General features: G+C 46.6%; 11 protein-coding genes across 36 annotated transcripts; 4 read left to right on the top strand and 7 right to left on the bottom strand.

The window, feature by feature from the left end:
- Positions 1–9,038: 9,038 nt before the first annotated feature.
- LOC100760055 (tubulin beta-3 chain) lies at positions 9,039–22,758 on the bottom strand. Its single transcript, XM_035441702.1, has 7 exons — positions 21,007–22,758; positions 19,206–19,312; positions 17,954–18,072; positions 17,772–17,843; positions 12,105–12,276; positions 11,440–11,550; positions 9,039–10,466 (listed from the first exon to the last, which is right to left on the bottom strand). Exons 1-7 carry the CDS (start codon positions 21,954–21,956, stop codon positions 9,391–9,393), a joined length of 2,607 nt encoding a protein of 868 aa, XP_035297593.1. The 5' UTR covers positions 21,957–22,758; the 3' UTR covers positions 9,039–9,390.
- A 2,870-nt stretch (positions 22,759–25,628) lies between these two features.
- Tcf25 (transcription factor 25) lies at positions 25,629–58,433 on the bottom strand. 4 transcript variants are annotated; one of them, XR_003484408.2, is made up of 19 exons: positions 58,110–58,432; positions 50,337–50,498; positions 49,196–49,270; positions 48,359–48,477; positions 47,444–47,509; positions 42,170–42,252; positions 40,976–41,106; positions 39,629–39,728; positions 38,767–38,860; positions 37,318–37,410; positions 37,083–37,188; positions 34,692–34,851; positions 33,350–33,437; positions 32,616–32,774; positions 31,025–31,115; positions 30,270–30,349; positions 29,015–29,087; positions 26,367–26,583; positions 25,629–26,273 (listed from the first exon to the last, which is right to left on the bottom strand). XR_003484408.2 is itself a non-coding variant. In XM_027410588.2 (18 exons), exons 1-18 carry the CDS (start codon positions 58,299–58,301, stop codon positions 26,265–26,267), a joined length of 1,881 nt encoding a protein of 626 aa, XP_027266389.1. In that variant the 5' UTR covers positions 58,302–58,432; the 3' UTR covers positions 25,629–26,264. The 4 variants fall into 4 exon arrangements, 3 of the variants coding, with proteins under 3 accessions (XP_027266389.1, XP_027266390.1, XP_027266388.1); XM_027410588.2 differs by lacking the exon at positions 26,367–26,583; XM_027410589.2 differs by lacking the exon at positions 26,367–26,583 and having other exon boundaries at positions 25,629–26,270.
- A 4,226-nt stretch (positions 58,434–62,659) lies between these two features.
- Positions 62,660–95,268, bottom strand: Spire2 (spire type actin nucleation factor 2). Its single transcript, XM_035441468.1, has 16 exons — positions 95,013–95,268; positions 87,069–87,077; positions 86,977–87,020; positions 77,451–77,807; positions 75,058–75,138; positions 74,803–74,967; positions 74,091–74,177; positions 73,595–73,718; positions 72,587–72,756; positions 71,647–71,839; positions 69,642–69,757; positions 66,784–66,918; positions 66,537–66,604; positions 64,714–64,741; positions 63,273–63,388; positions 62,660–62,885 (listed from the first exon to the last, which is right to left on the bottom strand). Exons 1-16 carry the CDS (start codon positions 95,266–95,268, stop codon positions 62,663–62,665), a joined length of 2,172 nt encoding a protein of 723 aa, XP_035297359.1. The 3' UTR covers positions 62,660–62,662.
- A 12,248-nt stretch (positions 95,269–107,516) lies between these two features.
- Positions 107,517–163,096, top strand: Fanca (FA complementation group A). 15 transcript variants are annotated; one of them, XM_027410593.2, is made up of 43 exons: positions 107,517–107,642; positions 107,920–108,029; positions 109,367–109,460; positions 113,328–113,461; positions 113,549–113,644; positions 114,741–114,814; positions 117,518–117,630; positions 119,110–119,189; positions 119,680–119,713; positions 120,784–120,847; positions 121,390–121,502; positions 122,103–122,176; positions 122,480–122,621; positions 122,971–123,104; positions 127,560–127,670; positions 129,117–129,212; positions 129,297–129,356; positions 131,302–131,390; positions 132,646–132,706; positions 132,788–132,837; positions 135,318–135,394; positions 138,523–138,636; positions 140,492–140,628; positions 141,866–141,936; positions 142,179–142,275; positions 142,399–142,586; positions 144,478–144,574; positions 145,758–145,934; positions 147,565–147,638; positions 148,727–148,855; positions 152,944–153,028; positions 155,445–155,617; positions 156,698–156,803; positions 156,876–156,935; positions 157,055–157,159; positions 157,499–157,611; positions 158,594–158,729; positions 159,980–160,042; positions 160,446–160,551; positions 161,099–161,171; positions 161,333–161,501; positions 161,608–161,700; positions 161,911–163,096. In XM_027410593.2, exons 1-43 carry the CDS (start codon positions 107,564–107,566, stop codon positions 162,016–162,018), a joined length of 4,359 nt encoding a protein of 1,452 aa, XP_027266394.1. In that variant the 5' UTR covers positions 107,517–107,563; the 3' UTR covers positions 162,019–163,096. The 15 variants fall into 15 exon arrangements, 11 of the variants coding, with proteins under 11 accessions (XP_027266394.1, XP_027266393.1, XP_027266401.1 ...); XM_027410592.2 differs by having other exon boundaries at positions 122,100–122,176; XM_027410594.2 differs by lacking the exons at positions 161,608–161,700; positions 161,911–163,096 and having other exon boundaries at positions 107,564–107,642; positions 122,100–122,176; positions 161,099–161,192; positions 161,333–161,465.
- Znf276 (zinc finger protein 276) lies at positions 160,689–178,259 on the bottom strand. Of its 2 annotated transcripts, XM_027410608.2 has the most exons (11): positions 177,560–178,259; positions 176,354–176,657; positions 176,073–176,119; positions 175,538–175,984; positions 174,003–174,081; positions 172,779–172,862; positions 165,704–165,814; positions 165,560–165,635; positions 165,149–165,266; positions 162,774–162,873; positions 160,689–162,702 (listed from the first exon to the last, which is right to left on the bottom strand). In XM_027410608.2, the coding sequence occupies exons 1-11, from the start codon at positions 177,774–177,776 to the stop codon at positions 162,432–162,434; spliced, it is 1,854 nt and encodes a 617-aa protein (XP_027266409.1). In that variant the 5' UTR covers positions 177,777–178,259; the 3' UTR covers positions 160,689–162,431. The 2 variants fall into 2 exon arrangements, with proteins under 2 accessions (XP_027266409.1, XP_035298639.1); XM_035442748.1 differs by lacking the exon at positions 176,073–176,119.
- A 74-nt stretch (positions 178,260–178,333) lies between these two features.
- Vps9d1 (VPS9 domain containing 1) lies at positions 178,334–189,921 on the top strand. Of its 4 annotated transcripts, none has more exons than XM_027410605.2 (15): positions 178,334–178,476; positions 179,684–179,759; positions 181,197–181,286; positions 181,374–181,536; positions 183,235–183,346; positions 183,435–183,497; positions 183,861–183,913; positions 184,013–184,100; positions 184,264–184,349; positions 184,827–185,311; positions 185,955–186,084; positions 186,349–186,554; positions 186,832–186,928; positions 188,511–188,615; positions 189,057–189,921. In XM_027410605.2, the coding sequence occupies exons 1-15, from the start codon at positions 178,378–178,380 to the stop codon at positions 189,154–189,156; spliced, it is 1,953 nt and encodes a 650-aa protein (XP_027266406.1). In that variant the 5' UTR covers positions 178,334–178,377; the 3' UTR covers positions 189,157–189,921. The 4 variants fall into 4 exon arrangements, with proteins under 4 accessions (XP_027266406.1, XP_027266405.1, XP_027266407.1 ...); XM_027410604.2 differs by having other exon boundaries at positions 181,194–181,286; XM_027410606.2 differs by lacking the exon at positions 189,057–189,921 and having other exon boundaries at positions 181,194–181,286; positions 186,832–186,958.
- An 8,229-nt stretch (positions 189,922–198,150) lies between these two features.
- On the top strand, positions 198,151–202,285 carry Spata2l (spermatogenesis associated 2 like). Of its 2 annotated transcripts, none has more exons than XM_027410610.2 (3): positions 198,151–198,239; positions 198,600–198,903; positions 200,416–202,285. In XM_027410610.2, exons 2-3 carry the CDS (start codon positions 198,601–198,603, stop codon positions 201,391–201,393), a joined length of 1,281 nt encoding a protein of 426 aa, XP_027266411.1. In that variant the 5' UTR covers positions 198,151–198,239; position 198,600; the 3' UTR covers positions 201,394–202,285. The 2 variants fall into 2 exon arrangements, with proteins under 2 accessions (XP_027266411.1, XP_027266410.1); XM_027410609.2 differs by having other exon boundaries at positions 198,158–198,489.
- A 128-nt stretch (positions 202,286–202,413) lies between these two features.
- Cdk10 (cyclin dependent kinase 10) lies at positions 202,414–209,362 on the bottom strand. Of its 3 annotated transcripts, none has more exons than XM_027410613.2 (13): positions 209,222–209,362; positions 207,904–207,976; positions 207,287–207,358; positions 206,791–206,893; positions 206,573–206,654; positions 205,878–205,945; positions 205,315–205,367; positions 205,035–205,104; positions 204,394–204,453; positions 203,997–204,120; positions 203,783–203,922; positions 203,319–203,371; positions 202,414–203,110 (listed from the first exon to the last, which is right to left on the bottom strand). In XM_027410613.2, exons 1-13 carry the CDS (start codon positions 209,306–209,308, stop codon positions 203,013–203,015), a joined length of 1,083 nt encoding a protein of 360 aa, XP_027266414.1. In that variant the 5' UTR covers positions 209,309–209,362; the 3' UTR covers positions 202,414–203,012. The 3 variants fall into 3 exon arrangements, with proteins under 3 accessions (XP_027266414.1, XP_027266415.1, XP_027266416.1); XM_027410614.2 differs by having other exon boundaries at positions 209,260–209,339; XM_027410615.2 differs by lacking the exon at positions 209,222–209,362 and adding an exon at positions 208,146–209,194.
- A 2,184-nt stretch (positions 209,363–211,546) lies between these two features.
- On the bottom strand, positions 211,547–224,696 carry Spata33 (spermatogenesis associated 33). 2 transcript variants are annotated; one of them, XM_027410617.2, is made up of 3 exons: positions 224,556–224,696; positions 224,308–224,469; positions 211,547–211,774 (listed from the first exon to the last, which is right to left on the bottom strand). In XM_027410617.2, exons 1-3 carry the CDS (start codon positions 224,590–224,592, stop codon positions 211,563–211,565), a joined length of 411 nt encoding a protein of 136 aa, XP_027266418.1. In that variant the 5' UTR covers positions 224,593–224,696; the 3' UTR covers positions 211,547–211,562. The 2 variants fall into 2 exon arrangements, with proteins under 2 accessions (XP_027266418.1, XP_035298637.1); XM_035442746.1 differs by having other exon boundaries at positions 211,642–211,774; positions 224,231–224,469.
- Positions 224,670–233,114, top strand: Chmp1a (charged multivesicular body protein 1A). The gene is made up of 7 exons (XM_027410616.2): positions 224,670–224,871; positions 227,489–227,508; positions 228,490–228,567; positions 229,430–229,576; positions 230,120–230,248; positions 230,905–231,092; positions 231,554–233,114. Exons 1-7 carry the CDS (start codon positions 224,685–224,687, stop codon positions 231,573–231,575), a joined length of 771 nt encoding a protein of 256 aa, XP_027266417.1. The 5' UTR covers positions 224,670–224,684; the 3' UTR covers positions 231,576–233,114.
- Positions 233,115–236,434: 3,320 nt separating this feature from the next.
- Positions 236,435–242,662, bottom strand: Dpep1 (dipeptidase 1). Its single transcript, XM_027410618.2, has 10 exons — positions 242,458–242,662; positions 238,923–239,055; positions 238,351–238,483; positions 238,089–238,239; positions 237,852–237,921; positions 237,453–237,629; positions 237,285–237,369; positions 237,134–237,209; positions 236,826–236,961; positions 236,435–236,745 (listed from the first exon to the last, which is right to left on the bottom strand). Exons 1-10 carry the CDS (start codon positions 242,559–242,561, stop codon positions 236,578–236,580), a joined length of 1,233 nt encoding a protein of 410 aa, XP_027266419.1. The 5' UTR covers positions 242,562–242,662; the 3' UTR covers positions 236,435–236,577.
- Positions 242,663–257,402: the final 14,740 nt, after the last annotated feature.

Raw genomic sequence — 257,402 nt, 5'->3', positions numbered from 1 at the left:
CCCCACTCCAAGGTAACCACCACAACCATGGCAGCCTCACCATCCTCAGCTTCTCTCAAGTCTAAGACCAGCAGTTGGAAGTGTCCTAGGGAAGAAGTCTGTCTCCCAGCTCTCTCCCCAGCCTCCCTCTTCTCCCTAACAGGCCAGGTCCAATTTAGGGCTCTCTCCAGCTCAGCCTCTATGAAACATTCTTTCCTAATGATAGCCAAATGGCTCCCCTAATGTCTTCATCCTCAGTTGTCAGCAGAGATGTCTGGAAGGCATGGCCCTTTCCCAAACATACTCATCACTGTCTGATATCCCTCCTCTTACATTTGTCCTTTCTGTCTGTTCCTCATCCCCAAAACTAAGAGCTAAAGGCAATCGTTTTATATTCTTTCTTCAGTGCTGGAAGCCTAGACCAGTGCTTGGTGCCAATGGTGCTAGTCACACTGGCCCAGAAGCAATTGAATCACCACATGAGGATGGTCTGAGTGGAAAATGGTCTCCTTTTTTTTTTTTTTTTTTTTTGGTTTTTTGAGGCAGGGTTTCTCTGTGTAGCTTTGGAGCCTAACCTGGCACTCGCTCTGGAGACCAGGCTGGCCTCAAACTCACAGAGATCCACCTGCCTCTGCCTCCCGAGTGCTGGGATTGAAGGTGTGCCCCACCTACGCCTGGCGGAAAATGGTCTCCTTAGCAGGTAGACTACTCCATAGAATGTAGTGATAGGAATATTGGAAGTTCAAGGCTAAGCTTAGCTACGTGAGAATTTAGGGCTACTATGAACTACATAAGACCCTGTCTCAGAAATATTTTTTTAAAAGGGAAAATTGTGGTGGTTTGAATAAGAATGGCCCCCTTGTCCTCCTAAATTTGAATGCTTGGTCATCAGGGGATGGCACTGCTTGAGGGGGATTAGGAGGTAGGCTTTGTTGGAGTAGGTGCAGTCTTGTTGAAGGAAGTGAGTCACTGAGGATGGGCTTTGGAGTTTCAAAAGCCCAAGCTAGGCCCAGTGTCTCACTCTTCTTGCTACTTGTGGATCCAGATGTAGAACTCTCAGCTACCTCTCATAGCACCATGTCTACCTGCATGCCACCATGCTCCCCACCACGACGAGAAAGGACTAAACCTCTGAAACTGTAAGCCCAATCAAATACTTTCTTTTATATGAGTTGCTATGGTCATGATGTCGGTCTTAATTAGGGATTCCATTGCTGTGAAGAGATTGGTTTGGTTTTTTGAGATAGAGGCACAGTCTGTAGCCCAGGCTAGCCTGGAACTCACTGTGTGACCCAGGCTGTCTCAGCCTCCCAAATGCTCGGTGCTGTGGAATAATTCTTCTGTATACTATAAATATGTATTGCTCTCATTGTTTAAAAAAAAGGTGATTGGCCAATAACTGGGCAGGAAGAAATTGGACAAGATAGTCTGAAACAGATTGAATGCTAGGAGGAAGAGGAGTGGAGTCAGAGGGGTCTGGAGGAGAGGCAGAGAAGCAAAACGGACATGCCATACTGAGAAAAGGTACCAAGCCACATGACAAAGCATAGATAAGAAATATGGGTTAAGTTAGGTGTAAGAGCTATCGGCCAAGCATTTATAATTCATATTAAGCCTCAGCTATTGGTTATTTGGGAAACAGCTGCCAAGACAGGAAAACTCTGCCTACAGCTGGAATCACACATGTGAACCACCATGTCTGGCTATGATTTTGTTAAAAGAGCCCTCTGATGTAGTGTGGAGGGTGGATGAGGACAAGTGGGAAAGAGATTTCACAGTGAATTGATACCCTCTCTCCTGGAGCCAGGTGTTTCCAAACCCATGGCTCTGATTCCTCTCACATTCTCACCAGTCCCCATCCACAATTCATATTCCTCTTAGATATCTTCCCTCTTCCAGCAGAGTCTGCTTGCTCTTTCCCATCCATCTCTAGCTAAAACCTCCCTCTGCTGGTGAAGTTTCCTTTGAGTGGGGTCCTATTTCCCTACCCCAAGGACAAGTGCACAGAAGGAGGCATGAGAGCATGTGCAAATGGGTTGCACACTCTACCACACCTGGCCTGACTGAGTATGGCATTTTAAAGGAATGTCTTCCTTGCCCAGGTGTGGTGGTGCACACTAACCCCAGCACCAGGAAGGCAGATTTCAGTAAATTCCAGGCCAGCCAGGACTACATGGTGATACCCTGTCTCAAACAAACAAACGAATGAATAAGCTTTCTTCCTGCACAGTGGCTCACATCTGTAGTCCCTGCACTAAAGTCTGAGGCAGGTAGATTGCCATAAGCATAAGGCCAGTCTCTGCTGCATAAGACCATGACTCAAAAATAAAATAAGGCTGGGCACCTTTAATCCGAGCACTTGGGAGGCAGAGGCAGAGGCAGGTGAATCTCTGTGAGTTCGATGCCAGCCTGATCTACATAGTAAGTTCCAGGACAGCCAGGACTACACAGTGAAACCTTGTCTCAAAAAACCCAAGCCAAACCAAACAGACAAACAAATAAATAAAAAGGGCAGTAAAGGATTTTAATTAATATAACGGTATTAGTAAGATAATTGGAAGCACCTCAGCCCATCTTTAGAATGTGGACATAAGCACAAAGGAAGAATTGGAACAGAGAGGTAGGAGATTTGAGTAGTCACTGTACTCTGGGTGATCATTGCCTCAATTCTAAGTCTGCAGAGTAAGATTATCGATTGAGGAGATAGTCTGGCTCCCATAAAATAACTGCTCCTGCTTAGGGGTGCTCTCATCTGGGGATATGTGAAGTGCTGCTGCTGCTGTTGCTGTTGGAAGCCAAGCGGTCTTGCAAGTTTGCAGCAATAACTGGAGAGCTTCAAGCACCTTTTCTAATTTTTGTTTGTTTTTATACAGTTTTAAATAGCCCAGGCTGGCAGGCCTCTAACTAAATGTGTAGCTAAGGATGACCTTTAATTTCTAATCCTCCTACCTCCACTTCCTGGGAAATGGGATTACAATACTTCTGGTTTTTGTTTTGTTTGCATTGCCTGGGATCAAACCCAGGGTTTTCTGCATAGTAGGCAAGCACCCTATCAATTAAACTACATTCCCAACTCCTTTTGGGGGCAGATATTCCTGGAGTGACTAAGATGTCTAAGGGTTATGCAGATGTCTGACATAAATGTTTAAGACAAAGGAGACCGGTGAAAAATCAAGCAGGAATACCAGGCTTTTAGCTTGTTTTGTGGGCCCAGATGAGGAGCTCCTTGGGGATGGTGTTTGTTTGAAACAGGGCTCCACTATGTAGCCTTGTATAGCATAGAACTCATTGTGCGGACCAGGCTGGTCTCTCAAAACAACTCAAAGAGACCTGCCTGCCTCTGCCTCCAGAGTGCCAGGAGTCCATTATTTAGCAAAAGCAATTTCTAAGTCCCCATCGTGGTCAGGTCAAGCGGATCTCTACAACATGCCTGCAATGTGGTTATGAAGCATCAATGAGGTATACGTGTAGAGCCTTCAAGGAGAGCACCAGGCAGGGAGCAAATCTTGTGGAAAGGGTGTTCTTAACTTAGAAGTAAGGTTAGCAAAGGTCGTAGAAGTTTGTCACTCTGGGTGTAGACACTCCCACCACCACCACCACCACCAATTTTGACCTGGTATTCTCCAAAACTACTAGGTACTTCTGCTCAGGTCGCGCAATCACAACTCTAAGGGCATTATTTGTCGATTCTGCTGCAACAACTCTGGCCTCCTTGAGTTCTGTCAGTGAGCTCCCCAGTGGCCCTAAGAACGGGCGTGTATGCTCCAACAGACGTGCCACGCCTTCCCTTGAAAAACATTGCTGTTCAACTTAACTCCTGAAGCTCCTGCGCCAGTGACCCAGCACGGCCGTCACCAGGCAACCCAGGACAAACCAAATGAAACTCTGCCTTCTTCCGGAATGCTGAGGTTGGACACGTGTCCTCTGAAAGCGAATCAAAAGACAAGAGTGCTGGGGCCATCGGGTGGAGTCAACGGAATCGAAAGGGTGGGTTGATCCAAGCCCAAGAAGGCGGACTTACAGGGGTGGAGCCTGGGGCAAAGCCTGACTAAGAACAGAAGCTGTGGGCTGAGCTCTGCTGGGGCAAATCACCTTGCCCGCTGTCATGGAACTTGCTCTGAGGCAGGAACTTTCCTTCCTTCCTTCCTTCCTTCCTTTCTTTCTTTTTTTTTTTTTTTTTTTTGGTTTTTCGAGGCAGAGTTTCCCTGTGGCTTTGGAGGCTGTCCTGGAACTAGCTCTTGTAGACCAGGCTGGTCTCGAACTCACAGAGATCCACCTGCCTCTGCCTCCCGAGTGCTGGGATTAAAGGCGTGCGCCACCAACGCGCTTGGCTTCTTTTTTTTTTTTTTTTTTTTTTTGGTTTATCGAGACAGGGTTTCTCTGTGGCTTTGGAGGCTGACCTGGAACTAGCTCTTGTAGAACAGGCTGGTCTCGAACTCACAGAGATCCGCCTGCCTCAGCCTCCCGAGTGCTGGGATTAAAGGCCTGCGCCACCACCACCTGGCTGTAAAACTTTCTATGTTTGCCAGCTGTATTTGGAGCTTCTGTCTTGATCAAGGAGTTGTGGCCACTTTCTTTTCTTCTCCCTCCCTCTCTCCCTCCTGGCCTCTCTCCCTGCCTCTTTCTTTCTTTCTTTCTTTCTTTCTTTCCCAAGACAGGGTTTCTCTGTGTAGCCCTGGCTATCCTTGAACTCAGAGATCTGCTATCTCTGCCTCCTGAATGCTGGGATTAGTCATGAGCCACCACCGCCCAGCTCAGTCTATTTCTTTATAGCCAAAAATCTAAAGGCATCACTAATTTGTAACCTAAAAAAGATCATTGCCTGTAGTAGCAAGTAATCAGAAAACGGAGACAGGATCAACTCTGGGACCCTTGACTAGCCTGAGCAACACAGTAAGACTGTCAAAAACCAAAACAAATGGAAGAAGCCATTTTTCTGGGGTAAACTCCTACAGACAAGAACACAACAGCCAATGAAGTGAGGGGCCACATAACCAAACAGAACCTAAAAATCAGGCTAGTTGCCCACTGTCTAGGAGATGGCTCAGTTGGTAAAGTAGGGACCTGAATTGCTCCCCAGAACCCACATAAAAAGCTGACATTTCTATGGGTTCATAACCCAGTGCTGGGGCTACTAATGCAGACAGATCCCTAAAAATCACTGGTTAGCCAATCTAGCCAGTCACCGACTGAGTCCCAGGTTGAGTGAGAGATCCTGTCTCAAGAAATAAGGTGGGAAAGAACCGAGGCTAGAGAGGGATGGCTCAGCAGTTAGGAGCACAGGCTGCTCTTCCAGAGGACCTGGGTTCAGTTCTTGGCACCTACCTGCCAGCTCATAACCATCTGTAACTTCAGTTGCAGGAGTTCTATGCTCTCTTCTGGATTTCCAGGGCAGCAGGGCCCACACATAGCGCATACACATGCATGTAGGCAAAACACTCATACACACAAAATAAAATAAATGTGTTTAAAGAATGAAGGAAGACACTTCAACCTCCAGCCTTCACACATTCCTGTACAACCACACACACACACACACACACACACACACACACACACACACACACACACACACACATCCATCAGACACACACTGCACACACACTCAAAGTGACTCAAAGTCACTTTTTCAAAATAGGACAATTATAGCATCAGTCACATGACATGATAAGGATGTACAAAGACCAGTCTGCCAAGTGTAGTGGCAATGCCTTTAATTCCAACATTTGGGAGACAGACACGCAGATCTGTGTGAGTTCAATGCCAGCCTGGTCTACATAGGGAGTTCTAGGCCAGCCTGGGCTACATCCTGAGACTCTGTCTAAGAAACAAAGACCAATCTGATGTTTGCTCAGTTCTGCTTGCTGAAGCCTTTCCTGCTAGAGCCCCTTTGCCTAGGCTCACATAGCACTTTCACTTTCTGTTGCCTATGGGCAGCTGCCCAGTGAAGGCAGCCACATCTTTAGTCGGTTTTCTTTCTTTCTTTTTTTGAGACAGGTCTCAGAGTGCTGGGATTAAAGGTATGTGCTATTGTACCAGCATTTATTTATTTATTTATTGAGATTGGGGTCTGTCTATATAGTCCTGGATGCCCTGGAGCTCCCTAGGTAGACCAGGCTGCCGCACTTGACTCACAGATATCCTCTTGCCTCTGTCTTGAAAGTACTGGAATTAAAGACATGCATCACTATACACTGCTCTTTTATTAAAAAAAAAAAAAAAAACTAACCACACTAAATCACTCTACCACTGGAAATGACATAAATGGGAAGCTTCCAGGCTAGAATTTGCTACTTGCCATTTCTACTACACTCACCATTGGGAGAGAAAATAAAGCAGTGTCTGGCCTTTAGTGGTTGTACATGAACTTTGGGCTGATCTCTAGACTTGCCCCACCTTTTTGCTTAAGAACACCAAGGGTGCTGGCAGACTGAACTCCAAGGTCAAGCAGACCAGAAATTTCACAGTCCACTATCTATGCTACATAACAGATCACCCAAATGCCTACTGGCTTGAAATAGAAGCCCCTAGTGTATACACAAGGTCTCAGGATGTGACTGGCACCTGATAGGAGGTGTACTTTTGCTGTAGATAGGGACACTAAATGCCAATGCTCTATGCACATTCTTGCTCCTGCCTGGGGGCAGTGGGTGGCTCAGGTTGAAGTCACCTAAAGATGAGTGAACACCCACATGCTGCTTCTTCAGGTGTGTGGGCTTCCACCAGCATAGTGCCTTCTCTGAGAACCAAGCAGGAGTCTTTTTCTGCCCTAACCTCTAGAGCATCACTTCTATGAAAGTGGTTATGCCCTTCAGTTTTCCATTACTCTAACAAAATACCTGATATAGCCAACTGGTAAGGAGGAACTGCGTATTTTGCTCAGTTCTGGAGGCGCATCCCATGTTCTTGTAGACCTGTTGTGTTTTGCTCCTCCTATCATGCTAGGGAGTGCATAGTAGATAGAGCAAAGACATTCACTTCGTAATTAGAACAGAAGCCCAAGGAGACGACCACCACACATCGGAAAGACTATGTAGCTGGACACAGGCCTCCACAGAGAAAAGAGACTCACAATTTTGGTTGCATCCCAGCAAAGGACCACAAGTGAAATGTTGGACCTTACAGTTATTCCAACCAACAACACAGGAAGTAAAACATAATTTAACTGCCAGTCTTTAATTCCAGCACTTGGGAGGCAGAGGCAGGTTGATCTCTGTGAGTTCAAGGCCAGCCTGGTTTACATAGTGAATTCCAGGACAACCAGGGTGATGTAAAGAGACCCTATCTCAAAAACAAACAAACAAAATTAACACAGAATAAATTGTTAATTTAGATTTCAGGTCAGGTCACTCACTAAGTTTCAGGAAAGTTTGTTTCACAGCCACAGCTGAGACAGCACAGTGATGCCCTTTCTTTACTTACCCTGGTTGAACTCTAGAATCCAGCCTACATGGGAACTGGAGACATGTTACCCTTTTAGGAGCAGCAGGCCTAGTCTGAAGCCAGGGTTAGCAGCTCCTCAGTCTATCTTCTTCAGTACCTATGGCTGACACAGGTTGTGAAAAGGTACTGTGTACACCATATTCTTTCTGGGTGCTACCAAGCAGAGGGTAGGGGCTTAAGCTTTAAGAACACCCTTAACCAAGCCAGGTGTTGGTAGTGCATGCCTTTAATCCTAGTACTCGGGAGGCAGAGGCAGGAGGATCTCTGTGAGTTCGAGGCCAGCCTGGTCTCCAGAGCGAGTGCCAGGATAGGCTCCAAAGCTACACAGAGAAACCCTGTCTCGAAAAACCAAAAACAAAAAGAACACCCTTAACCTAGCCGGGCGTTGGTGGCACATGCCTTTAGTCCCAGCACTCGGGAGGCAGAGATGGGCAGATCTCTGTGAGTTGGAGAACAGCCTGGTCTACAAGAGCTAGTTCCAGGACAGCCTTCAAAGCCACAAAGAAACCCTGTCTTAAAAAAAAAAAAAAAAAAAAAAAAAAAAAAAAAAACACCCTTGACCATAAGGGAATGGGTGACAGAGAGGCTCAGTTCAGAAGTTCTGCCTTCACCCACTTGTGCACACTCACTGTGGACCTCTGTAACAGTTGACCTTTCTGGGTTTCAGTCTTCTCCCTGAGGAGGACAGAGAATGCTGGGCAAGGATCTCTGGCAATGGCACACTTTCTGTGTGACTGGATTGGATACTGGGCATTCTGAAGCTATGGGACCAGTGTATGTTTGGATTCTGCCCCCAGCTAGTGCCTTCTCAAAGGCCAAGTCCCAGCCTTCCCAACAGTTTTCCGTTCCCTGTCTCCCCAGTTCAAGTTTCAGGCTTCAGCTTCTTATATGGTTACTTACACTTGACTTGCAGCATAGACAGCAGGAAGAAAGTTGAAGATGAGCCCTTCCCCCCACCCTGTGGGAGACCAGGAACAGGGACACCACCCTGCGGGAGATAGGAAGGGAGTCTCTACCCTGTGGGAGACAGGAAGAGCTGCTTTCTGAGTCACAAGAGATGTGCTAGGGGTTCTTGGATGGGAGTTTAAACCAAGAAAATTTCCTTCTCTAGTTCCCCTCCTTGACTCTCTGGGATGCAACATGAGACCCTTTTAGCACAAACCTTAGCACCAGACCAGGAGATAAGGGTTGCTCCTACTTGTTCTCTTCCCTTCTCAATCTAAATTACTCTTTCCCCCCAAAAAACCTTAATTGTATAAAACATGCTTCAGCCTGGTCCTATCTTTAAAGAAAGAAAGAAAGAAAGAAAGAAAGAAAGAAAGAAAGAAAGAAAGAGCCAGGCAGTGGTGGTGGCACACGCCTTTAATCCCAGCACTAGGGAGGCAGAGGCAGGAGTTCGAGACCAGCCTGGTCTATAAGAGCTAGTTCCAGGACAGCCTCCAAAAGCCACAGAGAAACCCTGTCTCGAAAAACCAAAAAAGAGAGAGAGAGAGAGAGAGAGAGAGAGAGAGAGAGAGAGAGAAAGAAAGAGAAAGAAAGAAAGAAAAAGAAAGAAAGAAAGAGGGGCAGACAAAGGCAAAGAAAAAGAACTCTCCAATACCAGGCAGAGATCTGACAGCAGTGACTTTATTAAGTATACCCCCTCCAAATATAAACACAACCCAGTAAAAAACAAAACAAAACAAACCATAAAACATCGGGCCTGGAGCCATAATAAAACAGAGACAAATGAGCAACACAAATACAGAGGTTGCTTAAATGGGGAAGACAGAGCCAAGTGGACTCATGTGGAGCGGGGGACGGCCATAAATACTGAAGGACTTTCACCTGGTAGCCCTAGGGTGCCCTAATGAGCTGGTGGGAAGCAAAGCTAGGGGCAGTGTCAGTAGCTAGATGGCTCTGGGGGACAGACGCAGCTTGTCTTGGCCCTGGCTGCCACTTGGCCCCACACCCCAGCTGTGAGCAACTTCACTTGGGCCCCTGGGCTTCAGATTCCTCATCATCATCTTCATACATTTCACCCTCCTCCTCCGCTGTGGCATCCTGGTATTGCTGGTACTCAGATACCAGGTCATTCATGTTGCTCTCAGCCTCCGTGAACTCCATCTCATCCATACCCTCGCCTGTGTACCAGTGAAGGAAGGCCTTGCGCCGGAACATGGCTGTAAACTGCTCTGAGATGCGTTTGAACAGCTCCTGGATGGCTGTGCTGTTGCCAATGAAGGTGGATGACATCTTGAGCCCACGGGGTGGGATATCACACACTGCTACCTTGACGTTGTTGGGGATCCACTCCACAAAGTAACTACTGTTCTTACTCTGGATGGCCAGCATCTGCTCATCCACCTCCTTCATGGACATGCGCCCACGGAAGACAGTAGCCACTGTCAGGTAACGGCCATGGCGTGGGTCACAGGCGGCCATCATATTCTTGGCATCGAACATCTGCTGGGTGAGCTCAGGCACTGTCAGGGCACGGTATTGCTGGCTGCCCCGGGCTGTAAGTGGGGCAAAGCCAGGCATGAAGAAATGCAAGCGAGGGAAGGGCACCATGTTGACAGCCAGCTTGCGGAGGTCAGCATTGAGTTGACCAGGGAATCGGAGGGAGGTGGTCACCCCGCTCATGGTGGCAGACACAAGGTGGTTGAGGTCCCCATAGGTGGGTGTGGCCAGCTTGAGGGTGCGGAAGCAGATGTCGTAGAGGGCCTCGTTGTCGATACAGTAGGTCTCATCAGTGTTCTCCACAAGCTGGTGGATGGACAGAGTGGCATTGTAGGGTTCCACCACAGTGTCGGACACTTTGGGTGAGGGCACCACGCTGAAGGTGTTCATGATGCGGTCAGGGTATTCCTCACGCACCTTGCTGATGAGCAGTGTGCCCATGCCTGAGCCTGTGCCCCCACCCAGTGAGTGTGTCAGCTGGAAGCCCTGCAGGCAGTCGCAATTCTCACACTCCTTCCGCACAACATCCAGGACTGAGTCCACCAGCTCTGCGCCCTCAGTGTAGTGCCCTTTGGCCCAGTTGTTGCCAGCGCCACTCTGACCTATAGAGACAGAAGAGGCAGGTGATAGGAACGTTCAAGGGTCTACAGTATAGACCTCTAGGACCTGCCAAGCACCCTAGAAGAAGGGTGGTTCCCCTGTGGTCTATAAAATGTACACTGTGCTAATACACCTCCTCATTCCACCTGAGCTGCATAGTTGAGTTGTGGGCATCTCAGCTGCAGGAGCTGCGAACAGGGCAGGGAGCATCTGGGATAAGGCCAGGTTTCCCTCTCAGGCTCACCTTTCCTCCAACTGGTCTGCTGAAGGGAGATAAAGGCTGTCCTTTATTCAGCCACTTTGCTTACTCCCCTCACTCCTCTAAGCCAAATACTCCTCTTGTTCAGAATAAAAAGAAACTCCGAGCATCTATTGTGGCTGGGGTCTGGCTAAGAACTGGCACCAACGAGTCTAGTGCTTTAAAAACAACACATTTGTTTCTTTAAAAAGAGAGAATATGGACATGTGTGGATGTGCACGTGCCACGGCACACATGTGACAGTCAGAAGACAGCTTACAGGAGTTGGTTCTCTCTTTCAACCACCTGGGTCCCAGGGATGGAACTCAGATCACCAAGTTTGACGGCAAGTCCCTTTACCTGCTGAGCCATTTTACTGGCTCAAGGTCTTGAAAGCAGAAGTGAGGTGAGACTGTCTTCCTGTGTCAAGCACTGAGGATCTGTCACTGGGCACAGACTCAAGGATCCTGACCTCTTGACACATGCTCATAAAGTGGAGCCCTCCCAAGACCCCACTTTTGTCCGCATTCTTTGTAAAATGTTGAGAGGGATTATTTCTTACACAGAATCCTTCATCTGGACCTCCAATTCTCATAGTAAAATGGAAAGTCATTTTCACCCTCCAGGTCCCAGTGAAGAATAGTTGACTTCATCCCCTTTTAGGCACTCTGCCTCTGTTGACCTGGGTTTGCCAGGCCCGAGTTTCTGTCATCAGAGCCTGGAGCAGAGGAACTTACCAAAGATAAAGTTGTCAGGCCTGAATAGGTGCCCAAAGGCCCCAGACCGCACACTATCCATGGTTCCAGGTTCCAGGTCCACCAGAATGGCTCTGGGCACATATTTGTGAGCTGAGAGGAGAGAGGATTCAGTGGTGTGAGTTAAAGAGTCAGGGGAATCTATCTGCTTCCCCCAGAATCCTGCCCTCAGCCTGCCAGTCTCCTGCTCTCACCCTAAGAGCTGGAACTTTTTTTTTTTTTTTTTTTTTTTTTTTTGAGACAGGGTTTCTTTGTGTAACAGTTCTGGCTGTCCTGGAACTCAACTTTGTGGACCAGACCTCGATCTCATTGAGATCCACTGCCTCTGCCTCCCAAGCTCTGGGATTAAAGGCATGCACCACCACCACCCAGCTTTGGAACTTGTATTATAGGCATGGACACAGGGTAAGCGCAGGCTTGGCCATGGGTGTGATGACTGCTCTAGGATCAAGTCCTGTCTATCACCGGACTACTCAAAACCACCACCATCATTAAATGTACTTACATCTTACTCCATGGTATTAACTCTTTATAGTGTGTCTCATTTCCAGTCATACCTGCTAGCCTCTTGGTCAATGGCTGTTAGGACTCAATTTACCCAGGGGCCCTTCTTGCCAGGGTCAGGATGGATGTGAAGTGGTACTCACAAGAGGCCTCATTGTAGTACACGCTGATGCGTTCCAGCTGTAGGTCTGAGTCTCCCACATAGTTCCCACTGGGGTCTATGCCGTGCTCATCACTGATGACTTCCCAGAACTGTTTGAGGACAGAAGAAAAGAGTTCAGCGGGCACTTGTGATCCTACTAGGCCTTTTCTCTTCTGAAATCTTAAAGCCCTCGGTGCACAAGTAGAACTTTGGGACCCTACTAGACTCAACATAAGGCTTTAGAAAAGAATAAAAATGCATACCTACTCTGCATTATCTGGCTAACATTGCTAGGCCCCCAGGGTGACTAGGATTCAGCCCACACCAACAGGTTCTAGCCAGCTCTGCACCTGTAGGGAAATGCAGATATCTCCTGGGGTTCTTTTTATTCTTTCTTTTCAAGAAAGGAACTGGAGGCACCCAAAGGGTAGAAAGTTGCCCAGAGCTGCTGGTAGAGCAGGACACAGGCCAGATCCAGCATCAGGTTCTCAGTCACTACATGTGACCCTCAGTGCCAGTGCAAGCCATGCACACTGTCAGGTTCCATTGGTGCCTGGTATATCGCTGGTCTCAGGCAGTGTGACCCACAACTGGATCTGCAGAAGAGCCCCAGGAATCTCCAGCAGCATAATGGTTTGTCTGAGGTCATGTACCTTATCTAGGAGCCTGGCAACACCCAGGAATATCAGCTTACAAGCTGTTACACTCAGTAGTGAGCCCCTTGCACAAGATCGCAATGCTCACCACCACCACCCTCACTTCAGCAGGGCAAGGCAGCACAGAGCATGGTCTAAGATTCAGAGTTCACAGTTGCCCCACAAGGGCTTGCTGTGCTGTGGTGTCTCTGTACAATGGGCTGTCTCTATGACAACAGGTTCTTGTGAGAACACAGTTAATCTACAAGGGGCATACAAGCAGCTGTGGCAGATAATCACCACTGTATATAGTCCTGGGGCCCAGGGAATACAAGGCCTATAGACAGGAAAACACTTCACCAGGGCACACGGGTTACCAGGCCAGCAACAGCCTCTTTGGCTGTGAGACCCTCCATCATTGCCTATTTGTTACAAAAGGCCTCTACCTGGGAGACACGTGGAGAAAAAGATTGATAAACGTGGAAAGCAGGTTAGAAAACAGTCTGCATGTGCTTGTCTATATTTGGATGTCAGAGACATCCTGGGGACATGGTCTTGGGGCTGAGAGAAAAAGAATTTTAACTGTCTACCCTTTGGTGACACTGGACTTTCGTCATGTGCACATTAGCTTTTATTTATTTATTTATTTATTTATTTATTTATTTATTTATTTTTTCAAGACAGGATTTTCTGTGTAGTCTTGGCAGTCCTGGAGTTCACTCAGTCTAGTCTGACTGGCCTTGGACTCAAAGATCCACCTGCCTCTGCCTCCCCAGAACTGGGATTAAAGGTGGGAGCCACTGACCCAGCTATACTAATTTTTAATTTAAAACAATGAGGCTGGAGAACATGGCTGTTCTTATAGAAGACTCAAATTCAGCAGGACTATACGGAGAAATCCTGTCTCAAAAAACCAAATACATAAATAAAATAAAACAAATAAATAAGAAGAGCTGGAGAGATGGCTCAGAGGTGAAGAACACTGACGGCTCTTCCAGAGGTCCTGAGTTGAATTCCCAGCAACCACATGGTGGCTCACAACCATCTGTAAAGAGATCTGGTGCCCTCTTCTGGCCAGCAGGTATACATACAGACAGAACACTATATATAATAAATAAATCGAGAGAGAGAGAGAGAGAGAGAGAGAGAGAGAGAGAGAGAGAGAGAGACTCAATTTCAGTTCCAAGCATCACCCACATGGTAGCTCACAACCATTTGTACCTCCAGTTTCAGAAGTCTGATGATGCCCTCTTCTGACCTCTATTTGCACCAGGCATGTACACACACACACACACACACACACACACACACACACACACACAAATAAAAATTAAAAAAAAAGATAGGTTACCTTATCTGCAGGTCTTATTTTGTTTTATTATTATTATTATTATTATTATTATTATTATTTATTATAAACAAGGTCTTGCTGAGCAGTGGTGATGCATGCCTTTAATCCCAGCACTTGGGAGGCAGAGGCAGGCAGATCTCTGAGTTTGAGGCCAGCCTGGTCTACAAAGTAAGTTCCAGGGCAGCTAGGGCTACACAGAAAAACAAACAAACAAAAAAACGAAACAATGTTCTTGATATGTGACCCAAGCTGAAACAATCTTAACAATCTTCCTGCCTCAGCCTCTGCAGTGCTGGCACTGTGTGTGGGTGTGCAATAGCATGCTCAGTTCTTGGAGCATTTCAGTTTTTGCTTTGTTCACTCTGCTGGAGATCAAACTTAAAGGCCTCTTACATGCTAAAGAAACAAACATTTTAACACTGAGCTACATCTCCAGCCTGTGCTTCAATTTTTCCTTGAAAAAATATATCAACAATTGATTCTGTAAATTAAAAGTAATAAAATGAAATTCAAAATAAAATATTCCCGGCTTCAATGGTATAGAGCTGTAAACCCAGTACTTAGAAGGCTGAGGCTAGAGGATCATGAGTTCAAGGCCAGTCTGGGCTACATATTGAGAGGCTAACATAAAATAACACAAATAAAATAAAACCTAGTATGAAAATATTACTACATAGAAAATAAGAAAATTTATATAATTATTTAAATTAAATGAATATAATTATTTAAATTAAGTAGCATCACTGCAGAAAAGAAAACCACCAGGTGTTGTGAACCCAATCTAAACCCACCCTGATTCAGCCTCTCTTAGACCCCAGGTTCCAGCCCTCAAACCACAGTGCTGCTGTCCGAGGTGCTGACCCACTTGGGGTGTAGGCCTCAGGGTAGTGGAACATGAGTGCAAGCAGAGTTGTGATGCATGGCTCCCGAAGAGAGCTTCCAAGAGCCCCCAAAGATGTTCAGTTCTCCTGGAACTCTAAGTACCCTCCTCACCAGGACCATTAGCTCTCAGGTGGGTCACACCCTCCAAAGGCTCCTGCTTGGGGGCAGGTGGCATTAGGCAGCTGATGGGGCACAGACAAGAAGTGTAGACAAAGGCACCATAAAGACATTTTCTAAGGGACTCCTTTATAGGAGAATGAATCTAGGCTCTCAGGCCCCAGAAAAGGGAACAATAAGGATAGCCCAGTCACATCTGCTCCTTTTGATGGGGGTACATGTCAACACCCACATGGACACATCTGCACACACCTATACTAAAATTCCTGCCTTGCTCAAATCCATGGTGTGATCCAAGGCAAGTGACTCAACTTCTAGAACTTTCATCTTTCTCAGCCTTAAGGGAAGGTGATACCCACACCACGCTCTTCACGAGGTGTAATAACGGCACCAGACCCAGGGATTTAACTCTCGGGAGGTGATAACACTGCATAGCTAATGCACCGCTTCTGCTGTTTCCAAGCATTTCCACCTGGCCTCACACTTCTCTTCCTGTCTCCACTCCACCCACACCTCTACCCAGTCACCTCTCCAAAGCCTGTGGCCCTTTGTGCTAAGATAGGCACTACCCAAGGACCAATAAGCAAAAAAAGCAACCCTCCGTAGCCACTCTCTCAGTTCCTGCAGGTGGCAGGGAAAAACTTTCCCCACTGCAGCTCACACCAGAGACCCTAAAGCCAGCTACAAAAATAGGAAGTAAATCTGGCCAAGGAAGTTCATAGTGCCTGGGGCAGATGCTAAGCAGGTAAATCCCCATGGGGCCTGGCCCTTCAGTCTGGTCTCTAGGAGATCTTCTAGGGCAGAGGGCTGGATGGAAACTGCTAAAATGCCTTGTATTGATTACTATGAAGGGAAACAATGGAAAAGGAAGACACCCCTCCCCAGATAATTTACTCATTATTTGCATTGTTAAAAAAGGATCAGGTATTCAAAAATTTACACACATCTAAATTAAAAAACAAACAAACAAATAAAAAAAAAGAAACACCAAAATCCCCAAAAGAATAAAAAAGGGGAAACCTAAGGGCCATAGTGCTGAGAAACAGAACAAACCTCAGCTGAGTCCAGCACTCAGGCCTCTTCCACAGCTCAAACTCCTCCAACAGACAGGGCCTGGGTGTGGACCTGACTTCTAGGACCTTGCTAAACAGAAGCCCTTGTAGGAGCACAGTACAGCATCAGTTCCAGCACAGGAGGGTCACCAAATAGGCCTTAAGATCCTCCCACCCCCCATCCCCCCCCCACTCCGGCGCCTTTGCAGGAGCAGATGTTCAGGGAAGGCCTGGCACCTGTGACCACATTAATGAGCCCTCACCCTCCCTTCAGGCCAGGGCAGCTGTCAGTGATTACCCCAGGAGTCCTGATTTGATCTGAGGCTCCTGCCTTAGCTTCCCCTGTATGCCCCCCTCCCCACGTTCCCCTCCAGAATAGGAACAGCTGTCTCCTCTGTGATTAGGGCGCCTCCCTAGTGCTGCTTCCCTCCCCCCTAACTAAAGGAACCTCCACCCTAGAGCCAAACTTGCAATTTACATGTCAGCCACGTGACTGCCCCAGCCCATGATAATTAGCTTTTTGTTCCTGCCTGGTTTCTATGGTAACAGCCTCCAGAGGTAATCTTTGCTTCGTCCCCTCCCTTCCAGGACCTGTCTACCCCACCTCCTCCTTTGGGAACTAACTATACACCATCCCTGAGCTATGTCCAGCATCCATCTGGACAAAGCTCCATCTCAAATATGGGGCTTAAACAATAGTTCAGAAGGAAGAATGAGGCAGCTGACCCCACCCACTCAGACCCAACCCAGCTCCAGATTGGGCTTCTGCAGGGATCAAGTGGTTCTATCTTCCACTTGCTGTGTGACCTTGAGTAAGAAACAGCCTCCTAGGACTAGGAAACAGGACAGCTACCTCACTAATCATAGCAGGGATGTATTGTCACTGCACCAACACCCCCCCCCCCATTTTTTTTTTCCTCAGCTCTACACCTGGAGGTGGGCTGACAGTAGCGGGGAAATAGAGGCTATCCTTGCAGTCGGCTTTGTTCTGCGCTCAGTCCCTACTGGGAGGCCTTGGGAGGGCACAGTTAGAGATGGGAGATTTGCACAGCTGGGAGAGTTCAGTTCTGGACCAAGGTCATCCGAGTCCAGGCCTAACCCCTCCAACAAAGGAACAGGGTGGGGCAAGGAAGCTGAGGGTGATCTGAGCAAGGCTGACGATGTGAGGGCGGCCTGGCTCCTTGAAGACGTCCTATTCTCCAGTGGGGGTTCGGGCATGTACAGTCATTATGGCTTTAGGGGAGAGCCCCACCCAAAGTTGCCCGACACACCCATCTTACTCAAGGCTTAAGTGGCTGTCTCAAAGAAGGCCACGCCCAGTAGGCGCCCCCAACCATATCCTCTGTACCTGCTGGAGCCATGGTGTGTGGGGGTGAGCAGAATGGATGGAAGTAAGAATCAGAAGGGTTGCCTCTAGCTGTCCACGCAACCTGGGCGCGGAGCAGAGCGAGGCGAGTGAGGGGAGCTGATTAGGGATCCCGGGGTCCCAGGAGCCGGGCAAGGGGCTGGGGCTCTTCCCTTTGTTCCTCCGGCAGCTCCCAGAACAGCCTCTCTCTTCCCCACCCCCCACCCCCCGCCCCACTGGGGCTGGCGCTCGTGGGGACGCAGGACGCCGGACGGCTCAGCCTCACCTTGGCCCCTATCTGGTTGCCGCACTGGCCGGCCTGGATGTGCACGATCTCCCTCATGCTGACTTCAAACGGCTAGAGTTGAGAAGCAGGCGGACAGCGGGCTGCGGAGGATCGGTGGCCTCTGCCGTGCCCTCTTATAAGAGGCTGCCCCGCCTTCGCTAGCTGATGTCAGCGCTGCGGACCAATGCTGGGGCGCCGCCGCAGAATGCGGCAGGCTCTGCAGCATCAGCACCACGCATCGAGATCCGCCCGCACAATGCGGAGCATGTCTGGCCGCGCCTTCGGAGGAGGGCCTTCGGCTCTGGGGACAATAGAGCTCAGGCCCCTCAGTGCCCCACCCTATAGCTGCCCTCCTCATGTCGTCCCTGCCCCATCCCCACCCTGCAGCTTTGTGAGAAGGGTCTTTCTTACTCTCATGTGCTTAAGAATCAAGACCCATATTCTCTGAGTTTGCTGGGTCCCTCGTGGTGGAGGAGGCTGAGAAAGCTGGAGCCTCCCTGATACTTATGTGCAGACCTGGGAATGCAAGTCAGGAGGGTGGTGGATTATAGCTCCAATTCTGAGGTCACTGTTTTCTGGACGACAGAGGGCTACCAGCCGATTGCTCCACAAAGGGCTGGCCTGAGGGTGCAGGTGTACCTGGGATGCGAGGATACACAGCACCTGGCAAGTAACCCTGCTTCATGAATATCAGCGTGGACAATTCACATACGGACATACAAGCCAGTCAGGGGAAGACACTGAGCAGTGTTTCCTGTCTGAACCATCCCTGCCGTCATTGATACCCCCTCCCTTTCACTTTTGGTACAAGTGAGGGTGTGAAGAGGGGGCATGGAGTGAGCTGGAGCTACCTAGGTAAGGAGACTGTGTGTGACGGGGGCCCATTGGGAGGAAGAGTCAAATGGTCAGAAGAGGACATGCAATGTGTTCACATACAACACTGATTTAATATTCATCTAGGGTCAGCGGCACCTTCGGAGGACCTTTTGATATTTCAATGACAGAAATTCTTCTGGAAGATTAAGACAGTACTACCATGCATGGATGGTCCAAAAAACACTCATTTCACAAGAGCAGCTAAAAACAATTTGCTGGTGCCTTTGTCCAGTTTGCATGGGTGTGCTGGATAGAGTGGCTGTGCACACAACTCTTCTCGAGGATAAGCTTCTGAGTTAGCTGAGTTTAGAAATGGGTCTTTTGTTCTCAAGACATGCCCCTCCCCCACAACGTGTCCATGATGTGGCTTTCTGTAGTTGGTTTCCAGCTGGCCTGGTTCAAGAAGTCCTGGGTGAGCACCTGGCTCTGTCTCCTTGTCTGGACAGGCAAGATGCTTGGAAACATCCAGAGGTCTGGGCTGCCTCCCTGTCAGATGACATCAGGCTAGGCCAGCTCCCCGTGTCCCCAGAGAATTATGGTGCCAGGATAAAGGCTGACTCATGGTCCTATCTTCCAGCAAAGGCTGGCTCTGCCGGGAACCAGCTTCCAATCTCAGTCCAGCAGGGCTGGAGCTGATAGTGTGGATAGGGTCTGGCTTGATGCCACTTCCAGTCTTAGAGGTGGTTGAGGGCACATTAGTCCAGACTAAGGCCACCCCAGGAAGGAGGACAGTGGAGTGCTTAGCATCCTTGGGGGACCCAAGATAAAGACTCTGCAGTAGGAATTCCAGGTTGTAGCAGTAGAAGAGTTTGGGGATCTGCCCATTCCACAGCAGCAAGAACTGTAGTTCACCCCATGTGCCACACCCTGACACTCAAATACCCTTAAGCTCCTAGGCATCCTCCTCTATCCTGAGAGACCTAGTCTAAATACTTCCCAAGGCTGGCAGAGCACTGCCACCACCATGACCTCCCAGAAGGGCAGTGTTGGGTAGAAACAGATCCCAACCTCTGGCCTATCCTATGCTATAGGCTCCTCAGGGTAGCTCAGTGTAGAATGATAGCATTTTGTGCCATGGCTGAAGGTGCTACAGGAATGAGACCAGCAAAGGGGCAGGCTCTGGCCAAGGTTACCGATGGGTCATATCAGGGGCTGAGACTCTGTGGTCCTGCTGCAATGTATGGCTGAACTGAGAGGAGACTCAACAATCTTGTCACCATAGACTAAGTAGAGGCTTTTGAACCTGAGGCCCCCTGCTCTGTTCTGGAGTTTATAGTAATACAGAGGAAGCCAAGAGGGCCTGATGAGGATACTTGGTGTGCTTTCAGGCTGTGGATTCCTAATTCAGGCAGGCAGCTGAGGCTTCTGAGACTCCCTTCTTCCTATCCGGACTGCTCTCCCTACCCTTTTCCCACACAAACTTCAAGCAACTTCTGGACAGAGCCAGGGAAGATAGTGATGAGACTCCATCTGAGTTTAATATTTCAGAGCTACAGGCTGTGGTCACCAATAGGCCAACAGCCTCTACTGAGGCCAGAGGCACTTGCTGAAATAGCCTGTTGGGGGTGAGCAGTTGGGTCCCCACCTTTTGGGATTCCCATGAGCCATACAACTGTTGGTTTTTTGTTTGTTTGTTTTTCGAGACAGGGTTTCTCTGTGTAACAGCCCTGGCTGTCCTGAAACTCACAAAGAGCCACCTGCCGAGTGGGTGCTGGGATCCCATCTGATGAGTGCTGGGATTAAAGGCTACAACTAGTCTTTAGGTCAGTCCCACTTCCCCAGTGCAGACGGGCAGATCTCTCGTACAAGACGCACATTCTGCAATTCTGGTCCTTTTATCGAGGAAGGGCCTCACTTGTTTAAGCAGCCTATGCATGATTATGGCTGGATTTTCCTGGCCACAAATTCCCCTTTCAGAAGCCCTCACCAGAAGCACTCCTTCATGGCTCTTGTCATTCTTTCAATTCGGACACTTCCTGTCCATCCCAGTAGTAGAGGGCCCAGTCTGAGTGATCTGAAGAGCGGGTGGGGGCTGTCCAGTCAGTGGGTAGAGGTGAAGCTCTTTGGAGGCTCCTGTTTCTTCAGGAGCATGGTCTGACCCTTGCCTAGAGCTAGAATCCCCCCCCACCCCCCACCCCCGCTTCTTCCATTTCCCACTGCAGTCACATTTCACCTTTTTCCTGGTCCCAGGCAGTTTGTGTTTCTATTTTAAAGTTCATCTAGTCCACCCCTGGACAAATGGAGATCTGGAAGGGACAATATAGTACCTGTGGTCTCACAGGACACAGGCCACTGGATAGCATTGTCACCCTCTGCCTAGCACCCTGGCCATGAGACCAAAAGCCACCTCCCTGCTCACCATGAGCACAGCAGCACCTCCCTGAGTGTCATGCGGAGCTCCTGGCTTCGAAAAGCATAGATGAGGGGATCAACGATGGAGCTGAAGATGATGAGAATGAGGAACAGGTTGAAGTTCTTAAAGACGCAGCTGCAGGTGGGGTGCTGAGGGCAGAGGACAATGAGTGAGAGGTGCAGGAAGAAGGGGCCCCAGCATAGAAAGAAAATTCCCAAAAGGATAGTAAGGGTGGCAGCACCCTTAAGGCAGAAGCCGTGGCGGGTGGAGCGCTGCCTCTTGTGGAGCTGGGCTATCCCCTGAGCATGCTGGCATGCTCGAGTGAGCATGTGGACATACAGAATTGCCATGAGTGCCAGCATGGCTAGGAAGAAAGTGACAAGGCAGATTAGGACAGCTGTGTGATTGTAGTAAGTGATAAATAGGGTGCTGAAGAAGATGCTGGCCACCCAGATGCCCACGATGGCCCGTCGTGCCCGGGGCAGTGTCACAATGCTGTGGTAACGCAGTGCATAGAAGATGGAGATGTAGCGGTCTATGGCAATGACACCAAGGAAGCAAAGACTGGACACCATGGAGCCGCAGATGAGCACGTCAATGACATTGTCCAGTTGTTGCACCAGAGCAGCCCGGGTCACCAGGGCCCCTGCCTCCAGCAGCAAGATGACAGCAGTCTCCAGCACGATGCTTATACTCACCATCAGGTCAGACAGGGCCAGACAGCAGATGAAGCAATACATGGGCGAGTGCAGGTTGCGGTTTTTGGTGATGGCTATCACAACCAGCACATTCTCCACCAGACTCACCAGCCCCAGGCTGAGGAAGAGGCCATCCGGGATAGACACCTGCAGGCACCAAGGACCTGTCTGGTTGGTGGCCTGTCCAAGGTGAGGGGTGGCTGTGGAAGTGGAGTTGAGAGAACCCAGAAGCCTCTTCTGGGGCCCCTGAGTGGGCATAGTCTTGTCCAGGAAGTAGGAAGCAGTCAGTGGAGGCTTCAGCTCCAGGTGGTATCAGCCGTCCTGTGTCCTACTCAGCTCATGGTGTCATCAGGGGTCTCTGATGGTCCTCACACCTGCCTCTTCTCATCTGGGCACTCTATGATTTTCCTTCACACTTGCCCTTTCTGGCTGGACAGGTCAGCTTAGGCATGGCACAGACATAATCCAGACGCTCCTTGGCTAACGCCCTGAGCTCTGCTCATGGAGTCTCACCACCAGTGTGATAGAGAGAGTCTAGCCTTCTGCTGCTCTCCCTGCCTCTTCCCAGGAAGTGGCTCAGATAGACATTTCTAAACTTGGCACCTCCCAACTTCTGGGCCCCCTGCCTCCCCAATCAAGGGTAGGCTGAGGTCGGGGGGGGGGGGAGAATGGAGCCTTTCTCTGAATCTTTTAACTCATTCCCAGAGCCCCTCCCCCCAAGGGCGGCCACATGATGGGCATGTGCCCCAGCACCCTGGACTGCCTCTAGGGGGCATAAGCTGCACGGAGAAACTGGAAAACCTACCTCTAGACTCCAGTACAGGGTACTGTGTCTCCCTTTGTGTTTAAAGCCCCTGTTAACTCGCCAAATCCCTTTCAGGCATCCAGCTTCACTAGGACCTGCCCTGGGTGGACCTATGTAAGTCTCCAAACCTATCTCTAAGTCACTTTCTTGCCTATCTCTAAATCACTTTCTTGAGCTGTCCACAACCTCCTGCCTCTGTCACGCTGCTCTGCCTCAGGCAATCACAGGGTGTGGAAGAGGCACCCCCTCTCACCACCACTCTCGACTAGAAGCATGCCAAGGGCAGTGACACTTCTTTCTGAAACACAGGATGTGTACACATGTCACCAACTCAGCTACTGGATTCCAGGTAGCTTGAATTTAAGGCTCGACCAAGAAGAACCTTCAGTATCAGTGGTAACTGCAGGAACTACAGGAAGAGCTCAGGTAGACAAGAGCCCTATACCAATGGGCTCAGATGAGCTCTGGCAGGGCCAGTTGCACTCCAAGTCCCTCAAGACCCCAAGTTTGCTAAAGTTTCCTTCAGCTACAGTTCTGGGTGTGGCAGGAAGCTTGCCACTTCCTGGGAGATGACTGACTAGAGGGGATCCTGAGGCCATCCACCAGCATTCCTTAGTCACATCGACTCTCATGCTCATGGGTCCCTCCTCTCCCCACGGCACAACCCTTCCCTTGAGAAACCCCGTTTCCGTTGTGGAGCACATGCCAGCCCTGGAGCCAGGAACCACACCAGGGCAGACCTCTGTCTCCAGCCTCTTCGGGCCAGCAGCTGGGCATGTGACTATTCACAGTGGTCAGGACAGCAGGCAGGGGTGGCACCAACCCACGTCTAGCTGCTGCCGGACTTTCTCCATGGAACCTAGTGTGATTTCATCAGCACAAGATGCTCCCTTCCACATACATGTGAAGACAGCCAGCAGTGGAGTTAGAGGCAGGAATTAGCTGGAATGCACTTTCAGTTTTGTGATACTAGTGCTAAAAGTCCATTCTTTTTTTTTTTTTTTTTTTTGAGACAGGGCCTCACTATTATGTAACTCTGGTTGGCCTGGAATTCACTTGGTAGAGCAGGCTGGCCCAAAACACATCTGCCTACCTCTGCTGCCAGAGTGCTGATATTAAAGGTGTGCCCACCACTCCAGCTGAGTCTGTTCTTTCTCTCGCCTACTCTGACAACCTCTGGTCATAAGGTGCCCAGCCCTTTCACAGCCACTGTGAAAGTACACACTCTATGTATGTGAGCATCCACTAACAAATGTTAGTCATTTCTTACATCTGCATTTTGTACTTACCTTTTTGCTTTCACTTAACCCTGCAGTAAATGACAAATATAAAAGTGGCATGCTCCAAATTGAGTGTGGCCAGGACTACTTTCCCGAATCAATAAGTAAAATACAACTTACGCCAGTTACGTTGGGCCTTCCTGGGCCTCAGCAATATCAATTTTGTCTACCTTGGAACATTACGTGAAATGGAATCTTCCAGTTTGTACTCTGTTCACACTAAGAACCACTTTGTTATTTGGGTAACTAAAGCATTCAGGCTGTCTAGTGTCCATTATGTGAATGACTTGTGCTGGATATTTGGCAGCTTGTGGCCAACCTTATCCTGATCAGTGCTGTTGGAAGATCTTACAGGACATCGTTGGCAGACACAGGCGCATGTGCTTATGCTAAATGATACCTACCAATGGAACAATGCAGGCATGAGGTCGATCTTCAGCTTTAGCAGATCTGGTCAAACCACTTTCAAACTGGGGGGCTTGTCTCACAAACTGTGCTCACACCCTCAGGTGTACTGTGTCACAGGTATACAGGATGAGAAAGTGACTCTAGTCACTGAATGTCGCAAGCCTCACTGAAGAGCTCACTCTGCCATATTCATCCCAGGTGTCTGCCTCCTACAGCATGGGCCTTATTCTGCTTGTAGCTGAGAAGGGTCCCAGGTCTGATGGGGTGGGCAGGGCCATGGCTGGCCCCTAAAGCCACATGATGCCCGGGCACCCTAAAAGTAGCTGCAGGCCACTTTTCACTTCTGGGACTTGAAAGAGCAAGTGCCCCCTGCCCTAACTTCCTGTGCTGTCACATTTCAGAGATGTTGGTGTTTCTGGCTTCAGAATGAAGTCTTTGAGACAACCACAGTTCACCCTGCAGACAGCCTGACTTCAAAGGATGGGTAAACTGGACAGTCTCTGGCACAGGCAGCCACATCCTTTCTGGCAAGTCTCTGCAGAGGGGTGTTGAGAGGAAGGTGACCATGCCTTGGGATTCATTTTGAATTACAAAGACACAACTAGAATCTCCAGAGAAGGAAACAGTAAGGCAGAGCTGGGAAATCCAGTTGTGCTATGCTGTGGTGGGGAGATGGCAAAATTAGTCTTGGTACTGTCTGGATTGGATGAAGCTGAGTACCCCAAGCCTGAGTATACCTCAAGTTTGAGTTCTCAGTGGCTCTGGGAGAAGTACATGACAAATGGCACATAGGAGTGACTACCTACCTAGTAGGGGACACTACCTGCACAATGGTTAAGGGGGCTCTCTCCATGATGTAAAGAGCAGCCTGCATTCCAACAGGCAGACCCACCGGGGAGAGGCTCAGGGCTTCCCTTAGGAGATCCCCAAAATGCCTGGGCAGTGTGAACATGTCCCTTCTGGCTCTGGTCACAGAGGATAGCACAGCTCCTCAAGAAGCCCATGCCTGGGGCTGAAGAGATGGCTAGGCAGTTAAGAGCACTGGCTGTTCTTCTGGAAGACCCAGGTTTGATTTCCCACAAGGTGACTAAGAATTGTTTGTGACAGCCAGGCAGTGGTGGAGCACGCCTATAATCCCAGCACTTGGGAGGCAGAGGCAGGTGATCTCTGAATTTGAGACCACCCTGGTCTACGAGTTCCAGGACAGCCAGAGCTACACAGAAAAACCCTTTCTAACCCATCCTCCCCTGCTCCCCCCACCCCCACCAAAAAGAGAGTTGTTTGTGACTCTAGTTCCAGGGAATGCAACGCTCTTTTTGTCCGCCCTTTCCTGGTTTCTGTAGGCAACACATGCACATGGCGCACAGACAGACGCACATTCAGGCAAAACACCTATACACATAATAAAATAAAAGGTAAAAAGGCTATGTCACCATGTCTTTGTTTGAAAGTCATTCATTTCCTCTGAACTTTCTGTGGGAGACAGCAAACAGGTTTTCTCCCTGACTACATGAAAATACACAAATAACCAACAATTCTGCACAGGAGCACACAGGCAGGCACCTCTTGCTGAGACTGGGTCCAGGGAGGAGTGGGTTACACTATCACTCCCACCTGGGTGGCAGGGCAGACTTTAAAGCTGTAGATGACATGCAGATTAGGTGTGGTGGTGCACGCTTTTAACTAACATTTGGGAGGCGGAGGCAGGCGGATCTCTGAGGCCAGCCTGATCTACATAGCAAGTTCTAGGCCATCGAGGGCTACACATTGAGACTCTGTCTCAAAAAGTTACTTTTCCTGATGATCTGCAGATGACGTGAATGACTGGTTTTTATTTATCACCATTTGAAATGGATTCAGTTGAAAATTACTTAAGTCTGAGCAACACTTCTGAAGCCGATCATTTAATGGCCTCTCAGGATACAGGCCTGGAGGTGGGAAGTTTCCTGAAGGCCTAGGGCATCCTCTGCTTCTCTGTTCCTAGTACACTGGCTCTTCATTTTGGAGTTCATTGCCTCGTGGTTGTAGAATAGTTGCTGCAGCTCCAGATACCATATCCTCATCTGGATCGACTTACAGCTGCTGAAAGGAAGAGGCAGGATGCCAGGTTTTCTGTGCTTGCTTGTCATTTCCAGAAAACAAACACAATCCCCCCTCCCCTCAGCTGAAACTCACCAGAGGCCACTCCAACTTGGATTCAGACATTGAATTAGGACCATCTCAACAGTACCCCTCCCTGGGACTGGGTGTAGATCTCCCACCAAACCCAGGAGCAGGTGAGGCAACTGGTGTGGGGCTATGCCCCTCAGGCCTGCCCTCCCCAGGCCCCTGCTGACCCATGAGCACAAATAGTAGAACCTGTATCCAGACTTCATGGCCTTGCCAATTCATGCTGGAGAAAAAACAGAGACGCAGCACCAATTCATACGACATGTGACCTCTCACCAGGCACATATGTTGAACATACAACCCCCCTGCAAATGGCTAACTTAGAAATGGGCTGTGGCATTTAGGCTGACTACAGATGGATACAAGCCAGCCCTTAATGTCCTGCTGAGGGGACAGTGACCCAGGACCCTGCTCAGCCACATCATGTATATGTTGTATGCTAGGGCTAGAATTATGGGCGGTTGTGAGCTACTTGCCATGGGTGCTTAAAATCAAACCCTGATCCTCTGCAAAAGCACCAAGCACAGTAAGTACTTTTAACCACCAAGCTGCCCCCTTTTCATTTATTTGCTGTGTTTGTACAGGTGTGCACATGCCGCAATGTATGTGTGGAGGTCAGAGGACAACCTACAGGAGTTTGCTCTCAGGAGTTAGCACTCTCCATCCACCATATTGATCCTGGGGATTGAACACAGATTATTAGGCTTGGCAGCAAGTACCTTTACTCACTGAGCCATTTAGATGGCCCTCAGGACATTCCTGGAGTATGCTTTATCTGTACCTAGTCCATACCAGATGCATCCAGTGACGTCTGAAACAATGTCTGAGCTCCTAGGAAGCGATCAATGGACCAAGAATTAGGAGGGACCCCACTGGCCACCTCTCAGACTAGAGGCCATGGTAGTACCTCCTCCAGGCTTTGTACATGCAGAGATGGGCAGGGATGCCCAGAGCTACCTGACACAGCTTATAACATCTCAGTAGCTTGGATCTTTCCACAATCAGCTTGAGACATTGGCCTCTGTCCTGGCCTGGCCGTGGCCTCTGTTCCTGCCACTGGACTGGGGCTCTTGGTCACAGCTCCCCACTCATTCCTAGATCAAATACCCTGGATTCTGTAAAGCATCCCTGACCCGTCTAGGAAAATGTACTGCCTCAAAGTTGCTTCTTAAGAGTCTCTTTCAATTCCAGGCGCCTCATGCCCCAACCCCCTATTTTGAGATGGGGGTCTCATGTAACTAAGGCTGGCTTTGAACTTATAATGTAGCAGAGGATTGTAGGGAGAAATCCTGACTAGAGAGAGAGGTACCACTGACTACGCCCCCTTGGGCGTATAACAAGAGCTATGTAACAAGGGTTTAAGTAGGAGAGAGGTGCGCACCACGGGGCTCTCTCTTTAGCCTGGCTGGGCTGACTGGGAAGCATTTCAGGGCCCATCCTGCTCAGGTCAAACCTGGTCACTGGCTGCCTTGCGTGAGTACTTTTCCCCAATAACCTACTGTTTATCAACCTATTTCTGACTACACTCTGTAAACACCAATAGAGGATGACCTTAAACTTCAGTTCCTCCTGTCCCCCTCTCCTACCTCTTGAGTACTGAGATGACAGATGAACACCACCACCCCTGGTTTGTGCTGTGCAGGGGATCAATCCTGAGCTCTGTGCAACTGCACATCCCCAGACCTCTGAGTTTACTAATAGAATCCCTAGACTGGGACTATCATTCAATGGCAGATCATGTGCCAGGCCCTGGGTTTGATCCCCACCACTGCAAACATACTGAGTGTAGCATGTGTGGAAGGTTCATTGCCCTCTAGCAAGAAGCATGTGGGGTCCTTACACTGAAGACTCCGGGATAACCCCTTTCTATGCAATATGTTACAAATTCTGGAAGTGTGAGGCACACAATAGATGTATATGGTGTGGGGCTCACTGCTCCTCGACTATATTTGAGGCCACTGGAGGAAAAGCTTACTCATAGCAGAGTATAACCCACTCACATTTAGAGGGAAAACAAAAGACACGGGTAGATGACATGGTCAGCATTTCTACTTCAGGGAACTGGTTAATTCCAACCAGAAAAGAATCAGGAACATAATTGCACAGCTCTGGGCACAGCATCTGGACAGTCAGTCCCAGTCCCCCTCGCCCTCAGGATTGTCCTCCCGAGGCACCTCCTGGTCGTTGAAGTGGAAGTTGGCCATCATGTCACGTACGGCCAACATCAGCCTGTTCAAGCCTTGATTGCGGTTCGGACCCCTGGCCACTCCTTCCTCCAGCCTCTCCCCCTGAACAATGAGACATATCTAAGTGGGGGCTGTCTGTACAGATTTGAGACCCGGGGTTTAGTAGTCTGAGGCAGCTCAAGCCCCAATATTGGGCCTGTCCCCTCCCAAGGTCCCTACCCAGAAGAAGAAGCTCTAAAAAGCCAAATGTACATGTTTAACCATGGCCAACCTACCACGATGCTGAGCCATCTCTCAGCTTTACACTACTCACCTTGGAACAGCTACTGGAGTTTCAGCAGGCTAGTCCCCACTTCCTAAGCATGGCACCACAGGCAGGCACAGTCTCAGCCGTTCCTGCCTCCACCCTGAGCTGGACTTGCCCATAGCAACTTGGGAGGGAAAGACCGATATGTTCAATCAACATACCTCTGTAGTGTAATTTGGCAATAATGACCGGAAGAAGAGGGCAATTGTGTTTCCATGGCTGACTGGACTCAGTCTGAAAATTAAAAAAGGCCAGAAAATGAAGGTCAACAGACATTGTAGAGTCCCAGCCCTTGTGAACTGTCCTTAACTAGTCTCCTAACTGCTAAGGACAGGCAGCCTCTAAGTGGAGCTAAGGCTTTGGGTCAGATCTGGGGTGGGCAGTAATGGCTACTAATCGGCCTAGGGTGGAGCTGTGGACACCCAACAGCAATGAGGAAAGGAGAAGTAAGGTGTCCCAGAGTGCTGGCTCTTTAGGGACCTAGCCTGCTGAGTCACATGGAAAGAAGACAAGGTGACTGCAGCATGTGAAGTCTGGGGAAGGTGTAGGCAGTCACATAAAGGCAGGCAGGAGAGGTCAGGGCTCTCAGGAGACGCAGCACAGCTCTACTGCAGTGTCATCACACTTCTATTCTGGGGACTACAAGAGCAGAGCAGAATGCTATGATAGCTAGGCTATGTCAGCCTGTCAGGATGCTTCCCAAACCACGGAAAATTCTCATCTTAATCTAAAACCTTAAATGTGAATCACTCTGATCAACATGTTTTGCCAAGGTCTAGATGGTCTGTGCTCCTTTCTTGAAATGGACCGTGGGGGCAATGGCAGCTGTGAAGGCTAGGAGGAAAATGAAATGAGTTCTTTTATGACCCAGATTCTAAAAATTGCCCAAATGCACACGGCAGCCTGTGAATCAGACATGTTCCATATTAATGCTTGACCCACTACCCCATTCTCCTCTTTCAGCCACATGGGCCTTCCTTCACTGGACCTTACACTGCTCCTGGAAGAGGAGTGTAGTTTGTCTAGTTGGGGCACATCTTTCTACAAAACAGGTGACTTTCATTTCCTGGTCTGGCATGTCCTTCTTTATCATTTTCTCCCACAGGTTCATAAGCAAATTTGACCAAATAGGTCTATGTCTAGGTTCTAAGTTTGATATCTGTTGTATAGCGCATCAGGCCAGAGGTAGCTCCTTATTTTGCTTCCCACACCTGCTACAAAACCTAAAGGGAAGTGGTCAGACCTTTGGTGGATTCAGTGGAAGCTCCAAGTTACACTGTATTTCCCCTACTCCTGAGTGGATTGGTCCTTTTAGCCAGTGTTTGCCTTTTTCCTCCTAATCTGTAAGAGCAGTCCCAGTGAGCCCCAAAGTACCAAAGAGGGTTTGTGGGTGTGAGAACAAAGCAGGCAAGGTACCTCTCTGGTCTGACGTACGAGTAGATGGTATCCAGGGGAGGCAGAGGATCAAATCCCATCACAGACTGTGTAGTTACATCCTTTAGGAAGGGACAAAAATAAGAGATTCTGGAGCACTGCTGGCAGCCTTGGCCTTCCAAAGCTTTAGCTGCTGTCAACTCAGACTTGACCCATCTGCCAGGTGGCAGCCACTACACTTGGCAGAAGTGGCCATTTCTGTGCTAAGAAACTAGGTCTGGGTGGAACAGTCTCTCCCAGAGGATAGTCAGGGGGAACATGAATGATATTTTGCCCCAGGCAGTGGGATGTAGGGCAAAGGTCATTTTCCACAGGTTTGCCACCATCTATATTCAAGTCACAAACAACTGGCCTGACTGCAGACCATGGATTAGGGAGGTCAGCCACTGGGTTCCATTGAGCTACTGGATCACCAACTGATCCAGCCTTGGCTCACTCCTTAGAGTGCCACCAGAAAACACAGGATCTGTGAAAGCAGAGCCAAGGCTCTGCTGCAGGGGGCACACAGTTACGTGAAGCGCTGCTGCAGGAGTCTGTGAGGAAGGGCTCGGTCACCATCACAGAGAACATGATGCCCTGGTGAAATAGCTCACTAAGGCAACAATACTGAGGAAGGCCCAGAAAAGCTGGCTGAGGGGAAGAGCTCTCCAGCTCTGCCTGGCATGCAGGCCAATTTGTAGATAGCTATACTGTGACTAGCACACACAAAGCCCCCATTTTCAGCATTCCTCTCTTACCGAGGGTAGGGCAGCAACAGCCTCCTTGATCTCAGAGAGTATCACATGGCGGTGGATGTTTCTGGGTGCACGCTGGTACAACACCTTCCGCCTGTGTAGACAGCAGCAGATGAGCTGATAAACTGGTGCCCAGAGTGTAAAACACCAATTCACCTGAGCCCACCTTGGGAAACATCCAGCAAGGACTGGCTTGTTCCACTTCTGGTAAAACCTCCCACCTCATTCTGGGTAGAAGCTGTACTACTAGCCCATAGCCTTGAGGCAAGAGTAGACTCTGAAAGCAAAGTCTACTAGCTTGGTCTGCAATTTGGTCCCTTCATTCATGAAGTGAAAATGAGGAGAGCTGTGGGTAGTCTGGTGAGACACGAGGTAAGTGTCCACAATGGAATCTGGGGGTGTGTTAGTAGTTACCGCTACTGTATGAAGCCTGCCTCCTGCTGGGCACAGAGCTGAGAAGCAGGACAGGGAGCAAAGTATGTAGCCCAGACAGTATTTATAAGACTGCAAGGTCTCGAAGCAACAGTACTTCCTCTTCCCCATTACTCACATAGTCTAGAATTTAGCCTCATATCTACCACTGGGCCTCCTGATTCCATGGATCAGGGAGATGACATAGCCAGGACAGAACAGAACCTTCAGAACTAGTCAGCCTGGCTGTAGCTGCCCCCAGAGCCAAGATGCTGATGAGGACTATGAGCAAAATGGCACAAATGGGCAAAGGGGCCGCTTCTCAAATGTAGCGTAACAGTTTCTAAGTTACAGAAAACTCCACATGTAGAAAGGAGGCCAGCAGGTTGCTCTGGTTGCCTTTTGGCTCCAGTTTTTGCTAAGAAGGGTAAGAAAGGCAACCATGGGCTGGAGAGATGGCTCAGACGTTAAGTGCACTGTCTGCTCTTTCAGAGGTCCTGAGTTCAATTCCCAGCAAAATGGTGGCTCACAACCATCTATAATGAGATCTGGTGCCCTCTTCTGGCATGTAGGCATACATACAGACAGAACACTGTACACATAATAAATAAATAAATCTTTTAAAAGAAATGAAAAGCAATCATGATTGCAAATATGCGAACAGAGCACAAAAGCAGAAACAAACTAAACAAAACCACTAGGGCACATAACAACCACACACCCCTTCACATTTCTATGTGAATAGCAGCAGCCATGCCCAGCCAGCACCTCCTGGTGGCTCCTTCAAAGTCAAGCTGAAATCAGAGGCCCCATGTCTGTGGGAAAAAAGTGACCCTGACAGAAACCCAACAACCCCCCAATGCCGTTGCAAAACATGTTTTGCAGAATGTTGTTTTCCTCCCTGAACCCAGGCTTGAGACTAACTGCCTCTTCCTGAGCTCCCCCTCCCTTTTCTGGTGCTAGGGTATAAACCAGCCCAGGAAAAAAAAATAAAGAGCCTTCTAACCACCAAGCCAGCTCTCTGTGTTGTTAATCCTGACACCCTCCACAGATTCTCGATCCCAGGCTGTGCAGGTGCGGCACATGTCTATGATAAAGACCCAGGAGACACAGAAAGGACAAGCGCCAGCAGGGTGCCCTCCCTGAGCAAGGTTCTTTGACTTATCTGTCAGGCTCAGCTCACCTATTCTCACAGGCCTCCACAGCAGAGTCCCCAGCATCCACTGCTTGAAGAACCTCGCGGACGTTTTCCTCCAGCCAGCTCATAGTGGCGGGTTCTTTCCAAAGAAAGTGTGACCTCCCAAGGTACAGACTCACCAGCTGGCTCAGGGCAGGGGGCTGGCTGTGGAAAAGCAAGGAAAGCTGACCTTTGGCAGTGCTCTATGGTGGGCAAAGGGATATCCAGGAAAAGCCTTGTGCCTCAAGACTAAAGGAGACTACCTCTCGGCCACTGACCAGGGATATTCCACCCTCTGAGGGTTGAGTATTCCTGAGTGGTTGAGCACACTTCCTATTGCTTGAGTTTAGTAATACAAATCACTTGAAAGAAATGTGAAAAACAAAGAATGAGTATGTTTTCCCGTGTGGAACAGTACCAGAGTATGGCCTACAGCTGCTGATTAGGAGCCTGTAGGAAGGGTGGGAGCCATGACATGATATACATTGTTCTTTTTTCTGTGATTTTTTCTTGTTTATGAGAAATGTGACAACATAGAAATCTGGGGGAAATTAATGATAGTAAAGATCATGAGTGAACTTCATTTTTTAGACTAGAGGCTGCTCACCTGCCCCACAGAGGAGAGATATTTTACACATGGGTGTGGGCTCTAGGGATAAGCTGGATAGCAGACCCCCAAGACAGGCTCCTCTCTTCCTTTAAGGATGAGGGGAACTGTGCCTGCAGGCACACATCCTTACCTTATCTCAGCATCTGGCCCAAAGAAGCGGTGGTTTGAGACTGTTGCATCAGGCCGCACACTGCAATACTCCAGCAATGGCATAAGAGCTGCAAAATACAGACAAACAAACACAAAGTAAAGGATCCATGTATTCTGCAGTCCTTGTTGTGCTGTCTCCCAGCCACTAAGTGTTCTTAAGGTAAAAGAAGCTGGATAGTCAAGGGGTCGTTTCTGACTAGCATTACAAATTTGTTCCTGGATCTCACACTAGGCTCCAAGATACCTCTGAACCCTGGGGAAGTAGATGCATGTCCTGTTGACTCTTATTCCATCTGCATCCAAGGAAGACTTGCCTGTCACCTCCAAGGGTGGTTGTTTTGGTCATATGAAGGTCAGACATGAAGGTAGACTAGAGAGAGAGGGGCTGACTGTGCCCTGCAAGAGCTAACTTTGCAGGGACTAGGATCAGATCGGTGACCAACACAGGGCTCCCCTTGCATGTAGTGCTGTTCACCAAAGTGTTGGCTTCTCTAAACAGAGAACACAGCATAGTCTTCCCGGTGACTTCCTGGGGACATGCTCATGCTGCAGCATCCTGTGAGGAGGTAGTGCTTGCTCAGCAGTACAGCACATGAACTGACTACCAGTCTATGGCTCTTCAGCTGGTCAGCAGAAAAGGCACTGCTAGCTACATCAGACCACAGAGGGGGCATAAGTAGCTTATAATGGAACTGACCCTCACTGGGTCAGCAAATAGGCACTGACCCTCACTGGGTCAGCAAATAGTCTGGTTGGTAGGCAAGAGTTCTGGCCAAGGCTTAAAGAACTCAGAATCTTCAATGTGGTACCAATTCTGAGACTTTCTAACAGAGAAGAAGTTGGCCCCATAGGAATCTTATGTCAGTGTCACTTTGTGTACAATCTTAGGAAATATCTGGGCAGGTAATCACCTTACTTTCCTGGCCTCATGTCTGTGAGAATGCCTTGGCAGTACACCAGGGCCTTCTTCTGGCTACTCATAGTCAATGCCCTTCAACTGTCTCTGGGCTAGCCTCAGGCATTTCTAGACACTACTTCTGCTTTTTTCCTCTATTACCAAAGACCATCTAACATACAGTGTGCTCTGGAAAATGCTCTACTCTTCCATCCGGAAACTAAACTCCAGAGAAGACATTTGTCCCTCCCTCCTTACCAGACTTGTAGTAGGCTCACAGAAGTGGGTAGATTAGCTAGAACTACAGCAAGTCTTTAAGGCCTTTAAGGGAATGCAATCTTTCCATTAAGTATGGGGAGGGCTGGATCTACATTCAATCCCCAAGAAAGAAGAAAAGTTACCTCCCCAGACAAGAGGTGGCACTTACCTCCAGGGAACATGGTAAGTGCCTGCTGTATCAGGAGGGAAGCTTGTTGCCTGGCAGAGGTGAGCTCATGCTCAGGTAAGTCTGTTTGCTGACTCAGAAGGAAATATGCCAATGGGACCGAGAAGGCAAAATTTGGGAGTTGCGACAGGTTCCGATGTGCCTATAATGGATGAAGAAACAAAGCCCAGACCTTAAGCTTGTGAAGACAAAACACATAGTTTGCACCGGATGCCAGGTGAGTCCTACAACTGCTTCCTTGTGGGCCTTTCAACTTAACTTGGGATGAAGAAAATCCATTTTCTACATATAAAAAACACAGAAGGACACAGACGGGTAGGAATCAGCTCAGTCAGATGACTGATAGTACAGCAGGAGGCAGGAGCCTCAGAGTCACTAAGGATGGATGTCCGCTGCCTAGACTTGCAGCTGTGGAAGCAGGGAAGTCAGCCCTCTTGCCTATGCAGAAAGCTCATAAAGGAAGTCATCAAAAGTGAGATCTGATGCCACCTAACCTACAAGTGTTTTCCAGTACTTCCCTTTCTTTCTCTATGGTTTGTGAGAAGACAAGTGACTTGTTCTATGTCTTCTCTATCGTGTATGAAAAGTGCATGCACACATGTACACGAGTGCTGAGGCTGGAGATCAATACTGGGCGTATTTCCTCAATTGTTCTACAGATTGATTTCATTTCTTAGCTTTTTAAAAACCATTGACTTATCTATTTATTTGGTATGTATGTATATGTATACATGGACACTATGGCACATGTGTAGAGGTCGGAGGACAGCTTGCGGAAGTCAGCCCTTTCCTTACACTATGAGGTTCTAAGGATTAAGTTATCAGGCTTGGTGTCAAGTGCCTTTACCTGCTAAGCCATGTCTCTGCTTCTCTACCTTCATGCTCTGAGACAAGATCTCTTCTCCATACCCGAAGAGCATCAATTTATCTAGGCTAGTTAGCCAATGTACCTGCCCCTGCCCTGTCCCCTACAATAACTGGTTTTATTCTACAACCACATAAGCCATAATGATCACTCACCTGCAGCCCTCTTTGGCATTTCCTGTAGCCATGCTTTCATGAGCTCCAGGGATTCTATAAATCAGATCCCAAAAAGCAAAATTTCCTGGCCAACTATATCAAACATTATGTACTTAAATTATTTATCTCATCTGGGCAGTGGTGGTGCACGCCTTTAATCCCAGCACTTAGGAGGCAGATGCCAGTGGATTTCCGTGAATTCAAGGCCAGCCTGGTCTACAGAGTGCCAGGAGAGGCTCCAAAGCTACATAGAGAAACCCTGTCTTGAAAAACAAAACAAAAAACAAAAAACAAAAAAAAAAAAAAAAAAAGAAAAAAGAAAAAGGTTTATCTCTTTTTTGATAATGGAAAAATATGCACTGTGAAAAACACTCAAAAGTAGAAACAGAAAACACAGGCTTATCACCTTTCTCCCTTACTAGGTCCTGCTGGAAGCAACCAGCACAAAACCCAATGCCTCTCTTTTCTGACAAGAACCAACCATGGGATGGGATGGGAGTCCTGTACTTCTTTACACTGTCTAGCAGTTGCATTATGGAGAATGGCAGAACTGATCTTAAAGCATGGTGGTTAGCCCAATAAACTGAAATTGTCACTTCAACACATGTCCACATTCATGGACAAGACAGTTATGTTTTTTCTGGTGTTGTCTGGCACACAAGGTGCATTTAGCATTCACAGCGGCTGGGCCAGATGGCAGCAGTGTGGTGTCAGGCTATCCTTCATTTTTAGTTACATGTAAATCTGGCAAGGCACAAGTGACTGGTTTATGATTGTCTATCCAGCATTTCTGCAGAATGTGGGTCTGTATGCTGAGGTTCCCTATGTCACCCCACATGGCGCTTTACTTCATGGTTACTTCTTTTTTCTTTTTTTTCCAGACAGGGTTTCTCTGTGGCTTTGGAGGCTATCCTGGAACTAGCTCTTGTAGACTAGGCTGGTCTCACACTCACAGAGATCCGTCTGCCTCTGCCTCCCAAGTGCTGGGATTAAAGGTGTGCACCACCACTGTCCAGCTCATGGTTGCTTCTTACACGGACACAGTGACTTCTGGGGTTAACCCAACTTTTCATCACTACTAGTACCACTGTTTGTGCATATGTACTTGGTGTAGACCTGTGAAATGGGGTTCTTGAAAGGCTGCTGGACACCCTCTAGGAAGACTGGATCTTATCCAGCAGAGATAACAAGGAAGCCAGAAAAGAAGGGGACCCTTGGGATCTACCTGAGCTCTGACTCATGCCTTCACCATCTTATCATAAAACTGTCCCTCAAACACTTAGGGTGTGGATAAGAAAGGTAAGGGAGACACACAGCTGCACTTGCAAGTCACAGCACATGGCTTACACATACCTCCCACTCCTGGAAGAGGCGGATCAGGTACTCATAATTCCGGGCCCGTAAGGCCAGATGGTCAATAAGCAGCAGCATGCACAGGGGGTCCTCATCTGGCTCAAGGCTTCCGGAGGCAGCACAGTTAAGTGGAGAACAAGGGAGACAGAGGAAGTGTTGTCATGGCTGGAGTCCCCACAAATCTGGGATCACTGTGGTGGGGACAGGTGGCCATGCAGTCAAAGTGAATACTCACCTCAGGATGAGCTTGCAGTACTCCAGTGCAGTACGTGGGCATCCTCGCTTCTCCAAGAAACTCATCTGCTTGTAGAGGGCCAGGTAGAAGCTCCTAGATCAAGGACAGTTACCCATGAATTAGTGACAGAAAAGCAGCAGAACATGACAACTAAGAGGCCCAGCACTGTGTCTACTCTCTGGGTTGAGACAGCATTTCCTGAATGGCTAGATATAATCGTGTTTGTGAATATTGCCTGCATGTCTGGAGGAAATATGTGCTCCTTGTTATTTAATTATGAATGTACTTAGACAGGAAAATCAAGCTTTTCCAGTCTTGAGACATGGTCTGACTATGCTGCCAACTCTGACCTTGAATAAATTGGCTCAAGAGATCTTCCTACTTCAGAATGCCAAATCTGTTCACAGGTGCCACTATCTAGTATGTGATGAAACCCCTGTCTTCTTTTTCTTTCTTTTTTTTTTTTTTTTTTCCTTTTCTGGTTTCTTAAGAGGGGATCTTATGTAGCCCAGGCTGGCATCAAATTTACTACATAATCAAAGATGACCTCAACTGATTGATTCCTACCTCTCAGTGCTGTGACTACAGGCATGTGCCACCACATCTAGCAAAATCTGTCTTCTTGCTAGTTATTTACTGATTACCATTAAAGGAAAAGAATTAAAACCCATATAATTATACTCTTAACTTATGCTCAGATTTTAACAGTTGTCATAGCATTACATCTGGATGCATAAAGCTGGATGACTTTAGTCATCTTGGTAACTTAATTTGAGGACCTGTTTCAAAGAAGTAAGAATTTAACTAGAAGAGATAAAAGCGATATATAGGAGCCCAGAGAAAGAGATCCAGACCCAACACTCTGTGCTTGAGAGCAGACAATGGCTGTGGCTAAGGTGGGGGACTTCTTGCTACAACAGACCAGGGATATCCAGAGAAACAGAGTGCTAGATGTGAGGGAGGAAGGGAGACCCATACGGGCTAAAACCAGAGAGTGGGCAGGCTTAGAGAAACTTGGAAAACAGAGTACTCTCTGCGTGATCCCTGAAGTTAAGCTGAATCCGTGCTTATCTCAGATGTAAGAATCAGGAGACACAACTGCAAAACATGCTACAATACTACAATAGTTTCACCTCACTGGGAATGGGGCTTTTCCTCCAAAAACATGGGAAGCACGATTCCAGCTCTCACTGTTCTGTGGCTCATCGGACTCACTTATAACTGGAATAGGTTTAATTGTGAGCCAATCTGATTCCTAGTTCCCTGAGCACAGCCCTCTGCAGTTCAGCTGTGAACACACCAAAACTTAGAAGGTACTCTGGATCTTCAGGGCCTTGATCCAACCTCAGGGACAGTCTTGCATTACCTGTTCCCCACTAAACTCACAACAGTCACTCATGTGACTTGAAGGTAGCCCCTGTTACTCACTCTAGGGTGGACCAAACTCACCTGTTCTCAGGTCTGCGGTAATCCAGCCTGCAAGTCCCACTGGTGAGACTGAACAAGGGGTGGAATGCACACTCCATGCTGTACAGTGCTCTCTCTGTGGGCCACAAATACCAGAGGAGGGTGTCACAGACACAATGACTATAACTTTCTCCTCTAACAACTCAAAACAAGGAATGTTCTGGAATGAGGGAGGTCATGTAACTGGAACCCTGAAAGAGAGAGGGCGCACACAGGACTTCCCAGGCATTCCTCAGTGACTCTAAGTTTACTGCAACATACATTTGTAAGCTCCAAAGGGAAATGCTTCATATACCAAGAGATACAACTGGTGCTGTGATCTGCTAACACTAAGTACCCATACATGTACACCAACATGCATCCTCACAAAACCTGCACATGCATAGTCACAGCAGCACCATTACCAAATGCCAGAAAACAACCTAAATGTCCATCAACTAATGATAGATACAGAAAATGCAATCTACACACAGATGAAGTATTATACAGCAACAAACAGGTGCAAATATGAAACATGCTCCAACAGGGATAAAAAAGATGGTAAATGAAAGAAGCCAACACAACGGCCACATGTTTGCGTGAACTCTACACTTCAAGCACAACTGCTGACAGAGTATACGAGTAGTTCCTAGGACTGAAGGACAGGAACTGCTTACACAGACAAAGGAGCTTTAAAATTGACAGATACAGATTGTGATAAAGGCTATACAACTGGCATATACTAAAAGCAATGAATTGTACATTCTATGCAAGTGAATTCTATCTCCATGAAACATCCATTGTCATCTCATGAAGTAGCATTTGCCTGAGAGCTGGAGTGGCAAGTGCAGGTAAGCTGGCTCACCTATAAGGTCTCGAGCCATCTCTTGATCCTCCTGAAAGCGACAGGCATCACTGAGCTGCAGAAGTGAGTCAACATGATAGGGACTTGTCTGGAGCAGAACCTGTTGGAAAGAAAGATAGTTTTAGAGAAAAATTGTAGGTAGCACCATCATTAGACATGCCCCAGAGGGCACGGGGCCATGTCCCATGCTGAGAAAAAATGATCACCAATGAAAGTCATAGCTTGTTTTGTTGTTTTCAGTCTTTTTTTTTTTCTAAAGCTGTATTTGTTTATTTAATGTATACGAGTACTTTGTCTGCATATATAACTTTATGCCAGAAGAGGGCATCAGATCCCAAAATAAATAGTTATGAGCCACCATGGTGGTTGCTGGGAATTGAACTCAGGACTTCTGGAAGAGCAACCAGTGTTCTTAACAACTGAGCTATCTCTCCAGCCCTAGTTTTTGTTTGTTTGTTTGTTTTTGAGACTGGGTTTCTCTGTAGTGTTGGAGGCTGTCCTGGAACTTGCTCTGTAGACCAGGCTGGCCTCAAACTCACAGAGATCTACCTGTCTCTGCCTCCTGAGTGTTGGGATTAAAGGGTAAGCCACTATTGCCTGGCTAGTTTTTGGGTTTTTTTTTTTTAAGACAGGGTTTACTATGTATCTTTGGTTGGCCTAGAATTCACTATGTAATTCAAGAGATCCACCTACCTCTGCCTCCCAAGTGCTGGGATTAAAGGCACACACCACCATGTGTGGCTCATGGTTCACTTGTAACTCAAGGTATGTGATGTTGTGACTAAGCTGAACCACTGATCTAGTTCAAGGTGGGAATTCAGCATTGGCCTAATTTTCCCAACCAAGAGCAATGGAAACTAGCATTTTTCTTCTCCTCAAAGGAATGGACGTCACTCAGGGGTCAGGTACACAAGTATACACAAAGGATGAGCGCTCCTCTTTGCCCTCAGCAAACTCAACTGTGGCTGGCAGGGTACTCAGAGAAAACACAGACTGCAACAGCACAGAAGGGACAAGCTACATGGAAAAAAGGAATCAAGCATTCCCTATGCTATATCACCAAAGTTAAAGGCAAAGACAGCTGGGAAAAGATCCCACAATGCCCTGGACACAGTTTGCAGAAGGGAATCGAGAGCAGTGTGTGGCTCTCACCTGAGAAGAAGCTACACTGCTAGTCGCAAGCACACTTCCTCTGAACACAGGGTTTGATTGCTCTGCACTCAGGCATCTTCCATTCTTAGGGGAAGCAGCTGCTCTCAGACAAGCTTCCCCAAATCACAGAGGGGCCTGGCCCAGGCACAGTACACTGCTTGATCCCCACCCATCAGAACCTGCAGGGTTACGTACCACAATGTTATTTGGCTCCATAGACTCCACAGCCACCAGGAACTTGTGCTGTGCTTGCTGGTACTCCTCACTATGCTCAAATGCAAAGAAAGAAAGGCCTTTCTTGGATTCCAGCAGCCGCATTGACAGACCTGGAAGAAATATTGTTTGGGGAGGGTGTGCTGGAGGCCAGGCTGTGGCACTTTGTAGAACCCCACAGCTCTGAGCAGTCACAATCCTACTGTTGTTCCTGGCACAAATATGCCACATGAACACAACTCAAGCTGAGTGTCTGGTGCTGTACAGGCTATAAGCTGATATCTGTCAAGAGCTCTTGCAGAGTGCTTAGACCTGCTCAAATTGCATGAGCTATACCAAGACTTAGAGTCCTGTCTGTTTTGCTTCCTCAGATCCATCCAGAGTATACACAGTAAGGAAACATGCCAGGTCAGCTTAGCTGGCTAGGAGCTATACTAGAGACTATAGCACATGTATCTGCCTAGTGGGAAAACTATGTCCAGGTTTTTGGGATTAGCATCCAAAGTGGTTATGCAGTGAGCGATGCACCAGGTCCCACAGGTGATGGTGACTTATGACTAGAGACTCTTTCTCTGCTCCTTATATACAATGTTGGGTATACAGGGACATTTTCCCCTGGCAAATTTCCATTAAACAGGCCAGTAATTCTTGGTCTCCTAAGTTTCCCTCTTAAAATGGTCCTACCTAAGGCCAGAGACTATAGCAGGACTACATGGTCAATAAGTTTGCCTGCATGTGTAGGTGTTCTTGCTGGCAAGGCAAGAGGCCTGGCAGGGACAAAAGATACTGTTAGGCACCAGTGCACAGGCCCAGAGCTCCTACACAGGTCTTCAACAGCACAGAAAAGCCAGGACTGTTGGGGGAGGGGCAGGCATACACCACTGTGGAGTTCCCTGACCTTATCCTCTGAGGGGCTTTCATTCCTGTCAATCGAAGCATGGAAAAGGGTCTCTGGACACTCCCATGCCACACAGCTAAGTACCTAAAGAAGACATTTACTTCATGCCCTCTTGCATCTCTGTACTGCTACCCTCTTTCTTTAAATTATATATATATATTAGGTAGCTTGCTATGAAACAGAAAACCATAGCAATTTAAAACAAATGTGACTGCCGAAAAGAACTAAGAATAATAGTAAAAAGATCTAAGTCATTGCCCAACCCAGCAGGACCTCACCTGGTTTGCTATATCGGGGCCAAGTGCTCTTAGGGGTTGTCAGCCATGTACACTTGGGATATACACGCTGTCTTTGTCGAGGCCTGGAGAAACAGAACGCAGCACAGTTATACTTCCCATGGTGAAGAGGGATAAGGCTGGTCTGCCTGGTCTCCATGGGAACTGTGAAACTCAAGTGCAGGCAGGGAAGATACTCAGAAGAGAAGTGAGTAGAGGCTAGTGGGCAAGATGAGGGCGGATAGAACACAGCATGAGCAACAGAGCAGCCACCACCACAGAGCCAGAGTAACAGAAAAGGGAATTCAGGCTGGAGGTAAAACTCTGACAACTTCCCCAGCACATATGAGGCTCTAGGTTCATCCACAGCAACAACAAAATAAAAGACAAAGTCCAAACAGTCCAATAAAAAGGCAGACTGGGCCAGGTGTGGCAGCACACAGCTTTAATCCCACTACTCAAGAAGCAGATGTGAGTTTGAGGCTGGCTTGGTTTACACAGAGAGCTCCAGACATCCAAAGATACATAGTGAGACCCTGTCTTAAACAAAAAAGCAGGAGCATGAATAAGAAAACCAAAAAATGAAAGCCTAGTCAGGCGGTGGTGGTGCATACCTTTAATCCCAGCACTCGGGAGGCAGAGGCAGGTGGATCTCTGTGAGTTCCATGCCAGCCTGGTCTCCAGAGCGAGTGCCAGGACAGCCTCCAAAGCCACAGAGAAACCCTGTCTCGAAAAACCAAACCAAACAAACAAACAAAAAAAACAAAAACAAAAAAACAGTAAGAATAAGCCAGGCCTGAGAGTATTCTGCTGACACATGTGAGCTATGAGCTGGCTCCCCTTGGGCATCTGGCTGAACAAAAGTAACCCTTGGTTATGGCTGAGTGCAAGGGAATGAGATGAACACCTGACTAATACATCAACACAGCAATGTTTAAAAAGGAAGCAATGGCAATAAGGAAGAACACTGAAGGGCACTAACACATTTCTGGAAAGACATTAGCCTGACAGAAGCACACTGAAGGTTTGCAGAGAAAGGGAGGCCAAGGTCCTCACATAGATTTTGCATGGATTAGAGGGGCCAAAGCCTCCCCACCTTCCCACCTGATCAGATGGTGACCAGTAGGACACAGGTGGCGCGGGAGGAAGAAGGAGGGTTTTGCTTCCAGGAGGGAAAGAGTTGGGTTGATCCGAGTGAGTTTGGATATATGTTATTCTGCGTCCTTGATAATTTGAGCTACTTTGAAAAGAATGAGTAATAAGTTGTATTTTCAGGAACAAAATAGAAAAGCTTATTTTTTTTTTCCTCTCAAAGAGAAATAAAATAACTGCAGGAGAAAACCAAGTGTATTAGAGAAACATAGTCAAAATCTGAAGGAAAATAAGACAGGCAGTTAACCCACAAACAGTTCCTGGTAGGACATGACAAGTGAACTTGCCCAAGCCAACAGGATCTGGGAAGGCCACTCTGCCTAGTCCTGAAGTGAGCCTTTTCCTGGAGGGGGGTATTTAGGGTACAGAGGAACACCTTGAGGTTCTCATACCCACATAGTGGGCACGCTCAGAAGGGTTTGGGGAGGAGCTTTGGACAGATATTGTCACATCAGGAAGATGAGGTCCCCAAAAGAGCAATGACCACACTGGAAGAAGAAAAGGCTCAAAGCTTTGACTCAAAGCAGCAGAGGAAGGATGGAGAATGAAAGGGGTAAAACATTGTAGCTTCTAGGAGAAATCTTTGGTAGGAAATAACTGTGTTTTGTTTTGTTTTTGTTGTTAACATTTTATGTTTTTACCCAGGGACTTTTTATGTAGCCTAGTCTAGCCTTGAACTTAATATCCCCTGCTTCAGCTTCCTAAGCACAGGGATTATAGGTGAGCACCACCTTGTCTAGCAAAGGACTGTGTTTTTTAAAAATCTTTTGTTTCAGCTGGGCAGTGATAGCACAAATCTTTAATCCCAGCACTTGTGAGGCAGAGACAGGCTGATCTTTGTGAGTTTGGGTGCAGCCTAGTCTACAGAGCTAGTTCCAGGACAAGCAAGGCTACACAAAGAAACTCTGTCTTGAAAAACCAAACCCCAAACAAAACAAAAACCAAACTTTTGTTTTAAAAAGCCTTTTTAAGATCTGTTTTATGTATATGAATTTTGTTTGTTTGATTTCTTTTGGGTTTTCTTTTGGCTTTTTTTTTTTTTTTTGGTTTTTCAAGACAGGGTTTCTCTGTAGCTTTGGAGGCTGTCCTGGAACTCACTTTGTAGATCAGGCTGGCCTCAAACTCACAGAGATCCACCTGCCTCTGCCTCCTGAATCTGAGATTAAAGGCATGTGCCACCAACTCCCGGCTATGAATGTTTTGTATACAAATATATATTTTTACTATGAGCATACCTGGTACCAGTGGATGTCAGAAAAAAGTGTTAGATTCCCTGGGACTAGAGTTATAGATGGTTGTGGGCTGCCACGTGAATGCTAGGAATAGAACCAGGATTTCTGCAAGAGCAACAAGTACTCTGAACTGCTAAATCAGTGCTCTAGCTTGTTTTTTACATTTTAAAACTGATTCATGTACTTGTGTTCACACTCATGCACACATGTGTGGGCATGTATGTGCCATGGTTCCAATGTGGAGGTTAGAGGACAACTTAGGGAAATTGGTTTCTCCTTCCATCATGTCCGTTTCTAGGACTGAACTTGGCAGTAGGCAATTTGACTCTCTGAGCCACCTCTCTGACCCAACTTAAAAGCTTTTAAGAAATAAATATAATACTATTAAAGTAACAAATGAACTGAGGTCAAGGTGGTGCCTGCCTATAGTCCCAGCTGTTCAGCAGTTCAAAACCACTACTGAGTGATGAGTTCATGAGTACAAGACCAGGATTGCGGAATGGTCAATGTGTACTCAGCATCTGTAAGGCTGTAGATCTAACCCTAGCACTATATATAATGAAATAAATATAATTATTAATTAATATCATAACTATAATTTACAGAAACAGGACATAAAACTATAATGAAATGGCAGATAGACAAAGCAGGGTTGCAGGGGAGAGAGAGCAGGAGGATTAACAACCCTCATTGTCACAATATTTGGAATTACTAAGACATACCTCTGGGTATGTTTGTAAGGGCACTTATAGAAAGACTTACCCTGAATGTGAACAGCACCAACCTCAGGGCTGGGATGTTGGACTCAATAACGGGTGAAAAGGGAGAAAGATTTTGAGCACCAGGATCTCTCTCTCTCTCTCTCTCTCTCTCTCTCTCTCTCTCTCTCTCTCTCTCTCTCTCTGTCTCCCTCCCCTCTCTGACCGTGGACAGAATATGACCTGCTACCCCACAATCCTGCTACCATGCCTTTCCCACTATGACAGACTGAATCCCTGTGCAGGAGAGGGTTCCTGGTCCTCCTGCCTCCTCCTCCCAAGTCCTGGGAGTACAGTATGTTAACATGACTCAGTTATGTGCTGTTGAGGATCAAACCCAGGACTTCAAGTATGCTAGGCAAGCACTCTACCAAATGAGCCTGTAATCCCAGCCCCAAAAGAGAACATTTAAAGTATTAATATTTTTCATCAATGCTCCCAAAAGAAGACATCAAAGTCAGGAAAATTAAACACTAAAATGATGAAAAAAGAAATAGATAATTATGTCAGGCATGGTGTCATATAACTTTAATCCCAGTACTTGGGGAACAGGAGCAGGTAGATCTCTCTGAAGTCCGGGCTAGGGTGGTGTATACACTAAGTTCCAGGCTAGCTATTACAATATAGTGAGATTTTACCCCCCCCCCAAAAAAAAGAAAGAAAAAGCCCAAACAAACAAAAACCCCTTGGAAAATAGGAGTACACAGCAAATGAAAAATCAGTGAACTTTAGTCATAATTTCAGAAAAAAAAAAAAAAAAGAGGACAACACCAAAACTCCAAAAACATATATGTGCTATGAGAAGCTGACCCTGGATGGAGTGTGGATCTTAGCTACACAGCTCCTCTGAGGGTAGCTTGGCAGCAGACAGCTCTCAGTTTCACAAAATGCTGTGGAGCCATGGGATGACAGCCAAGAGCAGCACACAACCCAGCATCTGGGGTAAGTACCCAACCCTGGTATGTCACAGCAATGGAAATGATAACTTAGAAAACCAGATACACAAACCAGGCTGTTACAGTGACCAACAGAATTCTCTCATGGTAATATAAAGCAAGTATTGGCATGTGCCCTGGATATAAAGTCAGTAATCAAAAATAACTTGGGGATGTGGTGAGAGAATGAAAGTCAAAGGTCAAATGACTAAATTGGTTAAATTTTTCATAAGAAGCACTTGTTTGACAATTAGGAAAAAAATCCACAAAACTTATATAGATAATTCTAGAGGCTGAAAAAAATGGCTCAGCTATTAAGAGCACTTGCTGCCCTTGTAGAAAGTCTGGGTTCCCACCACTCACATGTATGCTAAAAATTGTAGGTAACAACAATTCCAGAAGACCCAACATCCTCTTCTGGCTTCTGCAGGTATTGCATGTATAAGATGCATTTTCATACATGCAAACATGAGTGCATTTTCATATACAAAGGCTATATTTTTATCTTATCAATATAAATAAAATCTTTTTTAAAAAAATAAAAAGACAGTGCTAAGCTAGCCTTGATAGCACAAGTCTACAATCATAGCACTTGAGGGGCTGAGGCAGAAGGATAGAGAATTCAAGTTCTGGGCCACAGAGGGAACCCTGTCATAAACAAAGATAAAGCTTCCTAGACATTCTGATGGAGAAGCAGAGAGAATACACAGTGCTTCCTAACAAAATTCCCAAAGGTAGACCCTTGTACCCTTTTCCTTTAGGGAATCATGGACACGCTGCAATGCTATCCCTGTGACATGCTGTCCAGACACTAAGAACTAATAAACCACCACAGATGCAACATCTCTTATCACCTCAACTTTGCATTACATTAGTTGCTGATTGAAAAACAAAAATGGGACTTGGAACCACAAGGTCTTTAGCATCTTTGTAAAAATATGACATATACCCTAGAGAAGAAGGCATGAGGGGCATAGCCCAGCTCCATGGGGATCTTAATGATTTCACAAATCATTTCTTTTGAATCACTTCAGACTCAATGCTAAGAGTCTGATGTGATTCACTATGGATGTAAATACTTTCCCTCTAGGAAGAACTCATGGCAATCTTTCTGCCTCAGTATCCCTCTACATACCCTTCCCTCTAGGGTCTGAGAAAGACTGACAGAACTTGAAGAACATGGATTGACTAGGGTCTCACCTTTGTTCTCCCAGGACCGCTCGAGCACCAAAATACCTTTTCAGTTCTGTATCTGGATTTAAGTGTCTGAGGAAAAAGTTTAGAAAGAAAAATTATGATCTTTTACAATAACTCTAACTTTTTATAAATTCACATAAGGATCTAGTAGCAAGCTTGGCAGGGTGATGAACAACTGTAATCTGAGCACTTGGAAGGCTGAGGCAGGAGGATCAGAAGTCCCAGCCAGCCTTGAGCACATTGTGAGACTCACTCTCAAAAAGCTGGCAACAACCTCTGTAGTAAGAACTATGTTTCACTGAGTATCTGCAAAGCCAACATGTGGATACTGATCCAAATGTGAGCTGGTGCTCTACACAGTTCAAGAATCCAAGATACATAAAGCTTAGTCCTGTGAAATATGGATGAGTGTTTCTTCCTTCTCGTTATTTCTTAAACAAACTTGATTTATTTGTTTTTGAGGCAGAGTGCCTCATTCTGTAGCCTAGACTGTCCTTGAACTTGTGGAAATCTTTCTGCTTCAACCTAATGAGTGCTAGGATTACAAGCATAAGCCACCATACCCAGCACTACATTGCTTCATTTTGTTTTTTTAAAGGAATTGAATGTGAAGCTTGTGGCACAGGGGACCGAATCCAGGGTATTCCACATGCTAGGTGCACATTCTACCACTGAACTGCATCCCTACACCTTGCCACTGTCCAAAAAAATATAGTACATTTTCTTTCTTTTTTGTATTAATCTTATGCAGCCCAGGCTGGCCTTGAACTCCCTGTTCTCCTGCCTCTACTTCCCAAGTGCTGGGACTGGGATTACAAGTGTATATCACCAGATCTGGCTGAAAAAGAGATAGTAAATTTTCTTCTGCCTTTTTTTCAAATATTGTTTTTCTCTCATGAAGTGAGGGCAGGGCTATACCTGTGCTCCACATATAGGACTTGCTTCCTGGAGTTCAGTGGAGGGGGGCCTGGGTGGCTGAACCCACTGCTGTCTTCGATCCTCTCTAAGATACGATCAATATCCTCTAGCCCATTTTCCTAAAAGTCAGAACAACCTGTTAATCATTACGCTGACTTTCACTGCTAGGATTCTAGGCATGTAACACCATACCTGGCTCTGACTTTACTTTCAATATTATAACCATCAGGGACAGAATGATGTATTTTGAAAAAGGATGATTATACTGATTTACTTCCTAAAAGACATGATCATATGCTGCACATACATTCAGAAAGGAGACATGTCTCACTAGAGAAAGCCAGAAGAGCTGGAATCACAGACTCAGAGGGCCCTGAAATCACAGGCTAAAATAGCACATTAAGTCCTTTAGAAGACCTTACCTCCCTGGGTATGCTGAGTCATGACCCTTCACTGGAGAGTAACAAAGCCATGACTTCTTTTCAGAACTAAGAGTAAGACATGGGACATGAGGCAGCAACAGGTCTGTACCATCTGATGATAGGTCCACAGTGGCTTCTACACTTACTAGCAATTTAAGCCAATTTAAGACAAAAGTAAGTTGAGCAGGGAAGAGATCTAAAAGGATCACTCACCTCAAAACACAAAACAAAAGAGTGGGGTCTGATAACCAGAGAGAGCACAAGACAGAGCAAGACTTCTAAGTGATTTTCCCTTTAGTTCTCCTGACCTCTCAGTTACACTTCAGTGGGAAGCAACCAAAGTGCTCAATAAAACAAAACTTTCTCCAGAAAAGCCTGAGGGACCAGCAGGGAACCAGCCCATTTGACAACATACCGAGGAGTCTCCTGTGCAGTTTTTCTTATTTTTCTGCTTCTTTTTCTTCTTTCGGAGTTTGCCACTTGCATTAGACTAATGGAAGGAGACATTTAAATCAATGGAAAGAAATAAAACTGGAAACATTAAGAACTATGCAACAGCCAGGCATGGTGATGCATGCCTTTAATCCCAGAACTTAGAAGGCAGACACAGGTGGATCTCTGAGTTTGAGGCCAGGCTAGCCAGGGCTATACAGTAAGACTCTGAATTAAAAAAAAAAAAAAAAAAAAAAAAAAAAAAAAAAAAAATTTAAACCCTGTCTTGAAAAATCAAAATAAGTAAATAAGCAAACAAATAAAAATTTAAGGAACAAGTTCAATCTCCAGTGTGGTAGTCCCCATTCCTCCTCCTATATCCTTAAGTCCTTCCAATCCACTAGTGTTTCTGCAATAAAAAACATCTACCAGCCGGGCGTTGGTGGTACACGCCTTTAGTCCCAACTCTTGGGAGGCAGAAGCAGGTAGATCTCTGAGAGTTCGAAGTCAGCCTGGTCTACAGAGTGAGTGCCAGGATAGGTTCCAAAGCTACAGAGAAACCCTGTCTCACAAAACCAAAAAAAAAAAAAAAATCTACCATGGTCCTCCTCAATGACAAGAGTGGCCTTTCTCTTCCCCTGGCCTTACGTGCTTCAGGACTTCCCATGACCTACAGTAGATATAGCTCACAGGACCATCCAGCCACCTGACCACTGTCATTCTCTCCTCATTTTGCCAACCATTCCATGCTATGCTACACCTACCAGAAGACTGAGACTCACTAGGGCAGGGTTCCTTGCAGTGAGTCCTCCCTCTGCTTTCCTGCAATACCTACTATAGCCAAGTCCTTTTGTGAGAACTCAGGCTTCACCAGACTGTGTTTTCTTATCAGGCACAGATGCTCTCGAAAAAAGAAGGTAGACACTCTAAATGGTACCCATGAGGCTACTACTGGCCTTCGGATTTCCACAGAAGCCTCACCCAGGTTCCTCAGGGCAACCAAACAATTGATAAACTCACACTCGGAAGAATTCAAGAAACTGGTAGTAGAGGGCATAGGCTGCGAGCACCTTGGGGCTCTCTGACACGCCTCAGCCACTCCATCACCATATGACCCCCTGTACCTGTTCTGGGGACCCTGCCTTGGCCACGTCCTCATCTTGCTTTGTCTCTGGTTTTCCACGTTGAGCCCTTCCTTTGTTCCCTGATGACACAGCATCTGGCAGGGTACAGTCAGATCTCTCCCCGTTTACCACAAGGTCATCCTCAAGGTCTTCGATGTTTATCTGGAAAAAGAAGACAAGAAGAAAACGAAAGCAACTGAGCATCACAGTCTAGTGTACATGGACACACTATACAGAAGGAAATGGAGAAGACTGCTGGGTTGTGGTGGTGCACACCTTTGATCTCAGCACTCGGGAGGCAGAGGCAAGCAGATCTCTGTGAGTTTGAGACCAGCCTGGTCTACAGAGGGAGTTCCAGGACAGCCTCCAAAGCTACACAGAGAAACCCTGTCTCAACACCCCCACCCCACCCCCCACACCCCCCAAAATGGAGAGGACACTGAATTGGATCAGGGTGAGGTAGTGAGAAGGAAGGAGTATCTGACCCATGTAGCTCCAGCACATTCCTGAGCTTGTAAATGACTTCTGGCTCAGTCAGGGCACCCAAGAAATATGAAGGGTACATGGCATCATCCTTTTTAGCCTGACATTCTGAATCCCCAAACCACAATGACCTCCCAAAGGCAACTGTACATTTTTCCCTTTTTTTATGTTATGGATATTTTGCCTACACCCATGTCTATGCACCACATGTATGTCTGGCGCCCATGGAAGTCAGAGGAGGATGTCATATCCCCTAGAACTGGATAGTTATGAGTCACCATGTGCTTCAAACCTGGGTTCTCTGGAAGAGAAACCAGTGCTCTTGACAGTAAGCCATCTCCAGCCTCAATAAACTATTTTTAACTCTGTTAGACTTGCCAGACAGGTACCCCAATACCTATAACAGACTGCTGAAAGAGGAGCTACTTTCTGAATTGGCAGAAGGAAGCCAACAGAACTCTTCATTCTGGAGAAGGATTATATACCTGGAAATCAGGAATAGCAGCTGTCTGTGTATAGGCAGAAAAGAGCAGACATTAGGAAACATCACAGATATTCTCTTTTTTTCATTGTTGAAAAACTCTCACAAACAGAATGCTAACATATTCTTTCTCTCCTCATGGAAATATTCACTATGAAAACCTTGCTAATGATAGCTCATGAGGTTGGAGGACAAAAACAATGAAAATGGGTTAGAGGAAGAGTTCAGCAGTTAGGAGTACTGGCTGCTCTTCCAGAAGACCCAGGTTTGAGTCCCACCACCTATATGTCTGCCTACAAGCACCCAGTTCCAGAGGAGCCAATGCAGTATTCCAGCCTCCCTGGGCACCAGGCACACATGTGACATACACACACACACACACACACACACACACACACACACACACACAGGCAAAATACACATACACATAAAAATAATAAATCTTAAAAAAAAATGAACATGTACATCATTACCCTCATGCTGCTGAATGCACTGTTTTGGCAATAAGAATTTAGTTCCACCAGGCGGTAGTGTCACACACCTTTAATCCCAGAACCTGAGAGGCAGAGGCAGGCAGATTTCTGTGAGTTTGAGGTCAGCCTGACCACAAAGCAAGTTCCAGGACAGCCAGGGCTGTTACACAGAGAAACTCTGTCCCAAATTGGAAAAAAAAAAAGAATTTAGTTCCACTTGATATGTAATAACAAAATTTAATCCCATACAAATAAACGCCTGGCCTTTGTCCTGGCTTGTGGACAGTTAACATCTAGCCTCTGGTCATTCTCCACAGCAATGTCTTCTTCACTGGGGATTTGACCCACACTGACCAGAAGATTTATAGGGGCCCCAAGGTCAATTCAGATGGGTGGCAACATGATCTAATGTGGGTATCCAAAGTCAATTACTCATCCTTCGGAAGCACCGTAGATCCAGGTCAGCCATGTGAGCTACACAGTAAAGCCCCGTTCAAGTGAAATCCACCAATATACTGTGTAACCAGCTCATCTTGTAACCCTGATGCCAAAAACAAAACACCCTTACATGGAAACTCAGGTCACTTTCCCTGGCTGGGAATGCTACATGCATATGGTCATGGACTTCAAAAGTACTGAGACGCACCTGCAACAACAGTGCACTACCTCTGGTACTTCACTCTCTCTGCAATCTGTCCTTGTGTGATCTGTAAATGCTCCCTGCTGTAAATTATAACTATAGGACAAAATGAATTCTTATTTCTCACTATGTACTAAACCTGGAAGGTGGCCCTGAGAACCCCTACAGGTGGACCAAGTGCCAAAGGGCAGTCATGTGAATTTTTCCCTCATACACTCTTGCAGCCGTGAGGGAAAAAACATGCTCATTCAGATTTATATGAGGTTAGTGAAAGATTTACATATTGTTCTAATATAATAAAATTACTGTGATGTGCACCAAAATGTTAACTTTTTTGTTGTTGTTAAAGACAGGGTTTCTCTGGGTAGCTCTGGCTGTCCTAGAACTCTCTCTGTAGACCAGGCTGGCCTCAAACTCACAGAGATCTCCCTGCCTCTGCCTCCCAAGTGCTGGGATTAAAGGCATGCGCCACCAACGCCCAGCCCAACTCTTTTTTTAAAGACAGAATCTCACTATGAAGCTAAGCTGGCCTTGAACTCATATCAATCTTCCCGTCATGTACCACACTCAACTAAGTCAACTTTTTTAGTAATTTTGTTTCTTTTTTTATTTGTGTTTATATGTATGTGCATGTATATATACACACACAGCTTATATAACTTTTAAAAATGATTTATTTATTTTATGTATATGAGCACTCTATCTTCATGTACAACTTTATGCCAGATGAGGGCATCAGATCCCACTACAGATGGTTGTGAGCCATATGGTTGCTGGGAATTGAACTCTGGACCTCTGGAAGAGCAGCCATTGCTCTTAACCACTGAGACATCTCTCAAGTCCCCACGTAGCATATACAAATATATATAATATATACTATATAGAGACCAAACATATAGACTATAATATATATTATTTGTATCTATTTTTATATTTTATTTATGTATATAAGGATAATATTTCTATATATAAACACATTTAGTATTTATTAATATAAATATATTTGTATTTAATATGTAATAGTTTATTTTATATGATATAGATATAAAAATATCTATATATGGTATATATATATATATCAGTCTACATATTTATATATAACAAATATAATATAAACATAACATACATATATAAGCAATATATTTACATATTCTATATATTATATACATATATGAATGTGTGTATATATATATATATATATAATATATGTATATGTTTTTGGGTTTTTGAGATATCATCTCTATATGTGACCCTAGCTATCCTAGAACTCACTGTGTAAACCAGTCTAGCCTCAACTCACAAAGAACTGCCTGCCTCTGCTTGGACCACCATGCCCAGGAGACCATACCCACCTTCCCACCCCCACTCCAACCCCCCCAAGACAGGGTTTCTCTGGGCAGCTCTGGCTGTCCTGGAACTAACTCTGTAGACCAGGCTGGCCTCAAACTCAGATATCCACCTGCCTCTGCCTCCCAGGAGCTGGGATTAAAAGTGTGGGCCACCATGGCTCAGCTGAGAATATATTTAAAAGAAAAGAAAAAAAGAAAGCCTTGAATCAGAGGTGGTGGTGGTGCATGCACAAGACCTTGGGTTCAATTCCCATCACTACAAAACAAACAGAATATCCTACTACTCAGCAGTAAGAAAGAACAAACCATGAACATTCAAAACTGAGTAACTCTCAAAAGTATGTTCTGAGCAAGGGGCAGGACAAATGAGCACATATCAGATGTCTAAAGTGTGAGCAATTTACACAGCTGGGAATGTCAGACCCATAGTAGATGCTTCAAGTAGACATATTTTATTATATAACTTGGATAAGTTGATTACATTTTTCATTTCTTTTTTTGTTTTTTTGAGACAAGGTCTCACTATGTAGTCCTAACTAGCTTGGAACTTGATATATAGATCAAAATGTCCTCTAACTCAGAAATCTTCCTGAATGCTGTGTTTCAAGGTTATGTGCTACCATGTCCAGCAATAAACTGATTTTTAAAAAATTCTTCTAACTGAAATGGTAAAGATGATTTCTAGTCTAAAGTCAGGAGTGGCCCTACTTACTCCTCCATGGAAGGCATCATCAGCCCCTAAGAATATATCCAAGTAAACCACTTACAGTAACATGTTTCTAGAGTTCTTTTGTCCCCTTCCATTCATCCCCTGCATATGCTACACACTGTACCCATGAGTTCATGCTGGGAGTTAGCAAGAACATTCCCAACACTTGCATTCAGTATCTTGTCCAAACTCTCAACTACAAAAGGGGTCAGCCAGGACATGGATCTAGGTACATCTGACTCCACAGCTTTGTATACATGCCTAAAGCAATTTGTCTTATTAACATTAGCACAGACTGGTGTACATGCTGGGCGCCAGACACTATCATCCTGAGTAACAGCAGCAATACATCAGTGAGCAACAAAGTCTGTTTCCAAGAAACTTATATTCCAGGAGTGGAAGGTAATCAGCAAACACACAAAAAGAATAGTATAGTATTGGTATAGTATACAAAAATAGTATAGTTTGGTAGTAACTGCCAAGGGGAAAGGAAAGAAAGAAAGAAAGAAAGAAAGAAAGAAAGAAAGAAAGAAAGAAAGAAAGAATAAAAGGAATGTGATTGAGGATGGTTGTAATTTTAGTCAGATGGCAAGGTAGACACAACTAGTAGGATAACACCTAAGCAAGTGGGAAGTGAGAGTAAGTCTTACGTGAGTATCTCAACAAAGGGGACTGCAGCCAGAGGGGAGACAAGGGGAGGTCAGGGTGGCTGGAACATAGTGAGCAAGACTAGGAAAAGATGGGGTTGGGGAGAACGGTCTTGCACAAACCTGGCTCTTGACAACTGCTGGGAAAGGAGAGCTATCAGCTGTGTATTCAGAACAGAGTGTAGAGGAACAGCAGTGATAAAGACTCTCTGTGCACCTGGAATTGAGACAGATAAACGGACCTCACTCTGCCCCCAGGCACTGTACACATTAGACCATTAAAATCAGTTAGAATCATTATGAATGTTAATAACTTCTTCAAATTCTGATGCTAATTTTCCTATAACTAAGCAAAGACTTTGGAGGAGGGAGCATTTTGATTCTCTAATTGGCAATTGTTGAATTCTTCTCCAGCTGCCTTGAGAAAAAGAACTGTCCATCAAACAGTAAGACAGAATCCATATTCAATATTCCTTTGAACATTCCAGAGGCCTTGAAAAAAAAAAACTACACTATGATCACAGCTGATTGTTTAGGCTCCTAAAAGTACAGCCTCAGAAATATTGCTTCAGTTTGTATCTGACTTTTACTATCACAAGCCTTGGTTGATTTGTAGGCAATCCTCTGAACCCAAACCCAAGTCCTCTGGAAAAGCAGCAAGGGCTCTTAACCACTGAGCCATTTCTCCAGCCCCCTTTCTTGCGTACTTTAGTAATGTGGGCTAAGCCAGTAATAGAGAAAGAAGCAGCTGGGAAGTGGACAGCCTAGGCACTGGAAGTGGCAAGGCAGCCAGCTGCTTGCCCCCTAAAAAAAACTAAAAAAATAAAACAGGCAGGTGAACAGTTTGAAAGAGTGGCAGAGCAGGAACAAAGGGAGGCAGAGTAGAGAACAGAGAGCTGAAGCTAAAGGTAGAAAGTTGTAAAGAGCCAGGGGAAGAGAAAATGATCATAGGAGGAAGAGTTACACAGAGTTGTAAAATCTTTAGGGCCAATGGTCTCAGATACCCAAAGTGTGAGAGCTAACATCAGTTGCTGTCAAGGAAGGAATTCAGATACCAAGGAAGATTCATGTAAGGGTAAAAGATATGATGCCTAAGATCTGCTTTGAAACCACCTCTTGGAGAGAAGGCAGTGAAACAATATTAAAGACATGTAGACTGACTGAATGTCAGTAACTGGGAACCGGGCCATGGGCCCATAAGGGTTATTTGTATTTCCCCTTTTTAAATTTTTTATTTATAAGAGAAAGTCACCATGTCCCTGCTTCTTTTAGGATGGCACTATTAATGCTTTTGTGTGTGTGTGTCTGTGTGTGTGTGTGTGTTTAAATGTTTGTTTTTACATGTGTGGAAGTTTTGCTTGCCTGTGTGACTGTGCACCATGTATAAGCAGTGCCCACTGAGGAGGGAAGACAGTGTTGGGTCATCTAGGACTGGAGTTACAGACGGTTGTGAGCCACCATGTGGGTACTGGGTATTGAACCCAGGTCCTTTGGAAGAGCAGTCAATGCTCTTAACAGCTGAGCCATATCTCCATTCTCTCCATCCCATATACCCCTATATTTTGTGTGTTTAAAATTAAACATAGCCACAAGGTGGTGGCCCGTGCCTTTAATCCCAGAACTTTGAAGACAGAGGCAGGTGAATCTCTGAGTTCCCAGAGAGCCAGGGCTACAAATAGAAACCCTGCCTTACCCCCCCCCCCAAGAAAACCCCAAAGCCCCAAACCTCCAAAAAAATAGCCTGGCATGGCAGATCTCTGAGAGGTGGAGGTGAGACTGGCTTATAAAGTGAGTTCTAGGACAGCTAGGGCTGTTACACAGAGAAACCTTTTCTTGGGGGTTAGGGGTGGGTGGGAAGGAAACCTATTTTAAGAAGTTAAAATGAAAGAACAAGAAACAGAGTAGGAATGGGAGTTACTTTCAGGCTGGAAATCAGAGGAGGTAGAAGAGTTCTGACAGTACCAACAAGAGACTTCAGTGCCACCACCACCACAGACTATACAATGAATCCCTCTCTTTCTTTCCTGGAGAGGGTAATAATCTCTGAATAAAACTTCTAAAATGTCTACATTTCCCACACTCCTCCATATCTTTGCTATGGACTTTTAAACTTGCCAATTGATAAAAGCCTGGGGACAACACACTGCAAGATTATTACAAAGGACATTCAGACTAGTTTTCACTCATTCAAAAATGGCTGCTGAAGCCTTACCATATGTGCACGCTGGAGATACAAAATGAACAAGAGAGACTTGTCTGTCCACACATGAAGTCAGAATCACAATTCACACACATATGGAACTGCAGACACAGGTCAGTCAGTCTTAAGGAAAAACATGATGGGACACAAGGTGCTACACACCTTGCAGCAGGTGTCGGACACCTGCTGCAAGGGATGATCTAGGCACGACTTGCTGGGACAGACAGAAGTGCTGTAAAGAGCTGGAATCGAGACCCCATCAAGTCGCAGATAGGAAGCCGTGACCTCCCCACTACAGTACCGCAACAGAGAGCACAACCCCACTCTTTCACTGAAGCCCATCTTAAGACACTCACCATCCCTGCTGGCCCTCCCCTTAGCTGGCTCAGATGTCATGTCCCGCCCGCCCTGACGTCACGGCCCTGTCATGCCCCTGTCACACCACGCCTCTCGACACTGGCCTGAGACACGCCCTATACTGCAGCGAAGTCCTATCACTCAACCCCTTGACAGCAGCCCCCCCACCCCCACCCTTTAGTGGCCCCTTCGCTCGGCATTTCATCCCACCTTCCACTGTATCTAGGATGGGGAACCCCGCCCTCGACATCACCCGGACTCGCTCTCCAGCTCTGCCTCATCACCCCACCCACCGTCCTGAAGACCCGCCTTCCCCAATGCAGCGCAGTCCCTTCACTCCGCCCATTCGCCTGCAGTCTAGACTCAACTTTATGCCCCCTTCGCATGACGTCATGCCCTCCCACACTGTCCCCTCTAGCTGCCCAGCTTCTCACCAGCTCGAACCGGTTGTTGACACGGACTCCTTCCTTCCCTGCGCCCCCGGGGCGCCGGCCACCCGACCCTTGTTTTGGTCCCTCTTCCTCCGCGTCATCGTCATCAAGGAGGACAAACTGCAATGCGTCGGGCCCTAGGGGTTCCTGGCCGCGCTGTTCCCCCCTCAGCCTCCGGAGGGCCCGGCGCGACATAGGACCCGACAGCCTGATGTAGGCAGAGGGACGAGGAAGAGCAGCAGAGCGGCGGCGGCGCCTGCGCACTTGCGGCGCGCTGGCGCAAGGTTGGCGTGTCGCGTTTGCGCGCAGCGGCTCTCCGGAACTTCCTCCCAATTACCGGTGGAGTCAGAGAAGGTGCGAGGGTGGATCAGAGAGTTCTCGCGAGAGTTGGGCCCTAGCGGTGGCGTTGCTCCGGCTGTAGTGCAGTATTTATTCAGCTTTCGCGGTGTACGGATTGCAGATCGCCGGCTGTGACGCGGGTGGGGGCGCGCAGGCGCAGAACTCTGCAGGCCGCTGACGTGATTCCCGGGGCTGGCGGGCGAGGCAGGGGGGCTTTTAGGTGGGGCCAGGTGAGAGGAGTGAGTGAGAGCAGGTGCGCACACTGCCACGATCCTCAAGCCTAGACTGTTCTGATACGACCGAGGAGCGACCACGGAAGTCCCGAACCCCTGTCTGCGTAGCTTACCCATGGGACCTGTCCTATGTTCCCCACTCCACACTGCTACTAGACTGCAAGGGGACAATTTCCACCTTAATAAACAGTCTAAACCGAGGACCTTCTTCGACACAGATCCCTGCATATCTCCTCTGCCTAAGGTGCACGGAATCGAGTTAGGTACTCGGAGTTGCTTTTTATTGTCCCGAAAGCAACGGGGAATGCTCGTGTTATGGTGGCACTGGGTGAGGGGTAGCTGTCTAGGTGTGGATCGGTGGTCTGTGTTCTGGTGGAAGCTTCACCCCAACCACCCTCCCCCATCTCTCTCCAAACCCTGCCACATCTCAGAAAGACCCCAAATGATGACCCGTCTGTCTGTCGTGGCCCACCCGAGATGCTCAAGGCCACTCCCACAGGGTATTTAAACTGCCCACCAGAAAACAGGCATGTGGTTTTCTGGTTTCTCTTTTTCCGTCTCCTCTCCAGGGGGCAGCGTTTTATCCATTAAACCTGGGCTTTTTCTAATTCGGTTTGATTGGGTCTGATTTGGAGTGCTGCGTCAGCTTATTGGAGTGCAGAAACTTTCCATCCTGAAGACGAGGTGGCCAGCCCTATGTGAATTTTAATTCAGGAAGGTTTTCACAATAAGGATGTAGGGACCCTCTGCACAGATCTGGCTCTGTTTTCTTTCCTTCTTTAAAGCAAAACAAACCCAAGTTCTGGGCAGTGGTGGCGCAGTACAGTAGCAGAGGCAGGGGGATCTCTTATGAGTTCAAGGCCAGCCTGGTCTAGAGTTCCAGGACCCTTTCCTACCTTGAGAGCAGAGGAGAGGGCAGTGTGGGTGTGGGGACTGTCCCCAGTGCTAGGCCAGGCAATGTTCTAGATTCTTGTCTACAACAGATGAAGTCAGGTGAATAAACTAACTTAATGAGTAACTAGTCCAGAGAGAACTTGGGTTTCCCTTCGTGTGACTCCCAAAGTCCAAACAAGATAGGCTATTTGCAAGGACAGAGAAGGCAGACAGGGCAGCATTCCTTAGTTTCACCTCTGCTGTGAACCCACTGTCCATGAGCTGCACTGCAGCCTACCTCCCTCAGGAATCTTGGTTTCTCCCTAGGTTGAATGCTGAGCCCAATGACTGGCTTAGCTACTCTGCCCACACTATGCTAGAATCTTAAGGTACTTCAAAGTTGATGGTCCATAGCTGCTGTCTCAAGGTGTTCCCCCAGTCCTCTTCCCTGATTCTAGTCAGTTAGAAGTCCCAGCCTCTTCCACATCAGGGTTAGCACACCACCCTCATGCCTATTCTGACTTTTCAGGACCAGTCTAGTTTCTGTGTCACCCATGATCAGGTGGTGTGCCCAACTTACTCAGGCCACTAAGTCTTACCTATGAAGCTGCTTCTCCTGAGACAGAGATTGTGGACACTGAAGGATGCATCAGGCCCAACCGGGGAGTGGATCTTCCCTGAACCACCAGCTCCAAATGTGTCTCCCTGACCTTCAGATCTAACCCTTAAGGAAATTTCTGTTTTAAGCCACTCTATTTGGCATAGTCTTCAATAATGAGGCTGAGGATTCAGTGGGCTGATATGCAACCTACTGTTTGGAAGAGACCAGCAACTCCAAGGGCAGTAAGAAGACAGAAGCACAAGCCACTTTTCCTGCCTAAGCAACCTCAGGAAGTGGTTGTAGGGAACTGAACAACCTGTAAGCATTACCCCTAAGCTCAGCCTAGCTGTTTCCCAGGATGGACTTTTATTGCTTTCATTTGTTAGTGTTATGTGGGGATCAGAACCTGGGGGTCCTGGGGTGTGAGCTGGATATGTAGTTGCTTTTGAGTCTGTAAATCAGCAGTTGTGCTTAGTTCCCAGGAGTGGCTATCCATGAGAGCACTACATAAGCATGAGGGTTTTCTTGTTTGCGAGTTCACTGTATAGCTCAGTGAACTCTCTGGAACTTGCTATGTAGCCCAGATTAGCCTCAAATTAATGATCTTTCTGACTCTAATTCCCAAGTTCTGGTATAACAAGTGTGAGCCTCCATACTTGGTTAAACATGAGTGTTTTTATTGCTGGTTGTTGACAGTAATAATTCCTGACCCTCTCTCTCTGTCTGTCCTTTTAAAACAAAACAAAGGGCTGGAGACATAGCTTGGTGGCTAAGAGTGCTTGCTGCTCAAGCAAAGGACCTGAGTTCAGTTCCTAGCACCTACATGGTGACTCACACGGCCTGCAACTCCAGTTCGATAACTTCCATGGGCTCCTGCACGCATGTAGAGCGCATAAATTAATGCAAAAAAACCCAAACAACATAAACATTTCTTTTAAAATTTAGAAGACAAAATACAAAGGCAGTCTATGAAGTGCTCAAACAAGTGCTGGGAGCTAGCTGCTTTTATTGGGTGTTCTAATTTCAAAGATAACTCCCACAGATCCATCTGTCACAGTCATTTGCCTTTGGTGCCTCCTCTAGTCCTAAGCAGGGTGTTGGAGCCTGGAGTCAGCCAGAAGGCCTCAATTAACAGGCTTCAGTTGGAATTCTGGCATATTCTGAGAGAAGCAGTCAAATCCCTTTACCTTACTGAACCTTTGTTTCCTAATCTGTAAGCTGTGGTGATGACAAAATCAATCTCTTGGGTACATGTAAGCAGGCAGGATACTTAGTACAGGCCTTTCCTGAGTCCTGGTGTAGGTATTTACTCCAGGCTTAATGAACATAAGCATCACCATCATGCAACTGAACAGCTGTAGTTACCTACAGAACACACTAGCCTGCAACCATGGCAGTGAAATAAATAACACAATATGGTGATATGTAGGCCTATGGTAATGGCTATAGGGTTATTAACATTCCCTGGTAGGAAGCAGGTCACCAGGCCCTCACAGGAGATTCCAGCCACCACATTCCCCTCCCACCCAGCTGCACCATAGTCTTGGTATAGAAGTCGAAAATTGGCAAAAGAAAAAAAAAAGCCCAGTGGGGGTGGCACATGCCTTTGATTCCAGCACTTGGGAGGCAGAGGCAGGCAGATCTTAGTGAGTTTGAGGCAAGCCTGGTCTGTGTACAAAGCAAGTTCCAGGACAGCCAGGGCTACACAGAGAAACCCTGTCTTGAAAAGGAGGAGGAGGAAGAGGAGGAGGAGGAAGAGGAGGGAGGAAGAAAGAAAGAAAGAAAGAAAGAAAGAAAGAAAGAGAATATTGTGTGGGGGTGTAAATTACAGTGATGAGTTGTTACCTATGATGGGGTGGGGCTTAGGGGTGATGCAAGTACCTGAGAGTCACTTGTGTTCCTGTAAGTAACCCCTCACCATGTTACCATAATCTCAGAAAACTCGATGGTTCATCAAGCTAGACTTGAGTGGAATCATTTCTCTGGTCTGTCAGTGACCTATCTGGGGGGAATAGATGTTTGTTCATACCTTCCCAGGAAAAGTCACACAGTGCCAACAAGGGACCAAGAGCAAGCTTGGCTTCGGGTACCTGGGCTTCCTCCCAGCAGAATTCCACACTCAGAGGCCTCCCAGGTACCTCTGCTGCTTGAGCACCCTAAAGGACAGGTAGACCTGATACTCAGGTTCACCTGAGAACCAAGGTCCACCCAGGGAAGAGAGGCTGCTGCCATATGCTCATTACAGATGAGAACCAAGGCATGGGGCAGGAAAGCTGCCCTTCTTCTGTTCCCCAGTCCCTCCCAGCCTTTCCAAGGATTCCTGAGAGGAAAAGGAGAGGTCCTGGAGTAAGCTTGGCCCTAAATGAACTGTAGGGCAAAGAGACAATGTATATAAATATATAGGCTGTATATATATTATAAATGTATCTATATATGTATATATGTACATGCGCAAGGGGGTTGATGGCAGCTGTGTTCCAGGATGGGGAGCAGGATGGCCATCACAACAGTCACTGGAAGTTCAGAGTCCTGGTGTTGGGGATATAGAGGGACTGGGTCTGGCGGCTGCGTTGTGGAGTGGCATTGAGGACATCCACACTCTTGCGGCTGGAGCATACTACATCAGCTACGAAGCTGGTGCAGTCACTGCAGACATCCTTTAGGACACAGCCATGGGCATAGATGTGAGGGAACTCTTCCTCCACACTCCGCCACTTTGGTCCCTGCAGGGATCTAGGATGGAAAGATGCCAGGAGAGAACCATGAGAAGAGAAAACACTATTAGGGCCAGGATCTCCCAGAAGCCTTGTCCTGCCACTCCAGAATCCCACATCTTGCTAAGCTGTCTGCTGTCTCTTCTCCCCTTCCTCACTATTCATCCACAGGAGACTTACTGAGCACACCTGGCAATGTGCATCCCTGCAAAGGCTCTGCCTTGACAGGCACTGAGGTCCTGAGCCCAGACTACCCAAGCTTAATTCCCCACAACCCTGCCTCTACAGCCCTGCCAAAAGACTTGACTTGTTCCTTGGAGAAATCCTCACAGTGCCATAGGCACCTAACCTAATTTCCCAGTTCTTCACTACCACAGGATACCAGCAACAAGGCAAAAGATCATACTGGAAGGCATCTCTCCTTAGCATTGGCGTGGCTTTGGTAGTTGGCACCCTCTGAAGACTCTCAAAACCAAGTGTATAGACAGGGATGTGTGCACACTTCTTGGAAGGCATCTTCATCTGCAACACAGGGAAGGTTCCTCAGCAAATGTCCAGACACCCTTTATCCTCCTCACCTCTCTGGGGGCCTAGAGACGGAAAGTGGTGCCCCCTACACTCTCATCTGAGAGCCCAGAATGGGCTCCTCCCTTGTCACACCTCAACTACATTTCCTGCTCATCCAAACTGTAACTTCTTAGGGTTTGGGAACTGTTTTGTGCTACAAAGGGTGTACTTTTAGGTTCTGCACACAACCAGTATTTCACATTGACAAGGAGTATTCCTGTGGTCCAGGAACAGATTATAGAGAATTTAAGCTGAAGCATGATGGTCATTACACTTCCAAGAGTTTCTGTCCTTTACCCCCGAGTGGAAGCATGCATCCAAATGCAACATGGTCTTGCTGAAAACTTTCTCATGTCAAAATGAAGATTTTGTAGAAAGAGAGAGAAAAGCTGTGTGTCTCCAGCCTACTCACATGGGTTACTTAAAAACTGTTAATTTTTTTAACTTACTGAGTTTCACTTTATGTGTATGTGTGTTTGGCCTGTATTTATGTCTGTGCAATATGTACATACAGTGCCCTTGGAAGACAGAAGAGAGTGTCAGATCTTCTGAAACTGCAGTTGCAAACTTGTTAGCTGTCATGTAAGTTCTGGGAACCAAACCCAGGTCCTCTGCAACAGCAGCAAGTGCTCTTAACCTCTAAGCCATCTCTCTAGCACCAGTAAAAACAAAATTTAAGACTACTTATAAGGACTGGGCATGGTGATGCACATATATAATCCTAACACTCAGGAGGCAGAAGTAGTTATATTTCTAAGTTCAAAGCAAGTTTGCTCTACATAGCCAGTTCCAGGCCAGCCAATGCTATACACAGTGAGACCTTGTCTTAAAATACTACCTATAAGAGTTTTAAGAAACTGTAGTCTTTGCCAGGCATAGTGAGTTACAGGTCAACCAGGATTACATAGTGAGATCCTACCTAAAAGAAATATCAAACAAAGAACCAAAAACAAAAACTGTATGGTTTTAAGTAAAACGTGTGATTCCTGCCTGTAATCCCAGAATTTGGGAGGCAGAGACAGTAGGAACTGGAGTTCAAAGTCATCCTCAGATACACAGAGAGTTTAAAGTCAGCCTAGATTTTATGAGATACTATCTTACAATCAAAACAAGCAAATACACTGATTGCAGTCTTGGGAAATGTAAGAAAAGCTGCTTCTTAGAAGAAGGTGCTGGAAGAAGGTGCCTCATAAGAGGGCAACTGTCCAGCACGTCAACTGGAAACAGCAATGGCCCTATCCCTCTTCACCAAGACCTGGAAGGTTCCCCTAAATCCTCACCTTTACACTGCAGGAAGTGCACACAGCTCTGGAAGGAACAGAGAGAAAGCAATATCAGTGTAAGGAAGCCCAGGGAGGAAAAACACCCTCTTCCTGGCCTCCATGTCTGCTGCACATATCTGGGTCAGTCATCATCTCTTTTGTCCAGATCCCTGACCACTTTCATTTTACTCCAGAATCTTGCATCTTCCTGGGATCACATTCATTTATCTCTGCCCCATATCTCTCACAGAAATATCTGGAGTGTTTCTGGTGTTTTCCACCATAGAAGCACCATCTAAGTAGAAGGCTTCAAGTAAGATGTTGAGGGTTTTTTTTTTTGTTTTGTTTTGTTTTTTTGTTTTTCGAGACAAAGTTTCTCTCTGTGGCTTTTGGAGGCTGTCCTGGAACTAGCTCTTGTAGACCAGGCTGGTCTCGAACTCACAGAGATCCACCTGCCTCTGCCTCCCGAGTGCTGGGATTAAAAGCGTGCATCACCAACGCCCAGCTAAGATGTTGAGTTTTATACAGCAATTAGCATTTTAAAAATTCCCATATCCAATTTCAGAAGTAAATGCCTGTCTGGTATGGTGACATAGACCTATAGTTCTAGCACTGAGGCAGGAGGGTTGATTTTGAGGCTAGCCTGAGCTATATAGTGAGGTCCTGTCTCAATAAAAAAATAAAAAACACCCTTCTTGCAAAAATTCAGCCTATGCCATGCAGTGGTGGCGCACACCTTTAATCCCAGCACTTGGGAGGCAGAGGCAGGCAGATCTCTGTGAGTTTGAGGCCAGCATGGTCTACAGAGCTAGTTCCAGGACAGCCAGAGCTGTTACACAGAGAAACCCTACGTAACCAACTCCACCCCCAAATTCAACCCTAACCGGGGGATGGTGGCACACACCTTTAATCCCAGCTATCAGGAGGTAGAGGCAGGTGGATCTCTTTGAGTTCAAAGCCAGCCTGATCTACAAAGCAAGTTCCAGGACAGCCAGAGAAACCCTGTCTTGAAAAACATCAAAACAAAAAACTTCGTTATCAAAACAAAAAACTTCGTTCTCAGAATAAGTAGGGATACCATAGGTAGAGGCTGCATTTTGACAATCCATGCTTTAGGATTAGGAAGAGGATGGTTCTTTTCCAAGCTCTGTTTTTCCTTTTGTGCTCCGTGCTCAAGGACATCTCTGAGGCAGATATCCAGGTTTCTCTATGCTGCTCTCCCCTCTCCTAATCCCTTTCTAAGATCTCCGGCTGCCCTGGCCTCCTGCCCCAGCTCTAGTTGGTGAGGAGAAACTCCCAAGCCCAGCACAAGCTCCCTCATCTACCTCATTCAGCTGCTTGTTCTCAGTGTCTTAAAGACTATTGTTTCATATCCTTTGTTTGATTGTTTTTGGACTATTTCAGCTAGAAAGTGTCTGTTACCCCATCTTGGCTAAACATGGGTGTCCCTTCACTATTTACATTTAACCTAAGCCAGATGTGATGGTACATGCCATTAATCCCAGCTCTTTGGAGGCAAAGGTAGGCAGATCTATATGGGTTCCTCCCCTGATCTATAACAAGTTCCAGGCCAACCAGGGCTGCATAAGAAACTGTCACAAAATCAAACCAAACAAACAAATACAAATAAATAAATTTAACCTAAACAAGTCACGGTGGCACTAACCTACAGTGCTTAAGAAACTGAGGCAGGCAGATCATGAGTTTGAGGCCAGGCTGAGGTATACAGTAAGACAGGTCTCAGGGGTTGGGGGGAGACAGGAAGGGAGAAGAAAACACTGAATTGCCTGGGTGTGATGGAACATGCCCCTTGTTAAGTGTCTCTGCTGATAAAGACTCACCTCTTACAGAATAGACAGGTAGGTGGCCAAGAAAACAAGGGAAACTTGGTTCGGCAGCAGCAACAAATCTGCAGGGAGAGGCGAGGTTAGAGCATGGCTATGGAAGGTCACTGGAGTCCAAGCCCAGTCCCAACAAGTGCTGGCCTGGGGCTTCTACCCAACCACTGAGCAAGCCCCAGACACCTGGTCCCACCCTCGGTTGATCAGAACAGCCCCTACCCTGCTGCCCAGGGCATCCAAGTCTCACCTTCCCCCTCTTGAGGCTGCTGAAGAGCTCCTTGTCCTGCAGAAACTTCTCCATCTCAGCCTTCACCAGCACTCGGCGCACATCCATCACCTCCTCCACAGTCAGAGCCAAGCTCTCCACGGGGTGGCTGAACTCCTGGGGGCGAGGGGTAGGGTCCTGCTTGCTCAACACCCTGGGGACCCCACAGTTACCCGGTCTCAGTCTGAACAACCTGGCAAGTGACTCAAGTATGTGCACCTGCTCACTCACTCGTGGAGGCTGGGTCTGCTTCAAGGACCCCGCTGCTGATGTAGCAAGGCCCCAGTCCCATGGCCCCAGGTCCCTGCTCCTTGTCCTCACTGACCCCATCAGAAAACTCTGTCTCCTGTTTGCAAATGCACACCATGGCTCCAACCTTCTCCACAGAATCTCCCCATCCCTCTCTGCCCCTGATCTGTACTGTCCCCAGGAGCGCTGGGAAATCTCTGCCCTGCCTGACCCCAGTGTGCTCCTCTGTACTCAGCAAGCCATCTGTCCTAACTGACATTCTGGTGAGTGACCTCGGTTTAACCTTACTAGTGTGTGGCATAAGACTAGCCAATAGACCTTCTAAGACTACTTTTCTGTAAAATGGGGTTGCTTCAGCTCCCTTGAGGCACACAACATACAATTCTTAACATGGTGCCAGGTACACAGAACTCAAAACTACTAGCTGTTGTTCGTGGAGGCAGGATGGAGACCGGCATACAGGAGGTACCACAAGGATGGAAATTGGATTTTTTTTTTCTAGGATGGGCATTGGTAGCACTGTGCAGGGGCTATTTAGTCCTAGAACAGCACCAGAAGTTTCTGCATGTCCCATATGACCAGGACTTCCAACATCTTCCTGTTGTTGGTTATTTACTGTCAGGAGTTCCCATGTCAAATGCAGAGGTTAGCAGCTACCTCTTAGGACTGGGGCAGGACTAAAGCCATCAGGTCCTCTGATTTTGATAGCCTAACTTTTAGAAGGTACATTTTGATATCTCAGAACTGAAAGGCCACTGTGGGACTTGTGGAATTTTAAAACACACCCCTTCCTTCCTTGAACAGGAAATGGTCCTTAATTTTCTAGTCTTAAGAAATGGTTACATTAAGCCAAGCATTGGTGGCACATGCAATCCCAGCACTCAGGAAGCAGAGGCAGGCAGATCTCTGTAAGTTCAAGGCCAGCCTGGTCTACAGAGCAAGTTCCAGAACAACCTCCAAAGCAATACAGAAAAACCCTGTCTCAAAAAACGAAGGAAAAAGACAGAAAGAAAGAAAGAAAGAAAGAAAGAAAGAAAGAAAGAAAGAAAGAAAGAAAGAAAGGAAGAAAGGAAGAAAGAAAGGAAGGAAGAAAGAAAGAAAGAATGGGCTACATTAGGGCTGGAGAGATGGCTCAGTGGTTAAGGGCACTGGCTGCTCTTCCAGAGGACCCAGGTTCAATTCCTAGCACCCACATGGCAGATCCAAGGGGTTCCAACACTGTGACACAGACATACATGCAGGCAAAAGACCAATGCACATAAAATGAAATAAAAAATAAAGAAATTCCTAGACTTGTTAACACTTGCAGGGCATAGTGACAGTGTGTCAATGCAGACACTTAGTCACAAAACATGCTGTGGCTCTCAGGTGCCATGGCATGCAGTCCCTGTTATAGTCGACCTGAAACCTCTGGGAGGCATTAGCCATGCCCCCTAGTTAAATTGCTTCTGAGGTAGAAGTGGAGCAAAGCAATTTGAGGCTAGCCTAGGCTACATAATTTGTTCTAGGCCAGACTGGGCTAAACAATTTGCTCCAGGCCTGCCTGGGGTACAACATGAGACTCTGTCTTAAAAATAAAAATAAAGGGGCTGGAGAGATGGCTCAGTAGATAAGAACACTGGCTACTCTTCCAGAGGACTCAGGTTCAGTTCCCAGAACCCATATGGTAGCTCACAACCATCTGTAACTTCAGTCACAGAGAATCTAACCCACCTCTTCTGGTCTCAAAGGCACTGCATGCATGTGGTACACAGACTTACATGCAGACAAAATACCCACACACATAAGACAAATAAATAAATAAATAACAAATGAATAAATGTCTAAGAGCTGCTGCTTCTGAAATAATAATGCTCAGAAACTGTAAAAGAATGTTTATTATTTTAAGATGCCAAATTCAGAAGTCACTCTTGTTTGTTTTGTTTTGTTTTGTTTTTTTTCCGAGACAGGGTTTCACTGTGGCTTTGGAGACTATCCTGGCACTTGCTCTGTAGACCAGGCTGGCCTCGAACTCACAGAGATCCACCTGCCTCTGCCTCCCGAGTACTGGGATTAAAGGCGTGCGCCACTACTGCCTGGCTAAAAACAGATCCTTAACATGTATTTATCTTATGTGTGTGGACGTTAAATGATGACTTTTTGAAACTTTTCTCTCATTCTACCATATGGGTATTACCTTTCAATTAAAATCATTGAGGGGGCTGGAGCAATGGGCCAGCGGTTAACGTCACTTACTGTTCTTTCAGAGGAACTCAGGTTCAGTTCCCAGCACCCCACAGATTGACTCACTATCATCTATAACTCTAGTTCCAGGAAAGCTGACGCCTTCTGAGCTTGGCAGGCACCAGGCATGCACATGGTGCAGAGACAATGCATTCAGGAAAAATACCAATGTATACCAGCATGTGGCAGCAAAGAACAATCTCCCCAGATACAGGGACCTGGACTCTGGTACCCTCAAAGACAAGCAAGCCAAGCCACATCCTGTGGAATGCTGCCCATCTCTCTCTCTCTCTCTTGAGCACCAGGCTAGTGGAAGGATGAAGATGATGCTGAAGAGGCCATCCGGGGCAACCTACCCTGTCACTTACCAGCCACAGGTGTCTGGTATCTGGTGCAGAAGCCTCCGGTTTATCCACTGAGCTCAAACTGCTGGGCAAGGCGGAGCTGGGGTAAGGCTGGGACTGGTCACTCACAGGACAGAAAACTGGAGAAAGAACACAGGCCCATAGGGACAAGTGCCAAGTGGACAATGGGGACAGCATGTATGTCCCAGTGGGGATAGGGGACAAGCAGAGAGCTTAGAGAGCTGGAGAGTTGGCTCTGCAGTTAAGAGCACTTGTTCTTGCAGAGGAACCAGGTTCAATTCCCGTATACCTACATGGTGGATCACAACCATCTGTAACTCTAATTCCCAGGGATTCAAAACCCTCCTCTGACCTCAGAAGGCACCAGGTACCCATGTGATACACAGACATACACAAACATTGTACACATATATGCAAAATACCCATACTCATAAGATAAAAATTAAATTAAAATTTTAAATTAGTTTTAAATTTTTGTAAGGAAGCTAGATGACAGAAACTCACATTCTGCCAGGGTTTGCACTTGGTGCTGAAAATTGCATTCTGCTTATCAACTGTCATTTTAAATTAGCCAATCATGTAAGTGCATGAGACCAAGCCTGACCACTCAGAGGCATAAGACTCCTTTAGAAATAAAAACTCAGCCTGGTGTGGTGGCCCATGCCTTTAATCCCAGCACTTGAGAGGCAGAGGCAGGCAGATCACTGTCAGTTCAAGGTCAACCTGGTCTGCAAAGTAAGTTCCAGGACAGCTAGGGCTGTTACACAGGGAAATCCTGTCTTGAAAAAACAAACCAAAAAATAAAATAAATAAAACAAAAACTCACTGGAGGTCACCTATTAATTTGACATGGTTATGCATCCTTCTGCAGAACCAAAAGTTTTGCCTTGCCAAATGCTCTGGATTATGTGATCATGTTCTTGGGACCCCAGACTCATTTCTAATACCAACAGCTCTTGGTGTAAGTCCAGCCACAAACTGATGGGACTAACCCTGTGCAGCCAGGTCAGAGAGGCTGTTTCTAGCTTGAGTCCTCTGGTGAGGGAACAGTGGCAGGTGACAAGGCAGGTGCTTCAAGAACCGCCTGTCCACAAAAAAAAGAAATAGACATCTGGCCAGTTCTCTTACTACATCTCAGGATATTAATAATAATTATCTCTAGGTAACAGGATCTTGAGAATTTGAATTCTTTCTTTAAAAATATTTACTTATTTTTCTCCTTCTTTTTTTCTCTTCAAGATAGGGTTTCTATGTGTATCCCTGACTATCCTGGAACTCACTCTGGAGACCAGGCTGGCCATGAACTCAGAGATCCACCTGCCTCTGCCTCCCATGTGCTGGGATCAAATGTGTGAGCCAGTATACCCAGCCTGATTTACTTATTTTTATTCTATGTGTACGAGTCTATGCATGTTTGCCACTTGTGTGCCTGGTGCCCACTGAGGCCAGAGGAGGGCATTGGATCCCTGGAACTGGTATTAGAGATGATTATGAGTCACCATGTGGGTTCAGAAAATCATTCTCCACAAGACCAGCAAGTGCTCCTGACCACAAAGCCATCTCTCCACCCACAAAGATTCAATTTCTTTAGAAAATGTTTTGCAATGAATACAGATTGGTTAGTTGATTTAAAAAAAAAAATCTCAAGGGTTGGAGAGATGGCTCAGTGGTTAAGAGTACTGACTGCTCTTCCAGAGGACCCAGCTTTGATTCCCAGCACTCACATGGCAGCTCACAACTGACTGTAACTCCAGTTCCAAGGGATCCAATGCCCTCATACAGACATACATGCAGTCAAAACACCAAAAATAAATAGATTATTAAAAAAAATTCTCTAGTGGAAAGCAGGGACTCCTGCTTTAGGTGGTGCGGACTCAGCACTGCCCTTCCAGGCACAAGTTACACACCTTGGGTACTTGCCTGCTCAGGCAGATGTGAGACTGAGGCTACAACACAAAGCCCATGGGTGGACATGGACTCAGCAGGTGGCAGTGAAGGCAATACGTACCCTGGTCTTGGGTGCTGGGCCTCCAGGAGTGCATGCTGCCTGCTCTGGCCCGGGGTGGCTCCATGCCTCCTGGGGGCTGAGTGACTGATTGCAAGCCAGATGAGACCATCTCGCTCCGAAGCTGAGCTAGGTCATGTTCCGAAAAAGAGCGATCCCTCTTCAGTGTCACCTCCCCACAGGGGGACTCTTCTTCCTGAAAGCACATCAGACACAGAACCGTCCTGACCGCTGCCCCCTCCTGACAGCTGCCCCCTCCTGACCGCTGCCCCATCCTGACCGCTGCCCCCTCCTGACCGCTGCCCCATCCTGACGCTGCCCCATCCTGACCGCTGCCCCCTCCTGACCGCTGCCCCATCCTGACCGCTGCCCCCTCCTGACCGCTGCCCCCTCCTGACCGCTGCCCCCTCCTGACCACTTCCTCCAGCATCTCTTGCTCATCCTTGGACCAAGGCAGTGGGCCCAGGAGTGCTAACTGAGCCCTCTACATATCACTAGCTCATATCTATCTTCTGGACAGATCATGACAAGCGTCTCAATAATCAAACCATTCCCTGAGGTCTTCCAGGAAATACTGGAGAAGACAGTTCTGCAGAAGGCTGAGCCCTCTGAGATGGCCAGCACTGAGGTCGTCTTCCATCCTAATTAGCCAGAGATCCTCACTGGGGCCAGCTTCTCACATCAAGTGAGGGCCACTCAGGCTACTCATCTGGCCAGAAGAAGAAAATAACTTCCATTTTTAGTCTTTGTTGTTGTGTTCTGGGGGTCACTGTTCCACTAATCCAAGGCTACTTCTGAGCTGAAAAGCTAGGGAAGGGGCCACCTGCCATCCCCGTGGTTGGCTGCAGAGGATGCCCTACTCAGCTGACCAAACAGACCCCTGTCCCGCTAAGCCTTTCCCAGCCCCATCAGCATGATCTTTGAAGAATTCCTATTCTCTGACCTCAGACGTGTTCATTTCTTCCATCTCTGCTAAAGTGGGGGCTTTAAGCAGGACCCGGGGCCGTGGACGCTGGCTTCCACTCCCAGCATCTGTGACAGACAGGTTGATGCAGGAAGTGGACTTGATGTCACCAGAGCAGGCATTGAGGATGCAGGGCAGAGAACCAAACCCTGAAGGCGGGAAAAACAAAGGCAGGAGTGGATAGTGAGTGGAGACGGAGAGGAAGTCAGCACAGGGATGAGCAGTGAGCAGTGAAGGCCAGGAGACCAGGGCAAGGGTGCATGTGGGGCAGGGAGGGAGGGCAAGGAGCACAAAGCCAGAGTGGAGGATAAGAAGGAAGACAAGGCAGGGGCAGGGAGTGCTGTGGAAGGTCAGGGCAGGAGTGGGCAGTGAGCAGGGAGGACGGAGAGGCCAGTGCGGGAGTGGACAGTGAGTGGGGAGGATAAGTCTCCCAGGGCAGAAAAGGACAGGAGTAAGAAGGATGAGGAGGCCAGTGCAGAATGGACAATGAGTCGGGGGGATAAGGCCAACATGGGACTGAACAGCTTCATGAGCACCACTTGGTTTAAGTCTCTACTTCAAAGGGGAAACTGAAGGCTGGTCAGCCAGATAACAATGAGCAGCTCCAGGTAAAGAGGAGAGCCGCCCAGCCTCCCAAAAGCCCAGCAGAAGCAGGGTTGAAGTTCACCATCGTTATTTTGCAAGGAAGACCAAGTCTCAAATGTCTAAATATATATCTGCCTTCCAGTCACCTAGAAATTTGACTTTTATTTTACTCCCAAATGTTGAAATTTGTCATCTGTTATAGCAACGAAATCAGATCAAAACCTAGAGTCCAAGATTACTTCACTTTTATAGACGTCACAAGGCCATTATAACTCCTCTAAGTTTACAGTTAAAAAAATTAAGAGGACCTGGGTCCTCTACCCATATAGAAGCTCTTGAGGCTAACAGCCCAAAAATTTGATTTGTTTTCTCTTCCATCATTACCCTCCCCACCTTGCTCACCACGGGCTCCCAAGTGCTGGACCCCTACTGGACGAAGCCTCCGTTCCTGCTTGATTTCCTCCAGGATCTTCTCATGCAGCGTTCTCTGCTTTTGTGGTACAGGGCGAAGTCGTCTCTCTGAGACCTGCCGCCGACATGACACACTAAGTAGGAAGGGGAGGCAGGTGGTGACATGGGCCCACTCTAGAGTAGGGAAATGCTGGAATAGTCCAGGAGACTCAGTGCTACCTCTCAGTAACCTAGAAGGAAGCACTACCCAAGGAGGCTTTGTGCACACCTGGTGTGAGGTATAAGTGGTCAAAAATTCTCCCCAAGAGGAAGAAGACACAGACTCACAAGCACTATGCCGGGGATCATGCCCAACCTTCCAGTCAACCGGCAAAAGAGCCCTAAATGGCCTCCCTCAGGAAGTAGATGTGATAAAGACACCTCCCAGGTTGGTCACAGAGAGCAGCAGGCCCCACAATATCCAGAGGAGGAAGTGTACAGCTGGTACCTGCTTTAGAGGAGGCCGTGAGCGGATGAAGTCCAGGATGAGTTCGTGAGCATCTTTCTTCACTCTGGGAGGAATGTCCCCATCAACCTGCCAGGAGAAGCAGGGCCACCAACTGCTGGTGTTAGGGTGACCAGGAGGGGCTCCCACAGCCCTGACTTCCCTCCTAGGGACTCTGTTCCCTGGACTCAGCTGCATCTCTAACAGGTGCATAGCAGGTGCATTGGCCATATGCAGCAGCAGGAGCAGCATTCAAGGCCTAGTGGGCCCTAAACTCAGCTGCCTGAGCTTCCTGAACCTAAGAGTCATCAGGAAATGGGGCTGTAAGACCCATCTCAGGGTTGTCAGAAGAATGAAATGAACTTCTTCGTATAAAATTTTAACAGTGATACCAGTGCGCATAAGGCTATGCAAATGTGTGTTACATGGAAAAATGTGGCTGGCTCTTAGGGCCCCTCCTGATCCTCAAGAACCTTCTCCTTACCCTAATTATTACACTGTATTCTCAATACAATCAAGCACTGTGGAACCAGCCACATCTTCCTTATTCATGTCTGCAGATGAGTATCAAACTTAGATCAAGCACAAGGAGCAGGGCAAGGGTTGGTAGCCGAGAGCAAAGGGAAGGGTCACTAGGGGGTGGCAGCAGGGCAAGAACCCACAGAAGGGAAGAGGGCCAGGGCTGCTGGCGGAGGACAACAGAGCTGCGGCTCACCATGACCTTGCGCAGCTTATAGTTCCTGGCACGGATATCCTGCATCAGCATCTCGAAGGGGGTGAGCTGGAACTCGGTGGGCAGCGGGTTAAACTCTTGCTCCTGCACTTTCTTCAGCTTCACCCCGTGACGCAGCTCCCGCATGAGCTGTACCCACAGCCGGGCCTGACCCAGAAAAGAAAATAGCCTCAGCCCTGGCACCCATGGCTCTCCCAGCACAAACCTGCCCCAGGTCAGGAGGGGTCCACGTCTTACCCAGTCTGTGTGTCCCAGGTGGTCAAGCTCGGCCAGTGGCTTCTCTACCTGTGGCTCATCCTCCCCCAGCTTCTGCAGCATCTGGGACCACAAATTAGTTAGTGTAGAAGTGGCAGAGCAGTGGACACAGTGGGGCCCTGAAAATCCCATCCAGTAGGACGCACTTCCGTACCCCTCAGCCAGCTACAAAGAAGTCACAAAGGCACCTGGCCCAGGCTTTGGGCTTGGAAAGATCTGGGGAAGCTACTCTATAGCCTTGGAATGGCACAGGGAACTTTTAATCTTCTCTAGTGGCTTCTCTTAAGCAAGCCTGGTGAGAGCCTGGTGCCCACATGGCACCACTCCCATCTGACCCACATGTCTCAGGGAGGCACTGTCCCCCATAGGTGGCAGACTCAGAAGGGGAAGCACTCCCTGTTACCCTCAAGATTTCAGTCCACCCAGCACTTCAGGACACCCTAGTCAGGCCATGAGCCCACTCTTCTCTTGGAGTGTTCGTAGTTGCTTCTCTATGCATGGCCCATACTAGAGGTCACCAAGGACCTGTCTCTTAAAAGTTGTGTATGCTTTCTTGGCTACCATTCTAAGTTTGGAGCCCAGCATACCATGACAAGTGTTAGTGTTCAAGTATGGGTGGAATTGATTGTAGGTAGATGACAGAATGAGCTAACCAGCAGGTCCTAAGAGGCAGCCAGATATGAAGTGCTAACATCACGGTGAGGGAAAAGGGAAGACGCCAGGGATATGGCAACTGGGGATTTGGGGGAAGATGCTGCAATTGCAGCCATGATGGTTCTAGGTCTAGGTGGCAGCCTGGAGATTCTGCTCTCACTAGCTCCCAACTATAGAGAAGCATTTTCCCTTTAGCAGCTCTTACCCAACAAGGAGAGAACTAGTCACTCTAGCTTTCACCCTGAGCTACTTGCCAAACTGCTTTAACACACACTATTGTGTGGGACTCCTGAGGCAAGGGGCATTGAGGATGGCTCTCCTGCCCTACACCTGACCCTGCACACTTGCATCTGTCCAAATTGCCAGCCCAGACTAGCCCAGGTGTGTCTGCTCAGGACCCTGTATCCCCAGCACGGATCCCCTGTCTCTGGGGTCAGTGGAATGACATGTAGAGGTATGTATTCCTGCTAAAGCTCCTTTGTCTGGGTAAGGAATTGATTTCAGCAACAGAACAGACCATGTTCAAAGAAGGACAAAAGTCCAAGGACCACCTGCCAGCCACCAGAAATCACAGTCAGAAGAGTGTCTCTGAGATACCACAGAGGAGCTGAGAGGGAAGGTAGGGATGGTGCATTGAACACTGGGAGCCAAGAGGAGAACCTCCCAAGGTTACCATGTGATAGTTACAAGTGAGGATCAATGGGTTCAAGTTGGGTCCCAGATTCTATTATGCAAACATCCCTGAAAGTCTATGCAGGCTCCAAGGTGTCAGGATGCTAGCTATGATCCTTCTACTCTACAAGAAGAGAGATACATCACAGAAAAGGGCAGGTGGAATCAGAGACCGATATCAACTAACTTAAAAATTAACTTCTGCTACCTGAGCAGGAGAGCATGGCTTGACCCTCACCTGACCTCTTCCAAGTCTCCCTTTCAGCACCAGTGAAATACTGACTGGGGCCAGGACAACCTACGTCACAGGGGGAAAAAATGGTTCTCTTTAAGCAGTAGCAACTCCTCCAAGGAAGAATGGAAACAGCCAAGCCCTAACTCTGGGTCAGGGGAAATCAGGACAGCCTAGAGGCTGTATCTTAGACAGGCTCTGGCACTGGGATGGAGGACCCTAACTCTCAGAGGTAGCATCTGTTCATTTGTAAGATGGGAGACCACCAAAGAATGAAGAAGGACTGTGGCAAGCACAGGAAGTGTCCGGAAGGGTTCTCTCACCTACCCACCCCAAATTTCCAAGCCCATGGGCCTGCTTGTGTGGTTCTACAAGAGAAGAAGTGGCTTCTTTAGTACCACATTTTCAGAAGGAACTGTGGGGGCTGAGAGAGGCCAGCCAGTAAGTAGATTTCCCTCTTACAGAGATGAATGTGGAGCCAGGGAGGGTAACGGCTAATTTCGAGGCAACAGGATTGATGCAGTAGAAACAAAGGCTAGGAGCCACTCGCTGATTCCGTTCTCTGAAAATCATGCCAGTGAAAAGAAGGCATGAAGTTAAAAATGCATGAAACATTTTGGACAGCGTCCAGCATGGGGGAGGGGGAAAGTTATGGGTATTCATAAGAAGGTGGAGTCGGCATCAAAGACCTTAACCCCCATGGAACACTGAGAGGGCCCCATCACCTCCCTGCCCCCATCCCCACCCGATTTACACCCCCACCTCCCTCACGCCACCCAGCATCAGTCCTCCCAGTTGTAGCCCATATCGCGCTCACCTCCTTGGCCTCCCTCACCCGGGCCAGGAAGGCACGAAGCTCCAGTGTCTCCACAAAAAGAGCTCGGCACACTGCCTGGTAGTGGGCCTGTGCGCCATGGGGGTCGGTCAGGCGCAAAGCACACAGTCGCATGGCCTGGGCAAAGGTGCGCACGGCTCGTGGCCCGCCCTCATTCTCCTCTTCCTCTTCTGGACCCCCATAGCCTTCGTCTGCTGCCCCGCAGCTGCTGTCCTCACAGTCGCTGTTAGCCATGAGGTCGATGAGCTTCTCCAGCTGCGGGCTGAGCTCTCGCTCCTCACTCTCATCTAACCCCCAGTCCAGTGCACGGTAGATAGCGAAGCCCAGAGACTGGACCATCTAAGGGACAGAGACGTCATATGGTCACCAGAGAAGGCATTCCAAGCCACAAGGGCACTGGGGACCACAACCGGCAGCACCCACCATCATAAAACAGACAGGGGTACCAGACAGAATAACAGGCAGGGAGAAGAGAAGATCATAGCACTGTTTATAACAGTGATATAGAAATACCACCTCTTGGGACTGGAGAGATGGCTCAGAAATTAAGAGCACTGCCTGCTCTTCTAGAGGACCTAGGTTCAATTCCCAGCAACCACATGGCAGCTCACAACTGCCTGTAACTCAAGTTCCAGGGGATCCAACACCCTCACACAGACGTACGTGCAGGCAAAACACCAACTGATGTATACATCAAATAAAAATAAATAAATCATTTTAAAAAAAGAAGAAATACCACCTCTTGCCAGAGAGGGGACTCATGTCACAAACAAAACATGGACCACTGTTAGAAGATGTACCCTCAAAGAGAACACAGTTACTTTAGAAAACAGGAAAATTCTTTTTTTTTTTTATTTGGTTTTTCGAGACAGGGTTTCTCTGTGTAGCTTTGGAGCCTATCCTGGCACTCGCTCTGTAGACCAGGTTGGCCTCAAACTCACAGATCCATCTGCCTCTGCCTCCCGAGTGCTAGGATTAAAGGCGTGCGCCACCAACACCCGGCAAAAACAGGAAAATTCTTACCAGTATGCATTGAACATGTGATTCAGCACCTTCCCTCCCAGGTATTTAACCCAGAAAAATACAAAAGTACATCCACACAAGATTTGTTCATAAACCACCCATGTGTTCTTCATAGTGGAGAAAGGTATGTACCCATAGTGGGGCACTATGGAAAGGAAATAGACAAACACACACACGCACATGCCACATAGATCAGATGAAAACCTTTATACAGTGTGGTGCCATTAACACGGCTCTAAGTAAGTTAGCCCAGCAATAGAAAAGTTAGTAGCTTCCTGAGCCAGAGCACAGTTGGGATGGGAAGGCTCATGATGCCCTCTATGAAAAAGGAAAGGACATGTGTTGACTGCACAGTATGCATGCCCCTCCCCAAATATAATCAGGAAAGAGAGAAATCTAACTAAGCATTAGCCTCTTATGTAATAAACAGTATGGCTAAAATCAAAGGAGAAAGACCAGCTGACTCAGTGACTGCTGCTGTGATGTTGCTTATCCACTGTCGCTTTGGGGGTTGATTGTTTCCTTTTTATTTTGCAGTACTGGGTACCAAAGCCAGGCCTTCACGCATGATATGAGAGTATTCTACCATTATATAACACCCCAGCCCTACAGTATAATTCTTAGATGTTCACAAAGGCCCGTGTGTAAAAGCTTTAGTCCTCAGCTTGTTTCCATTGGGAACTGGTGGAACTTTTAAGAGGTGGGTTTGCTGGGCATGGTGCACTCCTTTAATCCCAGTACTTGGGAGGCAGAGTTGGTAGATTTCTGTGTGTTCCAGGCCAGCCTGGGCTACACAGTGAGTTCCAGGCCAGACTGGATTACATAGTGAGACCCTGTGGATAAATAAATAAATAAATAAGTGGTGTTGAGTGGGAGATCTTCTGCTCACTGAAGGTGTAGCCTGGGAGGAGTTATTGGAAAGTGGCCTCCAACTTTTCATACCCAGCCAAGAGAAAAGCAGACTTCTCCATGAAGTGTAACATCACCATAGGGCACGTGTAACAAAGCATTAAGACTAAGTGGCCATGAACTGAAACTTCCAAAACTGTGAGCCAAAATAACCCTTGTCCCCTCTGTGAAGCTTGAGCCAGAGCCATGTGGCCTGCTGAATACACACTCGACCACTGAGCCACACTCCCAGTCAAACCTCACCTTTCTGATTATCCCAGATTATCTCTGATTATCTGAGTAACAGCTGACTCACATCATTATATGAACAAAATGATATTTGTACTCACAAAAAATTATGTCATGCTGAGCAAACAGCTCACACCTTTAATTCTAGCACTCAGGAAGCAGAGGTGGAGGAGCTATGTGAGTTTGAGGCCAGCTCAAGTTTTAGACCAGTCAGGGCTATATAGCTAGACCTTGTCTCAAAAAGAAAAATATTATATTTCCTTATATTTTGTTGTTTATTTATTTATTTGGTTTTTTTAAGGCAGAGTCTTTCTACCTGGATGTCCTAGAACTCACTGTGCAGACCACGTTGGCCTCAACTCACAGAGATCCACCTACCTCTGCCTTCCAAGTTCTGGGACTGAAGGCTGCACCACCACCCCGACTATTGGTCCAATTTCCCAACACTATTACTACTACTATTAACTACTCTTACTGCTGCTGCTTCTTCTTCTTCTTCTTCTTCTTCTTCTTCTTCTTCTTCTTCTTCTTCTTCTTCTTCTTCTTCTTCTTCATCTCCTTTTTTCTTCTTTTCCTTCTCCTCCTTATTCTCTCTCTCTTCCTTTCTTTCTTTTTTCATTCTTGTTTTTTGATACATGAGTTTCTCTGTGTAGCCCTAGCTGTCTTGGAACTAGCTCTGTAAACCAGGTTGGCCTTGAAATCACAGAGATCCACCTGACTCTGTGTCCAAGTGCTAGGGTTAAAGGTGTGCACCACCTCCTCCTGGCTTTTTTTTTTTTAACCAATTAATTTATTTTATTTTTATGTGTATTGATTGGTATTTTACCTGCATGTACTTCTGTGGACCACATGCATACAGTACCCTCAGAGGCCAGAGAGGGTGGGAGATACCCTAGAACTGGAGTTTGTGAGCAGCCATGCAGGTGATAGGAATTGAACCAGCGTTCTCTGGAAGAGCAGCTGGCGTTCTTAACTGATAAGCCACCTCTTCAGGCCCGCTTTTTGCTTTTGTTTGCTTTGTTTGTTTGTTTGTTTGTTTTTTGAGGTAGTATCTCATGAAGTTTACTCCTGATCCTCCTACTTTCACTTCCCCAGGGCTGGGATTACAGGCCTATGCCCAGCTAGTTGTTTGTTATTTGAGACAGGGTATCTACATAGCTTTAGCTGGCCTCAAACTCCTGCTTCAGCCTCCTGAGTGTTGGGATTGCAGGCATGCTCCACCATACCATACTCAGCCTCGTATCTTTTTAAAGGAATGTAACCTTTCTATGTATATACATTTAACCTGACCAAAGTGGGGAGAAAACACTCTAGACACGTGATGGAGCATGAGGGTCAGACCCTGGGGACTGGCGGAACTCACTGCAAGAGGCTCTGGTGCTTCAGGTGACTGTACTTCCTGAAAGTCTCCATTATACTTATTTTGAGACAAAGTCTTGCTAGGTAGCCTTGGCTGACCTCAAGGGTTTAAGCCTCCCATCTTAGCTTTCCAAAAGATTATAAGCATGTGCACCATGCCTGATAATAACTCTTAAATTTTTTTTCATTGTATTTTGTGTGTATGGGTGTTTTGACTGCATATAAGTCTGTGTGTCTCATGCATGCAGTGCCTTTGGAGGCCAGAATAGGGGTGCCAGGTCCCCTGAGACTGTAGTTACAGACATATGGATGCTGGGAATCATCCAGATTATCTGGAAGAGCAGCCAGTACTCTTAATTGATGAGCCATCTCTCCAGCCTCAGTAATTCTGTTTTTTTAAAAGCACATTAAGCATCTTTGAGGTCTTTCTGTAGAGTCCTCTTACCTCAGCATTTCTCCATTTCATTTGGCAGGAACCCTAGGTTTAATCAGACAGGGAACACTGCGATGGGCTGCCAGCATAGAGGGATTAACAGTATCCCTAATTTGCATAGCATTTACTTTTGTGTTGCAAAGGGTTTTCATAAATTTGGATGAGGTGGCACAGAACTGTGATCCCAGTATTTGAGAGGCTGAGGCAAGAAAATCTTAACCTTGAGGCCAGCCTGGGCTACACAATGAAAACTTGTCTCAGGGCTGGAGAGGTGGTGATGAATAAGGTCTCTTTATTCAAGAAAACACCAGGGGCAAAACGCAGGCCAGAGCGAGATTACAGGAACCCAGCAAGCGTGGCCAGAAAAGAGGGTTCGGGTCTCCACAAGCTGTCTTTAAGAAGCTTCCCTTATGTCACCTTGGCTTTCCTACACCACGCCCTTATGGGAGAGTCCCGGGTCCACCTGGTACCTGTCCCAGGGCGGGGCTAGGGTGTCTCCCTACAAGGTGGCTCACTGGTTAAAAGCTGGCTGCTCTTCCAGAGGTTCGATTCCCAGCAATCACATGGTAGCTCACAACCATCTATACTGGGAGCTGATGCCCTCTTCTGGAATAAGGGAGTACATTCCGTTAGGGTACTCATATATAAATAAATTAATAAAAAATCAAAAAAGAAAGTCTCAAAACAAATAACTGTAAATATAAGGCTTACAGGCAGGACTTGGTGACACAGCTTGTTAGTCCTGGCTACTCAGGAGACAGAGGCAGGAAGACTATGAGTTTAAGACTGGACTACAGAGTAAGTCTGAGGCCAGCCTGGGAAATTTAGTGAAATTCCTCTCAAAAATAAAAAGATAAACTGAGGCTGGAGATATTGCCTAGCACATGCAAGACTCGAGGATCAATCCCCAATACTACTAAATGAATGGTTTTCATATTTTCCTTCTTTGAACAGACTATCTGGGGCTGGAGAAATAGGTTCTGTGGTTAAGAGCACTGGGTACTCTTCCAGAGGACCTGAGTTCAATTGCCAGTACCTGCATGGTGGCTCACAACTTTCCATAACTGCGTTACAGAGGATCTAACACCCTCTTATGACATCCTCAGGCACCAGGTATGCACATGGTACATAGACATACATGCAAGCAAAATAATAAATAAATAAATCTTGTATACATAAAATATTTGCTAAGAAGAAAGAAAAGACAACCAAAGGCACATACATACAAAATAGCAGCTCTACTATGTAGACACTATGCTAAACCTATGCAAAACTCATTCTACTTGACCTCAACAACACAACCTCCCATCTCATGTACAGAGGGACAGAGGAGCCAGGCAGTGGTGGTGCACACCTTTATTCCTAGCACTCAGGAGGCAGACGCAGGCAGATCTCTGAATTCAAGGTCAGCCTGGTCTACAGAATGAGTTCAGCCAGGACAGTTATATAGAGAAACCTTGTCTCAGAAAAACAAAACAAACAACAACAACAAAAACCCAGAGGACAGAGGCATGGAGATGTTAGGCTACTTCATCACAGCTAGAAGATCGCCAAGCTAGACCTTGGAGTTGGGTCTGCCTGTGCTATGCTCTAAATTTTCTGTTACATTGCTAGGGTGAGAAGACATTGCTGTAGCAGATGGAGCCATAGCTTCATCAGAGACTGTCCACTCTCTGGTACCACCTTGCCCCAATGGCCTCTTCACTCATTTATGGCTAACAAGGTATTCAGGAAACCAGAGCCTGAGGAAGGCAGAGCAATAACAGGCCAAAGACACTAGGGTCAAACAAGGGATAAGGTCTCTGGGTCCTACAGGGACATCTTCCCCACAGGCCTGGGGAAGGTAACCCTTGACTCAAGAAGACTAGTGGAAGTAAAATCACAATGGATCAAAGCCCCTGCCCACCCTTGGGACTGTCCTCACCCTAGTTTTATCTCTACTTCAAGCAAGTTAAAAGTCATAGACTGTTCCCAAGGCACACCTATGAATGCAGAGTAAGAGGGCATGGCACTAACATCTAGTGGCTGGTCACACTTGACAGGTAGCAAACAGCAGGGCTTTGGCCAGCAGCCAGATAATGCCCTGGGAAATTAGGGACTCCAGAGACTATCTCAGGACCATTCTTGAGTATGACAATGGAAAGGGAAAGCTAGCAAGGTAAAAGGGACAGAAACATGGACAGGTCCCACAGTAAATTCATCTGCTGTAGAGGTAGATGCCAGGTTAGAGCAAGGTGGTACATGATCTCATAGCTCTGTGATGCTCAGTTGTGTGGCAGGGTCCCCAATGGAAACCACATGACTCCATGGAGGAAGACAGACTGAGAAGCAAGCAGAAAGCTCTCCTACCCATCCCAATGCACACTGCAGAAAGGTAACCCAATCCATCCAGGACACTCTTGTTTTCCCAAGTGCTGGCCTACACTAGCAACAAGCAAAGGGAAGGGTTAACTTCAGCCAAGCCTCTTATCTGATGGCTTCTTTGGTAAAAAGCTTTTCTGTCCCCAACTCACTGGAAACTTTCTCTGGAACACAAAGAATTCTTTCCATTAGGAAAAGCCTGGGCAGCAGGCCAGTCTCAGGACCTCCAACTTTCAAGTTCAAGCAAGGCCATCAGCCTGGAATCTGACTGCAATTAGAGGGGCAGCATAGGCAGTTCATGAAACCCAGTAGCCAGAATGAAGCTTAGATTTTGAGTGGCTCCCTCACCCTATTTCCTGGGGATAGAGCTTTCAGGTTAACATGTGGGCCTCTGAGAACAATCTGTATGAGACTCCCTTCATTCAAAGCTTTTACAAGTATTTTTATGGCGTGTAATACTAGGCATCCTTTAGGTAGTAGGTAGTATTTTCACCTCTATGAACTCTGGACACGGATCAGCTGATTTCCCAGGCCAGCAGACCTGGACTCAGAGAAATAAACTATCTGGGATACTATACAGCTGTGAATACAGATAACTGGCAGCCACACGACAATGCAGATGTCTTAGAAATACAGTTGTTCTTCCCCCTATTTCCAGCTACCTATATAAAAAATACCATCTTCACAGTTCCTTAGTGACATTTAGCAGTGTTGCTTAGGTGACAGCATTCCAGGGTAGCGAGGGTATCTAGTCCCTGGCATTAAGAATTGTGGTGGTAAGATTTAGTGCCAGCCAGCTGTACTGGCACATGTCTTTAATCCCAGCACTTAGGAGGCAGAAGCATATGGATCTCTTTGAGTTCAAGGCCAATTTGGTCTGCATACTGAATTCTAGAACAACCAAGACATGGTATAGAGACCCTATCTCAAAAAAAAAAGTCCAGATAGATAAATAACAAAATGTAAGGAAATACGATATTTTTCTTCTTGAGGCAAGATCTAGATAGGGAAGGAAGAGGAAGCAGCAGTAGCCGTAGAAGCAGTGACAGCACATGACGGAGTCCCTTTGGTCTGTGACCACCTCTTCTCCATTGGAATGCTACCATGATAAATACATACATAAATGCAGAGGTTTCTTTCCTCCCTCCCTCCCTTCCTTCCTCCATATCTCTTCTTTATTTTTCTTCAAATCTTCAGTTGTCCAAGTAGCTGGAACTACAGGTATGTACCATTGCATCCAACCCTATAAATTATTATTATATTAAAATTATGCTTTGAAAAGGCAGTGAAAGGCCCCATTTCAAAGAAAGAAAACATCAGAGCAGGCAACATGTCCTGGAATTCCTCTCTCTAGCTCTGTTTTCTGCTCAGATGCTGCTCTTTTCTGTTCCCAAGGGTCCCTTCTCATCCTAGGATACAAGTAGTTTCCACTCTTCATTGCCTTTTGGGAAACAAGTAGAAGAAATAGGTGTATCACTTATTGAAAAAACAACAACAAAAAACTGAAATAAATAAAGCAAAAAGGCAGTGGAAGGGGCTGGAGAGATAGCTCAGAGGTTAAGAGCACTGACTGCTCTTCCAGAGGTCCTGAGTTTAATTCCCAGCAACCACATGGTGGCTCACAACCATCTATAATGAGATCTGATGCCCTCTTCTGGTGTGCAGGCAGAACACTGTATACATAATAAATAAATACATCTTTTTTTGTTTGTTTGTTTGTTTGTTTGTTCTTTACTTCCCTGGGGGTGGTAGTGGTAGTCATTGTTTATTTTAATTTTGAAGTGGTGTGTGGGGGGTAGTTGCCCTCAGTCTCTTAAGACCATGTGTTCATCCTGCCTCAGCCTCTGTGGTTCTTTTTTTGTTTTTTCTTCCTTTTTTTTTTAAGATTTATTTATTTATTATATGTACAGTGTTCTGCCTACATGAATAACTGCAGGCCAGAAGAGGGCACCAGATCTCATTACAGATGGTTGTGAGCCACCATGTGGTTGCTGGGAATTGAACTCAGGACCTCTGGAAGAGCAGGCATCTCAACTGCTGAGCCATCTCTCCAGCTCCCCCTCCCCTTTTTTTAAGGCAGTGGAAAGCCTAACATAGTAGCTCATGCTTGTAACCCCAGCATTACTTGGGAGACTGAGGCAGGAGGATCAGGAGTTCAAAGTCTCACCTAGCCTCAGCTACATGGTTAAGTTGAGGCCAGTGCTGGCTAGACAAAAACAACAGAAATAAACATCAAATTCAGACCATTACCTCAAGACAATGGAGGCTTGGGTTCTAGGCATTGGTCATTGGTTGGTTTCTCATCTGCCCTAAACTCCATGCCATGAGAAGCCTACCTTGCAGATCACATCACTTTCCGGTGGGCCAGAGTGAGGTCAGCAGTGCTGTCTCCCTTGTTCCCGTGGTATAGGAGTGGGATCAGTATCCAGGGCTGTGACCACTCTAGGCTCTTCACTTGCCTGTCCCCGGTGAAGAGCTTCATTTACACGTTCAGTTAAGGCCTTCAGGTGTTTTTTTATCAGGTGTTGGTGGTACATGCCTTTAATCCCAGCACTCGGGAGACAGAGGCAGGCAGATCTTAGTGAGTTCGAGGCCAGCCTGATCTCCAGAGCAAGTGCCAGGATAGGCTCCAAAGCTACACAGAGAAACCCTCTCTCGAAAAGCCAAAAAAAAAAAAAAAAAAAAAAAAGACCTTCAGGTGTTTTTATCAGTGTCTTCCCTCACCCAAAGGATTGTGTTAGTTAGTCTTCCGTTGCTGTGACAAAACGCCACAACCAAAAACAATTGAAGAAAAGATTTATTTCAGTTCACAAATCTCAGGTTGTAACCCCCATTACTGAAGGAAGGAGCTCAAGGCAGGAACTTGGAAGCAGGAACTGAAGCAGAGCCCATAGAGCAGTGCCGCTTACTGGGTGGTCTGCTCCTCATAGCTTGCTCAGCCTGCTTTCTTACACCATCCAGGACCACCTGCCTAGGGATGGCACCACCCACAATGGGCTGCACTGCCAACCCCCCATCAATCACCAAGAGAATGTCTCACAAACTTGCCTACAGACCAATCTTATGGAGTCATTTTCTCAGTTGAGGTTCCCTCCTCTCAGATGACTCTAGCTTATGTCAAGTTGACAAAAACCTAACCAGCACAACAGATAAATTTTATTATATAACAGGTAATCTAAAATTGCTTTTCAATACCTGGGCTTCTGAGCTGGCTGGCGGCACCACCATGGTTGTAGGTTCTGTAAGAGAAAACAGTTAAGATTACGTTGGAAACCCCAAGACCCCACCAGACAATTCTGCTCATTCTTTCTCCCTCTGCTCCACCCTCCCTAAAACACACAGCACACCTCCAAAGGGACACCAGAAAGCTCACAACAGGCTAAGATACCTGGCCCCTTGAACAGAAACCCCAAGGCCTAGACTAAAGTAGCTATGTGCAGGATCCAGGCTACAGAGCACAAGTGATGTGGACCCTGCTCTCAGACAACCCCTGGTGCATAGCAACAGCTCAGAGGAGAAAGTCAGGGATGAAGGACAGTCAGCAAAACTGTGTGTATGTCCAGATTCTGAAAGAGGGGACTTCTCAGTTGTCACTGCAGGGAAGACCCATCATCTGAAATGGGTATACCACTTCCCTACAACCAAGGTCCTGCAAGCCAGAACACAACAAGAAGATAAGAAACCGTGGCCCAATGGGTAAATTAATCCACTTCTGAGGTGGCCCCTTGGTTTGGGTTTTTCCAACGGCACCTCTCAAAGAAGGAGTCCCTGGGTTGATGGGCAGGTGGAAGCTGGCTCTGCATTTTATTTACTAAACACATCACTAGTAAACGTCAAGAAGTGAGTCAGCTACAGTCCGAGAGGTGGATAGCTCTGGTACCCATTTCACAGATGAGAAGCCAAAGACAAAGGGTGAAGTCTGATTCCAAGGCATCATAGCTGGTAAGTGGTGGTGGCTCAGTGAGGCAGGCCAGAGATCTTAGAATCTGTGCTACCAGCAACTCCCCGCTTCCAACTGCTCCCCTTCCTCAGGCCTCCTTTAATCATGTATAAGGGTAGAACCATGTAATGATATGAACTACAGCTTCGTCAAGTTCTAGGATGAAGAGAGACATAAAAAAATAACAAACCATAAAATCTGCTAACTCCACAAATATGTTCAAATTGCATCAAGAACCAGGAAGATTGCCAAAGATAGAGACTGTGAGATCCATTAAAATAATGGAAAACAATCCATTCTCCAACATCAGTGAGGCCATAAAGAAAGTGAGTTCAAAGACATGCTGTCGGAGGATTTGTGATCCTTGGGACTCTGTCCCCAGCCCACTTTGGATGTTTAACAAAACTTTGTAGCTGTGACTGGATTCAGACATTAAAAAGATGAAAGGAAATTTGAGCAAGAATAAGGGTACTTCCTGGAAAAGGCCAGTGCTCTGAGTCAGGAAGTCATGAAGGAAAGGCAGGCTGGTAGACGGTTAGTCAGTTCTGGGCACACAGTCAGTCCTGGTCTTCAGCTCTGAGCGGCTTTCTAGTCAGATTTTTTTTTTGGGGGGGGGGACTCAAGACAGGGTGTTGAAAGCCTGTCCTGGAACTCACACTGTAGACCAGGCTGCCCTTGAAATCACAGAGATCTGCCTGCCTCTGCTTCCCAAATGCTGGTACTAAAGGTGTGTGCCACCACTGCCTGGCTTTCTGGTCGGAATTTTTTAAAAGACAATTTTTTAGGCTGGCTGAGAAGGACCTTCAACTTCTGACCCTCTTGCTTCTATCTCCCTAGTATTGGGGAGTACTCTACCACACCCAGTTTAGGTGGTAGTGACTGAACCCAGGGCCTCCTTGCTATATAAGTACTATATCAATTGAGCTACACTCCTAGTCCATGAGAAGAATATTTTTAATGCTTAAATCATCAGTGTTAACAAGAGAGGTGTCAAAATTGTTTATAGATCTAATTATGCTTCAAGTGGAAAAGATTAAGAGAGTTTGGTTATTGCTGTTTTTGAGATAAAATATTACTGTCTAGATCAAAGTCATCATAATCCTCCTGCCTTGGTTTCTTGAGTGCTGGGATTACAGGTACATACCACTATGCCAGGGAAACCTTGGGTTTTAATGAGCAAGCTCTGACTTTGTGAGATTCTGTGATGACAGTGACCACCACACAGCTAGAGGCCAGGCCAGAGATAACACAAAGCTAACATATGTTAGTGACAGCTTCAGCACTGTGCTGAGTGCTGAGACTATAAGTGTGTGCCAGGACACCCAGCTTCCAAGATGTCTTCTCTACATATGAAGAATTTCACTTGAAACACACAGATGATGAATGATAGGAGTTGCCATTATGTCTGAAATACTATGTCGAGGTGGAGCTGGAAGTGGACACCCAAGTTTCTATCAACATCATTTCTGCTAAGGACTCAGACTCAGCTTAGTGCCCATTTCCCCAAGAAGGGATCCTGGCCCTGAGAAGAGCATAGCCATCCCAGATTCTCTGGTTAAAACAGCAAACAGAGGAGAAATCAGGGGCTAGGGAGTTTTCCCAGAAATGACCCTGTGTCATGGAAGTAAGAGGTAGATATACAGCCCCAGCCCCTCCTCCACAGTGAGCTTCCAGGGAAGGTGCACTGCCACCAATGGTGGGAGGAGGAGCTTGGCAGCTGGAGCCACCATTTGCCTCCAGGGAGCCAGCTGTCCTCCTAGAGTCTGAAGTCAGGTTCTGACCAGTCAACGGTTATGGGGCAAGTGTCTGACATCACTCTGGCACCCACGGGACAGAAATGGCACCTTCCTGCCTAACTCATGGTATCATCTCAAGGAAGAAGTGAGGTAACAGATGCAGAGACACTTCCTCAGGTACAATACTGGATGGATGTGGAGTGCCCAGTCATGCAGTGGTACAGTGGAATGGAAGGACCACCTGACTCGGACTCCTTTTTGGGTTTAAGGACAGAAGCGGGGTTAGCTATCCACCCTACATGATATAACCCCTCTTCACTCAGCTATAGGGGACTTTATACATCTTAGGAAGGCTTTTTCCTACACAAGACATTCCCCACCCCAAGTCTAGACTTCTGAGAGTATTCAGAGAGTGAATGAGAGCTAAAAAGCAGAGCCTTTTTTAAGACAGTGCTCAGAAGTCCCTCTACAGCCAGAATACAGTTGAGGAGCGTGTGCAATGAAGACACAGCATACACAGTTCCTGGTGGACAAGGGAACTGGCCTCAACCCTCACAGGGCAACCTGCCAAGTCCAGCAAAGTTATACACTCTCACCTTCTGCATCACAACACCTACAAGAACACTCAGTGCTGAATCTATTCTACACCAAAAATGCATTCGTGCCCACTAAAGGCAGACACACAGGGCATCCACACCAAGGACATTAGCTATCACTAAAAAGAACAAGGTGGTCAGGAAGGGTGGCAGATTAAGAAATTTACTTGAAACCAGATCTGGGAGGATGAGACAGTAAGATTCCAAGCTTAAGGTCAATTTGGGTAACACAGAAAGAAAGACCCTGCTTCAAACAAACAACCCAGTAAGATGTCTTTTGTGTGTTGAGTTGATTCAAGGTTCCCACTCAAGGAAAAAAAAACAGAGCAGCTGAATTTAGGAGGAAGTACACATGCCTGAGTGCTGGCATGTGCAGGAAACCCTCACATTCTTGGCAGCCTGTGAGGAGGAAAGGGCATCCAGACAGTGACACAGGGCTCCTTCAAGGTCTTCCCTTTAAACTTTCTGAATTTTAGTACTGGCTGCTCTTGTAGAAGACTCATTCCATTTCCAGCACACTTAGGATAGCTCACAACCATCTGTAACTCCAGTACCAGGGGATTCAATGTCCTCTTCTGGCTTCCATGGGCATCAGGAATGTACACATACATACATTCAGGGAAACACCCATACATATAAAATAAAATTTAAAAAGAAACATTCTGAATTTGAAATATGTGGATTTGCTAAACTCAAGAAATAAATTTGGAAAAGTGAAAATACAGCACCTACATATCTCCTAGGTAAGGGTGCAGCCTCCAGCCAAGAGACTGTTGAGTCAAAGGCCACGTGACTGAGTGGTAGCCATTCCCTCCCACAATAAAAGTGATATCACCACAGAGGTTTTTTTCAGATTGAGTGAAAACACACCCAGTGACTGACACTTAGTAAGCCACACATACAGGTGGGCAGCTTCCATTGTCAAGGAATGAACTGTAAAACTGAGTTGTGACCCAGGTCAAGCATCAGCCTTGGAAACTGGTGAAAACCAAGAGAGAGAACTACCCACAGGAAGGCAGAGTCAGAGTCCTGTGCTTGTTTAACAAACAAAGTTCTGTAGGGCAAAGGGATACAGGTGTGTCCTTCCTCTTCCACAGATGGGTGGTGGCTCATCCTGGACTAAGTGGGAACAGTAGGCTTCTCTAAGCGCGCTCGCGTGTGCACACACACACACACACACACACACACACACACACACACTGCTCCCATGAAGTGTCTTCCTACAGCAGGAACCCAGTCCACTAGTGGCAGATCTGAAGGTGACCCATATCAGCAGTGCTAATATCTCAAAACTAATTAGCAGTGCTAATATCAGACCCATATCGTGATGCTAAGGCCTGCCTTGCATGTCATCAGTACATGATGCTGGGGCCTGCCTTGAGCACTCATGACTCTAACAATGAGCAAACCTTTGGGACTGTGAGGGTGGGGTGTGAAACAACAAACAATGGATAGGCCTGACTTCCTGACTTCAGTGCTCCTGCTACACTTCCTTACTCAACCTCTGGGGACACATCTGGGAACATCACAAAGACCTCACTACTTGTCCCAGAAGGAAGACAGAGCATGTACCCAGACACTGGTAACACATCTGGGCACATCACTGAAACCTCACCACTGGTCTTAGCAGGAAGATAGAGTATGCAGCTGACAAAATTAGATTCTGCAAAATGGCTCAGTAGGTAAAAGTGATTGTTTTGCAAGCCTAATGACTTGAGTTTCATCCCCAAAAGCACAGTGGAAAGAAGGATCTGAGCCCTGAAAGTTATTCTCATGTGTCACAGCATGTGCATGTTCATACTCACAGACATTTCTCTTTCTTCTCTCTCTCTTACACACACACACACACACACACACACACATGCACGCACGCACGCACGCACGCACGCACGCACGCGCACACACACACACAAGTAATAAATGTTAAATGAAATAAACATAATAAACATAATGTGTTGGAAAGAGGGAGTCTGTATTCCTTTGGGGTGGGACATGGTAAAACGGCTCAGTGGGTAAAGGCACTTTTCACCAAGCCTGACAACCTGAGTTCAAATTCCAAGGGTCCATATAGTGGAAGGAGAGTATTGGCTCCTGCAAGCTGTCCTCTGATTTCCATATGAAAGCCACGGCATGTGCACGCACGTACACACACAAAATAAATAAATATATATTTAAAGATTTATTTATTTTTACTTCATATATACGAGTGTTTGGTCTGCATATATGTAAGCTCACCACACACATGCAGTGCCCAAGGAGACCAGGACAGGACCATCAGATCATTTGGAACGTGTTACAGACAGCTGTGAGCTACAGGCCAATTTCCTGTGAAGAATTAGTTAAGGACCAGAGAAGAAACTATAGCACATCTGTTTAAATGGTTTATATTCTGGGACCAGAACTCCCATTATGAACACACCTGTGCTATGTCGGGCACTGAAAGGATTCTCTGTGGACACCAGGTTGGCAACAGATGAGGATGGAGGAAGTTCAGGGCTTTGAACATGGCAGCAAGGCTGGGGCTGCACCCCTACTACCATCTGAACTATGCAAGTTACACAGGGACCCCAAGGCTGCTTAAGACTTAAGACTATCTCCTTCTAGAAGCACAAATGGAAAGCTTGTAAACACAGGTGTGGGCTAGTATCCTGACTTCATGTATCTTGAGGTTTTCTGGGACAGCCAACCTTGGACACAGGCAGTATCACAGAAGGAAAAAAACACTTGAAAAAAAATGCCTTCTTTCAAGGCCTAATTCAGAGGTGAAACTAAATTGGAAAAGCTGTACACACACATCCCCAGCCACAGACACACCCAGCACACATCCACACCTAGAGTGGCCAGGCATCCTGCCACAACCCCACAGCATTAAGTCCTTACTTCCCCTTTTCTGAGTGGGAGGACTCAGGGATCGGGCACTGGCCATCAAGACCTACACAGGGAGACTTTTGCAGGACTGCATTCCTCAGGTTGCAACCCACATTTGTGTCAAGGGTGCATTTGCATGGACCCTGGACACTGCATCCCAAGCTGAATCTGGCCAAGGTACATAAAGGTGTGGCACATGGACACCTGCCGATGTGCCACAGGCCAGAGCTCCCCTTTGGTGGTGTGCTGTAAGGTTGAGTGGGACAATCAATTGACTTCAATAGTTCAATATCAGCCTCAACAACATAGCAAGATCCTATCCAGAAAAAAAAAAAAAAAAAAGCAAGTCATAAACCTCATTCACCTTCATGAGGTTTATTAACCAACGGACACCAAAGATAATGCTGAGTAGAAAGTGAAATTGGATCCCTCAGTGCCACAGACAGGTTCCTCTCCCCAAAGGTCAAATGGAGTGCTTTTTCTGAGCTTTGACCCCAGCAGGAAGCGCTACCAGTCTGAGAACAATAAGACAGTACAGACACAACTCTGGGGTTTGGAAAACAGGCTACTACTGTCCCTTTTGATGCTCTGGAGAGATCCAACAGGGAGCTCAGCTTGGTTTGTTCACAGTGCAGCCCACCACTATGACAGCAATCCACCTACAACCCTAAGCCTCAGCTTCCTTGTCTTAACGTCACAGCAAGCTCCCTGCTGTCCTGTCTTGTTCTACGGTGCTGGGAGACAGATCCTGGGTAATATTCTCTTTGGTAAGTAGTGGAATGGGTCTAGGAATAGTCTTGTGAGGAGGCTATAGCTGCAGAAGTAAAGCTCCATGCATGGGCAGGCTGCAGGCCTGAGTACCAATTTAGGCAAATTATGCCACTTTCTGAGCAAATGTGGCCAAGATTAAACCTCAGCCTACCTGGGTGCTGTGCTTATTATTTCCCTGTGAAATATATCTGTGCTTTTGCACAAAATTTAACAACTTGCAAGTGTCAGGCAGGGGTGTGGAGGGAGGAAGGAACTGGGTACAGGCTGAGAAGGCCTGAGAAAGAGGTGATGGCTCCTGTGTGTGCACAATGGGCCCTCCCTGTTATAGAAGCAGCTGTTGTCCATTGCTTCTGTTTGGCTTTGCTTATCATTCCTAGTCCCCCGCAGATGCCTGCTTGGGGGAATTTCTACAAGCCCACAGCTCTCAGGGTTGGAGAGAGGCCAGCCTTCATTCAGCAAACACACAGCCTGTCTTTGTGCTCCCAACAGAGAATCAACTTTTAGGGTAATATCACTATATACTGTATACTAGAACTACAATTCTCTAAGGGGAGAAATAAAGAGGAACAGTAAATAGCCGCTTGAACTCACCACCCTAAGTAGACTTCAAGAATCTTTTAAAAGCTAGCCATTGGGTCTTATTGATGTTTAAGATTGTTTTGTTTTTTTTTTAATGACAAATTATACACTTTTCTTGAACTTACAATTAAATTCAGGAAATCAGTATCAGCTCAGTACAGATTCAGAGCAAGGCACCCCACACCCCCCACAGAGAGAAAAAGACCCACATCTCTAAGTAACCTTAAGGTCTGCAGTATCGCCAGGAGAGTGCCAGCTTCGTGGGGAACAACAAGGATTCACCCACAGGCCCTGCTAGAGCAAGGGCTGGAGGGCTACAGACTCCCCCAAACCCAGCTTGGAGAGATCAGGCTAGAGAGAGAGCCCTCTGAAATGCCGCGCTCCAGGACTTAAGGGTAAAAGATACTCGGGCTTTTAGTCAAAGCCCCTCTCCCTTGGGGAAAGCGTCCCCTGGCGCGAGCAGCCAACCGGCGGCTGGCCTGCACATTAGGAGCAATGGGCTGCTGGTAAGATTACCCTAGATGGTGTGTGTGCTGTGTGATGGTAGGGCTCTCCTAGGTCGAAGAGAAGACAAGGAGTCCCAGATTCAGAGGGCAGGGTGGGGCCTTCTCGGTCCCGCAGAGCGCTATCTCTGCGCTGATGAGAGAAAGGTCGAGGCTCCGTCACCTGGCGCCCGGGTGCCCTCAGCGGCCGCCCGCCCGCCGCCCCGGCCACACCCCCACCCACTCCACTGCGCCTTACCGGGCTCCAGACGCGCGCCAACCGAGCCGTCCCTGCGCAGGAGGATGTCTGCCGTGTCCCGGATGCGCCGCACGCCCCCCGGCTCGCCCCGCAGCCCGCGGCAGCCCTGGAAGCACACGGCCCAGGCCTGCTCCTCGTTGATGGGCTGCTCGTACACCTTCAGCACTTCCTCCAGGGACAGCTCCCACGGCTCGGGCCGCGCCGCGCCCCCCGCGCGTTCGGGAGCTGCTGCGCCTCCGCCGCCCGCCCGGGCCATGGCCGCCCATCATCGCCGCCCGCGCGCGCGGCGGGTCTCCATAACAGCGGGGCGACGCACCGCCGAGCGAGGGGGCGGGTCCCGCGCCGCCCGTGTGCTTTGTCATTCCGGCCCCGCCCCTCGTGAGCAGATGCAGGTGAGGGCGGGGCCGCACCGGGTGAGAAGGGAAGACTGGGTAGGGAGGGGCGAGCCAGGAGGAGGGCTGGGGGCCAGCTGGAGAGGGAGGATGCACAGGGGGCAGACAGAAAACTAAGATTTGTTACACGTGGGGGAAGCGGGGGGTGGGGGAGGGGAGGGGAGGGCGTTGAGCATGACTGAGATCACACACACACACACACACACACACACACACACACACACACAGAAACTTGCTCCCTTGGCTATGACTGAGATCACACACACACACACACACACACACACACACACACACACACACACACACACACACACACACAAACTTACTCCCCTGGCTCTGGCTCTTTGAAGGAAGTAGTACCTGTGGTGGTCTTTCTGGAAGAAAGACCGGATGGCGAAGTGACCTTAGAAGGTAGTATAGTGTGACCAACAAGAAGATGACACATTCTTTCAGGTCTTCATAAATGGTCCTTTCTCTGCTACAAAGCACCAGCATTTAAACTCTTTAGTGTCTTAGTGGCAAACAATGTGACCGCGATAACACAACACCTCATGTCCAGAATGTATTGCTTTCATTCTAGGCCAGTTACTACAAAACACAGACGTGGTATCAAGCTGAACACAGCACACAGCTTTGTTGAAAGAAATCTCAGCCATACTTATGGCTGTCCAGAACAACAGAGCAAGAAAATGCAACTGAAAAAATAAATGATAAGAAGGCAAATGGTCTCAGGTCTGGCCACTGGCTAGAGTCACCTAGGAAGTACAAAGGTGGGACTGGATCTGCCCTAATCTGGAGTGAAACTCTGAACTATGGGGTTCCCAGAGGTTCTGGACAGCCCAGGATGGAAGCATAGTCATAAGATAGTTTCACCTCATTTAAAGGAGACTTGGTTGGGGGTAGCTGATTATCTCTTCTAGATTCTTAATCTTCCATTGGAAAGAAACTTGATACAAATGAATTTTGCCTAAAAGTGTTTATAGTCAATTGCTGGGCAAGTTTCACATTCTTCTCTCAGTTCACAAGCTTATGAGACCAAAGGACACTGAAGAAGAAGAAATACAAGAGAAAGTTTGCTTTGTTCAGAATACATTGTGCAGACAATCTAGAACTCTATCTCCTCTTCCCTAATCACCAGAAACTTCAAGGGCTACCTCAGAAGGGAGCACTAGCAACCTCCCACAAAGGGTCTCATTTATGTTAGTAGCAGGAGTGTGTGTATGTGAGTAGTTTAAGGAAAGCCTCTGACTCACACAATGCCAAGTGTGTGATGACAGAACCACAGTTATGTGTTGGCCTACCCCAACATCCATCCCATCTGTGATCTCCTGGAGCATGGGGAATGTGGAGTTTGGTCCTGCAGACTCAGGGATGCAGGATCTCCAAGATACAGGGCAGCAATGGAATGTCTACGAAGAGTCCCAGTGATGTCCCAGTGTTGATAGTGTAGCAGAGACCAGGGGCCTTGAACCAAACCATTGATTCTTAGGGATGAAGACCTGCATGCAAAAATGTATGGATAAAGGGGTTTACTGAGTGACTCACTGTGTCACACTGCAGCTTCCATGGCGAGATTCTCCCTTTCTTAAATTTTATTTTGGCCAGGCATTGGTGGCACACACCTTTAATCCCAGCACTCAGGAGGCAGAGAGAGGTGGATGGATCTCTGTGAGTTCCAGGCCAGCCTGGTCTACAGAGCAAGTGCCAGGATAGGCTCCAAAGCTACACAGAGAAACCCTGTCTCAGAAAAAAAAAATTATTTTGTTTTTTATCTGGGGTTGGGGAGAAATGGGTGAGATCTGGAGACATGATGTGAAGATATGATGTGAAAGACACAAAGAATGAATTTTTAAAAAGTGTTTTAAAAAGTGGCATTGAGGGCTGGAGTGATAGCTCAATAGTTAAGAGCACCAGCTGCTCTTCCAAAGGACCAGGTTTAATTCCCAGCACCCACAAGGCAGCTCACAACTGTTATACGTACAGGCAAAAAAAAATGCACATAAAAACCCCAAATCTTTAAAATGGCACCTGAGTTGGGTGCTAATGGTGCACACCTTTGATCCCAGCACTTGGGAGGCAGAAGCAGGTAGATCTCCATAATGTCCATGAATTCAACACCAGCCTGGTTGACAGGAGTGTGTTCCAGGACAGCAAGGACTACACAGAGAAACCCTATATTGAAAAACCAAAACAAACAAAAAATGAAGAAGAGGAGGAAGGCTAGGTAAGAGCTTTGGGTACTTGGTAGGAACAGGGTTAGGGTTATATGCTTTTGGCCATATTCTGTGCTTGTGCTTTGAAAGTACTAATGGGAATTTTCTGAGGGAACTGTAGTAGCAACACATGGGAATGACTATTGGTGGATAATTATGCAGCCACAGATGGAAAATCTCCAGAAGTTAATCTGAGCATCTTTAAAGACACAGATGCTAGAAAAGTCCAATTTTAGGTTTCTGTAGATCAAATGGCTAAGGGGGAGGGCTGGATTCTCAGGTATTCTGTGACTGCAGTTTGAAGGCCATTTCATGGTATGAATTTCAGGGGTGCAAGACTAGAGCCTCTAATGACTTGGCAGAACAGGTGAAGTTCCTGGCACCATGGCCAGAGAGAATCAGGCACACAGCCAATTTCAGAGCAAAGGTCTCATCCATTCACCTAGACACAGGCAGAACCAGGCACCTGCCAAAAGTAGAGTGCTGGGGCCCTTGCCATCCAAATCCAAGTCTATTTCAGATTCAGGTCGGCTTCTCCCCAGAGACTCCAAGTATACTGTTTGCAGCGAGCAACCAGGCTTTGTGTTACCTGAATTCAAAGGCCCCTGAATGTGCCCTTTGTCACATTCTATGCAGCCAGGTAGAGCCAGCGATCAAGGGTCCAAGAGGAAAAGCTGAAATGTGAGAGTGTGGTTTTGTGTTCAGGTTTATTTTTGGAATAGTGATAAAAGCTATGAATCTCTTGGGGTAACAGATAGAGCCAGGCTGTGCTCAGCCAAGCTCAGATGCAGGACAGTTCACAGGAAGGGACTCTGAGAATCGGTGTCACAAGGTTTCTGGGCTAGTGATTGGAGATACAGAGGCTGAACCTGGGCAGTGAGAAAGATTCAGAGACTAGGACCACACATTGCCGCAAGACACAAGGAGATTCTAGAGTGAAGTCTAAATGAAGAAAGGGAACTTAAAATCCACACTTCAGAGAGAGTAGCAGTCAGGACCCTTTGAGATGCATGATATTTCAAAACACAGAAGATCAGGGCTGGGATGATGGCACAGAGGTTAAGAGCACTGGATGCTCTTCCAGAGGAAGAGCACCCACATGGCAGCTACAACTGTCTGTAACTCCAGATGCAGGCAAAACCACCAATACGCATGAAATAAAAATAGTTAAAACACACAGAAAAAGTCAGTGAGGCCGGAGATGTGAGAAGGAGGTAAAAGCATTTGCGTGTTTGATGCCCACTGAAAAGAGTTGAAGCTGTTTGCCAATTTTGAAACTGTTTCAGAAAATCCAGTGACCAAAAATGAGTGGAATGCTGTCCTAGTGGGTCACTAGTTGTTGCTGCAACTATTCCTCACAACTGACATCCAGTCTTGGATGATGATATGAGCATCCACTACTTTGCCAGAGGCCTGAACACTGTGAGACTGAAGAAATGGTTGTGATACATACCATTTAAATTGAGTTTGACACAGTGTGATGTTCAAAGATTCAAAAATGATATATCCTGGAAACTCTCATACCCAATGCTGGCCCCAGACATTCATATTCCTCTCAGAGACATTATTGCAATGTCCTGGCTAGTTTTATATCAACTTGACACAGGTATTAGTCATCTAAGAGAAAAGAGCCTCGACAGAGAAAATGCCTCCAGAAGCCCAGGCTGGAAGCAGACAAGCCTGTAGGGCATTTTCCTAATTAGTGATCAATGGTTCAGCCCATTGTGGGTGGTGTCACCCCTGGGCTGGTGGTCCTGGGATCTATAAGAAAGCAGGCTGAGCAAACCATGGAGAGCAAGCCAGTAAACAGTACTTCTCCATTGCTTCTGCATCAGCTCCTGCCTCCAGGATCCTTCCCTGTTTGAGTTCCTGCTCTGACTTCCTTCAGTGATGGATTATGATATGGAAGTATAAGTCAAATAAACCCTTTCTCCCCCAACTTGTTTTTGGTCATGGTGTTATATCATAGCAAAAGTAACCCCAAATAAGACAAATAGGCTTTATGGTTTCAATAAAAATGGTCCCTATAGGCCCAAAGGGGGGTGGCGCTATTGAGAGGTGTGGCCTTGTTGGAGTAAGTGTGTCACTAGGGGATGGGCTTTGAGGTCTCAGAAGCTCAAGCCTAGCAAGTGTGTCACTGACACTTCCTGCTGCCTGCACATTCAGATGTAGAACTCTCAGCTACCTCTCCAGGACCATCTCTGCTTGCATTGCCATCATGTTTCCTGTCATGACGATAATGGACTAGGCCTCTAAACTGTAAGCCAGGTTCAATTAAATGTTTTCCTTTATAAGAGTTGCTGTAGTCCCGGTGGCTCTTCACAGCAATAGATATTCTAACTGAGACACATTCCTTCCCGAAGTCATTTACACATCTCCTATTTGTACGGAGAGGCATATCACATACCCTGCTCTGTGTTTTGCTTTTTACCATGGTCATGGGAAAACAATGTGTACCTCTGTGCAAAGTGCTTCTACATTCTACAGAACTGCAGGTCTCTTAGCGTGTATTCCAGAATCTGCTTTCCAGTTCTCACAGAGGGGCATGGAGGTTGTGTGCTATCCTAATCAATAGTCTGCACTGTTTGCTTAATCTCTGCCCCACTCAACTACTTTTCACATTATTTATTTATTTATAAATTTATTTATAAATATATTTATTTATTTATTATGTATACAACATTCTGCTTCCATGTATATCTGCACACCAGAAAAGGGCACTAGATCTCATAATGGATGGTTGTGAGCCACCATGTGGTTGCTGGGAATTGAACTCAGGACCTCTGGAAGAGCAGCCAGTGCTCCTAACCTCTGAGCCATCTCTCCAGCCTCATATTTGTCCATTTCTATACATTCAGTGTTAATCTCAAGAAAAGGACTCCCTGTGGGCTGGAGAGATGACTCAGCAATCAAGATCACTTGTTGTTTCAGAGGACTAGGGTTTGTTTTCCAGCACCCACATGGTAGCTCACAACCATCCATAACTCCATTTCCAGGGCATTTGGTGCCCTCGTCTGTCCTCCAGGGGTACCAGGTATGCACATAGTGCACACACATACATACAGGCAAAACACTTACACACATAAAATAAAAACAAAGAAGTCTAAAAAAAGAATAGTTTCCCTGGATGAAAAAGTATATAAATTTATAATTTTCTTGCATGTCTAGGACTTAAACTTGGTCTCAGTCAGTATTGTACATTTGACCTACTCCTGACTCCAATATAGGAACTTAAAACAAGTATCAGCAAACTGTGCTACCAAGAGGCTGTCTCCACTATGCACACATCTGTAAATTTTGAAGGTATCTGTTTTCCTTAGCTCTCTTGACATAGAATAGGACCAGACTTTTGAATCTGCCAGATGTGTTAGCTCACAGTTGTCATGAGCACTCAGTGGGCACATCGAGGGGATAGGAAGTCCTTATGCAGACATGAGCTACAGGGTGAGACCTTGTCTCAAAAGCAAAATGGGGCGGGGACAGGAGAGGTGGTGCTCACCTTTAATCCCAGCACTTGAAGGTAGAGGCAGATGAATCTCTTGAGACTTCAAGGAGAATTCAAGGCCAGCCTGGTATACATAGAGTTCCAGGTCAGCCAGGACTACACACTGAGTGAAACCACACACACACACACACACACACACACACACACACACACACACACACCAAAAACAGAAACAAAACAAAACAAAACAAAAAAAACAACAAACAAAAACAGGAAGATAGCTCAGCAAGTAAAGGGTTTGCTGCCCAAACCTGATGATCCTGACGATCCCCCTAACTTACAGGGAAAGGAGAGAATTGACTCCAGGAAGTAGTCCTCTAACCTATATATACACCATGGCTGCACACACCTGAGCACTCTCATACCTTGTATCTCTGTCTCTCTCTCACCACACATACTAATAATAAAACATAAATAAAAATTAAAATCCTTGGGAATCTTGGATAGGTGTAAAATGGCTTAGTGTGTGTTTTACTTGTTAGAATGAAGAACAGATTAAAAACTTGTGTTTTATTAGCTGGACAGTGGTGACACACACCTCTAATCCTGGCACTCCAGAGGCAGAAGCAGGCAGATCTCTGAGTTTAAGGCCAGCCACGGCTACACAGAGAAACCCTATCTCAAAAAAAAAAAAGTCTTATTGTTGTTTTAATATTTATTTCTCTTTTTAATTTTTTTTTTTGAGACAGGGTCTCTCTATGTATCCCTGTCTAGCCTGAAACTTACTTTGTCGACCAGACTGGCCTTGAATTCAGAGATCTGCCTGCCTCTGCCTTCAAATGCTGTGATCAAAGGCATGCATTACTAAGCCTGGCTTTTTTTTTTTTTTTTATGTATATGCCACCATAAGTGCACTGTGTGCCCGTAGGGGCCAGAAGAGAACAATGGATACCCTGGAACTGGAGTTATGGACTGTTGTTAACTAGTCATGTGGGTACTGAGAATGGAACCTGGTCTGCTGGACAAGCATCTAGTGGTCCTAACCACTGAGCCATCTCTTCCACACTCCCCCGCCCCCATCTCTTTAAAGCTGAGAGTGAAAGATGGCAATGATTGGGAGTGTGTGCAACTCCCATGGCCAAAGGATGTTGGTGGTCATCCACTCCTGCTCTTGTCATTCATACCTACCAGCTCTCTTCTCCTTCCTGGCATTACTATAGCTGACCCATAGCTCAGGGCCAAAACTATAGTTTTTCCTACCTGGAAGACCAACTTTCAAATACAAACCAATTCTAATAATCAGAAGCACCTGGCTTGCTCCATGTCTGTCCCAAACACCTTAGTGTGTTTTTAGCACAGAGCCCAGCTCAGGTCCAGTGGTCCCTTTCAAGGTTCCCTTGAATGAAAGTCAAGGTTTTCACAATACTTAAAATGTCCCTGATGGGGCTGGAGAGATGGCTCAGAGGTTAAGAGCGCCGACTGCTCTTCCTGAGTTCAATTCCCAGCAACCACATGGTGGCTCACAACCATCCATTATGAGATCTGGTGCCCTCTTCTGGTGTGCAGATATACATGGAACCAGAATGTTGTATACATAATAAATAAATAAAATCTTAAAAAAAAATGTCCCTGATGGCCCCTGCTCTTCCCTCTATCCATTCTCTTCCCACCCCACCCCTGCATATTTTATATCATTTGTATGTTTGTAGTACTATGGTTGGAATCTAAGGCCTCTTGCATTGCTAGGCCTACACTCTGTTGAGTCCCACCCTGGCCCTAATATGCAGGGTTTTTGTTTTTGTTTGTTTTGTTTTGTTTTGTTTTTTTCTGAGACGGGGTTTTTCTGTGTAACAGCCCTGGCTATCCCAGAACTCACTCTGTAGACCAGGCTGGCCTCTGCCTCCTGAGTGCTGGGATTAAAAGCATGCTCCACCACCACTGCCTGGCTAATATGCAGTTCTTTATATTCTCATGGCACCATATATCATCTGATATGCTATATATTACTTATTAATGGCTCTCTGCTCTCACTAGACCACACAGCCCACAAAGGCAGGGATTTTTTTCCTAGTTTGCTATTGTTGTTATTGTTTTTACTGCTTTGTCTCTAGCCTAGAACAGCTTATGGCATATAAGAGGAATCCAACCAAGCAAGCATATAGCTCTCACCATTTTGCTAACATTTGCAAATAGTCATAGTAATTTCACTAATATTTCATTGTAGTCTCACCATATCCCTGTGAAACAAGTAGAATATGTTCTTTATATGACAGATGTCAAGGCTGGGATACAATCTAGATTTCCTCTTTTTTTTTTCTTGAGATGGGGTTTTACACTGTAGTTCCGACTAACCTGGAACTCACTACAATCCTTTTTGCTCAGTCTCCTAATTACTGGATCATGAGGATAAGTTATCATACCCAGTGTTTCCCTCATTCTTGGTTCTGGGGTCTTTTAAGAGACCAGAGGCTTGAAAACTCTTGCACACGGGTGGCCTACTCACTGTTTTTGTAAATCAATTTTTTTGTTGTTATTCTTGTTTTGTTTTTCGAGACAAGGTTTCTCTATGTAGCCTTGGCTGTGCTAGAACTCACCCTGTAGACCAGACTAGCCGCCTTGAATTTACAGAGATCTACTCTACCTTCTGAGTGCTGGGATTAAAGGCATTCACTACCACTGCCCAGTGTAAATCAAGTTTTACTGGCCCACAGCTACATTTATTTGTGACATATTTGTGGCTGCTTTAAGTTACTATAGCAAGTTGGGTAGCTGTAATAAACACTACATGACCCACAAGGCTATTTACTCTCTGGCGATTTACAATAGAGTTCTGTCTCTGCTGGGGCAGCTGGCCTCCACCTGTAACCCATATACAGAGGTTCCTGGTACCCTTCAGGGTATCCACTACATCAAAGTAAATTCCAGACTGATACTATTGTGTAATTTTTCACTATGCTGATACTTAGAATGGTGATACAGAAGCAGTAGTAGGCGTAGGAATTTCCTGTAGCTACTAAAACAAATGACCACAAATGACCTAGGGGCTTAAGCACCAGAAATTCATTCTTTTTTGTTGTTGTTGTTCTTTGTTTGTTGAGATCCTTATTTATGTATGTATGTATTCATTATGTAGCCCTGGCTAGCCTGGAACTTGCTATGTAGAATAGGCTGGCCTCAAACTCACAGAGATCTAGTCCACCAGCATCAGCCTTTGCTTCTGACTAAAGGTGTATACCACTGTACCTAGCCAGAAACCCATCCTTATAGTTCTGGAGGCCAGAAGCCAAGGTGTATATGGGCTGGAGCTCCCTCCTGAGGCACCAGGAGATAATTCTGCCCTTTGTTTCTGCATGGTATCTCCATGCAGTATTTCTTTGAGACTTCCTCGCTCCAATATATTCTCCTTTTCCCCACTCCTCTCTTTGTTCCTTTAGATGGTCTTATACTGTCATCTAGGCTGACCTGGAATTCATAGCAATCCTCCTGCCTTAGCTTTCCCAAATGGCTAAGATTACAGGTATGAGCTACATCTGGTCTTAAATCTGTCTTCAGGTTTTCGTCCTTGTCTCTTCTGTGTCATCTTTTATTCTATCTCCTGACACTTGGCATTAGATTTAGGAGTCTCTTAGCAATTCGGGATGCTCTTGAGAGCCTTTGTTTATATCTGCAATTACTATTTCCAAGATTCTTGTGCAGGAGGAGGAGGAGGAAGAGGAGGAGGAAGAGGAGGAGGAGGAGGAGTTTAGAGTGAGTTTGAGGCCAGACTGAGCTACTTGAGACTTTGTCTCCTCAAAAAACCTAAACAAAATACAGACTGGAGAGATGACTCGGGTGGTTAAAAGCACTCAATAATCTTCCAGAAGAGTTCCTAGCACCTACAAGAGGTGGCTTACAGCTACCTATAACTCCAGTCCCAAAGGATTCAGCGTCCAGTTCTGGCCTCTGCAGGTACCCACATATGCTGCACACCTTTCACACAAACACGTAGCCATTCAAATAAAAATAAACCCTTTGAAACAAAACAAAAAGCTAAGGGAAAATAAAAGGAAAAAAACAGACTCAGCAACAGCACTATTAAGAAGCCTGTGGGAATCACCGTAGAACTGTAAGAAATGAATGTAGGAGAGTGCTTCAGTCATAACATAGAAGATATTTATGACCATGGATAAAACATGAAAGTTATTTATTTGTGCATGTGTGTATTCCTGCTTTTGCATGTGAACATTTGTGGGCTCGTGTGGGTGGAGTCCAGAGGTCAACACTGTGTGTCTTCCCCAGTCAGTTTCCACCTCAGTTGCTCTCCAGCTCTGTTTTTGAGATGGGAGTCCTGCTGTGTTACCTAGGCTGCCCCAAAATCCTAGGCAGAAATTATCCTTTTGCCTCAGTTTCCACAGCAGTTGGAATCTCTAATTTGTGCCAGAGTACTTGTTGGAAATAAGATTATAAAGTAGCAATTAAAAGAAAAATCTCGTTGCGGGGCGGTGGTGGCGCACACCTTTAATCCCAGCACTCGGGAGGCAGAGGCTAAGAGGATCTCTGTGAGTTCGAGGCCAGCCTGGTCTCCAGATCGAATTCCAGGATAGGCTCCAAAGCTACACAGAGAAACCCTGTCTCTAAAAACAACAAACAAACAAACAAAACAAAACAAAAAATCTTTGTAATGAAAGCTTGAGAACACATGGTTAGTACTAGTGGTAATGGTCTGTTGATAGGATTTTGGGCAAGCTATTACTTTTTTTGTACTCATAGTCTGGTCAAGCAGATTATCTCTTTCATAATGGAGGAAAATGGTCCTTTTTGTGTTGAAATAAAAGACAGCACTTCCTGTGAAGATGCCTTCAGGGATGGACTTTAGAGGTTAGATTTGTGTGGGAGGAGAGTCCACCTTGTGGCCAGTGATGGAAGTACAGCCAAATCTGAAGCCCGGGAGAGCGGAAGAACCTAAATAAGGCACTTCCGTTGCTAGAGGCAATGTGGAGCTCCCCCATATTCAACCCTTTTGATCCTGAACTGCAAGGAGGCCTGACCATAGTGATGACATTTTGTTGAAATCTCTCTCTCTTTTTTTTTTTCTTTCCTGCATTGGTGTTTTTCAGTTTTATATCTTTCGAATGAAATATTCTCTTTGACGTGTGGAGTGGCTTTTTGGCTACCAGCACAACAGTACCCCCTTCTGGACACAGAGGCTGATAAATCTAATTCTTGGAAAACTTTGATCAGTCTTTGTCTCCTTCACTCTGCTCTGATAATGGCGCTTCCCTCTGCTGACTCACTTCCGGCTGGAAGAATTTAGTCACAACAAGGCGATTATGGCCATTTCAAGCTTGTCTCCAATGTGCTGTTTGCCTCTAAGGGTTTGAGTGTATGCCTGGGATGGTGCCGAAAATCAAGCAGGGTTTTGTTACTGCAGTGCAGATAATGCCCACTCTTTCTGTTTTTATGCTGCCACACATTAATAATTTTGCTGGAAGAGGAAGAAGTAATAAGTAGTAGGGTTTAATTGAAAGTGTATGTGTTTAAATGCACTGGCTTTGTGCACAGTGTGTGCTTACTCCAGTTAGGACGAGTGGCAGCTGGTATTGAAGGGTTTCCCTTCAGATTCTCAGTTTCTTCTTTGCTTTGTCCCCTTCCCTACCTTATGGTCTGTTGTCCTCAAGGAATCCGAAGCAACGAGGCTTCTAAAAGTGGTTGTGAGTGGTGAGATTCTACCCACCTCAACTCTTGGTGATTAGTCCTAGCAAGTGGGTGGATGCTTTTACCCGAAAGGGGGACCCACTGTGGAGCCGTGAGGCGTCCCGGGCGAAAGGGCGGCTCGTTTTCAGTGGATCTTGGTGCCTCCAGCTCTGGTTCAAGTACTCGGTACTTCCACGCACACTCCAAGTGCACACACAATGCAGAACCCCTCATCCTTCCCAAGGAAACCCCTAAGCATGTCAGGTGGGTTTTACAAAGGGAGAAAGGGGGGAACGATGGCATTCCATGGTTTTCCTTCCTGAGTACTTCGGGTGCTTAGAGGGGAGATAATACCTCAATTCTTCTCCAACCTTTGAAAGGCACATCCCTGCATCAAGACCCCTTAAGCTAGCTTTCCTGCAATTAGAGTCAAATCAGCACAGAATAGTACTGTTTTTGAACAAAGCAGGTAAGAGATTTTTAGCATCTTCCCAGAACTGGGTCTGGCCGTCATCTTTGCCTAAGTCGCGTCAGAAACCACGCGATCAGCTGCAGTCAATTCGCACTGCCCACTGCAGCTCCAAATTCTGCGCCACTCCCCACTCCCCCGCCCCTACTTGTCATGCGCGGAGTATTGCACCAAAGGGGCTGCAAGCCTCTGCCTACTCCTCTACACGAAAGCTGCCAGGCTGAGATCTGTGCCACAACAAAGATGGCCGCAGAGCCTCGAGGGGTGGGGTCGAGCGTGCTCCTAGCCAATGAGCGCTCGCTCCTGGCCGCCGCCAATTGGAAGGCAGCGCGGGCTCCAGTGCCGGCGTTCCAGTCGCTATGTCGGGTTCCCCGGCCAGGGGTGCTGCGTTCCGCGGTGGCCCCCTGGGCCCCAGAAAATCTTGGACCGAGCTGCTGGGTAGGTCTCGCTACCACTACCTTCCAACCTCCACTTGTCAGTGTCCGTTCTCCTGGGTCCAGTCTCCACTGTCTCCTCTTCAGGTCCCAGTGTGGCTCAGCCCTGCCACCTGCAGAATTGGAGTCAGCAACCGGCCCCAGGCTTTCCTGGTCCCAGTCGCTTGCTTGCGGCAGTGGCAGATGACTGTCCTGATCTTGGGCAGCTCTCCCTGGACCTCAGCGCAGGGTGTCACCTTGTGTACGTTGAGTTAATTTTTCTTTTCAAAAAATCTCTTTAGCGGGCAGAGTCAAGAAGCAAAAATACAATCCTGAAAGGGAACGGAAATTAAAGGATTCTGCTCTGCAACTCCTAAGATACCACCAAAACATGAACGACCTTTTACTAGAGGTAAGAGGAGGTTGGCATGTCTGGGCAGGTTGGATAAATGGAGCCCAGACAGATCATAATCCTTATAATATCCTTGTAAGCCTATATATCTGGCGAATAACTGGTAACTGCAAACCAAGTCAGAAGAAAGCTGAGTGTATCTTAGGCTTTTGGAGATTAAAGCAGCTGGATGGTAAATGTTGTAATTCCTGAAAGGCTTTAGTAAATTCCTTCTTGAAAAAAGGAACTTGAGGAGAAGGGCTGGAAAGGTAGTTCCGTACATACTGTTTTGTTTTTGTTTTGTGTGTATGAGTGTTTTACCTACAGGTATGTATGAACCACATGAGTGCCTATGGAATTCAAAAGAAGGCATCAAATCCCCTGGAACTGCAGTTATGGATGGTTGTGAGCCACCATGTGAGTGCTGAGAATCAAACCTTTGCAAGCACAAGAAGTGCTCTTAACCACTGAGCCATCTATCTCTCCAGTTCTAACACATCATGCTGTTCTTACAGGAGACCTGAGTTTAGCTACCAGAACCCGTGCCAGGTGGCTCAGAGCCATCTGTAACTCTAGTTCCAGGGGGGATCTAATGCCCTCTTCCGAAGACACTGTACAAACTGGTACACAGACACACAAGCAGGTACACTGTGCTGGCTCGTTTTTATGCCAACTCAACACAAACTAAAGTCATTTGGGAAAAGTTAATCTCAATTTAGGATCCTCTCCCCAATTGGCTTGTAGGCAAGCCTGTGTTACATTTTCTTGATTAGTGAGTGATTGATGTGGGAGGGTCCAGCACATTGTGAGTGGTACTACTGCTGGGCTGGATGTAAGCAGCAGTCCTCCATAGCCACTCCATCAGTTCTTGCCTCTAGGTTCTTGCCTGGAGTTTCTCTCCTGGCTTTCCTGGATGATGGACTACAAATTGTTTTCTTCCTTCCTTCCTTCCTTCCTTCCTTCCTTCCTTCCTTCCTTCCTTCCTTCCTTCCTTTCTTTCTTTCTTGACAGGGTTTCCCTGTGTAGCCCTGGCTGTCCTGGAACTCTAGATCAGGCTGGCCTCCAACTCAGAGATCCTTCTGCCTTTGCCTCCCAAGTGCTGGGATTAAAGGTGTGTGCCACCACTACCCAGAAGATGGACTACAAGTTGTAAACTGAAATAAGCCCTTCTCCCCAAGTTGCTTTTGGTCACGGTGTTTTTATCACAACAATAGACATTCTAAGACACATATACACAAAAAAATGAATTTCAAAACAAAAAAACCCAACCAAACAAAAGAAAATTTGAGAGTGCCCACTGTGCCCACTACACACAGCTCAGACTTTGAAAGTGGTGTTCTTTATGTTTTGGTTTGTAGGTAGAAGATCCACAGTGTAAAAAATTGTGTCTCAGCAAACTGATTGACTGTGACAGTGCTTCAGCCTACTCTGATCGGTCCAGTTCTTTTATTGGTAAGTTGTCACTGCTTTTTTTTTTCAATTCATTGAGTTAGAGAACTTTTAAGGGAAAAAGTCTTGATCTGTTTATAATATAGACATTTAAATTCCACCAAATAATACCTTTCCTTTTATGTATTATCACTAATTACATAGGTTTTATGACTCGTTTTGTTGCTTATTTGTTTTTGGTTTTCGAGACAGGGTTTCGATGGGTAGCTTTGGCTGTCCTGGAATAAGCTCTGTAGACCAGGCTGGCCTGGAATTCACATCGATCCAACTGCCTCTGCCTCCCTAGTGTTGGGATTAAAGGCGTGCGCTTCCAATACCACCACCTGGCCCTGGCCCTTATAACTGATTTTTTAAAAATGTATTTCTCTCTCTCTCTCTCTCTCTCTCTCTCTCTCTCTCTCTCTCTCTGTGTGTGTGTGTGTGTGTGTGTGTCTGTGTGTGTGTGTGTGTGTGTGTGTGTGTGTGTGTGTGTTATCGTGTATTTGGGAAGGGCACATGGAACCAAACTCAGGTCTCCATGTTTGTGTGAAAAGCATCTTTACCTTCTGAGCCATCTCACTGCCCCCACCCCCTTTTCCCCCATATTGAGACAGGGTCTGTATCCTAGGCTGGTCTAGACCTTGCTGTATAGCTGAAGATGATCTTGAACTCCTGACCCTCCTATTTCTACTTCCTGAGTTCTGAGATTATGCTGGGGATCAAACATAGGGCTTCACTCATGCTAGGCAAACATTTTATCAACATTTCCAGCTCCTCTGGCTGGGTTTAAAAATGTACTCAGCTAAAGATATGAGAGACCCAAGTTACCCTTGGAAAAATCATTTGGTGTGTACCTCCTTGGTGGCAGTAAAACGACAGGGGTGAGCACACATGAAACTGGAAACATGCTCCTAGGTGCTACTCTCAATTTTGAGAGGCAGATGGGGGGTGGGGCAAGAAGTAAGTTATTTTTTTGCACTTCACATCCATTCTGCAATGTTTTTGGTTTTTTTTTTTAATAAGTGTTACTATGTAGACAAAGTTTCTGTCCCACCCAGCCTTAGCTGCTGTTTAGTCCCAAATAAACACACAGAAGCTATGTTAATTATAAACTGTTTCCGCCTATGGCTCAGACTTCTTATTGGCTAGGTCTCTTGGTTTTTTCGAGACAGGGATTCTCTGTGTAGCTTTGGAGCCTATCCTGGCACTTGCTCTGGAGACTAGGCTGGCCTCGAACTCACAGAGATCCACCTGCCTCTGCCTCCTGAGTGCTGGGATTAAAGGCATGGGCCACCACGCTCGACTAGGTCTCTCTTAATTATTAATCCATAACTATTAATTTTTGTGTCTCCAAGTGGCCTTATCTTTCGGAGAATACCCAGGTGTCCTACCTTCCTGGTAGCTACCTGGTGTCTCCTGGAGACTCACTTTCTCCTTTCCTCTTCCCATCCTTCTCCTAGTCCTGTAACCCCACCAATACTTCCTGCCTGGCTACATCCTGCCTATCTATTGGCCGAAACAGCTTTATTCATCAACCAATAAGAGAAACCATATATTCACAGCATACAGAAGGACATCCCCCATCACCTCCTCTTTCTGTCTAAATAAGAAGAAAGGTTTTAACTTTAACATAGTAAAATTATGTTTAACAAAACAGTTGTCAAGCAAGAACTATATAGTTAACAATATTTAGTTCACTAACATTTGGAAAAATTTAAAGAAAACATCCTATCATCTATCTTATCTTTGAGTCTAAAGTTTTACGTGTAACTTATCTATTATTATGACTAAGGAAAACCATAACCATAACTATCTGTTTTCAACTCCATCAAAGACCCCAGAAGGATAATATATAAACTCTAGAATTGACAGAGACATCTTGCTGCTTGGACAGTTACCCAAAGTTTCTGTGTAACGTTGGGGCATCCTTCTTCAGCATATAGGCCCAGAATGTCCGACAGACTTTTTGATGAAGCAGGAATCTTGAAGGACCATCCTGTCCCTTGGAAAGTTCAGCAGTCACTTTTCTTTGTAACCTGCTTGTCCAGTTTGGACAGCGTGTTGTCAAGTAGTCCAGACAAGAGCAGTTTCTTGTCCAAATGGCTATCCCTGCCATGGTGAAGACAAAATCCATAACTAGTTTCTTTAATGCTCATCTTCCTCTCTGAGGCAAATGGTGTTGCCAGGAGCAGTTGTATCTCATTGTCATGAAAAACCCTAATAATCCATTTTAATTGCCATATTCTGTAGGTCTTTGAAAAGTTTTGAAGAATACCTATCCATTTGAAATATATCTCTGTATGTATAGAAAACCTAACTAAAATAACTATAAGTTTTGACTATTATAGGTGATTATTTATAATCTGTAATTATACATTACATTTTTAAATGAGCTGTATAAATACAATACCTAAACAAGAGTAGAAATACACATAACAAAATTGACTTTAAATTTGTATCAATAAGCCAGGTGGTGGTGGCTCACGCCTTTAATCCCAGCACTTGGGAGGCAGAGGCATGAGGATCTCTGTGAGTTTGAGACCAGCCTGGTCTTCAAGAGCTAGTTCCAGGACAGCCTCCAAAGCCACAGAGAAACCCTGTTTCGAAAAACAAAAAACAAAAAAATTTGTATTGATAAAGCAAAATTCATACCGATGCAAAATATTCACTTCTATTTCATATTGCCTTTTTTTCTTTAGAAAGATATTGACTGTGATCATTAACCATTTATAACCAACCCCATATAACTGAAAACAAACATTTATAACAATATTTGGGAATGTAGGCATAGTTCTCTCCAAACTGCTTCCTACTGTTTGGGAGCGCTGTCAATCCCAAGGGGATCCTGAAAAAACCCAGAACCATGGCCATATCCTGGCTGTAGTAGTCTGCAAGGCTGCATCATCCCAGCTGTCTTGGATGTTGGATCATCTGGGCCACTGCTTTAGGGTGTCTTGTTTGAGCAAACCATATTAGTCTGGAAGGTATCCACAGCTTTTCATCTTCTGTGGAAACAAAAGCAGAATCTCTTTTCCAAAGTAACATGTCCTTAGACTTAAATTTTGAAGTCAAGGCATTTTCAAAATATATAGATTGGAATAATTCAGCAGCATTTATAATAAATGTCTTTTAGCAGCAGTTACTCATTCCTCAGCAATCAAACAATCCAAAGGCAACATAATAACATACAGTATCTAGACTCTGAGTATTTCCCATCTTTATGTGACTTTAAAAATTACGCTATTTCTTTTACTTTTATTTTTTGTTTTTTTGAGACAGAATTTCTCTGTATCTTTGGCTGTCCTGACACTCACTCTGTAGACCAGGATGCCCTCCAATTCACAGAGATCTACCTGCTTCTGCCTCCTGAGTGCTGGGATTAAAGGCATGTGCTACCACACCCAGCTACTCTTATTTCTAGTTTAATGATTTTCTCTATTCTTTTTCTTTTCTCTCCCTAGCCTACGTATATTTTTAAACACACTGTAGTTTAGAGGTTTTTCTTCATCTGAATCAGTCTTTATGTATGTCTCTACTGTGTCTGAGGCTCTGGGTTTGATCCCTATCATGGCAAAACACAAGAGCCTGATGAGTTCTGCTTACTGTGTTCCTTTATGAGGAAGATGATAAAGTTTTCTCTATATGTTGCAATGGAACATATCCGTTGTGGTTCACAATGCACACATGTGTGTGTGACTTTGGGTTTCAAGGCTGCCTCTAATTGTACTGAGAGCTACTAATTTGGTTTGTGCTTTTCCCTTTTTATCTACTCTTCCCCCTTAAAGGCAGTTTACTGTGATGCTACAATATCATAAGCACTTTTCAACTTAACTGTTCTTAAAGTTTATCTTGGGTTTTCAGAGAAAACCATGGCTTTGTTTTATTTTTAAGGCTCTGCTTTTCGGGATCAAGCCTTACGGCTGGGAGTTCCTGTGGGCTTACTATCTGCCAGAGTGTTTGCTTGCAGTGTGCAGCAGGTCTGCATGGAGCCCAGCCACCCTGTGCTGCTCAGCTCGGAACAAAGAGTAAGAGGCCAGCCCCTTAAGCTATCTGGGAAAATAGGATATTTCTTTAATATTTTTTTTTTAGATAATTTGCCTTTTGTTTTTTAGAAGAAACTGTCTTCCTTGTTAGAGATCGCTCAGCATTTGTTGGCACACAATATGTTCTCCCGTCTCACCTTCTGTCAAGAATTGTGGAAAGCACAGGTAAATTTGAAGCTCTTTTACTTAGGATTTTTTTTTTTTTTTTTTTTTTTTTTTTTTTTTTTTTTTTTTTTTGGTTTTTCGAGAAGGGTTTCTCTGTGTAGCTTTGGAGCCTATCCTGGCACTCACTCTGGAGACCAGGCTGGCCTCGAACTCACAGAGATCCGCCTGCCTCTGCCTCCCGAGTGCTGGGGTTAAAGGCGTGAGTCTGGCTTTCACTTAGGATTTTTTTTTAAAGCAGTGTTCTATTGTCTTGGATCTGTGAGTTTTCTTAGGAATTTGGCCAAATATCTCACTAATTAAAGAGCTTGAAAGGAGGGTTCGTCAGATGCTCCTGAGACCCAGTTTCCCAAAAAAGATAACAGAGAGCATAGTATACCCAAGAAGTCAGCATGATCCTTCTACTTCTTGGATATACTATTAGGAAGGCTCTTCCATAAAATATATACTTTCAAACTGTAATAAGAGTTAGAGATGTAGCTCAGATGATGGGGTTCTTATCTAGCATGCATTTGGCACTGGATTAGACCCCCAGTTCCTCATAAACTGGGCGTAGTACTGCATGCCTGTAATCCTAGCGCTTGGGAGGTAGAGGCAGAAGGATCAGTAATTTGAGGTCATCCTTGGCTGCATAGTAAGTTCCAGATCAACCGGGACTACATGAAACCCTACTTCAAAAAACAAAACAAAATAAATTATACTAGTAAGCTCTATTTGAAACATTAAGTTTTTTCCTTAATCTTTATCGTGCATGTGTGTATATATGAGTATGCTCTTGAGCCAAGGCATGTGAGTAGGGATCAGATGACAGTTTCCAGGTAGTAACTTAGAATGCATCAGGCACAGTGCGTAGAAAGGGTTGGAAATGACTTACTGCAGGCTACTGGGACAAGGTCGGGGCTGTCATAGGTGGCAGAGGAAAAGCCATGCAGGACCATACGGGATATGAATGCTGTGCATATGAGAATCTGTGACATGAGCCCTTTAGGCCATGCTGTGACACTTTTTTGTTTTTTCTCAGTGGGCATATGAGCATAACCTAAGCTGAACATTCTGTAGGAAGATGTACACGTTGAGATAATGCTGTTGTGTTTTTCAGAACTCTTTATTGCTTGAAGCTGTGTGGTGTCTTCACATGCACAGTGTTGTGAGCCTACAAGAGCTACTGCAAAGGTAGTTTGTTGTGGGATATTTGGGCAAACTGTGTAATGATGTTATTGCTGTTTTACCTTAATAAAGAGCTGAATGGCCAATAGCCAGGCAGGAGAAAGTAGGTGGAACTTCTGGTGAGAGAGGGGAACTCGTGGTTAGAATCGGGTTAGTTTGCAGGATTCACCAGCAAGATACATAGGAGACGTAGCATGGCAGAGCCACATGGCAGAATGTAAATTAATATAAATGGGTTAATTTAAGTTATAAGAGCTAGTTGGGGACAAGCCTAAGGTAAGGCCCCAAGATTTCATAATTAATAAGAAGGCTCCATGTCATTATTTGGGATCTGGCAATCCCAAAAGAAAGTCCAACAACAGTAGTTCATTAGTCATTCTGCATTACTTAATATCACATGGCCTTTCTTTTATTAAATACCTATATTTTTAAGCTGTTTTAAAATTAGTTATTTTTTGTGGGACTGGAGGTACGTGTGCCTTAGCATGTGTGTGGAGGTTAGAGGGTGAGTCAGTTTCTCCTTCGGTAGAAGGGTTTGGGTTGGGAGTGGTGTTAAGTTTTAGTGTTAAGTGCTTTTACCTGCCACACTGAAGGGCCTGATTACATGTCTTTTTGTTGTTGTTGTTGTTGTTTTTAGTTTATATTTTTATGTATAAGTGCTCTGTGTGTATACCTGCATGCTAGAAGAGGGCATCAGATCATATTATAGATAGCTGTGAGCCACCATGTGATTACTGGGAATTGAACTCATGACCTCTGGAAAGGCAGCCAGTGCCCTTAACCAATGAGCCATCTCTCTAGGCCCCAACATGTCCTTTTGTTTGGGGAACATTTATTGGGATTAAAGTGTGTTTATGCATGCTTTCTTTGTACATGCTTTGCAATGATGATTTTTGTGTGTGTATGTAAATGTACATGGTTGTATGTGCATTTGTATACACAAGCTTATAGAGGCCAAAGTCAATATTGGTGTCTTCTACAATCACTTTCCTTTTTGACTCAGGATCTCACTGAACTGGGAGTTTGCCAATTTGGCTAGATCTGGTAGCCAATAAACCCCATGGAACCTCTTGTCTCTGTCTTCCAGCACTGGGTACAGGGAGCAATAATTCACTGACTGAGCCATTTCCTTAGCCCTTCTCATGATGATTATTTAAAAAAAAAAAAAAAAAAACTGGGAAAAAAAAGACAAAGAATCGCCGGGCATTGGTGGCGCACGCCTTTAATCCCAGCACTCGGGAGACAGAGGCAGGCGGATCTCTGTGAGTTCCAGGCCAGCCTGGTCTCCAGAGAGAGTGCCAGGATAGGCTCCAAAGCTACACAAGCACTTGGGAGGCAGAGGCACGTGGATTTCTGTGAGTTTAAGGCCAGCCTGGACTACATAGTGAGTTTTAGGCTAGCCAGGGCTACATAGTGAGACTATCTCAAAACAAAATAAAAACCAGATAACAGCAACAAAAACATAAAAAAAGATGGATGGCTGTAGAGTGTTTGCATTGTGTTTAATCCCCAGTATTTCATAAACCAGGCATAGTAGCACAGTCCTATAATCCCAGTACTTGGGAGGGAAAGAATCAAAAGTTCAAGGTCTGGGATGGAGAGTTGGCTCAGAGGTTAAGAGCACTTGTTGCTCTTACAGAGGACCTAGGTTTGGTTTCCAGCATCCATATGGCAGCTCATAACCATTGTATTTCCAGTTCCAGGAGATCTGACATGTTCTGACTTCCACAAGCATGGCATGCACATGGTATACAGATATACAAAATACTCTATGCAGTCAGTGCTCTTAACCTCTGAACCATCTCTCCAGCCCAAAATAAATATAAAGTCATTAAAAAAAAAACAAAAACAAAAACAAAAAACAACTTGCCGGGTGTTGGTGGAGCATGCCTTTAATCCCAGCACTCCGGAGGCAGAGGCAGGCGGATCTCTGTGAGTTCGAGGCCAGCCTGGTCTCCAGAGCAAGTGCCAGGATAGGCTCCAAAGCTACACAGAGAAACCCTGTATCGAAAAAAAAAAAAAAAAAAAAGCAACTTGAGGCTACTCTCAGTTACATACCAAGATCAAGACCAGCCCTGGGCTACATGAGACCCTGTCTCAGAATACAAAACAGAAAAGTTAACTAAAGAGATGTTCAGGTAAACGTGTTGGTATACTGTAATTTTTATTCCTTTCTTTAATCACTTCAGGAGTCAGGCTTTGTTAATTTGTGTGAAGATGCCAGTGTGCCAAAGCTCGGTGTGGAACTCAGAGGACAATTTATAGGAGTCAGCTCTCTCACCATGAGGCTCCCCAGGATTGGATTTAGGCTGTCAGGCTTGGTGGCAAGTACATTTTCTTTACTTGCCAGCCCAGAAAAGGAACTTTGTAACAAGACATAACCTGATAAAGATGGAATAGCACAAAAGATGACAAAATCAGAAGGAGCTAGGAAGTTAAGAAGCAAATGGACCATAAGTAAGATACTTAGCAAACTTGAAGATCTATCCTGAGCCAGCAGTGTGGATGAAAGACAGCCATATTTTATCTATTCATAAAGGCCTTGACTGTCCTGAAATTCTCTCTGTAGTCCAGGCTGGCCTTGAACTCACAGAGATCTGCCTGCCTCTGCCTCCCAAGTGCTGGGATTAAAGGCAAGTGCCACCACTGCCCAGCTGCTATCTCATTCTTACCGGCAACGTCTCCAACCTTGGTTCTTTGTGTCCTCAGCCATCCTGACACTCAAACCATGACCATGTGGCTCTTCAGGAACCTATGCATTCTGTGTGAGCAGATAGATGCATCAAGCCCATCCTCTGATACTACTAACACTATGCTTTCTGGTATGTTCACTGCAGGCGGGCTCCTGAGGACAAGTATTCATTTTGACTGTGGGACTAGAGCTGTCTCTCCATTCCTGTGGGCCTAGGGCCTATAATGAGATAAACTCACCAAGTCAACCGTGGGCTTCTGTTTTCTTGAGTGTCAGGAGCTGGGTTTTCCCTTGGGTAGTCCCAGCTCCCTCCCCTCCCCTCCCCTCCCTCCCCTCCCCTCCCCTCCCCTACCCTACCCTACCCTTTTCTTTACTTTGTCTTTTGAGACTGTGTCTTACTGTGTAGCTCTAGCTGGCCTGGAGCTTGTTATGTAGAACAGGCTGGACTCTAACTCTGGCATCCGCTTGCCTCGGCCTCTGCCTCTTGGATGCTGGGATTAAATAAAGGGTGCGCCTCCACACTTTGTCTTCTCTTATTTTTGAGAAGGCTGACCTCTCACATTCACATCAGTCTTGCCTCAGCCCCCACAAAGCTGGAATTACAGGTTTTTAACCATCATGCCTGGCAAGTTTGTATGTTTTCTTTGTTTGCCAAAGATCTGATTCCAGTGTTATGTACTGCTTGTACTTCCTGTGATCTGCCCTAGATAGGTAAAGTTTAAATCAAAGATAAGACAGAAAACCTCAATTCCAGGCTTCCTTAGTCTGATCTTTAAAATTATGGATCAGCCAGGTGTGGTGGCTCATTCCTTTAGTCCCAGCACTCCAGAACCAGAGACATGCAAATCTCTGAATTCAAAGCCAGCCTAGTGCATAGCTTCAGGCCAGCCAAGGCTACGTAGTGAGACCTTCTCTCAACCCCATCCCAAATATAAAATTATGAATCAGTTTGTTTTTCTTATTCCTCAGAGTGTGATGCTTCTGTGGGTAGTGGTTTAGAGTTTAATCCCAGCTATCCCGACTGGGTTGGTAGGTCTGAGATTGAAGCTGATGTAGACAATTTAGCAAAACAAAAGTCTCAAAGCGAACAAAAAAAAAGGTATTTTCCAGGTCCTTAAGTTGATGGTGGACAGCTAGACTAGCCTGAAACTCACAGTCCTGGGCTGGAGAGAGGGCTCAGTGGTTAAGAGTTGTTCTTCCAGAGAACCTGGCTATGATTCCCAGCCCCCATATGGCAATTCACAACCAACAGTAAGTCCAGTCCAGGATATCCAACACCCTCTTCTTCTGGCCTCTGTGGGCATTGAACTCACCTAGTGTGGCGGTGCAGACAAAACACTCAAACACATAAAATAAAAATAAATTCTTAGAAAAGAAGTCCTTATCATAAACTTGACTTTTTTAAGGATTTGGATAAATGCTTTTGTCTCAGTCACGTGGGCAGTGGCAGCTGTAGGAGTTCACCTAGGGCTAGGTGCTCTGCTTCAGAGCAGTTCCCTGTGTACACATGTTCTCCTTGGAGGTGGGTTGTCTAAACCACTGCTGTTTGGAGAACATAATGCTTATAAATTACTTGATTTTTTTTTTTTTTTTTTTTTTTATCTCTCAGGTTTTGTAGAACTATTAGTTTCAAGAGGATTTCAGGAAAGCTGGAACCGAAGACCTATGGAACCTGAAAAGATGCCCCAGGTAGGAAGGAAAAATAAAAGAGCAGAAGAAAATTAGGCTTTTTTGAGGGGAGGGATGATTGTTTTTTCAAGTCAGGGTTTCTCTGTGTAGCCCTGGCTGTCCTGGAACTCACTATGTAGACCAGGCTGGCCTCAAACTCAGTGATCCTCCTGTTTCTGCCTCCAGAGTCCTGGCATCAAAGGCTGTACCACCACATCCAGCTTAATCTTGAACTTCTAATCTTCCTTATTCCACCTCAAAGGTGTTTGGATGGATTATAACTGCGTCACCACTCCATTTTATGACATGTTAGTGACATACATACTCAGCAGAACTTACCTGGATTTATCAAGGGAAATGAGAAAGATCTACCAGGAGTGGGAGGGGATCCAAGGGAAGAACACCTTACAGGCAGTTTCTTATTTTGCTTTACATAATAAGACATTCTCTTGTGTTTTGCCAGCATGTGGCTGCTTGAAAATTACTGAGTGAATTTCTGTTCTGTTGGCAGGTTGCTACTGATGTCCTGCAGAGAATGCTGACTTGTAAGTTGCTTGCTCTGAGCCCCCAGGGTATAAATGACTAATTTGCTTACTAGTAATTCTAGCAGATTCCAGCCTTTCTGTTTGAAGTAACCCATCTCTGCTTCACGGCCTCTAGAGGCCCTGTTTATGTCATACATGTGGTGTGAACTTGCTTCTTTCTTTTTCTCTGGCTCTCAGTTCCTCCTCATAACTCCATATTTTTTTTTCTTCATTTCTTTTTTTTTTTTTTTTTTTTTTTTTTTTTTTTTGAGACAGGATTTGTCTGTAGCTTTGGACTTTTCCTGAAACTCATTCTGTAGATCGGGCTGGCTTTGCACTCACACAGATCTGCCTGCCTCTGCCTCCTGAGTCCTAGGATTAAAGGTGTGAGCCACCATGCCCAGCTAACTTTTTAAATATATATATATAATTGTTTGCCTGCATATGTCTCTATTCAGCATGTATGTTCCTAGTGCTTACAGAGGCCAGAGCAGGGTGTTTCTTCCTCTGGAAGTGGAGTTACAGACAGTTGTAGGCTGCCATGCAGGTGCTGGGAATTTAACCTGGGTTCTCTGAAGAGAAGCCAGTGGTCTTATACAGCTAAACCATCTTTCCTAGGCCCCACATTAATTTCTTGAGCCGTGTCTGGACTATTCCACAGTGTCAGAACACTAATCTGGAACGTTCAGTCCCTAGCACCACTAACTCTCTAGTGCTGTCAAGTGTCACCCAGTACAGTATTTACATTCCACATGTTCTCCTTAACTTTAAAGCCTGGAGATCCCGGTGTCTGATGGCACTTAAATGTCTTGGCTGACCTGGTGTCATCCTAGGAGATTCTGGACCTTCAGAGGCCTGTGACAGAAATTGGTCTGTTGTGGATCTCTGTGAGTTTGAAACCAGCCTCGTCTATAAGAGCTAGTTCCAGGACAGCCTTCAAAGCCACATAGAAACCCTGTCTCGGGGGAAAAAAAAAGAAAAAGAAAAAGGAAAAAAAAGAAATTGGTGTGTTGTCTGAGAGCCTTAGGGTGATACAGGACAGGCCATTCATAGGGCTAATACTTGTTTTCTGTCTTGTGTTCTGTTCTTAGTTGCACTTGATACTCTGGATGCTGATCCACAGGTGACTTCAGCTTACCAGGCAGTGAGGGGCTGGTATGTCTGCGAGGTCTGCTGTTCGTGTGGAAGATATTCTTGCTTTGCTGGGAAGCATGGCATCTTAAACACTTTAATGGTAGCAGTAGCCAACTGGGTACCGTCTGCTGTTTGGTGACTTTGGGGAAGATTGTTGCTAAAGCACTGGGAGGTCAGGAGGTCTGTCCAGCCTTCTCTGAGATAGGGCAAGAGATTCCTTCTTATTCTGGAATCCTGTGCAGACTCCAGATTTCTAGAGCGTGGGGTCCTTCAGCCCTTATTTTTTGTCATGTGCCCAGGGTGACCTCCCTCCCGTGTGTCTGTCGTCAGCTTTGGTGTGCAGCCCCAACCTTCCTAATCTGTATCTAGTCTCCTGCCTGCTTCTGGACTCTTGACACCCTCAGACAATTCACTTCTCTTTTGTTGAAACGACATACCCCTGGATTCATTTGATACCTGTGACTCTGTGGCTTGGTGGAGAAAGTGCTTCCCTGGTTTGAAGTAGGGTGCCACAGGCCAGGGGCGGCGCCCTTCACTTTGTGTTCCCCTTATGCTGTTTGTAGGTGTAGTGTATACTCTGGACATGTGTGCTGTGGTATGATTGCAGTGGATTCTCTGAAGAGGTTCTTCAGTCACACTCTAACTCAGATTCTGATTTACAAGCCTGTGCTGAAAGGTAGGTCACCCTGCTGTGACTGCAGTCCCCTGCCCACTCCTTGGTGAAAGTCCCCAGTCCTTGGTGAAACTCTGACTCTGTCCTCTACAGGCACCTGTAATTTAGTTCCGTGGGTTAAATAAAGCACTTTAAGACCCCTTCAGATAATGACACTTTATCTCAGAGCCTGACATCCTTGTTGTCTGCAACCAAAATTCCTCTGATACTGAAGGATGACCTCAGTTAACAAAAGGAAATGATAATGTCAACAATACTTGGAAAACAAAATTAAAACAGGATTGTCTTTTTACATTGAAACTCTGAAAAAATGGGTTGTTGGGGACCAGGTGGTGGTGGTGCATGCCTTTAATCCCAGCACTCAGGAGGCAGAGATAGACAGATCTCTGTGAGTTCGAGGCCAGCCTGGTCTACAAAGCTAGTTCCAGGACAGGTAGGGCTATTACACAGAGAAACCCTGTCTCAATAAACCAAAATAAATAAATAGGAAGAAACTATTTTTAAAAAATGGGTTTTTGTTTCGTTGATTGTTTTTGTTGATATTGCTTTTGTTTTTTTTAATAAACTCTGACTTGAAGTTTTGTTGATTTTCTTCTTCAGTAGCTGATGCCATTCAAATGCAGAAAGAGTGGAGCTTTGCAAAGACCTGTCACCTACTCACCACTCTGTATTGCAGGGTGAGTGTGAGTCTGCTCCTTGCATCATGATTTAAGGTTTAAGACAGGATCAGACTGACCCCTGTGGACACTACCCATGGACAGAGGTTCAGGAGTGTCCAGCAGAATACAACTGTCCTCAGAATGAGAGTTCTTCCAGCCAGTGTTGACCTCTACAGAGAGGAGAAATATGGAGGCCACTCATGAGGCCCTCACTGAGCCTGAACTTCTCTGGTGTTGGAGTGGAAGGGCTAGAGAGAGTGGAGGGGCCTGTCTGGCAGTTGTTTACTTTGGTGTTGAAAGGAGCTGGGGCTGTTATTTCAGGTTTTTGTGACACTAGGTCCAGAAGAGTCAGTTGGCCGTTTGCAAGAAGTCCTGGAGATGGAGGAGGTTAACTGGAAACATGTGCTCTCCTGTTTGTCTACATTGGTTGTCTGCTTTCCTGAGGCCCAGCAGCTGGTTAAAGGTGTGTGTTCTTGGGAGCCCCGTGATGCTTTGAGCACATGTATGTGTGATTTGCATGCTAATGTCAGTTGAATCCTGAACAGTAGAGGCCAAGCACATTAGTGATGTCCTTCACTCACTTAGAACTTAGGCCCCTGTCTGTCTGTCTGCCTGCTTGCCTATCGATGTTAGTGCTACTTCTGTGAGTCTGGGGCAGTTTGTATCCAGCATGTTGTGACTGTTGCCCCCTGAAGCTCATGTTTGGGTGTGTACATCCTCCCAGCTCGCATACTTAATCACCATCGAAGCTTGAATTTTGTGAGTGAGCTGAGCTGCCCTCACCTCCTTCTGACTATGATATAATCTCACAGACTGGGTGGCCAGTTTGATGACCCGTGCCTTTGAGAGCTGCCACCTGGACAGCATGGTCACTGCATTCCTGATTGTGCGCCAGGCTACTCTGGAAGGCCCCTTTGTATTCCCATCCTATGCAGACTGGTTCAAGGTGAGTTACTGGATAAGTGGGTTATGACAAACTGACATTCCAGAGGCTGTGGGGATGAACTGTTGGCACCCTGTGCTGTGTTCTGTGTGATAAAGGGGGTCAGTTTGGCAAGCTTGGTCAAGACAGATCCTCACATGTAATTCTAGAAGCCTTCTGCTATGCTCTGCTCACAGCCCAGAGGCTCTGTGTCTTCTTATCTGAAACTTTCCTAAGATGGGAAACTGTTCGATAAGAGTAGAATCAATGACTACTTCTTTGTGTCAAATGTACTGTGCCTCTTTTTCCCCTGGAAGTTCTGAGACTTGTGCCTCTTCCTTACTTAACCCCCCATTCCTCCCTCTTTTGTTTTTGGCTGCATCTCTGTGTTTTTGTCTATATAGTGCTCATGAGCCTGAGAGTCATCAGACTTACCTTGGGAGGACTTTGAAAGTACAGATCTCAGGTCATCCCAGGCCTGCTGACTCTGTGCTCCCAAGGTAAAGTCTGGAGGGAGATCCTTGGTATGAGTATAGGTTTAGGCCAGGGTGAGGTGTATGTATATGTGTGTTTGTATACCATGTGTGGTGTATATGTGTGAATGCAGATGCTTTCCACCATGGGTTCCAGGAATCAAGCTCAGACTGTCAAGTTTGCCCAGCAAACACTTAGGTGCTGAGACATCTTGCCAGCTCTAAATCAACCATTTATTTAATTATTATGTATTAATAAATAATAATTATTATTATTTTTAGACAGGTCTCTCTATGTAGCTTTGGCTGGCCTAGAACTCACTGTGTGGGTTATACTGGCCTCAAACTCTCAAAGATCTACCTGCGTCTTCCTCCTGAGTGCTGGAATTAAAGGCATGTACCAACATGTCAAGGTTAAATTATTTTTATTTCTTTGACATAGTGTGTGTATGCATGGAGGTCAGAAGACAACTTTTTTATGTCACTTCTCCACTATGGGTTCTGGAGATCGAACTCTGGTCATCAGGCTTGTCAACTGAGGTCAGAAGAGGGCATGAGATTCCTTGGGGCTGGGGTTACAGGTGGTTGTAAACCACCTGGTATGAATGCTGGGACCCAAACTCAGGTTCTTAGAAGAGCAGCATATGTTCTTAATCACTGAGCTTGTTTCCTCACCCCTCCTTTTAGCCTTTTAATTTCATTTTTATTTTATTTATGTGTATGAGTGTTTTGGTTGCATGTGTATCTGTGTCCGTATGTGTGCTTGGTACCCACGAGGCCAGAAGGCTTTGGATCTCCTAGAACTGGAGTTATAGCTGGTTGTGAGCCACTATGTGGGTTCTGAGAATCAAACCTGGGTCCTCTGGAGGAACATCCAGTGCTCTTAACCTCTGAGCCAGTCTCTCCAATTCCCCATCCTCATTTTACCTTTTAAAATCAACTTTATCAAGGTATAATTTAGGGCTAGGGAGATTGCTCAGTGGGTAAAACACCTGCTGTGCAAGTACAGGACCCCCGAGTTCAAATCCCTAAAACCTACCTAAAGTCACAAACAGTAGCATGTATCTCTAGTCAAGTGACTACAGTCAAGCCTACAGTGACATGGGAGGCAGCAACAAAATCCCCAGGTGCTCATAGGATAGGCATGTGCAATAGTGAACAACAAGAGAGCCTGTCTGCCTGTCTCAACTGGAAAATGATCCCTATGAACAAAAAATTGGGGGTGGGGGGGGGGCCGGCAGCGCTGGTTTCAAGACAGGATTTCTCTGTGGCTTTGGAGGCTGTCCTGGAACTTGTTCTTGTTGACCAGGCTGGTATCGAACTCACAGAGATCCGCCTGCCTCTACTTCCCGAGTGCTAGGTTTAAAGGCGTAGTGCCACCACCACCTGGCAAACAAAATATTTTTTAAAGATATAATTTACAAGCCAGGTGTGGTGGCACATGGCTTTAATCCCAGCACTCAGGAGGAATAGGCAGGTGAACCTCTTAAATTCAAGGCCAGTATGGTCTATAAAGTGAGCTCCAGGCCAGTTAGGGCTATATTTTATTTTGAGACCCTGTCTCAAAATAAAAGAAGAAAACAGAAAAGGAAAAATAACTTATTTATTTTGGCAGATGGGTACACGTGTGGCACAGCATATATGTGGCGACCAAAGGACAACTCGGGATTCAGTTTTCTCCTGCCATGTAGGATCCAGGGGTCAGATCATCGGACTGAACCATTTCACTGGTGGGATGGAGAGATGGCTCAGTGGTTAAGAGCACTGGCTGTTCTTCCAGAGGTCTTGTGTTCAATTCCCAGCAACCACAGATCTGGTGCCCTTTTCTGGCCTTCAGGGAAACATGCAGACAGAACACTATACAAAATAAGTTAATTTAGAAAAAGATAATTTAAAATGGACCCAACTTATCTGTATTTTATGTTTAGTATTTGAACTCCTATTTTAATATTTTTGATTTGTGTTGTGTGTCTGTCTGTGTATACATATACACATACATAAATGGTAGGCATGTGGAGGTCAGAGAACAGCTCTCTGGAGTCTATTTACCACTCTTGAGGCAGTTAGAGAGTGGAGCAATAGCCAACTTTATTTGGAGCATTAGACCATTTATACCCTGAGGGTTAAGAAAGGCCACCTGAGTAAAGTCCTCATGAGTTCAAGCTCTATATAATCATAAAGACAAGCTGCAAAACTTGGGCAAGGCAAAAATATGTTTTTCCATAGAGGCATATAAACAAATTACAATAGCCAGGTGTAATGAATAATTTAAAATGAACTCACTCCTATCTCCTGCACCTGGGAGAGCACAAGAGCACATTCCAAGAGCAATTCCATGCTTTTGAAGAAACTAAGGTCACCAAGACTTGTCTTGTTTTGTGTCTTGGACTGTGTCCTGATGCTTTCCTGCCACATTGTGTGATCTGAGAATTGAACTCAGGTTGTCAGGCCTGTGTACAATGCCCTTACCCACTGAGCCATGTCCCCTGTCCCAATCTGTTGTTTTTTTAAGTTGGAGTCAATTATGTTGCTTGGCGCGCGCTCTCTCTCTCCCTCTCCCTCTCTTCCTCGTGTGTGTGTGTGTGTGTGTGTGTGTGTGTGTGTGTGTGTGTGTGTGTGTGTGTGTGTGTATTGTTGTTTGAGATAGGGTTTCTCTGTGTAGCCTTGACTGTCCTGGAACTCACTCTGTAGACCAGGCTGGTCTCAAACTCACAGAGATCTGCCTGCCTCTTCTTCCCAAGTGCTGGGATTAAAGGCATGCACCACCAACACCCAGCCATTTAATCTATATATATATTTTTAAGCTGTTGATGTGGGGCAGGAGAAATGGCTCAGCCATTAAGAATGCTGGGTGCTCTTCCAGAAGTCCTGAGTTCAAATTCTAGCACCACATCTATAATGTGATCTGATTCCATTCTGGTGTGTAGATATGCATGCAGACAAAGCACCCATATACATAAAATAAATAAATAAATAAATAAATAAATAAATAAATAAATAAATCTCTTTTAAAGGGAAGAATTGATATAAGCCAGGATGTGGTGGCATATGCCTTCCATCCCGATACCTAGTTGACAGAGGTATGTGGGTCTCTGAGTTTGAGGCTACATAGTGAATTCCAGGTTAGCCAGGAGTGAGACCTTGTCACACACACAGACACATACAACAAAACAAAAAAACCAACAAAGCCCTATTAATATTGTATGTGTATATAGTTGCTGACGGTGTCACTGTACCATGTCATAGTTAAATGTAATTTTATGTAGTTTTTCCTTGGCTTCCTATTGTGTAGGGACATTTCTGATTTTAGTGAGTTTGGAGGCAAATTAATGTGTCAGGAGAGTCTCAGGTGCTGAAATGAACCTATTTCTGAGTTAAGAGCCTTAACCAGGTGGATAGACTGTGTTCCTGATAGTCACAGTGTCCCATTCTTACTATTTTTGTTTGTTTTACTTTGTTTTGGGGACAGGGTCTCATGTAACCCAGGCTGGCCTCAATTTCACTATATTGTTGAGGATAAACTTCATCCTTGATCCGTCTGCCTCCACCCCCAGAGTGCTGCACTACCTCATGTGTTTTTTAAAGGGTTGCTAGGGATTGAACTCAGGATACCATTCATGCTAGACAAATGTTCTGCCAACTGAGGTATATCTGCACCTCTTTTTTGTTCTTGTTGTTTGTTGTCTTGAGACAGGGTCTTATTAGTCCAGTCTGGCCTGGAATCACCATGTATCCCTATAGCATTCCTCTTGCCTCAGCCTCCCAAGTTTGGAATTACGGGCTTGAGCCACCACATTCTGTCCATAGATACTATTTGCATAGCAATTGTAGCTTCTGTTTTGATAATCTTGGCTCATCTCTGTCATACATTTTTAAATCTCTGAACCAAAGTTACTTCTCTCGTTTTCTCAGCAGCAGTCTTCTGTGTGGGGCAGATCATAGCTCCTGAGCACAGCCCACAGAGTGGCCACCACAGAGCAGTACCTGATGTGATCTCTCTCTGCAGGAGTCCTTTGGGAGCTCACTTGGCTACCACAGCTGCAGCAAGAAGGCACTGGTCTTCCTCTTCAAGTTCCTGTCTGACCTTGTGCCCTGGGAACCCCCTCGGTACATGCAGGTAAGGAGCCAACAGCTGCATCCTGCTGTCCTTTATATAAGGGTCCACCTCCTGCAGATCACACTGATCCAGGACTGGTTTCTGCCCTTCAACAGACAGTTCAGGTGATGCCCAGCATTGGTGTATAGTGAACCAGCACAGGTACCTAGTAACACCCACATACCCACCTAAGAAGAAGAAAATGTATTCTACCAGTGTGCAATAAAGTGCCTGCTATATAGGCTCTCAGAAGGACAGTAGGCCCAGGTGGGGTCTGGAAAGATGTTATGGGGGAAGTGAGTATATGAGTATATGTACATGGTGATAGCATGGATCTATCTGGGTCTTCTACATGCCAACATCCAGTTATGCCATTGTTGAAGATGCTTTCTTTATTCTATTGTATAACTTTTAGCTTCTTTGTCAAAAATCAGGTGTTCATAGCTGTGTGGGTTAATATCAGGGTTTTCAATTCGATTCCATTGGGCTACCTGTCTATTTTTGTGCCAACACCAGGCTGTTTTCAGGACTATAGCTCTATAATAGAGCTTCAAGTCAGGAATGGTGATGCCTCCGAAAATTCCTTTATTATACAGGGTTGTTTTGGCAATCCTGGGTCCATATAAAGTTAAGTATTGTTCTTTCAAGGTGTGTGAAGAATTGTGCCGGTATTTTGATGGGGATTGCATTGAATCTATAGATTGCTTTTGGCAAGATTGCCATTTTTATTATTTTGATCCTACCTATCCAAGAGCATGGGAAATCTTTCCATTTTCTGGTATCTTTAATTTCTTTCTTTAAAGATTCAAAGTTCTTGCTATACAGATCTTTCGCTTGTTTGGTTAGTTAATTTTAATTATAATTGTTTGGCAATGGCTCAGGCTTATTACTGGCTAGCTCTTACATTTAAATTAACCCATTTCTATTAATCTGTGCATCACCATATGGCCCGTGGCTTACTGGTAATGCTCTGGTATTTTACTCCTCCGGTGGCTGCTGTCGTCTTTTTTGACCCCACCTTCTTTTTCCCTGTATTCAGTTTGGCTTTCCCACCTAGCTATATTCTGCCTTGCCATAGGCCAAAGAAGCTTTATTCATCAACCAATAAAAGCAACACATATTTGCAGCATCCAGAAGGACATCCCACATCAGGCAGCCTTCTCTTGTGGGTTTGTTTGAGACATGTATCACCATGTACCTCTAGCTAGCCTAGGACCTGCTATGTAGACCAGGCTGGCCTTCAACTTGACATGATGTTTGCCACTGCCTACTGAGTGCTGGAATTACAGGTGTGCATCATCGCCACACCCAACTTCTTGTGGTTTTTTATTTCAAAAATTATATGTCTCATGCCTGCTAGTGGCCATCTCTTATGGTCACTATACCCATTGCCATGTGCTGGTAATGTCCCGGTGAGAAGTACTGTTATCCTGTGGCTTGACATTGCTGTACTGTATTCTCTTGTAGGTGCATATTTTCCACCCACCGCTGGTCCCAAGCAAGTACCATTCCCTCCTGACAGACTACATCTCGTTGGCCAAGACAAGGCTTGTTGACCTTAAGGCAAGTCTGCCCACTGCTCTAGCCCTGCCTGGTCGTACCCAGTGCCTGTCTTTGTATTCACACATTTGTTTTTCCCCTTTGAAGGTTTCCGTAGAGAATATGGGACTCTACGAGGATTTGTCCTCCTCTAGGGACATTGCTGAGGTAATGTGTACTAGGCTTTTTCTTTTAGGCCACCAACCAGTTCCCAAATCATGACACACAAACTTATTAGTTTGGAATGCTCGGCCTAGCTTAGGCTCATTTCTGGCTATCTCTCTCTCTCTCTTTTTTAAGATTTTATTTATTTATTATGTATACAACAATGCTTCCATGTATATCTGCACAACAGAAAAGGGCAACAGATCTCATAACGGATGGTTGTGAGCCACCATGTGGTTGTTGGGAATGAACTCAGGACCTCTGAAAGAGCAGCCGGTGCTCTTAACCTCTGCGCCATCTCTTCAGCCCCCCTGGCTATCTCTTTTAATTTAACCTGTTTCTCTTTATCTACCTTTTGCCTCGGGGCTTTTTACTTTTCTTTCCTTCTGAGTATTTTTCTTTCACTTCTTCTCATGTCTGCTGCCTGGCAGCTGCCTGGCTGGCCTTGGCTGTCTCCTCTTTCTCTCTTCTCTTTTCCTTCTCCTCTCTCATTCCTGTTAAGCCTAGATTTCTTCTCCTAGTTATTCTCTCTGTCTGTCAGCCCCATCTATCCTTTCTCTGCCTAGGCCATTCAGCTCTTTATTAGACCAATCAGGTGCCTTAGGTTACGTAATTAAACAAATACAGCATAAAGTAACACACATTTACATAGTTAAAGTAATATTCTGAAGCATAAACAATTGTAACAATCTGGGCATTGGTGGTGCATGCCTTTAATCCCAGCACCTGGGAGGCCAGACTGATCTACAGAGTTCCAGGATAGGCTCCAAAGCTACACAGAGAAACCCTGTCTCGAGAGACCAAAAAAGAAAAAAGAAAAAAAAAAAAAACCAATAAAAACAAATGTAACCCATCTTTGCCTAGTTAAATTAATATTCTAAACAGTATGAACATTGCTTTTGGTTGACCCACAGTAGTCTTTGGTTCACTTGTCTTTTGACTTGAGTGATTTGGCCTTTAATAGCCTGTTTTCCTGAAAGTGTTTTGTCTATACTGTCCCTTGGAGTCTTTGTATGACAACACTAGCAGAGGAGAGTAGCCATGTTCAAAGACTGGATTCTCCTCAGGATTTTTGAGTTTACATGTTTTTTCATGAATTGTATTTCTCAGATTTTTATGATACTTGTTTGTATGCTCATATACACATGCTGTGATGCATGTGCAGAAGTTAGAGGCTCTCGAGGGAGTCAGCTCGCTCTCTTCACCTTGTGGGTCCCAAGGATTGAACGTAGGTTGGCAGCTTGCTGGAGCACCTTTACCTACTGGACCATCTTGCTGGCCCAGTTTTATTTTTCATTTTTTTATAATGTTGTCAGAAGAATGGGGCATGCTTGAATATGTGTGGAGGACAGAGGGCAACTTGTGGAGTGTTTTCTCCTTCGTGGGAATCCAGGGTCTCTAATTCAGGGTTCCCAGGGGCCTGCATGACAGGTGTTACCCACTGAGCCATTTTGCCTCTCTCTCTGTTTCTCCCGTCTTCATTTTGTTTGTGACAGGCTCATATAGCTCAGGCTGGCTTTAAACTCCTCAGCTGCCTCCTTCAGTCTCCTGTGTACTTGGATTATAGACATTACCACCGCATCTAGCTGTAACATTTCATAATTTTTTTGAAATCTCCAAGTTAAGTCTCTATTCAGGCTCATCTGGAAGCCTTCCTCCTCTCCTAGAAGAGCAACAGAGGAGAGGTAGAGAAATGGCTTGTGCCAGAGGAGTTAGGAGAATGGCACTGGCTTTTGGAGCTGAGCAGACCCTAGGGCCCATGTGAGCCCACAAAGCAGGACTTGGGGGATTTGTGATTGTTCCAGGTTGTTTGGGACCCATTTCACCTTTTACCTCTAAATGTCCAGAAACTCATGGCAACAAGGAACAGCAGGTTGGTGCCAGGTTTTTACACTTGCTTATTTCTCAAGTCTTCGTTCTTTCTTGATCCCTCCCTGTATGGAAGTAGCCTCAGAGCCAAGCGATCCAAGATGTCGAGAAGGCCATCGTGGTGTTTGAACAAACAGGGAAAATCCCAATGCCTGTCATGGAGGCCAGGTAGGAAGAGGCTGCTGCAGAGCATCCTCTGGCTACAGCATATCCAGACAGGGCCATGCTGCCATTAGTAACCTGGGACTCTCGAAGTCTGTCCCACTTTGATCACAAGGTCTTATGGGGGTGGAGGTGTCATAATCTATCGTGGGAGACAGGAGTGGATGCTGTATCAAAGGTGAGGTCTTGAAGTGGCATAGAGTGAGGGTGGGTCTGTGTCTTTTACTTTTTTTTTTTTTCTGTCATTTTTGTTTTAAGACAGAGTTTCATTGTGTAGCTTTGGCTGATCTGAAACTCTTTATGTAGACCAGACTGGCTTTGAACTCATTGCCTGCCTCTGTCTCTTGGGTACTAAGATTAATGTCATGTCTGTGTTCACTTCTGTGACAGCATATAGTACCCTCACTTGATGAAATAGGCAATAGATGGTACCTATCTGAAGCCATGTGGGAATGAAGGATTGTTGACCCACAGTTTAGCAACAAATTTTTAGTTAGTGCTTCCAGGGTGACCAATGTAGACCCAGCCTAGGGAATTGAGTAGCTTTATTGAATTCATTGTGATTCCTGAACATCTTGAATTTTGATTGCTATCAATATTGGTGAACTCAGCCAAACTCATGAAGTTTTGAGATTGCTTCCAAGCAGAAAGCTCATGGTGGCCTCGGTGCAACCCTCATAGCCTTAGATTAGCCTGGATTCCATGGCCAGTCCTGAGGAGGGTAAACATGGTCCTGATCTCATGGACTTGATGGCTTGATGGCTACTCAAGGTGCCTTTGAAAGATGCTTCTTACAACAGTGGGGGTAGGGTGGGCAGGGGACTTAAAAACATGATCAAGCCCAGGCATGGTAGTTCATACTTCTAATCCCAGCACTTCGAAGGCATAGGCAAGCAGATCTCTGTGGGTTTCGGGCCACTCTTGTCTACACAAATGGTTTCAGGCTAATCAGGGATACACAGTGAGATGCTGCCTCAAAACAAAACAAAACCCACATGATCAGCCAGGTCTGGTGGTACCCACCTGTGATCTCAGTGCCTGAGGGATGGAGGCAGGTAGAGCAGGAGTTCAGGGTTTTTGCCACATAGTGAGTTTGAGACCAACTGGGACTGTATCAGATCAACTGGGACTCTGTTTTGAAAAATGAAATGAAAGAAAACCAGAGTGACCCTTGAAGTGAGAACCCTTGGGTAGTGAGTGACGTGATGGAAGAAGCCTTCTCCTGTGTTCATTATAGTGTGTCTGCCTTTCTGTGCCACAGCATATTCAGGAGGCCCTACTTCCTGTCCCACTTCCTCCCCGCCCTGCTCACACCGAGAGTGGTGAGTGCATGCTCATCTTCTACCCACACCTCTGGGAGCTAAGTTCCCTGCCTGCTGCTCACATGATTGCTCTTTTCACAGCTCCCAGAGGTTCCTGACTCCCGGGTGGCCTTTATAGAGACCCTGAAGAGGTAAGCAAGAGCTTGCACAGAGGCTGCTCCGTGTCCAATGGGTTTTCCAATGAGTTTTAATTTTTTCCAATGAGTTTTAATAGGGCAAAGAATTTGAGTTCTTTTATAGATAAATTTACCACTCGTGTCTTTTGTTCTTAAGATACTGGCTCCAGGTGGGTGGCAGTGGTGCATGCCTTTTATCCCAGCACTCAGAGGTAGAGGCAGGTGGAGCTCTGAGTTTGAGGCTAGCCTGGTCTACAGAGCAAGTTCCAGGTCAGCCAGGGCTACACAGAGAAACCCTGACTCAAAAAAGCAACCAAGCCATCCCATCCCCCCCACTCCTCCCCCAAAATTCCTGAGATTCTTTTTTATTTACTTATTATCATCTTTTTACTTATTTATTTGAAATAGGGCATCACCAAGTAGCTCTGGAGCTCAGACATGCGCCTGTCTCTGCCTCCTGAGTGCTGGGATTAAAGCATGTACCATCACACTGGCCTTTATTTTTATTTATTCATTTATTTATTTTTTGGTTTTGTCAAGACAGGGTTACTCTGTGTAGCCCTGGCTGTCCTGGAACTCACTCTGTAGACCACTTTAAAACACTTAATTAAATAGTATCCATAATTATTTACTTCAATTGGCCACATACCAAAGTTGAAGTGATACAGAAAAGATTAATATGGCCTGTGTGGAAGGGTAACATGCAAATGTACAAAATTCTTTGTTTTTACCAAAGTCCACAAGCCTCCCATCTGTTGCTGTCTTGTTAAGCAACACTTGAACTTGTTAAGCAGCTGAGGCTGACTCTTAACTCCCCATTCTCCTGCATCCACCTCCCAAGTGTGGAGATTATAGGTGTGCACTACTACAGCTACCGCCTAAGGACTGGGATTACAGGCATGCACCGCCATGTCTGCCTTGAACTGAATTTAATGTAGTTATATACAAAACAATGGGCTTTATGCCACTGTCTAGTTCTCGAATGTATGCTGGCAGCTTTTAGTATCTTGTAAAATGAATTGGGTAACCTCTTTCTGTTTGTTGGAACTATTTGCTGAATCAAAGATTCGGCTTTAAGTTTGGCAGAATGTGGTATAAAAACCTTTTTCTGCTGACATTTGCAGTCATGGACTTTGGCTATGGATTCAGCTTTGTGAATTACTGTTCAACACCTGCTTTATTCCTTTTCCTTCCCTTCCTCCTTTCCTCCCTCCCCCGCTTCTCTCTGTTTCCTTGTAACTTTTATTTCAGGCCTGGGACCTGGAGGTGCATCTAATCCTTAGTAGAGGCTGGCTGGCTGATCTCTCCTGCATTTAAGGATGGAGTGGTCTGGATAGCAGGTTCTTGGTCAGCAAGGGCTACACACTGAGACATTTTCTCATCAAAACAAAACTACTAAAAAAAATTGTTTTTAATTTCATTTGATTGTTTTTTGTTTTTTTCCTTGTGCTGGGAATATAACCCAGGGCCCTTCACATGAGCAGCACTCCTGGTCCTGTCTGAGGTTAAATCACTGACAGTGTTTTACATGGTAGAGGTGCTGATAGGAAGTGAGACTGTCTATGTGTTTGTAGTGGCATTGGCAGCAGCCACCTGCCAGCATGGAAAGGACTGTCACTCCTCCCCGGACATCCCACTGTACAACACACAGCTCTAGAATGGCACTGGAAATGCACTCAGAAGAATTCTGCACAATTATTCTCATGGTGCTGTGAGGCTACTTCAGACCCAACCATCTGAAATTGGCAAAATTCAAATTGGAGCCTGTGCTCCAAAGTAAAAAACCCAATTGACAGATCAGAACCACTGTAAGAGTAGCGATCTGGAAATTAATCACACAGACTGCTGAGTGTCACCTGAATATTCTAATGATTTTTTAAAATTAGCACTTGGGCTAGAGAGATGACTCAGTGATTAAGAGCACTGACTATTTCTTCCAGAGGTCCTGAGTTCAATTCCCAGCAACCACATGGTGGCTCACAACCAACTTGAATGAGATCTGGTGCCCTCTGCTGGCATGCAGGCAGAAGACTGTACATAATAAATAAATAAAATCTAAAAAAAAAAAAAGAGCACTGACTGTTCTTCCAGAGGACCCAGGTTCAAGTCCCAGCACCCACATGTTGTTAGATCACAACTGTAATTCTAATTCCAGGGTATTTGACACCTTCACACCAATGCATGTAAATTTAAATAAATTATTAAAATTAACACTCAGTATTTATTATTAGGACATGACATGTTATAAAATCATAGGTACCACTTAAATCTGTATATAATTTTAAAGTCATAAATGTGATTTGTTTTCTTCTAAGACTAATAAATGGCTAGAGGTGTAGCTCTATGGTAGAGTGTTTGCCTACTGGGCCTAATCCCCAGCACTGAAAAAAAGGAATAAACACAAAACAATACAATATGTACTGGTGTAATGGCTTTGGAATTAGAAACCTAAACACTGTCATAGTTGACATTGGCATTGCTTTCTTTTTATCAAGAGCAGATAAGATCCCCTCATCATTATACAATGCCTACTGCCAAGCCTGTGCCACCGCTGAGGAGAAGCAGCCCAAAAGTAAGGCTCTGGTCACCTTGTGTTCCTAAGCTTTCCATTTCTGTCATGAGTCTGTCACCAGCACCTGCATCGGCAATCTCAGTGGTCAGGTTGTGCTCACCCAGGTGCAGGAGGCCTGTGACGTCCTAACCATGACACCTGGGGACCAAACAATATGTTATCAGCTCATGGATATTGTCTCAGAGGCCTTGACAACCTCCTGGGAAGCATGAGGTAGAAGCCTCTGTATTTGGAATCTTTACATGTAGCTCAAGGCCCGCAGCATAGGCAGGTATGATTATTTTCTAACGGGAAATTTGGTTTGTAGCAAGTTGCAGGGTTTTTTGTTTTTTATTTTATTTTATTTTATTTTATTTTATTTTATTTTATGTGTGTGGGTGTTTTTGCCTGTATGTCTGTGCAAAGAGGCCAGAAGAAGGGGTTGGGTCTCCAGGAACTGGAGTTACAGACGGTTGTAAGCCACCATATGGGTTCTAGCAATCAAACCCAGCAGCTAGCACTCTTAACCCCTGAGCCGTCTGTCCAGCCCTGGGCTGAGGGTCGCTCTTGTCTCTGGGAAGCTGTAATCAATAAGCCACCATCCCTGCAGTGTGTGGCTAGCATGTTCTATCCGTCCCATTCTTCAGTGCCATGTGGCTCTGACAGCTAGCATGACAACAGTGAGAGGAGCATCAAAAGAAGTTGCTGTTGTTTAAACTTCACGTTTTCAATTATTTATTAATTTCTTTACTTTAAACAGTGTTTCTTGTATCCTTGGCTAGCCTTAAACTCTCTATGTAGCTGAGAATGACCTTGAACTTTTGAGCCTTCTACCTCTACCTCCCAAGTGCTGGGATTCTAGGTATGTGCAGCCATATTTTTATGTGTAGTACTCGTATGGAACCCAGGGCTTTGTGCATGTTGGGCAAGCAGTCTACCAACTAAATTTCTCTGTGAAATCCTGGCTGTCCTGGAACTCACTCTGTAGACCAGGCTGACTTTGAACTCACAGAGATCTTCCTACCTGTGCCTCCCAAGCAGTGGGATTAAAGGTGTGCAGTTCTTTTGTTCTTTTGCCCTTTTCTTTCTTCCTTTCTTCCTTCCTTTTGTTTATCTTTTTTTTTTTTTTTTTAAGATTTAGTTATGTATACATGCCTGCATATTTGCCTGCACACCAGAAGAGGGCACCAAATCACATTATAGATGGTTGTGAGCCACCATGTGGTTGCTGGAAATTGAACTCAGGACCTCGAGAAGAGCAACCAGTGCTCTTAACCTGTGATCCATCTCTCCAGTCCCTGTTTCCCCATTGTTTTGACTGGATTGTTTTTCTTTTGGTGTGTAATTGAGTTCATATATTCTGGATATTATTCCCCAGTAACATGAATAGCTGGCAAAGATTTTCTCCCATTCTGTAGCCTGTTTGCTTTGTTCTGCCAGAGCTTTTTTTTTTCTCTTTTTATTATTATTATTATTATTATTATTATTATTATTATTATTATTAATTCAAGTTAGGGAACAGGCTTGTTTCACATGTAATTCCCCTCTCCCTCTCCCTCTCCCTCTCCCTCCCCTCACCCCCATTCCTTCTCCCCCACTGCCAGAGCTTTTTAATTTGATGCAATGCTATTTGTCAGTTCTTGCTATTAGTTCCCAAGATGTTGGGAGTCCTATTGAGAAAGTTGCCTGTGCCTATGTCTTCATGTGTGTTTCAGGTCTTACAGTGAGGGCTTCAGTCCATTGTTAATTAATCTATTTGATCTAAACATGATGAGAGGAATAGTGTTCTAAAAGATTTCTGTCTTCTACTTATGGATTTCAAGTTTTCCAGACACCATTTGTTAACTTCTTTTGTCCAGTGTATGTTTCTGGCACTGTGATACCTCCTGCATTGTTCTTTGGTTGAGCTCTTGCTCTCCTGAGACTGTCATTGTTCTGGAGGTGCCATGGAGACTGTGAAAGTGTGTCTGGGTGGCAAGGAATGTGTATGGAGGTCCGTGAGAACTTGTAGGAGCTGGTTCTCTCCTACCCTGTGGATTCTGGGAATCTAGCTCAGATTTTCATGCTTGACAACAGGCCCTTTACCTTCTGAGTCAACTGACTGACTCTTGCTTTTCTTTCAAAATATGTGGTAGATCTTCCTTTATATAACTAAAATGGTGTATGTGTTAGGGGTTTTGAACCAGTGCCTATTGCAAATATGAGTCTTCTTGCTGTGAGCTAAAGGCTAAAACTTCTCTCCAGCACTAACTCTTAGTGTTTCTTCACATCCTGTTATAAAGAGAGTATAGCCATGTTACTTAAAAGTTTGGGAAATGAATGAACTGTTATGCATCTGTGATTCTGACCCTGTCCCCAAGCAGTCACCCAGGCTGTGCTGCTGTTCTTTCATTATATATATTTTTCACAGTTATATATCACTTTTTTTAAAATTTTATTTTCTGTGCATAGCTGTTTTACTTGTATATGTTTGGTGCCCTCAGAGGCCAGAAGAGGGCATCAGATTCCCAGAGACTGGAGTTACAGATCGTTGTGACCCAAAGCATGGGTGGTAGGACTCAAACCTGGGTTTTCTGGAAGAGCTGGTGGTGCTCTTAATCCCTGAGCTCTCTCTCCAGGTGCTCTCTCTCTCTGTCTCTCTTCCTTAAACTTGTGTGTGTGTGTGTGTGTGTGTGTGTGTGTGTGTGTGTGTGTGTGTGTGTGTATTATGTTATACCGGGAGGTGGTGGTGCACTCCTTTAATCCCAGCACTCAGGAGGAAGAGGCAGGTGGACCTCTGTGAATTTGAGGCCAGCCTGGTCTACAGAGCAAGTTCCAGGACAGCTAGAGCTACACAGAGAAACCCTGTCTCAGAAAACAAAACAAAACGAACAATAGAAAGTATGTTGCTAGGAATTAAACCTAGTGCCTTGTACAGTACAGGCACATATTGTGCTGGTGAGTGACATCTCCAGTCTCAGTGTTTTATTTTTGCTATTATTTGCATTATCCAGCTCAAAGGGAGAAACCCCCCAGAGACTGAGTGCTGTCCACACAAAGCAGTACACATCAGCATTTCCCCAAGTGCATGAGGTTTTACTGTTTGTAATAAAGAATCCCATTGAGTGTGATTACCATTGACCTAATTTTTAATGTCTTTTAATGTTCAGATGCCACCCCAGGAAAAAAGACCAAGCCTGACTGTGCTGAACAGCCCCTGGGACTGCTCTCAGCAGCACTTGAAGAGCTCAGAGCTTTAATGACAGACCCCACCCAGTATGATGGTAAGAAAGAGGGATGGGGCTGTGTGTGGTATAGAGTTTTTGTGCTCTGGGTACATGCATGTAGCCATAGTGACAGAGGCTGGCCTGTCATTCCTGTAGCTCAGCATTTGCCAGATGAACCTGCCCACAGACTGATGGGGATAGCTGCACTGTATTACCACACTCCCTACCTAGACAGGAGGTGGGTCATCTTGTTTGTATTGCGATAAGACAGATGATAGAAAAGAAGGAAACTGAAGTTCGTAAGCACAGATTCTTACTGATTATCTAAGTAGGCACCTTGGAGGTTTCCCACTTTGTTTCTGCTTCTGAGCATTTTGTGAGAGTGCAGATGGCCACCTGTGGGTCTTCAAAGCACTGGCTTGCCCAGCAGCCCCTGGCATCAGTAACAAACTTGCAGTGCTCCCAGGTTTTTATTTTAATTGATGTATAATTTAAAGTAAATTCACCACAGTTTTTACTGTGTGTGCTAGTCTAGTTTCTGTTGCTGTTAAAAAATAAAAAAGAAAGATGGCGGTGATGGCACACGCCTTTAATCCCAGCACTCGGGAGGCACAGGCAGGTGGATCTCTGAGTTCGAGGCCAGCGTGGTTTACAGAGCAAGTTCCAGGACAACTAGGGCTGTTACACAGAGAAACCCTGTCTTGAAAAACCAAAACCCAACAAACAAATAAAACTTGACAAATACAACAACAACAACAAAAACCACTTGAATTGGGATTGGACAGGTGGCTCAACGGTTAAATAGAGGATCTGGCTTTGGTTCCCAGCATCCATATCAGGTAACTTATCAGCTCCAACATCAGGTTGTCCACCATTCTCTTCTGGATTCCAGGCACCGTCACTCACATGCACATACACATACCCACACAGAGCACACATTCATACATGTAATAAAAATCATTGAAAACAAAAACTCTGGCCGGGCATTGGTGACGCATGCCTTTAATCCCAGCACTTGGGAGGCAGAGGCAGGCGGATCTCTGTGAGTTTGAGAACAGCCTGGTCTACAGAGTGAGTTCCAGGACAACCTCCAAAGCAATACAGAGAAACCCTGTCTCAAAAAAAAAAAAAAAAAAAAAAAAAAAAAAAAAATCCACAGTAAGGTAAAAATCTATCATGCATATTTTTGGTTTGGATGTGGGTTGTCATACAATGAAAGATTCAGAGTTTTTTGTTTTTTGTTTTTTGTTTTGTGCCACCAATGCCTGGCTTATGGATTCATTTTATAGAAGCCAAGACAGCCTCATAGGGAGGCATTAACTAACTTGTACATTGCCACAGCTTTGCTGAGGCTGTGGATCCTTGACACAACCATTCAGGCCAAGTATACAGGCATCAGCACAACTTCCTAGGCTGTTTGTGTAAATGTGCTGTTTATGGCTTTGTGTGTGCACATGCAGATGAGCTCCTGCTCTGTTGCCCATGCTGGCCTTAATCTCAGCCTCCCACATGTTGGAATTTATAGTCATTCACCACTACATCAGAATGTAGCTCAGAATGTAGCATTGGTGGAACATTAGGAAGAGTTCCAGGGTGTAAGCAAACGAAAAATGGATGCCAGGTCAGCTCTGACAAAGCAACAGAGGTTTGCATGCTTGAGTTCCCAAGGCCTTTGCAGAGATCCTAAGTATCTTCAGTCTATAAGACTGTGTGCTTAGACAGATAGGAGTGTCACACCTTAGACAGGCTGTGGCTGCTACAGTGTGGCCATCCTTCCTTCCTTTCAGAGGAGGCTCCATGTTGGGGGGTAGCAGCTTGACCAATGCTACCTCGTAGCTTACAAGGCCCTGCCAACACTTCATGGTGTTCCTTCCCAGTGTGTTCCTGATGTAACTCGTTTCTCTGTTTGCAGTTATATCTGCTCAGGTGGCTGTGATTTCTGAAAGACTAAATGCTGCTTTGGGTCACAATAACGATGATGGCAGCCTCCGAAGATCAAAGATTCAGCTCAGTGTCCTTACTCCCACACTCCAGAGACAGGACCAGACGGTATGTCTGTGAGGACCCGGCTGTGGCCCCTTCTTAGATTATAGAAAAGGTATGCAGTCAGATGTTGAACACACAAGCACTAGCTATGCCACACTTGGCCAGCCTCCCTTGCCTGTTTGTGGCTAAAGAGATGTTCTTTCTTGTTTAGAAGTTTTTTTGATACAGAGCTACTCATGTAGCCCAACTGGCCGAGGCTGAACTTGAATTTCTGCTCTCCCTCTCCACATCCCAAGTGATGGGATTATGTGTGCTCCACCAGCTTGCTTTTTCATTTAAAGAAGTCCATGTGGCAAAGGCTGTTTTTTTTTTTTTAATTTTTTTTTATTAATTCAAGTTAGGGAACAGGCTTGTTTCACATGTAAGTCCCTTCTCCCTCTCCCTCTCCCTCCCCTTACCCCTATCCCTCCTCCCCCACCTCCAACCTACCCCCCACCCCATCTACCCACCACTCCCCAGGCAGGGTAGGACCCTCAACAGGGGCTCTGCAAAGTCCACCAAATCTTCCTGTGCTGGTCCTGGGCCCTTCCCCATGTGTCCAGGGCCAGAGTGTATCCCTTCATGTGGGATGGGTTCTCAAAGTCCCTTCTTACACCAGGGAAAAATACTAATCCACTTCCAGAGGCTCCCTGGAGTGCAGAGGCCTCCTTATTGACATCCATGTTCAGGGGTCTGGATCAGTCTTGTACTGGCCTCCCAGATAGCGTCTGGGGTCGATGTGCTCTCCCTTGTTCAGGCCAACTGTTTCTGTGGGTTTCTCCAACCTGGTACAGACCCCTTTGATCTTCATTCCTCCCTCTCTTCAACTAGGTTCCAGATTTCAGCTCAGTGTATTTCTGTGGATGTCTGTGGCAAAGGCTGTTTTTAACTCCAAAGCCCATAATAGTTACTCTTTTGCCCTTTACCATGAAGGTTTACCTATCTTCTCACCAGGCACTTTCACATTTCTAGCTGTGTGGTAACACATTGGTTCAGTCCATTGATTTGGTGCCAACTTGCATTGTAGCTTTCTTTCTAAAGGCAAGTCTGACAGCCTGAATTTGATCCCTACTTCCTGTGATGTGGAGCAGAGAACTGACTCCTGAGAGTTGTCCTCTGGCCTCCATACACACATATTCACAACATGAAATAAATTAAAAATTAAGTGTAGCATTCACTATGGTTCTTTTTCCATAGGCCAGCTTCCTGTCACTCTCAGATATAGGAGGCCAGAGCCTCATAGTGCTGTGTCTCTTCCCAGGTTGTGGATCTCCTGCTCACAGCCTTCTGTCAGAACCTAATGGTGGCCTCTAGCTTTGTGTCCCCGGAGAGGTAAGGGTGATTTCTATGTGTCTTAGGGTGCTGAGACCAAGCAGGGCAAGTTCTGTTCCAAGAATGAAGGACTAAGCTGAGCTTTGTCGGGTAGGGAATGCATTGAAGGCTGATGATCTGTGTTACGTAAAGACCACTGTTTGGAAGAGCCCTGGCCCTTTTATAGGCCTCCATGCCTGGACGGGTTGTGGAAGGAATGTCAGGGCTATGACCAGCCAGTGACTTGTTGTCTGTCTTTGCAGGCAGAGCCCCTGGGCTGTCCTTTTCGTGAGGACCCTTTGTGGACACATGCTTATCCCTGCAGTGCTTACTCGGCTCTGCCAGCTACTCTATCACCAGGTAAGCTCCTGCATCTGCAGGTCACTTCTCAAGCTGCTGTGAGCCTTGACTGATGCTAGCTTCTGCCTGTCAGTGATTTTTGAGCCTTCTAGCTAGATATCATTAACTTTGTTCTTATTTCAGGGCCCAAGCCTGAGCACCCCTCATGTACTGGGGTTAGCTGCTCTTGCCGTCCATCTGGGCGAATGTGGGTCCATGCTTCCAGAGGTGGATCCAGGTATTCTTGCACCTGCTGGCAGCCTTTGTGTCCCTGAGTTCTTGAACAGCCTCCTGACCTGCCGCACAAGGGAATCTCTGCTCTTCTGCATGAAGTAAGTCATTCCTGAGTTCCTCAGCAGTTGTTTCCTCCTCTTGAAAAGTAACAGATATTCAGCAAATAAAACTATGAGAGACCATGAGAGATGGCTCAGTGGTTAAGAACACTGGCTGATCTTTCAGAAGAGCCGGGTTCTACTCTAACACCCATCTGTCACCTCACTATTTCCAACCCCAGTTCTAGAGACTCTGACTCTCTCTCTGGCCTCTATGAGCATAGCATGTGCTCGGCGCAGCCATCTCTATGCAGGCAAAACATTCATACACATAAAAGAAAAATAAAATCACCAAAAATTAAAAAAAAAAAATTGAGAGACCAGGGATGGGGCACTGTCAGTGACAGAGTCTGTGCTGAGCTTGAGTGAGGCCAATCCTAGGTTTGGAACCTAGCTAGGTACTAGGTTCAGTTCCTAGTTCCTAATGTAGAAAGGGGTACAGAAAATTAGTCACCCAAGAGTCTTTCCGTAATATTCTAGGTTTTTATTTTATTTAATAGGTATTTTATTTATTAGGTATTTATGTTTTATTTAACAGGTATTTATGTTTGTGCTTTAGGGAACTGCTGAAGTTGAAAAGTTGTTACTAATATTAACGCTACTGTAAAGGTCCTTCAGCAATACCTTTGCTGTCCTGTGGTGGAGCCTGTTTGGCTGTCTTTGGAAATTTCGTGTGGGCTTTGAAGGATGAAAATGTGTAAAATGGCAGCCTCTCTTAACAACATCATCCTCTGGGAAAATCCCCACCACTGTGGAACCACATAGTGTGGTGGCTCTGCCTCCTCCCAATCAAGTGAACACCAAGCTGCTAGACAGTTTAGATAAGTAACATATGCTTGATAATCAAATTTTATAAATTCCAGGGCTGGAGAGATAGCTCAGTGGTTAAGAACACGGGCTGTCGCCGGGCAGTGATGGCGCACGCCTTTAATCCCAGCACTCGGGAGGCAGAGGCCGGCGGATCTCTGTGAGTTTGAGACCAGCCTGGTCTACAAGAGCTAGTTCCAGGACAGCCTCCAAAGCCACAGAGAAACCCTGCCTTGAAAAAAAAAAAAAAAGTTGCACTGGCTGCCCTAACAGAGGACCCAGTTTCAATTCCCATCACCCACATGGCATCTTACAAGGGTCTGTGGCTCCAGTTCCAGGGGATCTGACACCCTCACACAGACATGCATGCAGAACACCAATGCACATTAAATTAATTAATTAGTTAATTAATTAAAGATTTATAAATTCCTAAGATCTACTCAGGCTCACAGTAATATTTGTCTAGCCTCATCTTTGCTCACTTTTAAGCTTTAACTATTTGTATAAACTAAGCCATACAAAAAACTCCAATATTCCATATTGTCTGATACCCCAAGAAAGTCCTTTTCCCAAGGTCAGGTATTCTCTGTTCAATGTCATCTTTTGCTTCTGCACACAGTGTTGGAATGGGTCAGGTCTCCTAGTGACTAAAGTCACGTGTGGGGCTGAGGCTGTACTCACAGATACTGTTTTCTACAAAGAAGTGGAGCACATGCTTTCTGCAGTTCTTGAGACTCTTTCCCAGAATAACACTAGTGATGCTCACCTGAGCTAGAGGTGTCTGCACCAGCCTTCCTCTCTGTGCCCTTCATTGAATGACCTGATCCCAGAGCCAAACAATGTATGTTTCATTCCTTGTGTGACATATCCAGTGACTGTGCCTTTGCTCAAGTGCTGTTGTGTGTCAGTCATTTCTCTGCCTTCACATGAGCTTTTGGAGGTAGCATTTCCCTCTCAGGAGACACTGAGCCTAAAACCAGAGTAGTCCAACAGTTTTTTAAATCAAAGGGTAATGCTCAGATCATCTAGTTAAAACACACTGAAGTCAGTTTGGTGAATTCAGCTTCTTTTTCCTTCATTGCAGATTCTGTACAGCAGCAATTTCTTACTGTTTATGCAAGTTCTCTGCGCAGCCCCATGTTGCCTTGCACAACTATTTGTCTCCAGGCCTGATCAAAAGGGTATGTGTGTGTTTCATATTCCTGCTTTTAGATCTGAAGGTGTCTGGCTTCTGCAGCTTTCTTCTGTTTATCTCAGTGCATGGGTGCACATTATATCCTGCTGTCTCTGGGACAACCTGACTATCTGCTTGGGGAGTTTTTCATGCTGAATACTGCAATTGGGTTTAAATTGTGGCTAAGATGACAGCTGTTAATTATATGCTACTCCTTTGAATAGATACTGGTGTTTATAGTACCAAGAAATCCAACCTACCCTCCTGGCCTCTGTGGGCACTTGTACAAACACAGAAAATAAGAATGAAAATCTTAAAAAAAAAAAAAAAGTAGGACTGGTGGTGTAGCTCAGTTAATTGAATGCTTGCCTAACCAAAAGCCCTGAATTTGATCCCCAGCATTATATAAAACCAGGCGTGGCACGCCCTGTAATCCCAGCCCTCAGGAATTGAAGATCAAAAGAAGTTGAGGATCAGAATTTCAGGGTCATTCTTGGCTTATGTAGCAGGGTTGAAACTAGCCTGGGCTTCATGAACCCCTGTCTCTAAATAATAAAATAATAAAAAGAGTAATCAGGAAGGCTTTTGAAAAGTCTGTAGTTACAGGCCCTGCCCAGATAAATAAAATCAGAACCAAAGCATCCAAGGACTCCAGGCTACATCCATACTTTGAGGGACCTCAGCCTAGGGCCTGCCTGGAGACTGGAGACTCAGAATGGTCTTGGGCAAAAGCTGGGTACTTGACTAGCCAAGTTCTTGTTAAATAGGGGCAGAATGTCCTATCCGTAGCCCTCGTAAGCAAGAAATGCTAGTAATGTGTCACTGATAAGACATTTTTCTGGTCTAGTTGGTATGGTTCTAAATGAATACACTAGTATTGGCCATTGTCACTGCTGCAGGGCTAACTCGGGGAGGGAAGCATAGATCCAGCACTCTACTTTAGGTATACCTAAGAGCCTCTCCCAGATGCCACTCTCTCCTCTCAATAAAAACACCCACTCCACAATTCACCAGAAAGGCCAGGGCTTAGGAAGCTTCAAGGAGAAGTGCCTTGCCTCCCCACATCCTCCTCCTCCCCTGCTCACTGAAATGCTGTGTATGTAAGGGCTGATTTTGTCCTCTAGAGGGTGACAGATAGGTCTCCTGGTTGTGATTGTTTCCTTCTCTCACTATGAATCTGTCTGTTTCAGTTTCAGTTCATTGTGTTAAGAGTGTTCTCAGAGACCAGAGCACCTTGTCCTCCAGAGCACACAGCTTCCCTCTCCTGGAGACCCTTGTACCTTCCTTCTGCAGACTGGCAGAGTGCTGCACTCTCTCTGTGGGCATGGAACAGCTTCCAAGAGATGTTGAAGGAGAAGGAATTTTATGTAGGTCTCCATGTCTTCCACTATGTCATATGTCCTAGCTGTGTGTGTTTGTGTGGTGTGTGTGTGTGTGTGTGTGTGTGTGTGTGTGTGTGTGTTTGTGTGCATGTGTTGTGTGTGTGTGTGTGTGTGTGTGTGTGTGTGTGTGTGTGTGTGTGTGTGTGTGTGTTTGGGAGGTGGAAAAAACCTTGTGTCTCTGGGCATGTGTGTAAGAGGGCTCAATGTCTCCTGAGAGGCCAGAGCAATGCTTGGTTGAACTGAACCTTCACAGCAGTCACTGAAGCTGTCAGGGACACTCCAGAAAACCTTGCTGTGCTTGGACTCCCAGCAGGTGCTCTTCACAGTGGTCCTGTCATGGGGCTTTGGTGTCTCTATACCTCTGGCTTATGCCCATCAACTGGAATCTGGCACGATTTGCACGAACTGACCGTGTCTCTTATTTCCTAATGTGTTTGCCTAGTTTAGAAAAACCGTTTTATCACATTTTTGTGGTGAAGCTATATAAGGGTAAGTGTAGCACTGCAGCCAGTGTGAGAAAAGGTAAAGCAGCTGATAACCAGTAGAACACTAGTGACATGGGGGACATGTCATCAGCTCTTCAGAGGGCCCTGTCATGTCTTAGGACATTTGCAGTCTTGCTTCCTGGTTACATCGTATCTGTCTGCCTTGAACTTTGTCCAAGTGGGGATGTGTGGAGGGATGGTCTATCATGTGGGTATTTTATACAAAGTGAGATTTTGAGATTAGGGCACACTGCTATGTGAGATTGCTCTAAGAATTTTCATGAGAAAAACAATAAAATAGAGATGCCATTAATACAGAGAAACCTTGCCTCAGAAAAAAAATAAATAAAAAGATGCCATGAGTATTTGAAGCAGATTGGTACATCAAGGTTTGGGGGCATGGGCTGTTTGTTTTGTTTTGTTTTGTTTTAGGCAGGGTCTCACTATAACACTGACAGGCCTGGAATTCCCTATGTAGTAGACCAGGCTAGCCTCAAACTTGCAGAGATATGCTTGCCTTTGCCTTGAGTGTTGAGAATAAATGCCCAGCTTATACCATGGTTTATAGCAAGGTTTGTTCCTCCAACTCCTGGCCTATAATTTCTTTTCTTATCAAATAATAATTTACCCAGAAACAGGTTAATTGATTAAAAGTAGGTAGCATGCAAGCCGGGCATTGGTGGCGCGCGCCTTTAATCCCAGCACTCGGGAGGCAGAGGCAGGCAGATCTCTGAGTTCAACTATAAAGCGAGTGCCAGGGGCTCCAAAGCTACACAGAGAAACCCTGTCTCGGAAAACAAAACAAAACAAAAAAATTAGGTAGCATGCTAGTTAAAAGACCAGTTTGGCCAGGTGTGGTAGTATATGCGCGTAATCTCAGCACTTGGGAATTGAAGCAGAAGCATGGCCATCCACAGTAAGTTCTCTGCCCTAGGTACAGAGTAAGACTCTGTACTGGTTTCAATAGTTTTAATTTCATATTCAGGGCTTGTACACAATATGTTTCCGCAGTGCATCAGTTCTCCATTTCATTACAGCCCAGAGCACAGATCTCTGTTTTTAAGATAAAATGGCAAACATTTATAAGCAGTGTGAGTTTTGTGTTTCATCCTGAATATTTCTATACTCAGTTAACTTTCAGAGATTGGATACAGCTGGAATTGGAAATTCAACCTGAAGCTGATATTCTCTCGGGTTCAGAAAGGTAAGAGCTCAGGGGAGCTCACACAGCCATCTTCAGTGTGATGTTCAGGTTAACTGGGTCAACAACTTCAGTCATTCATTTTTTTATTGAAAAACATTGAGTTTCCACCACATGTCAGACATTTCTAGAATGTCCCAGAAACTGGAGTAACAAAGTAACAGACACACCTACCTATAAGGCACCTTTGTGCAGATGAGAGACAAGGTCTCTGCAGGGACCCTACAGACACCAGAGTCCATGTCGAGAAGTATATACATTCTGTGCACTTTGGTAAAACTACAGGTAGACACAATGAATGGTCTGAGGCTACAAGATAAGCCCTGTAAGAGCAAGTGACCATACTAGGAGCAGGCTGTTTGTTGTGAGGCAATAGGGGTATATGGGAGAGAACAGGCTTCAAGGAGCACCTTGAGATGAACACCAGAAACTGAGTACATCATGACTAGGTTTGTTTGTTTGTTTGTTTCAGACCTCATTATAGCCTCACTTTTAAAAAATGACTTATTTATGTTTATGCTGTACCATGTATGTGCCTGATGACCACAGAGACCAGAGGTGGCAGATCCTTTGGAACTGAAGTTCCAGGTGGATGTTAGCTGCCATATCAGTGCTGGGGAAAGAGCCTAGGACCTTTGCAAGGACAGCCAGTGCTCTTAACAGCTGAGCCATCACATCAGCCTCTACAACCTCATGTTTTAGCCCCTTGGGTCACTGTTCCCTTGAGATTTTATTTAGTTGCCTGCTCCATTCACTGGGCCCATGGATGGTCAGTAGTCACCTAGCTGCCACTTGGCCCCGTCACTAGAAGGGGGTATTCTTCTTTTGGGGGGGGGGCAGGGTTGAGACAGGGTTTCTCTGTGTAACAGCCCTAGCTGTCCTGCAACTCACTCTGTAGACCAGGCTGACCTCAAATTCAGAGATCTGCCTGCTTCTGCTGGGATTGCAATCCCAAGCAAGGGCTAGCATTAAAATCCTGTGCTACCATGCCCCGGCTTGTGTGTTCCTCTTATGGAACCCACTTCAGGATGTTAAGGACCCCTGGTTATAAAGTGTTCCTCAGAACTGACCTCAGTGTTTCAATGTTGCAGATATGACTTCCACCAGTGGGCAATCTATGAACACTTCTTCCCAGCACCATCTGCTTTAGGAGGCTGCGATGGAGACCTGGTAGCAGCGTGCACAGTCCTTGTCAGTGAGCTGATGGACTTTTACCAAAGGTCAGCCACGAAGTACTCAAAAACTCCTGCTCTGTGCTAGTAATGGCACAAATAGGTACAGCTCGTATAAGCCCACAGTTGTCATCCTCTGTGAGGTGCAACAGCACACCATACAAGTTCACAGTGTGTCATCTTGGGCATGGTGTTCATATGCCAGTGCAGCATAAAAACTTCCACTGTAGGAAGTTCTTTGTTTTGTTTTGAGATACGGTCTCACTCAATAGCCCAGCCACCTAGAACTCCTCCCCCTACCTCAGCCTCCTAAGGGTGTCGGTGATAGCTGTGGTGAAGCACAGCAAACTGAAACTGGACTGCAGCTCTTGAGAGCAACTCTGCAGGGGGCAGATGTTGTCTAAGGCCGGTGCCAGTGAGTACGCTGCCCATACTCTCCAACCCCTGGCAAACACCAGTCTCCCTCCTGCCTGTGGAACTGTCTGTTCTGGACATTTCATAGAAACAGAACCACGCGGTTTTCTGTTCCTGGCTTATTTCAGTGAGCAAATATTTTCAAGGTTCATCCATGTAGTAATATTTTTATTCCTTTATGGCTAAATAATGCCATTGAACAATATATCTCATCATTTTAACCCATTCTTCCATTGGTAGACATTTGGGTGGTTTCTGCTATTTGGCTATTGTGAATAACATTGCTACGAACATTTGTGTATAGGTTTTTGTGGAGCCCTGAGCTATTATTTTTCTTGGGCATATGCATAGGAGTGAACTTGAGGAATAAGAATACTCTTTTCCTTTCTTTCAAAGTGTTTTCACAAATTGACTCTACCATTTTACATCTACCTGCAGTAGTGAGGATTTGAAGTACCTTGCACCATGATTGACACTGTTCTTTCTGACTACAGTAATAGCCATTCTAGGGGTATGAAATGCTATTTCACTGTGGTTTTCGAGTTGGTTTTTTTGTTGTTTGTTTTTTGTTTTTTCATGTGATCATGGGTCATTTAGACAAATATCTGGTTAGAGTCCTTTCCCAGCCCTTCCCCCTGCCCCAGCTATCTTTTTTCATACAAGAATTCTTTATATACCCCAGACGCTTAGCACACAGACGATCTGTGCGTATTTTCTTCTGGTCCCTAAATCCTTTTCACCCCACTTGATAGTATTCACTGATATACAAAATCGAATCTGGTAGATTCTGATTCATTTGTTTACTGTTAGCTCTCATACTTAGGTTTTTACTTACTCCATGTGAGGTGTATGGCTGCCTTTCTTTGGCATATCTTTGTTGAAGAGACTATGCTGTCCCCATGCGATGTCCTTGTCACAGGTCAGTTGGCCACTCAGAAAAGACTTTACTTCTGGCCCCTGCTTCTTCTGTCTGCTGTCTCAGTGGGCTGTTCTGTACTGGAGTCTTGAAATTTGAAAGTGTGAGTCTTCCAACATTGCTCTTTTTAAAGATTGCTTTGGCTATTCTGGGTCCTTGGTGCTTTCACTTGAATTTTAGGATCATTTCAATTTTTACCAAACCATTGGGCATCCTGATAGGAACTGCATTAGATTTCTCTGCCACTTTGGATAATAATGCCATCTTAGCAGTACCTAACGTTTTCCTGCTCATGGTCATAGGATGACATTTCACTTATTTAGGTTTCAGCTTCTTTTAACAATATTTTAAATTTCCATAGTACAAGTCTTATATTTTCTAAATTTATTACTAAGTATTTTATTTTTGAGACATGGTCTCACTAAGTAGCTCTGTCTGGACTAGAACTTGATATATAGTGCAAGCTGACCTTGATCTCCCAGACATCCACCTGCCTTGGTATTTTGTTATTTTCAGTGTGACTATATATAGAATTATTGCCTTAGTTTTGTTTGTTTGTTTTTTTAAGTTATTTGTGGATAATGTATAGAAATAAAACTGAGTTCTGTACATTTGTTACGATAAGTCCGCCGAAGCCACCCGAGCCCTGCCACCACTTGGGCTCTTTCCACCAGGACGCCCGAGTTCCGCTCGCCGCCATGTTAAGGTCCCAAGTAACACATAGAGATTTGTATTAGGTACAAATGCTGCTTGGCCAACGACTAGGATGTCTCATCTGCTAGCTCAGTCTTAAGTATCAGCCATAATCATAAGATTTATCTTATGGAGGACACAGGCCTTGCGTCCTGTCTTCCTGGCGGTTACATGGCAACTCCACAGAGAGGAGAAGGAAGAGAGAGCAAGAGCAAAGAGAGGGACTTCTGTTTATCCTTGCTTATATACAAGTCTGCCTGCTATGTTACTTCCTGCCTGTATCATAAGACTTCCTTTTACTACATTTCCCAGAATCCTCCTTGACTCCTAGTCCTGCCTAACTTGCTTCTTCATTGGCCAACAGTACTTTATTCAACAAGATAAACATACACAGGAGGACTTGCCCCATCATACATTAATTCATCAAATTCAGTTATCTGCTGCAGAGCTTCTTTTGTTGTTGTTTTTTGAGATAGAGTTTCCCTGTGTAGCCCTGGCTGGCTATCCTTGAACTCAATCTGTAGACCAGGCTGGCCTTGAACTCATAGAGATCCACCTGCCTCTCCCTTCTGAGTGCTGGGATTAAAGGTGTGCGCCACCACCCAGCATCTATAGCGTTTTTTTGTTTGTTTTGTTTTGTTTTTTGTTTTTGTTTGTTTTTTGGGGGGTAAGTTACTCTAGCTTTACTGTGTGTGAAGTCATACCATTTATGCCATTTATGAGTGCACGTCATTCACCCTTTTTCTTTCTAGTTTAAATGCCTTTTACTTCTTTTCTTACTCAGTTGCTCTAGCTAATATGTGGAATACAGTTAAAGAGAGCCGGTAGAAAGGACATCTTTATCTTATTTCTGACCACCCCCACCCCCCCCAAGAAAGGGTACCTCTGTAACAGTCCTGTCTGTCCTGAAACTCTCTATGTAGACCAGGCTGGCCTCAAACTCACAGAAATCCACCTGCCTCTGCCTTCTGAGTGCTGAGATTAAAGGCATGCACCACCACTGCTCAGCTCTTATTTCTAATTTTTTTTTAAAGACTTCATTTATTTATTATGTATATAGTTATCTGCATGCATGCTTGCACACCAGATCTCATTACAGATGGTTGTGAGCCACCATTTGGTTGCTGGGAATTGAACTCAAGTCCTCTGGAAGAGCAGTCAGTGCTCTTAACATCTGAGCCATCTCTCCAGCCCCTTATTTCTAATCTTAAGGTGAAAGCTTTTAGTCTCTCATTGTTGAATATGACATTAGCTTTAGGTTTTTCACAGATATCCTGTGTTAAGTTGAGGAAATGCCATTCTGTTTCTAGTTTATTAACTCATTCTTTTCATGCTAGGGTATAGATTTTTGTCAACTACCTATTCTGCATCAATTCATGTGGCCATGTGGTTTTATTTTTGTGCCATTGTTAAATGTATGAATTAGTTTTTGGATGTTAAACCTCCTAAGATAAATCACACTTCGTTTTCTCCCCTTAAAAAACAGAGGAGGAACTGAGTGGTGGTGGCACACGCCTTTAATTCCAGCACTTGGGAGACAGAGGTAGGCAGATCTCTGTGAGTTCAAGGCCAGCCTATTATACAAAGCAAGTTCCAGGACAGGCTCTAAAAGCTACACAGAGAAACCCTGTCAGGAAAAACTAAAAATTGTGTTCGCACAATGTAAATGCAAAAGCCAGAAAAGGGCATTAATACCTTGAAATTATTTGCAAAATATCCAGCATGCTACATGGGTGCCAGGATCCAAACTTCGGTCCTTATGATTGCTCAACAAACATTCTTAACCATTGAGCTGTCTCTCTAGACCCTCCCTTTCCTTCAGATAAGCTCTTAGAATTTAGCCCTGGCTAGCCTGGAACTTGCTATGTCAACCAAGTTATCAAACTTGCAGTGGTCCTCCTGTCTCTGCCTCTTCAGTGCTGGAATTAAATGCATGTCCCTGCCATTTTTTGTATGTGCTATTTTTGACTGCTAATAGTTTGGTTTCACTGAGTTTTTATTGGTTGTTTCATGTTGCCAGTCACTCGAAGACGCTCCGCTGTGGAGGCTGGATCGGGAATGAGCACCGCAGTACTGCTGGGCAATACTGAGCAGGCTTTTGTTTTACTTTCAGTTCCAGGAGTTATAACCACTCACAGGACTCTGATTTGGTTCTCGGGGGCCGCACAGGAAATGAGGACATTCTTTCTAGGCTACAGGTGAGTTAGAAGACAATAGGGCTCAGTGTGTTTGCCCAGCAAACCTGTCCTCGGCCAGGTTTTATGACCAATTTGCATAATGGTGACTAACTCAGCAGGACAGAGTGGAAATCTGCATTATCCACACCACAGCTAAGACCTAGAGCAACAGTGTACTCCAAATTTATTCTACAGGTGAGCATCACAAAACCTAGACACACAGCTGTGGTGCCAAAACTGTCTCCAGGCCTTGGAAAGTACAAACTTTACAGCAAAGCTACTGTTGCTGCACAGCCTTCTGCTTCTTTATGACTGCTTGTTCAGCTGGACCGCAGGCTCTGGGAAGTGATCTTAACAAGCTCCCGTTTAGGAGAGGAAAAGAGCACGTGGAGTTTTCATGAGGTCCCAGGATGAATGGGAGACGCAGCAGTGTTGTGCTGATATTCCACAGTGTGTCTCTCAGTTCTTATCTTCTAAGGTTCTTATCTTGCCTATTTTCAAATCCTGCATGCCGACTGCCCTTGGGAGCTGTCTTAGTTAGGGTTGCTATTGCTGTGAAGGAATGCCACAACCATGGTAACTCTTTGGTTTTTCAAGACAGGGTTTCTCTGTGGCTTTGGAGCCCATCCTAGCACTCACTCTGGAGACCAGGCTGGCCTCGAACTCACAGAGATCTGCCTGCCTCTGCCTCCCGAGTGCTGGGACTCCCATGGTAACTCTTATAAAAGAAAACATTTAATTGGGGCTGGCTTACAGTTCATGGTGGGATATGGTGGTGTGCAGGCAGACATGGTGCTGAAGAAGGAGCTGAGAGTCCTACATCTTTATCTGAAGGCAACAGGAAATGAAGTGAGACACTGGACTTATCTTGAGCATAGGAGAGAGACTTAAACCTGCCCCACAGTGACACACTTCCTCCAACAAGGCCACACCTCCTAATTGTGCCATTCCCTCCGAGCTTATAGAGACCAATTACATTTAGTTCCACAGAAGCTTTCATGTCAGTATTCTGTCCTATGGCACAATAACCAAGAAAAATAAAGGAACAAAGATCTGCCTCCTGATTTCAGTCTCTTGCCCTCATTGCCATGGTCCTGTGGCAAGTCAGCACATCACATCAGGGAGAGTGAGGTAGACCAAAGCTGTTTACCTCACAGCATCAAGAAGTAGAAGCAAATGACTGGGGACAAGGTTGATCCTTCAGTAGGTCCCTAATGACCTATTTCCTCTAACCAGGCCCTACCTCTTACATGTTCTATCACTTCCAAGTAGTCCATTTCGGTATGTCTCCAACAATGCATGGGGTCAGAGCCTTCACGAGCCACTCGATTCTGAACACTGATTGGTACTTTGGGGGGTGGATCAGGTTAAGTGTTCAGCACTTGGCCTTTAGAGGACATTTCAGATCCAAACAGTGTTGCTGATGGGAGTGCTCCTCAAGTGGCCAGAGCCTGGCCTCTACAGCCCCTTTATGAAATGGATGCTGAGGATGCAGGATGAAACTAAGATGAATGACAAAGATACACCAAAACCAACTCTGGCTTAGGCTTTGTGTTGTCTGTTTATGACTTGGCTCCCAGGTTAGACAGAGGAAATCAGTCCTATTCCTGGACTTGCCATCTTGTTTTTAAAAGAATAATATACAAGATGCAAATATAAGCCCAAAGTGGAGCTCACCTTTATTTGGGGTACTTTTAAACACTTTGATGTTTTAAAAAAACTCACATTTATTCTCTTGAAAAATATGTTTAAAAAAGTATTTGGAAACGTTCCAAAATACAGGGGCCTCAGGAGCTGTGACAGCAAAATGTTGGCCTGACACTAGCGTAGACTCTACAATGGGGACAGACAGAAGTATATCTGTGTTATGCTAATGGGGGTAGTAATGGACCATGAGAATCTGATTATAGCCTTAAAGAATCATACAAAGAATCTGGGACAGCGGGGGGGAAAAAAAATCACCTTCGGCTCATTCCTTTTTGTGTGTCTACCTGTCTATATAGCAGAGAATAACAAAAGGGCAAGAGTGTCAGCCATGGTGAATCTAGGTGAAGTGTGATTGGTATTTCTTGTACTCTTTTATTTTCGCAATTTAAGAATTGTTTTGTTTCTGTGGTATTGGGGGCTTGATCGTAGAGCCTTGTGCATCCTAGGCAAGTGCTCCCACCCAGGCAGGCCCTGAATATGCAGCTCTCTTGCCTTAGTCTCCCAGTAGCTGAGCTGCCACATCTGGCTGATGATGGTTTTCACAGGGGAAAGCTTATGTTCTTGCCCCTCCTCACTCCCCGTCCCTGTGGAGATAACCCTCCCAAGCTTATTTCTCAGGTCCCCAACTAAAGTCCACAGTGAGCCCTGAAGAACTTTTCTGCTCTGATTCATGTTTGGGGACAGCTCAGAGACAGAAGATGGAAGTGTGTTTGGGTCTGCTCTTTTCCAGGAGATGGCTGCTGACCTGGAGCTAGATCAAGGCTCTTCTGTCTCCTATGGTTGTTCAGCTTCTCAGAGTCACATTCTCTTCCTGGTATTCAAAAGGCGGCTCCAAGCTCTGGCAAGTGGGGACAGCATGGCTACTAGCCTTAGGAGACAACGAGAGCTGCTCATATGCAAACGGTAACAGACATCACAGTGACTCTCATGCCAGTTCCTGTCTTTAGCTTCCACTACTAATTGCTTGTATTATGTCTACCCCAAGCTTGGGAAGGTCTGAGCATCTTGGTGGCTTCAATAGGAACAGGTGTGACAGTGCAAAAGGTGCTTTGGATTCAAGTCTTTCTACTCAGACTCAAGAATCCCTCTGCTAAAGGATGTACTATAAAGAATACTTTGGCCAGGCGTTGGTGGTGCACACCTTTAATCCCAGCACTTGGGAGGCAGAGGCAGGCAGATCTCTGTGAGTTTGGGACCAGCCTGGTCTACAGAGTGAGTTCCAGGACAACCTCCAAAGCAATACAGAGAAACCCTGTCTCAAAAAAAAAAAAAAAAAAAATATATAATATATATATATTATATATATATATATATATATATATAGTTCTTTTTAAAAAAAATTTATTTAGCCTTTATTTTATGTGCATTGGGGTGAAGATATCAGATCCCCTGTTGTGACCTGCCATGTGGATGCTGGGAATTGAACCTGGGTCTTCCGAAAGAACAGTCAGTGTTCTTAACTGCTGAGCCACCTCACCAGCCCCTTTGTTGTTGTTTTAAGAACACATTTTTTTTAAAGTGCATTTCTTCATAATAGAATCCTCCAGTTATTGCCTTCTGCCAGGCGTTGGCAGCACACACCTTTAAGCCCAGCACTCAGGAGGCAGAGGCAGGCGGATCTCTGTGAGTTCAAGACCAGCATGGTCTACAAGAGCTAGATCCAGGACAGCCTCCAAAGCCACAAAGAAACCCTGTCTCAAAACACCGCCCCCCCTCCAAAAAAAGGATTGCCGTCTTAGACAGTAGTACATCCATCTAAATAGTTTTTAAATTTTTACTTAATTATATTTTTGAAGCATATTTGGAGAATCTACAATGAATAAGTAGGAATTAAAAGCTGGGGGCAAAGACAGCTTTGTATGTAGAATACATAAGCCCAAGGCAAGGATAATTGTGCAACAAAGTCTGAGCCAGGGAACGGGCACCCTGTTTCTTTGTTGTCTATCTTCAGTCTTTACCGTGATGTACCTCCTTCTTCCCAAGGCTTCTCCTCCGCCTGCCTCCATCTGTTCTTATGGGCAGCCCCCGGGTCGGACAACCTGTCTCCCCCAACTGTGAGGAGTTCTTTAACCTGGTCAACTCTGAGTTGGTATGTGCAAATGCTCTGGGCTGGCCTTTCCACCCTGTGTTGGTTTTATGCTGACTTTGAACTGTTTTACAGAGAAACTTCTGTTGCCATGGCAGTGTCCTGACCCATGATATTACCATGCACTTCTTCAGGGTAATCCAGTACCTCCTATGTAATTTTCTTTGGTCGTCTAAGTGGTGCCCTTCAGGGCCAGGGTTCCCATGGGCACCTGGGTTGGCAAACTGCTGAGCTTCAATGTATTCCTGCTACAGGGGCTCCTTAATGTGTGTTTTCGAAGTCAAGACCCAGCATTGGTGACCAACATGACCCTGACAGAATGCCAGACCAAATGTCCCATGATTTTGACCTCAGCACTGGTAGGTCTAGTGTGTATGGTTTTTAAATTTACATTTATTTGCCCGGCGTTGGTGGCACATGCCTTTAAATCCCAGCATTTGGGAGGCAGATCTAGGCCAGCCTGCTCTACATAGCAAGTTCCAGGCCAGCCAGGGCTACATAGAGAATCCCTGTCTTAAAAAAAAAAATAAAAAAAGAAGATAAAAGTTACACAGCAGTACAACATGAACTGTGTAGAGTTCTCAGAAGTTCCTAGCTGACTGGCAATTGGGTGTCTGGAATATTGGCAGCGTATCTCTCATAGCTGTCCAAAGACAACTTCTGTAATCTGTTTCTTGGTCATCTTTTACTTCCCACAGTTGTGGTGGTCAAGGCTAGAGCCAGTGCTGTACAGTCGGTGGAAGAAATGTCATCAGAGCACACTGCCACGTGAGCTGCAGAGGCTGCAGGAGGCCCAGGAGTTTGCTAGCAAGTAAGCTGAAGTAGTTTCAAGGGGGAGCTCATCTGCTCTTTGGACAAGGCTCTGTTGTGTCACACTGAGTACTGGGTACTGCCTCTGAGTGAAGGGAACGCAGCAGGCTGAACTGACTGGCCTGCCTAAGGAAGCTGCCCAAGTGTTCATGAGGCTGCTTTCATCAGGTCTCTTCAGCTCAGCTTTCCTGCATCCTGGCCCTGGATTCTGTTCTTATGTTTATTTAGCACAGGATGCCCCAGAGGCCCAAGGCAGGCAGCACTGGGGGAACAGGATAGGGCAGGGAGCAGATTCACACCTAAGAGCCCAGGCAGATTTCCGGCAGTACCGGCAGGCCTTACCTCATGAGGACCACCAAGCACCGAGGCATCTAGGGAGTTCTTAGAGGACTTCAGCAAGATAATAATCTTTATCAAGGACTTCCCTTTGGTAGCTAGTTTTGAATACATGCTGCTTCTGTTGGGAGTACTCCAAAACCTGCTCAGTAAACAATAATGCAGGCCTTGCTACCAACTTGAACCCTACAGAGGTCAGATTACCCCTGTGACTCCTACACTGTATGGCATTAGTGCATCTGCCAAACTTACCCTGCTGGAAACTACGGTATCACGACAGTAACAAAGTTAGACTCCATTAGGCTATCCCAGTCACAGGCCCACATGGACAACCAATAAATACCGAGAGCTCAGTGGTACTATGGCCTCTTCCTTCAAAGCTTTCAGGCCCCAATATCTCATCATGAGGTGGACGGGACTAAGCCAGATCCCCCACAGAATGCTATATATCATTTGCCTTATGTACAGGCTGACCCCAACCTACCAGATCCCCCGAGTAGACAAACACTTGACACAAACTCTGGGACCCCCTGCATTGTGTTTGAAAGGAAAGCCCCCTTTGTTAAACACAGATATTTGGTGGCTAGAGGCACGACAATTAGGTAAGTACAATTTAAATCTATGCAATATTTCTTTGTGTGTGTCAGGTTCCTCTCTGATTCAGCTTCCCCAGCACCCAGCCCAGCCTGGATCTCAGCTGCTGCACTGCACTTTGCAATTAGAGAAGTTAGGAAGGAAAATGTCAAGGCACATCTGAAAAAGCTAGACTGTGAGAGAAAGGAGGTAAGACATGGAATTTTCAATACCTTTCTTCTAATGAGCTTATTTTTTGTCATTTTTTTAAGTGAGGTATGCCTAATGACCTTCCTTTTCCAAGAAAAACATTAAATTTGGAGTTGTCACTATTTCAGCATAAAACTGTTAGCTAAGTTTGTTTTCAGTAAGCCTCTCAAGTTGATTGGTAAAGTGCTTTACATTTCTCTTTGGAAGTGTTTCTGTTGGGCTTGTTTTTGCCTGCCCTGCAATCCAGGACACTGCCACCACATAGTGTCTACACCTCCCATGTTTACATTGCCATAACTGCGACTTGTGCTGCAGGGCACTTAAAGAAGGCAACTCAGGGGCTGGAGAGATGGCTCCGGGGTTCTGTCTGTTCTTCCAGAGGTTCTGAGTTCAATTCCCAGCAACCACATGGTGGCTCACAACCATCTGCAATGTGATCTGGTGCCCTCTTCTGGCACACACTGTATACATGATAAATAAATAAATCTTAAAAAAAAAAAAAAAAAAAAAGGCGACTTAGAGGCTCTGCACAGGTACAAGGAGGAATTGTTGCAACTTCTAAGTGAGAGACAGTCAGGACTTAGGTACGGGCCCCAAGAGAGAGAGCCCGAACTACCTAGTGCCCTCTAATCAGTACATGACCTTTAAGGAAACTCAGGGCATGTGTAGGCCAAGATTTTTGAGGACACAAGAAAACAGGAAGCAGCATCTGACGAGGAAGCTGGGAAGTAAGTCATGTTGTACACCCCCTCACTCCTAAATGCAGGACCTCTGATGGGATACATGCACAAACAAAATAAAATGTAGTAAAAATTGTTTTAGGGCTGGAGAGATGGCTCAGAGTTTACTAGCACTGACTGTTCTTCCAGAGGTCCTAAGTTCAATTCCCAGCAACCACATGGTGGCTCACAACCATCTGTTATGAGATCTGGTGCCCTCTTCTAGTGTGCAGATATACATGGAAGCAGAATGTTGTATCCATAATAAATAAATAAAATCTTTTTTTTAAAAAGTTGTTTTAAATGGCCCTATAAGCCATAATTTATTCTGACATAAGCTCCTAAATGATAGAAAGCCTGGAATTGGAGGTCCATACTAGCAATCACAGCTCTTAGGAGGCTGAGACAAGAAGATTGTTGGAATGAATTTGAGGCTAGCCTGGACTACACAGTGAGATCCACTTAAAGGCCTTAAGCTTTAGCCTAGAGTATCAGTGTGTGACTTTCATGTGGTAACTGTTTCCCTCCTAGCTACTCATCTCCCTCCTCTTCTTTTCCTTGATGAGCCTACTCTCGTCCTACCTGACCCAACAGGTAAGTCAAACCTTTTAGCGGAGAAGGCATTTTCCCCCAACCCTGGGTGGGACAGGAGCACACGGTAATAAGTTCCAGGTATACTCAGACTTCAGTTCAGATCTCTGGGTATTTCGGGCCATGTTTTTTGTTTGTTCTTCCTTTTGATGTCTTACTCCAGAGCTTGGTATAGTGACATGGTATGTGTGAGCATTTTCCATCTAGAAAGCCCAGGCAATGCCTTTAGATTGTGTCAACAGTTTTAGACTTTGGAGAGTAAGAGGAACCACCCCATTTTTATGGTGAGAGCTGAACACGGAATCCACATAAACACAGCAGCTCTTGGGAACCAGCTTTGTCCACCTACACAAAGATTAGCTCTCCACCTACTCAGCTCTTCTGAGGGTTCTTCTATGGGTCACAGGACACTGCTGAGTATCTGAAAGCCATGGATATCTGTGCTGAGGTCCTCGAATGCTTGGAAAGAAGGAAGGTTTCCTGGCTCATGCTCTTCCAATTGACAGAGACAGGTGAGAAGCCATATGTCCCTGGAATAGTATGGGAAAGCTGGCTCTACCCAAGATGAGCAGACATAAATCGATGCACTACCATGACAACCATCACTCTTCAGAAGCAACTTTCAAACAATTAAGAACAAGCTTTGGGGTCACCTTTTATGGGTTTAACTTTACTGAGTTTATAGACCCTACTTCATTTGGGGTACAAATTCAGGACGTACCCATTTAAAGCAACATTAGAGTCGACTGGGACACTCAAAAATTCAGAATGTTGCTACCCATAGGCACATTGTAGGGGAGCAGTGGGAGAGTACTTGTTAAACCTCCAGTCTCTGTTCTCCTGTATGAGCATATCACCCTCATTTTCTCAGACCAAGGGGGAGTGACCCTCCTTCCCAGGAGCTCTTAACAGGTGCCCCCAGTATAGATCACAAGCCCCTATAGGTCACCACAGCTAGAGAAAAGCCTCCTCAGAGCACATGACACCTTGGGGTCATCCCACAGCACTGACACTGGGTTCAGGAACCTAAAGAACTGTTTGAACTCCTCAATTTTACAGATGCTGAGCTGGGGCACCTCCTCCACCTGGCTCCAGGTCAGCACACCAGGTTGCTACCATTTGCTTTCTACAGGTAACTACCTGCTAGGCAATGGTGAGTAAGCCCAGCCTTGCATTGTTTCCCCAAGGTCTCCCTTGTCACTCTGTTACACAAATAGGTGTGCACCTTCTGTGCTAACTGCTCCTTACCTCTCAGTATCTACAAGTCCTTTATCATTTCCCCTTTGCCTGCAGTCTTCTCTCCTACTTCAGTGAACATGCCATCATCAAGGAAGAGGCTTTCCTGTATGTTGCTGTCGACATGTACCTCAAGCTGATGCAGCTCTTTGTAGATGGGGAAACCAGGACTGGGTTAACTCAGGCCAGCAAAAGCTTAAAGCTCCAAGGCCACTCCTTGCTCCAGGTGAGCTCCCCAAGCCTATGAGGCAGCCATTCCTTAGGAACAGCAAGTGACATATGCTAGTACTGATTCAGTGTGCCTCATTCATGACCACCTGTTTCCGTTCTAGGGTAGCCCTGTACAACTGATAACAGAAGCACGTATTTTTCTGCTGCAGCTAATACCTCAGTGCCCAGAAAAGTGTTTCTCCAACATGACAGAGGTAACAACCAAAGAGATATCCTTGAGCTGATTTCACAACTTGGGTAAAATGAGAAGTCACAGGCCTGTGACATTTGAGATGGTTAGTTGCACACCACAGACCCCCCGTGCTGGCAGCACATCTCAAGTGCCCACTAGTTCTTGATCTGCAAACAACTTACTTCGGCTATCCTGAGAGTCTATGGGCACTAATCAATATGTTTTCTCATAGCTGCTGGCTGGTCGAAGAGACTATGACCCTGAGATGAGCAACGCCCTCCTGCAGAGGCGGCAGGCTGTCCCCAGCTTTGATCTCTCCCAGGAGCCTCATCTGTTCTGACTGTACCCATCTCAGTGCACCAGCTGGCACCTTTGTGAATAATTTATTGCAAGCATTACATGGAGTTCTTGTTACACTAGAAAGTAGATTACAAATCTCCTTGATTGCTCTAGTTAGGAAAAAAATTAATTATTCATAATTTGTTTCTAGCCTTAAATTGCTCAGTGTCCATAGGAAAATAAACTGCTGGTACCACAGCAGGTTGAAGTACACACCAAGCCTACCTCCCTCGCCCTGAGAGAGGTGCCCTCCGACACATGGCTGCTGGGTATGTGGGGTGGAGTGCAGCAATGGGCCCAACGGGCAAGCAAACCATGCCAGTGGGGAAGTGAGGAACATTAATGTCTTTAAACCTCACGTCACACCTGCTGAGTTCAAGCAGCTCAAGATGCCCAGTGCTCCACCTGAAGTTCTCAGGTAGGCTCAGGCTTCACAGCTTGGCCCTCCATGGTCCCAGAAAGGCTCAGGGGCCCAGGTGGGGGCTCTGCTTCCAAGGGCAGGACTTTGTCCTGGGTCTGGGTCAGAGGATGTACCATGGACATATGCACGTTGAGGTTGTGGGCCTTTTCAAACCGACGGCCACACTGGTCACAGGCGAAGTCCAGCTCAGTCTCTGCTTTGTGTTTGGTCATGTGATACTTGAGGGATGCTCGTTGCCTGCACTGGAACCCACAGATCTCACACCTGGGGGGCAGAGGCAGGTGAGATAAGCTGCACCTTGTCCCAGTCATAGGAAGTGCCCAGCCCACACTTACTGCAGTGGCTTGGCTCCCGAGTGACGCATCTGGTGGACAAGAAGGTGCTTCCGCTGCTTGAAGGTCTGCCCACATTCGTCACAGATGTAATTGCGTACCTCTGCAAGACCAGAGGGATTGTGAGCACCAGTCTCATACCCAAATCTGCTCCAAAGTGGGTGACAGTTACTACTGCTTTATAAGGGTGTGCCCAAGCAACAACTGTTGAGAACCCAAAATTATTTAAAATGAAAGACAATTCTGATATGAAGAACTTCACTAATAAATGTTTCTAATACAAAGCAGCTCACTAATAAAGATTTATAAATTCCTTAAAACAGTTACATGGCTAGGTTTTCACCAAAGAAATTGTGTGTATATTTATTTTTTGTTTTTGTTTTTTTCAAGAGAGGGTCTCTCTATGTAGCCTTGGCTGTCCTGGAACTTGCTCTGTAGAGGTTAGCCTTGATCTGAGATCTGCCTGCCTCTGCCTCCCGAGTGCTGGGATTAAAGGTGTGAGCCACCACCACCACCGCCGCCTGGATTGTTTTTGAGATAAGATCTCACTATGTGGCCCTGTTGGCCTACATAGAGAATTCATAGAAAAATATGTGCACCACTATGTCCAGCCTGAAGCTCCTTTGGGGGCACAGACTTCTTAGAGAAGGTGCTCTCTAGAAGTCATCCCAAAGTAAAGACCTAAACAATGGAGATAACATCACTGGTAGAAGTAAAATTATTCAATACACTTTGGAAGTCAACTTCTTTAGCTCTTGAACAAAAACTTAGCCACATCACATTGCATGGTAGCACACACCTGTAATCTCAGTGCTTATCAAGGTTATCCTCTGCTGTATATTGAATGAGGCCAGCCTGAACTACCTGAAACTGTCTCAAAAACAAAACAAGGATCGTGGAGAAGGCTCAACAGGTAAAGTCTCTTGCTGCCAAGACTGATGACCTGAATTCAATCCCAGATCTCATGTAGTAGGAAAGAACTGAATTCTACAAACTCTTCTGACCTCCACGTGTGTGTCATGTGCTTTTTTACTTTTTTCAACATACCAGTACTATGCACTAATGGTACTTGTTCCAGCCTATACTGCCTACACAGCTATAAAAAGCCTGTCATTTTTTTGTGGGGGGAAGGGGTTCAAGACAGGGTTTCTCTGTGTAGCTTTGTAGACCAGGCTGGCCTCAAACTCACAGAGCTCCGCCTGCCTCTGCCTCCCAAGTGCTGGGATTAAAGGCATGTGCTGCTGCCACCATCTCCTTCACCTGGCAAAACCTGTGACTTCTAAGCTGAACTACTTAAAAGTCTATGTTTCACCTCGTTAGAAAGCTGCTGCTGTGTCCACTAGTGGCTAGATAGCTTGAAGATCTAGACCAAAGGAAATTACCCTATCGGGAGACATGCCCAAATGCTTACCAAGGAGTAGAAATTAGAAAATTGATATATAGCGAGGTTTCATCATAAGTATATAATCCAACAATAAGATACACAAATGCTGATATAAGACAGATTTTTGTCATTTATAAACCTCAGAAATATGTAACACATCTACCTGCATGAATGCCAGAAATAAGTTAATTTTTTTCTACATTTTTAAATTTGGGGGTGGTGTGCGCATGCCATAGCAAGTGTATATAGAGAGGTCAGAAGGCAGGTTGTAAGAGTTCTTTCACCATATGGATCCTAGGGAGATAAACTCCAGTCAGTTCTAGTTTTTGTTTGTTTGGTTGGTGCGGTTTTTGTTGTTCTTGTTTTTGTTTTTTTGTTTTGTTTTTTTGAGACGTTTCTCTATGTAGCCCAGGCTGCCTAGAACTCCCTTTGTAGACCAGGCTGGCATTGAACTCACAGAGATCTGCCTGCCTCTGCCTCCCAGATGCTGATATTAAAGGCGTGCACCACCACCATCACCACCTGGTACTCTAGTGTTAATTCTTTTTTTGTTTGTTTTTTGTTTTTCCAGACAGTGTTTCTCTGTCTGGAAAGGCTTTCTCAGGAAAGGCTTTGGAGCCTTTCCTGGCACTCCTCTGGAGACCAGGCTGGCCTCGAATTTACAGAGATCCGCCTGCCTCTGCCTCCCGGCTTCTAGTGTTAATTCTTAAAGGTGGTGAATTCACAAAAGAGTACTAATTCTGGGTTATGGAGTCTGAAAAGTTGTTCAGACCTCACAGCAGGGGGAAAAAACTGCCTCCATCAGGAATTCAACAGTCAGGACTCAAATTTGAATATGGATTCAGAATACCATGTGATAAAGAAGCATCTGATACCAAGCTTTGTGAGCCACTGGAACACAACCTGCTTCTAGGGGGTACGTCCCTCTGGCTGAGCACCTGGGATCCACTGACAGCCAAACCCAAGCTCACAAGGCACAGCCTGAGGCAGGTACCTGTGTGGATGAGCTTCACATGTCGCTGCAGGTATCGGTCGATCATGAATACCTTGTTGCAGCCAGGATGTGGGCAGGGTCTCTCCCGGACCTCCTCATGATGCTCCTTAATGTGTTTCTACAGGAAGAAGGGACAAGAAACCCTGTGTTTAATCTGGGCACATCCTACCTCCCAGCCTGTGTAGTGGTCTCAGCACTTCCTAGCTGACTACTGGAAAGAGACAACTACTTCCTACCCTTTAAGCCAGTGTCTTAGAGCAAGGGACTGACTCCACATCCACTAGGGTCATGTGAGCCCTTGGGAAGTTTACACCTGGCTCTACACAAGTTTCATGTTAACATCAGGTCAACTCAGTCAAGCACACCCAGATCTGAAAGCAGCCCTTCCTGAGGGTGATGCCCATTTCTTACCTTCATGCCATCAGCCCCGCGGTATACAGCTGTGCAGCCCTGGTAAGGACACTTGTAGATGGTGGGCAGCTCCTCCCTGTAAGGCAAAGCACTCATGGAGGTGCTGACCCAATGTGCAAATACCCCACACTGCAGCCTGCTTACCTCTCACATCGGAGCTTCTTCTTCCATCCAGGCTTGGGCCCGGGCTTCTTTCTGATTTTGGGCTCTTCAGGCTTCTTGGCTTCTTTGCTTTCGCTCTTCTTACCAGAGACCCTAGAAAAGGTAAAGAAAACAATCTAGTGATACTTATCTCTATCTGCAAATGATTCTTGTCTCTTCCTGCATGTCCAGTTTTCTTCAAGCTTTCCTGACTCACCTGCCACCTGCCTCTATGAAGACTAGGGCCTCATCTACCATTGGCCAGTACAACTCCAAGAAGGTTAGAAGTCTGAAGCTGTTACCTTGGGAGGGTATGCTGAACAGATGGTAGCAAGGAGCACACATACTATCACATATATGAAATTTCAGAATTAAAGTCCTATGTGCTAAGAACACAACTCAAGAAATGGAGATGTGGAGAATGGAAGAGAATTCTGTCAGTCATGTTACCAGATGATCTCATGCTAGAAAGGGGCTCAGCATTACCACTGCACTTGAGATTCTGTCAGACACCCAGCAGCCTGGGGCATACCCTCAGTCCCAATGTAATTATACTTTATACACTAACAACAAATAGTTCAAAAAGGAAACTAAGAAAGCAACTCATGTTCAATAGCATCAAAAAGGCTAGGCTGGGCAGTTGTGGTGCACGCCTTTAGTCTCAGTACTCGGGAAGAAGAGATAGGCAGATCTCTGTGGGTTTCAGGCCAGGCTGGCCTACAGAATGAGTTCCAGGATAGCCAGGAATCTTCAGAGAAACCCTACCCCCAGAAAACAAACAAAAATAATACACCAGCATGATGGTGCATAGCTGACATGTCAGCTGCTCAGGGATGACACAAACCCTGCTTGAGCCTGAAAGTTTGAGTATAGCCCAGACAACACACCAAGACCACATCTCAAAACAAGCAAACATTGAAAAACTCAGCAATTTCTATGTGGGAAGTGTAGCTCAATTGTAAAGCAGCTGTCCAATATGTACAAGGTCCTAGATTTAATTCATCCTTAAATGTACTTTTTAAATTTATTTTTATTTTATGTGTACAGGTATTTTGCCTACATGTATGTCTGTGTTCTACATTGCCTGTGGTGGCCAGAAGGGGGAATCATATCCTCTGGAACTAGAATTACAGACTTGCTGGCTGCCACGTGGGTGCTGGGAAACAAAACAAAAGAAACAAGTACAACTGTTAAGCAATCTCTCCAGACCCAAAATAGATTTCTTTTTTTTAATCAATAACAGAAGCCAAATTAGGTCATACAGGCCTGAAATCCCAGTCAATGAAGGGGCTGAAGCAAGAGGATCACAAAGTAAAGGCTAACCTAAGCAACGTAGTGAGACTCTATTTAAAAACACAAAAATTGGAGGGGTGTCGTAGCACAAATCTTTAATCCCAGTACTCAGGAGGCGAGGCAGGTGGATCTCTGAGTTTGAGTCCAGCCTGATCTATAAAATGAGTTCCAGGACAACCAGGGCTAGACAGAAACCTTGTCTCAAATAAATAAATAAATAAATAAATATAAATAAATGTACAAATAAATACAAAGGTTTAAAAAGAAAAAAGTGTGGTGAAACAATTCAGTAGAGCACTTAATTTGCACAAAGCACTCAGTCTAATACTCCATATCTCAAAGTAAATGAAAATCAATACACAAAACCCAGTTAGTTTATTATTTATTTATTGTCAGTGCTTTAGATTTAGCCTTATCTTCTATCCCCCTAGAAAGAATGATACTTAGGAATAAAATTGAACAGAGAGCCCTGCTGTGCGATGCACATGACTTTAATCCCTAAAACTCCGGAGGTAGAGGCAGGTGGATCTGTGTGAGTTCGAGACCAGCCTGGTCTACAAGAGTTAGTTCCAGGACAGCCTCCAAAGCCACAGAGAAACCCTGTCTCAAAACCACCCCCCTCAGGCAGGGGGGTTGGTGGCACACGCCTTTAATCCCAGCACTTGGGAGGCAGAGACAGGCAGATCTCTGTGAGTTCAAGGCCAGTCTGGTCTCCAGAATGAGTGCCATGATAGGCTCCAAAGCTACACAGAGAAACCCTGTCTCAAAAAACAAAAAACAAAACAAAAACAAAACCCACAACATTTAAAGACAGTAAGTAGAAATGTTTATTGATAAGAATTAATTTAGGGGCCGGCCTGGTCTACAGAGTGAGTACCAGGACAACCAGGGCTACATAGAGAAACCCTGTTTCAAGAAACCAAAAAGGAAAACAAAACAAAAAGAACTAATATATATGGGATGTGGTGCCACTTACCTATAATCATAGCACCCCAAGAGGTAGAAACAGAAGGATCATGAACTCAAGGCCAACCTAAGATACATATCAAGACTCTCTCTCTCTCTCTCTCTCTCTCTCTCTCTCTCTCTCTCTCTCTCTCTCTCTCTCTCTCTCTTGTGTACACACACACACACACACACACACACACACACACACACACACACACACACAAATTTAAAAAAAAAAATAGTTACCTTGCTTAGAACTGGAATCAAAAGCAAACCCTTGGGCATATCTGTGAGGGACTCTCTACTCTCTAGATAAGATTATTTGTAGTAAGAAAACCCACATATGGGTAGCAACTTCTAGTGGCAGCTCAAATAAAAGGAGTTAGATGAAGGAACCTTTGGTTCTGCCTGTTTTCTTTCACCATCCTGGAAAACTCATTTATTCTATTGCTGCTGTGTTCCTTTGCTGATATCAGAGCCCAGCTTCTTCAGGCTTCCAACATGAATGGAAGACCAGTGGCTCTCCAGGAATCCTTCAGGTTTTCAACACCAGGTTATGACTGCTGAGACACCTATCCTTAAGGACTAGGCAAAAAGTCAGTTCTCAGCTTCTCCAGTATAGCACAGCCATTGTTAGACTACTCAGACTTTATCCTGTAAGCCAACCTAATATAGCTCCTTTTAGTATATATTCATTCAGTTCCTTACAGAACCCTAATACAATGGCAATACAATTCCAATACAGTCTACCCAAGCAATCTTGGGTAGATTGTTGACAATACCCATGTCAACATCAAATTGGAAATTGGCTGTGGTAACACATGCTCATAATTCCAGTATGGGAGGATGAGGCAGAAGGATCATAAGTTCAAAGCTTGCCTGAGCAAAGAAGCACATACTTTTAATCTCAGGACTTAAAAGAGGCAGAGGCAGGAAGAGCTCTTTGAGTTCAAGGTCAGCATGGTCTACAGAGTGAGTTCTACACCTTGTCTACAGCTTGGGATGTTTTACAGAGAAGCCCTATCTTGAAAACAAACATAAAAAAGCAAGACCCTACTTCAAAAACTAAAAAAATAAAAACAGAAGGCTGGGAAGTACAGCTCATTGTTTACTGAGCATATGCAAGGCCCTGGGTTCAATTTCCAGGATGGCAAAAATACAAGTGATCTTTTTGGGACACAGAAATAGATCCAACTGAAATTTAACACAGAACTTTTAGAGACAGTTTAGAGCCAAACAAGGTTTTTGTTGGTGCTTGTGAGGCAGGATCGCTGTAGTCTAAATTGTCCTGGTACTAAAGAGATGAGAGCACTGGCTGTTGTTCCAAAGGTCCTGAGTTCAATTCCCAGCAACCACATGGTTGGCCACATGGTTGGCGGCTGACAAACCATCTATAATGAGATCTTGTGCCCTCTTCTGGCATAAAGAGACACATGCAGGCGGGATACTGTATACATACTAAATAAATAAAATTTAAAAAAAAAGATATTTGTTCTTGCAGAAGATCCAGGTTTGATTCTCAGTACCCACATGCCACTTAAAACCACCTCTAAGTCTGGTTCCAAGGATCCAACGCTATTCAGATCTCTGAGGGCACTGCATTCACCTGGCATACATGTATACAAAACACCCATACACATAATATTGAGTAAATCGTTCAAAAATAAAACAAATGATTAATTTTTAAAAATTAAGGCCAGGCATAATGATACACACTTTAATCTCAACACTCAGAAGACAAAGGCAGATGGCTCTCTCTCAGTCTGAGAACAACTTGATTTACACAAAAAATTCCAGTCCAGCCAGGACTAACTACATAGTGAGACTCCATCTCAGGAAGTTTTTTTTAAAAGAGCTAAGCACTGGGCAGTGGTGGTGCACGCCTTTAATCCCAGCACTCGGGAGGCAGAGGAAGGCTGATCTCTGGTCTACAGGAGCCAGTTCCAGGACAGCCTCCAAAGCCACAGGAGAAACCCTTTCTCGAAAAACCAAAAAAAAAAAAAAAAAAAGACCATGCTATCACCTATAATCTCAGCACCTAGGAGGTCAAGGCAGTATGACCAGTTCAAGGTCATCAGCTACACAGGGTTCAAGGCCAGCCAGAAATATATCAAATCCTATCTCAAAACAAACAAACAAACCTAAGTAACCCGGAATGGTGGCACACACCACAATTCTCAGGAAGCTGGGGCAGAAGGATCAGAATTTCAAGTCCTACTTAAGTTACACAGTGAGTCTGTGCCCAGTGTGGGCTACATAGGGAATTCTAGACGAGCCAGATCTATAGGAAGATAGAATCTCAAACAAAATACCAAAAAAAAAAAAAAACATCAGCCTACAACATATAGGTTATTCCTTCTCTCCCTGTCTGATAACTGCCCAATGTCTCCCTCCACACTTATCTCCTGACTAAGTGGGATGGCCTTTTTAGTCATTAATTCCCTTGCACTCCAGACTACTTGTGTTTAGCATCTGTGCCATAGGTTTCATAGGTAAACATCTCCAATCCCATCTAACTGCCCTGTCTAGCTCAAGTGTTCTCTGCTTTGAACCACAGTGCTCTGACCAGCCCATCCCTAAAGCTGTTATTCACTCAGGGTGAGTACCCACCAGCCAGAACTCTAAATGCTAAGAGAAAGGCTGAAGAGGCAAGTATGTGAGTAGGCACACAGACCAATGGTTTCTTGACACCCTGTCTTCAAAAGTCCTCAGCTGAGAGGCTGGAGAGATGGCTTAGAGGTTGCTCAGCACTGGCTGCTTTTGAAGAGGGCCCAGGATTAGTTCCTAGCATCTACATAACAGCTCATAACTATCTATAATTCCAGTTCCAGGAGATCCGATGTCCTCTTTGGGCCTCCAAGGGTTCCTAAATGCACTTGGTATACATACATGAACACACACACACACACACACACACACATATACATATAAAAAACTATTTTTAGGGCTGGAGAGATGGCTCAGTGGTTAAGAGCACTAGCTGTTCTTCCAGAGGAGCTAGGTTCAATTCCCAGCAACCTCATGGTGATTCACAACCATCCATAATGAGATCTTGTGCCCTCTTCTGGCATGCAAGCATACATGGAAGAATAACACTGTATACATAATAAAGAAATAAATCTAAAAGCAAAAACAAAAACAAGCCAAGTGATGGTGGCGCACGCCTTTAATCCCAGCACTCGGGAGGCAGAGGCAGGTGGGTCTCTGTGAGTTTGATGTCAGCCTGGTCTACAGAGCGAGTTCCAGGACAGCCAGAGCTGTTACAGAGACCCTGTCTCAGAAAACAGTGTATCTCATACGCCCCACCCTAAGAACATTACCTTCACTTCAAGTCTGAGTGAGACAAGTACACAGTAGAACGTGCTGTTCACATCTCAGCAACAAGGGCTCAGCAGAACAATCACTTCCCTCATCTCCTAAAAATGAAACCCACTAACCCTCTGAACTACCTACGAAAGTGACTCAAGGTGGAGGTCCCTGAAAAGGGAACAGGGTTCCTGTGGCAGCCCAGCCTGCACTCTGGCCATGCTCTCCTGGAGCTGTTCCCTGTTGGACCCTAGACAGCTCTCTGTCCTGTGAGGCCCTCTGAGCCCACGTGGCTTGGCATCGTATTCTAATTCTGATCTCCCCATGCCTCCTTCTCTATTTTTATTTCCCTTTCTCTTTCCATAAGGAACATTAGAACTTACATTAAAAAAAGAAACCAAAAAATTCTCAATCTTTTTGTAGGGTGTTCTTGGCTGATAGTGTGGAGCCCAGAGCTGCTCTATGGATTTTAACTCTGAACTGTGAAATGCTCAGAACACTGTGGCAATGAGTCACTAACTAGCTATTGGGTATTCGGGTATTTTTGGCACAGGGCTAAGAGGAAACAGACCCAAGTAAAAACTATCTCTATCTTTCCTTGTTAGGATCCTATGTTTGTTTGGAGAAGAAAAGGGGAAAGCCAAAGCAAAGCCATACAAGACGCTTAACAAAGAATGGATAATACCTCCCTGGCCAAAGAAATCAGAGCCAAGGACCAACTTGAGAATGGTCACAAGGTTAAGTTCCTGGACTTGAGAAAAGGCATGATCCAGGCCAGGAAGATGCTAAGGCACAAACTAGAAGCAAGACTAGAAAAGGACCACCAAGGTACTCCCTACAATGGGGCTGTCTTATCAACAGGGTTGCCTGCCACAGGTTCCCAAACCACCAGAAAGAGTGAGCAAAGGTCAAGGGGAATCCTATCCTATTCAGTTGCTCATTTGACCTTTCAAATAGACCTCCTGATTCATCTAGAATCCACTGAGATAGCTCCACAGATGAAAGGCACCTGCCACCAAGTCTGACAACCTGAGTTTGATCCCTAGAACCAGTGGAAGTGGTCCTCTGACCTCCCCATGTGCAAAACACACACACACACACACACACACATACACATACACACACACACACAAATAAGTAAGTGTAATAAAAAGAAAAAAAGAAGAAGTTGCCGTGCTCACTGGATTTGGGAGATGGAGCCAACGGAAAAACAGGAAGTGACTGAGGCCGATCACTAAGTATAGTCCTTCATATCCCATTTTAAAACCCTTAAGACTCCTATGTGGGCCGGGCGTTGGTGGCGCACGCCTTTAACCCCAGCACTCGGGAGGCAGAGGCAGGCGGATCTCTGAGAGTTCAAGGCCAGCCTGGTCTCCAGAGCGAATGCCAGGATAAGCTCCAAAGCTACACAGAGGAACCCTGTCTCGAAAAACCAAAAAAAAAAAAAAAAAAAAAAAAAAAAAAAAGACTCCTATGTGCACCCAGGCTAACCTGTACAACATCATATGCTTGGACAGGGCTGTACTCTTACTTCTTTTCTGGGTAAGGCTCAAAGGACTCATCCGAGGACTGTGGGTTTTGCTTCTTATCATTCTCATCTTCACTCAGGAAGTCTCTAGGAAAGACGAGAGAGCTTTCAGCAAAGCACTGGCCTGGGTGGACAGCAAACCCAATGCAACCTCCTGTCTTTAGGTGCTAAAGACCCCATAGTCCACGCACGCTTTGCTTCTGAACTAGTGTCTAAAGAAATCTAAAATCCCCAACTCTTCAATCTATGTCCTAACAGGAAGGACAAGCCAGAGCCACTGAAACCAAACAAGCTAGAAATCCTCCCTCCCTGTAAGCCACTCTTTCCTAATACCAGAACCCCAAACTCTGAAACAGTTTATTTCTTTATGGCCAAGAGAGTGTGAACACTTAAAGGCAGATTCAGAAAGTAACTGTTTCACCCATAAACTGTGAACATAGGCACACTGTTAGCTATTTCAAAGTTCACAACAACAAATGGTTTATGACCTTCACCCTAAAACATGAACCACTGGCCTCTATTGAGCAGCAAACAGACAGTCTAATAAGCCCATGGTGTTCCCCACAGGTTACCAGATATCTAGATGGAGTCAGGCCTGGGGCTACAGGCAGTCTATAGCCCAGAGATCTTCCTAGTTCTCACAGGAGTTGAACCAAAATTTAGTTTGTCCCTCCCTATTTGAATGATGGTGCATCTGCACCCCAGTCTAAGCCATGGGGTAGGATAGAAGGGGGTAAACACCAACTGAGTAGTTCTCAACCCAGAGCTAACAGACCCTGATACATCCCTTCCAAGGGAGGCCTATCCTCTCCTCACCCTACACAAAGCTTCTGCTCCAAGACAACATCACTATCCCAACAGGCCTGGATCTAGCATCCTCTGTTCTAGTGACACCTGAAGCTGGCACAAAACTAAGGCCTTTAAAGAGGAAGCAGACAGATGATAGTAAAGGACCAACCCTGGGGAAGTTTAAGGGAGGCAATTCCAGAATGCTTTGGGTTACAATAGGAACTGTGTTTCCCCCTGCAGTATGCTTCATCTGGTTATCTCTGGGACCAGAAAGCCAAGTCAGGAGCCAGAGGCCTCAGAACTCCCTTGGCCACTCCTCTTCTCCCCACCTCTGAGGAGGGAAGGCAAACATGCCAACCAAGGGTAGCAGCTCTAGGGAGGCTGAGTCTGATGTTCGAAGGAGAAATTTTAGGCTTTTTAAACCCACTCTTCTCTCACCCCTCAGAAAGGTCACTGAACTCGTCTTTTACCCGATCATCCGAGGTTGAAGATGGAACCTGCTTCTCACCCAGTTGCCCTGGGAAACAAAAAACGGGCTCTGGTTACTAACATTGAGCACAGAAAGGGCCTCACCTGTAAGGAGGCAATGTCTCTGTCTAAGGACACAGCCTTCCTTACTAGGGCCAGAAGGCCTCTGGCCTCAGTTTCCTCCATTCTCATACCGCCCCCTCCCACACATACACATTCACTATGCCAGTCTCTGTCCAAAGGAACAGGAGGCACCATATCAGCAAGCTGACCCTTTTCAGATTCAGGTCAATGTTTTAGGTGAGAATAGCCCACTCTGGATAGTTTACAACATTGTAAAGGCTACTGTTATCAAAAAGGTGTACATACACTTTATAAAGCCATGCATTCTAAGATACCATATTCTAAGATATCTATGACATCCTCCTAGGTCCTTGCCTGGAATCCATCTCTGTTTTATTTCTAGCTGAACCACATGAGTACCTGCATCCTTAACTTTTTTCTTTTAATGTATAAGACTGTTTTGCCTGTGTACATGCCTGGTGCCAGCAGAGACCAGAAGAGGGCCTCAGATTCCCTGGAACTGGAGTTATAGATGGTGAATGCTGGGAACTGAACCTAGGTCTTTTGCAAAAGCAGTAAGTGCTCTTAAATGCCAAGCCATCTCTTCAACCTTCAACCCTCCTGCATTCTTTGTTTTTTTTTTTTTTTTTTTTTTGGAGACAGGGTCTCTCCATGTAGCCTTGGCTCTGTCCTGGAACTCTCTTTGTAGACCTGGCTGGCCTCAAAATCACAGAAATCTGCCTGCCTCAGCCTTCCTACGTGTTGGGATTAAAGGTGTGCACCACTATGCTTGGCAACCCTCCTGTATTCTTAAAGAGCCCCAATGTATATTTGTAGGTGGAAACCAACTGAGCACCCGTAAGTGGCCTTGAAAACCTGCATATGAAGGCAAGAGGCAGGCAGGAAGCTGGCCCCAACTCTCCCAACATGATGCCTAGGAACAGCTGCACCCAACCCACAGCACGTGTGGGTGGGGTCCAAGCCCCACAGAAGGGCCAGTCAGCAGAAGAGGCTACCACACTCGCCCACACTATGGTAAAGTAGCAGCCTCATTGTCTGCCTCCATGTCCTGCAGACAATAACCTCATTCTTCTCTCTCCCTCAGCCTACAAGAACAACCAGTACCCTGTGGTCTAAGGACAGGCTTAGAGGAAGACCGGATGCCAGATGAGCATGTCATTACAGAAACTGTTGAATCAGAGGCCCGCTTGTGAAGGAACAAGAAGTCAAGACAGGCTGGTAGGACCATCCTACTCTTAGGTATAGGGACAGCTGTAGTTCCTATGGGAAAACACTGAGGCTGGCCCCCATCTTGTAGCAGCTTCCACTGCGTACTATACCGTGACCTACCCCCAAACAGTACAGACATCCACTTTCTGCTGCAGACAACCTTGGCCAGGATACTGAATCCTGTGCTATCATAAGCCACGGGTACTGCTTACCTGGGGCCTCACTGGGAGCCAAGTTTGGCTGAGTATAGGGGCCTATTCCAGGTCCCACAGAGTCTCCATGTGAGTGCAGCAGGGCCACATCCACACTGGGTGGTGTCTTGGTCTCAGATCCAACTTGGGTTCCTCTGGCCTGGCAGAGCTGAGAGGCAGCTCCAGTGGTGTTTAACTCTGAGCTCTGGGACAGCCGTGGTGACATCTCCTTGCCCCATGCCCATTTCACTGCTAATGCACTGTCCAAAAGGAGAGCTCTGCAGCTGGAGTCTGTGTCCATGGTGAAGTCATGGCCCTGGTCACAGCCCCACACAGCCTGGATGATGCCACAGTACTCAGAGGACAGTGTCCTCTGGAGGCTGGGCAGAGACCCACAGTTGGCTGCATGTTCATGTACCCAGCCCACCAAGCTGTGCAGACACCGAGGGCTCGAGGTGATCAGATCAGCTGAGGAGAATCAATAGAGATGTCAGTCTCATGGTGGCCAACACTAGGCCCAACCTGGAATACCCACCCTGGCACGAACAGCACTCACCCATACATGCTCCCTCCTCTGCCACTGTGGGAGGCTGAACACCAACCCTGCAAAGCATCAGTGTGGCCACAGTTTAGGAGCCTCTCAAGGTCACAAACCTCCCCAGGAGCCCTCCACTTCTAATGATAGCTCTTCACCCTCAGACCTCTGCAAACCTCACTGCAGCGCCATGAGAGGCTTATACTGGCTTCTGTCCACCCCACAAGTCACTGCCCTACATCAACACCCAGAACACAGGATGATGACCCCAGAAGGTCCCAAGAAATCCAACAAGGGCCTACTTTGTACAAGGCTTCCGCTGGCCAGCCGGGGAGACATTGACTCTCTGTAAGAAGGACCTGAGAAGGCTGTGGCACTGATAGAACTGGGTGTAGCAGTTCTTGCAGACAAACTGAGGCAGGGCTGGGTCCTGGTGCACAGCAACACCCAGCAGACGCTGGAAGTCCCTAATGAAGACACGCTCCCCTGGGGACAGTCTCTCTGAGGTCTCCCCAGGTACTCTGTCAGAGATACTGCGGAGGCTCCGTGAGGAAAACTTCCCATGGCAGAGGCGACAGTGCCCCATGGCAAGAGTTCGGCCTGCTCCTGAGCAAAGAAGCAAATGTGACAGTAAGTAAGATACTTACAATGTAAGGACCACACTTCCCACTAGCCTCCCAGCATCTAAAGCAGAGAAATGCCCTCCATGGGCTTCCTAAACACACTAACAGCAGGGCTCAGGAGCTGGCCTTCCTCACTGAACACTCAACTTTTGGAGGGATACTGTTAATAAATCTTTCAAATACTTTTTGAGGTGGGGTCTCACTGTGTAGCCCAGATTGGAGTACATAATCCTCTCCCTCAGCCTTCCAATGCCACTGTGCCCAGCTCCTTTCAAAGAACCCCAGATGCCTCCAGTGAAGATGAAACTTAACTTTTGCTCACACATCCTGATCCTGAAAATGTGTCTCAGCTGTGCCTCAAGAAACTGACTTACTGCCCATCCACAGGTGCCCTGTCTGCAGACTGTGGACAATGCCACCTCATTGCCTGCCCCTAGGGGGACTAAAGAACAGCATGCATAGGAAAGTCATTCTCAAACCGTTGAAGAGCACTACATAAATGTGACACGCACTGATGCTGTTACCCTAACCAGCTGCTGCTTATACACAAACTCTCGGCCAGACAGGGAACAAGTAGTTCACTTAACTGAGTAGCCACCACAGGTTGTGAGTCTGTTTCAACCAACAAGAAACTGGGATTCAGAGAAGTTAAGCAATGCACCCTAAGAGTAAATGGCACGGAGCGCTGACTTGAAGCCCCACACCTGTCTGACTTCAAATCTTAAGCACTAAATAGCAGCGACACAGGGCAGGAAAAAATCGGCTGTCTGGCCAAAAGTCGCTGCAATAGAAGTCAGAGGGCCCGAGTCCTCCGGAACTTGAAGGCCTGGTTTATTCTCAGAATCACTAGGCTCACATCAGGGCCAGAGGACGCCCGGAACCCACCTGCCTCGTCGGTACCGTCCTCGCCTGTGTCCCCGCAAGAGCGCGTCGAGCCCCAGCTGAGTTGTGCTGCCGCCAAAGCCGCCGCCCCATCAGCGCTGGCTGCGCCGGTGCGAGAAGGGCGACCCCGAGTCCGACCGCTTCCACAGCTGCCGCCCGAACTCCCGCGCTGCCGAGCCGTCCCAGGCGACAGGAAGCGGCCAAGCCGGTCCCGCTTCATGGTGGCGGCCGCCACTTGATAGATTCCTGCTCCGTGCTATTCGGTGTGGCTCGGCCCACTCGGTTCTGCTTGACTGGACTCGACTCCACTCACTCAGTACCGTTCGTTCGGCTGCACTCCGCCCGGCTACTCGGCTCCGCTCGTTTCACCGCGATCTGAGCGGAACGAAGCGAGGGGTGGAGCGATGTGAGAAGCGGCCCCGGAGCGACTGCGGCCGCTGTTGTGTCGAGAGCCCAGAGTTCTTAGGGTCGCTCAGAACTCGCGACAAGCCCATAAAGGAGGGGCGGCAGGGAGGGTAAACTGCCACGGACTGAGGCACGGGCTGTGGCACTTAACAGAAAACCGCAAAACCAGAGATTCTTTCCCACCAATTATCTGGTCAAGACTCAGAGCAAGTACGCCCTGAATAGCTGACAAGACCCACCCGTCCCCTTATAATCTCTAAACCTAGATCTGCGCGGCGGGGCGGGGCAGACGGAAGTGTGTCAGGGTCCCTTCCGGCAGTGTGCTGTTCCCGCGGCTCCCTCAGCTGCGCACCCCACGTTCCGGTTTGGAGGCGCCGGCCCCGCCCCTGTCGCCGCGGCCTCCCCCGCCCGGCGCCATGGCCGCTGCGGCCGGGGACGGCGCGGCGAAGCCACTGCAAAGCGCCATGAAACTGGCCAACAGGGCCATCGAGCTAGACACCGGCAACCGACCCCGGGTGAGGCTGGGAGGGGCGCGGCAGCAGCTCCGGGAGGAGGCACCTGGTCCGTGGTGGGCAAGGGCGGGCGTGTGAGGGGATCCGCGCTTCGGACGCGCGCGACAGCTGTGGGACCCCGCCCGGGGACTCTCGGCCGGACGGGCGGCTGTGGGTGCTCTGCGGGGAACTCGGACAGCTCAACTAGCACTTGGTCTCAGGTTTATCTGTTCAATGAGTCGGTGAAATAGAGCTGCGGTTCTCTTTGCAAAGGACCTGTGAAGCAGCCCTCCAGGATGTAGATGACAGACGTGTGTGTGTGCTAGTGTGTGTGCGTTCTTGACACTGTATAGACTTAATCCAGAAAACACTGACTGTTGGCTCCTTATGCTGCTGTTTGCAGTCGCCTTCAAAGGTCATCTGTAAAGAAACGCAGGCACAGAAGGGGTGTGGCCTGTCACTGAGGATGAATGCTAATTAAAAGGATGTCAACTAGGTGGAAGAGCTAGCTGAGCTACCCTTGGAGAGGAAGAATCAGTGTCTGTCCAGTTCCCCAAGTTGGTTTTCTAGGGCATCAGGTGCTCCCCACAGGACCAAAATCCTACCTGAAACCCATTTAACCCTAATCTGTGAAGTGTTGAGTTAATTGAAGGTGGGTAATTTGACAATGAATAAAACAAAACACATACATTCCAGAGTGCATTCTATCCTGAGCTGTCACAGAGCTAAGGGCAGAGGGGTCACCCAGTTGAAACCTGCAACTCTGGAGTCTGGAGAGTGTTGTTTCTCACAACATAAGCCACGATGTGAGATTGAGAGATGAGCGTTTATTCTCTCTAAGACTTCCAGGAAATATTTTTCATAAGACATGGAAAAACTACTGATCTTTGAGTTGCACAGGAAGGGGACTCTGTTATACAGAGTGGGAAATGGTGTCACTGCTGAGGATGCTTTACCAAGCCTCATGACTTAAGCTCCAATGTGTCTAGCTGGGAACTCCCTAATGCAAAAGTTGTAGGCAGAAATTCCCTGATTTTGTTCTCAGATGCAAACATTTTTTTCCTTCAAGTCTAGACAGTGGGGATACTGCCCCTGTCCTAGGTGGACCATCACTGAAGTCTAGAAGTCTCTTAAAAATGAGTAGACAGTGTTGATCCACTCAGCAGGCATGATGTAGGTAAGCTCTTCCATCCACTAGCCTGACCACTGCCATTCACTTCCCTGCATACAGGAAGCATACATGGAATACCTTCGGAGCATCCACTACATCTCCCAGGTGTTACTGGAAGATGTGGAAAACACTACAGGTATGCTTTCAAACTTGCTCTTCTCTTATGATGGTGAAACTGTGGATATCTTAGCCCTAGGTGGTCCCCAAAGCTGGAGGTCTGCTGCTTTCCAGCATGGTCATTATCATTAGCATAGGATGTCATAATGTAACATGGTGGCATTGAAGGGCAGTATGAATGGGTTAGGGGATAGATCATGGATTGGGTCAAGACACTGCCTCTCGGCAGTGAAGAGTGAGCTCCACAAAAGTGGGGGCATTGCCAACAGAAGTATATTTAAAATCTGAGAGAAGGAAGTAGTTACAGCAGTGCTTTGTACATCTTGGGTGGAATTGAGAGGGAGTTTTGGGAACCTCCCAAAGCTCTACCCAACATTGGGAGGATCAAAGACCTCAGATGTATCATGAAGCAGAAACCAACCAGACCTGCTAGGTTGATGGTGAGTTGCATCAGGGGGTGTTCCAAGCAGATGATAGACAGCTTTAGTGTAAGGGGAGAAATAGTGAATTCCTCTGTGGGGCTAGGGATGTAGTTCAGTTGGTAGAGAGTGCTTTCCTAGCACTCATAAAGTCCTGGATTTGGTCCCTGGCACTGAATAAAGTAATGTATCACAAGTCTGAAATCCCAGCACTTAGGAGAATTAAAAGTTCAAGGTCACCCTCGGTTTCATGGTAAGTTTGAGGCCCGCCTGGGCTACATGAGACCCTGTCTCGAATTTTAAAAGATTAGAGGATTATGCTGTAGACATATAAAGTCTGAGACACAAGCAACTCTCTGGACATAGGAGCACAATTAAGGAGAGCTAGTGGGGAGTAGGTGAGCTCCTGACACTTCAAAGACGGAGGCATCAGTAATAGTAGGAGGTAACCTTAAGGGAAGTAATAGCCCAGAGCACAGAAAAAAAATGAGTGACTTGCCATCTTTGGCAAAGTAAGGGCTGGGTAAGGACAAATATAGGGGAATTTGAATGCTAAAATGGAGGTGGAATGAAGAGAGGATGGAGTTTATGAGGAATTTGTTGTAAGGGGGAACAGGAGAGTGGGTCCAGGAGCTGGGTAAACTTGGCAAAGTACCAAAAAAAGATGAGTCTACTGATATAAGCAGGCCCATGGAGGGAAAAGAACAGCACAGATACCTGGGTGGTATGGGTGGAAGTGCTCACAGCAACACCTGCAGGGGAACAAATCTGTGGTACAGGCAGCTAGTAGGTGGTCTGTAGAGGAGAGTCTGTAGCACCCATGTCTCGGTGCAGTAGCCATGAGGGCTCCATGGCCATCCCCAGAAGGCAAGCAAGAGTCAGTCTGATGCTTGGCTGCCAATCATGGGTATACACTGTCTTGAGCCATGGTGAGATGAATAGGGTGAGCTTGCCTAACTTAAAGTTCCTTGTTCTTAGTAAGAATATGAGTCATGGTAGAAGCACTGTAACCATCCCCCATGTTCCTTCCCTAGAAGCTGGGGAAACTGTGCCTCCTGAGACCTCAAAGATGCTGAAGCTAGCTGAACAGTGTCTGGAACGGGCCCAGTCAACAGCTACCAAACTTGGTGGGTATCCAAAGAAGGGGGATCTTGGTACCTGCTTTGTGGGATGATCCCTAGCCTGCTGACCAGTGTGTTATACATGGCTTGCAGGGAAAATATGCCTGAAGCCAGCTGTACCTGTGGCTCCTCCCATCCCATTGCCTACCACCCGACACCGCCGCGTGTGTTCAGACGAAGGAGGGAAACTCTCCCCTTTCCTGCCTCCTGAGATCTTCCAGAAGCTGCAGGTGGCAGAACCACAAAACTCTAAGAAGTAAGATGGACAAGATGAAGGATGTACTAAAGCTGTGGATGTTAGAGGCTGAGCAAAGGGAGCTTCCCTAGGGGTGGTTAGCTAAAGTGGTTCCCAAACTCCATTAGGAAGAAAGTACCTTCATCCTTCAAAAAGCTACTGGCAAACAAAGACAGCCATATAGAAACAGAAATGGGGCTGGAGAGATGGCTCAGCAGTTAAGAACACTGGCTGCTCTCCCAGAGGACCTGATTTCAATTCCCAGCAACCACATGGTGGCTCACAACCATCTATGATGAGACCTGGTGCCCTTTTCTGGCCTGCAGGGACACATGCAGGCAGAATGCTGTACACATAGTAAATAAATAAATCAAAAGAAAGAAAAGAAGGAAGGAAAGAAACAGAAATGATGAGGTAGTGGTTACAGAACAGTTCTATGAAGATTTCAGGTAGTTATCAGCACAGGTCAAACAACACTGAGCTTTGTTTAGAAATACAAAACCAAGTTTGAAAACACCAGAACAAGAAACTCTAAAGTCAGAGCCAGAAAATATAAAATGAAGTAGAAATGAAATCAAAATACAATGCTGAAATTTGTTTTTTAAAACTAGTTAGGGTCTTGGCAATGGTGGTGCCATTGGCACTTGGGAGGCATACTCAGATGGATTTTTATGTGTTTGAGGACAGCCTGATCTACAGAGTGAGTTCCAGGATAATCAAGGCTATGCAGAAAAACCCTGCTTCAAAAAAAAAAAAAAAAAAGCTAAAGAAGCCGGGTGTTGGTGGCACACACCTTTAATCCCAGCACTCGGGAGGCAGAGGCAGGCAGATCTCTGTGAGTTCAAGGACAGACTGGTCTACAGAGCGAGTGGCCAGGATAAGCTCCAAAGCTACACAGAGGAAACCCTGTCTTGAAAAACCAAACAAACAAACAAACCTAGTTAGGGGATCTGACATCCTCTTCTGGCCGCCTTGAGTACCAGGCACACACATGGTACACAGATATACATGCAGGCAAAAGACCCATGCACATAAAAACAAAATAGTAAAAATAAATAAATAAAAACTAGATAGATGAGAATGTAGCTTAATGGTAGAGTGCTTCCCTAGCATGCATGAAGGCCTGGATTTGATTACTGCCTATAATCCCAGTACTCAGGAGGATACCAAGACACAGATGCAGGAAACTCAGTGAACCCAACATGGATGAATCAAGCCCCTCTTACTACATGCAGCTTCAGCACTAGGGCAGATACAAACATCAACTTCAGGATGGAGTCTTGGAGTCCTTCTTCCTTAGTTTTCTCCATATCCTTTGTCTGCTAACTCTAAAAGCAGGGAGGTTTGTGTTATGCTGCATTTTTTTTTTTTTACTGACATACCTCTCCGTTTGGTAGTTTACAAATGAATCTTGCTGTTTGGAGCCCTGTAGTAACTTCCAGGAGTTCTGTTCCCACCACAGATACAACTAATTTTCATAAAAATCCAGCTGTCCTGCTTCTCTTGAGAAGCCCCGAGTTGTAGCATTGCCAACACCCATGTTTTGGCCGCAGATCTAGCTTGCCCTGGATCACGCTCTGCATTTCTTCCGGCGTCGTCACCATCTTCTTTTGTCTTGGTCTGAGAACGAGATCAAGAGGGGCGTAAGGGTGGTTGCTCAGGTCACTAGGATGTTCCAGGACTTCCTGTGCATAGACAGCAGCCTGTCACTATTTTTAGGGAACTATCACCACTGGAGAAGGCCTCCTTACAGAACCAGAAGCTAAGGGCCACATACGAGGCCCGGATGGCTCGTCTGGACCCCAGCCAGGCCGTGCAGAAGACATCACTGGTGAGCAAAGCCCAGAGAAGAACTGGGCTGGTCAGGGAAGGAGCAGGACATTGAGGAACTGGGCCTTACTTCCTCCTTCTTTCCTTAGACCCTGTCTCTACAGCGGCAGATGATGGAGAATCTGGTAATCGCCAAAGCAAGAGAAGAGACAGCATCCTTAAGGAGGGATGAGTGTGGTCTTGAACTGGGGTGGAGAAGGGGCAGAGTAGGGAGGAGGGACCAGGGACCAGGTAAGTGTGGGACTGTGATCCTTTCCAGCAGTGAAGCAGCACCCCCCAAGGAGACTAACCCTTACACTGCTTCCCAGGACCTCCTTAGGCTCTGCCTTCCCTGGAACTAATGGCTTTCTCCTGGCCTTGTCCAGTATTGGATTCATCTCTAGAGGCAGAGGCAGCCTACCTAGACCCTTGGGACATCAAGGGTATTGGAGGAGTTTAGGATAGATGAGGCACAGGGCAAGAGTGGAGCCCCACTCAGATCAGACGCTACTGGCCCCTTGACTCTGTTACCCCAGCTTCAGCGGAAGATGGAGGAGCGCCGTCTGCGCCTTCAGGAGGCTGCCAACAGGTGCATCTCCTCCCTGTCTCATAGGCATGCTGGGAGGTCTGGAAAGGGCTTCCTGAACCCATAGGTCCATCCCTGTTCCCAGCTTGTCTTCCTCCTCAGGAGGTTCTGCAGTCAAGTTGCTCTGACCCCAGAGGAGCGGGAGCAGCGAGCCCTCTATGCTGCCATCCTGGAATATGAGCAAGACCATGTGAGTTCCACTGGTCCATGCAGAGGAATGGCAGAATTGGGATCACATGGGCCTGTAGGAGTTGGTTCCTTCCCATACCCCAGGGCAACCCCATAGAGTCCTTGCAGGGCATCCCATTGTGGAGATCCGACTGTGCTTTCCTCCAAGGTCCTCTGTCCTGCAGGACTGGCCAAAGCACTGGAGAACCAAGCTCAAGCGGAGTCCAGGGGACCTGTCAGTAGTGACCAGCCTGGTCTCCCACTTGCTCAGGTATTCATAGAGCCCATCTCCCATCCTAGGGTTCTTCCTGCTAGATGATGGGGAAAGAGAAAGAAAGGAGATTAATTAGAAATGCTAGGCTACAGAGACCTGGAGGACAAAGGCTCCTGCAAAAGGGCCTTTTGTACTGATAGGTTTCCTCAGCTTCCATTATCTTCTCTAGATTGGATGGGTCACACTTTATTTATGATATTTACTAATAGGGAATAGCAAAGAAGTTACCTCTCTGAAATCTTTCATAGTGTGGCAATTTTTATGCAAGTGATGTCACAGATGAGGTCATGGGGCACAGATGACTGAGGTCAGTTAATAGGAATTGAACTCAGATTTCTAAGCCCAGCTTTTGAGGGTAGCTGCTATGGTACTCACTGTTTTCTGGAGATGAGAAAAATGGGTGGATATAGCAAGTACCCACCTGGGTAGACTTTTCAGGGCCCAACTGCATCTTACCTACTCTTCTCCTTGCAGCCTTCCTGATCACCCAATCTCCCAGCTCCTGAAGAAGCTCCAGTGTGCAGTATACAGTGCTCTGTACCCTATTGTGAGCCGGGCCGCCATCAGTGCTGTGCCTGCCCCAGGCTGCTGCTCCCTGCCCCCAGAAGCCAATGGCCTACTGGCTCCTGGGAGCCGGCGACTTCGATCCTCCCAGAGCCTCTACTGCATGCTCTCCCCTTCAGAACCCAGTGCAGCCCCAAGACCTCTGGATGGACCTCCTTCCATGCCTTCTATCCCCACGCTCCACTCAGGACCCCTGGACAGAGAGGCAGACAGCAGCCCAGCAGGGCCATCCTCACCCCTAATAGATGCTTCATCCCACTTACCAGACAAGGACAGCTCCTTTGAGGACCTGGAACAGTTTTTGGCTATATCTGAGCCACAGACCCCAGGATCAAAGAGGGAGCCCTTGCTGGAATGTCTGAAGAGCACAGTGAAGGACATTCACAATGCCATTGGTGAGCCTTCGGGGCACCAACACAGGACCTGCTCCAGTTGCATCTGCCAGCCCTCAAATGCAGCTTACTGTCCTGGACAGCAAAGACCTATGCCCACCCACTCATAGGAGCAAACATTCAGCCCAGAAGAGCAGACCCTAGCCTACTCCAGTCCCTCAGGTAGTGGGTGGAGCTGGTATGGAGTCAGGGATGTGGTGCTTGTCACAGCCTTAGATTACAAGGTGACCTGGCTGTGCCTACTCCAAGGCTTCTAGACATTCTATGAACCAGTGAGGAAGACTCAACAGCCTGGAGCCTTGCTCACTATTCTAAAGTTCCTGGAGTTTCTGTAGACTTCGGAGCCAGTCGTTTTCAGAAAGAGTCCATCATCCCCTCTCTTTGGCAGACCCTTTAGCTACATGGAGCTGTGTATGACCAAGTCAGCCCCAGGGAAGAAAAACTAAGACCTGGCCCCAGGCCATATAACATAGGATAGGCAAGGGAGAACAAGTAGAACAACAAGACCCCCTCCCCAGCCTAGATGTTACCTGTAGCTCAGTTGCACAGAAGCTGGATCTGGGGAATTGACTCTGAATTTAGAGCTTCTAGAGAGGTGGGGACAGGTAATAACACATTTCAACATTCTCAACTCTGCTTCTGGCAGATAGACTGCTCTCGCTGACTCTTTTGGCCTTCGAAGGCCTGAATACAGCCACCTCCAAAGACCGCTGCTTGGCATGTATCGAGGAGCCCTTCTTCTCCCCACTGTGGCCCCTGCTGCTAGCCCTTTACAGGTACTGCCTCCAGCCTAGCTCACCATCCCCAGGAGCTAGAGTCTCCACCCCAGTCTCCCAGTGGTTTGTCTGATCCTGAGGCTACCCTCAGGTGTTAAAATTTTGTAGGTGGCTGTGCCCCCTCCCTGTTTAGGGACAGCGGGGCTGTTTGCTCAAATACCTGAGCAGCTCTCAGGACTGAGCTCAAGAGATTCCCCAGCCACAACCCTGCTTGTCTCTGAAACAGTATCTGTTTGGTGGCTGAGCCTGGCCTCTCTGCTTTAGGAGTGTGCACCGCACCCAGGAAGCTGCTGTGAGCAGGAGCATGGAGCTGTACAGGAATGCACCCCCTACAGCCCTTGGTATCCCTGCCAAGCTCCTCCCACGTGTCTCTGAGTCTCAAGCCTCCACCTACCCCTACTGCACTGCGGCCCAGGAACTGGGGCTGCTGGTCTTGGAGAGCTGCCCCCAGAAGAAGCTGGAGTGCATCGGTGCGGGGATCTGAGGGGCCCAGAGGTTTGAGAGGTGGAAGATGGGGTGTGCCTTCCCTGCTAGCCTGTCACTAGGCAACCATGGGGCAGTGCCCTTAAGCTTTCTCCAGTCCCACATTATCAGGAGAGATTGGGCAATACCAAGAGACCCCTTAATATAGAAAACAGTGTAGTCTCCCTCACAGCAGGTCCTTCAGGTTTTCCTGCCTTTGCTAAATACTCCTCTTTCACCTACCACCACATCACACCCCACTGAAGCCATTTTTCTGTACCACAGTGCGGACTCTTCGGGTCATCTGCATCTGTGCAGAAGACTACTGCCGTGCCCAAGAGGCCAGGACTGAGGCTGGATCCCAGCCCCCTGCTGCTGCCATGTGAGTCCAGAATGAAGACAGTACCTGGAGGTATACTAGTATACGTTCCTGCCCTGTGACTGGCCAAAGAGGACCCTAGAGGCCCTGCTTCACTTAGCAGCCCAAGATAACATCACTGCCGCCGAATACAGTTCATTCCTGCCAGAAACCCTGGGCTGAGACAGGGCAAGAAGGGCCCCTCCCCCTCAACCATGTGTCCCAATCCATCTAGATGAGCTGCTGTTGCAGTGCCCTCTGTCTAGGCCAAGGGATCCTGGGGATCCTGAGCCCTGGTTAATGTGGTGAGATTGAGAGCTGCTCTTTGAGAAAGACCTGCCTGGACCCCCAGGCGCATACCTAGAGGGAGCAGGGAAGGAGCTCTTTCAAAGTGAGTTCCCTTTCCTGCACTGATCCAGCACTGGGGCTCCCTGGCACATCTAAGATGGGGCAGGTTCTTCCTACCCCAGCCACACAGCCTTGGGCTCTGGGATGCTTGAGAGTACCTCCACTTCTCCTCAATGTAGCTGTAACTGCATCCTCTGACCTGGAGTCAGTGTTCCCCACAGCTCTTGCATGAGCTCTGACTTTTGCCACCTTGTCCCAAGGACCAGGATCAGCCTTGGCAACAGTCATTGCAGACTGAGGGGCCTGCACCTAGAGTTCCACAAGTAAATATCAGAATCAAGTTTGATGAGCTCAACCCAAGAGAAAAAGGGATAGCTACTTCTCACCCACTCAAAGGTTGGGTTGCTATTCTATCCTCATCACAGAGCCTGCCTCCCTTGCCCTCTTTACCCATTTTATAAAAGAGTTCCTGGGCTAAGTGTTTACAAATCACAACTTTGACCCAAGCTATCCCAACAGGGGGGCAGTCATGTCCCTGTAGATGGCAGGACACCGAGAAGGTGTAGCTGGTGTGTGGAGTCTCCTGGCCCATGGGAAAGTGGTCAGACCTAAACCACAGCCTCAGTTTCCAGTTGCCTCCTTGTTTCTTGGTCCCCATGCTCTTCATGTGTACCCTAACTAGTGTACCTAGACCTCTCCTGAGGTGGGCCCAAAGGGCCTACAGAGATCTTCTAGTCCCAGCCATTTGCTCCTAAACTCCCAAAAGCATGTGAGACCACAGCCAATTAGATAATCAGAAGAGGTTGGGTGTTGGTGGCGCCCGCCTTTAATCTCAGCACTCGGGAGGCAGAGGCAAGTGGATCTCTGTGAGTTCGAGGCCAGCCTGGTCTCCAGAGCGAGTGCCAGGTTAGGCTCCAAAGCTACACAGAGAAACCTGTCTCGAACAACAGAAAGAAAGAAAGAAAGAGAGAGAGAGAGAGAGAGAGAGAGAGAGAGAGAGAGAGAGAGAGAGAAAGAAAAAAAGAAAGAAAGAGAAAGAAAGAAAAGAAAATCAGAAGAGGCTGTAGTATATTCTGCCATTGATACTGCTATTTGGGCCCAGTGTAAACATGTCCAGGAGGTCCAGGAGGTCCCCTGTAGTGTTTGGAGGGTGGGAAAATAGGAATTGTATTCAATCTGGCCAGGATGGCTCCAGAAAGCCAGGACAAGTGTCTCATTTGGCCTTAGGCCCACTGACCTCTTTGCCTTTGCCCAGCAGTGGTGCTGATGACCTGCTGCCCATCCTGTCCTTCGTGGTGCTGAGGAGTGGTCTTCCCCAACTGGTGTCAGAGTGTGCAGCCCTGGAGGAGTTCATTCATGAAGGGTAGGAAGGAGCCCCAGGCTAGCAGTTGATTAGGAAACTGACAGGCAGGGGAAGGATCTCTGTAGGAAGAGCTGGGAACAGAGCAGTTGGGCTATGGTAGGCTATGGGAGCTGCAAGGGAGGCCTGTAGCCCCACCATCACTTTTGGACAGCCCTCTGAGATCCACCTATGCACAGGACACTGTTAGATGCTCCATAGCCTTCAGAAGACCCTAGATAGGAGGTCAAGGGCATCCCCTGAGCAGCATCTGCCTGGGGAAGAACAGTATACACTGCAGGGCCAAAACAGAGCCAAGACTGGCCATGGAGAAAGGCCTCCCCTGACCCAGCTCCCTAACCACACTGTTGTCCAAGCAATAGGGAAAACGTTGCCCTCCAGAGGACTAGGCTGTATGTCTGTCCCCTCCAGGTGACACATGTCTCTTTTCCCACTCCCACACAGGTACTTGATTGGAGAAGAAGGGTACTGCCTGACATCACTGCAGAGTGCCCTGAGCTATGTGGAACTTCTGTCCCGGGGACGGCTGGACAAGAAGTGGTGACTGGACCTCACAGACCAAAGGAGCCACAGGACCTCCACACTGTACTATATATCCGGTTTGGGGCCAGCCTGCTGTGGTGGTCTTCTATAGCTCTTGCCCACCTTCCTAACCACACATCTGTCCTGGAGGCCTAGGGTAGTGCCTCTTCTTCAGCTGGACATGGCTGGCTGAGTCAGGCCTGTTCTGTCCTGGGCTTGCCTCTCAGACCCCATAGGAGAAATCTGTAGCTGCTGTTCCTTGGGGAGCCTATAACACTGATGGGCCTCCAGTAAACCTGGATGGCCTCGGCCTGTTCTCATGGACACTAAGCAGCCCCTACTGGGGCATCAACACAGAAATGGGCACTGGGAGCCTTGCCAGGGCAATCTGGTTTTACACCCCTCCAATCTCCTGAGACAGCCAAAGTTTGTGTGAGCCAGTTTCTTGTTAGTCAATAACAAGAACTTTACCTTTACCCCAGAGGACTGGGTGTAGGTAGTGTGAGGCTGTGCTGTTTATTTATCAGGCAGCAACTACCCTGCTCACTTTTGCTGGCCCAGGCAGGTATCACTGCCCATGCCTAGGATATGAGCCTCTCTCCTACCGAGGTCCAGGACATCCTGCCCTAGGGTTACCTTGGTTGGGGACAGTGAACATTAAGGACACTGGACAACACATAGAGTTATACAGCCTCTCCAGTGTCAGAGTCCAAGGGTCAGAACCCTGACTGTTATATGCCTCAAGTGGCCACCAACTCAGCCTAAAATAAAGAAGTCATTCTAAGTCCATGTGACTTGTTCATTCACCCACTGGGCAGGCAGGACTCAGGCAACACAGATACCCTCTCTCTCTGCCAGTTTCCCAGAGATCACAGATGAGGGAGTAATGAGGGGCCACAGCCCACGCCCAGACTCTGCACAGAAGCAGTATCTTCCCAGGGCTGTTGCCAGCAAGGAAAGTGTGGATGCCACTCTCTAGGATAGCAAGGTCTGCAAGATATCATTAGGAGGCTAGGATTAACTCACTATTGTAGTTCTGAGCCTGCAGCAGTCCCTGAAGGTGTCTCAGGAATCTTTATCCTACTCAAACACATAGGAATACCCTGCTGTGGTTGTACTTCCACATGTAGGGACACATAGAGATGCCCTGTGATTATACAGGGGCCCTAAGAGGATGAAGGCATCCAAGCACAGACAGCATCTTCCAGGGAAGCAAGCTGCCCCACCCAGGATAGGAAATACCCATGGCAACTGGGGTTGCTGTAAGGAGGTAGGCGGTAGGACACTAAGGAGAGGTTCCAGTCTCAGACCACCAGAAGTGGTAGTGGGGTTGTTGGCCATTCTTGGGGTAGGCTATATCTAACTTATTTATTGGGCGTTTATTGAACACCTTTTTGACCCCACAAGGAAATAGGTAACATGCCCCTTTGAGCCTGGTAGGCTGATTCCAGAATCTAGTCTGCAAATGGTGAATAGAATTCTGGCACTAAGACACCAAAAGCAGGCTGGCCTGGGCCGGGAAACCAGTTCCTGAAGCCCTTGACCTGTGAAAGAAACCTCTGTGGAGTGGGTGTAGCCCAGAAGCCACTAGCAGTTTCTTCCCACCAGCATCAGGAATAGATAGGCTGGTGCCAATTTTCACTGTGTCACAGCTGCTAGGGAGGCACAAACTTGTGTCTAAGCTAGGCTGGAGAGATGCTCATCAGTTAAAAGCACTTGCTCTTGCAAAGGACCAGGTTTCAATTCCCAGCACCCACACAGTAGTTCACAACCATCTGTAACTCCAGTTTTAGGGAATCCAATGCCCTTTTGGTCCCCATCGGCACTTCTACATGCAGACAGAATACCCATACATAAAAAATAAAGGTTAAACAAACAAAAACTTGTATCTTGGCTGACTTGGGTTCGTGGCACTGCAATCTCCTAGAAGCTCATGTGAACTATTCAGTCCCTGGACATGAATGCCAGGTAACTATGGAGCCTTATGATATGTTAATGCACCTGCTGCAGGCCTTGTCTTTGACAGTAACAAGTCAGTTTTAAAGCCCCACTTCACAGAAGCATGGACAATGGGTTGTGTTAAGTACATCCTGGTACTAAGAGTACCTGTTGGACTGGAATCAGATCAGACCATATCACAGCACAACCCTGGTAGGAATAGACAGTGCTGTTCAGCCTACCATAGCACTAAGATGAGCCACATTTGTGTTCAGGTGATATTAGGGTTAAGAGTCTTTTTTTTCTTTCCTTCTTTCTTTTTTTGATTTTTTTCGAGACAGGGTTTCTCTGTGAGCTTTGGAGCCTATCCTGGCACTCGCTCTGGAGACCAGGCTGGCCTTGAACTCACAGAGATCTGCCTGCCTCTGCCTCCCGAGTGCTGGGATTAAAGGTGTGTACCACCACTGCCCAGCTGTTCTAATAGTCTTTGTACAAATGAATTTTTTAAAGACAGAGTCTCATTTATTCTAGGATAATTTTATAGCAAGGATAACCTTAAATTTCTGATTTTCCTGCCTCTACCTCCCAACTGATGAGATGACAGGGCTTTGCTACCATATGGGTTTTATGTAATGTTCTAGATAGAAGGTGGGGCTTTCTACATGCCAGGCAAGCACTCTCACACAGCCCCAGCCTCCTACATGAACCTTAGTGAGCCAGTTGTCAGCCAGTTTCTGCTGCCTACAATGTCACTTGCAAAGACCAAGTCTTCAAGGATCACCTTGTGCCTTCTGAGACATTTGCTTATTCTAGGCACAGCTTTCTCAGGTTGCTCTAGGCTGAGTTCTCTCAGCAATGAAGCTTCCCACTGTGTTTTTCCTCCAGCTCACACACCAGCTGGCCTGGATTCCCTGGAAAGACTCCAGTTGAACTGGAACAAAAATTGTCACACATTCCCCACCACCACTTTTGATTTCCTTGGCATAATGTTAAGCCCATAGCTGGACCTTGACGTCCAACTTCTTTCCTTGCATCAGTAATGCCTGGGAAGGGTTTTAACTTGAACACCTTGAATTCCTCATGTTTCTTACTTGGGCTTCATGATGTGACTAAACATGGCTTTGTCTTTGTGGAGTGCCAGCTTAGGAAGAGGCCCAGCTCTCAACAGAGCTTGCCATATTGTGGTGGCTGAGGGGAAAGCAGGGTGTATCTTTGGGTTAGTCCTTCAGCATTTGCGGGGATACTTTTTTTTTTTTTTGACAGGGTTTCTCTGTATAGCCCTAGCTGTCCTGGAACTCACTCTATAGACCAGGCTGGCCTTGAACTCACAGACATCTCCTGCCTCTGCCTCCTAAGTGCTGGGATTAAAGGTGTGTGCCACCCCTGCTTGACTTCTTCAGCATTTCTAAGCCATCTTTCCTCCATACAGCAGGGGTGAACAGTAATTTTGCTACTGAAAATCCTATATGGTAACAAGAAATCGTCCACACTAAAAAGTATAAAAACAGTAACAACTACTTTTAGGCTATGTATTAAGGAACAAAAAATAACAATACTGTTAAGTGTAGGCACCATGAACAGGGACCTGAAATATGGGGATTTAAAAAAAAATAAAGGGAAAAAAAAGTTAAGCCAAGCGGTGGTGGCACACACCTTTAATACCAGCACTTGGGAAGCAAAGGCAGATAGATCTCTGTGAGTTCAAGTCCAAGCTGATCTACAAAGCAAGTTCCAGGACAGGACAGGCTCCAAAGCTACACAGAGAAAACTTGTCTCTAAAAAAGAAAAAAAGGGAAGAAAGAAAGAAAGGAAGGAAGGGAGGGAGGAAGGAAGGAAGGAAAAGAAAAGGAAAGAAAGACGTTAAAGGCGAGGGACTCATGGGGAATAGTGTGCACACAAGTATAAAAAGAGCCAGGAGCATTATTAATTGGAGATAAGATGGGATAGGCAGGGTTGAAGAAGTAACATTTGTTTGCAGAAGTTTGGCAAACTTTGTTGCTGATGGAAAGAGTTATAGTGAGACACAATCAGTTGAAATTCCTGAAGTTCATTAGTGAACTTCAGCTTCTTTCCCTGAAGGGGAAACTCTGGATCCCTGAACTTGGTCCCCATTAGGAAGAACAATTCAGGGAGAATTAGATGAAAGGGAGCCAGAAAGAAAAATTCCTAGTAATGCTTCTCAGCTTTGGAAAGAAAATCAGTAACAGATAAAAATGACAGTCAAGCCGGGAGGTGGTGGTACACGCTTTTAATCCCAGCACTCGGGAGGCAGAGGCAGGTGGATCTCTGTGAATTCAAGACCAACCAGGTCTACAAGAGCTAGTTCCAGGTCAGCCTCCAAAGCCACAGAGAAACCCTGTCTCAAAAAAAAAAAAATGACAGTCAAAATTAAAAATGAAAGTGGTCAGAAAAAAAAGCAGGACTAACAATGGCAATAGAAGAAAAATTAGAACCTAAAGATATATTATCTAGCCAGGCAGTGGTGGTGCATGCCTTTAATCCCAGAACTCAACAGGTATAGTCAGGTGGATCTCTGTGAGTTCTAGGCCATTCTGGTCTACAGAGTAAGTTTCAGGACAGCCATAGCTACATAGAAGAACCCTGTCTTGAAAAAAGAAAGAAAGAAAGAAAGAAAGAAAGAAAGAAAGAAAGAAAGAAATATTACCTAATGCTTCTCTCTCTGAAGAGGTTGAGGATTTTCATCCTCCTTGTACTGATTTTGCTCCCCCACCTACAGCTCCAATTTCCTCTGCTCCTAAACCCTATCCATCAAGTGCAGTTCTGACAGCATGGAAACTTCTCCCCCCTGCCCCCCCCCCCGCCCGCTGCCTTGCTTCATTTCTTTCTGAGGTTGTTGGGAAGGTTTCTTACCCTCCATAAGAGAATTAACTCCTTTTAAGTCATGGTACAGGTCTCCCAGCCAATAGATTGTATTAGCCGGAGAGATGGGAAAAGACATGGAAGGATTTTCTCTTTTACAGGTGAGGAAACACCCAATCCTAATAGCCTAGTAGAGGAATTATATACCCATTTCATTTAAGACTCTTTAGCATCTTAAGCAGGCTTGTGCTCAATCTGGACCAACTGTTCCTTTTCCATTGTCTCTCCTTGATTCTATTTCTGGGGAAGCTTTTCTTCCCCCTGACTGTGGGATCTTAGCAAAGGCTTGTCTTACTAGGAGTGAATATTTACTGTGGAGGACTGATTATTCAGAAAGATGTCAGGACCAAGCTATTAGAAAACAACAAAATAATGTGCCCATAACTATTGAAATGTGAACAGGAGAAGGTATGCAGAGTGATGCTCAACAACAGATCACATATGTTTCTGAGACTGATGGACAAATCAGTGGTTTTGGCTTTACAGGTGTGGCATAAGTTATCAGATTCTGGGGGGGGGGGAAACAGAGTGACTTTCTAAAATTGGAAGAAGCCTGAGAAGCCATATCAAGATTTTGTTTCTCACCATGTGACGGTGGTACACACCTTTAATCCCAGCATTCAGGAGGCAGAGACAGGTGGATCTCTCTGAGTTAGAGGTCAGCCAGGTCTACAGAGTGAGTTCCAGGACAGCTGGGTTACACAGATTTTGCTTTTCATTTTTTGCCTGATGGTTGCTAGAGGGATGCCTGCTGTGCATACCTAAAAGACTCAACCTGTGGCAGATGGACAAAAAGGTTTCAAAGCATCTGCAGAGGCTACACCTGAAGAAAGGAAGAGAACAGAGTGACGTAATTGTCAAAAAAGAACAGCGTCTGCCTACCAACAACAACCCAGATGAAGAAACTATCCACTGAGGGAAAAGACTTGGTGAGATCTCAGGATGACTGCAGAATTGATGTTTTTGCTGTGTTGTCTCTGTTGAATACATCTGTTACTGCTGAGACATATTGGGCATATGTACCTGGTCCTCGTGTGCTTCACTTTGTTAACTGGGAAGAGAACATTTCTGTTTATGTCAATGACTTTGAGATTTGAGTGCCCCCACTGCTAATCATATTGTTCCCCAAGCAGAGACAGTCATATAATTTAAGTATTGATGTTCATGCCTTGCATGATGAAATATTAACCATTCAACATTTGAAGTTAGATAAGTTACCCTCTTCCATTGCTGCACAAAACCTGGAAAATATTTTTTGGTCATTATTTTTCTGTCTCTAATTGGACTTCTAAACTATGGTCCATAGGAATGTTGCTGGAAAGCTTTTCTCTGGTTACACTGCCTTAAAATTGATTTGCTACTCCATGTCTGCTTTAAAGATTGACTTACAAACCCTAAACTTAAAAAACAAAAAAGAGGGAATTGCAGGGAATCATGGAGTTGGCCTGGCCTAGCTGCCTTGAGAGGCATGGTCATAGGTTTTTTAGGTTAGAGTCCATGTCTCCTGGGGCACAATGTGCCCAGTTTCTGAGAGATTGATGCACTCCCCAGACAGTGAAAAGTTCAAGTCATTTTGTGTTTGTTTAATTGTATGTTCCCTTAGTAATCAAGCAAGGATGGAAGCTTGAACAGACAATTGGACTTAGACATTACTCCTGTGTACTCTGTATGGCTTGCAAACTTCATTGTATACCGGAAACTACAACTGAATTGATCCTGGCAATTGCCATTATACTCTGTTTCTGATAAAGGTATAACAAATCTGATTATTCTCACTAAAATTGTCACACCCTCAGTCTTGCTGTGGCCCTTCCAACCTGCCTGATTTACTTCCTCTTGGCCACATGACCTTGGCCCTGTAAGTGAGCTCAGGCACTTACAAATAACCAGACCTAGTAAGGGGCTCACACCTATAAACCCCACACTCCAGAGGTAAAAGCCAGCTGATCTACACAGCAATACTCTTTAAAGAGGAAGATAATACTAACCAGTATAAAAGAAGTTAAAAATGACAATCTCCATCAAGAAATGAAAGTCAAAGTAATAACTACACATGCATTAGATTGAGGAGAAATTTAGGAAGCTGGCCAATGCTGTACATGATGGCATACATGTACATGGAAAACACAGCTGTGGATGAACCAAGTAGAAGCCAGTTTACAGTCCTAGGCAAGATAAGAATGAATGGCCTTGATCTTGCAAATCTATGGTAAAACCAAGGTCCACAGAGGATGTGCAGAGTGTAGAGGACATGTAATGACACATTGCTCACCCTGGGAGAGCAAGAAAGGTAAGTGGCAATGGATGCAAAACAAATTACCCTAACTTCCTTGCTCAAATACATAAGCCATTCATATTGTTCATGTACTTTCCAGTTTGGATAAGATCCATGAGGAGAGCTTGTGTCTACCTGCATCCTCTCACCAGCTGTGGCAATTCCCAGGTTGTAACTGATGACAAGAAGTTGAGTCTGTTGGAAGATCTTTCTTAAGGCAATGCTGATGGTTAACAGGGACCTCATCTAAAGCTGACAGAATTACATAATACTTGTATGAGTATTCTCTAACTGCTCTAACAAACCACCACAAAACAATGGAAATGTACCATTACAACTCTGAAGGCCTTGAATCTAAAATCACCAGGGCTGCACTTCCTATAAAAACACTAGTGGAGGCTCCTTCCTGCTTCCACCAGCTCCTAGATAGAGCCTTTCAGAATTCCTTGGCTTGGAGCTGTATCCCATCTTTGGCTCCGTATTCATAGAGCTTATATTCATAGGGCCTTGCACATAGTAGGCAATGCTCTACCTCTGAGCCCCAGCCCCAAAGGCTTCTTCATTTTGCTGCTAACTCCCTCATTATACAGGGCTGTATACATTATACAGGGATCCAGGAATATCTTAAAACAAGACAGGCATGGAAACATTATGATTTGGCCAACAATGTCTCTGTGAGTTGAACCAATCTCAAAAGCCAACCACTGTTCCCTTTGGATTGGTGTGGGCCCACAGCAAAAAGCTCGGTGATAGCCCCAGGATGCCTTAGGAGAGCTGCATACTTAGTTTCACTATTTTAAGTCGGTCAAATCTGAGGGATTCTCTGGGTGTTGGTGGCACACTCTTTAATCCCAGCACTTGGGAGGCAGAGGCAGGCAGATCTCTGTGAGTTCGAGGCCAGCCTGGTCTCCAGAGTGAGTGCCAGAATAGGCTCCAAAGCTACACAGAGAAACCCTGTCTCGAAAAAAAAAAAAAAATCAGAGGGATTCTACAAGAAGGCAAATACCTTTCCCATGCTGGGTTCTATTTCATCAAACTTAGCCTAGGTCTAGTGACCTGGAGACATGAGAGGTACAGCCTGTCCAGGAAGGGACCTAACAGAAGATACCGCTTGCATGAAGCTTAGGTCTCAGGATTAAGGGGAAGGTGCCTTAGGTTCAGAATGAAGCACATGAAACCACAAGACAGGGGACAGTTCCCCTGAATTCACAACCCAGGTCAGTTTTGAATGACTGCAGGTCACGCACTTAAGGAAACACCTTGTCCAGGAGGGTGAGCACCTTCATCCTACCTCAGATACCCACTAACCGACTTTTCTTACGGACTGGGAAACAAAGCCTGCAGAGTCAGACTCTGACGCCACCCATTTTGTTTTGTTATTATTTATGGTGTATGAGCGTTTTGCCTGCATGTATGTGCATCAAATGTGTGCCAGATTCAGAGGCCAGAAGTGGGTGTTGGGAACTAGAGTTACAGACGGTTGTGAACTGCCATGTAAGTTGCTCTTACCCACAGAGCAATCCTTCACCCCACCCGTTTTAAATTGCATTTAAAGAAATATATATTTGAGCTCCTTTGGTCCACGATCTGCCAGCCAAGTCAGCTCCGCCTCGCGGGTATTTGACTATTCTTCGGGTTGGCTTAAGAAGCCAGAGTTCAGCCTGATCTTCAACCCGATGAGGCTTTACTAGGTATATCTCAGTGACCTGTATTATACACCCACTGTGCACTTCCACTCCCTGGCTCGGAACCAGGCGATTAACGACCACAGACCAGTTGAAGGACTAGGAACTTGGAGACTGGCGAATTTCAGAGAACCTCAAAAGGTGAGCCGCCAAGGCAGGCCACGCCCACACCGCCACCCTCCCACTTAGCCGAAAGGGTGGCACCCGATTCCAGCCTCGCCCCCCGACGTCACGACCAAGGCCAAGGGGCGGGCTTGACTCTCTGCGGAAGCGAGAGGCTAGACCCAGGCCCAAGCAGAGCTCTCTGGGACCGCTGGGGACTAGCAGGTAGCACCGCCGCCCGCGGGGTCTACAGTATGGTCGGTTAGTGGGAAAGGGGCTCTGGTTGCAAGAGGCTCAGCTGGCGGGAGCGGGTATCCACTGGAGGAGGGTGCTGTTGATACAAGGGCGCTCAGCAAGTCGGGCTGAAGGTCTCCTGGGGAGGGGAAGCTAAAGATACCCTGGTCACCCAACTGTCGGCGTCCACATCTCCTGGATGAAGGGGACAATAGGTTCTGAGATTCGCTAAGCCGCCAAGGTTTGTTTCCAGGTTGGAGGGGGCCCTGGGGTTGCTGGGTGCGGGCTCGGGAGTCGCACAGCTGAGGCGACATGGTCTCTAGTTTGACACCTCGTCCCGCGCTCGGTCAGGATGGGCAGCAGCTCGCTGTCAGAGGACTATCGCCAGTGCCTGGAGCGCGAGCTGCGGCGGGGCCGCGCGGGCGTCTGCGGCGACCCCTCGCTGCGCGCGGTGCTTTGGCAAATTCTGGTGGAGGACTTTGACCTGCACGGGGCGCTACAGGACGACGCGCTGGCGCTGTTCACTGACGGCCTGTGGGGCCGTGCGGACCTGGGGCCTGCCCTACGCGATCTGGCCCGCGCATTCGAACTCCTGGAGCTGGCCGCTGTGCACCTGTACCTGCTGCCCTGGAGAAAGGAATTCACCACCATCAAGGTATCATTTGGCGATGTTCCTCCACTTCCTTCCTTTGTCCGGGCTGTTGGGGGCTGCCAGTCCTCTCCAGGGAAGAGTTCCATGCTGAGGGGCCGTGGGCGTGTTGGGATGCTTGCCTACCAGGGAGTCAATTCACCTAAAACTTACATTGCTGTCCTCAAAGTAGTCTCACTGCCCTAGTTGCTATGGAAATTCTAGGATAGACGTGGGTGGGAAGGTGAGGGAGGTACTTGATGTCCTGTGGTCATCCTAACTCCAAGATGTGGACTGATCCTATCTGTAAGAGGAGGCCACTAAGATTAAGAAGAGAACAGCCGGCCGGGGACTGGGGAGTATGGACCTTGGTCCTGCCTGGGTCCAGGTTAGGCGGCCAGGTCCAGGAATGGCCTGGTCCTTTGGTCAGCTGATGGACCACCAAGGGGGGGGGGCAGGGCCGCTCTGAGCTAATTTTGAGTGGGAAGGCAATGACGTTAGTGAGCACGTGGGCGAGGTAAACCTCCACTGGTTGCCATAGCAGCTGCTCCCCCTCCACACCCTTTTCTCTCCCTGCCCCACCAGCTTGCTGCTCCCCTGAAGCAACTGAGATCTTGGAATTTTCATTCATTCTTTCAGGCTAGAGGCCAGCCTACCCGCCCAGAGGACAAAGACTGTTAAGGTTGGCCTTGAAATAGGCTGGTCCTGGGAGTGTTGGGAAGGAGCTGGTGCAGGTAGTCTCCTAGTTGTGGGGTTTTAGCTAAGTTACCTCTACACCCTCTATGCCCCTTTCTCCTAAGAGAATAGTCAAGGTACAAAGACCTAAGAAGGGTGTTGTGACCAGAGCTCCTCATGTACCCACGACCCCTTCTTAAAGGGTCTATGCAGGGAAGTACTCTAAGGATGCCTGGAGTGGTAGACTTCCACATTTGGAAAAGATCCATAATTACCTTGGTTCCCTATGTAGCTTTGATCTAGAAAGCACATCCCCATCTGTTAGTGTGGTCCTCTCACCAGCTGCACATCAGACACAGCAAGGGACAGTGAGAGCAAAATGCCTGGTCCGATAGTGACAGATCACCAGGATTAATGGAGGGAGGGGTGCACAACAGAAAGGACAGAGTATTCCTATAGGCCGAGGCAGGAGGATGTTGAGTTTAGGGTCAAGCTGTTTCAAAATAAAAGAGGGTGGTACCCACACCTTTAATCCCAACACTTGGGAGGCAGAGAAGTAGGTGGCTCTCTGAATTCCAGGACAGCCAGGGCTACACAGAGAAACCCTATCTTGATAAATCATGGTGGGGGGTGGGCATAAAAGGCTAGGGATATGGCTCAGTGGCTCAGTACTTGCTTAGTATACACAAGGCTTCTCCCTTAGAGAGAAAAAAGATCCAAGCTCACTCCAGCAGATAAAAACAGTCTCTGGGGGTGAACACAAACTTCAGAAGTGAACCAAGGTCAAGGCTGCACTGAGTCCACACAGGTTACATCCAAGAAGCTCTATGGAAGAGCATTCCTGACCAGGACCCTTCCTTGCAGACCTTCTCAGGGGGCTATGTGCATGTGCTGAAGGGCGTACTCTCTGAGGAGCTCCTGACTCGAAGCTTCCAGAAGATGGGCTACGTGCGCAGGGACAACCACCGCCTAATGGTGACCACCCCACCCCCTGCTTGCCAGCTGGTTCAGGTGGCCCTAGGCTGCTTTGCTCTTCGGCTGGAGTGTGAGATCCTAAGTGAGGTGCTAACTCAGCTGGGCACAAGTGTGTTACCAGCTGAGGAGCTGCTCCGAGCACGACGGGCTAGCGGGGATGTTGCCTCCTGTGTGGCTTGGCTGCAGCAGCGGCTGGCCCAGGATGAAGAGCCACCACCACTACCTCCCCGGGGCACACCTGCTGCTTATGGGGCCCCAGTGGACCTCTATCAGGACCTGCAGGAGGATGAGAGCTCAGAAGCCAGTCTGTATGGTGAGCCCTCCCCAGGGCTGGACTCACCCCCTGTAGACCTGGCATATAGGCCACCACTCTGGGAACAGAGTGCCAAACTATGGGGTTCTGGGGGCCAGCCCTGGGAACCCCAAGCTGATGATCTGCACCGGGCCAGCAGCCCACCATATGGGGCTCTGGAAGAGGAACTGGAGCCAGAACCCTCTGCTTTCTCCTTCCTCTCTCTACGCCGTGAGCTGAGTCGTTCAGGAGACTTAGCTACCCCTGAAGTCCCTGGGAGCCCTGGGCAGGCCAGCCCCCGACACAGGCAGGCAGAAGGAGCACCAACCTCAGCCTATGGGCCTGTTGTGGAGCCTCTGGGCTACCAGGCACACAGCTGCTTGAGCCCTGGTAACCTGCCTACCCTCTGCTGTGACACTTGCCGCCAGTTACACGCTACCCACTGCACTGCCCTATCAGCCTGCCGCCCAACTCATTCACTGCGCATACTTCTTGGTGACAACCAGAGACGCCTGTGGCTGCAACGACCACAGGTGGATACCCTGATCTATGATAGTCCTGGGGGCCATCCCTAGGCCCAGATGGACCCCAAGACAAGAGTTTGGGGAGATAGTTTTCATGGTGCTTCTTTTGGGAAAGGGCCTAGGCCACTGGCTGCTCTGGCCCTCCTATTCCCCAGGGGAGTCCAGTACCTACAGTTGGAAGAGGGTAGGTAGAGCCTTCATGGAATGCTCTTGCTGGGGCCATATCAGGCCCTCCTCACTGACATGCCCATGTCTCAGTCCTGTCTACAGCAGGCCCTGGGCTGAATCAACAAGATCCTTCCCTCACATCCCTATCCTTATGCCCAGATGTGCTGGGTAGAGAAGTCCAGGTTGTCCATGTTACAGTACCCAAACTCACTCCTAGAAGGACCCCACCCTGTAAACTGCCTGAAGCTCCCTGCCTGCTCCCTGCAGTCTATGGTTCAGGATATGTCCCTCTCTCCATGTGCTGAGAAATCTTTACCCAGGGGCTTGCTCAAGAGCCTGGAGACACCTAAGTTAGATTTGGGCCATGTGGGAGGATCTAGCGGGGTACAGCTCACTTAGCTGTGAGCCCCCCTGCTAACTCCTGCTGTTAGTAAGGAGCCCTGCAAAAAAACAGGCAGTGGGAGGAGCTCTCACCACCAACCGCCCCACATTCAGCAGAAATGGTTCTCAACAACCAGCTGCCTACTAGCCAAAGAGGGGGTGAGCCTATCCAGGCCACCCCTTGGGCTACTGCCAAAATGCAGCTCACTGCCCCATGTAGCTCCTTACAGGAACAGAAAACCTGGAAGAAAGAAGTTACACCCTCTTTTCCCTTGGGGGTAGCCCAGGGCCCCTCACTGGGGTCCCTAAAACAATAATCCACAGGACAGTGATAATGAAGGGCTGGGTTTTCATCAACCATGCAGAGGCCCAGGCACAGCAACTGCTGCTCTGTAACACTTCCTCTACTGGCACCCCCTCAGCCAAGCCCATTCCTATTCCTTACTCCCAGCCCCTCAAAGGACACTGTCCATGTTGCATGGAACAAAACCCCAGAGTACATTAAAGGATTGTGAAACTGTCTATTGGAAAGGCTTTTTATCTCTGCACCCCTGGAAAAGGAGCCCACCAATTCTCTCCCTGGGCATCAGTGCCAGCCACATCCAGCAAGGGCTCTCATTCTGACAGTCTTCAAGCATTCTATCGTGGCCCCAACCAATACTCCCTCCTTCCCACCTGAAGCCCCACTATCCCTGCCCAGGGTCACCACAGCCTGTCTGTCCTGGGCAGCTCCTAGTGACCAAGCAACAGTATGGCCTCCTGGGCCTGCTCATCCCAGGCTAATGCCTAGCTCCAGTTCCAACACTAGAGTGATTTGGAACTTTAGGTCTCTTAGCACTAGCGCTGCCTACCCAGAAGCATGGCTTCACTGACAGACAAGGCTGCCAAGAGTAATAGGCCACCAGATGGTGCTACAACAGCCCAGTCTATGCTGGGTATCCCCACTCAGCAACATCCCTGTCCATAATCTACTTGCATCTGGGCACAGAGGATAACAGGCAGGAGTCAGCTGAAGAGAAGAACATTAGCCAGAGGGGCCAAAGGCATCTTGGCCTGGAGGGCCCTCCTGGTCTGCCGACTGAAGATCCATGAGGATGTGTAGGAATGGGCTAGACCCACCATCAGGGCTTGCATCGTTTGTTCTGCCCCTCAGTGGCAGCTGGGGCAGCACGCTTATTTCGGTGGTGGGGGAAGGTGGGCATGAGTTCCGGCTCACAGGCTGCAGGAAAAGGGTAGCTTCAGTGATGGCTCGGAGAAGGGGTCCTGGTGGGGCATGCTCCAGGTCTATCTAGATGGGACTCCTCTTTTCAGCTGGCCCTGACCCTCCATCTGCTCCCTACCTTCCCCCCCTGTGGAATCTGCCCACATTCCACTCACCCAATATAGACAAATAGGGTTGTGAAGACCCCAAAGAGATTCGAACTTACGTAGGGGTTTCTCTTTGAAGTAGGAGCTCTCTAGACAGTCCCCCGCGGTTGCCCTGGAGAATGACAGTAGCCTTTAGCTTCGGAGAGGCCTATTTCACTCATAACACAGCCAGGCTCAACAGCCCAATTCAACATCCAACAAATGGGGACTGGAGGCCTAGAAACTGACAGGCAGCTCAGAATGGCTCTAAGTCCTAAGACCACTCAAACTGGACACCTGGCACTTATGGGAAAGGGCATCTACAGTCTGCACTGTGAGAAACCATCTTTAGAAGGTTTGTTGAATTGAGATGGCTCAGTGCTAGAGTGCTTGCCTAGCATGTGCCAAGGCTGTAGTTTCTTATACCCCACACCACAAAAAGTAAATTAATGATTTGGGTTTAAGGTAGCCTTCCACCCTGAAGCCAGGGCCCTCTCCTCCTGAGGGCACGGCCCATGGAGCTGCCTATAGGAAGGATCTGTACCTTTTCTTAGGGTCATACATGAAGAGGAAATTGAGCAGACGAAGTCCGGCCTCTGAGAGCCACGGGAATTTGTGCTTGAGATTGTTGTAGGGCTGTTTCCTCAAGCTGTATTGGCCGGCCAGTGGCAGCTTGGAGAAACCCTGAAAGAGGCAGGGGCTGGAGCTACAGCGCCACCAGGCAGAGATGGGGATTGAAGGTTGTCCATAATACCCACCGGCCAGATATTCTCACTCGGTGTCCCCAGCAGCTGTACAATCAAATCGATCTGGTGGATCTCCGAAGTGCCAGGGAGAAGGGGCTTATGGGCCAGCAGCTCTGCCAGGATGCAGCCAACAGCCCTGCAGAAGCAGCCAACCTCTGCTTAGCCTCCTATCAATGTACTCATGCAGAAATAGGCAAGTGGCCATAAGACTCTCCCACCAGGTCTGCAAATACTGTCTAGTGAGAACCTCAATGCCAGAGGCCAGTGAGCACTCCAGCTATGTTCTCATGCTTCCCCTTGGGTTCCAAGGTCAGGCTCACCACCACAGCACCAATCCTGCTCCCCCTGTCCCAGGGCTGACCTCCAGGGCCAGGTCACTTGAGGCCCCAGGAGCAGAAATCACTCCTACCACATGTCAATGCTGGTAGTCTGGGTAGTAGTTCCAAGCAGCAGCTCTGGGGCTCGGTACCTGTAGACAAAGGCCCCATTTTACCTCTGGTCAGTTCCTCTTCTTCAGGCTGAGCTCCCTCAGGGTCCCCAGTGACCTGAGCAACAGGGTCACTGCTCATAGCTTGGACTACCCTCTACCCTAAGCCTGAGAGAGCCACCATGTCTGTATTATGAGAACCAAGGGATCAGCAACTTGCTTTCAGGTGGAGGTCAAAAGACACAGCTGTGGCCACGTAAGGACCCTAATGAGAATGTGAGAGACATCAATGCCCTCACAGCCTCATTCTGCCCTAAAAACAACTACAGAAAGTCACACTACCCTTCCTGAGACAGAGCCAGACTGTTTATAACTAGTTCAGTACAGGATAGCTTTCTTTTGTAGGGTTTTTTTTGTTGTTGTTGTTGCTGTTGTTTTAGGAAACATGGTTCCTCTGTGTAGCCCTGGCTGTCCTGGAACTTGCTCTGTAAACCAGGCTGTCCTCAAGTCAGAGATCTGCCTGCCTCTGCCTCCCCAGTGCTGGGATTAAAGGCACAACTGCAAAGCGCCCCGAGGAAGGCGCACTCGTTTCTATGGGCCACCACAATTCTTAAGGAACTCACCAGAGGGTAACAACCTTGGGAGTCATTGGCTTTACTGGAACACCATAGGCCCGAGCCAGGCCAAAATCGGCTACAGTAGGAGAGAGGAGAAAGAAAATCAGAATATCACTCAATGGGGACAGACAGTTGCTATCTGGAAAGAGCTGGACTAAGATAGCCTGGGGCTAGAAGGCAGGCAGGCCATCTCTAGTTTTCAAGGTTACACTGACACCCCCAACTCCTAAAGGCATGCTCTAAGAAACCCAGCCCTACATATGTGGGGTCAGCACCCAGTACTCACCTGTCTTTACACAGCCCTTATCAGTCATGAGCAAGTTGGACACCTTTAGGTCCCTGGGTCAGAAAGAAAGCATTGGTTTCTTCCTGGCATTTAACTAAGGTCTGCTAAAATCAAGAGGGTAGGGAGTAGCATGGAAGTGGCTGCTGGGAAGCCAGCAATCTCAATAACTAAGAAGACGAGGCCAGGTCTCCAGCCATGGTGCTGCTTCACCCAGGTGTTGTTCCAAGAGCCCCAGCACAAAGGCCAAACAAATGGGCTTCAAGCCTCACAGTCCTCTTTAGTGACAGCCAGCTCCTGGCCTAAGACTCACTGAAAGTAGGTGCTCTCTACTGAAGGCTTCTGGCTGCTGTCCTCCCATCTACCCACCCACCTTCTACTTCCCAGAAATGTGAGGGCGTCTCAGGCGTCTCAGGGAGCAGTCAGAGAATTTCTATTGGGTGTTCGCTCCTCTCCTGAAGTTATTCAGAATGAGGCACTGTGGGAAGCCAAAATTATTCCTGGCCTTCTCCCTCCCACCCCTCAGACACCCCCAATACACCTTCGTCCTGACTGTCCCTGCCCACCTGTGGATGATGAAGTTCCTGTGCAGGTACTGAAGGCCACGAAGCACCTGTAGCATGATGCATTTAACCTATGAGGAGGTAAAGCAGCACAGGTTGGTGTGCTTTGATACACTGCCTGGCAGTCACCAGCAGCCTCAGGACTGTGGCTGTTGCTATGTACTGCACAGCTAAGACAGTACCGCAGTAGACTTATCTATTTTATATACATATATGAGCATGTGATGCATATGTGTGGGTGTACATGCATGTGCGTGAATGTAAGGGTTTGACATCAGTGTCTTCACCAATTGCTTTCTACCTTACATATTGAGGCAGCATCTCTCATTTGAACCCAGAGCAGGCCAAATTTAGCTGGTCTAGCTAGCCAGCTTGCCTAGAAATCCCGTCTCTACTACCTTCCTTATGCAGGGACTATAGGCAGGCTGCCATATCCACCTAACATTTATATGGGTGTTAGGGATCCGAACTTTGGTCCTCACACTTGCATGCACACATGCACTTTACCCTCTGAGCCATTTCTCTAGTCTCCTTTTCCTTTCTATTAGCTTGACATATGGACTGAGAAGACCTGGGGCCAACTCCCAACTCCCCAGTCTGGGTTTCCAAACTCCCACGGTATGCCATGGATAGTAATTCAACTCATTAAGGCCCTAGATGCTGTGAAGAAGGCAGTGGGTAACACCTCCCTGACATACCTGGGCCTCAGAGAAGGGTGTTGGCATATTTTCCAATAGGCTGGCCAGATCTTGTTCACAGTAACCCATCACCAGGAAGATGCTAGAAGGAAAAAAGAGAAAACACATACCACCTTCTATTTTCTCCCTAGTAGGTAAAGAGATCTGTGCCTGCTATAGAAAGGTTAACCCCAGGAGAGGGACCCTTTTGGGTAGGATAGCCTCAGGAAACCACACACCTCTCCAAGTGGTTGCCCACAACCACCTCCTTCAGCTCCACAATGTTTGGATGGCGGAGACGCAAAAGTAATGTGATCTCACGAAGGCTGCTGATGGGAATGCCTGTAACCAAAGGGACTCAGTGAGCCCTACTCCACTACACCTGGGACCCCATAACCACTGTCCCTTCATCAGGGAAATTAGTGATGCCGCTCATACTCCAGCATTCCTTAGGGATGCAAGGTAAGTAAGTGGACAGGGACACTGGTTTTATGTGGAGGGTGACAGTGAACTCACCAGAGGATGGGGCAAAAGGGTTTGGAGAGCATGTACAACTTCACAGCTAGCCAAGGTAGGAAAAGCCTGGCAGGGCTCAGGGAGCTCAAGTTCCAGCTGCAGTGACAGGCTGGGCCAGTCCCTTGACCACTATGCACACACCCTCAGAAGAGTGCTTTTCTGCTCCCTCCTGCTCTGACATCCTGGGCAGGGTGGTCCTGAGCCCTCTTCCCAGCTCACCATCTTTTTCTTTGTCCATCCGCACCTTCTTCAGGGCAACAATTTCATCTGTCTGGGTATCCCTGGCCCGATCTGAAATGGAAGCACTTGCGTAATGGAGTCCATCTCAAACTGTCATAGCCCGTCATGCTACACAGGAGTCTCTTTTAAAGACTTGAGCTTGGGGATCCTCGATAGAGCTGGGTTGGGAGTTTCCGATTTTGCCCTGAGCTGAAAGCTGGCCGCCAGCAACTCATCCAGTAAGGAGTTCTCCTCAGGAATTCTCTTTCTCACACAGCCCACTGCTTTCTGCTCACTTGTGCTATACTCTACAGCAATGAAGTACTACATCTAGGGGGAAAGACTTTTTATATGGTAATGGCTCACCCAGGGAGCTGCAAGGAGCTTTTAGAAGTGGTGCATTTATTGATCAGTTATCACCACTCCACAGTTACATATTTGGATTGCTGACATTAGCAACCTGATGCTTATGCTTATCCATTAATGGTGTAAATTTGTGGAAATCACACCAGAGATTAATGTCTGGGAGCAAGCTGTGGCCTGGTTTGGAGTATGGAGTTTGAGCCTTCCACTCCCGAAGCAGCTGGAGCTACAGGCTCCTTGTCCTGACCACTCACACACAATGCCATAGGTGCCCTCGCCAATTCGGTTCAGCTTCTCAAACTCCTTAACGCTCCGGCATCTTCCGAGCTGAAAGACAGAGGAGTAGCCCAGTGTGGGGATCTGGAAGCTGATGGCATACAAGTAGTGATGAAGCTCACCCATACCTAGCACTGAAAAGCCTGCTTACATCTTGCTCACCAAACAGAAAAGCAACCACATACTTGGAGTTTGCTATCTAAGTAACAAATGGCCACACCTCTGAGGGAAGGATCCTGCCTCCAACATTCAGATGGTTTTTTTGTTGTTGTTGTTTTTCAAGACAGGGTTTCTCTGTGTAGCCTTTGTTGTCCTGGAACTCACTCTGCAGACGAGGCTGGCCTCAAACTCAAGGAGATACTCCGCCCTCTGCACCCCAAGTGCTAGGATGAAAGGTGTTTGTTTAACCTAGCTTCTCACACCCCTCTCCCCTTAGGTTTCCTGTTGACTCGGCACTTCCCTTCACCATGACTTTGTGCCGCCACCAGAGTTTGGCATGCCATTGCTTGTCGTATTTGTCCAAATTCTGGCTACATTTCCTGGTCCAAAACAAATGTCAACTTGTCTACAAATCTCTTACTGAATATACTTCTTTTCTCCAAAACCTCCATTATTTTTTACCTTTGCTTGTTTCTGAGGTCTCACTCTGTAGGCCAGGCTGCCCTCCAATTTGGGGTGAGCGTCCTGCCTCAGCCTCCTGAGTACTGGTATTACAAATATAAGTAACCACGCATACTTGACAGTTTTGTCTTGAGGAGCCAACAATTGTACACTACTGTGCATTATTCTTCCCCCTTTAGGAGCCGATTTCGGATTCCACTACCTCAGCTTCCAGCACAGTGGAGTGCTCTGACGCTCCTAGGTAGTAAACTTAAGTTCATGTGCCTTCTTGGCCTTGAAACCATTGAAGTTAAAACTTACGTGGACTGCTGCAAACCTCTTCCCACCAACAGTTTACCTGAGCACAGATTAGCGCCCCTAAGGTTCACTTTCCCCATCACACCAAAGGGACAATACAAACGTGGGTAAGGCAGAACGGTCAGCAAGGTGCCACCGGGAACGCCCCGCCCCGCCCCGCCGCCTCAGCGGAGTTCGCACTGGGTCGGATCCGACCCGCGTGCCCCGCGCCCCCAGCCGCTGCTGGGCTGCGCATTTCTGCACGCCGCCGCAGCAAACTCTGGGACTGACTGGCATCTCTCCGATGCCGGCACCTCAAACTTTAACGCCACAATGAAAGCACCAGAGCGCTTCAGTCTGGCCCTGTCTCAGAGCCGCCCGAGTGGCACCCCGTCGCACCCTGTGTTCTGGAGGCACGGTGAAGAAACCTTCCTTACGGATACACTTCAGTCGAATCTGATCCGACTCTAGGTCCACCTCCGCCATGCCGAAGCCGGTGCCGCCCCACCGCCCACTTCCAACGCGCAGGCGTAAACCGCCCCTCGGCGCAGGCGCACAACGTACTTCCGGCTTGTTTTGGACTTGACAAATACTGGGAACCTGAGCTTTCCCTCCCTGGAGAGGATCTGCGCTCCCTCTGCTCATGGCACGGAAGTTCAGGCCCCTTTTCAGCTTTAGGTGCAGGCACGACCGCACGAAGTTGCTCAAACCACTATCCCTGCCCAAACCTGCAGAAGACTCTGGTCCTGATCAGCTAGAAGAAAATGCTTGCCTTTCCTATTCCCCATTTAAGTGAGACCAATTCCAGCACATCAGCAATGCTTTCTGCTCTTCACGGAGACTACTGCAAAAGAACTATGATTTTTTGATAGTGGTTGGGTACATTTACTCGAAAAGTGGCTCTGTGGGGACCCAGTCTTTCCTGAGGCCAACCTTGTCCCATCACTAGCCAAGGACAAGACAGAAGCCTTGAACAGGAAGGGTGTACATCATACACAAGGAAATAAAGAGCTGCTTTCCTGTTCTTCCTTTCTACTCCACATTTGTCTTACTGGACTGGGGAGATTTGCCTGGTTTGGGAGACAGCTGGGAAGGAATTAATGTGCTAGCCACTGAAGAGCAACTCTAGCCCAAGAGGTTCCGTGAGGCAGCCTGCACTCAGCTCTTGTACTGGATAATGGAACTCAGAACACCATTTGGCTCTAATCCTTTGTGGAAGGTTTGTATAGATTAGGAAAGTGAATGTTCCTACTTCTCAGTACCCAGAGCCCAGGCCCATGTGGGCACTATACTTAGGTCAGTGCTGTAGTTGGTGTTTGGACTAGTGGCTTATGCCTATAATCCCTGTAATCAGAGCACCCTGGAGGCTGAGGCCAGAAGATTTTGAATTCCAAGCTAGAACACGTTTGCATAGCCTGGCTACCTCAAAACAAAAGAAGGCTTTCAGTAACAAGTCTCTAAAATATTTTTTTAAGTAAGATTTCTGCCACAGTGTTTGTCCTTTTACATTTTTTTTTTTTTTACTTTGAAAATTGCTTTTCTCCAAGCATGTTGTCACACACCTGTAATCCCAGCAGTCAGGAGGCTGAGGCAGAAGGATTGATGTGTGTTTAATGCTGACCTGGGCTACATAGTGAGTTCCAGTCCAGATTGGATTAGATGTGAGACCTTATCCCTGTCTCAAAAAGCAGTCATGCCGGAGTGCCAGCTCACTGGTAGAGCACCTACCCAGCACTCCTCAGGACCACACACACACACACACACACCATTCTTCAAAGTCACTTGGCTGTCTGTATTAAAGACTCAAAAGAATATAGTGTGTCCTTGAGCTGAGGAGGGCAGCAGGGCACTTAGGACTTTGGCAATAACCTATGAATGCTGTCTTGTCTTTCTGGCCCATGGATGAAGGGTCTTTATAGAGAAGGGCTACTAGGAATGCTGCCATAAGACATCTTTTCACCCGACTCCCACACACTAGTAAACCAGGTCAGGTTGTGTCTTGAGAGAATGCCCTTCCCAGCCTAATTCCTCACATGTGGTCTAGGAACGGTGTATTGTCTTCATTAATTGCCATATTGGATGGCCTATGTGGGTTAACAAAACCAGAGACAGTGGTATGCCCACCAGGATCACAAACACAACCTTCTCTGTACTAGGGTGAGGGGACCTGTTGCCTATTCCACATACCAACAGTTTCTAATATATACATGAGGCTAGCTAGTATATAAGTTATGTACTATATTATCTAGTATATACTTGCAGACCTTACAATATATGTTCATACAAGCTCGTGTCCCACCAGCCTTGAGGCCTCTCTGCTCTTGGATTTAACAGTTAGTTCACAGACTGTCCTTTTCCCCAGACTTGAGGGCCTGTCATTTACTAACTTCCAAGTGCTTCCACCACACACCTTCAGGAGCAACTGAGCAGAACCGATTTCAAATGCCCACCTGAGGAACAGTGTGAGCTTCCGCCTGATATCTGCCACTCACAGCTGCCCATTCCCAACACACACACTACTCAGGCCTTCAGGGCCTCTAGATTTACTCTCTGAGTCAGCCACCCTCTCCCCATCAAACTGCCACTGACTTCAGGAAAACTAAGAAAGTCACTGCACTGAGACAGAACTTTAAAGACTGGAGAAGGGCATTCAGTGCCAGCACAGGGAAGGGTGGTCCTTGTGTCAGCTTAGCTGACATTCAGATCACAGTAAACAATCACAGCTACCGGGAGCTCTCGTTTATTCTGTGTTGTGAACGTCATAGGCTGCTATTGTGCTGGGGCTCCTGTGTCGGAAGTAGGGGCCCCAGTCAGCCTGCTCGCGAATGGTTCTCTGTTCTTCACCTTCAGGGATGCCATAGCTGATTAGCGTCTCATTTGAGGCTCGAGTGATGATGATCTGCGGAGTGACACTTTTCTTCTTGATCGACTTTTGTTTAGTATCAGGTTTGTCTAGAGGGAAGAAAACATCCATCCATTTAGTGGGTGTGTAGAAACTTCTTCCACAATGAAGACAAGGCCTGTCTTAGCTCCCAGTAAAGGAAACAGATTCATGCCAGCAGGAAAAACAAAACAAAACTGTGCTTGATGATTTGTTTCCAACACTCAAACAAATGCAAAGTTCAGAGGGGCCACTCTGAGTACTCGGTATACTCATGCAAGGGAGGAACAGAGGAGACTACATTTCATCAGGTGCAGGACAGCCTCGGGGTGACAAGTACAGGACAGCTATATTCTTTTGAGTCTTTAATACAGACAAACTAGGATCCCACCAACACTGAGGTCACTCTGTTCTTGAACTTAACAGTCAGGTTTTTTATTTTATTTTATTTTATTTTATTCGATACAGGGTTAAACAAAGGAATAAACAAATAAATGTTGAGTCAGGCATGGTGGTGTTCACTTTTATTCCAAGAACTAGAGGAGGCGGAAGCAGGCAGATCTCTGTCAGTTCAAGACCATCTTGGTTTACATAGAGAGTTCCAGGCCATCCAGGGATACATAGTGAAATCAAAATATTCACTGGTACAATGCATATCTACCACACATAAAGCCCTAGATTTAATCCTCAATTCTCACCACACAAAATCATATAAATAAAAATGGCTGTGTTGGGTAGCATATGCCTTTAATCCCAGCCCTTGGGAGGCAGAGGCAGGGGGATATCTGTGAGTTCAAGGACACCCTGTCTACACAGAGAGTTCCAGGACAGCCAGGAATGCCCTGCATCAATCGATCAATGTCATTAAACATGGAGAAGCCAAGCTGGTGCCTACCTGGAGCCTTCACCTCTATTAACCTATTCATGGTGCTGGATGGTACTCTGCATACTGTAAAGGAGAAAGGTAAACACTCATACAGATACAGACTTCTCCATCAACAATGGGGACTTGCATGCAAGATGAGCTCGTGCAACAGTGGCACAAAGCTTGATGGACTAACCAACCAATATCTGATTGGATTTAAGGCCCACTCCATGAGATGTAACTGATCACTGACCCTGCTCATGTGGCCAAGAACATTAGGCTAGATTGGCCAGGAATCTAGGGGTTATAGTGTAGAGCCAGATACTACCGTTCATCTACACTCATTGATCAGTGTCTTGCTCAGTCATCATTGGAGAAGCTTCCTCCTGTAATAGATGGGAATAAACATAGAGAACCACAGCTGGACAGTGTGCAGAGAATGAGAGACATTGTTACGCTCAGTCCTAAATAGAATGTCTCCATCAATTCCTTCTCCTCAGGACTCATAGAACCTAACAGAAAAGGAAGCAAAAAGATCCTAAGGGCCAGAGAGAATGGAGAAGACCAAGGAAACAAGGCCTTCTAAACACAGCACGACCAATAAACAGATGAATTCACAGAGACTGTGGCAGCATGCATGGGGCCAGCACAGGTCTGAGCCTGCTGGGGTCCCAGTGCAGAGAAGGGAAGTGGACACAAGCCACATCCTTAACCCAGAAGCCATCTCCAATTGATAACTGTTTGCAAATGGGAAACTAGTCTTCTCCAATGGAGTCTCACTGAATATATACAAATATACATTCATAAGGCCAGGTCCCCCATGTCCAGGAGTGGGTGGCCAACAAAAAAATGAAGCCAGTGGCATTTTTGGAGGTTCTCTGTCCCATAATGCTTTATCGGGGCATTAAAAAAAAAAAGACAAACAACAACAAAAACCTTATAATTCCTTTGTGTGTATATTATGGTTTCCAGTTTTGTGTTTTTATGAAATGTGTGTCTCTGTGTTTATGGATGTTTATTGAACTTTTCTTTGGCTCTTTTTCTTCTGTTTCCTTTGTCCTATTATGGTTTGTTTGTTCTTTCTTTTTTGCTTTTTGTTTTTTGTTTTTCGAGACAGGGTTTCTCTGTGGCTTTGGAGGCTGTCCTGGAACTAGCTCTTGTAGACCAGGCTGGTCTCGAACTCACTGAGATCCGCCTGCCTCTGCCTCCCAAATGCTGGGACTAAAGGTGTGTGCCACCACCGCTCAGCTCTATCTTGTTATTTTTTTAGATGCCTATTTGTATCGTAGTGAGAAAAGGTGTAGATTTTGGTAGGTGGGGGAAGTGGGGAGGATTTGGGAGGAGTTAAGGGAGGGGAAATATATTGTATTAGAAATATATTTTCTATAAAAAATTCAGGAAATAAATGAATAAAACAAAAACAATAGATGTAGGCTTAAACGCTGCACATGCTTGATTCTTGTGCCTCCAGATACCTTACATCCCTGCACCACCCATGCATGAACACAGGCTGTTCTTCCACCTGCCTTCTGGACTATCCACACACAGCTCTGTACCCTATCCCTATGCCTATCTGGGGTTCCCATCCTTTGTGTGATCAACTCCATTTGTTTGACACAGATTATTTCTAATTTCTAATTTTTTGTTTCTCTCTCTCTTCTTCCCCCCTCTTGTGTGTGTGTGAGTTACTTTTTCTTCTTTTTTTTTGGGGGGGGAGGCTTTTTTTCTTTTTCTAAAGATTTATTTATTATGTACACAGTGTTCTTCCTGCATGTATGTCTGCAGGCCAGAAGAGGGCACCAGATTTCATTACAGATGGTTGTGAGCCACCATGTGTTTGCTGGGAATTGAACTCAGGACCTTTGGAAGCACAGGCAGTACTCTTAGCCACTGAGCCATCTCTCCAGTCCTTTTATTGTTTTTTTTTTTTTTTTTTTGAGACAGGGTTTCTCTGTGGCTTTGGAGGCTGTCCTGGAACTTGCTCTTGCTCTTGTAGACCAGGCTGGTCTTGAACTCAAAAAATTGGCCTGCCTCTGCCTCCTGAGTGCTGGGATTAAAGGCGTGCACCACCACCACCCAGCTGTGTGTTACTTCTTTCTCATTTGCTATTACCAATGCCTGACAACAACTTAAGGGTGGAGTGTATTTTGTCTCCTAGTTTAAGAAGGGATACAGTCCATCATGTCTGAAAGGTACAGCCACCAAAGCATGAGGCAGTCATGCATGAAGAACTGGCACCCACATGCATAGTGAGTCTTAGTTAACCTTCTCAGACATGTCCAAAAATTTGTCTCCTAGGCGACTCTAGAGCGGCGATTCTCAACCTTCCTGATGCTATGACCCTTAAATACCTTTCTTCATCTGTGGTGACTCCAATCACAAAATTATTTCATAACTGTAATTCTGCTACTGCTATGAATTGTAATGCAAATATCTGGTATGCATTATATCTTATATGTGACTCTCCCCCAAGGGGTTATGACCCATATGAGAACCACTAGTCTAGATTCTGCAAGTTGACAGTATTAACCATCACAGCTTTCCTGGACAGATTACTAGAACTAGAACTTTATGATCAAATTGTATTTTTTTAAACCATGGTAAATATTATCAAATTAACTGGGAGAAGGGTAGCACACACATGCCTGTAATCTCAGCATTTTTTATTACAAAGCCAGCCTAAGTTGCCTAAGAGACACTTCCTCAAGCATAAACCCATCATATTGGAGCTGGGATGTAACTCCTTGGTAGACTGCATGCTTACCATGCTTAAGGTCCTGGTGTCAGTCTCCAGAACCAAAAAATACCAATTTATGTTTCTGCCAGAAGACTATAAATAAAGCTGTGTGTGGGTAGCTAAGGAAGTGTAGACAGGAACAGCAAAAGTTCAAGGTCATCTTTGTATTATAGGAAAGTTTCTTTGTTTTTGTTTTCTGATTGTTTTTTGAGACAGGGTTTTCTCTGTGTAGTCTTGGCTGTCCTGTAACTTGCTTTGTAGACCAAGCTGGCCTTGAACTCAGAGATCTACCTGCCTCTGAGTGCTGGGGTTAAAAGCGAGCCACCACTGCCCAGTTTTTTTTGTTTGTTTGTTTTTTGTTTTGTTTTGTTTTGTTTTTCCAGACAGGGTTTCTCTGTGTAGCTTTGGAGCTTCTCCTGTCACTCGCTCTGTAGACCACGCTGGATTTGAACTCACCGAGATCCACCAGTCTCTGCCTCCCGTGCTGGGATTAAAGGCATGCAGCACCACTGCGGGGCAACTGCCCAGTTTTTTATAGAAAATTTGAGGCTATCCTGGGATACATTGGGCTCTAATATTGTTTCAGAAAACAAGACTACAAGCTAAGAAAATTGTACTCTGTTAACTTATAAATTATTTTACCCATTTTAATTTAATGCTTTTTGTTTTGTGGCACTTTTCTTTCTTGAAAGTTTTCTGGTCTTACTGTGTATCTGGAGCTGACCTGGAATCCACAATTTTTCTGCCTTAGCCTCTCCAGTGCTGGGATTATGGGTCTGAGTTTCCATTCTTGGCTCTTTAGTTTTATGCACATGAATGTTTTGCCTGCATTTGTGACTGTGTATGCTATGTGCTGCCTGGTGCCTGTGGAAGTCAGAAGAGAGCATCAGACCTTCAGGAACTGGAGTGACAAATAGTTGTGATCTACTATGGGGGTTCCACCATGTGACTCCCACCATGTAGGAAATTCAAACTCAGATAATCTATTTGGACAAGCATCTAGTGTGCTCTTAACACTGAGCCATCTCTCCAGCCTCTAGTTTCTTTTTAAAAAGCTTTTAAAAAATCGTGTGTGTGTGTGTGTGTGTGTGTGTGTGTGTGTGTGTGTGTGTGTGTGTGTGTACGAGAGTGCAGGTGACAGCAAAGGCCAGAAGAACAGGGCATTGGATCTCCAGAGTTAGAGTTACAGGCAGCTGTGAGCTACTCAATATGGGTGCTGGGAACCAAATTCAGGTCCTCTGCAAGAGCAGTATGCACTCTTAACAGTTGAACCATCTCTCTGACTTTTTTCTCTTTAAATTGTTTGGGTGTGTTTTTGAATGTAGGTATGTGCCAAGACATGTCAGGACTTTGCTGCCATATTGTGGGATCTGGGGATCAAATTCAGGCCATCAGACCTATTCGAAAGTACCTTTCCCCTTGAGCCATCTTGTTAGCCCTTAGTTTTCAGTTTCTTCATTCACGTGGTCTTAATTTTTACATTGATTTACATTGTGTGTGTGTACAGGTGTGGAAGTCAGAAGACAGCTTGGGATAGTTGGTTCTTCCCTTCTACCATTCAGGTCACTGGGGTACAATTCGGGTCCTCAGTCTTGGCAGTACCTTAACCTGCTATCATGCCAGCTCTAGTTTTTTCATTTGGAACAGTGCTTCTCAACCTTCCCAATGCTGTATCTAGAACTCAACCTTCCCAATGCTGGGACCCTTTACTACAGTTCCTCATGTGGTGGTGACCCCCAACCATAAAATTATTTCATTGCTACTTAACTGTAATTTGGCTACTGTTATGAATCACAATGTAAATATCTAATATGCAGATAGCTGGTATTTGACCCACAAAGGAGTCAAAACCCACAGGTTGAGAACTGCTGATTTAGAAACGTGCTGGGTGTGATGGCATGCCTATCTTTAATCTCAGCACTCAGGAGACAGAGGCAAGCAGATTGCCAAAATCTCATTATGTAGCCAAAGCTACATAATGAGACCCTGTCAGAGAGAGGGCTGGAAGAGGGGGACAGGGCATCAAGCATTATGTTTAGGTTCCTTTTTTTTTTTTTTCTGTTTGGTGGTGATGTTTCATTTTCTTGTTTTGTTTTGTTGCCATGTTGGGATTGGAACCCATGGCTTTGCGTGTGCTAGGCTATGAACTACCATTGAGCTACATCCTAACCACTAGGATTATCTATTCTATCTAGTTTTGGAGACAAGGTCTTAACCATGTAGCCCAGGCTATCTAGAACTTAAGATTCTCTTGCCTGTGCCCCTCAATGCTGAGAATATAGACATAACACCTGATTTAAGGTTCTTCCTTTACAGTACCTGCACAATTTAATTTTTTGAAAGAGAGTCTTACTGGGCTGGAGAGATGGCTCAGAGGTTAAGAGCACAGACTGCTCTTCCTGAGGTTCTGAGTTCAATTCCCAGCAACCACATGGTGGCTTAAAAACCATCTATAATGAGATCTGGTGCCATCTTCTGGTATGTAGATATACATGCAGCCAGCACACTGTGTACATAATAAATCCTTTTAAAAAAAAGAGAGTCTTATTATGTAGCAATAACTTTCCTAGAACGTGTATCTAGAACTTGGCCTTGAACAATCTTCCTGCCTTTACCTTTTGGGATTACAGGCATGTACCACCATGCTTGTATGTCCTTACTCTATCTCTTTGGTGCTGGTTGGTGGCTTTTATCAGTGCCTATACTTAGTCCTCCAGTCTTGATGCCCCAGGAATTCAGGCTAGGATTCTGATCAGGGCCTGAGTCTACATTCTTGTGTACCATTTGGATTAGGGTCAGGGTTTCTTTGTTGCTCATGCACTGAAGTCCTCATTTCCCCTCATTGTATGGTCAAGGGTTGCAAGTCCAGAGGCCTGCAACCTCTGCCTGTGATGGGGGCGGGGGCGTGTTTTGAGATAGGTTTCTGCTAGGCCTCTTTATCTGACTTCAAAATCATGGGGATATTCCTACCTTAGCATCTAGAATTCTGGAATTACAGGTGTGCAGTATCACACCCAGCTTGCCTGTGACTTTCTAGAAACATTTTAAATAATATTTTTGTTTTGTGTGCAAGTGTGTGTATGGGGGGCACACATGCTATGCTGTAGGTGTAGAGGTCAGAGAACAACTTTCAGTTGCAGTTTCTCTTTTTCCCCTATGTGGGGCCAAGGGATTGAGCTCAGGTGGCCACACCTAGCACCATCTGGAACTTGTAAAGGCTTCTGTAATTAGGTTGTGTATACCCAGATAATTGCTATTCTAATTGTTAAGGTCAAAAACTTAGCCACAGCAATGGCACCTCTTCCTTTGGGCAAGTTCCACCCTATTCAAGGAGCGATCACACAGCATTGTTCAACAAAGGACAGGGATTTGGAGATTGAACCACACTGTCAGAATGTCTTCAAGAAAGATGGGTACTTCCAGCCTGTTGAGGTGATGCATAACTTTAATCCCAGCAGGATTGGGAGGCAGAGGCAGGTGGATCTCTGAACTCAAGACCAGCCTAGTCTACAGAGCAAGTTCTAGGACAGCCAGAGCTATAGAGAAACCCTGTCTTGAAAAACAAAAAGAAGAAAGTCAGATAGGTACAGTGTCTCAGAGTACCTGATCATGCCTAATCATACCTGATCTGATGTTTGAGATATTATTTTGGCCTCTCATATATGTTGCTTTAACTTTTATTATTTATTTTTAAGACAGAGTTTCTCTGTGCAATTATGACTGTCCTGTCCTGTCCCTGTAGCTCATCACTGCCTGGTGCTTTTAACTTTTATTTATTTATTTATTGTGTATACAACATTCTGCTTCCATATATATCTGCACACCAGAAGAGGGCACTAGATCTCATTGTAGATGGTTGTGAGCCACCATGTGGTTGCTGGGAATTGAACTCAGGACCTTTGGAAGAGCAGCCAGTGCTCTTAATCTCTGAGCCATCTCTCCAGCCCCAGCTTTTAACTTTTTAAAAAATTTTTTGAGACAGGGTTTCTCTCTGTAGCTTTGTAGACCAGGCTGGCCTCAAGTTCACAGAGATCTGCCTGCCTCTGTCTACCAAGTGTGCTTTTAACTTCTTTTGAAACAATTTCTCATTATGTGGCCTGGGCTTATGTCAAGTTTGAGATCTGTCTGTGTCAGCCTCTTGACTGTCGGCATTACAGGCAAGAGCCAACAAACCTGGCTGCAAATGAGTTTTCATTGTTTGAGTTTTAAAGTGTTTATAATGTTGATAGTGTTTGAAGAGGTTTTTGTGGTATGTGTGTGTTTGTGTGTGTGAATTTTGTTTTGTTTGAGACAGGGTCTCTATAGTAACAGCTGGCCTGGAATTCAAAGAGATTTCTCCTGCCTCTGCCTCCTAATTGCTGAGATTACCAGTGTTGTATCACCATGTCTATGTTGAATGGATGCTTTTAAAGTGTGGACATATTCTTCGATATCACTTGGTGATGCTTTTCTTTCATTCAAGGCTTGGAAAGATGCTCCTCATTGAGAAATAAAAGTCAATTAGTTGAACTTAAGATCCTCCTACTTCTACGGCCCAAGTGCGGGGATTACAAGCATGCAGCACCAGGAATGGTTTGTGCAGCACTGGTGATGGAACCCAGGTCAAGCAATGTACCATCTGAGCTACATACAAAACTTCTACTTTTCTTTGGTTGTTCTTTTCCAATACAAGTTCTCACTGTGTAGCTGGCCTGGAACTCACTATTTACACCAGCCTAGCTTCAAACCCACAATGATCCACCTGCCTCTTGCCTCCTAAAACATTATAAAACATTTTATGTGTGTGGTTATTTTGCCTGGGTGCCGTGCCTGCAGAAGCCAGAAAAGGGCCAGGGATCCCCTGGAACTGGAGTTACAGACAGTTGTGAGCTGCCATGTGGGTGCTGTGAATTGGGTTCTGGTCTTCCGGAAGAGCAGCCGGTGCTCTAAACTGCGGAGCCATTTCTCAGCTTCCTCCAAGCCCCACATTTGATATTCACTCTTACTCTTGTGGAAATAATCTGTATATAGCAAGAGGGTTGCACTCACATCTCCTTTAAAGTGTTATTTCTCCTGGGGTAACTTAGATAACCCCATCCTTCTCTGCTGCTTGTTTAGTGTTAGTGTTAGTGTATACTTCCCACACACACACACTCCATTTATTCTAGCTACTTTTTATAATTGGTATGCTTTTCTTATACTGGACTATAATAATTAAAATTATAACTTTTGTATTTTTAATTTTTTTATTTTTTAGATACTCATAAATTCAGACAGTTGTAAAAGTAGCAAGAAGTGGTCCCATGTTCCCTTTACCCATTGTCTCCAGTGGTCGCATCTTACATTAGTGCAGTATCAACACCAGAAATTGACATTGGTCTAGTGAGTGTAGACATACACCTGTCTATCACACACAGCAGCTCCCTCTGATAGGACATAGGACTCTTCCACCAGGGACCCCTTCCTGATGCCCCTTTGGGTCACACCTGCCTTCCCCTTGTCCTTTTACCCCTAAGGGAGTCATACAGAATGTGAAACTTTTGGGGTTGCCACTTTTTACTCACCATATTTTGGTTTTGTTTTTTAATGGTACTGGAGATGGAACCTGGGGCCTTCAGCATGCTAGGCCACACTGCTCTGTCACTGAGCTACACTCCAGTTCAGAATCAATTATTTTTATTGTTATTATTTTATATATTATCCAAATGGACTCTTAAGATGGCCCACCTCAGATCTATACATTGCCTTTAGTTCACAAGCTACTTATAACAATTCCCTCCTTTTCTTTTTAAAATTTAAAGTATATGTGTATGTTAGATTATGGATTTGTGCATGAATGCAGTGCCCATAGGAGCCAGAGAGGGCTTTCATCTCTTGGAACTTAAATTAAAGACAGTTGTGAGTCACCCAATATGGGTGCTCAGAAATGAACTTACATCTTCTGGAAGAACAGTATGTCATTTCTCCAACTCCTTTTAGTTTTTTTCCCTGAAGAAATTGTGTCATTTGAGGGCATAGAACTTTCAACATTCTAGAACAGGCTGGTTGTAAATTTGTGGTGTGCTAATCTCTTTGTGTATATTTGTGGAATTTTCTATGTAAAAATACCTTAAACGTACAGATTATGTATAACATCACACACCCGGACTACCAGCTGCCACAATGCCCTTTTTTTCTTTTCACAGGGTCTTAGTATGTAGCTCAAGCTCTTGGAATGTATGACCCTCCTGCCTCAGCCTTCTGAGTTCTGGGACTACAGGAGTACTCTATAACTGAGAGTCAAACTTCTAGACTCCACCATTTACCCTTCAATCTGACTATTACTGCTGTATAACAACTAACTCCAAAACTCAGCAGCTCAAACCAACCACTTTCTCACTGTTGTGGGTCAGGAACTCAGGACAGGCTTACCTAAACAGTTACCACTTGGAGCCTCGGGTGGTGGTACAGTGGATGGATTCTGGGCTTTGCCCTCTGAAGACTTATCTGGCCTGCAAGTGCTGCTGGCAGCAACAGGCTGTGAATACTCAAAGGCCAGACCTTATAATTACATGTTCACTCAAAGGTCCACTCCAGGGCTAGCAGGGCACAGACACCAGGATGACTAACTGTGGTCCACCCCAGAGCCTCGGAGCCTCGGAGCCTCGGAGCCTCACAGTTGGGCAATCATGAGTCAGTTTTGCTTTGTTTTGTGTTTTGCTTGCATGTATGTATGTGTACCACGTGCTTGTCTGGTGTTCACAGAGGTCAGAAGGCATTAGCTCCCCTGAAATTGGAGTTACAAATGGGTGTTGGGAACTGAACCCAAGTCCTCTGGCAAGACCAGCAAGTGTTCTTAACTGCTGAGCCAACTCTCCAGCCCCAAGGTATCATATAGCTCAGGCTGGACTGGAACATTCCATATAATGACAGATTCCCTTGAACTCGGGCCTCTGCCTCTTGCTAAGATGCATCTGCTCCTGCACCTGCTTTTATATAGTGCTGGTGAAGAAAACCAGGCCTTTGTGCTTTGTGCATGGTAGACACTCTACCAACTGAACTATGTCCTTAGTCCTTCCCCATCTGAAAACACAAGGTTTCACTATATTACCCAAGTTGGGCTTCCATGATCCTCCTGCCTCACTCTCCTGAGTAGCTGGCACTACAACCCCATGCCAAACCTGTTCGAAGTTTTACGATCATTTCCAAATGGACATGACATCTCATGCCTATAATCCCAGGACTTGGGGAGCTGAAGCAAAAAGGCTGTGGTGAGTTCAAGGCATTTCATATAAAGAAGTCATAATGTATATGGACGTTTATATCTGACATCAGGTTTTGAGGTCCCTCCAGGGTTGCATGTGTGAGTGGCTTCTTCCTCGTTACTGCTGAACTTGCTCCATCATCTTTTCTTGACACCGTCCTCACTGGGGTTTCTCTTCATGTCCACCTGCTTTTCCTTCAGAAGTGACGATTATGTGACAGGTGTCATTGGTGGCTTTCAAATGGGTAGTTCCTTGCTGGCAAAGGTCTTGTCTATTCTGATACCTTAATACTCCTCTGGCATTTCATAATTTGTAGAGATGAACCCATCTTAGAGAGGCTGGGCTGGTAAAGCCTACCTCAGAAAAATTTCCTTGCCAATAGCAAAGCAAGGTCCAAAATCTCTTAAGAATCAGTGAAATCTTGTGTGTCTGTGATACCTGCAGCCTTCCAGATACCTTGACACTGTGAAGGAAGACATTCCTGACACTGAAGGTGGCACCATGGAACATGAAGAGTCCTTGATGCCATGCTGCTGAGTAAACACGGTAGATGCCGTCTCTGACCCTTCTTTGGTCAGACATCAAACCACTTAGTTATAAAAATCTTGTTTAGTTGACCTTTCTGTACTTAGCTAAAAGCACCCTGAGGGACAAATATCATATAAACCTCCACCCTAAACATACCCCTTTGCTGTAACCCTTCTTTCCTCAAATGAAGGGGTTCCTAAGTTTCAAGACCAGACCTCTTTGAATCCCAGCACCTGAATTTCAAACTGCCCCCCACCCCCTCTGTGTAGCATTTGTAGGTCCCACGGGGCCTCAGTCTGAGCCGCCAAGCACTGCTCCTGCCCATGCCAGGTGAGTCCTCTCTCATCTGACACATTACCCAGCCCTATCTTCCCCTGCATCTCATCAGAGTGTAGGCTCTACACTTTCTACCTCATCTTTCTGAATGTCTACTTCGGCTGCTTCTCTGGTTCCCAGATTACAGCAATGAGCATGAGGTAGGTCCCCTCGGGGTTCTGTCTGTCATACTGGCCTCCCTTCTGGAAGCAAAAAGACCTTTCCGATGCACACAGCTCCTAATACCGTTCTTGTCTTAAATACTTAATTCTCTCTCCAACAATCTGGATGATATAATGATGGAAGATCTGTATTTGGGCTTTGTCCTGGTTTTGTGGTCTCATCTCCAACAATTCCACACTGAAGGTGTGGCCAAATTGGGCTGGTCTAAAATGAATAAACACACCAAACTGCCTGCCTCATGGAAAAGTGAAATTGGCAGCAAACTGTCACTTCCTGGTATCTGCCAAATGATATGCTTGGGTTTGTATGAGAAGAAACACTTTTGTCCCATCCATGATCCTTTCTTCCTCGGAAGCCCTCCCACCTTTGTGCCAGGCTGCTGAAGACCAAACCCTCCTCAGGAGTCACACTCCAGCCTGGACAATCACCCAACGTTCTGTTCCAAGCTGTAACATGTCGAAGGAATCACCGTGGAACCAGAGGTCACCCAACCCTCCTGGGGGACAATGTATGAATCACTCAATAAGTTTCTTCTTAATTTTTTTTTCCTTCTGAAACGGTCTCCGTATATACAGGATGCCCTTGAAATCCCTGCTATAACCTAGAATGGACTCAAGCTAACAAGCCTACCTGTACTCTTGTTTATCTCACTGCACCAAGAATCCTGCATATTTACCTCCTGTGTCATTAGAGTCTTAGGAATGGGCCCCATCCCAGATGCCTTGACGTGGCAGGTCTCCTCGGGTCTCCTACCTTCAGAGGAAGAGGAAGGCTTTGAGTGCTTGGCTATCCCTGCCCCGAATAGCAGGTTTTCGGCAGGCTGATTCAAGGCTTCCTTGTCAGGCTGCTTGGTCTCCATTACTTTGTCCTTAGACTTTGCAACAAAATTGGTAGGGCTCTTCTTTGGCTCCTCAACTGAAACACACGGATAATCAGTTAGACCTACAACCCAAGGATGCTTGCTCGGAGGGCGGGCCTCGCCACCAGGCGGAGCCCTTTACCTTTCTTCTCTCTGGGTTTGCTTCTGGACAGGCCCATAGGTGACCCTGCCGCTCCAGCCGGGCGGCCTTGGGGGCCCAGTAACCCTAGCGACTCACAAAACCAACACCCCGCTTTGGGAGCTCATTGCCATGGCAACCGCGTGCCGCGCGAGACGTACCGAAGCCCCACCCAAGGCCCAGCTCCGCCTTCTCGCGAGAGTAAGCCGCGCGACCGGAAACATTAGCGACCCCGGAAGTCCTCCCGGGCACAGCTGGTCCGTAAGATCTCGTCCCCTTCGCCGCCCCGAGGGGTGCACTACTCGATTGGCCATGGACGGTAAGGGGCCGTCACCTACTTTGGGTTCGGAGCGGGAATCTGCGGACACTCTGGCCTCAGCCCCTTAACCCAGCCGGACCTGTCCCGGGTCTGAGGCCCAGACCCCGCCCCTGGGCCTTGAACCCACTTGTCTCGACCCTTCATCCCGACCAGGACCCGCCTCTTAGCTCAGCTCCAGACACCGGCTAGGACCGGCCCTCGTGCCTGCACCACACGTACCGACCAGAACCGGTCCCGGTTCCTGAACCTTTCCATCTTAGCTGAAACCCTCTCCTGGGCTTCGATCCCACAGTCCACCAGGAACTACCTCCCGGTTCTTGACTCCAGACCCCAGCCAGAACCTACCCCAGGGTCTTGTTCCTTACCCAGATCTCCCCAGGCATGGACCCCAAACCCAGCACCGAGCCCCTGAATTCTGTTCAGATGACCTCAGATCCAGGCCCTTCTAGCCACCCTCCCTGTTTTGTTTTTTTTCTTCCTTGGGGACCCTGGGATGTTGTCAGAAGGCACCAGAAAAGGTGGTAGTTGCACCCTTGAATAGCACCCAGAGAAGTAGGAATGATTCAGATACAAAGGACTTAAAGTGCCAAGTAATAGGGTGTGGGTTCCCTCCTTAGAGCCACATGTTCTATCTCCCTTACCCTTATAATACATTGGGAGAGAGCCACCCCTAGTGATAGGACTCACTTCCGCCTGCCAGCGTTCGGATCTCTAGACTCTCAGAGAACTCATGAGTGGACAGTGCAGGTCTTATGGGCTGCTGTAATAGAGTTTTCGTTTGTATGAGACAGGGTCTCCCTCTGTAGCCTTGGCTTGCCTGGAAATTACTACATATACCAGACTGGCCTTGAACTCAGATATTTGCCTATTTCTGCTTCCCCAGTGCTGGGATTGAAGGTATGCACAGCTGTAATGGAGTTTTTAAAAACTGTTTTCAGAAATGTAGAAAGCTGTGTCATTGTCATGGAGGAAATACATAACAATCCTATCCTGCGTTCCTTGGACAGATGTAGCACCCCAGTGTCTCGACAATAAAGAATTTTTGTATCACAGTTTACTCTGCTCGTGTGAGGGAACTTTACTGAAGCTCACATCAGGTTTCTCCAGCTTTTTATTTCTCAGAGTCCAGTCCCGCTAGAGTCTACAGGAAAAAGCAGGTTGAGAAGGGAGAGATTCGGCCAGTGTCCTGAAGCTAGTGAGATGACTGTGCCACACCTGGGAGTCAGCTGTGGTAGCTCTGGCCATAACTAGTGCCTGCACTGAGTGGTGGTAGATGGGTAGGCGCACAGAGTTCCCTGTACCTCAGCAGGCCTCTGCTGGGCCTTGTTCTGCATTTGCAGAGCATCAGTGCCTCATTCTGGACTGGTAGGGTGAGCCTTTTCAGGAATCAAATAGCACAGCACTCTGCAGCTTTAAAGACAGAGCCAGTTGCCTGATGTGTGGCTCACAGCTGCAATGCCAGCTCATAGCAGTTGGGAGAGAAGGATCAGGAGGTCACAGTGTCCCCATCCTTAGCTACCTAGGGAGTTTTTAAAACAGGTGAAATCCTGTCTGGAAACATCAAAAACAAATAAACATGAAATTGTGTTTACCTGTCTCAAGTTTGTGAATGAATAGCAGGTTTAGTTAGCAATCATTTGTTTTTAAAATACATTTAAATTCCTTCCTTGGCTTAGTACAGGTAGGGACAGTGCACTGGGCCTGATGCTATGGCTTAGAAATGGTGTCTGCCATGGAGTAGGAAACTCTTTTAACCAAGGCTTGCCATCTTCCAGTTGTATCTACTCACCTCTGGCAGGGTAAAGGAAAGGATATGCAAAACCAACGTTTGGGGCTGGAGAGATGGCTCAGTGGTTAAGATCACTGGCTGTCCTTCCAGAGGACCCAAGTTCAAGTCCCAGCAGCCACATGGCAGTTCACAACTGTCTGTAACTCCAGTTCCAGGAGACCTGTCACCTTCACACCAGTGCACATAAAATAAAGGTTTTTTTTTTTTTTTTTTAAAAAAAAAAGAACCAATAAAGGCATTTAAAAAACTGTTAAGTACTAAAGATTAAGTTAAGTACTAAAGGCAAAGAATCCCATGTGTGTTTTGTAAAGTTGAATGGATTGTAAACCACCATCTCCATTCTGGCCATGGCCAAGAACTGCATGCTTTACCCTTTGAGATTGACTGGTACCATTCTATTTTATTTATTTATTTATTTATTTATTTATTTTATTTTTTTGAGATAGGGTTTCTCTATGGCTTTGGAGGCTGTCCTGGAACTAGCTCTTATAGACCAGGCTGGTCTCAGACTCACAGAGATCCGCCTGCCTCTGCCTCCCGAGTGATGGTACTAAAGGCATGTGCCACCCACCCTCCCCCCCAGCAACTGGTACAATTCTTGTGTTCCTGACTAACAAGTTTAGCAAGGGTCTTTGTGATTTGGATCCCTTGTCTAACGTGGATCTATCTTCTAACACCATTGTTGGGCCTCCCAAATGCCCCAGGCAAATCCCATCCATGTCTGTCTCCTGTGGGCCAGCTCCTAGCATCTGCCTGCTTGATAGATGTGCTACTTGTTACATTTAAAAAAAAAAAAAATTTTTTAAGCTGTTTCCTCTTTCTTTGCAGATACCCTGTTCCAGTTGAAGGTTTGTGCAAAACCACCCACCATTCCCCAGTCCTGTCCTGGCAACTAGCAAATAAGGGCAAGAATTACAGTGGCGCTTGGAACCCAGACACCCAAAGTCATGGGCAAATTATCGTAGTTGAATGACTGCCACACAGGGCTCAGACTGCTGACCAAAGACAGGCTTATTCTTTGTTTTTGGCTAAGTAGAAATAGATCACTCAGACTTGTCTGTGAAGACTGAGTGTATTATCTCTAAGAAACACAACTGGGGTTATAGGCACATGCCTTGATGTTTTATTGAGCATTTAAAACCACTGGCTGAAATGTAAACACACTTGGAGAATCTTATGGGCAACGGAATGTGCCTCCTCCTGGGGAGATACTTGTACCTATCAAAGCTTGGCATGTTTCTGCCACTTTTAATGCCTTACAAGTAACAATCGGAGTTAACTTGATCTTGTTTCTTTCTCCCTGACTCCAAGGGTCTGGGCAGGAGTGAGGTTACAAGCTGCTGAACATGGCTGTGACATAGTCTGTGTCACACTGAGGCTATCGGGTGGTGGCACATGGGCAAAGAAGTGAGGAAGCTGTATCTGCAGGATTCTCTACAGATAGCACTCAAGGGTCACTGCTTGAGTACTATTGTGTGTCTTTCCTGTGAGTTCTAAGTCTTTCATAAGCAGGAGCAGAGTTGGTGAGAGTTGCTTTGTCGGCCTTCCACTCTAGAGGAGGATATGGGTTGGAGTGTTGTTTGAGGTGATGGGCATTTTAGGAAACCGCCTTGCACACAGGGCCTCAGAAATGATGAATTGCAACTGATGCTGTTGCAGTTTTCACACAGTAGTATCAGGACTTATATTTTGAGGCTTTGTGCCTTGTCACAGGGTTGGGTGAAGGATATGCAGAGGCAGGAGGTACAGGAAATAGGGTGGGCCTCTAGGTACCTCTAGAGGGTGGGCTCCACCTGTGTGTCTCAAGAGTGTTTACGGTTTCTACTCAGTTCACAGCAAAGCAGCTAGAGAAACTAGCGAAGAAGGCAGAGAAGGACTCCAAGGCTGAGCAGGCCAAAGTAAAGAAGGTATGTAACGTCTCTGGTTTGAATTCTTCCTCCCCCCCCCCCATTCCCTTTATTTTATTTTACTTCATTTATGTTATTTTTGAGATTGAGTACTGCAGACAAGGTTGACCTGGAACTCATTGTGTGGCCCAGGCTAACCTCAAACTTGAGATGACCCTACTTGAGCCTCACGGTTGGTGGGATTACAGTGGGAACCACCACACCCAGCTTTGTTTCCCTCTGTGTTGCTGTAACGTCTTCTTTTTGTGCAAGACACTTCCTACATTGTGATTTAACCTCATTGATTTCAGAGTATTGACGCATTTGCTTTTATACCTGAGACGGGCGAGCATGAGGGAAGGGCAGTAGTCCTCCTCCTTCCCTCCCTGCCCACAGTGGTGTCCAGAACAGAACAGTTGCATGGCCTTCACTCCTTCCTTATTCCTCCAACATTGTCAGTTGGCAAGGAGTGACCTTCTAGCTGTCCCTGCTCCAGTGTCATCATTTTCAACTGACTTTCTTATGGGGCTGCCGCCTAGAGTATCAGGATCTGGGCAGAGGTGGAAGCTTGCTGGGGTTTTTGCAGGAAAGGATCCTCTGCCTAAAGATAGACAGAGCAGAAGGTGGAAGTAGCATGACTGGCCTCAGTGGTCCTTCAGCTCAATCTTGTGCACCTATTTAGTGTTGCTTCAAGGCAGAGTAGTTCCAAGGCTGTGGCTATTGGTAATGACACTGTGTTTTTACAAAGCTCACACATGTCTGAGGATTGTACCTGGGGAAAACTGAAAGCCTCCTACCCTTCCCAGTGGTAAACCATACCTTGGAGAGATACACAAACTTGCCTGCAAACATTTCTCCATCAACATTTACCTATGTATCTTAGGCCCTTCAGCAGAAAAATGTGGAATGTGCCCGTGTGTATGCTGAAAATGCCATCCGCAAGAAGAATGAAGGTGTAAACTGGCTCCGGATGGCATCCCGTGTGGATGCAGTAGCCTCCAAGGTGCAAACAGCTGTGACCATGAAGGGGGTAAGTGCGAGACCATGGTGCCATGTGGCCAGCATACGTTTTAGGGTATAGTGAGTAGAGGGAAGCTTGGACCAGCAAGGAACCAAAGCATCAAAGAGTACTGGACACAGGAAGGCCTCAGGAAAGTCTGGATCCCATAGCATCATCCTCAATCGACTGGAAGTTACATGTACCTTTTGGTTTCACAGTGGAGTTTCCCTTCAAAGTGGAGAGAACTCCACTGTGTCACCAACTGCATTCAAATGACTGTGCTGAGTCCCTGGGTTCCCATCAGAGTTCTGACAACTTGTCTCTGGTTGGCAGCTCTTGACTTTTTTTTTTTTTTTTTTTTTTTTTTTTTTTTTTTTTTTTCGAGACAGGGTTTCTCTGTGTAGCTTTGGAGCCTATCCTGGCAGTCACTCTGGAGACCAGGCTGGCCTCGAACTCACAGAGATCCGCCTGCCTCTGCCTCCTAAGTGCTGGGATTAAAGGCATGTGCCACCAACGCCCGGCGCTCTTGACTATTTTTAACTCTGCTCTTGTCCCTAATCCTTTTTATCCCAGGTGACCAAGAACATGGCACAGGTGACCAAGGCTCTGGACAAAGCGCTGAGTGCCATGGATCTTCAGAAGGTGTCTGCAGTGATGGATAGGTTTGAGCAGCAGGTGCAGAACCTGGATGTGCACACATCGGTAGGTGGCCATTGCAGTATGGCTGGACAGTGCTCAGGGTGGCTGGACTGAGCTAGGCAGGAAGGACTTGGAGAAGGAAGGGGATGGGACACCAGCCCTTTCTGGGGAAGCCCATATGCTAGACAAGCACACAGATGTACAGAAAGGTCCCTCAACCAGGTGGACACAGAGGTGGGACTGCCTGAATGTGGGACAGGAAGGGCCAAGGGAGCCAGGAAAAGTTTCCTTAGGGAGAAACTTTCCTAGTGAAAAGAAAGTGTGGGAGAGTAAGCAAGACCCACAGTCCGAGTTAGGGAGATGGCGCAGTGGGTGAAGTGATTCTTCAGGTAGGCTTTGCCTGAGTGCAAGCCTGAGGACATGAGTTTGGGTTCTTGACACCCACGTAAAAGCTGGGTATGTGGGGGTTTTAGTGCTGGGGCCAAAGACAGATGAACCCCAGGGCTTTGCTGACCAGCCAACCTGGCTGAAATGGTAAACACTAGGTTTAGTGAGAGACTTTTTGAAAGTGGTATCAAGAAGACACTTGATGTTAGTCTCTGACCTTCACATGAGCACATGTACGTATGCATGTTTACACCACACATATCTACAGCAAAACAATTGTGGTATGCTTCATGGTGCCATGGCCATACTGCCCAGAATGAACCTTTCCTCAGGTAATGGAGGATTCTGTGAGCTCTGCCACCACGCTGACCACACCTCAGGAGCAGGTAGACAGCCTCATTGTACAGATTGCTGAGGAAAATGGCTTGGAGGTCTTAGACCAGCTCAGTCAGCTTCCAGAGGGCGCTTCTGCCGTGGGCGAAAGCTCTGTGCGCAGCCAGGAGGACCAGCTGTCTCGGAGGTAGGACTTGCCTGAGTGAATGTCATAATACTTGCTCTAGTATCCTGTCTTGAGGGCAGGTTGGGGACCCCAAGGACTTTGTGGGCTGGAACCCAGCCATGCAAAGACCCATTGGACTTGATGGGACTGTTGGGAAGGCAGAGGGAAGACCTCTGTCGGCCTGGACAGTTCCCCCTTGTATCAGAATGCTGAAGTCCCTATAGCCAGCAAGTGGTGCCAGATGTGTGATCTCAGGCTTGTCTACACACAGCTCATGGTAGAAGGGACTTCCATGCCCTTCCTAAGAATGTCACAGTATGTGGCTATTTCTGGCATCTTTCCACACATTATCTCTGGACAACTTTGAAAAACTAAGTCTCAGTGGGTCCTCACTTCTGGGCTCATGTCTAGTGCTTGTACACAGTATTTCAACTACCTCTGCCCTTTGCCTTTCTTACCGAATCCTTTTTGTTGGTTTCCAGGTTGGCTGCCCTGAGAAATTAGCATGCCCTGGGCAGGTGCTGCCTCCCTTGTTCTGTGATGTACTGGAGTCTTCTGCCTCACTCTGCGCTCAACTTTCTCCAACCCCTCATAGCTGCCTTGGCTCTTCTCCAACCTGTCAGGCTGGGCGCCTTAGAACTGAGCCTTAGGTTGGGCAGTGGGCCTCTGTCCTGGTATTGAATTTGCACAAGTGTGTTGGTGACTCATGTGACTTGTGGGCCACAGCTGGAAGATGGCAAGCTCTGTTTTGTCCTCTGCCTATGTGAATTGACAGACAGGGTTTGGCCAGAAGATGTGTGGACTTCAGCCCAGTGCTTTGGGGCCTTCAGATCACAACGAACGCACACCTGCTGCTTGCCGTGGCCAGTGAGGGTCAGAGCCACTCCTTTGCCAGGCAGCTCTTGGAAGCCTTTCCCCCATCTCTGCAGACAGGAAATTCTGTTGTGTGACAGCCCTGAGTAGGTTCCTGTGGACTTTTGTGCACCAGAAATGTCCAGTGCCAACACTGACCAGGGCCTTTGCAAGATGGTTACTCTCCTCCATCTTCCCAGGGTTGAGCTCTTGGCTACCACTGTCAGCTGGCTGAGTCTACCTGGGCTTGCTGTCCCTCAGCTCCCTTCCCCAGCTCACAGGAACAGAACTGGCACCAATCTCAAGTCCAGGTGTTCCCTCCCTAGAGATCCTCACCCTTCCTCAGCAGCTGCCTCTGGAAGGTCTTCGGGCTGCTTGGGCTGAGCGGTCTGCCTGATGGCCCCAGGCCTCCAGCGATAACAGCCTTCCAGGCCTTTCAGAGCTTCTCGCTCTTGACTATGAGGTTCCCCTGACTTTTCTGTCATTTTAGACATGGGCTGCTGCCCTTCTGCCTTCTCCAAGGGAAAGCCAGGGTGGCTCACAAAGGGAACCTGGGACAGTCCCCTTTGGCTGCCATTAGCTCTTTTACATCCCTTTGCAGTGGGGAAGCTGGCAGGAGGCAGGTGATGATGCTGACTGGGGTGGCCTCAAGGCTGTGTGTACAGGCTGCTGTTTTATTTTTCTGTCTCCTGAAGTTTACTCATGTTCTTAAAACTCCTGGTGATTTTGTTCTTTTGCCAAAGTAGAAAGCACACAGCAGATGGGGTGTGTTTGTCCCAGCCTTCTTCACAAGCTGAGCAGTACAGTACTGCCTACAGGGTTACATGCAAACTTGGAAACTTTACCTGGACTCCCTGTTTGGCTTCTTTCTGTTCTGCACTTTGGGGCCCCTCGGTGTTCCGTATGACAAGTTGATGTTGGGGGTCAGGGCTGGAATTGTTGGCCCTGGGTGTGGGGACCAAGGTACAGTCTAACTGGCCCCCTCAGGCGCCTTGAAATCAACCTACATGACAGGTGTTGAGAGTAGCTACAGTCTCTCAGGGGACAGCCTGTGAGCTCCCTGGGTCTTGGAGGGTACAGGATTTGTGGTACACTAATAGAGTTGGGCGTGCTGGGCAGGGTTCATCAAAATGGGCATATCTGCACTTAAAATGCTGTTGTAAGTAAATAAATTGATTGTTGGAGAGTTTCTCAAGCTTTGCTTTGATGTCCTGGGTAGGGCTACAGAACTGCGGGCTAGATCCTATGTGGATTATCCAGTGCCCCACCTCAGGATGAAGTCAGGAATGGGGAGGAGGTTGGTGTCCCTGGGTGCCTGGTTCCATAGGGGAAAGGGGAAGCATGGGCGATTGGAGATTGTCAGGCTGCTCATAGTGCAATCCATCAAGTTTATTTTAAATATTAAAGTATTGACATAAAGATTATTTCCTATTTGAGATGCCTCTTTTTGGCTTCTGAGCCCCATCAACCTGCTCTCTTTGGTCTTAGCACATCCTATGTCCTAGCTTCCCCTTCACTGTGGGGTTCACAGGCTGCTCTCGGCTTCTCTGCCTTGGCACCCAGTTATCCCTGATTTCATTTTAGAGGGGAACAGTGCTTAGAAACTGACTGTGGGCCTGGGAGGTGACTCCTTTGGCAAAGTGCTTGCTATACAAGCATGAAGACATGAGTTTGGATTCCCAGAAGTCATGTTAAAAAGCCAGGCTTGGGAGAGGGGTGCTGGAGAGATGGCTCAACAGTTAAGAGCACTAGCTGATCTTCTAGAGGTCCTGAGTTCAATTCCCAGCACCCACATGGTGGATCACAACCATCTATAACTAGTTCATGGTATCTGATGCCCCTTTCTGGTATACATGCAGGAAAAACACCAATACACATACAATACATAAACAAAAAAGAATTTATGTACTTATAAAAATAAGAAGTTGGAGAGTGGTTGATGAAGACACGCTAACCTCTGACCTATAAATGTATACTCAATGCACATACCAAACAGAAGCGGCTGCATGCCATGCTTCACACTTCCAGGAAGTATGACAGAATGCATGGTGGTGTGACTCTGTAAGAGTTACTGTAAGAACCAGCCTAGCTGCCTTCTTTAAAAAAAAAAAAAATCTGCCTGTTGGTGGTGGCGCACGCCTTTAATCCCAGCACTTGGGAGCAGAGGCAGGTGGATCTCCGTGAGCTCCAGACCAGCCTGGTCTACAGAACAAATTTCAGGACAGCTAGGACTGATAGAAAAACCTTGTCCCTTTGAAACAGTCTCACCTCTGTAACTCTGGCTGTCTTGAAACTCACTATGTAGACCATAATGGTCTTGAACTCACAAAGATCTGCCTGTTGGGATTAGAGTCATGTACCACCATGCCTGACTATTTGAAACTTCTACTAAATTTCCTTTTTTGGTTGTTTTTGGTTTTTGTTTTGTTGTTGTTTGATTGAGACAAAGCCTTGCTAAATAGCGCTGGCTGAACTGGAGTTACTTGGCTAGCCTCAAACTTGCATGGATCCTTCAGATTCTATCTAACTCCTGGGAGCTTGGGTTACAGAGATGAGCCACCATGTCCTGCTGCCTTTTTCTTTTTTCTTTTTTTTAAAGGTGATCTCAGGACTGGAGAGGTGGCTCAGCAGTTAAGAGCACTGGGTTCAATTCCCAGCACCCATGGGCCACCATGTCCAGCCTCACAATTTTAAAATGAAAAGATGGTGACCCAAATAGGAAAAGGGATAAGTGAACAAAAAAACACCTGCAATAAGCAGGAAGAACTCTTCAGAACCAGATTTCATGTGTCACCACAGTGGGAGCTATAGAGCGATTTTAACTGTGTGATTATTTTAGGCATCAGAAATTCAAGGTCACCTTTGGCTGCATAGTGAGTTGGGGACCACCCTTAGTTACATGAGACCTTGACTCAACAACAACAAAATGATTTTTTTAGACAACTAAACATTTTGAGTCAGGGTCTTGCTATGTAGCCTGGGCTGATCTCAAACTCATGATCTCCTTGCCTTAGCCCCTTGAAAGCCAGAGTTATAGGTACATGCCAGTATACATAGGTCCAGGATTATTTTTGGGACCTTGGTGCCTTTATTTCCCAGCTGAGAAAATGAGGTGTAATACATTGGAAATACACCAGGGGGACCTTTCCCACTGCTTTGGCCAGACAATGGGCCCAGAAAACCTTTACTAAGCATTCCCCCTTATGCATTGATCCTATGTAGTCACAGTGTGTTTCCCAAGACATTGAGATCAGACTAGACAAGGATGCTGCTTGGTGGGCCATGTTGTGACAGATACAGGACCAAGTCTTGTTCGGGGTGGGCAGGTCCCTATGCTTTCATTCATTGGTGGCATGTGCAGACAGGCAGCCTGCACATGGAGGACTCTAAGAGCCAACTTGAGGCTATGCTCAGTTGGTAGCGTGCTTGCCTAGCATGCAGCAAGTCCCATGTTCGATCCTCAGCACCATATAAACCAAGTGAGGTGGTCTGTATCTTTAATTGAAGCACTTAGGAAGTGAAGGCAGGAGATTCAGAAGTTAGCGATCATCCCATGGAGGACCACCTGGGATACATGAGAGCCTGCCTCAAAACTAAAAATGTTAAAGCCAGATGGAAGGCCCTGTGGTCAGCCGCATGGGCTGTGGTTATTGTCTACCTACCTTTTTTTCAGGGAAGGTAGATCTGAAAGGGACAGAGATATATGGCCATGGGGCTTCATATACTCAGGCAGTGATGGCCTTCACCCTTTGTGGGTACCTGTCAGGGCAGGTAGGGACAGGCTCTTGACAAAGGAGTCCTTCCCCATGTCCATGTGGAGTGTCTCAGCAGTATGGACCAGAAAGGAGTCACTGGCTACTCAGCAGGACTGCTCCATGTTGTCCCTCACTAGTTTATTCTCAAGACTCATCCTTGAATGTCTGGACTCATTGGAAGGCCTGCTTGATCCTGTTTCACTTGCAGCCATGCTAGGTAACATATGGGACCACCTCTGTCCTGCTATCTGGAAAGACCTGCTGTTAACTGTGTGAGACAGCCTTGGAGAGTCCAGGTGCCCATCCCCTTTGGATCATACCCTACAAGGCTGGACCAAATTCAGATTCCCTGGGTCCCTTCCCAGCACTACAGAGCCCAAATAAACATGGGTATATATGCGACTCTCATATGGTATGTGCCAGAGTACCTGTGCCCATGTATGTTAAATATGTGCATCTGAGTGAGTGTATGTATGTGTTTGGGCTGTGTGCACATGAGTATATGTTGTGGGAGTGTTAGGTACATGTACATGCAAGTGCTGGGGGGAGGTAGCCACTAGAACCTGGACCATAATTTTTTAAACTAGCCAGTGTCTATGTGAGACCTTGTACAGCCCTCCTCTCCAAGAACTTAGACATTCCCGTGTCCCAGTTCACACAGGGCTCGTTCTCATAATATCTGTTCTCCAGATGCTTGGAAGTACCTCCCAGGGTGGGATACTGACAACATACATACTCTGCACTTAAAGGGGTCATTTCATTTATTGTATGCGTGTGTCTTGAACTGTCCCTAGATAAGCCCATTGCTTATTTGGAAAGGTTGTGTTTTTACATGGACAACATGGGCTCTTGGCTTGTCCGGACTTCCCTGAGCTCTGAGAACACTAATCCTTAGGATATCACAGAAGATGCAGACTGAAGAGCAAGGGAGTCAGAGAGGCCAGCAGGGCCCCCATCTGGAGGTGGATGCTGGGAGCTTGTGAGTAGCCATAGTGTGTCCTGCAGGAGCCCTCCAGCTCACCCAGGGGGATAGGCTCTTCCTCAGGAATTTCCATGCTATTGCTTGCCTGGAGACAGACCCAAGTTAGACAGCCAGCCTTGTGGTTGGGGGAAGGGCAGGAAACCCAAATGGCCATTTTCTCCTCACCTGCTCAACATCAAAGAAGACCCGCAGAAGGTTGTCAGCTAGTACACCTCTGACCTCTGTGTCTGTCCAGTTCCTCCTGAGAAGCTCCGCTATGAGATCTGGGTACTTGGAAACATCCTCCAGTCCCTTGGGGAGCCTATACCAAGACCAAGAGAACCAGGCATTGCAGACAGGCATATGAAGACCAAAAGAACAGGCTTGCAGCAAAATGCCGTGCACGTACGCAGGACACACTTCCCCCTCCCCTGTCCCATCAGCACACATCAAATGGATTGTAACTCCATCATAGCACAAGATGTCACTCTTACTCTGTAACACCATCGTAGTCTCCTCCAAGGCCCACAGCCCCAGCTCCTGCCACTTTCTTGATGTGGTCCAGGTGGTCTGTAAAGAGTAGCAGGTGTGGGTCCTAAGCAAGGCCCTCCCCCACTTGGTCACTGTGTGGTCATATCCACTTACCAGCCACTTGGGACAGGGTGGCATCTTTTGAACAGGACACAAATTTACTGTAGAAGTTTACCATCACCAGACTCCTTGTTTTGTTCTGCTCAGAGAAGGGTGGGGAGTGGAAATTGGACAGGGCCCATAGGAGACAAGGGGCTCCCCTTCACTCCTCTCATGCCTTACCACCAGCTGGAGTACATCATCAGGTACATTCCGCTTGCTAGGACAGATGTTGTAGGCCGAGGAGTGACTGAAGATGACTGGGGCCTTGGAATATTGCAAAGCATCCTTCATGGTGGCCACAGACACATGGGACAAGTCAATCATGACACCCAGACGGTTCATCTCCTTCAGCACTCTCTGGAGGTGGGAGAAGAAGGTCTGGAGGTACACCTCATAGACACTCTGAACTTGGGGCATGGGAGAAGCAGTACTGGAGAGGTGATAATTAACCCTTTAGTGTCTGGAGGTTGTGGGGCACTCAGGACTTAGCATCCTGAATGCTCAGGGGTTCCAACGAACTCAACTCTGGAAACCTTCCTAGCCCTCTGTCCTTTGGGGACTGTGGTCCTTCCCCCTCACCTTCCCAAAGACTGATAGTCCTTGGCTCTCAGCCTTGTCATCTCCTGTGTCCACCATCCAGTTGTCGGCCCTGAAGAGAAACACACGCGTGTCTAGGGAGCAAAGCAATAGTGTCACCCTCGCCTGCCTAGCTAACAAGGCCTGATCTGGAGCTCAGGAGAGTTCTGTATATGACAGGAAATGTTTGGTTTCTTCTCCTCATCACATTGCAGGGGCTTCACAGTGGGGACCCCTTACCAGGGTGTGTTGCAGTTGTGGGTGAGTGTCAAGTACCGCATGCCTAGATGGTAGAGTGTCCGCAGGACACCCAGGCTGCTGTCAATTAAGTGGCCACCTTCCACACCAATTAGACTGGCCACTTTCCCCTCACTGAAAGCCTGTCGGATACCTACAGAGAACAAAGGAGAGGGTTGGCACTAGACATTCGGTATTCAAAGTCCCACCCTCTACTCAAGACCAAGCCTGGCAGGAGGACATTAGGGCCTTGGTGGGAAACTACCTGAACTATTGGTGACACACAAGAAGGTCTCAGGATATAGTTGGCACATGCGGTGTATGACGTCTATCTGTTCCAATATCCTTCTCACAGCATCTTTGTTTTGGGTATCACAAGGCATGTATGCAGACCAGAACTGGGGGCAAAGAGGAATAGCTTGTAGTCCAGACCACTGATATCTGAGCCCACCCCAGTGTACACATGGGTCTGTTCTCCTGCCCATTTAGAAGCCCTGGGGGAGCCCGGTGGTGGTGGCGCACGCTTTTAATCCCAACACTCAGGAGGAAAAGGCAGGCGGATCTCTGTGAGTTCCAGACCAGCCTGGACTGCAAGAGCCTCCAAAGCCACAGAGAAACCCTGTCTCAAAAAACCAAAAAAAAAAAAAAAAAAAAGAAGAAGAAGAAGAAGAAGGCCTGGAGGCTGGTTTAGTCAGGTGTGCCCTTCCAAGGCCTGTGACCCAGGGGCCCAGGAAGCATGCTTCTCTAAGGCAGGCCATCCTAACCAGTCCCACGGGGAATATAGGGGAGAATATATGCTCTCCCAGTACAGAGCAGATGGGAGATCAGAGAATGTACCTGGCCCCCCACAAAGCCATCCTGCAGTTTGGGGATGTTGGTGTGTGTTTCCATCAGTGTGGTCAAGTTGGCCTTGGAGTCATTCAGCTTGTTGTTGAACAACGTTAGCAGTTGCCAAGGCAAGTCGTTGTGCCTGGAGGGAACCAGAGTTAGTACAAGGTGGATTAGGAAGTGTGCTTGGGCCTGTAGGCTTCTGAACCAGCTGGCTTGCAGACTGCCCTTCTCAAATTCAAAATCCTATGGCTCAAGGCTAACATGCAGGCTTCAGAGGTAAAATACCTCTGACTTGAACATGCCTGAACACTGGTGAAATTCCTAATTGCACTCCAGGCCAAGTGACCATGAGCTGAGAATAGCTAGGCCAGCCTTCCTTCCCCTATCCCCTACACTAACCCCCAGGCAGGAAGAGAGGGTAGACTCTGCTCTGCTGTAGAATCACTTGGGCCTGAGGGCTGGGGACCAATGCAGACACCTTATAGGAATATGACATTTTCAGTTCAAAGAGTAAGTTTTCCCCTTGCAGGGAAAGCTGTGACATATAGGGAGTAGCCTGGCCCCATCCTTCTGGGGAGTGACGCATCACTCATAGGATTGAGGCGCGTCTGACAGCTAGCTAGTATAAAGACTTTTGTCACCTCTGCCTGTGCTGCTACAGAGCCTGAGTTGTCACTGAACTCCAGCAGACAGTCCAGGAGCAGCCGAGGCAGGCTCAGGCCCAGTAGAATGCTTGCCACAGATCTGCACTGCGCTGATTTGCATGCACAGGATTGTGGAGGAGGCACCCACAGTGTGTATCAGTCTTGTGGCTGCAGCCTAGGTTAAGCTGGGCCCGAAAGGCCCCTTTAAGGTGAGCAGAGACAAATCTCCCTTCCCCAGCCCTGGCTTTGTTCCCATGGTCCACTTTCCTTCTCCAGTCCCAGCTTCTTTTTCCTACACCTTGGTTTTCTTATCTATGACATAGGACACTTTGGTATCTTCCCCAAGATACCAGGCATGTTATTAAGGTAAATAAGTAACTGTTAGTGTGGTCATTTGGATCTGTCCAGAGAAATATATTGTTAGGCATCTTCATTCTTATGAGAGCTTCTGCAAAAACAGGACATCAATCCATCACTAGGCAATATCATAAGGCCCCACTGAGGTATACATACACAGTCCTTTAGCCAAATGTCATTGTGAAACCCATAGGCTTTTCTGAGGGTTGGTTTCTTTTGAGACAGAGTCTTACTATGTAGCCCTGGATAGCCTGAAACTCTCCATGTAGGCCACACTGGCCTAAAATTTTCTGTGATCTTTAAGCCTCTACCTTCTACAAATTGAGATTACAGACTTATGCCTCTGTACCCAACCTGTTTGTTTATTGTTTTCTCATTATTTAGATTTATTTATTTTATTTTATGTGTATTTTATTTTTTGCTTGCATGTATGTTTGTATGTGTATCATGTGTGTGCCTGGCACCTACAGAGGTGAGAAGCATTGGATCACCTGGAACTGAATTTACAGATGGCTGTAAGCTACTATGTGGGTGTTAAGAACCAAGCCAGGCAGTGGTGGCCCATGCCTTTAATCCCAGCTCTCAGGAGGCAGAGACAGTCAGCCTGGTCTACAGATAGATTTTAAGGCAGCCTGGTCTACACATTGAGTTCTAGGTCAGACAGGGCTACACAGGAGAAACCTTTTCTTGAAAAAAAAATTAATTAAAAAAGACGACTCAAACACTAGTCCTCTACAAGAACAGCAACTGCTCTTAACCACTGAGCCATCTCTCTAACCCCCTTATTTTTGTTTGTTTGTTTTTCAAGACAGGGTCTCACTATGTAGCTCTGGTTGTCTTAGAACCCTGTAGACCATGCTGTCCTTGAACTCCTAGAGATCCACCTGCCTCAGCTTCCTGAATGCTGGGAATAAAGACATGTGCCACTGTGCCTGGAGTTGATAGTGTTTTTAAACAGGGCCTTTCTATTAATCCAGACTAGACATGAGCTCATTATGGAATCCAGGCTGGCCCTAAGCCTGCAGTGATTGACCCTTTAGCCTCAGCCTCCCAAGTGCTGGGATGACAAGTGGAGGCAAGTGCACCCAGCATTATACAACAATTGACTCAGGGTTGTTGAGTCCATGGACTAGGTCACCTGCCACCAATCAGTTCTCCTTCACCTGACCCCATCCACTCCCAGTAATGGATTTTCCAAAATCCAGGAAGTCAATCCAGGAAGCTCCTTTGGGAAGTTCAGGGAATGTACCCCTCCCTAGAGCTGGTGGCCGAGCCATCTCTCAGCAAAGGAACATGCAAGCTTCAGTCTCTCTGTGTGAGGGAAGGTCCAGAAACGGGCTGGACCGACTTTGTCCCTTTTACCCCTCCCTTTGTACTTGGCACACATTTATCATGACACTGAATGGATAAATGAATGGTTATGGGCCAGCCAAGGCAGCCTTGCCAGCTCCTTAGGCAGGGCTAGGCAGGCTCCAGGAAAGGAACTTTATTCTTTGCCTGAGGACACTTACAGCCGGTCTAAGAAACTCATCTCCATTACAGGTGCTGGGGAGGGGTGGAGCACTTGAATGGGGCCCTAGATACCTCAGAACTCCACTGCCATACCACTCTGCCGACCTCTCTCCTTATCCCTTCTCTGCCCTCTTTGGGAAGACAAAATGGGACCATGGGACTCCTGTCTCCTGAGGAAACAGAGCCACCCCTGCCAGGTCAAACTGCAGTTCCAACCTGTAAGTGCCTCAGGGATCAAGGGTGTTGGTGGTTAGGTCCATTAGAAACTTCTACAATGCAGGGTGGTGGTGGCGCATGCCTTTAATCCCAGCACTCGGGAGGCAGAGGCAGGTGGATCTCTGTGAGTTCAAGACCAGCCTAGTCTACAAGAGCTAGTTCCAGGAGAGCCTCCAAAGCCACAGAGAAACCCTATCTCAAAAAACCAAAAAGAAAAAAAAAGAAACTTCTACAATAACCCAGTGGGAGGGTGATTGGCCAGTAGGGGTATGGATGTGATAGCTAGAATTAGAGGACAGGTGGTAAGGAACTGGCAAAAGGACTTCAAGCATTCTAGTGCTGTCAGAGGGGTCAGGGCGTGTGAACTGGACATATGGGACACCCCCACAAAGGAACAAGACAGGCACTGGGGCATTTGGCATCCGGCTGGGCATGAGATGGAGGAGAGCCAGAAGGATGCTCAAGAGGACCTTATTGAGGTAAAGCCACGCTCACCTCAGCTTTTCAGCTGAGATCCGGGTAGGGGACTTGGATCTCTTCCTCAGACATATGACTAGAGAGTTGGGAGACCTCAGAATCCCCCCAATGCAACCCAAACTCTGAGCTTTCGGAGCCCTCGAAGCCAGGTTCTGGGACACTCCCTCCTTCCTTTCCTGCCCTCTTTTGCTGAAACCTTTTAGGTCCTAAAACTCTCCACCAAGAAGCTGAGGCCTGAAAAGGATAAGAACCGTGGTACAGTGGGGAAACTGAGGCCCCAGCAGAGGAGTGAAAGTTTCTGGCCCTTGCAGGCACCGCAATAGGTAGCTACTCACCCATCAATGACCGGTGTGGTCTTCATGATTTCTTTTGCCTTGAGCTGGAATGGGTCAGAAGCGCAGACGGCCAGCAGAGGCCATAACCACCAGATGACCAACATCGCAAGACCCCCACAGCTGCTTGTACAGGGATCTGCTTCCACGGCTGCCTTGGCACCTCTGTGCTGGCCTATACACAGAGGAAAAAAGTCTAAGGGCCAGATTGAGCCACTGTGCCTGTCAGGAGAAAGGAGAGAGGCCTTTGGTCCAGGTAATTAAGACTGTGAGTCCTGTTTATAACTTCCAGTGTTCAATGAGTAACCACTCCCTTTCGTGATATGCAGCATAGACCATCCCATACTGGGTGTTGCTGTATTGCCTAGGTAGAGGCATAGAAAGACACTTGGGATTCCAGACCCTGACAGAAGCTCCAAACGGGTTAGCACAAGGCAGTTTCTTGTCATCTAGCTTCCTGGCACATCTGCTCCTGGAGATTTGGTACCTTTATGCAGACTTTTCCTTCAGGGCCCAGTTCACTGAAAATGCCCAAAGTCTTTTTTTTCTTTACTTTTTTGTTATTTTTAGTGCTCAAAGTCTTACAGGCCAGGATTACAGTATCCTGTAAGGGTCCTCCTGGTGCCTACCCACCTCCAGGCAATACCTGGTGCTTTCTCCCCAACACCCACCCCAAGAAAAAAAGGTTATTTCCTTGCCAAGTGCCTGGGCCCCTGGGCCTCACTTTTGTCTTGTTGACAGCACCTCAAATGATTGCTGGGGAGACTGGGTCAGTTAGCAGCTATCAGTGTACCTCATCATTACAGAAAAGCCACATTTATTGTCTTCCTAGCTCCCACTGTCTCTTGGCAAAGAGGCCCCAAGAATCCTTAATACCATGACCCTATACAGGAAGTGCCACTGTCCATGTAACTCAGTGGTATCCGACTCATCCTAAGTGTCCATACACATGCTACCCCCCTGACCCATTGCAGACAAGAGGGGCATGGAGGCCTCCTACTCTGATAGCTGCCACAGTTCCCCGGACTTGCAATGTGATCTGTGTCTGGGTTTTAAGACTGTCTGGTGGGGGAGGGGGCAGGAAAGAACTTGCAGGGTGGGATACTCTAACCCAGGCTGGCCTGGAACTCACTTTGTACCCAGACTGGCATGAAACTTGTAGTAATACCTTAGCCCCCCAATTGCTGAGATTACAGGCAGGCATCACCACACCTCGATGTTTTCACTAAGATTTTCAAGATATTGTTCCTTCCTCAACCCCTACAATTAGTGTGTTCATTTTTCCTGTTACTCCTTTGTTAGCATTTTCTCTCCTTGTTTAGCAGTCTTACATAATCCTGTAGACCTTGCAGAATCCTTAGTGCCTAAATCATGGTCCACCGCATCCCTTTAGCAACAGTTCACTGTGGATTCTTTTGTCTCCGTTCTTATTTTTTCTTGTGGTATTTTGCTTGTCTGAAATTCTTTCTTGGGTAAAATCTCCTGAAATACTGTTGTCAGGTCTTCATTCTCATCCTCACTGAGTCTGTCAATCCTAGCCTACTGCTTCCAGTCCCACAGCAGTGTCTGGGCCATTCTAGAAATGCTGTATGAGCTCTGGGATCTCTGCACCTGGGAGCATCCCTTTGTCTCTGAATCTTCCCCAGGAAGGGCTGAACCTTCTGTTTAGTCCTGCCTGGTTCTTGATTATCTCAGGTGTGAATTCAAATTTGTTGTTGTTGAGACAGGGTATCCTGTCACCAAGACCTGCATTAAATCCTTTTGTTCTTGTTTTGTTTTTGACACAGGGTTTCTCAGTGTAGCCCTGGCTGTCCTGGAAGTCACTCTGTAGACCAGGCTGGCCTTGAACTCAGAGTTCTGTCTCTGTCTGAGTGCCTCTGAACTCTCTGCCTCCTGAATGCTGGCATCAAAGGCCTGTACCACCACTTCCCAACCTGGCCTTGAACTCTCAGCCTCCTGCCCCCCTCATTACCCAAGTACACTACTGCACCCATCTTGGATTGTTAAAAACTACTTTTAATTTTTCTCCTGTCATCCCTATATTGATTTAAAAGTCCTAAAGGGGCTGAGGAATGTTGCTCAGTGGTACAGCATTTGCCTAGAATAGATAAAGCTTTAAATAGTGTGGTCTTGTAGGCTTCCAGTTCAAATCTTAGGTTCCTATACTTTTGTTTCCATTCAGAATTTTATGAGTTGGTCAGATTTCTCATCCTCAGCTTCTCTGAAATTAAGAAGTCATTGTGGGTCAGGTAGTGGTGGCGCACACCTTTAATACCAGCACTCTGGAGGCAGAGACAGGCAGATCTCTGTGAGTTCGAGCCCAGCCTGATCTACTGAAAAAAAAAAAAAGTCATTGTGTTACCTTATTGATAGGAAAAGCTAGACAGTGTTTAAACCTAATGCTGTGACCTTTAATACAGTTCCTCATGCTACAGTAATTCCCTAACCAAAAAATTGTTTTTCTTTTGCGCGGGGGGTGGGGTTGGGGTGGGGGGTGGGGGTGTAGGGGGCGGGGTTTTAAGACAGGGTTTCTCTGTAGCTCTGGAGGCTGCCCTGGAACTAGCTCTTGTAGACCAGGCTGAGCTCGAACTCACAGAGATCTGCCTGCCTCTGCCTCCCAAGTGCTGGGACTAAAGTTGTACACTACCACCGCCCAGCCCCTAAAATTATTTTTGTTGCTACTTCATAGCTATTATTTTGCTACTCTTATGAATTTTAAAGTAAATATCTGATTTTTGTAATGTAAATGTCTGATATTCAGGGTATCTGATATGAGAACCCTGGGCCCTGAGTCCCTACCCAAAGGTTGAGAATCACTGAAGAGAACCACTTAAGTTTTTTTGTTTGTTTGTTTGTTTTGAGACAGGATTTCTCTGTATAATTTTGGAGCCTGTCCTGGAACTCTGTAGACCTCAAACTCACAGAGATCTGCCTACCTCTGCCTCCTGAGTTCTACGATTAAAGGTGTATGCTGCCACTGCTCAGTCTGTTGTTTTTAATCAAACTAGACATTGTGTTGTCCAGCTATACTACCTGTAATCCTGCATTCAGAAGGCTGAGGCAGGAGGTTGGCAAATTTGAAGCTAGCCTAGGCTACAGAGGAAGACCTTGCCTTTAAAAACTGTGTCTTAGCCAGCTGGTGATGGTGCATGCCTTTAGTCCCAGCACTCAGGAGGCAGAGGCAGAGGCAGGTGGATCTCTGGGAGTTTGAGACTAGCGTGGTCTACAAGAGCTAGTTCCAGGACAGCCTCCAAAGCCACAGAGAAACCCTGTCTTGAAAAACCAAAAAATAAAAAATAAAGTAAAAAATAAAAATAAAAACTGTGTCTTACTGTTTGTTCTGAACTTCTGATTGTCCCACCTTCTCTCACTGGGTGCCATTATCACATTCTCAATCTGACAGTCTCCTGATACTATAGCCTCCTCTCACCACCCAGCTCTCCTCCTCCCCTCCCAGATGCTCTCATCTGACTTTGCCTCTTCCTCCAGGATCCCTGGCTGTGGCTATAGGCTGGGCACCTACAGTTTCCACTTACCATCTTACTTTAACTTTCCTCCTCTTTGGCTTAGCCTCTAATTTGATTAGGACAAGTCCTCACAATATTCTCTAGCAGGGGTGTGTAGTGGCTATGTCTCTGAGCTTTTACAAGCCTACATTATGTCTATTCAGCTTTCACACCAGGTCAACAGTTTTGCTGGATGTGCAGTTCTGGGGTGTAAATCATTTCCCCATGAGCTTGAAGGCTCTGCAGTCTGTCTCGATTGAACTGTTGATAGGAACAGCATCAGGACAGCTGATATTTAAATAATAATAATTTATTATTCTAGTTCTTTGAAGATGGCATGACTTTTCTTCCCTGAGTATTATCACCTCTTTGTCCTGACAGTCTGTGATTTCTCAATGAATGACAGGCTTTTGAGCCTTTTTTTTTTTTTTTAGTTTTTTATTTTTTATATATTTGAATTACGAACAAGATTGAATTTGAGCCTTTTTTTTTTTTTTTTTTTAGACAGGGTTTCATGTATCCTCCAACTCATTAATCTATGATCTTCCAGCCTACCACTGCCCAGTGTAGGATTACACACACACACACACACACACACACACACACACACACACACACACACACGGTTTATGAGGCACTGGGAATAGAGCCCTTATAGCTTCATGCATGCTGGGGTAGGATTCTCTCAATTGAGGAATGTCTCTAGCTCCCCCTTTTATGGACATTTTCATACATACATACGATATACTTTGTTCTTATTTGCCTCCACTGCCCTCCCAGCCCTGTTTGTCACTTTCCTTGTGGGTGTGTTTATGTGTAGATGGCTGTGTCCTTGTGTGTATACAGGTACACATGTGTATGCAAGCAGTGTAGCCCACAAGGCTAGAGCAGTAAGCCCTAGCTTCATGTATGTTAAGCCAGAGGTCAGCCTTTTGTGTTGTCCCTAAGGAACAGGATTTTTGAGACAAGATCTCTCACTGAGACCTGGGGTTTACTGATTTGGCTTGGGTTGGCTGGCCAGTGAGTTCCAGGGACCTGCCTGTCTGTGTTTCTCCCACACAGCTTTTTATGTGAGTGCTAGGGATCAAACTTAGGTATTCACGCTTATGTGGCAAATATTTTACCTACTGAGCTGTCTCCCCACACCCTGGCTAGGCTGGCCTTGAACTTTCAATTCTCCTACCTAGGCTCACACACCCATGCCCAGCCTTTTTTCAGGTTTTCCTGTGAGTGAGTATATGTGTGTGTGTGTTTCTTTTTCTGTGTCCTCGGGTGACTTCCTCCCTTTGTCGTCATGTTTGATTCCAGAAATTATATACTCAACTTCCCAAGACTGCCTTCTTTTTCCTTCCCTTGGCACTCTGCTCTGGTTATGAAAGCCACATCCGTCTGTAGCAACACTATTTTCTTTTGTTCCCTTAGGATCACTGAATGAACTCCAGCCTTTGTTTTCCTGTTTTCTGGATCTTCCATTGCACTGATGGCATTCCATGACCAGCTGGCAATCCCTGTTGTTCCCTACTTGATATTTAAGGTTAGGGCAATAGCAGAGTGGGCTGGACTGGGCTGGGCTTCGTGAGGGCTTTTTCTCAATTTAGGGTTAAATGCAACAAAAGGAGCTCACCACAACAGGGGCCTTAAAGTAAGCCAGAAGCACTGTTGAGGAAAGCTGTCCTGGTTCTGGAAGGTTTCTGTTTCAGGGATGTCTCCTTTCTTGACTGGGCTATAGTTTTCTCTGTCTGTCTCCCTCTCTGTGTCTGTGTCTCTGTTTCTCTCATCTCATCTCAGGCATTTCCAGAATCTCACTGTCAACCAACTCCAACCCTAGCTGTCTGCAACATCTCTGCTGGGTTGGTGATCCTTCCTTCACGAGTTTCTTTCCTCCCACCTCTCCTTCCCATGGTGTGCTGAGATGTTTGCCTTCTGACCAGCCCTTTCTCGTCTCCTGGTATTGCAGAGTCTTCTTTAATTTTTTTTACTTCCTTCCTCTTGATGATTAAGAACACATACCCTGCTGATACCTCCCAGAGGACTCAGTGGGAGTAGGAGCTGCTACTATGTTTGTTTCTGTTTTGATTTGGTTTGGGGTGGCTTTAACATTTTTTTTGTTCTATTTAGTTTGGTGTTTTGTTGTTTTTAAAACAGGATCCCATTCTGTAGCCCAGGCTGGCCTTGAACTCTCAATGATCATATGTCTTAGTCTCCCTAGAGCTGGGATGACAAGCATAAGTCTCACATGGTAATGTTTCCAGTTTCAGTTGCTATTTCTTCCCCTGGGTCTGAATATTGTTCATGGCCTGGTCTCTGGTACCTTCACATTCTTTTTTTTTTTTTTAAAGATTTATTTATTTATTATGTGTACAGTGTTCTGTCTGCTTGTTGCCTGCAGGCCAGAGGAGGGCACCTGATCTCATTACAGATGGTTGTGAGCCACCATGTGGTTGCTGTGAATTGAACTCAGGACCTTTGGAAGAACAAGCAGTGCTCTTAACTACTGAGCCATCTCTCCAGCCCAAAACAAAGGTTTCTTTCTTTCTTTCTTTTTTTTTTTTTTTTTTTTTTTTTTTTTGGTTTTTCGAGACAGGGTTTCCCTGTGGCTTTGGAGGCTGTCCTGGAACTAGCTCTTGTAGACCAGGCTGGTCTCGAACTCACAGAGATCCGCCTGCCTCTGGTACCTTCACATTCTTTACTGACCTAGATGTTTCACCATGAAAAGAGCCAGGACCTGACCCGGCAGCAGCACTCTGGAGTGTTTTTTGCCTGATTTATAACATACGATCACTACAGGAAAACAACTGGGAGATGGGGTAGGCATCAGGAGCACCAGGTTTAGAGTAGGACAGCCCTAGTTTAGGTTCCTGGCTGTGAAAGATCCATAAATCCCTGGTACGGCTGTGCCAAGACCTCCCCATACTGTACCTGTCACCTGGTGACATTGACACAGCTCTCCTGAGGGGTCAGTTAACCTTGATGTACAGACAGCAGCAGGCCAGAAGCCAAGTGACTTCTTTAGGTCATCCAGCCCTTTTTTCTTTTTACATTATTTTTTATTCTCTCTCTCTCTCTCTCTCTCTCTCTCTCTCTCTCTCTCTGTGTGTCTCCTTGTGTGTGCACATATTGTACATCTATGTGTGTGTGCGTGTGTGTTTCAGACACCGCTTTCTACCTGCCTTGATGATTACTTCTCAAGAGATTTACACCCAAGCCCTGCCTCAAGGTTTGCTTTCAAACTGACAGTTGGCCTTGAACCATATCCCTTTATGCTATGTACAGGATGTTGTTATTCATTAGAAAAATATGCTCACTTACCAAAAGCAGAGGAACACAGTAAAATAAACACACAATACCTAAACAGTGCTATTCGATCCAAATCAGAGCCAGAGAGGATATGATAGAGTGGATCAGTGAACCATTTTCCAACCTAGAAAACATGCTACATTGAGCAGGGGCACCCCAATAGGCCTAGAGAGACCAAGTTCCAACACGGAAGCCCCCAGAATTAATTACTAGCCTGAGCTTATTACAGTTCCTTATACCAAGGCATGCTGTTGTAATGTGGGACCCTAGGAAGCTACCGCTAAGCTTCTCTTGTAACCTGAAACCCAAATGGGCTAATGACCCTGATCATGCCACCAGCCAGCCACAGGACAGTAGAGACAATTACATAGCAGCACAGAGACCTCAGATCTATGACTCCAAGTCCTCCAATAAAAACAGGTCATGGAGCACATCCAAATACAGAAACATCTGAATCACACACACACACACACACACACACACACACACACACACACACACAGCAAATCTGTATGTTACAAGTGTACTCCCTCACAAACATCATTGGCAGCAAACACGTGTGGATACATACATCCATATTTGAATGTTACTATCCGTACAGAGGTATCCATGCAAACACAGGTCTGCCAGGTCCCACACATTTTCACAGATCATCACAGACACAAACAATTGGGCACACCCCAAACAAGCAGTTCCAGGTGTGTGGGCAAGCTTATGAATATACGTGTAAACTTTTCCAAACATATTAAGTAAACATATACTCAGCTGCCTAGACAGCTATAGACAGCTACATGTATCCACCTGAGACTTGGAAGCCACACACTGTGCATATGGCCCTGCCACGATTACCTGTGGCCCTGGGGTGGACACACCCAGCTATTCTGGGTAACACTTGATTCCTAGGTCCAATCACGCCTGACGGGCTACATTCAGTTTCATCTGACTACTTGTGGATTCTGGAACCTAGGGCATCCAAATAAGCTTCCAGAAAGGCTTCATGTGGAGTGGCGACCTGTATGTCAACTCTCCCTATGTCCTTTTCTCCAGAGGCTGTCACTGGGTCACAGAGGGCTCAGCAGACCAGCCTATCTCCCAGCTGCACACCAGGCTGTCATCTGTACATAGAAATCCCCCAGGCAGCTGAATTTTTAGACACAACAGTCAAGTCCTCACCCTGACCTCTGTGCCCAAAGCCCAGTTTCCTCCCCAGGGGCCATGTCCTACTGTGTCTCATCACCTCCAGTTCATCCTCAGGTTGGTGAATTCTTCATAGCTCTCCTCCTCTTTCCCAGGAGTCCTGCACAGCTCCTGGTGAGCTGCCCCACAAGGTCATCTTTCTCTTTTATCACCCCAGTTTTGCATGTCCTGGCTACATCAAAAAAGGGTCCTGCTTTTAGCCTCATCTCCCCCTCCCCCACACCATACTGGGCATCCAGAAGCAACACTTTTGTTCTCCTGCCTGGGGCTAATGAGCCCCCTCTGTCCATCACCTGGGAGCTCTCAGTCTTGCAGACCCTCTCCCTTCAAGGTGTGGCAGGATGTCATTCTCTGGACATACAGACACTGCTCACTATCTATCTGTAAGTTTCTCCTGCTCATGGGATGTTTTCTACCCAGAAATGGAAAAGACTCTCTGTGCCTCATTATTGCTTGGCCTCTACCCAGGTCTACTTCCCAGCACCCCAACACTCACCAGGAGCACTCGCAGGTCAGGGGGTACAAATGTAGCTTCAGTCCTGCGGCTGAAACCCAGAGAGGCAGACAGCCTGCTCCCGAGTTCTCCAACTTTGAAGGGCCACCTCTTTAAAAGGGAAACTCCCCGGGGCCTCACGATGTGCCAAGGAGAGCAGACAGGGCTAATGCCTCGCATATGTCAGCTGTTCCTTGTCTCCGAAAGACACGAAAGACACGCAAGCCCTCAGTAATGAAGAACATCCGGTGGGATCCGGGTCTCCGGGTCAAAAATCTGTAGGGTGACAAGCCTTTGGGGCCACAGGCAGTAACCCCGGCTCTCCACCTCAGAGGGCATGGCATCAGCATTAAGTTATCTGAGTTACGCACCAAGTTAACTAACTTAGGCTTCAGGTTAACTAAGTTAAGAAGTCCGAGGAGGAGTCTGGGCTGTGGGCTTCAGTGTGCGTGCACGCTTGAGCTTGCTTTACTGAGCTCAGTGCTCTGAGGTGCCCTTGGGATTTGGAGCCACGTGTTTTCCTCATCACTCCCCCCATTACTGAAGCAAGAATGACCTGTGCTTCCAGGTTGGGAGAGCTGCTTCCCCAACCTAGGAATGGACCAGCAGTGCTAGGGCCAGCCCTGGGGGCCCTGGATCCTTTATTCAAATGAGGAGGGTTGATTTTTCTCCGTCATCCGCATAAGGAGAACCAGAAGCAATCTCAGATTGGAATGTCCTCTGGCAGAACTACAAGCCTTTCGAAATTGTGGGAGGGTCTGGTGACTTGTGGTGAGCTAGAGGCTAGGCTTCAGTGTGATTTCAAGATTCTGTGGTGGCAGAGAGCAGGGCGTCCCTGGTGGGCTCTGGAAGATGGGAGGAAAGGCCAGGCCACTCCAGCTCCACCTGTAGGGTGTGGTAGGAACACACAGGGCTCCCTGCTCCTGCTCTGGCCTGGCTTTATAATTGCATGTGAGCTGTTCCCTCCCAGAGATCCAGTCATCCTGTGTGCAGATGAGGACAACCTGTATAGCCAATGACACTGTAAAACATTCGGACTCCAGGTCTTAAAAAGGGACAGACAGTGAAGGAGCCTGAGATGTAGACTGGGGACCTCCCCATCCTAGATGAAAGGGTCTGGAGAAGGAGTGGGACAAGGACAGGGATGAACCATATCCTGCTCTCCCTCTGGAGCCAATTAACTCTCCCTTAGTCACCCAGTGCAGAGACCCCACTCTTGTAGGTTCAGGGGTGGACCAGGATCAGGACCAGGGAGAAGAGGCTGGCAAGAGCACCTGTCCTGGAGGAGGTGGGGGCTCTGTACACGGGTCTAGCAAATAGATCCACCCCACATTTGGATAGCTTTGGGGTCCCTGCTGACTCTGGATACCCAGGGTCCCCAGAAGCCTTCCGAATCCTTAGTTCATTTAGGGGTTGTCAGGTAAAGTCGCCAAGTACCCTACTTCTGCTTGGGAGTCCGTCTCCTTGCACAGTTAGTTGCTGGGCAGACATGGGACAATGGGGCTAGGAAGGGATCATGGCACTTGGCCTCCTATTCCTGCTGGTATCCCTGGGAAGCTCACTGATCTTTCTGCAAGTCCCTGGAGAGAAAACACCTTAGTATGCTGTTGAACCAGGAGCACCTCATAAATGGCCACTAGCAAATGGCCAGGACCAGAACTAGAACTCCAGCTCCTCTGGGGATGAGGCTGCAGGGGGCTTACCACCTGCTTACCTAGGGCATCTGAGGGAAGTCCCACAAGGCCTGCTGGATGGAGACAGCAGTGCTCAGGGTCAGGAGCACTGAGAAGCATCCCATCTACACACTGGAAGCCCAGAGCTGCCTTAAAGCCCTGCCATTGCCTCAAGAGTCTTAGTTTTAGCTTTGATTGTGTGTGTGTATGTGTGTGTTTCTTTTTTGTTTTTGTTTTTGAGACAGAGTTTCTCTGTATAGCTTTGGAGCCTGTCCTGGAACTCACTTTGTAGAACAGGCTGGCCTCAGACTCACAGAGATCTGCCTGCCTCTGCCTCCCAAATTCTAGGATTAAAGGTGTGCGTCACCACTGTCTGACTTGATATGTTTTATAAGCAAGTCTGATGCACGTGTATTATCTGCCCCTAGTTTGAGGCAACTGTCTGGGCAGAGCACCGAAGTGGCCTCCTTGTCTGTCTTCAGCACTGTAGACAGTGCAACTTCCTGCTGTTGACCAGACAGCCTGAAGCCTCTAAGACACACATTGCCTCTGTCTCTAGAAGTATGTGCAGTGTAAGAGTGCATGCTAACTGAGCAAATACTGTATGCTGAGGGAGCCTGGTGCATGTGATACAGAAGCACTCTTTCCTCATCTGTGTGCTTGGAACTCAAACCTAGAGGAGACATGGCTGGGCTTTGTCCTTGATTCCTCCCTTTCTTCTGACTCTCCACTAACTTGGACCCATGTCTTCAGGCTTACCTTTCTTGGTTCTTCACAGACCAATTCCCTCCCCCACCCTGAGCGGGGGCGTTGTCCCTGTATGAATCTAGCTCATGTCCCCTTTTCTGTCACACCCTATCATGACTCTGAATTGTAATAACAGACAGTTGTCCCTGACTCTAGCTAAGCAGAAGTCTCCTACAGACCTCCAATGCCCTTCTACCCAACCCTCAGTTCTTCACTCTAGCGGGGTGACAATATCTAGAGCTTTCCATTGCTTACAATGGCCTTTGCTTCCCAGGAATTTGCCTTCTGAGTGCAGATCTTGCTGTCACTTCCTGGAGATATCTTGGCCCTTTGGGTTCCACCACTTTATGTGCCATGCTTCCTTGATAAAGTCACGGTTTTCAGCCTGGCCTTTCTCCTAGCTGTCCTTGGGTACCACTTGGACCACAAGCCTCAGGTGATATCATCAGCCCTTAGGGGTCCCTGTGCTTCAAGCTTTCAAGTGGTTCCAGGCTCAGCAACTCAGCACCACCCTTGCAGCAGGCATCTATGAATTTGCTAAGAACCTGCCTCAGAATCCACACTGTATGTGTCATGGAGTCCGATAACTCCGTAATGTTCACTGGGGATGTCCTGTCCCAGCTCTTGACTTTGAGCCCTTCTAGCCATATTCCCCAGGCATCTATGAATCTGCTAAGAGCCTGCCTCTCCCTCCCACAGAGGGAGAGCAGTTCCTCAGATTAGCTAGAGTCTCTACAGACTGACTCTATAATACTCTGCAGACAAGCTCTGCCATATCCCTCCTCTGAGCCAGTGTCCCACAACCCACCTCCCCCTATCTGCTGCTGCCCCTAACAGATGGGCTGTAGGTCCATTAGCTGCCTGGGTGACCTTGCCTGTCTCAGAGTCCATCTTTGCTCTTACAACTGCCCCATTCTCTAGAATCCCCCAGGGTCTAGCCTCTGCTGCTTCTTAAGCGCCTCTGTCTAGAGATGTAGAACATTTTCAGTTCAATATTCCCCCATCTTGTATCATCATGGCCTTCCCTCTTCCTGCAAGCTTCAACAGAACTTCAGGATCTCTAAAGAGTCTCCTCATTGTGGGATGGTTAATTTTATGTCAGAGTGACTGACCCTCAGGATTCCAGAGCAGGTCACTTCTTCTTGAAGTGTCTGAAGGTATTTCTAGATAAAACTCAAAATCATAAAAGCAGGTGCCTCCAAGGTAGATGGGCCTTAAGGGCACCACTAGAGGCATAAATGGAACATGCGGTTCCCAAGTGCAAGCATGCTCTTCCACCTGCTAAAATAGGACTGTCTTCACCTGACTAGCATCAGCTGGAGCTTGTACCAGCGTTTTGGCCTCCTGCTTGCTAGCTGTGGAGCCAAGTTTTAGTAATAAGTCTCTACACACTACCCACACCTTCTGTCAGCTCTGTTTCTCTGGGGACCTTGTCTCATACATGCATCCTTAGTAAACCCAGCCAGAGGAGCCTGCTCTCACACCTCATCTCCTGCACACCCCACTGATACCCAGTCGGCCTCTCTCTCTGTTCTCAGTATAATAGTACGATGCCTTTTAGCCTGGCTTGAAGACCACTCAGAGGTTTCATCCCCACAGAGAATACCCTTAGGGGACCTTCCATGACTATGATATGACCCCAGCTTCACCTCCACCCCCTCCCTCTCTTTCCACTCTGTCCATCTGGGCGATTCTAACTCACCAGGTATGTTCAAGGCCACAAGACATTTGATTTACCTACATGTTCTGTTCAGAAGCCCAGGGCCTCCTCAGGCTTCCCTTGTGGCCAGCCTCTCTCAGCACTTTATCATGTTTCCCAGGCCTCCCTCCCAGCTTCTAGCAGCTGTAGATTGCACAGCGTTGGCTTATTGTCTGCTCCTCCCTCTAGAAGGTCATGACCTCAGAGGTCTAGTTGGTTCACTCTGGTGTGTTCCGCCAAGAATGAATTATCAAGGGTCAAGGAGTGAAGTGCAGACTCAGGCTTTCCAAAGCTTGTTTAGCCATCCTGGCTCCATCGCTGCCTCCACACTTGACCTCCAAGTTTGTTGGGATCTATGGCCATGCCTGGGAGTTCCGGTTGGTTTTAAGACAGACGGAACAGCTGGTGGGAGGGGGAAGAATGGCTTATCCCAGGATGGGCCATCTCTGTGACTCTATGCTATTCCTAGTGACTACTTCTGGCTGTTCTTTCAATTTCTGAGCCAGGTTCCAGTGTGGGCATCCAGGTGCTTCTCATTGCTATGAAAGTCACGGGTCATCTAAGTACATACCTAGGTGAGTTTGAAGTCCACACAGTCTTTCCAGGACTCTGGATAGGTCCTATTGGTTATTTGGAAACAGATTGTTAAAGATTATTGTGATTTAAAAAGAAAAAAAAAAGATTATTGTGGTGAAGTCTGCTCTGAGCCTCCTCCCTGGGTGGGGCATGTCTGAGGCCAGCCCGTCTGTTGACATCTTCACTGCTTCATCAGCAAATCTCTTGATAAACCCTTGATCGTGACCTCAGAAGCCCTGCCTCCCACATGGAATGTCAGAAAAACAAGTCAGAGTCGGGGCAGAGAACAAGAGAAAGGAGGGGCTCCAGTGTGGGCTGCAAGATCCTGAACTGTGCAATGGGCAAGAGGGAAAGCAATGGTGAAAGAGACACAGCGTTCCATAGCTCCTCAGAATTTAGCTTCCTATCTGAGAGCCTGCCTGAGGCTGGTAAGCGCTTGGGAGCAAGGCCGGGCACACAAGGGCCCTGAAAAGTTGCTCATTCTCGGTCTTGAACTCCAGACAGGAAGACAAACCTGTCCACACAGCTGGGGTCCCTGTCATCCATCAGGTTACTGCAGCTGCTGCCCTCTGCTGGCTGTGTCCCCACCTGCTTTCCCAGAGGACAGAAGACAGCCTTGGGGGATAATGACAAATGTAACCCGAGGTCATGTGACCCAGGGAAGCTGTTCCTCATTGCTCACGTGGGGAATGGGGGAGCGGGGGTGGGATGGGGGGCGGGGCGGGCGGGGGGGTGGGGAGTGGGGAAGGGGACACCACGGGATGGGACAGGACACACACGACCTCAGTTTACAAACTCTGAAGACCCGGAAGGACTGCCTAGTGCTTGGTGCCATCATTGCTTTCCATGGCCCCCTCTCTCCAAGGTCCCACTTCCTAACTTACATTCCTGCTCCCTGGGAGGTAACCTTGTTGTTATCCCTTTTGCCTAACTCTGCAAATCCAGGAAGGAAAGCACAAAGCTATAGGAGTGGGAGCCAGGATTCATACTCTGGCTCTAAACTCTTGCCTGGGCCACTGTGGTTGATCTTCTGACCTTGAAACTCTCAGGACTGTATGAGGTAGAAGGGGACCCAATAGGAAAAGCCCTGACTCCTTCTAAAGCCCACCCTCCACCTGGCTCATACCAAACTGAAAGTCCACCTCGTAGAAGGGCCACCATTACTGCTTCTGCTTCCCTGTGGGTACAGTGGTCAGTATCACACTCACCTGCACTCAGGGAACTTCTTAGTCTTCAGAGCTAACACTGACCTAGGACTCCACCAAGATCCCTCAGTGAGAGCTCTTCCTTTACAGAGAGGAGACCTCATGAGACCCAGAAAAATCATGACAAGGTGGATTTGAATGTCAGAGAAATGTCCTGAGGCTTTTCCTGACCAGGAGACCAAGCCCAAGATGTCCAACACCAAGGGGCAGCAGTTCATCCCACCTCGGGGGAGATGCCCTCACCTGCTTTACACTGAAGTTCTCTATTCCATGAAGTCAAGTGGCTATGGTGTCTCAGCAGGATCTGCCCCAAGACCCAGTTTGGACCTGAGATTTTCTGTCTCTAGAAAAAATGTTCAGTGACACTAAGGAACCAGGCCTCCACCTTCCCTTTAGCATCTAAAGAAAAGAAGTGATTAAATGATCAAAGAAAAAAAATATGACTGTTTAAGGGGAAAAAAGGGTTTAAGAGAAAATTTAACCCTGAATGTGCAGCCCATGCCTTTAATCCTAGCATACCAGTGTCAGAGACAGGCTGATCTTTGTGAGTTCCAG

The sequence above is a fragment of the Cricetulus griseus genome, chromosome 3 (genome assembly GCF_003668045.3).
Source record: "Cricetulus griseus strain 17A/GY chromosome 3, alternate assembly CriGri-PICRH-1.0, whole genome shotgun sequence".
Lineage (NCBI taxonomy): Eukaryota > Metazoa > Chordata > Mammalia > Rodentia > Cricetidae > Cricetulus > Cricetulus griseus.
The sequence above is the reverse complement of the archived record's forward strand: the minus strand, read 5'-3'. Positions and strand labels throughout refer to the sequence as shown.

Excerpts from the sequence above, each read along its gene's own strand:
- LOC100760055 (XM_035441702.1), bottom strand. The coding sequence starts at position 21,956 with ATGCCCACTCAGGGGCCCCAGAAGAGGCTTCTGGGTTCTCTCAACTCC. Across the intron at positions 12,277-17,771 it reads GCAACCAGATAGGGGCCAAG|AAGAGAAAAGGCCTAGTAGG; the intron begins GTGAGGCTGAGC and ends TTAAGATTTCAG. Across the intron at positions 10,467-11,439 it reads GCCTGACAACTTTATCTTTG|GTCAGAGTGGCGCTGGCAAC; the intron begins GTAAGTTCCTCT and ends CTGTCTCTATAG.
- Tcf25 (XM_027410587.2), bottom strand. The coding sequence starts at position 58,301 with ATGTCGCGCCGGGCCCTCCGGAGGCTGAGGGGGGAACAGCGCGGCCAG. Across the intron at positions 37,411-38,766 it reads TACCGCAGACCTGAGAACAG|GAGCTTCTACCTGGCCCTCT; the intron begins GTGAGTTTGGTC and ends TCCTTGATCTAG. Across the intron at positions 33,438-34,691 it reads ACTTACCATGTTCCCTGGAG|CTCTTATGCCATTGCTGGAG; the intron begins GTAAGTGCCACC and ends TGTATTTTGCAG.
- Spire2 (XM_035441468.1), bottom strand. The coding sequence starts at position 95,268 with ATGGCCCGGGCGGGCGGCGGAGGCGCAGCAGCTCCCGAACGCGCGGGG. Across the intron at positions 75,139-77,450 it reads GGGTGAGGGAGGCCAAGGAG|ATGCTGCAGAAGCTGGGGGA; the intron begins GTGAGCGCGATA and ends TTGTGGTCCCAG. Across the intron at positions 66,605-66,783 it reads GCAGCCTCAAGAGGGGGAAG|ATTTGTTGCTGCTGCCGAAC; the intron begins GTGAGACTTGGA and ends CTCTCCCTGCAG.
- Fanca (XM_027410592.2), top strand. The coding sequence starts at position 107,564 with ATGTCGGGTTCCCCGGCCAGGGGTGCTGCGTTCCGCGGTGGCCCCCTG. Across the intron at positions 132,707-132,787 it reads CCCTGCTCACACCGAGAGTG|CTCCCAGAGGTTCCTGACTC; the intron begins GTGAGTGCATGC and ends CTCTTTTCACAG. Across the intron at positions 157,160-157,498 it reads TGATTTTGACCTCAGCACTG|TTGTGGTGGTCAAGGCTAGA; the intron begins GTAGGTCTAGTG and ends TACTTCCCACAG.
- Znf276 (XM_027410608.2), bottom strand. The coding sequence starts at position 177,776 with ATGAAGCGGGACCGGCTTGGCCGCTTCCTGTCGCCTGGGACGGCTCGG. Across the intron at positions 175,985-176,072 it reads AGAGGAGGGAGCATGTATGG|CTGATCTGATCACCTCGAGC; the intron begins GTGAGTGCTGTT and ends GATTCTCCTCAG. Across the intron at positions 165,267-165,559 it reads GCGGGGCTGATGGCATGAAG|AAACACATTAAGGAGCATCA; the intron begins GTAAGAAATGGG and ends TTCTTCCTGTAG.
- Vps9d1 (XM_027410604.2), top strand. The coding sequence starts at position 178,378 with ATGGCCGCTGCGGCCGGGGACGGCGCGGCGAAGCCACTGCAAAGCGCC. Across the intron at positions 183,347-183,434 it reads CCGTGCAGAAGACATCACTG|ACCCTGTCTCTACAGCGGCA; the intron begins GTGAGCAAAGCC and ends TTCTTTCCTTAG. Across the intron at positions 186,929-188,510 it reads CAGCCCCCTGCTGCTGCCAT|TGGTGCTGATGACCTGCTGC; the intron begins GTGAGTCCAGAA and ends TTTGCCCAGCAG.
- Spata2l (XM_027410610.2), top strand. The coding sequence starts at position 198,601 with ATGGGCAGCAGCTCGCTGTCAGAGGACTATCGCCAGTGCCTGGAGCGC. Across the intron at positions 198,904-200,415 it reads AGGAATTCACCACCATCAAG|ACCTTCTCAGGGGGCTATGT; the intron begins GTATCATTTGGC and ends CCTTCCTTGCAG.
- Cdk10 (XM_027410613.2), bottom strand. The coding sequence starts at position 209,308 with ATGGCGGAGGTGGACCTAGAGTCGGATCAGATTCGACTGAAGTGTATC. Across the intron at positions 203,923-203,996 it reads CGAGTGAGAATATCTGGCCG|GGTTTCTCCAAGCTGCCACT; the intron begins GTGGGTATTATG and ends TGCCTCTTTCAG. Across the intron at positions 203,111-203,318 it reads CTTCAAAGAGAAACCCCTAC|CCTGTGAGCCGGAACTCATG; the intron begins GTAAGTTCGAAT and ends CTTTTCCTGCAG.
- Spata33 (XM_027410617.2), bottom strand. The coding sequence starts at position 224,592 with ATGGGCCTGTCCAGAAGCAAACCCAGAGAGAAGAAAG. Across the intron at positions 224,470-224,555 it reads CAAACCCAGAGAGAAGAAAG|TTGAGGAGCCAAAGAAGAGC; the intron begins GTAAAGGGCTCC and ends CGTGTGTTTCAG. Across the intron at positions 211,775-224,307 it reads GCCTTCCTCTTCCTCTGAAG|ACAAACCTGATACTAAACAA; the intron begins GTAGGAGACCCG and ends TCTTCCCTCTAG.
- Chmp1a (XM_027410616.2), top strand. The coding sequence starts at position 224,685 with ATGGCAACCGCGTGCCGCGCGAGACGTACCGAAGCCCCACCCAAGGCC. Across the intron at positions 224,872-227,488 it reads TACTCGATTGGCCATGGACG|ATACCCTGTTCCAGTTGAAG; the intron begins GTAAGGGGCCGT and ends CTTTCTTTGCAG. Across the intron at positions 228,568-229,429 it reads AGCAGGCCAAAGTAAAGAAG|GCCCTTCAGCAGAAAAATGT; the intron begins GTATGTAACGTC and ends TATGTATCTTAG.
- Dpep1 (XM_027410618.2), bottom strand. The coding sequence starts at position 242,561 with ATGTTGGTCATCTGGTGGTTATGGCCTCTGCTGGCCGTCTGCGCTTCT. Across the intron at positions 237,630-237,851 it reads GACTATCAGTCTTTGGGAAG|AGAGTGCTGAAGGAGATGAA; the intron begins GTGAGGGGGAAG and ends TCCCACCTCCAG. Across the intron at positions 237,370-237,452 it reads ATGATGTACTCCAGCTGGTG|AACAAAACAAGGAGTCTGGT; the intron begins GTAAGGCATGAG and ends TTCTCTGAGCAG.